General features: G+C 43.9%; 10 protein-coding genes and 2 long non-coding RNA genes across 34 annotated transcripts; 7 read left to right on the top strand and 5 right to left on the bottom strand.

Annotated features, from left to right (window-relative positions):
• The first annotated feature begins 6,822 nt into the window (after positions 1–6,822).
• Positions 6,823–79,010, top strand: GRB2 (growth factor receptor bound protein 2). 3 transcript variants are annotated; one of them, XM_043528573.1, is made up of 7 exons: positions 6,942–7,095; positions 16,623–16,863; positions 30,024–30,073; positions 63,470–63,567; positions 70,396–70,518; positions 74,585–74,753; positions 76,708–79,010. In XM_043528573.1, the coding sequence occupies exons 3-7, from the start codon at positions 30,029–30,031 to the stop codon at positions 76,891–76,893; spliced, it is 621 nt and encodes a 206-aa protein (XP_043384508.1). In that variant the 5' UTR covers positions 6,942–7,095; positions 16,623–16,863; positions 30,024–30,028; the 3' UTR covers positions 76,894–79,010. The 3 variants fall into 3 exon arrangements, with proteins under 3 accessions (XP_027690488.1, XP_007072621.1, XP_043384508.1); XM_027834687.3 differs by lacking the exon at positions 30,024–30,073 and having other exon boundaries at positions 6,823–7,095; XM_007072559.4 differs by lacking the exon at positions 30,024–30,073 and having other exon boundaries at positions 6,836–7,095; positions 16,618–16,863.
• A 2,998-nt stretch (positions 79,011–82,008) lies between these two features.
• SLC25A19 (solute carrier family 25 member 19) lies at positions 82,009–93,325 on the top strand. Of its 5 annotated transcripts, none has more exons than XM_007072562.4 (7): positions 82,009–82,566; positions 83,219–83,399; positions 83,968–84,123; positions 84,809–84,979; positions 86,949–87,132; positions 88,435–88,565; positions 90,722–93,325. In XM_007072562.4, exons 2-7 carry the CDS (start codon positions 83,268–83,270, stop codon positions 90,911–90,913), a joined length of 966 nt encoding a protein of 321 aa, XP_007072624.1. In that variant the 5' UTR covers positions 82,009–82,566; positions 83,219–83,267; the 3' UTR covers positions 90,914–93,325. The 5 variants fall into 5 exon arrangements, with proteins under 5 accessions (XP_007072624.1, XP_027690534.1, XP_043384503.1 ...); XM_027834733.3 differs by having other exon boundaries at positions 82,335–82,566; positions 83,162–83,399; XM_043528568.1 differs by having other exon boundaries at positions 82,410–82,522; positions 83,217–83,399.
• Positions 93,326–93,454: 129 nt separating this feature from the next.
• MIF4GD (MIF4G domain containing) lies at positions 93,455–110,229 on the top strand. Of its 7 annotated transcripts, XM_043528569.1 has the most exons (8): positions 95,230–95,364; positions 100,177–100,328; positions 100,505–100,613; positions 101,123–101,256; positions 106,012–106,121; positions 106,920–107,075; positions 108,039–108,131; positions 109,152–110,229. In XM_043528569.1, the coding sequence occupies exons 4-8, from the start codon at positions 101,175–101,177 to the stop codon at positions 109,377–109,379; spliced, it is 669 nt and encodes a 222-aa protein (XP_043384504.1). In that variant the 5' UTR covers positions 95,230–95,364; positions 100,177–100,328; positions 100,505–100,613; positions 101,123–101,174; the 3' UTR covers positions 109,380–110,229. The 7 variants fall into 7 exon arrangements, with proteins under 7 accessions (XP_007072625.1, XP_043384507.1, XP_043384505.1 ...); XM_027834746.3 differs by lacking the exon at positions 100,505–100,613; XM_007072563.4 differs by lacking the exons at positions 95,230–95,364; positions 100,177–100,328; positions 100,505–100,613 and adding an exon at positions 93,455–95,044.
• LOC122462937 lies at positions 94,186–97,194 on the bottom strand. The gene is made up of 2 exons (XR_006285834.1): positions 97,112–97,194; positions 94,186–95,242 (listed from the first exon to the last, which is right to left on the bottom strand). It is a non-coding gene; the product is annotated as an uncharacterized LOC122462937 (long non-coding RNA).
• A 503-nt stretch (positions 110,230–110,732) lies between the features above and the next one.
• Positions 110,733–118,653, bottom strand: MRPS7 (mitochondrial ribosomal protein S7). Its single transcript, XM_037913362.2, has 5 exons — positions 118,416–118,653; positions 115,035–115,226; positions 114,333–114,396; positions 112,567–112,734; positions 110,733–111,506 (listed from the first exon to the last, which is right to left on the bottom strand). The coding sequence occupies exons 1-5, from the start codon at positions 118,490–118,492 to the stop codon at positions 111,285–111,287; spliced, it is 723 nt and encodes a 240-aa protein (XP_037769290.1). The 5' UTR covers positions 118,493–118,653; the 3' UTR covers positions 110,733–111,284.
• Positions 118,654–120,108: 1,455 nt separating this feature from the next.
• Positions 120,109–151,953, top strand: GGA3 (golgi associated, gamma adaptin ear containing, ARF binding protein 3). 2 transcript variants are annotated; one of them, XM_037913355.2, is made up of 17 exons: positions 120,109–120,383; positions 129,120–129,204; positions 130,278–130,353; positions 130,926–131,024; positions 132,066–132,189; positions 133,129–133,232; positions 133,779–133,859; positions 136,104–136,241; positions 137,813–137,894; positions 138,437–138,553; positions 139,773–140,048; positions 140,833–140,900; positions 142,083–142,387; positions 143,127–143,395; positions 144,316–144,485; positions 146,354–146,464; positions 149,486–151,953. In XM_037913355.2, exons 1-17 carry the CDS (start codon positions 120,182–120,184, stop codon positions 149,594–149,596), a joined length of 2,418 nt encoding a protein of 805 aa, XP_037769283.2. In that variant the 5' UTR covers positions 120,109–120,181; the 3' UTR covers positions 149,597–151,953. The 2 variants fall into 2 exon arrangements, with proteins under 2 accessions (XP_037769283.2, XP_043384499.1); XM_043528564.1 differs by lacking the exon at positions 120,109–120,383 and adding an exon at positions 120,384–122,158.
• On the bottom strand, positions 123,254–148,581 carry LOC119567466. Of its 4 annotated transcripts, XR_005227490.2 has the most exons (5): positions 147,894–148,581; positions 146,324–146,456; positions 134,508–134,582; positions 133,367–133,457; positions 123,254–123,656 (listed from the first exon to the last, which is right to left on the bottom strand). It is a non-coding gene; the product is annotated as an uncharacterized LOC119567466 (long non-coding RNA). The 4 variants fall into 4 exon arrangements; XR_005227489.1 differs by having other exon boundaries at positions 133,367–134,582; XR_005227491.2 differs by lacking the exon at positions 133,367–133,457.
• On the bottom strand, positions 150,699–169,600 carry NUP85 (nucleoporin 85). Of its 4 annotated transcripts, XM_037913358.2 has the most exons (20): positions 169,304–169,600; positions 168,643–168,733; positions 167,835–167,997; positions 166,979–167,049; positions 165,124–165,167; positions 164,156–164,225; positions 162,922–163,043; positions 161,401–161,535; positions 160,640–160,762; positions 159,969–160,100; positions 159,407–159,513; positions 158,453–158,536; positions 157,374–157,439; positions 156,720–156,871; positions 156,501–156,618; positions 154,809–154,909; positions 153,389–153,540; positions 152,645–152,731; positions 152,420–152,554; positions 150,699–151,470 (listed from the first exon to the last, which is right to left on the bottom strand). In XM_037913358.2, exons 1-19 carry the CDS (start codon positions 169,334–169,336, stop codon positions 152,453–152,455), a joined length of 1,953 nt encoding a protein of 650 aa, XP_037769286.1. In that variant the 5' UTR covers positions 169,337–169,600; the 3' UTR covers positions 150,699–151,470; positions 152,420–152,452. The 4 variants fall into 4 exon arrangements, with proteins under 4 accessions (XP_037769286.1, XP_037769285.1, XP_043384500.1 ...); XM_037913357.2 differs by lacking the exon at positions 150,699–151,470 and having other exon boundaries at positions 152,371–152,554; XM_043528565.1 differs by lacking the exon at positions 150,699–151,470 and having other exon boundaries at positions 152,371–152,554; positions 168,643–168,777; positions 169,304–169,441.
• An 8,596-nt stretch (positions 169,601–178,196) lies between these two features.
• SUMO2 (small ubiquitin like modifier 2) lies at positions 178,197–188,345 on the top strand. Its single transcript, XM_037913367.2, has 4 exons — positions 178,197–178,439; positions 180,502–180,633; positions 186,034–186,105; positions 187,713–188,345. The coding sequence occupies exons 1-4, from the start codon at positions 178,419–178,421 to the stop codon at positions 187,773–187,775; spliced, it is 288 nt and encodes a 95-aa protein (XP_037769295.1). The 5' UTR covers positions 178,197–178,418; the 3' UTR covers positions 187,776–188,345.
• An 8,192-nt stretch (positions 188,346–196,537) lies between these two features.
• On the top strand, positions 196,538–211,683 carry JPT1 (Jupiter microtubule associated homolog 1). Its single transcript, XM_037914347.2, has 5 exons — positions 196,538–197,985; positions 201,703–201,845; positions 202,340–202,437; positions 204,633–204,657; positions 210,736–211,683. Exons 1-5 carry the CDS (start codon positions 197,753–197,755, stop codon positions 210,882–210,884), a joined length of 648 nt encoding a protein of 215 aa, XP_037770275.1. The 5' UTR covers positions 196,538–197,752; the 3' UTR covers positions 210,885–211,683.
• Positions 211,684–212,422: 739 nt separating this feature from the next.
• On the top strand, positions 212,423–220,692 carry NT5C (5', 3'-nucleotidase, cytosolic). Its single transcript, XM_027827399.3, has 5 exons — positions 212,423–213,316; positions 219,076–219,176; positions 219,255–219,315; positions 220,133–220,247; positions 220,346–220,692. The coding sequence occupies exons 1-5, from the start codon at positions 213,131–213,133 to the stop codon at positions 220,531–220,533; spliced, it is 651 nt and encodes a 216-aa protein (XP_027683200.2). The 5' UTR covers positions 212,423–213,130; the 3' UTR covers positions 220,534–220,692.
• Positions 219,039–225,521, bottom strand: ARMC7 (armadillo repeat containing 7). 4 transcript variants are annotated; one of them, XM_043528555.1, is made up of 4 exons: positions 225,412–225,521; positions 224,124–224,218; positions 223,821–223,964; positions 219,039–222,189 (listed from the first exon to the last, which is right to left on the bottom strand). In XM_043528555.1, exons 2-4 carry the CDS (start codon positions 224,212–224,214, stop codon positions 221,852–221,854), a joined length of 573 nt encoding a protein of 190 aa, XP_043384490.1. In that variant the 5' UTR covers positions 224,215–224,218; positions 225,412–225,521; the 3' UTR covers positions 219,039–221,851. The 4 variants fall into 4 exon arrangements, with proteins under 4 accessions (XP_043384490.1, XP_027683198.1, XP_027683197.1 ...); XM_027827397.3 differs by having other exon boundaries at positions 224,930–225,456; XM_027827396.3 differs by having other exon boundaries at positions 224,955–225,456.
• Positions 225,522–230,720: the final 5,199 nt, after the last annotated feature.

Below are 230,720 nucleotides of genomic sequence, written 5' to 3'. Positions count from 1 at the left end.
ATATGAATACAGATGCAAGTGCACATGTTGGGTGCTGTTTTATCATACATGCACCCATTAGTGCTTTTTTTGTTACAACCTCTTTCATCACCTAGGCCCCCGTTTTGAAAATCTGCTGAATGCCTAGTCAATGCATTCACCACTTACACACTTTTTCTGATAGACTTACTTGCAGTCACATCAGTTACTTGTGAGCATCCCCATTGGCTTGTTATATTTACACATGCAATTAATGGAATGATTGGGCTGCAGATGTGTAACTTGCACGGCTGCTTCTGACAGTGCTGATTTTGGCTCAGAGATTTCCCTGGGAGCTTCACCTGTTTATTCCTTGCTATAGCCCTATCCTCTCCTGGGCAGCATTAAAGCAAGTAATGGTAACCCTCACCATAACTAAGACAGAAAAACAGTTTCTGTTACATTTACACTTGTCCCAAACATTTGTCCTTTGGGATGAAGTATTCAGTGTATGGACTCTGCCTAAAGTTGTTCGTTTTTTGTTTTGTTTTTTGAAAGCTTGATTAAAACCCTTCAGCTGTTTTCAAGTTACATGGGGGGGGGGGGGGAGGGAGGAGGAATTCCAATCATAATTAAATGCGGCTATAGTGAAAATGGCTGAGGCTTGAAACATGGTATGGATGTAGGGCTCATTGAGGATTGGTGCCTTTGCCCAGATAAGGAAAAATGTGTTAAAAAATTAAAAAAGCAAAAAGCAACTAAAAATAATTTTTGAGCATAGTCTTTAGATATTTGCTAAGATCTTTTTAGCATCACTAAATGTTGATGCAACAGAAAGGAACTGTAGGGCAACTACTCAAAGTTTTGTCCTAGAACTACAGTAAATGGCAATAGAATAAATGTTATCTCCCCCGGGGTTCTTCCCAGTTAAATCTGTCTTTGATTATTGCTGATAGTTCCTACCACCTATAGCCAATAGCCTGCTTTGCCATAATTATTAGAGTAGCACCTAGAGGCCCCCGCTAAAATCAGTTGCACATGATACTAAACAAACATGAGACAGTCCCTGCCTTCAAGAGCTTACAATTTAAATATACAAGACAAAGAATGGGAGGAGAAACAGATGTACAGAGCAGTGAAATGACTTGCCCAAGGTCACACAGCAAGTTACTGGCAGAGATGGGAGTGGAATCCAGCTCTCTTACTCCCAGTCCAATGCCCTATCCAGACGGAGCAAGTTTTTTCCTAACTAATTCTCATTTTACAGTGCCAGTTTGCAGACAGCTGATCTTGCTTCAGACAGTGCTAGTGATCTCCTTTTCCATCTTAACAAGCAGCAAGAATCAGGGTTCCACATTCAACCTCCAGTGACTTTTCCAGGTCAATTTTGTGTAGTTTACAAGTCATACTAGGATTTATCTGGCTGCAGCCCTGCTGCTCTACCTGGTGATCTGACAACCCCAATGGGATGTTACTTCTTGCCACATCACCACTGAAAGATTCTACCATCATAACCTTGTTAATAATTTTTTGCTGATCATGCATGAGGTGGAACACACTATAGCTTCCTCTTTCATAGATGTATCAGTTCCATAGGTGATACATAATGGCCTATGTTTGGCATTAGATGGAACAGATAGGAGTAAAAGACACACAGATAGCAAATATGTGGGTTATAAAGGTTTGTTTGTTTTGTTTCTTTAAGAAGCACATTTATATTTCTGACTACACCTCCCCTTTAATTCCAATGCTTTCCCCACCACTGCGGGGGACAAAGACTCCCTGCTGCTGCTTCATTTGAGGCTGAGGCCTCTGGGCTCCAATTCAAGCTTTGCCACTTTTGAGCTAGCTTCTAACACTGGCTTGGAAGTTTAATGAGTCACCCTCTCTGAGCAAGATGGAGTAACAGGCCATTTTCCCACTAATTTAAAACAAAACAAAGAAAGCGTGTCTAGAATATCTTGCTAGTTAGTTTTAGCCAGTCACAGTAGCACTCCACAGAAGAAGTACGTTTAGTGTGCTCAGCAGCACCGATGTAGTGGCAAAGGTCAGGAGCATGAACTGTACATCTTCTATAGTACACTATGGAGATACTTACTGAGGGAACGGGTATATTAAGAAAGGCCCCAGGCTAAATTAATGAATTTACTGCAACTCTAGAGAAAGTTAACCTTTGAATGACATGTAGCATGCGTTCCAACTTCTAGTAGTTTAGGAGAAGTTGCATCCCAGTCATCCCTACATCCAGAATCATTACATTATATTGTAGTGAACCTGGCAGCTCTGGGTCTAAAAGCATAAGCCTCTATTGCTGGAGAGAAAGGACCACTTCAAAGGCAGAAAGAAAAGGAGTACTTGTGGCACCTTAGAGACTAACCAGTTTATTTGAGCATGAGCTTTCGTGAGCTACAGCTCACTTCATCGGATGCATAGCATATCGTGGAAACTGCAGAAGCCATTATATACACACAGAGACCATGAAACAAAACTTCCTCCCACCCCACTCTCCTGCTGGTAACAGCTTATCTAAAGTGATCATCAAGTAGGGCCATTTCCAGCACAAATCCAGGTTTTCTCACCCTTCCCCCCCCCCCCCCCCCAACACACACACACACACACACAAACTCACTCTCCTGCTGGTAATAGCCCATCCCTCTTTGAAACCTCTCTTTATAATGCGCATGATAATCAAGGTGGGTCATTTCCAGCACTAATCCAGGTTTTCTCACCCCCCCACACCCCCCTCCAAAAACCACACACTCAAAAACCACACTCTGTGATCTAGCCCTACAGAGGGACAAAGCCACACTGTGTTAGGTTGGGTTACAATTGTGTCTTCTGAAATCCTGTAGTGTAGCAGTAAGCAATAGGTAGGGGCCCACCAAATTCATAGCCATAAAAAACACATTATGGACTGTGAAATCTGATCTTTTGTCTGCTTTTACCCTATACTATACCGATTTCACAGGGGAGATCAGCATTTCTCAAATTGTGGGTCCTGACCCAAAGGGGAGTTGCGGGGGGGGGGGGGGGGGTTGCAAGGTTATTTTAGGTGGATCATGGTATTGCCACCCTCACCTCTGTGCTGCCTTCAGAGCTGGGCAGCTGGAGAGAGGTGGCTGTTGGCCAGGTGCCCAGCTCTGAAGGCAGCACCCCACCACCAGCAGCAGAGAAGTCAGGGTGGCAATACCAGACCATGCTTGCTTCTGTGCTGCTGCTGGTGGCAGCTCTGCCTTCAAAGCTGGGCTCCAGGCCAGCAGCCGCCGCTCTCCAGCTGCCCAGCTCTGAAGCCAACGCTGCCACCTGCAGCAGTGCAGAAGTAAAGGTAGCAATACCACAACCCCCCCTACAATAACCTTGCGACACCCCACCCCCCACTCCTTTTTGGGTCAGGACCCCTATAATTACAACACCCTGAAATTTCAGATTTTAAAACTGAAATCATGATTTTTACAATTTTTAAAATCCTATGACTGTGAAATGACCAAAACGAACTGTGAATTTGGTAGGGCCCTAGCAATAGGTCTCATATATTAACAGACTTAGGACAAACACATTGTGTCAAAAGAACACTAATGCTATCTTTATGACTTGTGTCTACAGTAACACTGTATCAGCATAACTCCTATGCTACAATTATACCTTGTCATCAGTAACTATGTTGACCTTGATCAGTAACATTGTTTCAACATTCCAAATAGTAATTTTAAGCCTGAAATAACTGTTTATACAAAAATATGTTTCACCTTTCAACAAACATTCTTCCAATCTATTCATAGCAAAGAATCACACTTTTAATTTTGTACCCCTGACTGTTCTAGGGCATTTTACAAAGGGATCTAAAGGAAATGTCAGACATTAGACAAATTTTACTCAGATGCAGTTCTTAAAATAGTCATAACTAATTGAGATTACACTTTATCACAACAAACTACAATAGAATATTCAAGCAATTCATAAACTACAATAAAATTCTGAAAACTGATCCTTTAGACACAGTCACAGACTCTCCTTTTTACTCATTAAGGTTGTGCCAGGATTTCCATTCTAACTATAGCAGCACTCTCTTCCCCACTGTAGTTACAAGAGAATACTACGGTACCTAAAGCCAAAACAAAAACCACCACCACTATCCATTGACTTGTGTGTATACTCTTAGTACCTACTCAGTTAATCAGTATATGATAAACAAATACCAAAGCAATTCCTTTATCAACAGCACCTTCCTTACAATCCTCTGACTTCCTACTAACTATTCTTATTACAGGTTTCCCCTCTTATAAGACTTTTCCCCCCATAATGCCTTTTTGGAGCAAAGGCAAGCAGCTGCAGCCCTAAAACAACCATTTTACAACTCACAGCTGTTGGCTATATCTACCTCTTTTTCCAGCTAGTTAACACCTGCTATATTTTTTCCTTTTCTATAACTGGTATGGCATGTTCTCACATTGCCACTTCAAGATCATACATGAAACCAGAGACTTAATTGTGTGCTCTAGTGCCTAATGTTGGGGACTGCGAACTAAGGTTCTTGGATTCTATTCCTGATTGTGGGACTGATTCATTATATGATCTTGGATAAGTCACTTAACCTCTAGGACTGCTTCATATGTAAAATGCGGGATAATAATTATGACAACATTTGGAATACTCTCAACCTCTTTAACATTAATTCTACTTACCTCTCCAGCTCAGGGTTTGAATAATTCACCATTAAAAGACTGTGTGTGGTAGGGGGAAGGTGTGAGTCCAACCTAGACCAAGATGAAATTCAAACCCATGAAGTATAGTGTTGTTCTGAGGGGGAAGTTGTCTTTCCATTGACGTAAGGTACAAACCTTCATCTCCAGATAATCTCAGAATTTGTCTCCAACTGCTCAAACATTTAGAATTGACACATTAGCAGACTGGATCTTTGCAGAAGCACAACCAAGGAGGAAAACATCCATGATCCATTTTAGAGTGCATATTTTCATATGCTAGCCTACTCTTTCTGTGTATGGATCTGTAAATCTTTCCAGTATATTCACAGGGAGACCAACAGACCTACGGGTATAAAAAGGCCAATGTTGTCCAGCCTCGCTGTAAACTCAGAATATGTGACTTTCTGTGATATATAATTAAAAATAATTAAAAATTATTAAAAATACAAATTAAAACCTTCAATATCTATTCCAACACTAGAGAGGGACTTGAATGAAAAACTTGCAGCCAGGGCACCCTGAAATTTGGGTAAACCTAGGTTTCAGTGCTGCAGCATGGGCTCATCTCTAGTTAATACCATGTATGCCACACCTATAACCCACATTCACAGGTCTGGAATCCTGAAAAAAAAAGTCCTCTCTATTTGGTCTATTTGGGAGTTAATAACTACCTCCAAAAACTGATTAATAAGGACTTGAGGGCTGCTTCCATGCACCAGGGCCATGGGAGTAGGAGTACAGCTGTAGAAAAGCTTCTGTTTTTACAAGGAGCCTTCTTATTTGAGAGCCAGAGAAAGCTAACTCTTCTAAAAAGGGTTGGCTTTGTCAAGGAATCCAAGCCAGACTTTTACGTAGGCAACTGCTTCAGGGTATACTGTAATTACATTTTTAAAAATTACATTACAAAAAACAAACAAAAAAACAACAGAGAGAGAAAGAATTCTGCCCTCTTGTGCATATGCATCATGAAGCACTCTTTAATTACATGATCACATTATATTTTTTTCCATGAGACCCCTGCCTCACTGAGTGCACAAGATGGATGGTACTCACTGAATGGGTAGCTATACAATGTTTCTTTTTGTCCTCATAATTCAATGTGTTGCCCACATCTTATTTATTACACACCATCCCACCTCTGCTGTGAATATGATATTATTAATGTTCTCATTGGCTTTTCTATGGTGCACATTGCTATAGTTTCTAAATACTTCACCAACTGTAATGAATTTATCTCAACTCCACTGTGAGAGAAATATTACCCCCATTTTATAGATATGGAACTGAGGCACAGAGAGATTAAGGCCAACATTTGCAAAAGTCCCCCCTAATGCTGGATGCCCAGTTTGAAACAGCTAGAGCCTTATTACTCAGAGTACTTAGCATTTTTGTGGTGTTTTATAACAAACATTCATTGTTCAAAACATTGTACAGACATTAACTATTCAATCTTCAGAACACCCTGGAATATGTGTGGATAAATATTATTAATCCCCCTTTACAGATGGGGACACTAGGGCAGAAGGGTGAAGTGACTTGGCCACACCAGTCTCTGAATCACACCCCTGGTTTCTTCTGCTTCACCAAATAAAATTCAGGCTCCTTGTTCTCAACAAGACCCTTTATAGCTCTGATCACCTCTACCTTCCAGCTTGCCTCTTCCCAACTTGTATCCTCCCCACACTTTTGCAAAGGACACCAGCTTTATTCACCTGTTTGTCAGCTTCTCATGGGAACGTCTCTGTGGCTTCTTCCATGCTGCCCCTTCTGCCTGCAGAGTGCTGCCCTCTGTAAGGCCCCTGCTTTTTTCCCCCTCCTTGAAATCTCTCCTCACAACCCATTTCTGCTGTGATGCCTGTGAGAAATCTACCAGTGGATGATGGCTGAGATGAGGGTCAGATGGGGAGAACTAGCATTTAATCTGTAACAAAAATGCAAATACATATGTCTATTAAACCTGTCTGACTGTATCCCTCTCCCCACTCTTCGTGGGCCTGTCAGCTCGTCAGGGTAGGGACCGACTGTGTCTGCACCATGTCCAGCACAATAAGATCCTGCCTCACTAGGGACTCTATAGCCTACTACACTAGCACTGGCAAGGTCCTGCGCAGGCGTACTGGTATCCGCAGCGTCAGTAACGCAGCAAATGTTGCGCTTGCGCACTGACATGTACAGCGCTACTCCCACACACCTCAAGGCTATCGGGGCTAGACCCGCAAAACAGCGCGCACGCGCGCTTGTGGACAAATGCCCTCCCGCCGAGGGTGGCGAGCAAGGCTGCGCATGCGTTGTGCCCCTGACAGCACTAAGCCCCTGCCGGTGCTGGGCGCAGTCTCGCGAGAGCTCCTAGGAGGGCTGTAGCGGAAGCTGGAGGGGCTCTCGGGCGAAGCTGGGATCGGCGGGGCCGCTCGGAGCGGAGCCCCAGCGCCACACGGTGAGTGAGACGGGGAGGCCCTGCCGGGGGGCGCCGACACGGGGGGCTCGGACGGGCAGTGGCGCCGCCTTTGGAGCCACCCGCCGGGCCGTGGACTCCGGATCGGGGGCACAGGCGTTTCCCAGGGCCTCCGCCCCGAGGGGTCCGGCCCCCGACCGGGTGTGGGAGTCAAGGCCCCGGCCCCCGGGGAGCCTGCCGCTGCCCCGTGGCCCCCAGGGAGCCTACTGCCGCCCCTCGGCTCCTAGGGCCGTTGCCTCACGCCTATGACCGCCCTGTCACTCGTCCGCTGAAGCCCTTAGCTCTTTGGGAGCCGGACACTTCTTCTTCTCCGGGAGTTGACCCATTCCCAGTGCCATGCCCGGCGGGGGCAGGGGGCAGGCTGACAGCATAGGGCCATGCCTCTGGGCATTTCCGCAGTGGCTTATCTCCTTAGTCCCGGAGCTGCAGGCCGTATGCCTCTGCAGCTCCTGTCATTACTTAATTACAGCTAGAAGCTTCTCATTGGAGCAGGGACTGAATTGAAAGCAGCAGGGTTGGTTTAACCCAAGTAATAGATGCAAATACTGTCCTGGTTTTTTTCATTCTCTGGTTCCTGGTGAATTACTGGAAAGATGAACCCTACTGCCAGCTCAGTACTCTTCTGAGGGTAGAACTGGTTTGGGAGGGAAATCATTGGCAACTATAGCAATTTGTAGGCTTGCTGAGTGTTGTAGTTTGCTTTGTCTTATGTTGGGTGCATGGGCCAATTTTTGATATTCAGTTGGGGATCCATGTGACTTCAGGCCAGTTCTGAGGATAAAGTGTTATGGGCAGGTTGTGGCCTGGAAGGTGTGAACGTTTACCACTTCTGATAAGAGTCCATGAACTCATGCTTCACATATGGTCTTTGGGGTGGAGGTAGGGAGAGGTATTTCAGATTTTTCTCTCTCTCTCTTTTTTTTTTTTTTTTTTTTTGTTGATGTGGTGTTTTGTGGGGGGAGGGGTTGTGGGTTTTTTGCTGTCACTTCCTGGTTGAGGTCTGTGGATGTGGTTTTTTTCATACAGTTTTAATAAGCAGGTCCTATCCCTTGTCTTAAGTAATTTGTGAAACTCCTAGAAGTGGAGGAAGTCACACAGAGATCTCAATTATGGAGTAAGGTAAATAATGTAACATACTTAAAAAAGAGCAAACTATAGAGAAGGGGAATTCATCCCCTGTTTGGGAAATGATTGAACACTTAACAGTCAGGGAGCAGAGTTTGGAAGATTGGGAGTAGGGAATATCCTAGCTTTCTCCTACAAACCAATTGCTACCGGTATTCACTCATTTCTAAGCCAACCTCTTGGCATTCAAATTTTTGCACAAAACAGATGGTTATTGAATCACTTTCATTTTGTCTCTTAAGATGACATCATCTTGTGTTAAAGCATTTTAGAATCCTAGGTGATTTTTAAATAGCTATTTTGCACTTGATTTAAGAAGTAATGTCAATGGGGAAAAAATGAGGAAGCTGTAGAAAAGAGGACCTGGCACAAGTGCCCTCCCGCCAAGGGTGGCAGGGAAGGCTGTGCATGCATTGTGGCCCTGACCGCGCTAGTCCCTGCTGGTGCTGGGGGCAGTCTTGCAAGAGCTGCTGTTAGGGCTGTAGCGGAAGCCAGAGGGGCTCTCAGGAGAAACTGGGCTCACTGGGGCTGCTTGGAGCGGAGCCCCAGCATCCCACAGTGACTGGAGACAGGGAGGATCACCTGCTGAGGTGATCATATGCCTGATGGGGTCTATCAAAAAAGCAGTATAAGAGCATATGAATGGTCATACTGGGTTAGACCAATGGTCCATCTAACACAATATCCTGTGACAGTGGCCCATGCCAGATGCTTCAGAGGGAATGAAGAGAATAAGGCAATTTATCGAGTAATCCACCCCCTGTTGTCTAGTCCCAGCTTCTAGCAGTCAGTGGAAAAACAGGAAGCTTATTTAAGGCTGAAAATCTGGTGGTGGTCAGTTCTCTGACAAAGCATCCTTGGGACAACTGAAATACAGTTAGGAAGAGAGTTAGGGAATGATTGATAGAGGTCTATAAAATCATGACTGGTGTGGAGAAAGTAAATGAGGAAGTGTTATTTACTTCTCGTAACACAAGAACTAGGGGTCACCAAATAAAATTAATAGGCAGCAGAACTGAAACAAACAAAAGGAAGTATTTTTTTCATACAATACACCGTCAATCTGTGGAATTCCTTGCCAGAGGATGTTGTGAAGGCCAAAACTATAACAGGGTTCAAAAAAGAACTAGATAAATTCATGGAGGATAGGTCCATCAATGGCTATTAGCTAGGATGGGCAGAGATGGTGTCCTAGCCTCTGTTTGCCAGAAGCTGGGAATGGGCGACAGGGGATGGATCACTTGATGATTACCTGTTCTGTTCATTCCCTCTGTGCACCTGGCATTGGCCACTGTTGGAAGACAGGATACTGGAGTAGATGGACCTTTTGTCCGACCCAGTATGGCCATTCTTATGTCCTTATAGATTGGGGTATCATCTCTAACTGTGAATATCTTTGCATTTATAGGTTTAAAATTGAACTTACACACTGCCTTGCTATACTTAGCTCATACTGTTATACCCACTTATTTAGGCAACTCAGATGAATGCACGGACTCTCCCCTTTCACCTGTTTCATTTTACCCCTGTTGTTTGAGGTCTCCCTTTGTGTGTTTCCAAGATGACACAACCTTTCCCACCACTCATGCTTTCCTTCCCTAGCAGTAGACTTCTTCTACTGTTTAATCAGAATATGGGGACAAATCCAGTTCAGAATCATTAGGTGCTGCCACTAGACCTAATTTTCCCCCCCTTTTCTCCCACCCTCCTAAGCTATCTGTGTTTCTGTTTCTGCCCTTGCTACTTCCTAGGACAGCAAGAATGGGGAGTAAAACCAAGGAAGAGCTTGTAGCACTATTGGCTGCTGCAGGAGCAGCATAAAAAATTCTACCTTCCCTTGTGGTATTTCAAAAGTGAAGCAGAGGGAATCATAGGAGTTTTGATTGCTGCTAAGATATAATGGGCTTGGTGCATTGTAAATACTTACATTCCAACCCAAATTTAAAATTCATCTTCCTAATAAGAAGTTACCTTTATTTCTATTCTCTGCCTTCTTCCCTGTCCCCCAAACACTCTGGCTTTAACTGAGAGTGTGAGTGAAATCTCTTGCCCCACCCTAAAGTAAGGTGAGATATAAGAAACATTTTAGTGGTATAAATCTTTTGGTAAAATTTTAGTCACTTTTCTGATTAGGCCATCTGTTAATTTTAGTAACGTATTCTTGTGTTGGTTGTACTTTTATCTCTCTGTGCTGATGGAGTTAAAGTAAACTCTAGTCTTTGCAAAATGTCTGTCATCTCTGCTGGTGCCAGTATCTGGTCAAAAGCAAATACCCACAATCACACTTAGCTGGTGGTGTGGCAAAGACTATTACAAGCCTGGGATGGTGGGTGTATTTTTTTTATTCATGAATTATTTTCCTGGTTCAACCTGATTGAAATCATCTGTCAGTCACACTCAGTTTGGTTGTTTTCTGGGGCTGCTGATGCTGTGATGCATTTTCTGTTGTGCAAAATACATAATTACACTACCTTACTTGATAGTAACAGTGAGGAGCAAAAGGTGTCTTGAGTGACTTGGACATACAATGCATGTTCTCCTTTTTCTCTCTCGCTCTCGTGACATTCACTACATAATCATTTTTATACAAATTTATTTAAAAAAACCTTCTCTAACTTGTTTGTAGCTGCGGTGCCTGATGTTCAGATAAATCTCACCCACAGTCATGAATGCTAGGTAGCAAAAACTAGTTCTGTGTAGCAACTAGCAATTGCTAATTAGTGTGGCTACCGAGAGACCTCTTTCATTTGAGTTCTGTCATTCAAAATAAAGGAGGTGTCACCCTACAACAGTCAACTTGTATGTTACATGCCGTGGAGTTGTAGCTGTGTTAGTCCCAGGGTATAGGCAAGGTAGGTGAGATAATATTTCTATTGGACCAACTTCTGTTGGTGAGAGAGACAAGCTTTCAAGTCATGCAGAGCTATTTTTCAGGTCTGGGAAAGGCACTCTTAAGGGTGTCAGCTACATGCAAGATGGAACAGATTGTTTAGCATAAGTAAAAAGAAAGGCACCTTAGAGAGTAACAAATTTATTTGAGCATAAGCTTTCGTGAGCTACAGCTTAGGGTTAGGGTTAGCTACAGCTCACGAAAGCTTATGCTCAAATAAATTTGTTAGTCTCTAAGGTGCCACAAGTACTCCTTTTCTTTTTGCGGACACAGACTAACATGGTTGCTACTCTGAAACCTGTCATTTAGCATAAGTGGTTAACACATATTTTAAGGCAATGGCTCTGAACCAGGGGAACGTATACCCCTGGTGGGTACGTAGACATCTTCCAGGAGTACATCAACTCATCTAGATATTTCCTTAGTTTTACACCAGGCTACATAAAAAGCTCTAGTGAAGTCAGTAGAAACTAAAATTTCGTGCAGACAATGACTTGTTTATACTGCTCTATATACTATACACTGAAATGTAAGCACAATATTTATATTCCAGTTGATTTATTTAAAATTATATGGTAGCAATGGAAAAAGTAAACAATTTTTCAATAATAGTGTGCTGTGACACTTCAGTATTTTTATGTCTGATTTTTAAGCAAGTAGTTTTTAAGTGAGGTGAAACTTGGGGGTACGTAAGACAAATCAGACTCCTGAAAGGGGTACAGCAGTCTGAAATGGTTGAGAGCCACTGCCTTAGAACAATGGTTCTCAACTTTTCCCTTTTCAGGCCAATATCTAGATGAGTTGATGTACCCCCTGGAAGACCTCTGTGTACCCCCAGAGGTACGCATACCCCTGGTTGAGAACTGCTGCCTTTGAATATGTCCTAACTACTTACGCTAAACAGTCTGTTCCATCTTGCACTTAGCTGTGATGCTAAGGCAGTGTTTCTCAGATGTGGCCACTAGGGGCTTTTCTTGTGGCCATAGCCTCCCGGGCAGTGATTGGGGTGGAGGCGGGCAAAGCAGCGGCCCCTTCTCTGGGGCTGCCAGGAGGGGTTGGGCCCTACCCCCCTTTGGAGCCACAAATACTGGAAGAGCAGACAGTCCGTGTGAGTTCCCCACCTTCCCAGGGATGGTGGGGCTCAGACTTCTGGCTTCCGCCCTGGGGTGGCAGGTGGCAAGCTCCAGCTGTGCGGTGCCGGGCTCTGGCTATGGGCTCTGCGGGGCTTTGTCTGCACAGTGGCGTGATCCATCCCTTGGCTGCTGGACTTAGGGTCTGATGCTGGCATCAGGCTCATCACCCCCCTCATCGCCTCTGGCCCCCGCTACCTCCCTACTCACTTCCTCATCTGGGGTTGTTACAGGAGTGGGTGGGTGAGTTTCTGTGGTCTGTGTTGTGCAGGAGGTCAGACTAGACTATCATAATGATCCCTTCTGACCTGAAAGTCTATGAAGGCTTAATTTGTCCCCAGCTTGCCAGGGCTGAGTAAGTCTGCTGTGAAAAGTGATATTTGTATGTTTGTTAATCACTTTTCACTACATCCCAGCTAGTTAACAAATTTGCTGCTGTAAAAAGTGATATTAACAAACATACAAGTATCACTTTTCACAGAAGCAGACTTACTAGAAAGCAAGTCTAAAAAAAAATGCAACCAAAAAAACAAAAAAAGCAACAAAAAAAGACAAGTACATGCAAAGCACCTTATTTGTGTTTCTAATCTGTTTAGGTCCAGTAAAGAATAGAGAGGACTGTATGTTATTTTTATGACTGAGTTTGCACAAACAAACAAACCCTTACATAAATAAATTATGATTTGGACATGTATATGTACATATTTATTTTTCTTAAAGTTAAGTATTTTAAGAAAAATTGTCATAGCTGCCACCAGTGAGAGTTGGTGGCTGCATTCTGAGGCTACCAAAAATTTTGTTGTGAGAACCCCTGCACTAAGGGACCATAGAATCATAGAACTGGAAGGGACCTCGAGAGGTCATCTAATCCAGTCCCCTGCACTCAAGGCAGGACTAAGTATTATCTAGACTAGGGGTTCTCAAACTGGGGGTCGGGACCACTCAGGGGTTACGAGGTTATTACATGGGGGGTCGTGAGCTGTCAGCCTCCACCCCAAACCCCGCTTTGCCTCCAGCATTTGTAATGGTGTTAAATTAAAAACACTTTTTTATATATTTATAAGGTGGTTCACACTCAGAGGCTTGCTATGTGAAAGGGGTCACCAGTACAAAAGTTTGAGAACCACTGATCTAGACCATCCCTGGTAGGTGTTTGTCAGACCTGCTCTTAAAAATCACCAATGATGGGAGTTAGGAAGTTTTTCCTAATGTCCACTCAAGTAGAACGGCCTGTTAACACCTCTGTAGTCATAGGACCAGAAAGCGGGGGTTAATTGGTTATAGACTGTTTTAATAAGCCATAAATCCAGTCTGTCTGTTCAGTCCATGTTTTTTAATGTCTCTCAAAGTTATGAGTGTAACCTCCCAGGCTCATCTTTTGAAAGTGTTGTGCAGGTTTCCGTTGAGAATGAGGACTGATAGATCAGATACAGAGTGATCGCTTTTTGAGAAGTTTCAGAGAAGCAGCCATGTTAGTCTGTATCCGCAAAAAGAAAAGGAGTACTTGTGGCACCTTAGAGACTAACAAATTTATTTGAGCATAAGCTTTCGTGAGCTACAGCTGAATGCATCCGATGAAGTGAGCTTTGTTAGTCTCTAAGGTGCCACAAGTACTCCTTTTCTTTTTGAGAAGTGTTCACCCACAGGTGATAAGATGTTTTTGTCTTTCCTGTGAGTTCATTCGAGAATGTAGTTATTGTCTGGTTTCACCCAGATAATTGTTCGGCATTTAGTGCATGGAATGAGGTACACCACATATTGTGGTAGGCATGTATAGGATCCATGGATCTTGAAAGATTTGTGTGATGATTGTTGTAGCAGTGCAGCTTTTGCATCTGTTGTTCTGGTGGAGTCTGGTGCCACTTTGAGTTGGTGTGGTTTGCCTGTGGGGAGCTTGTTTCTGATGATGAGTTTGGAGAAGCTGGGAGGTTGTTTGAAGGCCAGAAGTGAGGGTTCAGGAAAGATTTTTGTTCACGTTGGGGTTCCCATAAATTATGGGTTGTAGTTTTGATCCCACATATGGGTTCCATCGTTGGGTGGTAGGTGACAACTAGGGGTGAGCAGCCAAAGGGGATTTTATTTCTGTATTGAAGCAGGTTCTCTTGGGATATTTGGGAATGGGCCACAGATCAAGAAAAAAGTGTGCACATTTTAAGGGGCGTCAGTCCATTTGATTTGCTTTTTGATGGATTGGTGTGTCAAAAGGTCTTAGGCCAGGTCTACACTAGAAACTTTTGCTGATATAGAAGATGTTGCTTAGGCATGTAATCTTGCTGTCTGTGCAGGTTTTCTAATGACACTTTTAAATGGCAAACTTTTTCTAGGGTGGAGTAGGCTAATTTGCTTTGATTCTTCCCTGTGATATGAAAATTATTATGCCCTTGGGTGTAGGGATGTAAATAGTGGTTTAAAAAGTAACAGTGTAAGAGTTTTATGCAGGGTCCTGCTGTCATGCACTGGCATGCCAGGCGCGGGGCCACCGGCCGCCGTGCTCTGGGATGGCAGCAGAGTCCTGGGCTCTGGCCAGTAGCAGAGTTTAATCGTTAAGCATCAGTCTTAACGGTTTCGGTTATCAGTTAACCAGTTAAACTTTTACATCCCTACTTGAGTGTAGTCCCAGATAGATATAGATATAGATAGATAGATATATATATACATACACACACACACTGGTCACCCATGTCTGTCTTTTTCCTTCTACATTTTCACAGAATGCATAGGCACTGGTTTCCTTCAGGCCCAGGGTGGTGCTCAACCCCCTGTTCTGCCCCAGGCCTTGCCCCTGCCCCCACCCCATCTCTTCCCACCTAGTTCTGTCCCCTCCCCTGAGCGTGCCCCGTCCTCGCTCCTCCCCTTCCTCCCAGTGCTTACTGGACACCGTGAATTAGCTGACTGTGGTGGGTGGGAGGCGCTGAGGAGTAGGTGGGGATCTGGCTGCCAGTGGGTGCTAAGCATGTGACAGTTTTTTCCCATCAAATGAACTTGCACAGGAAAAGGTAAAAGACAAAAAATACTATACCACCAATGGGTGAACAGTTCATAAAGTGATCACTCTATCTTATCTCACAGTCTTCATCCTCAAAGGAAACTTACACAACACCTTCAAAAGATAAGCCTGGGAGTGTAAATTCATAACTTTGCTAGATACTAAAAGTCATAGACTGAACAGAAACACTGAATCTATGTTTCAGAGTAGCAGCCGTGTTAGTCTGTATTCGCAAAAAGAACAGGAGTACTTGTGGCACCTTAAAGACTAACAAATTTATTTGAACATATGCATGAATATGTTTGAACGGATGCATGAATCTATGGCTTGTTACAACAATCTGTAACCCACTTAACCCTCCACCTCAGCCTCTTTTTTCCTTCCCTGCATGACTGGAGAAGTGTTAATGGGGCACTTCTCCTTGAATGGTCCCTTGAAATAGTTTAGCATAAGCAGTTAACATCTCTTTTTGATCTTGTACCCAGAGTGTACAGATAAATACCTTTCCCAGACCTGAAGAAGAGCTCAGTGTAACTCACAAGCTTGCATCCGATGAAGTGAGCTGTAGCTCACGAAAGCTGATGCTCGAATAAATTTATTAGTCTCTCAGGTGCCACAAGTCCTTTTCTTTTCACAAGCTTGTCTCTCTCACCAACAAAAGTCAGCAGTGCGGGGAAAAATGGTAACCACTTAAAGCCAGGGGGTGCAGCAGCAGCAACTCTAGTTCCAGCACCCGTGACAAAAGTTGATCAAATAAAAGATACTGCCTCGCCCACCGTGTGTCTCTCTAATATCCTGGGACCAACATGGCTACAACCCTGCATCTATCTCGTCTGAGCAGAGAAGGTTCCGCTCTCTGTAAGAGTGATGCCTGAGGGGTGAAAAGGGGTGTGCGCGCGCTGCTCTTAAGGGGGAGACTTCGTGTCACATGGGGGATAAGAGCATCAAGGCAGGGTGCCCACCTCCCCTGTGCTGCCTGTGTGTTCCCCCCATCCGCCTCCCCACAGCCTGAGGTGCCGCCGGAGTATGGAGCCGCATGCCGCGAGGGCGCTGTGGGAAGTGCTTGCTCTTGCTGTGGCTTGGTGTAGTGGGACTTGCTGGGGGCTCGGGGGCTGGCTTAGTTCCCCGTCCTCCCCGCACGTTGGAGTGAGGGAGCCTGCGCTGTGCCGGCTGCACGGCAGACGTCGCTGCTGCTATTGGCCACAGCATGTGTCATTCGGTGCTTCCTGGCTGAGCCCGGAGCTGAGGAGGAAGCGGCAGAAAGAGGAAGCGGCAGCCGGGTCTGGGTCGGGAGGAGGGAGAGGCGCAGGGCGCGGCCCCTGCCATCCATCCGTGCCACAGTTCCCCTGATGATCAGTCTCTCTCTCCATCAGGGCAGATCGTCCCTGGCTCTCCCTTGCATGTGGTAGACGGAGCCAGAGTCCCTGCAGCAGCCGGACAGAGGGAGGGCTGAGCCGGGAGCCCCCGGAGGAGGAGAGGAGGCTTCAGAGAGAGCTCCCTTCCCACCCCCCCCGCACTGCTGTACGCTGAGCAGCCCCAGCATGGAAGCCATCGCCAAATACGATTTCAAAGCCACTGCAGACGATGAGCTGAGCTTCAAACGGGGGGATGTCCTCAAGGTAAGTGCAGGGGAAGGGATCAGCGATACTTCCTCCTTTCCACTCTTTTCCTGAGACAGTCGGTCCGCAGCATCTTTTGAGTCTCCACCCCCCCCCCCCCATTTGCCCCCATCTTTTCAGACTGTTTAACAGCTGAGAGCTAGCTATACCATAGACAGTATCAAGTAAATGTGAAGTGCTGAACATGTATTATTAATTGAATTATTTTCTACAAGATAAACATTTAAAGTAATTGACACCAATTTAGTGTTTCTTTCCTTTGCCTTCTGCCAGAAATTCTTGCATCAAAGAATAATTAGATAATCTTTTGTCACCACACTTGTCAAATATTGTTACTGAATTTTATCTTCTGTGTTGATAAACTTCAGTGATAAATCTGCAACACTGAGTATTTAATGGAACTCTGAAGCTGTAAGTGAATGCGTGGGGTGGATTAGATGGGGTTTTGTGTGTAGATTACTCAATATACCAAAGACCTTTGAGTCCCCTCCAGCTTGGCAGCATAAAGTTATCTGTTCGCTTTTAAAAAATATTTGTATGCCTAAAACTGAAAAAGGATCCAAAAATAACAAACAATGTATCCAACAAAAACAGAAAATGTGATTATTTTTTTTTTGTAACCAATTATAGTGCATGGTTTTTATAAAGGTTTTAAACTACACTGCCTTCAAAATAAGAAAAAAAGTCTAGTGTTGTATTCGCATAAGTTATTTTTTCTGTAGTTAATTTATACATGTTTGTTATCAATATAAAACGAGATAGATCTTTTTTTCTTCCAAGCAATTGAGCCTTTAGCAGTTTAGCTTTAAAAAGTTTAAGTCCAGATCTTTACTCTCCAAAATGACCTCAGGTAGAAGGTTGATAATTAAAAAACACAGTCATTAAAGCCTCAATCCCACAAAGATTTAGGCACATAAGTAACTTTGTGCATGTGAATATTCTTCACTGGAACTGTTTACCTGCATAAAGTTACAAACATGTTTAATTTTTTCTGAGCTGGGGCCTAAGAAATAGCCGCTTATTCAAGGAGTGGTGAAGAGGCAGAATTTAGTGTGATTCTTTTGCAAAACTGGAATTTGACTACTTAATTGACAGACATGCAAGAAATGCATGGATTGTGCAGTCACCTTTGTATTTTTATCATAAACCATGATTTCTCGAGTGTATTAGATAAAATGGATTGAAATTTCATTTACAGTGTCTTAGAAAACTAGTTTCTTACATATTTTAGGTGGGAGGCCAATCAATTCAATTAAATGTATGGTGGTTACAAAAACCATTTTGGGGTGGTTCTCTTGTAGTTATGTAAACCAAAATGGCTTTGACTTTTAAAATGAATAAATCTGCTCCTGCACATTCACATGTCTCTTACCCACAAATTGCATTAGGATTTATACACCTTAATTACATTATCTACGCGAGTTACTGCAATAGCTGCATCCATTGTTGCTGCAACTCTGTGCTCAGAATAGTGTCAGCTTTAACCTTTTTAGATCAATTTTAGATCTACTGTGGAAGTGTAAGCATCAGATTTTTAAATGTTTACACTGACCCTAATTTTTAAATTTGCTAACCTGAGCTATAGTCTGTTGGTTTGTGTTTAGTATCTTGCCTTGGCTTTGTATGCTATATTTGAAACAGCACAATTCAGGTTAAAAATTGTAGAAACATCTGTAAGACTCATAGAAAATGCTGACAGGAAGGAAAACTGAAGGGCACATGTACTGTATTAAATATTTTTTTAGTTTGAAATGTACTTTTGGTTATTTTAATCTGGTCCTGTCTAGATGTTTGGGTTTAGTTAAGGGTATGAAAAAATGGCTGGCATAGAGAGAACTATCACATGTTCAAAAGGTGCTTCCTTCTGTAACAACAGCACCATAGTGTAGAGATGAAGCAGGATATTTGTAGAGATTTTTTGTTTTGTCTAACCTAGAAAAATTAGTACCTGTATTACAGCTGCTGCTATTGGTACTAAGTACTATACTAATGTATACAGGGCTCAGGCACTCTTACTGCCATCTCATGATTATTATTTTTGTCAGATTGTGGCAAAAATATGTACACTCTTGCTACCACATATTCTGGCAACAGCCGAGCTGCATATGGGTACTAATTTTTCTAGCCTAAGCAAGGCTGACATTGAGAGAGTCCTTGCAACCCTCAAACTGTATCTCTGGTTCCAGCTCAGATACCTTTTATCTTCTGATGTAACCTTAATGATTCTGTTACTGGAAAGGTGATATTGACTATAACTTTAAGGAAGTGTTTGCCTGTAGTTTCCTAGTCTTAAGCTCATTTCTTTGTACAACACTTGAATGTAAATGTGAACATGAACAATACTCAGCACTATTATAATAAATTTAGCCTTGCAGTGCTTTTGTATGGGATTGAAAACTATTTTCATTCACAGAGAGTAAACTGAGGCCCAGAGAAGTTGACTTGCTCATGTTGCACACAAATCCAGGAATAGAACCCAAGAGCCCTAGCTTCCAATCAGTTCTTCTGACGATAGACACCTCAATGCACCACAGTGAGGGCAGTTCTGGTGTTCAGAACAAAAAATTTTCAGCAGCAGTGTGAGATTGTACAAGTCACTTCACTCAGAACAGTGTTTGTGGCACATCTGGAGTGAGTACATTCAGAGTGACTAGTACCTTTGGGCTGTGGAATTAGGTTGTGCTAAGCACGCTAAATCCGTTAGCACGTCTCTCTTGAATGCATCCGATGAAGTGAGCTGTAGCTCACGAAAGCTTATGCTCAAATAAATTGGTTAGTCTCTAAGGTGCCACAAGTACTCCTTTTCTTTTTGCGAATACAGACTAACACAGCTGCTACTCTGAAACCTCTCTTGATTGAGAGATCTCTGATAATCTCACCAGATCCTGGCTGAACTCTCCCTTTCCCCATTGTCATGCCTAGTAGCTATCTATCCTGAAACCAGGTCAATCTTAAGTGCATATAAATGAGTAAGACCTTCTAAGGGGAATAAACAGTAATACATGGTGCAAATCTAATGCACTCCCAGAAGAAGGTATTTCTCACTCTTCACGGTTCTCTGCTGTACAAAATTTAGGTTGTTGAGAAAAATTACATATCCTGCAAGCAAATACATACCCCCTTTCTTACATCTTTCCATGACTTGCCATAATTAGATACCTACTTTGAAACAGTGGTGAACATCGCCCTCTGATGGCATGTGTCACTTAGAATGCTGTACAGAGAACTGTTAGAAACTGTTTGTACCATGTTAAGGAATGAAGCTAAATCTAAAATGCTTACCGCTGCTTGTACTTTCATGATGCTGTCTGTGAGGAGGGAAGAGAAAGCTGCATATTGTCTAACTTCATCTGATTTCAGCAGATAACTTGCCTATGATGTCATGGTACCATTATTGCAGTATACCCACATATTCTGGACTTGATTGAATAGCATTTGAACTGTAGTCATTAAGCTGCTTGTTAGTAATCTTGTGGCTATGCTCCAAAAGTGAGTGAAGATAATTGAATTTTGACTTGCAACTCTGTAAAACAGCTGAGTGAAGAGGAAAAGTGCTTGGCCTTTTCCTTTGTGGGCACTGTGATAAAAAGCTTGTATGATTTTGTAACTCTTTTGTCAGATGATTCTATAGCAGTGCATGGTATTACTGTGCACGAGATTCAAGTTGACGTCTATCTTTAGACTTGACCTTTGGGCAAGCGGAGCTTGGAATTTATTCAGTCTGCCCCAGAAAAAGGAAGGGGTGCTATTTCCACACAGTGTCCCCTATTATTTGCTTCTCAGTCATTGACTGTGTGCGTATGCAAGACCACCTTTCTGTCCACGTTCTGGATACTGCTGTATGAAAAAGGGTGTTGGTAAATGGCATTCTCTGAAAAAAGTGAAGAAAACTGGAAGGTCCATGTCCGATCCCGCGCCCCCCCCCACCCCCCCAAAAAAAAAAAAAAAAAAAAGCCCACATTCAGATACAAGAGGTTCCCAGTTTTAAATGTACTCATCTGGCCATTTTATGCTTTTGTGTCTGGATGTGCATCATGATGCATTTAGACTCTCTGCTTTCTCTTCATATGCTGTCTGGTGCCGTTAGGACCAGTTACTCTCAATCTGTGCCTATGTTCATTGAGTCTAGGTCTTAAATTCCTGAGAAACTGTAATATATTTCTGGTGGCTTCTGGTTTTGTTGGCCTGTGTGCCAGCTGGCAAGTATCCAGACCTAAAGTGTGCTGATACTTGCTTTTGGTTTGGCAGTGGGGTGTGGAGAGGAGAAGAAATTGTCCAAAGATTCCATTAGCCAAAGTTAGGCTCTTTTCTCCCCCCCCCCCACCCTGTTTAAAATATACAGCTACTGAAATAATTGTTTTACTTCAAACATATACAAATATCCATAGGCACCAATCCTATACTCTGTCTATTCCATATATTAAAAACACATAAAATAATACAAAAACCCTAACCATCCTGATCCATTTCCTCTCCTGAATCCAGAAAGAACATCCACCCCCCACCCCAAAAAAAGATGGGCTTTGTGGCATGCCTGGGAGGTTAACAAGTATGGAGATCCTTCAGAAGATCAGCGTTCTGTTCCCTGTAGATGTCAGTATAGTTCAGGGGCAGCTTATTGCAAGAATTTTAAATGTATGCGATGTAAATGCCCAAGACAGTAGATTTAAGAGTCCTCTACTTTGGAGTTGCACTTTGCTGTTTTTCTCGAGTCCTTAACGGGCGATTACATTTTTCAGTAACTTCTTTGTTGCACCTAAATCAACTTAACTACAGTTAGTGTTTTCTCATTTCTGCAGTGTTGAGACTTGGGTTATTTTAACTGAGTCATCAAGGCTTCTTCCTATTCTGAACAGTGAGATCAGTTCGTCATTTGGGCTCCACAATTGCCTGCTCTTCATGTGATTTCCCCCCAGCACGCGATTCATTCTCTTTCCCTTCAGACTTCAACAGGATTGAGTGTTTCCAAATAGTAGTGCTGAGACTGCGTTTTCAGTTCCTGCATGAAAACCATTTTTGGGCCTGACTACAGAGCAACATGTTTGTGTACAGGAGGGGTGAGATGAGCAAGGGTGGCAGGTCCTCCGTCTATACTTCCTTCTCCCACACCTTCAGTGACCTCACCTGTGTTTGCCTTTATGTAATGGTGTTTGTACTGGCAAGCAGAAACAGGACATTAGCTTCAAGCAGTGGGGTTTGGAGTGAATCAGATACAACTGATGTCTGCATTAAGTGTGTGAAAGTCCATTGTGTAGGTGTACTTGAGGTATGTTGCTTGATTGTTGTGGGAGAAAATTGGGGTTTGACTTAAACATCTTCAAGCTGCTGTCTTTCAAGTAGGGAGACCAAATAGGCCAATACTGTGGTCTGATGTGAGGAAGAAAAGCGGTCAGCAAGCCACTGAAAACCTGTAAAAGATGTTCAACTGAGAACTATAGTAATGTGTGGGGGGGAAGGGGGGTTTTGAGATGTTGGCATTTGAAGAAATATTTTCTGAAGACATAGAATGTTTTTGTTTGTAATAGACTTGTAGATCAATATTTTAAAGTTAACCTGATGTCTTGTACTGCCTTGAATACTAAATAGTTATTTTTCATATGGACTTCTTTCCAAAGATTGGTTTCAGAGTAGCAGCCGTGTTAGTCTATATTCGCAAAAAGAAAAGGAGTACTTCTGTCACCTTAGAGACTAACCAATTTATTTGAGCATAAGCTTTCGTGAGCTACAGCTCACTTCATCGGATGCATAAAAGTGGAAAATGCAGTGAGGATGTCTTTATACACATGGATCATGAAAAAATGGGTGTTTATCACTTCAGAAGGTTTTCTCTCCCCACACCCCACTCTCCTGCTGGTAATAGCTTATCTAAAGTGATCACTCTCCTTACAGTGTGTATGATGATCAAGTTGGGCCATTTCCAGCATAAATCCAGGGTTTAACAAGAACGGCTGGGGGGGGGGAGGAAAAAACAAGGGGAAATAGGTTACCTTGCATAATGACTTAGCCACTCCCAGTCTCTATTCAAGCCTAAGTTAATCGTATCCAATTTGCAAATGAATTCCAATTCAACAGTTTCTCGCTGGAGTCTGGATTTGAAGTTTTTTTTGTTATAATATAGCAACTTTCATGTCTGTAATCGCGTGACCAGAGAGATTGAAGTGTTCTCCGACTGGTTTATGAATGTTATAATTCTTGACATCTGATTTATGTCCATTTATTCTTTTACGTAGAGACTGTCCAGTTTGACCAATGTACGTGGCAGAGGGGCATTGCTGGCACATGATGGCATATATCACATTGGTGGATGTGCAGGTGAACGAGCCTCTGATAGTGTGGCTGATGTGATTAGGCCCTGTGATGGTGTCCCCTGAATAGATATGTGGGCACAGTTGGCAGCGGGCTTTGTTGCAAGGATAGGTTCCTGGGTTAGTGGTTCTGTTGTGTGGTATGTGGTTGCTTGTGAGTATTTGCTTCAGGTTGGGGGGCTGTCTGTAGGTAAGGACTGGCCTGTCTCCCAAGATTTGTGAGAGTGTTGGGTCATCCTTCAGGATAGGTTGTAGATCCTTAATAATGGTTGGAGGGGTTTTAGTTGGGGGCTGAAGGTGACGGCTAGTGGCGTTCTGTTATTTTCTTTGTTAGGCTTGTCCTGTAGTAGGTGACTTCTGGGAACTCTTCTGGCTCTGTCAGTCTGTTTCTTCACTTCCGCAGGTGGGTATTGTAGTTGTAAGAATGCTTGATAGAGATCTTGTAGGGTGTCTGTCTCTGTGTGAGGGGTTGGAGCAAATGCGGTTGTATCGCAGAGCTTGGCTGTAGACGATGGATCGTGTGGTGTGGTCAGGGTGAAAGCTGGAGGCATGTAGGTAGGAATAGCAGTCAGTAGGTTTCCGGTATAGGGTGGTGTTTATGTGACCATTGTTTATTAGCACTGTAGTGTCCAGGAAGTGGATCTCTTGTGTGGACTGGACCAGGCTGAGGTTGATGGTGGGATGGAAATTGTTGAAATCATGGTGGAATTCCTCAAGGGCTTCTTTTCCATGGGTCCAGATGATGAAGATGTCATCAATATAGCGCAAGTAGAGTAGGGGGCGTTAGGGGACGAGAGCTGAGGAAGCGTTGTTCTAAGTCAGCCATAAAAATGTTGGCATACTGTGGGGCCGTGCGGGTACTTTTAGCAGTGCCACTGATCTGAAGGTATACATTGTCCCCAAATGTAAAATAGTTATGGGTGAGGACAAAGTTCAGCCACCAGGTTATCCGTGACATTATTGGGGATAGTGTTCTTGACGGCTTGTAGTCCATCTTTGTGTGGAATGTTGGTGTAGAGGGCTTCTACATCCATAGTGGCCAGGATGGTGTTATCAGGAAAATCACCGATGGATTGTAGTTTCCTCAGGAAGTCAGTGGTGTCTCGAAGGTAGCTGGGAGTGCTGGTAGCGTAGGGCCTGAGGAGGGAGTCTACATAGCTAGACAATCCTGCTGTCAGGGTGACAATGCCTGACATGATGGGGCGCCCAGGATTTCCAGGTTTATGGATCTTGGGTAGTAGATAGAATATCCCAGGTCGGAGTTCCAGGGGTGTGTCTGTGCAGATTTGATCTTGTGCTTTTTCAGGGAGTTTCTTGAGCAAATGCTGTAGTTTCTTTTGGTAACTCTCAGTGGGATCAGAGGGTAATGGCGTGTAGAAAGTGGTGTTGGAGAGCTGCCGAGCAGCCTCTTGTTCATATACCGACCTATTCATGATGACAACAGCACCTCCTTTGTCAGCCTTTTTGATTATGATGTCAGAGTTGTTTCTGACAGCCCCCCAATCTGAAGCAAATACTCACTAGCAACCACATACCACACAACAGAACCACTAACCCAGGAACCTATCCTTGCAGCAAAGCCCGTTGCCAACTGTGCCCACATATCTATTCAGGGGACACCATCACAGGGCCTAATCACATCAGCCACACTATCAGAGGCTCGTTCACCTGCACATCCACCAATGTGATATATGCCATCATGTGCCAGCAATGCCCCTCTGCCACGTACATTGGTCAAACTGGACAGTTTCTACGTAAAAGCATAAATGGACACAAATCAGATGTCAAGAATTATAACATTCATAAACCAGTCGGAGAACACTTCAATCTCTCTGGTCACGCGATTACAGACATGAAAGTTGCTGTATTACAACAACAAAAAAACCTTCAAATCTAGACTCCAGCGAGAAACTGTTGAATTGGAATTCATTTGCAAATTGGATACGATTAACTTAGGCTTGAATAGAGACTGGGAGTGGCTAAGTCATTATGCAAGGTAACCTATTTCCCCTTGTTTTCTCCCCCCCCCCCCCCCCCCCCAAAACGTTCTTGTTAAACCCTGGATTTGTGCTGGAAATGGCCCAATTTGATTATCATACACATTGTAAGGAGAGTGATCACTTTAGATAAGCTATTACCAGCAGGAGAGTGGGGTGGGAGGAGGTATTTTTTCATGCTTTATGTGTATAAAAAGATCTTCTACACTTTCCACAGTTTGCATCCGATGAAATGAGCTGTAGCTCACGAAAGCTTATGCTCAAATAAATTGGTTAGTCTCTAGGGTGCCACAAGTACTCCTTTTCTTTTTGCAAATACAGACTAACACAGCTGTTACTCTGAAACCTGTCATTTAATGTTGCTTCCCTCAGAAACCTTCGTAGCAAGAATGAAGTTAAAGTATGGTATATTCCAGGTTGAAGGTGTAAAGCAATCTTTACCAGCATCCAGAGCAGGAGGAATAAATGCATTCCTCCTTGAAAATGGCTTCTTTGTTTGTTTCTTTATTTGGTAGCCATCTGAGATCTCCTTCCAGGGCTGTCACTGAAAGCAGAACAGATTAACTCCCTTCTGGTCTGCTCTGTACCCAGTAGATTTAACTCTGTGTAATTCAGGATGCCGGTTATCTCTTTGGCTAGATGGTGCCAGATGACCTACTGATGAAAACTAGTGACAGTCAGTCAGCTTTTAACGTCATAATATGCAGAACTGTGTACACTGCTATAATTTATACTGATGATCATTCCTCGACTGTAATCTATCAGCCATATGGCTCCTGTTAGATTTGGCTATGTCTGCTGGCTTGTCTACAAGGCCCAACCTGTCCCATTGCTGCTTGTCATCTCAATTTCTTAAATTGATCTTTCAGTACAAAAATAAGCACTCACAGAACAGCTTTTGGCTCTTTCAGATTATCTGGTATGACTTATTCAACATATGTGTTAAGCTGCTACAAACGGTGGTGCGTCTGTGTGATTTTATTCATTGGCTAAGAGAGGTTCTGCACTCTACACTGTGGCAATTCTCCCTTTTGTTATGCAATAACTTCTGAAAATCCAAAATTTCAAGGAATGTTCTAGGCATCAATTTCAGTGAAAACTAAAATCACCATTTGGTCACTCACGATAAAGAGGTGAGCCAGTGACCTCACAGATGCCTGTGGCAGAAAAGCAGTCACTCTATATAGGGGTGAGGCAGTCATCTGAGGGTGAGGGGTAGGGCCCTATGTACCCATATCTCTGCTCAAAACCCTCTTGATTGTGATGAAAACCAGAAAAGCATAATTTCTCCAATTTTTCTGACTTTCACCAAAATCAAGATGGTTTTGAGCGGAGTGGTAGGTGTAAGTGGCCGGTCAAAACAAGCCTTTGCAAAAGAGTTTGACTTCTGACAAGTGCTTTTCAGAGTAGCATCTTCATTATACCATCAGTGTCTGCTCATCACTGAAAGTTGCATTCTATCTCTAACAGTAATAATCTTTGCTTTATTTGCTCTCTGGGATTGGAGACTTATTATAAGCATTGCATCAGACTAGAAGGTGGAAGTCTAGCCTAGTGGTCATGTTCATCTCAATGACTTAAGTTCATGTGAAGTTCTTGCAGTTTTTATTGTGTAGCGTGAAACCTTCTGTGTTTTTTAGTCCAGTACTGCATGCAGCAGAGGTGCAGGATATTAGATACTGGTGCAGCACTTGGATAAGGTCATCTATTGGAAGTATCAAAGGAGGTGTGCTAAAAGAGACTAGGACAAGATGAGCGGGTGCTACTTGAGTGCTACCCACAATCTCACCTTCAGTGTAGAGCAGTTCTGGTGTAAGGAAGTCACTCCTAGTCAAAGGAAGAGCAGTCGCAGCCATAACAGCTTAAACAAAGGAGGCTTCTCAGGATTCCAGTGTGAACTGAGCTTGGAAAGACTTTGTACAGAGAATCCTTTTCAAAGCGTGAACAGCCAGCTCTTCATTGACACGCTAATGTTTGAATATGTTGATATAACTGTGGACTGATATCCAGATAGGACATTTGCATATTGGCTCCATGTGTGGCATTTCTACTAACTGGCAGTTCAGCTGCTAGCCAGTAAAGACTAGTCATGGTTTGTGGCACACCCTCTCCCCCCCACCACCATAAGAAAGTGACCCGGCAACCAGATTTTGTGTTTTCCCTGATAATTTTACAGCTAAAAATAAATCTAAATCTCAGGTAGTAATCCTCTCTTGTGGTGTCTAATAGGGCTCAGAATTCTTGTGAATTGTCTGGGATTTTATATTAAGATACCTGATTTCAGGCTTTTGACATTTTATATTCAGTTTGTTCTGTTGATTTAGCAGCACACAAGACTGGGTGAATTGCATGCCTTCTGCATTTCTTCACAGATCAACAAACTGATACTGCATTAAATGTGGTGCACAAGTTCTTATCTATGGCTTTATCCCACAACCGTTTTTGCTGTTTAGTTTCCTCTGCTGGCTCTGCAGTAGCGGTTAAACGTCATCGCCAAAGTTGGGCTAACACAGTGGTGTGCACATGAGGAAGTAAATAAAGCCATGTTCATTTGAAGTTTCATTATAAACTTGGGAAAGAGGGAATCAAAATGAGAGAAGAGGAACTTTTCTGGGGGGGAGGGGGAAGGAGAGAAGAGAAAGAAAGTTGCACTTTCAAGATTTTATCTGGAGAGTAAAGAAATAACTAGTTTCACATTTTATTTTAAATGCTGCTATTCCACTTAAAATGAGTACTGACCATCCCAATATAGCATTCCAAGCTTCAACCTCCCTTTTTGTCTGGCTGTATTTAAGCATTTCTGCTTCAGTCGCAGGCCCTGTTACATGTTTAATGGCTTGATTTCACAAAGTGCTGAGTTCCTTCATGAAGCAGTCTTGTCACATCTTGCAAGATTATGACTTAAGTGGAGAAGAAAGTGGGTGCTCAATAGACTGATGCTTGATGTAGCATGACCTCGTTACTATGTTGGTGGAACTGCCCAACTAGATAAGACAATTCCAGTGAATTATTTGAAAGAAACTTTCCACTGATTTTTGTATGGGATATAATCTAAACATATGGAAAGGTACAACTGACCTCTTTCAATAGGGCACAAGAAGTGTACTGACAGTCTTCAAAACTGTATGTGATTGGAATTATAAAGCCTTTAAAAAATCTTAAATCAGGAAGCTAGCCTGTAATATTCTGATTTAGTTTGTAGATACATCTGACACTTGCATTTTAATTTCAGAGTTCATAATTTTCCTCTGCTTGCATTCCTTTTACTAGGTGAATAGTTTCTAAGACATAAATAGCACAATGGAAATCCTACTTGAGTTATCCTAAAAACATAAATGGTGAAAGAAACTCAGGAAAAAAGAAAAGAATGTTAATTGAAGATTATGAAAACTTTTCTCTAAATTTGCATGGGTGAACAAGAGATGTTTCTTTCCATTTCAAAGGCAGAACAAATCAATTCATCTTTAGACCTACTTGGGGAGTAGGTTAAGGCAACAGCTGGAATAAGTACAAAGTTTTAGGGTCTCCCTCTCTGGCTAGAAAACAGACTATCAAGCAATAATTTTATAAATAATCCTGAAGTTCAGTGCTAACCTATATAAATAAAATATGGAAGGGAAAATATATGCTTGTACCTGCTGAATTTGGTTTGCTTCTCTGTATTCAGGTCAGCATGCACACAGTGTCATTGTGAACTGCATGTTCATATAGCAGCAGCAGCTAGAGCTCTGTGCAGAGAGCAGAAAGCATTTCTTTCAGTTCAGATGAACTATAATTATATTGTTATTCTGTAAAACCCTCTTATTTAAATAATTTTTCTCTGGAATTTACACTTTCTTCAATTTTCTGAGCTATGTTTTGCTTTAACTTGTACCAAAACATTACAGGTTTAAATGTGCCTGGGGGTTTGGGGAGAGGGGGAATACTTCATGAGCTATGTATGACCCAGCAGGTTCCACTAATAATAGCAGCTAGGTTAATGCAGATGACTTGTGGTCTGAGCTAGTCTGCTCTTTGGTTTGCATGATCAGCACCAAATTCTAGCCATGCCACTCTAGCTGAGGTTGAGTAGGTTTTTCCATTATCCTTCTGTACAGTCAGATTTCAGATACGATATGCTTATGGGAACTGTACTCCTTGGACATGATAAATACGAAAATGGCATTTCAACAACTTCAGTCTGATTTTCAGTTATTGCTGTTTACCTGTGGATTATGGTCTAATTGAGTAAAAGAATTATTGATTAGAGATGCTAAAAATAGCTGTTCAGATCTGATTAACTAGGTAGTTAAATTCCAGACATATGCCTTGATACTGGAAATCAATTCACTTATCAGAAAGGAGTTAAAATTGGTCATTGAATTGTGGAAATCCTATATATCCTCTTCCTCCCACCCCCATAGCTTCTCTGGAAAAATCTCACAAAATGACTTGCGGGATTGTACCTTTTGTTTCCATGCAGAACTGGTATTGTGCAGTTCCAGTCGGTTTCATCTGGTCTTAATAGTGCTGCTGGAGAAACCACTGTCTAAGCACATCCTGACTGCACTCTGTGAAAGACTAACAGATGGACGGTAGAGAGTGACAAGCATATACCAAAGCTATGGATAGGGAAGAAAAAGCCAGAGAAGTACAGAGAGGGGAAATGGGGCCTGATAGCTGAAACTCATTTTTAAGTACTCATGGATATCTTCCATAACCTGACATCCAAATAGTCACCTTGCAAAAAAATCAAATGTGTATCAACTTTCCTTGTTTGGTCAGAGTACCTGAACATCTCTGTGTAAATGTTACATAGCTGAAACTTTTCCTTTTGTCTTTTAAATATAGTTTTTTTTTTGTTTGTTTGTTTTTTTAGTGCTTATGAAAAGTGCCACACTGAGCTGGAAACTTACAGCCGTAGAACAGGTACAGCACAGACCACCAATGCAGGCTTCCCTTTGCCCCCTTCAGCTACACATACTTTGCTCCACTCAGGCCCCTACTCTAGTGGTACTAAAATTGTGTTTTGCCAGAACATGATTTAGCCAGGCATAGTGATCAGGGGACAAACAATGTTTAAGCTGATAACTGTTTTTAAATTCAGTGTAAATGCAGTGGCCCTCTCTATTTTGACCAGTTGACCTGGGTTTAAACAGTCTGATGCAATGCTAAACTGTTTTTCAAAACAGTTTTACTCCCATTGCAAAAGAAAGCCAGTATGCCTTAGCCTCGTCCTGGAGAAGACCACTTCTAGGCTTGAGGGGACAACTTACTCACCCAGCCCATTCAGTCCTTATTCCCTACCGAGACTGCCAAGAAGGATGCAAATTATGATTTACAATTAGGTTCGGCAGAATTCAGTTTTTATTTTTATAATTTCAGCAGGTGTCAATGTTTGTGTTTAAGCTTTTTTTCAATTTTTTTTTAATTGTGGGAGAGCAGGGGTCCGACAATATTTAAGGACTGACATTGAGAATCCAAAAGCTAAGCTTTATGAATGCCACATAGTTGTCTGCAGATCTAGCTCAGCTAATGCCAGAGCTGGCTGTTTTAGCAGAGCTGTAAATACATGCTTTATGCAGCATTCATTATATATATTATGTATACATTATTAAGATGGGACTCTTCTCCAGCAGCATTTTTCTTTCTTTTCCTATCTGTACACTTCTTTTATCGATGGAAATATTTTTTTCATCCGTTTGCATGTGTTTGTTGAAATCAACATTTACCAACATTTAGAGATTATAAATAGGCTTGGAGGGATTAGATTTTTGTGTCTTTTAGGAACTGGACTGAGACCCTCAACTCTCTCCATGTAGGCCCCCACAAGAAAACAAGAAACGTTATTAGGTTTGTTCGTTCCTGACCTGGGCTTTATTTATACCAGAGATCCAGAAGGGAAATGCACTGTCTACCATTACTGATCCTTTGAGCCATCCAATCTCTTCAGTTATGTTACATTCCAAATTTTGTTTGAAAAATTTTGAACACTGCCAAGCATGCCTCTCACAAACTCACCATATTTTGTGTCCTGGAGTGGACATTTCCTCAGAGCTCACTCTTTTCTATAATCTTTCCAGCAGTTGCCTTCATTCAATCCATTACAATAAAAGTAATATTAAAAAAAGGAACCAGCAACGCCATAACTTTACTTCGTTCTCTCCCCTTTGCCATCCTCCATTCTTGCACTGTCATGCAAAACTTCTCTTTTTTTTGTGTTGGGATCATGTTTCCGGTCACTCTACAGCACCATACACAACTGTGATGCTATTTACATTATAAATAGTAATAAGACATCCTGCAAAGTTAAGGGACATTAACACTTACATGATTCGACTTGTTGTCTGTATTGAGAGTAGTTGAATTATCTTTCCTTCCCTCAAAGCTGAAAGGCCTTAAACGAAAGAGGTTGCACATATTAATCTACAGCGCTGAAAGTCTTCAGTATAATAGCTACTACTCCAGATTTTTTGTCTGGTGGCACTGAAGAACTGAATTCTAATCTTTTTGCTCTTTAACATACTGTCCAGTTTTGTAGGTTGCTCTAGGAACAGTTTACACCTGAATGTGCAACCTATGGTGAAATGAATTTATATGCAGTTTTCATGATGAAGAGTAAAAAAGAGCTCTTCACATTTTGTTTATAATAATGGCTGTTGCTACATTATTTTTAACTAGTGCATTTGTAGAGGTGAGTAGCCTAGGAATCTGAGGGGATCCATAGCCAAATAACCCACATGAAACCTAGATGGTTGAAACTTGCTGGAAACCACTCTGGGTTGTCTCACTAGTTAGGGGAATAATCTGCCCTCTGCTTAGGGCTTGACTCTTCATTCTGTTTAATCACTTTGATTAAATGGAGGTCTGAGGTGAAGGACTGCTCTTCTTCCTTTTATAGCCTTGCCTGAAGAGCTCAGTTTCCAAACAGCTGTTTGAAACTCAGCTTAATTGGATAGCTATATTTCCAAGGAGGTTTATGGCTGCATATTAGCAATATTGCTATAAACCACCTGGGACCAGCTGGCATCCTGTTGTGTCATATCGATCTCTAATGTCTCTATGGCCAAATCCCTATGTTAGTGAGTTAGTGGCATGAATTTGTGCTTGTTGGAATTTTGAGAGTTCAATCTTGTGAAAATAACCCCACCACAGATTTGGAGAATGATTTGTAAAAGTGTCCATGTGACACTTGGTCTACAACTTCTATTTTCTTGTGCAGGGGCTATTAATTATGAAGCCCTCTCCCCAAGGCCTAGAGAGGGTCACAGGTCACGCCATTGATCTCCTGATTGGAATCTGCCAGTAGAGAAGAGTTTAGCGTTGCTGAGATTTACAATGGAAATACTGTGCTCCTATCAGGTGTTTGGGAGCTTATAATTAGTCTGTGATCAAAAACTATGCCTTCGGGGTGTCAGTGACCTGCATTATGATATCCCTTCCAGGCTATTGCATTGCAGCTATAAAATGTTCTATTCTTGTGTTTTAATTTGTTCTTGACCTGGAACAGTTCTGTTAATTTGGGATGGGTTTTAGTTAGCCCTGATCTTTTTTCTCCATTAAAAATTTGTTTCCTCAGCTGTCTGACTTAAGGTTCTGGGCCTCGTTTAGTGTCTACGTATCTGCATTGTTCATGTAAGGACGTTCTGATTTTGCCCACACACTTCAGTGAGTTTAGGGACCAAGGAAGAAATAACTTTTTTTTTAAAAAGTTTATGGTACTATCAATAACGTGAGACTTAAAATAATTCATTTTTAATTGTTGAGGTACAGTATAATTAACTACATGTATGAAACCAGAATAGACCGTCAGTCTCGTCTGTCTCTTTGTGGAAAGAATGCTCTTCTTAATTTAAAAATATGCTAGGATATGCCATATCCTTCTGTACCCATTTCTAATGGTGAGTGACCTAAATACAAGTATTTTATTTTCTGTCTTTCCCCAACCCCCATAACAGTGAGCTGTAATGATTGCTATAGGCTCCATCAGTTGGATGCTCTGAATGTTAATTGCCTGCTTTAATATTAACTTAGTGTAAGAAAATTCCATGTAAACATTTTCTTCTTTATAGAGAATTTGTTCACGTCCAGTTCTATTTATTACCCTTAGAAGTGAAAGAGGAACTTTAGCCTAGTGGAAACTTTCAGAGGCATCTGCTTTAGCATGTAGGTGTCACCAGTTTCAGCCCGACTCACCTCTCCCCACATTGCATAATTCAGAAGATCCTTTACTGTAAACCGCCGCCATTGTGACTTTAAAAAAAAAAAATCCAGCCTGGTTCACATGTGGAAATTCTAGCCCTTGCTGCTTCCTGGTAAGGACAGGGACTGGGAAAACTATTCTGACACTGGAGGTAGCTCACACCTGAGTACTGCTGTATAGGCAGAGTTATTACTGTGCAATGGGATCATGTCTCCTCCATGTAACAGTCCTGCAGCAGCGGTCCCCCAATGCCCAGCAGTGATCACTCTGGGCGCAATTGTGAACTCTACTGCTTTAGGTGTCAGAGACTGGCAGCCACCCTTTCCCCCTCAAAATATCCTGCATATTTTTGAAATGCCTTTCCCTGACTGCCCGGTTTGGTGAGCACACCTAGTGGCTCTCTCTTGTTGTGTGCAGCTGCCCAGCCAATCATGCCAGTTACCTCCTGCAGACATGCTCCTGCTTGGAGTGGAGAGGAGGTATTGGATGTCCTGGGTTTGTATGGGTACAGTATGGACCAGTTATAGAAATGTGGACATCTATGAAGGGGATCAGCAGCAGTGATACGAGAAAGTGAAGGAGCTGTGACAAGCATACTGCAAGGCCAGGCAGGCCAACAGTTGAACTGGTACAAAGCCGCAGACCTACCTCTTTTACGATGAGCTGCATGCCATACATGGCAGAGAGCCCACCAGCACCCTTCAGGCCACTGTGGATACTTCAGTGGAGCCAGAGACGCAGACCCGTACTGTGAACAGTGAGGAAGAGGGGAGAGGCATGGGCAGGTACCTGGCTATGCCATGAGCTAGGACTTCTTCGAGACTCTGCCTCAGTCTAGCCAATACCACCAGGCAAGCCCAACACAGGGGAGGGGACCTCTAGTAAGTGTGTGCGTACGTTTTCCCTTAAGATGGCACCAGGGCCATCCCAAGTTACTGAAGATATAGGTATCTACTTTTTTCATTGTTACACGTACAAGAAGAGGTAGTGATACTACAAACAGAGGTAGCTATAGGTTTTTGTTTGGTTGGTTTTTTTTGTTCCTCTGTATGATTGAGTTGGGATGGGGGGAGGTTACATAGGGATACCCCTTGTATCCTCCTGAGAGATCACAATGAAACTCTCATGGAGGTACTCTGCAATCCTCTCCCAAGAGTTTCTACAGATGGCCACCTTATTTCTTCCTCTATGATGGGACGCTTTCCCATGCCACTCTATGATGAGTTTGGCTGGCTCTATTGTAGCAAACAGCCTAGTGGCGTATGGACCCAGGTGGCTTTGGAACGCCAGCTGCAGCTGTGTCCACTGTGCCTTTTGTGACCCTCAGGAGTGAGAGCAGCTAAAATCACCACCACTCTGGAACATAGTGCCAGTACTCTGTATTGTTGTGCTATACTTGTACCAATGGAAATAGGGACTGAATTGTTTCATGCAACTGAAAATGTTAATACCCTCCTTTTTTCTCCCTGCACCCTCTGGTGTGTGATACTCACCATGACTAGGGCTGGGTAGAGGCGCTCCACAGCTGAAGTGTCAATAAACCGCTCTTATTTAAAAAAAAAAAAAAAAATTTGAGACTAAAGGAATGGAGTTTTGAAACTTTCACTTTCCATTGTAACTGTAAATACGATACAACTGTCTGTTTTATGTGTAGCTGCTGACCTTGTGGCCTTGAGGGATGCCCCCTCCACACCCACAGAACACCTGAACCTGATGCGAAGGAGAAGGGAGCATACTAAGGAGAATATGTTCAAGTAGATCCTGCAAGGCACTGATGCATCAGACCACAAACAAAGGACCTGGCAGGCCAACATGGCAGACAGCATGGAGAGGGACAGAGATGATGGGAGAAAAGGAGAGAAACCCAAGAATCCCATCAGGAAAAGGAAAGGGAGATGCACCAGGACACAGTGGGGCTTCTCTAGCAACAAACAGAAATGCTGCAGGTTCTTACTGACCTATAGGTCCATGGACTCACCACCCTGTGCAGTCTCTGGAGAACTCCATGTTGGCAGCTCCCTACACCCCCCAATGATCCACGTGGCTTCAGGGGTCACATAACTACCATTATCAGTGCACACCAAGGAACAGTAGGGACAACTACAGCTTCACATACCCTGACCTACAAGAGAGACAGTTGGTGTATATGTAGCCAAAATGGGCTGCATTTGTGCACTGAGAGAGGTCGCAAACAGTTCTGTCCTTCTAAATTGAATGTTCGGTTCAGTTAATTTGTTAAAAGTTTGTATTGTATTTTCCTTTTTTATTTGCAAATTGGTTTGTTTACTGCTTTTGTCCGTCAATAAAATTATATTTTTTGAAAATAAATTCTTTTTAGTTCACCCCACGTACTGGATAGCAGTATGCAAACCACCTAGTACTTGTAAGTGTACAGAGCTCATAGGTTCAAGAAAACACCCAGTCATTTGTAAATACACAGCAAGTACTGCATATTCATCGTTTCACTGTAAGACAGTGTAATAGTTAAAAGAAAAGGAGGACTAGTGGCACCTTAGAGACTAACCAATTTATTTGAGCATAAGCTTTTGTGAGCTACAGCTCACTTCATCGGATGCATTCAGCTGTAGCTCATGAAAGCTTATGCTCAAATAAATTGGTTAGTCTCTAAGGTGCCACTAGTCCTCCTTTTCTTTTTGCGAATACAGACTAACACGGCTGCTACTCTGAAACCAGTGTAATAGCTATAAACGTACAGCAAAACAGGATAATTCATAGGTTCATTATAAGACAGTGTTATATGTATAAATGTACACCAAGCACTACAAAATTACTAACAGCCCTTCAGGATCAGAGCACAGACAAAGACTGCATGTTAACGTGGCTGACTGCTAAAGTGCTCTTTCATAGCCTTCTGTATCTGCATAGCTCCACACTGGGCTCCTGTAATGGCCCCTGTGTCTGGCTGTTAACACTCATCAGACAGCTGTTCCTCTTCTACCCTGGAGGCAACTCTTTTCCTCCCTTTGCCTTACCTACATTATATCTGCCTCTTGTGTTCTGCGTAACCGTTGGGATATTTTTCTCACTGCGATCCTGTCTTGTGAGTAAACACACTGCAAGCATCCCTTCCATCTACCAAAGCAGTTCAACTGTCATTCTGCATCTGCTGAGCTGGTCGTTTCCTTGGGGTGATCACTGTTAGTTCTTCAACATTGCCAGTGGAAGTCCACTGGTCAGGAAAGAAAGTTGCTGCTTGCAGCTTTCTGAACAGTTCTGAGTTCTTAAAGCTCTGACCATCATGCACCTTTCCTGACCAACCCACACTAATATCAGTGAAGCATTCCCAGTGATCCTCCAAGGCTTGCACAACCATAGAAAAATAGCCCTTTCTGATTACGTATTCTATAGCAAGGTGGCCTGGTACCAAAATAGGTATATGCTTGACATTTGTTGCCCACTGCAGTTAGGGAACCCTATTGCTGCAAATCCATTCATTATGTCCTGACCATTGCCAAGTGTCGCGTTCCTGCATAACAGGACACAACTCGCCCTATGCACTCACATGACAGTGGTCCCCACTTTGAGTTTTCCAACTTCAAAATGATTTTCCATTGACTGGTAGCAATTCAGCATTGCAAGTTTCCAGTGTGCGAGTGCCATTTGTTTTTCCGTTCTCAACAAAGCTCTTATTCTGGTGTCCATGAACTGGAGGGCTGGGGTGAGCTCTGCACACAGATCCAGGAATGTGGCCTTTCATATTCGAAAGTTCTGCAACTACTGCTTGGCGCTCCATTGCAATGTAGTCTCATTGCAATGCAGACCTGTTGGTGATACTCATTTCTTGGGCCCAGAAACAGTGTCATCTGAAGCTGCTCTGTGAATGTCACCAACAACCTTGAATAGTTTTTCGCAATGTCCCTTAACAATGTGTCCTCTAAAGAAATCCTTATGTCTCCCATTGTTCTGATAATACTGGAGAATTTGTGTGTTCTGTATTTGCAACATTCATTAGAATAGTATGGAGCTATGTGGTTCCATGCTTCTGTAAGAGATGGTAGACTCTGAACATTGCCTCGTGGGTTTGTGAGATTTAAAAAAAAAAAAGTGTTGGGATATGGATGTCCTTGTGGGATGGAGAAAGTTGCATGTTGGGAACTTGAACCCTAGTTCCTAGAGATCCCGGAGTGAGTTATTTCTATCCCACAGCATGTTACAAAAATTTCCCAGGTGGCAGCATGACACACACTGGGATACCTACCCATGGTGCACCGCTCTTTGCATTAACATAAGCACTACTGGTGTGTACACACACCACTGACACAAGCAGCCAAGTGTGCACATGCACCAGTGATACACTCACTTTGTTAACCGAAGTTTGTACTGTAGACATAGCTTTACTGTTGACATAGGCCATGCAGTTTTTAAACTTGCACTGTGTTGACCTCTGTAGGTCGACCATGTTCATCGCTGTTTGGGGAGGTGGTTTTACTGCGTTGCCGTAATAGGACACTTATGTCGGGAGAGAGAAACTTGAGTGTAGACATGTGCATCAGTAGGTTGATGCAAGGTGGCTTATGCTGACCTAACTTCATCGTATAAACCAGGCCTAAATCTCTGGAGCGGGAGGGTAGCAGCACAAGAAGCCTCTCATTCCCTGAGGTCAAAAGTCCTTCCTTTCCTCCTCCCGTGGCACCTTTAAAATCATTTACTGGTTTCTTCCCTGAAGTGTGTTTAGGCCAGTTAGCTGTCATCCCTTTCTTTGTTTTAAAGGGAATAATCTAAAATCTTAAGTATCCTTGTTGGACGTCCAGTTTCTTTTTTGTGGTTGTGCCATCCCTCCTTCTCCCGCTCCTCCGGCCTCGGTCGAAAATCCAGATCCAAGTGTATTGTTTTCTAGGCTGCAGAGAAAGGTGCATGCTTTACAGGTTGGGTCCTCCTGTGTTTGCTTGGAAGCTGTGGGGTTTTTGCTGTTCATAGTGAGGTGGCTGTTACCCAATGTTTTTCTTCTGTATGCACAGAAGCATGTCTGCTTTGCAGTACACACTATTGGTTCTCCAGCAGGAATGGAATCACAGCCCAGTGATGTGCTTGAAAAAGGAGTGATTTTCTTACAATTTTACATGTATGTGTTCTGCTGCCTGTATAATAATTTTATATAGATTAGATCGATTCCCTACTTCTGAGGCCCTATATACTTTATAGCAAGCTAGACTTAAATTCTGCTGCAAGATCTCAGGGTTTTCCAGCACATTCTTGTAGCAAACTAGAAACTTCTGTCACAGCTTCATTTTAAATTTAAAATGGAAACTGTCTTATGAAATATTTAAAAAGGAATACTACAGTAACCATGTTTGTTTTTGATCTTTACAATTTATTTATGCTGTACTCCCACTCACAAATGCCTTTAGCGTATCTGAATCAACAACACAACTGCATCATGGAAGCCATGTGGGGAGGAAAGCTGGAGATTGTGGCAATTGGGGAAGCGTGTGAGGCAGTCTCATCTGTACATAAAGCTGAATTCACACCCCAGCCGTCTGTGCATATGTTTAATTAAGCTCTAGAGAGTAGGATACAGGTAGTCGCCAATATCAAACCATTCAAATACTCTACATAGATTCCCTAAACCATCAGAAGAATAAATAAATTGGCTTGATTTTTGTTACCAATATTGAAATTAAATTGTCCTCTTTAGGTTGAGAGTTAAGAATCTCATTGAGATGAAATGAGCAGTTCATATCTCAGAGTTTGTGTTCCAGGCTTTCTGCAGACTCAGGAAGAGAACTGCTTCATCACCATATGCTCAGTTTGTGTTTTCAAGCTTTTCTTTGAAGTCATAAGGGCTAGAAACATTTCTTATGCCAAAGATTTAGATTCTGGAGCACAGTTCTGTAGGTAGATTTTTGCAGTAAGTTCTTTAGCTGCAAAATACATAGAGGCCTGGCTTCTGACTAGCATCCTTAATTGTGCCGTTTCTTGGTCTTATTCCTTGACTTTGTTGACATTTTCCAACACTTAAGAATTCTTCCTGGAGTGTGTTTTGGAACTTAAGAATTGGGAGGTAAAGAATTACATTTTAGAGTCTGTATTCCTCATGCTGGGTCTTGTTCTGTTAGCAGAATGTTGCCAGTGAAAATGGCTGACTGTGCTAAGTAAAATGAAGCACATGCTGTGTAGCTCTTATGATACCCTCTAGCGAGGGCTTGAGATGTGTGGAAGAATGGACTGTATGTGAACTTTCATTGAATTTCAAACTGTTACTGTGTCCCCAGCATAATCCTGTAAATAAGTGTGACTAACTGGCTTGCTGCTTTGTAGCTCCACCCATCTGTTAAAGCCTTGGCACAAGAATATAGCAACATGCCATCTGAGTCCTTTAAAAATATTTCCCCATTGGAACACTTCTTTATTCCCTTTGTTGCTCCCTCATGCAGTGTAACTTGGCAGAAAAGCCACTGATACTAATTTAGGTAGTGTACAGTTAACTTTCTAACTTCTTTCTGGTTGTAGCCACTTATACATTTCATAGAATATGCATCCCATGCCCCGTCTATTTCTGTTTTAGGCAACTCCTATGAACAGTTACCTTACAGAATGGAAACAAAACAAGAAGCTCTGATCTGATACATATAACTGAGGTTCCTCACTGGCACATGTACTTTCAATATGTCTTAAATGGATTACACACAAGCACGCATTGGAAAGCTGAGTTCTTATGTCACACTGAGAAGGAGCTGTGTTAGTAATATGCATGAACTTGTCCTACTTCAGGAGGACTCTGGCTACCGAAAGGAAAAGTGTTTCATGAATTTCATTCCTGAGCTCTGTCCACACTACAACTTGTAATTCTCTTTGTAATCTAATTAGTCTGGAGGAGAGAAGACTGCGGTGGGACATAACTGTCTTCAATTACGTAAAAGATTGTTATAAAGAAGTGCGTGATAAATTGTTCTCTTTAACCGCTAAGCGTGTTAATTCTTGTCCTGTCCTCAAAGCAAGGAAGATTTAGGTTAGACATTAGGAAAAACTTCCTAACTGTAAGGGTAGTTAAATAGTGGAACAAATTACCTATGGAAGTTGTGGAATCTCCATCATTTTGGAGTTTTTTTAAGAACAGATCAGACAAACACCTGTCAGGGATGGTCTAGATAATACTTCGTCCTGCCTTAGCGCAGGGGACTATACTAGATAACCTAACAAATCATAGAATATCAGGGTTGGAAGGAACCTCAGGAGGTCATCTAGTCCAACCCCCTGCTAAAAGCAGGACCAATCCCCAACTAAATCATCCCTGCCAGGGCTTTGTCAAGCCTGACCGTAAAAATATCTAAGGAAGGAAATTCCACCACCTCCCTAGGTAATGCATTCCAGTGTTTCACCACCCTCCTAGTGAAAAAGTTTTTCCTAATATCCAACCTAAACCTCCCCTACTGCAACTTGAGACCATTACTCCTTCTTCTGTCATCAGTTACCACTGAGAACAGTCTAGATCCATCCTCTTTGGAACCCCCTTTCAGGTAGTTGAAAGCAGCTATCAAATCCCCCCTCATTCTTCTCTTCTACAGACTAAACAATCCCAGTTCCCTCAGCCTCTCCTCATAAGTCATGTGTTCCAGTCCCCTAATCATTTTTGTTGCCCTCCACTGGATGTTTTCCAATTTTTCCACATCCTTCTTATAGTGTGGGGCCCAAAACTGGACACAGTACTCCAGATGAGGCCTCACCAATGTCGAATAGAGGGGAACGATCACGTCCCTCAGTCTGCTGGCAATGCCCCTACGTATACATCCCAAAATACCATTGGTCTTCTTGGCAACAAGGGCACACTGTTGACTCATATCCAGCTTCTTGTCCACTGTAACCCCTAGGTCCTTTTCTGCAGAACTGCTGCCGAGCCATTCGGTCCCTAGTCTGTAGCAGTGCATTGGATTCTTCCGTCTAAGTGCAGGACTCTGCACTTGTCCTTGTTGAACCTCATCAGATTTCTTTTGGCCCAATCCTCTAATTTGTCTAGGTCACTCTGTATCCTATCCCTACCCTCCAGCATATCTACCTCTCCTCCCAGGTCCCTTCCAGTCCTACATTTCTATGATTCTGTGGCTGGCTCTAAATGTGGGTTTGTTCATGCATGGCATCATTAAGACTCTGTTGGAAATAATAACAGCAAGCAATGGGTTGCCTTTGCCAGATGCCTAACTTGATACATGGCTATCTTCCTCCAGTCAGTTTAGCAAAGTATGTGGACGGGATCTTCTGACCAAGACTATGAAACTGCTTTGACCAGTCCTTTATTCCTCCCAGCAGTCCTTGTGGTAAAACATCCCAAAGTGCATGACCTCATGAGCAGTACTTACTGCTCTGCATGTCTTCCCCCACTGAGGGAGTGGGGGATAACTGCCTGAACAGTGATCCTCAGACTGAGGCTCAGGTGCCTCAAGTGGCTCTTTGCAACACATGATATTAAAATGCGGTGTGAGTTTAATTAACCAATTAGAGTCATTAACCATTCAGGATGTTTGTACTATGTTCTTAACCATTAACTGTTAAAGAATACTAAATTAGAATACTCGGTCAGTCATTCTGCTCTGAGAATAATATGCATAAAATAGTAAATGAAATAATGAATTCACACTATGGTGGTGTGGGTAATGTTGATTGCTAATGTGGCTCCTGAACCACTGAGATGTGAGCATCGCTGGCCTAGAATGCAGATGCAAACATGTTGAGGCTATGGAGCAGGTATGGACATGCAAATATGGTTATGATGGCAGAAAAGCTGCTGTATGGATACAAACCAAATTGTGTTACTTGTGGTTGTGCTGCAATCAGTTACAAAATCATGGTTATGGCTATAGTGTGAACAGGCTCTTTGTCAGCCAAGATAGTCTTGTGACATACTGTGCAGTTGCTGACTAAAAGCATATCTATGTAAATCGCTAATTTGTTTAAATGGTGGTGAAAGCAATGTTCATTTACCAGTCCATTCAGAAAGATTACATCTTGTGGGGCTCTTTAAATTTTTCACCATCCCTCTGTAGAACTAGTTTAAAATGTAGAGTGAACTACGAAGGTCACATGCATCACAAGCTGTGATTGAAAGTGGGCTATAGCTCTCTTGCTGACCTACATAATACTTGGTTTTTCGTAGAAGCAGCTATGGCTTGTTAACTCATTCTTTAAAACTTTTTCCAGTAGTGTAATTCAACCATTGGTCCTATTCGTTTTAAGTCCATAAGCAGTGAATGAGCTTAAGTGCTTATTTACTGCTGGTTTCTCTGAACAATTTTGTTTAGTCTTATGCCATCCTAGTGATTATAGCTAGAGCTTTAATATCTTGCTTTTCTTTACCTCTCCTTCCTCTATTATAGCGTGCTCTATAACTGACTCTTAGCCAGATATATTCCATTGTGGGAGTTGTCTGTTGGCCACCTTCAGTGATCACTCGGCTAACTCTTTATCCTGAGGTTATTCTATATGAGATTTTTGCTGGAAAAAAAACTTTCAGCCTTTTCCACATGGAAAAGATATGTTTGTTGCATATCACATTCTCTTTATTTCTTGCCTTGAGCAAAGACCCTGAAAATGGCTCCTTCATGCAAGAAAACCAATTGATACCTGCTGTATCTGACTGTCTTAAATCATTGCTGGCCACCAATACAAATTCACTAGTGATCACCAGTAATTTAGTACTGCATGTCTACTTTTGTAGTGAAAATTGATAAGCAGATAATTTCTAACTTTGCAAAGTGAGGTCATGTCTGTCTTTCTCCTATTGGTTGTTTCCAATTAAAGCATCAGGAAGAGGTCTGGTAGAGCTGCAGTAGAATACAATCTCTACCTGTGCCCCTGCCATTCTCCAATATTTGAAATTTCCCGTTCTGCTGCGACACAACTAATAAGAAATGTACAGTGTGGTGCTGTTGATACCTGCTTCCACCAGCCTATTGGAAGTGGTCAGAATAGGCAAGGATCTAGCAAAATGTTGATTTACTCTGAAGTAAACCTTGAAAAGCTGCCTATTCTAGGAAATTGTCTTCCTGTTATCTCTGATTTCATGCTTTCCATCTGTCTTGAAATGAAGAGATTAGGACTGATCCTAGCTATGTGTGTGAGGCAGAATCAGGTAATCTCATTATTCTGATCTCATTACATTTAGTCTTCTGGATTTGAAAATTCCCTCTATTTAACCCTTTCTTCAACAGCAACAAAAATGGTGTAAAATGGTAATTATGGGGCATGGTGTGCTGTTTGCTCCTGGAGCGAGCAGTTACTTCCCCTCTTCAATTTCCAAACAAACTCCTATTTTGAGGTGAAAAACCTATTCAAGTTCTAGTTATCCAGCAGGCCATGTAAGGGTGATTCATAGTTTACTCGTTTGAGTTCTAAAAGATTGTCACCCAAAATGGTGCAGCAAACAGCTAAGGGATGTTAAAGGGATAGATTAACATTTCAACATACTAACATTTTTCTATAATGTTAATTTCTGGGTTCAGAATATTTATATCAAATATGACCCCTTCTGAAAATCAGATCCTTGTGGGACAAAGTTAAATTTAGATCTAAAATAAGTGATGTAGAGATTTACAGTTTGGAGAGATGCCAATACTAGTTCATGGTAGACCAGAAATTTCAGATTAGTTTTTTGGGTAGAATGGTTACTTAATTTACCAACCCTCATCCAAATCTTTGAAGAAAATTCTGAGGCCCTGCAGACTTCAAAGTGGAGCAGCCTGTGGTCTCGTTTCAATGTGACCATGATCCACTGACTTGTCAATTCCTTACCTGTTTCATGCTGGTACTTAAGGTACATAGGTACACGTTCTATGCTTTGGAAAAATTAGCTGAAGTTTGAGCAAGCAGTCCCTCTTTTTCCATTCCTGGTGCAGAAGTGCATTGACTTTACTGGGGGGTTTGCTTTAGCTGACTGCAGAAAGTTAAATTATTGTGCTTGTATTTGTGACCGAAAAAAGGATTAGTGTATGCCTTGGACTAGCATGTCTTACTGTAAACACTCTCTAGTGCAAACTTTGTCAGGTGGACTCAGGTTTACAAGAGGCCTTTGTCTCTAACCTGTGAAGGAAGCGCTGTTCTTCCTGGACAATCCCAGACATAGGTTATGAAATAAACTCTTTCACTTGATTGGGCCTGTGTACGTAAGGAAGGTAATATGATAAAATGAGGATTAGCTGACAGCTGCTACACTTGGTAGTTGTGGGTAGAAGTAAGAGTCTGGTTCCTTGATGGCTTTAAAAGTGCAGTTTGCTGTAACTTACATTGGAACACATGCATGGGGCATTTGAGATTATATTGTACCATAATGCTAGACTTCCAGATCAATGAATCTTGGGCGTGTCTTTTGAGAGAACAGTGCCTTTGTCTTTTTCCTGGTACCTTATTGCAGTATGAGGGCAGCCAACACAAGGCAAGTAATCTGAAATATTAAATACTGTTAAATTTTAGGACAACCCCCGCAACCTTGTGGCATTTAACACACAGGCTTGGTGAGAGGGAGGGAGAACAAGGTTTTTTTCCTTCCTTTTACCGCTCCTTTTTTTCCTGGTTCTCTCCTCACTTCTCATAGGCCGTGCCCATGGTAGTGAAGACAAGACAATATAGTATGGTCTTGCCTAGGTTAATCCCACATCATTATCTCCCTGGAACATACTGGTTGTGAGATTCTTTAATTAGGATTTGTTGCCATTCATCAACACAGCTGAACAGTCTGCCCTCACTACAATCCTATTGCTGCTGGCCTAGGGAGCAAGAGAGTACGAATATAATTGGGTTTTCCCCACAGCAGAACAGGGTTCTCCTGTAGTCACTGGGACAGCCCATTAGTTTAATTACTTAAATTATTTTTCTCACTGTATAGAATAATCCCTTAGAAACACAAAACTGGTGTTTGTTTCCTTACCAAAAAATATTGCCTCAATTGTGCATTCACGCTAGGTGGTGATGGTTGTTTTGCTTGTGAGAGCTATGTGGCAGTCAGTGTTGTTTTAATATATACTTTTTTAGATAAATGAAGTATTTATTTAATGAGTAGTGGGAAATCGCAAAGACTAAAGAATTGCATGATCTGGTCTAGTCCAGTGATAGCATGTCTCTTCCATTTTGGGGGTTCCTGGAGGGTGGGGGTGAAATGGGATGGAGCGAAGGGGAGTTTGCAGGAGACACTTCTCCAATGATTTTTTTTTTTTGTCTGCAAGCAGTTATAAAGGATGGCTGAGACTAACAAATTCGGGGTTTCGTTGTCTTTGGTCTTCTTTGGTGTTATCACAGTTCAAGGCAGCTACACCAGTATTCTCCCTCCACGGTCCACAAGGGCACCTACTTTTAGGCTCCTGGCTCCTCAGCTGTCACTTCTCTTGGATGGAGACCCATGTGTGTGTCTCTCCTTACTGGGGTTTTTCCAGGCTGCAAAGTTCCCTGCGTACACTGTGATATCCCCAACACACCAGATAGCCTAAAAGGCTCATGTCTGAACTTTTGCTTACTCTTTGAAAGTGATGAACTACATAATTCCCAGCAATTATGACTTACCACACAGGTCTTTCTAAGCAACCATATTTATTAAGGTGAAATGAAAGCATTAGATAAAACATACTAAAAAAAAATTAAGGTCACCCCCATCTCCAGCAGGTGGCTTCTGGCAGGTGTCAGTCTTTTCAACCCTTCCCTAAGGATCGGGGGCCCTCCGCTCTTGGCCAAAGATTCTGTCTGTTTGCTGGATCAGAAACGAGGCCCTGATTTTAGGACTGTTCAATAAATAATCTGACTTTACACTCTTTTTTTGTCTGTTGGTTTCTGGAGAATCCAGTTTGAACTAGTATATGCAAGCCTCTCCAAGTGGCTCTCTGGAAGTGTTACAACCTGAGTGAATTTATCTGATCACTCCCAACTCTTATTAGTTCTGGAGGGCTGTGGTCATCCTCCCCCATGAAATTACATACAATCCCTGGCCCACAATGGTGCATAGACTTAATACAGTAAGCTCTCCCAAAGATATTTCAGGTCATTACCGTATCTGTGACAGGTGTCACTAAAAATCAATGGGTCAAAATCATGCCTGTCAAAAAGAGAAAATAATCTAAACAAGCGTGATGAACCCATGTTGTAGTCAATACAAAACTGCAGAAGAGTTTTTAATGGGTGTCTTGCCTTGCTTCCAGAGGTAGGAGATGATCTGCAATCAGTCTGGATATAGGGAGCTGCCCCTGCAGATGATGGATTTAGTAATCCATCAAATTCTAGTAAAAGGAGGTTTGGCGGTTCGTTTTACAAGAAGCAGGAGGCAAGTAATGACTGATTTGCAGTACTGCTTGTTTTTAAAGCAGCCAGGACAAATTTTGCAGCCAGAAGAGCCACGTCATTTATTCAGACGTTTATTTTGCATAAAACAGAGGCAGTGAGGTTTTTTTCTGCAGTATGTTAATTGTGGTTTAAAGTCTACTTCTCGTTACTCAGGGTCTCTGCTACTAGTGCATTAGGTCAGGTTAATAAAGATCTGTCCTCTTCCCAGTGCTCATCTGTGTCCTGTTCCTCTCCATTAGTTTTCCTGTTAATCTTGCGGCTGAATGCCCAAGCTATTCCAGTGGTCCCAAAAGGTGCAGATACAGTTGCTACTGCACTTCTTGACAGCAATAGTGAATCATGGGTTCTCTGTCCAAAGTGTTAATTCTTGATTTAGGAACTTCTTACATCCTTGTTCAGTGCATGGATATCACTCAGCAGGGATCTCAAGTAAAATCACCTTTAGATTATTTAAGAAAAAGAAGAGATTGCTATTTGCCATCCTTGCCTCAATCAAAAACTGAGATGTCAGCCAGTTTTTACTTCCTTTAATTGGAAGTGGGGATTTTAGAGAGATTCTGCAGTTCAGGGGATATAGCTGAAATTGTGATAACTGTGTTCATGGAGTGCTAAAGCTGTAAATCCTGTTTTGGTGATTACAAAAAATGGCAATCTTCCAATTCATTGGTCAGAATTTTTGGAGTTCTCTGCTGGGGTAATTTGATTAGTGACAACACTTGGGGCAGCTGTCTCTAGGTAATGAAATGTGGGCTTTTTCTTGCTTTCATATGTAATCATGCATACAGTGTGTTCTAGGGACTGACAAAAAATACACGTCAACGTATAACATTCAAAAAGATCTAGTGTATGTAAATGTTACCTGAAAGGATACGGCAGTCGTCATTATATGGCTATATCAAAACCCTCTTCTCTGATTGACTGGAGTCTCACTATTCATGCAAATTGTATTAATAAAGTCTAGTTTTTACCATGTCAACATATAGCCCTAGTTTTCTCCATTTGTGTGGGTCTGTAATGCATGATCAAGTAGATTGGCAGGCACAGTAAATAAGGCCAATGAGGAGGTGATTAGAGAAACAAACCTGCCTAAGGACTTAAGGGCAGGCATGTCACTTGGATTATAAAGCAAAAAAAAAAAAAAGGCTTTATCAGTCTACCATCCATTATTATAATAAACTCAGTGGCCCTGAACTCTGCAGCTGTCCTATGTGTGAGGCCAGTGTTTTCACCATTCATGCTGTAGAGACCTTCAGTGTCTGTCTCCAGGATCAGGATTAAGGCTTAGCTCAGCCTGGCTGGCTGACCTGAGAAATATCTTTTATTCCTATCTCAGCAATTAGAGGTCATGATTTTCAGAAATGTGACAGAACTGAATTGAACATCTGTCTATATAGAGAGTTTGAAAAATTGCCTTGACATTTATTCACCCAAGGACTAAGCCTGTCAGCCCAGAGGAATGTGGGAGCCCTGATTAATCAGTTCCATCCCCTCCAAAGAGTAAAAAACAATTCTCTATTCTTCCCCTCCACATCCACCAGTAAATTAATTTGGGGCTCCCACTACCTCTTTGCATGGCTCTGTCACTGTTGCCACCCTCCTAGACATTCAGGAAACCATCTGCGTCCTAGCTTTCTTTCATGTACTCTGTTCTCCTCCTTTTTCTCCTTCTCTTGAAGAAGCAGCAGCAACTAGGATGTTCTGCTTCCCTGCTCCTTCCCTCACAAATTATTGCTACCTCATCCACCATATTCCCTCTTTTCTGTTAGAGGCACAGCAACACTTGGACCATTCTGCTGCTTCCCTTTCCCCTCAGAGCAGCCAGAGACTTCTCTGCCCCATTCAGCTAACCTCCTGGGCAAAATCTGTGCTGTTCCAGGAAAGCAGAACTATTAAGTTGATTGCATAAATGGGTATTTTTGGAGCCTTAGATAAGGGTCCCTTATATTTTAAGGGTTGCAGAATTGTGCTTCAAGCTCTCTGCTTTTTTTTTTAAGTTAACATGAAAAATGTGAACTGAGTTTGAACTGTTGGGTGCATTGAAGTCTTCCTGAATCTGCAGATCACATGGAACAAATGCTTAGCATGTCAGTATTTTAACCATGAATGGAAGGTTTCGTCTGTTTTGTCAAAAAAGAGTGTTCAACCATCAAAAGGAAGGACCTCTATAGCCTGTTGTATAGGTGTTGCCATTGCTGAATTCTGTAACCGCAATCACCTTCTCATTGTAATCACTGTAGCTGACACAGCTGCCAGAGTTATGGCGAAGTCCAGGGCTTGGCCACCAGATGATTCTCCATCACAAATTTGTTGATCTCCTCTCTAGAAACGTTAGGCAACTGCTCTGTGAATTTTGCCACAGAGCCCCAATGTTGAAAGTTATATTTTGAGATCAATGCCTGTTGATTTGTGATCCTCATTTGTAAGGAGGAGGTCAAATAAATATTCCTGCCCATGAGATCGAACCTCTTTATCCTTGGGCGTGGATTTGTTCCTCCCATGACATCATCTTTTATTGGTCACTGTCATGGCAAGCAAGTTAGGAGCAGGATGCATATAAGCACTCAAATCCTCAGTAGGGATGTAGTAATGCAGTAATGCTTGTCCTTATGCTTTGCCACAGGTGCCACAGAAGCTAGGGTGTTTCACAGAGTTCTGGCTATTTCCAATAAATGCCTCATTGATCAGGAGAGCTACTCTCCCTGGGGACAAGGACTGGAGAATGGCCACTAATTTGTGTGTTTTCCTGTATACCTTCAGTCTGGATAGAAGGTTGGCGTCAGCCCTAGGTAAAAAGTTCTTGATGTGCCCAGAAATCCCCTAGCACTGGAGAGAAAGCATCTGGTCCCATGGCATTGTCTGGTGGCAAGGAGGACGAAGGACACTGAGTCACTGGATACTCTTTGTGCAACACTGTACAATGGCCTCAGGCTGTACCTGCGCTGAGGTGGCATCCTTCATCTGACTATGCAGCATGGTGGCTGCGTCACAGATTGGTTAGGTGATCTTATCTAGAGTGGGTTGAAGATCAGGAGCTAAAGGAATGAGGAGGGCCCTGTGGATTCCAAGGCCACTGTGGATGTGAGTAAAGCATCAATGGACAGGCCACGAGCCCCTATGTCTACTGTGTGATCAGTGCTGATCCTGGAATCTGTCAGTATAGCCAGGGGACAATCTAAGAGGCAAAGGGCACGAGTGCTAGCCCTATGGGTACTGCCAGGTGAATTTCTCTGGCTTTGGTGCACTGGGTGCGCGCACACCTGAGTGGAATACATGTGCATCCACATTTTAAACAACAGTTACGAAACAGGTAAGTAACAGTCTTTTTTTTCCCTGGAGAGTGAAGTGTGTAAGGGCTAACGATTATTTTAGGTAAATCCATTTGAAATGTACTTTTTGTTTCAATCCTGTATCAGGTAGTTTGGGTCCATCACACCTTTGGAATAAGAAGGAAATGTATCTCCGTCCCTATATTCCTTTGTGCTTTTCAGTCTTGGAAGAGGACTTTTGGGGGTGTTACGTTAGAGGTTTGGGGCACCAAGGGTGAGATTTTGAAGGAGTGGTTTGCTTTGGAGGATAACATTCTGTTCCTCTTCACTAAAATGGAAGCCAAGTTTCATTTGTCCTCTAATTGCAAGACTACTTCTGTGCATGAAATAATAGTGTGGTTTAGTGAACTGAGTGTGTGTCCAGCAGTTGGGAACTCCAAATTCTAATCCTGGCTGTTCCACTTGCTGTGTGACTTTGGGAAAATCATTAATCTTTGTTTCTTCCTCCATTTTGTAAGATGGAGAGATTTACCACAGAGATGTTGAGGAACATTGTTCGTAAAGTACTACAAATGCTAAATCCTAGGGTCATAAAAGAGGAGCAACAGTAATGTGGTAAATCAGTGAAATCTTCCCAGTTTTTTTCAGGGCAAAATGAGGACTGGACTCCCCGGGTTATAAATCTAGTATCACAACCCTGTTGTGACTAGTGAACCATGTTTTTTTTGTTTTTTTTTTTCCTTCCACAAGATATGTTTTTTAGCTTTCCTAATTCAGACCTGCTTCATTTGTAGTGTGGTGTAGTAAGAGGGCAAGCTCTGAGTTTGAATTGTCACAACAGTTAGTATGTACTGATCATGTCCCTGTCCTCCACTATTTTTTTCAGCTGTCCTATTTCTGACATATCATTTAGTAATGGTGCTTGCGACAGATTAGTTTTGCTGAATGGAAATTGCAAAATTGAGAAGATCCCACATTCTTGCAAAATGCCACAGGACCACTGTTAGACTTCTGCAAAGTCTCTTCCATGAACTTAAAAGGAACTGTAAAACACACTCACTGGAATGTGTTTGATAGCCCCTTTTTTATTTTCTGGCAATGACTTTCAACCTCCATCCCTCAGAAGTTCTGCCAAGAGCTTTTACAAAGGCCTTGCAATTTCATTAAAGGCTGCTCTGAGAAGTTATGGTCAGAGTTGTGTTTGTCTAAATGTTCTAAAAATGTACAACAGCAAACGTGTATTTCGTGCTCAATAGCTGTGCTCCTAAACTTAAACGGAAAGCTGGAGGCAGCTTGAGCAGACTGGGAGGGACAGCAGCTTTTAAGACTATGATGTAAGTGGCAGATCTGGGAATAGAACCAGGAGGACTGACTTTACCCTGACTGCTAGATAACACTACTTCTCATTTTGACACGTGTTGTTGGATTGAATCAGAAGTGACTGTAGATTTTATTAAATGTTCGGTTAAGTGAATCTCATCTAAGTGAATAGAATTGATTGGTACATCACAGTCAGACCAAGTCTAAACTATGAAGTTTTGTTAGCATAGCTGTGTCTGTTCGGGGTATGAAAAAATTTGAATTTGATTTTTTTAAAATAATTTCTGTGACTAATGAGTTTGTTTTTAAGCATTTTTTTTTTTAGATTTTTCACTTAAATTTCAGTTACGTAAAATTATGGGTTTTAAGCATTTTTAATTTTTTTAATCAATATTAATTTTCACAATTTCAGGAAATTATGGGGGAAAGTCAGACTGTTTAATTATAGGAAATGTTGAGATTCAAAAAGTTAAAGCTTTGTAAACTGTTAAAACACAAATTGTCAACATCACTTGTCAATATACAAAGTAAATATCCTTTTTAAATCAGCAAATCATATCTGGTTTTGCTATTCATTTGATAGTCCACTGTAACAAGCCTATTTCAAAAGTCTAAATCACTGGATTTTGAGGCTAGTAAATTCTCAAGCAGCATTTTTCTTTCTTTGCCTTTCTGTAAATTTTTATCAATGGAAATATTTTTTCATCTGTTTGTGTGTACACAGTGAAATCGATATTTACTGACATTTATTGATAAAAATCTAATCCTTCCAAGCCTATCTATAGCCGACATAGCTATGCCAGCAAAACCCCCAGTGCAGACACAGCTGTGCCAACGGAGTGCTGCTGTTGGGATACCTAATGCTGTGTTGCCAGAGCCTGCGTAGTGTAGACTAACCCTCAGTCTAGTCCTCTTGAGCCTTGGTCTAGGATAGACCTATACTGTATTCAGACTCAGTGAAGCCTGTCCATGCTCTTCAGTGAGTAAGTAGGAACTAGGGAAGAGGTATCTACAGGTTCTAAGAACTTGTATTTATGGTTCTTTTTAATTGCTTCATTGATAGTTTCTCTTTAGGGGGCCTGCTTAAACAGTGGTGATTTGTCTGTCAACTTAATGAAACTTCAGCATAGGGAAACGTGTTAGATAAATGGCCATCTAAGCAGGACCTGAGTAAATTAATCCACTCTGCATAACAGCAAACTGGGGAAGTGCTATGTTCTTCAATTAAATGTGGATTGGGTTTGAGATTAAGGAAGATCTTCTGTTTCCGTAATAGCATCCTGAGCGATGTAGTTAGTTATAAAAGGCAGCTGGTTCTGGGCTTCAGTCAGAATAAACTAGTTTGTGATCTCTTGGAGGAAAACACTGTTCCCCTTCCTCTTTTTAAGAAATTGTTCTTGAGAGCAGAGCTATGGGATTTAATACATATAAGAGCCAAGCTATCGAGTTAGATCTATGATAAAGATCTTTTTATACCACATATCGGATTGTAATGAAAGTGCAGTGTGTTTACTGCACCCTGGAACTACTGAACAGTCATTGCTCCTTTGGTCCTAAAAGCATAGGAACTAAAATGGCGAGTTTTTATGCTTGGTAACGTTATCTGGGGTGCCTGTCTTGAAGCTCGTTTTTGGATTTCCTCAGTATGTTAATGGTACTTCTGGGAGTCGTTCAGGTGGAAGGAGGCCCAACCAGAGAAATGTATTGACTATAACTACTTCGAACTCCATAAAGCTATTCTTATTATGGCCTATTAGTAGTTTGACATTTTAACTTATATTGCTAGCACTCACTCTGACTACATGTCCACTAGCCTTTCCATACAATTTCTTATCAGTGGTTAGCTCCACCTACACTAGTCACAGTGAGAGGAGTAGTATAAATGAAGCTATTGCAATCTCTCACATTTCTATCACTGTGCCTACCCTTTACAGGGAGTCTAGACAACACAACAGTAAAAACGTTGGCACTTGATCTAGGCTTACCTATGTCAATGGTAGCAACAGTGGGAAACTTTAGTGAAAAGTTAGTGTAGATGAGGCCTGTGGCTAAACTGGTAGAGTGTTACTCAGTATGTCTTTTGTACTGCTATACAACTTGATTTTGTATAGTGGCTTTTATGGTGGTGTTTGCTTTACAAAGCTAAATACAGATAGAAAAAAGCCAAAGAGAACAATCAACAGGTGTAGGCTGGGGAGAAAGAGAATCATCTATCTTTTTTAGATGAGTTCAGAAAATAGTCCAGAGGGTTGGAACTACAGAGAAGTGCGGGCTCTCACCAGCTGTCAGTGAAGGTTTGCAAGGCTGGTGCTAGGGAGGGGCATAGTAGGAAAGTTTGGGAGGTTAGCTTGGGCAAATTCATGTAGGATTTTAAAAACAAAGGCAGTTTTAAACTGGACCTTGAGCACTGATTGCCTGACATGTTCCTGATTGTGATTCTTCCACTCTTACTGCATTTCTTATACTACCTAATGTTTAGGCACCGTGCTGTAGGTTTCCTGTCCACCATAATTCTTACTCTGTTTCTGTCCAGAGTTTTGCAATTTAAATGATGCTGTAACGGGGTCCCTGCAGGGCCCTCCTGGCTCCTGCTCCTGCTGGGCTGAGAAAGTCACACAGGGACCTTTTGGTGCAGTGCTCACCTGGTGCTTTTATTTACAGGCTGTGCTCCCACCACGTTTCCACCATACACAGTCCCCTGCTTACAATCCACCGGCAGGCAAGAGGGGGCAAGCTATCTGTCTCTGCTTCCCCTCACTGCCTTTCTTCTAGTGCAGCTTCCCTCTTTCCAGCTCCTCTCCCTGGCTTCCTCCCACTGGGGCTCTTATCCAGCCCCAGCCTGATGAGGCAGCAGCTGTTCCAGCTTCCCCAGTCAGGGCTAGGTGATCTACCCAGCTCCAATTCACCTCCCATAATTGGAGCTGGAGTGACAGAGGGGTTGGCTAAACAGTTTCCTGCTTAGCACACTGTCACAGATGGAATGGTACTTGCAACTTGTCTCTAACTTGCGTGTTAGAAAGGGTATCCGTTACAAAGCTGTCTTTCCCTCTCATCATTTCTTTGATGTTTTGGGATATTATTTTAGCATATCTGTAAGCATTCCTGCAGCATGATACTGTAGTGATAGGTATGAATTGGTGTGACCCACACGGGGAGAGCCTTTGTCCTTTTTAGGCAGTGTGAAGAGAGAATCATGGGTCCTGGCACAGCTGGTTTCTGTGACATACAGAACAGTGGAAGTTTATGGTAACTTTCAGCTTTGTTTTATATTTCACTGCTGACCAATATAGTGCCCTCCTTCAGAGACTGAGAGAAACAGCTAGTTACCTTCTGAGGAGAGAGGAAAATGTCCAGGGATAACACAGTATAATCAAAAGTATTTCAGAATGTTCACGACAAAACCAGTTCTCCTTGGCTCTAGTTGTGTTTAAACTTCCTGGCTCTTGCTGCAGTGAATGGTGTCAATATGAGAACCCAACAATATGTATGCCATGTTGAAGTAATAAGTCAAGACTTCGGCCAAACCTTCCAATAGAAAGAAGCATTGAAGTACAGGGCTACCCGTGCCCACTTTTCAGATTGGTTGTTATGTGAGCCCCTCTTGTTAGCTACTTTTGCATGGGCCTGATTTTTTATTTTATTTTTATTTTTATTTTTTTTTTAAGGAATGAGGATGGGGAAAGTATTTATACAGAGGTATAGGCAACAGGAAATCTGGGGTGGAAAATGACAAACGTTTGAACCTTTTTCATATCAGATTACATGAGTTGTTGAGATGTTAAGCTATGCTACTTGATTGTTGACTGCGGCTTTATAGGAAATGTATTTACACTCATTATCTGATGGCTGTTTCAAGCCTTCATTTGATGGTCTGCATTTTTCACAGCCTCTGCATTTGTCTGGATGTTGCTCTGCTAACAATAACAGATACTAAATTGGTTAGTCTCTAAGGTGCTACAAGTACTCCTTTTCTTTTTGCGGATACAGACTAACACGGCTGCTACTCTGAAACCTATAGTTCTTCTTGTTACGCAACTGTGTCCAAGCTCAGTGCATCAGCTTCTGGTCTGTAAAATGGAGATATTGCCCTATCTTTCCCCCTCATGCACGCACGCACACAGGGGGTGTGGTGAGGATAAATTGTTTGAGATGCAAAGAAAAGCCAAAAAATGCGAAATTTAGAAAGTTGGGTATTCCTGAACCAGTCTTCTCTTCTCAGGTGTTTAAGTGTATTCTTTAATGTCTAACATTTGACCTGGTGTAGTTAGAATTAAATGCAGTGAAATTATGACATGGTGGGCATAAACCAAGAGAAGGGGAACTTGCTTTGTGGTTTATAGCCTGATTTGTCTTGCTCGTATTGGAATGCTGGCTATTTTGATGTACAGGTTACCCTGTGCTATAAGAAAAGGAGTACTTGTGGCACCTTAGAGACTAACCAATTTATTTGAGCATAAGCTTTCATGAGCTACAGCTCACTTCATTGTAGCTCACGAAAGCTTATGCTCAAATAAATTGGTTAGTCTTTAAGGTGCCACAAGTACTCCTTTTCTTTTTGCGAAGACAGACTAACACGGCTGTTACTCTGAAACCTGTGCTATAAGGTGCTGTTTCCTTAACACACCCTTCTGCGCTATGTCCTCTTACTGCTATTCCTAAAAAAACCTGCCACCGTGAGGGGAGTAGCTCCCAGCACTGGTGCACTGTCTCACTGCCACTTTACAGCGCTGAAACTTGACAGTGCTCAGGGGTATGTTTTTTCACACCCCTGAGTGAGAAAGTTGCAGCGCTGTTAAATGGCAGTGTAGACAAGGCCTTAGTATTCTGTGGTGCTAAATTACACAATTGCTTTCTTCTTTGGAATTAAACACAGTGGACCAGATTCAACGCTGTTGTAATCTGATTCAGTTTACATTGAAGTCATTGGTAATTGTGCTTGCTTGCATTTGGGCTAATTTGATCCAGTTTTTTTTGGAATAGGGGCCATCCCTTTTTAATCCCATCATCCTTCTTTGCTGGTTTTGTTTTGTTTTTAAAGGCCCTTTATCAAGTCAGTCTCCTGAGGAGGGCTGGACCTGGCTGTCTCTGGAGCCTCTTAGTGCTTTTTGATGTCAGCCAGGAGTCAGCTGACAATTCCCTCCTAGCCACTGTTCCACATAAGGATGTAGTTTGGGTAAAACATTCTGTGCCTTGCTGGGATTGTTTGTAACAATTGCTTGCTTTTCTGAGTTTGAGAGAATTCTCATTCTCTAGTTGTGTAGCTCTGTGGGCTTTCCTTGGATGCCTGAGACTTGAGGGAAGAGTTCTCAAAATGCTGCATTGTTTTCATTGTAATTAAGCCAACCCATCATTGTAAATGCGGGAAACCACATCAGCAGCTGATTATCAAGGCTATATTTAAGAGCTGTTCAGTTGCTTTTTCTGTCTTAATTTGCACAAAGAGGACATGAGGAGGTAAGAGGGGTACATCAGGGGTAAGGCGCCACTCTGCTGCAAGAGTCTTGTATTTTGTGGAACTCCAGTGCAGCAGTCTGGGGACACCATGGCAATTAGAAAGAAATTTTAAAATGAGGTTAATTGAATATGAAAATGAATGCTATAATCAATAAATGTTCCCTGAGCTATGTTAAATTTTATCCTCTCTCTAAACTAATGTTCAGTATGCTGCAGAATGTTGTATTGAAAATTCATAATGCTGTAATAGAAGTTGACAGGGGAAGCTAAGGGTTTTAGAAGTTAGGCAAGGGATTGCCCTGGGATTTCCAGCACCTAAGAGGCTCTAACTGGATAGAAATTCTAGCTATCAATAGTTAATGATGACACTGGAATTTTCATGAGGTAACAAAGTTCATTATGATGAACTACGCAGTTCGTAACATTCAGAATTGTTTCAGGCTGTCTGCAGATTCAGGAAGTGATTGTATTCAGTTAATGTTTGGAAGATTTTCTTCTCAGGCATTTAACTTTCTTTAAGGAAGCTTAGATACTAAAGTAAAAAGCTACAGCTAGGGAGGATTTTGGGTAAGTTCTACACTTATGGAATTGTGGAGTACATAGGGCTGTCTTTTTATAGACCAAAAATACAATATACTGCAAGACTGTGCATTATGAAGTTCAAGTTGCAGCTGCTGTCTTCTTCCATGGAGTCCCTGTCACTTTGCAGAGCTACCTCTAAGAGAGGCACTGCCACAAGAGTGAGTCATGGAGTCAACATACAGTTCTCAAGCTATACATAAAGCAGAAAACATTCGGTACATAAACAGCTTTGTCCTGAGCCTACTGATCAACCTTGATGTGGTTTTTCACCCTGTTGCGGCCAACATTATTTTAACAGCAGTTAATTTAATAGAATGGGCTGGCAATTTGTGGTATCTTTTTTTCACATTTATGGCACCTAGCTACGAAAACATTCTCAACACACTTCTCCACCACCACTTTGTATATCAGTACAAGCCACCCCAATATGGCTAAAATTGCAGTTGTACTCTAATAGTCACATTTGTGGGCATCCCCACCCCCAACCAGCATATTTGAATGTGGGTGACAGTCTGGAAATTAAGATGGTTCCAATTTTTACAGTTGCTAGAGATTTGGTTGTAGTTCTCCCATTCACAGTTTCTGCAGGCATCTCAAAACATATAGCTTGTGTTTTGAAACTGTCAGGAAGAGGCTAATGTTCAATTTGGCAGAAACATTCTGTGATGCAACCTGGAACTCTGGTACCACTGAACCGTTAATCTTCCCAACCTGGGCTCCCTCTCACACTGTGATGCTGTGACAAGCTGCAGACCCCTCCAGGTCCTGCACTCACACAACCAATTACAGGCAGGGACACCTTTTTGCCAGCCATTCATGAACCAGCAATAGAGAAGACGCCAACCAACTCCCCATAGCTCCCCAGCATAGGACCCCAGAGCTATACCACCGTGCCCTGCTTAAAAGCCTGACCCGTGTAAGTTTATTACCCAGTCTGCTCCTCCCTCAATGTGGAGAAGACATGCAGGTTTTTGTTAACTGATCTAAGATTTTTTTTTTTCATGCACTTAACTCAAACCACACTGTTTTTAGGTGAAATATAAAACAGATTAACTACAAAAAGATAGATTTTAAGTGATTAATAATAAATGTACAGATCAAAGTAGATTACCTAAGAAATAAAACAAAACTGCAATCTAAGGTCTATGAACTAGACAGGATTTGAATCAAGCAGTGTCTCACCCTGATGGTACAAACAGTCCACCAATTTTCCATATACAGGCTGGAATTCCTCCTTTCCCACCTGGGACCACCTCGCCAGATCAGTCTTTGTTCTTGAGGTGTTTCCAGGTGTTGAGTTGTGGGGGGAATGAGGCCAAGTGATGTCACTTCCCCCTTTTATAGCTTCTGCCCTGTGGGGGGAACTTCATTGTCCCAAACAAAGCCCCAGCACAGTTAGTGGAAAAGTACAGGCACAAGATGGAGTCCAGTGTCAGATGAGCTAGTCACATGCCCGTGCATGCTTCGATGAGTCATACCAGGGGCCATTACCCATATTCTGGCTAGAATATCCACAGGAAAGTCCATCAGGTGGGGTTTCAGAGTAATAGCCGTGTTAGTCTGTATTCGCAAAAAGAAAAGGAGTACTTGTGGAACCTTAGATACTAACCAATTTATTTGAGCATAAGCTTTTGTGAGCTACAGCTCACTTCATCGGATGCATACTGTGGAAAATACAGAAGATGTTCTTATACATACAAACCATGAAAAAATGGGTGTTTACCACTACAAAAGGTTCCCCCCCCCCCCCCCCCCCCCCCCCGCTCTCCTGCTGGTAATAGCTTATCTAAAGTGATCACTCTCCTTACAATGTGTATGATGATCAAGTTGGGCCATTTCCAGCACAAATCCAGGTTTTCTCCCCCCCCCCCAACCCACTCTCCTGTTGGTTATAGCTTATCTAAAGTGATCACTCTCCTTACAATATGTATGATGATCAAGGTGGGGATAAGCTTCTTCCATAGCCCATTGTGTTCATTGATGGGCCATCAACCTGAATAGTCCATTCACAATGTGCTGGCTAGACTGGATATATACCTTGTGTGGGAGTTACAACAGGAGCAAACACATTTGAAATGCAGGTATATAGTCAATATTCATAACATCAGATAAAATGATACATGCATACAAATAGGATAATCATATTCAGCAAACCATAACTTTTCCCTTGACCCCTCACATGACATATTTTGTACAAGATTTGTTGTGATTACATAACAGTGGTGAATATGGGGTGCCAGGGTGTTGCTTTGGGCTACAAAGTATCACAGGTTCCTTTCTACAGTTTCTTAAATTATTGGAAATATTCACGGGGTGTAGGACTGGGAATATCTTGAATATTTTCCTCAAGCTGTTGCAGCAAAAACTTCATCAAAGCTGCCTTGCTGAGCAGCCTTTCAGCAATGCATTGTCTTGGTTTCCATGGGCACAGATGGGCTTTTGCTGATAAGTGATCTATTATGGAACTAGGAAACTGACAGGTAGTATTTGAACCACTATTACTGTAACACAGGGCTGACTACAGACTGAGACCATCACATGGCAATATTTGTATTTAAATATAATGGCTAAAAATATCCCTCCTCCTCCTTCCTCTCATGCACAAATGCTCCATGTAAAAGGAACACAGTTTTTAATTTCTCATTTGACATCAATAGCAGATTTGGGATTTGGCTGCAAAAGAAACTCAAGTTCATGTTTAATCAGAGAGCAGGAATGCTCAATGCATTTCAGTGAGGATTACAGGGCTTCCACATTTCTGTAGGCTCCCCAAAACACCTTCATCTAGAACAGCAAAGCTTACAAAATTTGGTTTAACACTTTCATTTGGAGGATTTAGCTCTTTCTCTATGCCCTTCAGATTATTAGTTTGTACAATTGGTTGAGGTTGGGAAGCACTGTTACTGTACTTTACAGCATTCTGGTGAAACAGTCTGAAAAATTTGTGGCAGCTTTAGTGAAATTTTAAAAAATTAAGATTTCTTTTTTTAAAATAAATGGGATATAAAAATAATGCTTGGGATTATGGGATATGTAGGTTTGTCAGATTTTTCTCTGAAAATTTTCAGCAGCAAAATAGGTAACTGACGCTTTACCATTTGGTTTCAAAGTTCACCCCCATTGAGATTGGGCCTGTCCTTACTCCTCAGAGCTGTTGTTTCAGGCTGTCTGCAGTCTCAGGAGAGACAACGCTGCTTTAGTTTACTCAGTTCACATTTTTATTGTTGTGTTCACTTCCATGAATATTAAAAGTGTGGAGTTTTTTTAGATAAAAGCTGAAATTTTGCAGCATGCTTCTGCAGTAAGGGTTACAGTCCATGGCTGCAGAATTGTGGGATAAATTGGACCTACTAAAAGAGCTGTTATCCGTTGAACTAATTATGTGGCTTCTGGCTCTCTTTGACAGTTCCACTGCCGCCATTTTAAAAATATTCCTTTATGTAACTCCTGCTTGGGTTTTTTTTGTTTTTGTTTTTTTTAAATTGCATCTCATGGCCTTTGGAGTCATATAATTGCATCGAGGATCGACAGCTCTCCCATCCTTGAGAAGCCAAAGACCAGTGTCCTTTGATTGCTATCACTAATGCATCCCTCAGCAATGACCCCATCCTGGCATTTGGCTCTGGGCCAAATGTTAATGAGTACTCACAGGCATATAGAATTTGGATCTCCATATCTAAGCATATCTCTAGAGCCAAGATCAAGCTCATTTAAATCATGTATGTTTGAGTATTAGAATTTCAAATAATTTTTAATGAATCCTTACAGTTTTGGATGTATTTCTTACTACTGAGCTATGATCCACCTATAAGTCTTCACTTTTATTCTAGAGGAGGGAAGAGGAGTCAGTTATGTTCCCTCAGTTACACACTATAAAACTTCAAAAAAATCCAGCATAAGGGGATCTTAATGCAAGAACTTCTCAAAGGTGCGATCTGTGTCATAGATTCTATGGTGTAAAAAAAAAAAAAGAAACGGCACATTCCCACAAAGTAAATATTCACTCATGGCATTCAGCATATGCAGAACACTATCAAATACACCAATATAATTAAATGCAAACATGCTGCAAGTCAGCCTGCTGATGACTGCCAAGATATATAGCAACTGGAGCCTAACAAACACTAAAACAATACTTGCAAAACAAAGGAGTAGCTGCACAAAAGGCAGTCCAAAGAAAGATCCTTTAAAATTAAATTGTTTGAATGCACTTTCGTGTTATTTCTTATTCTTCTTGAGTCTGCGTCATAGAAAGGACAACCCTTTCTGTGATACTCTTGGAGAGGGTGGACATTCCATGGCTGCTCAATGCCTATCTAATGAGTAGTTTGGTCTATGTTGTAGTGTTGGCAGTAAGGAAGAAATGGCCGTTAGATGATCATCCATTATTATTAGAGAACTGTTACTCATTTGCTAAAATCAGTCAGTTATTCAGATTTTACTGTTGTCTGCTTTATTAGGGCCCAGTTTAATTCAGAGTGGGGTTTCCTTCTTATCCAGATCTAGCTATTGGAGTTGCATAGGTTATGATATTAAAATGCCACACAGTCATCAGCTACAAGGGCCTTGCTGAGGCACGTGCTAATAGCTTTGCTTTGTGTAATTCTGCTTCCCCCTTTTTCCTCCCACCCCTCAAAAAAAAAAAAAAAAAAAAAAGTGATTAGATGGCCAAAACATCTGAAGTGGAAATAATTGCTAGTGAAAACAGGTTTTTCCTGAGAGGATTTCTCCATTATAGAGATGGCTGTAAATCAACACAGATGTAACTTGTGAACTGTGTAACTGCTTTGTGGGTGCACCAGTATACCTTATTTTTTCATACATTTCACACATTTAGAGCCTAATAGTGTACGTACATACGTACACACACACACTTTCTCTCCTTTTTTTATATATATATATAAAAATATATGTTGGTGCTGGTAAATGTGCTGTCAAATACTAATGCAGTTGGACTTTGTCCTGTGGAGATTTCTTACCCTGTGGGAAAAAGCAACTTTCAACCTAAGTGCCTAGGTTTTACTCCTTCCTGCCTTATCCATCAAATCCCTTTGAAATAAATTAAACAAGAAACAATGGGGATCCAAAGTGTTTGGGAGTAAAGGCACTTAAAACACACAGTGTCCCTGGTGCTCTCTACTGTCCTTCATTAATACAGCCTCATCCCTTATGACTTTCTGGTCTTGTACTCATTTTAAAGTGTCGTCATAGTCAGAAAAGTGCATATTAAACATTGGAACCTTCATGTTCCTACATCTGTTTGAAAAGTGCCAGAGTTCCGTTGACTCACTTTATTGATGTACACCTTGTCTACACTAGGGAACTTTACCAAAAAAATTCACCACTGCTGCTCCCTGTTGATCGGGGTTTCGTTAATGGTAAAAACACCTGAAGGTGCCAGTTTTGTTTACAGTTGGGCTCCCAACAGTGCTACCATTAGGGAATTTTCAAAAAAATTCTCTAATATAAGCACTACTTAAAACCCTGTTGATCCAGTACAACCACAGGAGAGAGAGACTATCATCAGAATTGCCAAGTAAATTCTGAATGAATAACTATTACTGGTGGTAAAAGACAGAATACAACTTGTTTCTCAGATCTCAGGTTGAATTTGCAGTGGTGGCAATTAACCAAATACTCTCTGGATTTATAAACTGAACTTGATCTAGAGAAGTTGCTGAGGGTAAATATAGAACCTACAGACTATGGCTCTGGCTACACTAGAGATCATACAGTGGTGCAGCTGCACCGATGCAGCTGAGCCTCTGTAAGCTGTCTAGTGTAGCCGCTCTAAGACGATGAGAGAGAGCTCTCTCGTTGACTTAATCCACCCCCACCGATTAGTGGCAGCTATGTCTGTGAGAGTAACTCTCCTGCTGACATAACACTGTCCACTCTGGCGATTAAATCAGCATAAGTTATGTCACAGAGAGGTGGTTAATTCACACCCCGAGCGATATAACTTATGTTTACTTAAGCTGTAGTGTAGCCATAGCCTATGACTTTCCTACTAAACCACCCAACTTCAACATTGAAGTTTCAGATGATTTCAAGTGACTTTTTTCCTTCACCCTGCCTGCTATAGCTTTCAAAGTGCATGGGGTGCATTGGAACAGAATAGCAGATGTCTATCATAAGAGCACCCTGGTTTCCTAAGCACATTTCTGTCTGTCCTGCTATAAACTAAAATATGGTAAATGGTTTCTTTGTTTTTGTTTCCTGTAGGTTTTGAATGAAGAATGTGATCAGAACTGGTACAAGGCAGAACTCAATGGGAAGGATGGCTTCATTCCCAAGAACTACATAGAAATGAAACCACATCCGTAAGTGGAGCATCACTGATCCCCTTCCCTCACTCTGCCTTGTTTTCATTTGCCCTTGAAGTAATAGGGAGGGCTGCTGAGCACATTGTAATGAGTGCAGGACCTTAGTCACTGGCACAATCCTATGGACTTTGAAAGATATAAAGAGGTTACTACTGGCGACTGCATCCAGAAATCAGCCCTATTGTGATGAATCTTAATTGCACAGCTCCTAAAGTTTGTAGTAGTGGGACTTTCTCCTGCATACCTCTTGAGGAGCAAGGGGAAAAAGTGTCCTGGTGGAATCTAACTAACTAAATAAATTGGCTGGAAATTTCATGATGTTGTCAAATCTGGCAGCCAGAAGAGCTTCAAAGTCTTAGTGTAGCTCCTTATGTATTTTTCTATATTTTTTTGGTAAAAATAGGAGACTATTTAAAACCCAATCCTATATTAAGAGACTGTCAAAGTTGTATGGTTAAGCGCTGCAAAAATCAGAAATGCCATGTGTTTCACCTTAACTCTGTCCTTTATGTATTCGATACTTTTGCAACATAGATTTTAACAGAGTAAGAGTGAAAATTGCTGGCATGTCACCTAAATAAAGCTACTTTTGTAGGTAAACCTTTATGATGTGAAATGTCCATGCTAAATGTACCAGTGTAGTTACTTGGCTCCCACTTCCAGGGAAGCCTGCCTTGAGTAGCCTCTCAACACATGTCCTTCCTCAAATACTGAAGAACAAGCACATAGGAACAGTGCTGTTCCATGACTCTGGCTGGCCTCTTGATCATTTCTTTTCAGACACTTTTGCATCTTCTCTTGTTCTCGGGTTATACTGAAATTCTAGCTAGTTGAAGTGCTTGACAAGAAAGCAGTAGCTCTGTGCAGTGCAATTCTGTCGAGCAAAGAATCTTCTGGGCAGTCCAATAAAAGCTGTCACCGGGGTTTCTAAACACTGTGTTGGTGCTGCTTTTGTCAATAGTTGGCTTCAGTATTTAAATAATAAAGAAGAAATTGCAGTTAAATATTGAACAGAAATTATTTCTGTGGGGCCTGCCTTCCAAACAGAAGGATGAAGATTCTCCCAGTAAGTGCGCTAAGAATGTGGTGAGGAATATCGCAGTAGTGGTAGATCATCTAGGTAGGAAACATGGCAAGAGGTCAGTTAAGACCTGTGAAGGGTCTCTATAACCATTTAAACCCTTGTCTACGCTGGGGGAATTCTGTAGAAATTTTCCGCTGTTAATGCTTGTTCAGCTCTGCTGGTGTCAGTAATGTTGGGAGCCCTAATGTAGCTGGCCTGCTAGTGATTTTAAGCACTGTCAATTATATTTCCTCTGAGCAAGTTTAGATGAACATTTAAATTGCTGATAGAAGCCAGTGGCCCATGGGCTCCCATCATTGCTTAAGCATAGAGCTAAACATGTATTAGCAATCCTGGAAAACTTTCCCATAATTTCCCTAGTGTAGTGCAGACTTAACTGTGGTACTGGGCTGTACATGTAAATAGATTAGCAGCATAGGTGCTGGAATTAGGAGTGCTAGGGGTGCTGCCGCCACCCGGCTTGAAGTGATTTCCTTTATATATAGGATTTATAGTTTGGTTCAATGGCTCTCATCACTCCCACTATAAAAATTGTTCCAGCACCCTTGATTAGCACTTTGTATAAACAGCAAGTTGCAGGCAACTGAACAGGGACTTGAAAGTGCTAGGTTCTTTTGTAGAACCAGAATCTCAAAGGGCTTGTTGTGGGTGAGCAGTATGGAGACTACTTCAGTCAAGAGGGATTGGAAACTAAGGAGCTATCAATAGAACCTGGAATGATTTTCAATTTAAGACCTGTCATAGAGGGTGGGCTTTAAATCCTACAGTCCAATAGCAAGCCTTCAAATGTAATGTGGTGTTTTCCCCAGATCACATGGTGCAAAACTTCCAATTTGCTTCACAATTATTAACAAATGAATCCTGAAAGAAAAGAATTACTCCTCCAGTTGCCAAATTCAGAAACCCTTTTAAAACAAAGGGTAATTCACACCAATTAATACAGTAGAGAGAGGTGAGATACTCAATGAAGAGTAGCAGGAAGCTCTGGGAGGGAGACTTCCTGCTATGCTCAGCTCTGCATTTCATTGGCAAGGCTTGCTTTTTGAGGTTGCTTTCATGGTGTGGTTTGTGTTAGACTTTTGGCCTGTACATTTTAAGTGCTTGTGCATGCATACTGGGTTATTCACACAGATCTTGTTGGAATATCTCTTCACAAATATTGTGACTTTTATGTATGGAGGAAATACAGCCAAGCTAAATGATTGCAATGAGTGAGGCCAGAAGAACTGCCAAATTGCTGCTTGCACAAACAAGAAACTAGTCTGTACGCCTGGTGAACTTGGTATTTTACCTATCAATGCATCCACCTCCAGCCTTGCAACATCAGCAGTAAAATCTGGATTTGTTTGTCCAGTCCTGACTGGACAAACTTCACGCAACAAAACATTTGTCTCCAACTTGCTTTGTAATTAACAGATCTAACCATTCAGAAGGAAATAGTGGAAACCACTGGAATAGTAAAGGAGTACTTGTGGCACCTTTAGAGACTAACAAATTTATTTGAGCATAAGCTTTCGTGAGCTACAGCTCACTTCATTGGATGCATTCAGTGGAAATCCGGTGAAGTGAGCTGTAGCTCACAAAAGCTTATGCTCAAATAAATTTGTTAGCCTCTAAGGTGCCACAAGTACTCCTTTTCTTTTTGTGAATGCAGATCAACACGGCTGCTACTCTGAAACCTGTCATTGGAATAGTGTGGATGGTTTTTTTTTGGTTTAAATTTTTTGGCTATTCTGAGGATTTTGCTAGTTTTTGAACCAACCTACAGAAAAGATTTGTGTGCAATATTCTGTAAAGCCAGAAATTTTATTGGTGCCTTGGATGTGTGCTCCTAAGCAGTCAGATATGTTTCCGTAAATACAAATTTCCTCTTTTTTTCTTTTTTTATATGTGAAGAATGCCTGAAAAGTGTTTTTATGATTGTTTTTTTGATTGCTTTTACATTAAAAATTCAGGTCTTCTCTATCCTGAGAAATCTGTGGATGACTAGAGAGCTAGTAGAATTATGACCTCACAAGAGACAAAGCTGAGCCTTTGTAAAGAGGATTTTTAATAATTTTTTTCACCTATTTAACTCAGATACCTGGGGAAATTATTAAAAAATGTCTGTGCTGAGGATTCGATTCAAAATTGTTTCTCTTCAATAATCGGAGATATTTCTTAATGTACATTTGAAATCTCTAATGAGCCAGCAAAACCAGGGAAAACTAATGTTAATATTTCTGATTCAAACCAGCCCCCCCCAAAAAATACACAAAAACATTTTTTACCTTTTGCAGGTCAACTTTAACCATGGTGATAAAATGTTAATCATATCTGAGTAATTGAGAATTAGAACAAAGCAATCACACAATAGTGAAAATCATAAGCAGAAACTATGGAAAGAATCCTCAAATTCTTAATATAAAATTTGCAAAGTGCAGTATTAGGATAAAGTAAAATGTAATGCTTTACTATTACCGAAAAGCGAGAATGTGGGAAACAGAACCCCCTATCAATATCTTGACACAGTGTGTTCTGAAGGAGTCCCAGACAACGGTTGCTCACAACTGATTTTGAAAAAAATACAACACACTGATGTGATGGTTGTAGGAGCTCCCTCTGCTGGCTCTGTGGCAACAAAGTGCTGATTTCAATGAGATTATTGCAAAAACAAGGCAATATTAAATTTGTTAGTCTCTAAGGTGCCACGAGTACTCCTTTTCTTTTTGCGAATACAGACTAACACGCTGCTACTTTGATAGCAGCTCCTTTGCTATTGGATACAGAGTGGGGATGGGAATTAGCCTGTCCTTTCTGTTTGGGGGGGGGGGGGGGGGGGAGAGTGTAACGCACATGCGCGCACACACAACCACAAAACTTACAGTAAAGTAATATACATGTAGTTGATGAGTAATGTCTGGGATTTGTAATAGAGGATGTTTCCTCCAATCTGAAAACTCTCCATAAATGGAACTACTTGGAGTGAAGTTAAAATTTTCTTCACAAGTTTTCAGTGGTGGAAACAATTTTCAGACATGCTGCCTATAGCAAAAATATCCCTATGAACATATCAGGTGTCCTTTACATCAATGATGTCATTTATATACTGTGCATTGTATCAGACAGACACCATAGGCAGATGGTGAGAGGAGCTGGGGCTGCCAGTTACAGAAGAATCTGCTCATGGTGTGGTGAAGTCTCTCTTCCTCTAGATCATGCCTGATCCTGGAGAGCAGAAACTATTATTCCATCTCTGAGGATTTCACAAAAAACATCAACTAAATAAAGGCCAGTCTTACAGATCTGTGTCCTCCCTGCAAAAGGAGACCTTGGTGTGGGAATGGAAAGAAAGTTCTTTGGTATGGAGCCCTTGCGATTTAGCCATGAAATGAGCCCCCAACAGGAATACCCCGCATGCTCATGTATTATGGCAATGAGTGTCTCTTGACACAGTTTGAGATAACCTATCACTCAGCATTTTAGCCATTCTGTCTCTAACTGAAGGTAGCTCTGGTTTTCCCAACACAGCACGTGCCCAACATCCCAAACCCAGTTTGTTTTTGCTATTCTTGGACTGGAGTCTGGATTAGAAACCTGTGATCAATGAGCTGTGGGCAGCACCTAACAGACTAGGCCTGTGATTTAATTTCACCCTGGCCCAGGAACAGCCAGCTACTGACTGAATGTAGTCACTTTGCTCACTGCAGTTCTGTATGAATTATTCATAATCACCTGATCCAGGACAGGCTGGAAATTGTTCTTTGGCACAAAATGCATTTTCCATTTGCGCAATAGTGGTGCGGAGCCCCTATTAAGGCGTGAAAAGCTCCTGTTTCAACTATTTACAGCTATATTGTGAAGTGTAGCCTTTGAAGAAACCTGTGGGTGAAGTCCGCATTTCAATTTATTTAAAAGTGGAAGAAATCTTGTTGCTTTCCCTTAAGTGCTACTAAAGCGACAGTTGTTGTTTTTCCCATAAGATTTCTTTGCTTAATCCAGTATAATCTATTGTGACCCAAGACCCCCTTAATGCCAACTGGCAAGGGAGTTACAGGAATACACTGATTCTGGTGTGTGTGTTCTAGTTCACCAAAGAATGTCATGTGAGGTCTTAAATGACAGCCGGAGTCACATTGATCATTAATATAGTTGAGAAATGTATATACAGATACTCGGGATATATATACTGAAAATATGTTTTAAAGTCTGTATCAAGGCCAAGGTGAAAAACAGGTCTTCCTTGAGACAGGAAGTAAGAAATGTATCTCTGCTGGGATGTAAATTAAGCATTGTAAACCAATGCAATGGATGCCCATTGATGTACAATGTGAGATGTTAGTGAAGAGATGTGAAGTCAATAGGGAAGCAGCACACAGGAAAAGAAGGCCATGGGTGGTTATCCTCTTTGAGTACAGACAATGAACTTGGGAGGGTGGGTATATGTCAAAAGCAAAGAAAACAGTGCGCTGCCATTCATGAAAACAGGATAGCTTTGGTTGAAAACACTGCTAAAGAGTTTGGGTGAGATAAATTCCTTTTGACAGTAAGGGTAACCTGGAAGTTTTGTCTCTAGAGAGCATGTTACAATTTTGTTTTATGTGTAACTGTTTGTTTCCAATATTTTTATTCACTGTCTCCTGAATCTCTAGGCTTTGATGATAAACTTGTTTTTGTTTCCACATAAATATATCTCAGTGCACTTACACTAAGTACTGTCTTCAGCTGAATCTTAAACTGGTGTATATACTGTTCCTTTGGAAACAGGAAGCCTGGTAGTTCTGTGAGTAGCCAATGTCGGGATGAATATTACAGGGGAACGCTTCAAAGAGACTCAGGGTCTGGGATACATTTATTGTTAATTTGCAAGGCAAAGGAAGGGCTAGCATTGCCCAGAAGAGTGTGCTTGAGGGGCTGACTGACTGGTGGTGTTTGAGCTGATACCAACCTAAGCACAAGCAAGACTCCTCCTCACTGGTGGCAGGGAGTGACAAGGGGACTCACCTGTCCTGGGAACCCCAAGAACCATCACATCTGTCTTTCAAAGTGTCTGCTTTGCAAGTCAGTGCAGAGGCACTGCATTTTTCCTTAGCAAACTCAAGTAATAAAAGAGTGTGTATAATTACTTTCTATTGACCCACGTAGATGCAGATTTCATGGTAGTCATTGGTTAAACTGTGTATGTGCAACATGGGGAAGTAGAACTGGGTATCTTCTGCTTCAGAAACACAGGCCTCTACACCTGAAGTTGTACAGGAAGATTTCTATTAGCACTTGGCTTGCCCAAAAAGGGGAGCTGTTTAGTCTAACAAAAACCAAACAAAAACAATAAAGTTATGGGACCTGATTACCAAAATACTCTCCAGAACCATTCTATAGCCTTTAGATTTAGTTAAGTAACTGGACAGATTCAACATCGTCCAGGTGGGGCACAGTGCTACATGGTTTCCTACAGTAGTTTCTCTTTCTGCTCTTTTAAATTCTGCAATTTCAGTGATTTAATTTACAGACATACCGAGTCATCCCAATATAGTAGAAAAAGGCTAGTGTAAAGCCCCTCCTGGTGGAATCATGGCAGCCGTTGCTCTCAAGATGAGGGGGCAAGCTACTTGTGCCGGTGAAGGTTCTGTAGAGTAGTATGAGGGTGCAGTTCAATTCATTACCATTCTTTTGAAATCACTTCACAGCTATGTACACGTCCAATCCTGATTTTTTCCATGGAGAGGGGATTGACTTTAATTCTCATCTTTTTTCTTCCACAGATGGTTTTTTGGGAAGATTCCCCGAGCAAAAGCTGAGGAGATGTTAGGCAAACAGAGACACGATGGTGCCTTTCTCATCAGGGAGAGCGAGAGTGCTCCTGGGGACTTCTCTCTCTCAGTCAAGTGAGTAATGCTCTGTAGCATCCAGTGTGCTAATTAGGACACCCCTTGTGTGATAAAAGTACAAATGAGTATTCCTATTTTTCATCTCTGACACTGTTTCCCACATATGTAGTAGCAGTTCTTCTCTTCCAGTGACATGCACCCATGCTGTCTTTTGTAACAATAAATATGGGTGCTCTATCCTACTAAGAGTTACATTGCTAAGATTATGGTAACAAGATATTGTCCTGTTTTGTGTGAAACGATATACTGGTTCAGTGGTGAGAGCAGGGGAATGGGACGACATGACTCAATGGATTCTGAGGAATGATGATATACTGTTTTTCCCTCTTTCTGCTCTTCTTCTTTTCTATTCTGAGGCTCTAATTCTTTCCACCTTCTGCTCTTGCTATCTGGCACCTTTTCAAATGTGCAGTTTTTCATAACTCTGTGGGAGGCACATATTTTGGGAATGTCCTTGTTCTCCAGCATAGAGATGTGGAGTTGTAAAAATGGAGCATGCTTCCCATCTCTTGTCAGTAGATTCCATGTTGGCACAGACGTGACGATTTCATTTTGGAGATGTAGCTGTGTTGCAAGGAGCTATGTCATAAAATAAAGGGAAGGGTAACCACCTTTCTGTATACAGTGCTATAAAATCCCTCCTGGCCAGAGGCAAAACCCTTTCACCTGTAAAGGGTTAAGAAGCTACAGTAACCTTGGTGGCACCTGACCCAAAATGACCAACGAGGGGACAAGATATTTTCAAATCTGGAGGGCGGAGGGAACAAATGGTTCTTTCCGTCTGTGTGATGCTTTTGCTGGGGACAGATCAGGAATGCAAGCCTTACAACTCCTGTAAAGTTAGTAAGTAATCTAGCTAGAAAATGCGTTAGATTTTCTTTTGTTTAATGGCTTGTAAAATAAGCTGTGCTGGAGGGAATGTATATTCCTGTTTTTGTGTCTTTTTGTAACTTAAGTTTTTGCCTAGAGGGATTCTCTGTGTTTTGAATCTGTTTACCCAGGTATTTACCATCCTGATTTTACAGAGGTGATTCTTTTACCTTTTCTTTAATTAAAATTCTTCTTTTAAGAACCTGATTGATTTTTCATTGTTCTTAAGATCCAAGGGTTTGGGTCTGTGTTCACCTGTACCAATTGGTGAGGATTCTTATCAAGCCTTCCCCAGCAAAGGGGGTGTAGGGCTTGGGGGGGGAGGGGGGATATTTTTGGGGAAGACATCTCCAAGTGGTCTCTCTCCCTGTTCTTTGTTTAAAACGCTTGGTGGTGGCAGCATACTGTTCAAGGACGAGGCCAAGTTTGTATCTTGGGAAAGTTTTTAATCTAAGCTGGTAAGAATAAGCTTAGGGGGTCTTTCATGCATCTGTACCCTAGAGTTCAGAGTGGGGAAGGAACCTTGACAAGCTATTATTTAATATTTTTATTACAGTAGCATCTAGAGATGCTTATTTAAATAGCTTTAACAGTAGCTTCTGTGTCAGTATCAGTCTCTCATATTCCCTCATAAGCTGGGAGAGCCCCAAGTGGCTGCCGTGAAATAGAATGGAAATGTTACAAGCTTTAACAGTATGGGTCATGTACTTAAATGAACAAACTCTTGTCCTTTAGCAGTTGATGCCCTTCTTCCCCTCCACTTCCAGTTGCATGCCCTTTGCCTGGAAGAGCTGAGCAAGATATCCTTTGGAACCTAAGCATCATATTTTGATTATCCAGCTGAGGTTGCTACAGAAGACCGAGTTTTCCATGCCCACCAAGCACAGTACCTCAGGAGTGTTTCCAGCCCTTTCCTTCTGTGATTACATTCTGGACCTCATGTGTGGCAGCATAGAGTTTTGCCATCATGCTGGCTTGTTTTAGCAGTGCATTTATATTTTGCCTTTGGCACAATAATCAGATAAGCTGGGGTACACAAAAGGCGATATGAATTACCAGAAACAAGATGTAAATGGAACCTTCATTCCAGGAAGCATATTTCTTTACAACACTAACAAATGTATTCGAAATGCTGGGAGACCACGGATCATCTCTGTCTGCCTAGTAGCTCAGTGATAGGTCACCTACTGATATATTTCTCAGTTTGGGGATTTTGCTGATTAGCTCTTTTAAAGGCTTACTAAAACCTTATCTGCAGGATCTGAAATGGAAAGAAACTGACTGAGAAAGGGAGACTTGAAGCATTAGCCATGAAATACTTGCTGCAGATTTGACATTTGCTCATAGCAACGGTAGACTGTACATCTCCAGGTATTGAAAGACTAAACACCAAATGAGAACTGCTGCCTGCATTTGTCATTTCTTAGAGCTATAAAGGGAAAAATGGTATAATTCTGTCTACGTGTACTCTCTATTGGTAGCCTGTTTGGATCTCCTCTTCCTTCAGAAGAAAATTATAGGAAGCAAGAGACAGAGGTTTTTATTAAATATCAAAACTTCTGTCTATTCGCATACCAAATGATGTAGTTAAAGTTGAGTTAAAGATACTGCTGTGTAAGTCTATAGAAGTGTTTTGGGTTTTGTTTTTTCTTGTAGCACTAACAGGTTTTGTGTGGGGAGATTTTAATTGAGCACTTGTTCTGAAGTTAGACTTCAAAATCCCAATCTCAACCACCCAGAAGGGATGGGAAACAGAAAGGTGCTGTTGTGCAGCAGCAACCTTAACTCCCCCTTAACAAAGTATTTTATAAGTACGTTTCTTTTGTTTTTAAACCCGTGAGAACCTCCAGCCAGCCTGACTCATTCACATCTCTATCAACAGAATGGGTTTACTCTCTCATGGCTGGGATATCAAGCCTTAGTAGACAATGTTAGACATTCTTTGAGTCTTGGGGAGTTCAACTCAGGTGCTTCAGAAACAGCCAGCACCAGAAAAAGCCTGCATGCATGGCAGTTCTCAAGTCATCTCTTTACTTTGACAAAATGCCTAATCACTACTAATAAAAAAGCAAGTTACACCATGCACAACATGGACCTATGGCCTCTACAACTCAAACATCCCACGTGATCTCCCCAGGAGTACAGGTGATTATGGTGTACATATGTATGATGCATATAAATATATAATGTGCATGCACATGGAATGCCATCATTGGTAGGGAGCTGTATCTTGGGAACCTCTTGACCACATTTGCACCATAGATCTTGATGGACTTTAGAGAGATTTGAAAATTTGGCTTTAAAGCAAAACCCTGTTGCAACCTTAAGTATGGAGTATCTAGTCACTCTCTACAGTATTCCTTTAACAGGTCCTGTCTTCTGTAGCTTCTTTTTTCGCCCTTTTCTGTCAGCACATAAAATGGTAACACCTTTTACAGTCTTAGCTGTGCTGATAAAGAGACCATTATCAGCTATTTATCTGGAATCATTTGAAAGAACCAGTTTTTCATTCCTGTCCCTAGAAGTAAAACCTAAATCTTCTGCTGACTTCATGTTCAGCTCTTTCACGCCTGCCTGTAATATGCATAGGGGATGTTCTGGAAAGGTGGCACTTTATTTCTATAAATATGGGTTCAATCTTGGCTCATATTGTGAGTGGAATGTTTCTGGTTCCAAGATGACATTCTTCCAGCCCCATACGCTTGTCTTTGTTGAGGTGGGAGAGCAGCCTTTGCTTTAGGTCAGGACTGAGTGCCTTGGCATAGCTATATGGAACGAGTCTGCATTCCACCTGCCTGCCATTCTATTTGCCTCTCCAGCCAGTATTTTCATTCCCTCTTTCATGAAAGCTATCGTCACAAGCTTTTTTTTTTTTTATAGTATTTATACTTTTAAAACACACCCCAGACACTGATCATCTCTATGATCCCTTCTTCCCTGTGCAAGGTCTGAGGAAATGCAAAAGCTCCTTTCCACCAATCCTTAGCTTGCACAGATGACAGTGGGTTAGTGTATCTCCAGAATCATTTGAGACCTAGGTTCACAGCCATTAAGAAGGGAGACATTTTTATGCTAGTTATGCTTGGAATTATTTTCCTGGATTTAATCAGTTTCCATTCATGTCATTCTAGGAAGAGAGGCTCAGTATGACTGATACATGCAGTCTGTCTTCTCTCCTTCTCCCACATCCCAGGTTTGGAAATGATGTGCAGCACTTCAAGGTGCTCCGAGATGGGGCTGGCAAGTATTTCCTTTGGGTGGTGAAGTTCAATTCTCTGAACGAGCTGGTAGATTATCACAGATCCACTTCTGTCTCCAGGAACCAGCAGATATTCCTTCGGGACATTGAACAGGTGCCACAGGTAAGATGGTGGGGGAGAGGAGCATTGCCACTATAACCAAAATGGAGAGCTTTCTGTCAACAGCCCAGGGTCTGAAGGATTGCTTGAATTTTCAGTAGGAAGATGTGGGGAGAGAGAAGTTAACCTTTTAACTTTCCCTCTCTGATGTAGAATTGTCTGCTTGTACAATTCTGAGTTCTGGATTCTGCAGACTAATTGTACTGAAAAATAAATGCAGCCCTTCTGCCTTCTTTTGAATGGGCTTTGTACCACTACGAAAAAGTTGTAAATCCCCTTTTGTTCTGGCAAAGGATGTCCCTATGACTTTTTGATCATTCAGGTCACATCTTTAAGAATAATTTTGGATTATGCCTATCCTTCAATACATAAAGCACCATAGTGAGGCCGTGTGTTTGTTCCCACCAGTAGAAATGGTCGTAATCCTATGTTATATTCCCTTCCCCCTGCTGCTTTCATGGAATTTTGTTTGAATTAGTTTTTAGCCAGCAGTGCCCTCAGCAGTACACTGCATACCCTCAATATCCTAATGCACATTCCTCTTCAGAAGCACACTGTAGAGAATAGTTAAGGATATTGGTATATGGAACTTATCTCCTCTAGGTTGCTGGTTTGAATCTAGTACAAACTGGTAGTGACTAAAAGTTATGGTCTAATGGAAGTTCTTGGTTTTAGTTCAGCTCCCAGGCACACCAAAATACCATCACAGTTGGGAATTGGTGTCTGTTGGGCTCTGCAAGAAGACCATCTCACCATTAGATGTGGCCCCTCCAGTCCCGGCTTGAGACATGCTGGAAAGGCTGAGTGGGGGAAGCTTAAGGTATGTCTAAACTAGAGTGTGAAGGCATAAATTCCAGTTTGAGGCGATATACCCACAATAGCTCTGATTTCCTAGCGTGCTAAAAATGGAAAATGAAGCTGCAATGGCATAAGCAGCAGGAGGGTTTTGCTGCCCCAAGTATGATCCTGTCTGAGTCCAGAGGTATGGACTTGGGGCAGCTAGCCCCTCTCATGGCTCATCCTACCATGGGTACACATCTATTTTTAGCATGCTAGCACAATCAGAGCTAGTGTGGGTGTATGTCTCCTCAAGCTGGCATTTACACCTTCCAGCTCTAGTGCAGACATACTTTATGCTGCTCTGTCCATGCTGTACCTAGTCTATAGATAAACAGGACATCAGGGCTGTTGGACCAGTATTAAATTAACAATATCAAAAGAGAGAGAGCTGAAAAATACAGAAAAAATTAAAATAAAAGTACTTCCTAGCACCATAAACTCATTTTTAAAATGAAGCTTTCGATTTCATGAACACAGTATGCAGATTTGCAGAAAACATATTGGATAAAGTCTGTCCAAAAATCTTCACTCAACATGAATGAATGGTGGTTAGAAAACTTGAAATGGAAGCATTTAAAATTTCAGTGTGATCCAACGGTCATTGTTTAGGGGGAAAATTAAGTGTCACGGTTTAGGGTTGGTTAAAAATACTCACTGAATGTTGTGATCTGTGTGGGAAGCAAACTGAGGAAGAATAAGAGTAATGAAACAGTTGGGACGCAGAAAGGAAATGGAGAAGAGGGACAAGGATGCAGAGGTGAAGGGAATATCTAGTGGAGACCCAGTAGCATATACAGTATGGGCCTCTGATGCAACATGGTCACAAAGGGGTGTCTTACAGTGAAAATGCCCAAGAGACTCCACCGTGTAGAGTTTTATTGTAACTCATTTATTTAATTTTGACCATTTTCAAAGGCCTTGTGTATTCTAAACTTATCCTTTGAGCATCTTGTCACAGTTGATGAAAGAGGCAATTTGCAGAGAAATGAAACAGCCCAAATATTTACTAGTGGTACCTGAACTCTGTTGCAGAGGTAGAATGCAGCCTGTGAAACAGGGACAGTGGGAGATTTGTATGCTGTGAATGACTCTCACTCTTGGTTTTTTCCCCATGCAGCAACCCACATACGTTCAGGCCCTTTTCGATTTCGACCCCCAGGAGGAAGGTGAACTCGGCTTCCGCCGTGGAGACTTTATCCAGGTCCTCGACAATTCTGATCCCAACTGGTGGAAAGGAGCCTGTCACGGACAGACGGGCATGTTTCCACGCAACTATGTGACCCCCGTGAACCGGAACATCTAGAGATAAATATTAGAGATTATTTAAAGAAACCAGAGAAACAGTAAATACACATACAGAGTCTAACTACAGCCAGTGATCTAAAATCACAAGATGGTAAAACCTGAATCACTTCTTACCACAAAGTGATCTTCCTTCTCTCAGTATGGAACTTTGGGGGTGGGAGGGAGAGTTCAACTTACATGCCAAAATTTACCTTTAAATTAAAAAAAATTAACAGATTTCCTCAGCTGCTCCTGGGTTGTCCCTTTCATTCACTCTTCCTTTTCCCCCCTCCTCTGTCCATCAGTGCATGAAGGTTTAATGCTATATAAAGTCCTAGCCATGCTGATAAAGGAAAAGGGAGAAACTCTGCTGGTATTTTCTCTCTGTGCAAACAGTCTTCATTTGACATGGAGGGACTTGAGAGAAGAACCAAATCCACTGTCCTGCCTTTAAAAAAAACAAAACTGCTTTTTGCCTTCAGCATTCAGCTCTTTTTGGTTGGGAAAAAATGGCGTTTTCTTTATTTTTCCTTCTCCTTAGCCACTCTCCCCTCTGAGGCTCAGCAGCTTCAGAGCAGAGTGGAGGAGACCAGCTTTTTTTCACAAGTCAGAGCGGCTCTGAGAAATTCCAAACTACAATCAAAGTCTGTTCTCTTTTATTTTGGTGACAGCTTTTTTTCTTAAAGGTGTACGGTTGAGCACAGTCTGTAATTTTTTTCCATAGTGCCTTTTCCCTTATTTCCTTTTTTATTATTTTTAAGTTAAAAGGACAGTCCAGAGGTTTTTTTCTGCATACATGTAAATATTTTTTTGAGGGGGAGAAGGGGTAGTTTTATCCGTGAATATAAAAAGACATCTCCAAAAAAGATGGAGCTTTAATATTTGTATTACCGTCTGACTTTCTTTATTCCAAGGAAAAATACAAGGCATATACAGTGTTGTAAGTGGCAGCACAGGCTGCTCAGAGGTGGGGAGCTGCAGCCAGGAGCCTCAGGAAAAAGGGGAGAGAAGGATTGCCTCATTAGGACTGTTTATAGAATCATTAAAATGTAGGATTGGAAAGGACCTCAACAGGTCATCTAGTCCAGTCCCCTGCACTGAGCCAGGACTAAGTATTATGGGAAATGGGCAAACATATTTGGGGGTGAAGGTGGGCGATATTCTATCAAAGTACCATGATGGGAGAGAATAGTGTGGAGGTGTCTGACGAAATGTATGTTCCTCTTGACAGGAAGCTTTATATTACAGGGAAACCTCAAGAAATAGTACTTACGTACACTTTAAGGTATTAGTGAATGTCCATACGTACACATGTAATCAAGAGTCTGGCTCCCTTTAGGCTGGGGTAGGGAATATTTGCAATCATGTCTTGTTCTTGAAAAGAGGGGGTGGCATCACTCTTCGCCACTTTGTCCCTACCTCCTCCTCCTCATGCCAGTGTTACACAATTGAAGAAGTTGATTCTTACTTTTCACTCCCAGTTCACAGCAGGCTGTGTGGTGACTGCATTCCCCCTTCCCTCACCACAGTGGCATTCGTTAATGCCATTAGCTCCTCTGCCAGAGCAGTTTGACGTTGATGTGGACAAAAAGGAGATAAATCAAACTGCAGAGCTTTGTGCCAATCTTCAGTTATATTGTTTCCTCTTGGCAGCCCTGTGGCTGAACCCTTCACCCCAACGATGAACCCCAAAACTGCAACAGAGATCTCCTGCCCAAGTGGAGATGTTCCTTTGTTGGCGGGTGCCTTTTTTGTACTAAGTGTTACAAATGTTTTATTCCTGAGATGGACTCTGCCTTACACTTCATTTCTCCAGCAGATGAAAGAGAGAGCTACCCTGTAGAGTATTACTTTCTCTCCCTGTCCTTGCTAGCTGTCATTCACTTTGTCTTCTTTCTAAAATGATTGGAAAAGGAATCTATGGCATTCTACACCTGGACCATTTGATTGTTTCCTTATTTTGAAATTGGTGTATATCATACAGCCTTGCAGACATATGTCTTGTGTGTACATATATTAAAAAAAAAAAAATCAGTGTTTAAATAAAAAGGCCTATGTACTTAATCCTTTAACTCTGCAGCAGCATTTGGTAGATAGTAATTAACTGTGAATAATAAATATACAATGAATTCTTCACTTTAGCATCTGTCTGTTATTTCCATTAGCTGAGCAAAACATCAGCCAGTCAAACTAATTTATAACATGTAATTCAGTGGGAAGGAGGAGATAGCTTAGTCCTTCATCCTACCAAGATAGATAAATTGAGAATTGCATAGGTTAGCATGCATGGCCTTCTGAGTTCAGATAAAAATCCTGTCAGCTGCTTGCAGACATTAAAGATCCTTTGTCCATTATCTGAACAGTAGGTGGAGCCTAGATGTTTTTGTTCCTTGCTCAGAACTTTTTATTGATCTCTACAAATGGGCATGAATTGCTGACACATATTAAGGAACCAGTTGTGGAAGATGCTTTGGTGTATCTGATCTGACTTCTGATTGATAGTCTCTGAGTAGTTTATTGCTGCTCTTTTACTGAAGGACCCGGGGGGGTGGGGGAGGGTACTGGAATCTGACTTGTGAGAACAGCAACTGTATTTCCAACTGACAGATGAGTGTTTTATTTTTTTTCCTGCTCGATTTCCACCTCAGCCTAGCTGCCTTTATGGATTACACCCAATTATGAGAGTTGGTTCCAAAAGCACTTTCAAATGGGACCTGAATGGCTTGCCTGGATCATGCTAATAAGCTGTATGAATGCAGTGGTGGAAATGGTCCTTGAAAACCTGTCTGCATCAATATCAACCCTGTGCTCTGTGTAGATTATGTTCACAAACTCCATAGTGGGATTTAAAGCACAACAATTGAAAGGCTGACATATAAGCTCCTTTGAATTGTCAAAGAAAATTCTTGTTTGGTTAGGAATTCTTTCACCACATCTGTTCTGGAGCCTGCTGTCTCTGGCAATATCTAAATTATCTAGTGAGAATTTTTCATTGTTTTTCCTGAGTTGTGCCAATTATGTTAGTCAGTATCCCAACCAACCTTGCAATGATTTGCCTTGTGACTTTGAGTTAGACATCATTTATAATGTTGAACTGGGACACCTTCACATTCTCAGTGGTCTTTATCTTCTGTTGAAAGTTTAGAAAAATTCCTTATGGCTTGTAAAGGAAGCAAAACATATTTGTTGCCATTTTGTATGGTTGTGTAATATTAATGATGGTGCTTGGTTCTTGTTTTTGGTCAAAACCCCTTCTGAGTAAATCATGTATCTGTTTAAGGTTCTCTCTCCCACATGCACATACAACCACCACCATGGGTGCACACATACACCCCCTTCCCCTGACAATGCAAATGTCAAAATTAGGATTAAAGGTCTCCTTCCTCTTCTCCCCCCACCCCACTGGAAAAAATAAAAAAGCTGCTTAAAAATCTCGACATACCTGACTGTTATCCTACCTGATACTAACAAAGCAAAAGTGATATGGCCAACATTTCAAGTCCTGGCAGTCAGCTTATATATAAAAGGCCTTTAAGTATCCATTGAATATCTACTGCCACCACAGCAACTGCTTCGGCTGCTGATGCTATATGTAAGGATTGTTTGAACAGGAGTTGTAGGCACAGAACAAAGTAATGTAATGGGGCATACAATAAAATGCAGCTGATGCCTGTTATATTTAGCAATATATTTTACACTTTTTGACTCCTTTAAGAAAGGATCAGCTTCCACATAAAACCACGATGATCCTAATTCTGCATTTAAAAAAAAACCCAGAAAACCTAGCACTTATCTCAAGACTCAGAAAGTCTGATTTCAGTATTTCACTTTATTTTAACACAAGTAAAAAAAAAAAAAAAAAAAAAAAAACATATGAGTTGGCCATGTTAGAAGGTGAGTGAATGATGAGACTGAATATTTGCTGCCAAACCAGCATGACTAATCAATGACTTGCCACTGTGAGTAGTACATAATGTTAAAGGTGCAGTTCTTAGCTCCTCCCTCTCTTGTGGTAGTATGTACAAAGCCTGGGTCTCACTACGTTCAGAATGAAGAGCCAGAAACTTTTCTTTTACTACCAGCTCTGCCATGGCCTCCTAAATAGTCCTTTGAGAGTCATTTTAATCTGCTTCCATTTCTCCAGCTGTGAAATGGGAATAACCCATCTTCAAGGGTTGAAGACTATTTAAAGTACAATCTGCACAGTGCATACATTTGCTTTATCACGCTTGCCATTAATTTAGAAAACTAAAACCATGGAAAATCAGCTGGGTAGAAGGAGTTAAGGGGTGGGTCAGGGAATCCTGTCTTTTAACGAAATAGTGTTACTCTGTCAGGTGCAGGTGGGCCAGTGCTGTATTCTATCCTCTGCTTGGTTTGAGTGGCTCTCCTGGACTGATTAGTGTTGGGTAATAAAATCCCATTGGGAGAAAAGGTAAAAAGAAAGTAATCTTAGGGCTAGACTGATATGCTTCTGTGCTCTAACATCCACATAATAATCTGGGCTCTGTCTACACAGCTGGTCTGTGCCTTCGATAATGGCTTACTATGTCTTGCCTGTCTGCACGGTGGCTAGCAGGCGGTAGGTGTGCTGAATTAAAAACAAAAACTCCTTGTGAATCTTTGGTTTGAACACAAAACCAACACAAAACAAATGTATTTCCCCCATCCTTCTACAGGCCATCTACCTGGGACTTCCCTCAGTTGAGCGATTTGATCCTCTATAGCAAATGCCTGGCCCCTTCTGAGCTAGGTGTGATAATTGCCTCTGGTGGGCCCAAGCACATGTTCTGAAAGGGGGATCTGCCTGAGACTAGGATTGGCTGGCTCCAGGTTCTCAAGGGGGCAGATGACCCTGTTATACTGTCCCTCTTTTTTTCTTCTCTGTTGCAAAGACCAAGATGAATGTGGGACCTTTCTCCTCCTATCACCCCAACTGCTTTCCTATGACAGCTTGGGACGAGGGGATGGAGAGGCAGGGAGAAGGGAGTTCAGTTCCACGCTATCGCCCCTGGTGGCTGGAATGTTAGGGAAGGTGTCCAACTAGAGCCTGAGTTTGGGGAAGGAATTAAGGGGAACAGTGGCCCAGTGCCACATGTTATAACTGTGTAAAGGTTTTGCTCTGGGGTGGGGTGTGTCCAAAGCTCCCTCTCCCTAGCAGTGGTTCGTGGGTGCTGGTGCCTTGTCTGTAACGCTGCTGCCATCAGCCAGGGAGCAGGAGACGGTGGCACCGGGGGCCTGCTAGCTGCTGCTGCAATGCAATGGGGCCTTTGGACCAGTGTAAGGGACTGGGGGAGGATGGGAGCAGAAGGGGTTGAAAACCAGGCGCCTCCTGTGTGTTCTCACTGCCTGCGGCCTAAGGCTGCCTAGGTCCCACCCACCACGGGCTCCTGGCCAGTGAAGGGCGCAGTGACCAACACAGCCGCACCCTATAAGCCCAGCAAGTGGGGGAGTTCCCTTGCCCTGCACGCATGCGCGGCCCGCCCCCTCCCCCGCATTACGCTGCGAGGTCTGGCGTGACTACATCTCCCACCAGGCCTGGCGCCTGCGATGATCCTGAGCATGCGCAGTCTGTTTTGTCCTCTTGGACCAGGACAGGCCGCTGGCTGGATTGTCAAGCAGCCGGGGAGCGGCTCTGGGCAGCGACGTGAGGAGGTGACAGCGTCCGGGAGCCGGCCTGGGCAGCACCGGGGTGAGCGTCGTCGTGGTGAATGTCTCCTCGGGAGGGCGCTGTGGGGCAGAGGCTTGAGGGGGAATTTCTGAGGTGCGGTGACCCCGGGTAGCTTCGACCTCAGCGCGTTCCCGTCCACACCAGCGACCGGTCCCCTCGGCGCGTCCCCGCGACCGGCCGTTGGGCGAACGGCCGTTGGGCTCGCGGCGCGTCCCCAGCCTGACCAGCGACCGGCGCCTCTGCCCCCAGCCTGTCCTGGTCCAACCCGCGAAGTGTCCCTTCTGCAAGTCCCGACCGGTAACCATCACTTCTGCCCCCCATCCACCCGAGCCCCACACCAGCAACCATCCCCTCCAGTAGGGCTGGTGCCAGCATGTCTGTTCCAAAAGTTATATCCTCCCCTTCCTCCCAAGCCAAGGTGTCTTTATTGTTGCCTTTGTTAGGCTGGATGAAGACCTTTTATTTTGCTTTATTATTGACCCTGTTTAAATAGTCCGTGTGTTCTGGTGGCGGGAGCAGTTTTAGGAGTCGGGGGTTCCTTTTTGGGATCAAAAATATTCACAGGCCTGAGGCTAGCTTGTTGTGTGACAGAGACTTCTTTGCTCCTCTGCGACAGGTCAGAAGTAGACCTCTCACTGAAAACTCCTCATGCTCTTCTGTCTTTGGACTGTAGCACTCCTGGAGGTTGATGCAGGTGGAGGCTGCCCGTGGACCGGGTAGTGATGGTCGGCTATGACCCCAAATCTGAAGTGAAGTCCATCTCCGCTGTGGAGGTGGCTGTGGCAGGATCTGCATCTGGGTTTGTCACTCGGGCTCTAATCAGCCCTGTGGATGTCATCAAGATTCGCTTTCAGGTACCTTTCCCAACAGCCCCGTGACACATCTGGAAGAGGAACATGCAAAGAATAAAAAGAAGCAATGCTTTTTCTTTTAACCTTTTATGGTATTTAAATAAATCATTGCCAGTGTCACAAATACACCCAGAAGCTATTACATAGCTGATTAAACCTCTGTGTGTGAGTTAAATACAGATTATACACGGTAGACAGATCTATTCTCTTTGGGGGCCGTTTCTGCTTTCTGTTAACAAATTAATGTATTTTTCTGCTCCGTCTTATTTTCTTGTACATCGCTCTTATGTTTTTCTTGCTTTTCCTTTTTTTCCCCTCCCTATCTACCTGTCCTAATTTAGTTTTATTAACATTTTTGCTGAATATCACATCTCTTTAGCATTGCACATACCTCTTCTTCTACCCCCAACTCTTAAAGACCAGCAGCAGTGGTATCTGAGCCAGTTGTAGCTGCCATGAGGGCACACAAGGAGAGGGGTCTGAGTTAATGTAGGACACTGAGTGTTTCAAAGATCAGTTCAGGTCCTTGAAGCAGATCACAGAGTAAAGTAATTTCTTTGTTCTTTTTCAGCTTCAGATTGAACAACTCTCCCCCAGAAACCCACTGGCTAAATATTATGGCATCTTGCAAACGGCACACCGGATCTGCCATGAGGAAGGGCCAACAGCATTCTGGAAGGGGCATGTGCCCGCTCAGCTCCTCTCAGTCAGCTATGGAGCTGTCCAGGTAAGGTGTCAGGAAATCATCCAGGGCTAGCTTTGTTCTGAAATTTTTAGTTCCTATAGTGGCTTTGTCAGCAGCCTCATCCTGTCATAGCTGCCCATCGCTTACCCAGCTGTCTGTAGGGCTAGACCATTCATAGGGTACTTTGTATGCCAAAGTAAAGACTCTGGCAGTGTGATTAGGTGATGGTAGAGCAGTGGACCAAGAGGACAGATGTGGGTTCTAGTCTCAGATGACGTACTTACATGCTATGAGTCCTTGGGTGTGTCACTTATCTCTCTGGTTCACTTACTGGCTTTGTTCATTGAGGATGACAGTGTTGATAATACTGATTCATAGGTTGTTGTGAAGCTTAATTCATTAATGTTTCTAAAACCTGTTGAGACCATCTATTGAAAGGTGATGTATAAGAGCCAAATGTGTATTATTTAATTAATAAATTGTGGAGAGGAGAGAGAATTAAAATGGAATCGTCCTAGGAGGCCTTTTTGTTTTAAATCCCAGACTGTATTCTCCTAAAGGGAGAACTGAAGATTCTGAATGCCAAGAGTATTCCCCAATTTGATGGCTGCATCCTTGGAGGTTGCAAATGATGGATTTATTTATTTTTGTTAGAATGTGTTGGAACCAGGAGGGTTGTGGGCGATAAGAGTTTTCTCTGTGACGTATGTTTCTGTTTCTCTGTAAGTTTGTGACCTTTGAGTGCCTGACGGAATTGGTGCACAATGCCACATCATACAACACCCGCAACTGCATCGTGCACTTTGTGTGTGGCGGCCTGGCTGCTTGCACTGCCACCATGACAGTTCAGCCTCTTGACACACTACGCACCCGCTTTGCTGCTCAGGGCGAGCCTAAGGTACGAGTTAGGGGAGAAGACCTTTAGCTTTGTTATATTTGTTGCCAGTAGTCATGTTTCATTCAAATTAGTGTGGAGAAAACATCACAACTTCCAGCAGGTGATCTGGGAAGGCTGGAGCCCTTAATTGGTGGTATTGTCATTACTGCAAAGTTATCCTTTGGTCCATTGACACATGTTTTGTCCTGGCAGAGAGAAGGAGGAACTTTTTTTTGGCAGGGCTGATTTGGCTCTCGTTTTGGTACTCAGCTGCACAAGGGATTTATTCCTCGGCCTTTCCTGAGGGGACATGTCTCAAACAAAGAATCAAAGAAATATAGGGCTGGAAAGGACCTTGAGAGGTTATCTAGTTGAACCCTCTGAACTGAGGCAGGACCAAGTATACCTTGACAATCCCTACCAGCTATTTGCCTAACCTGTTGTTAAAAACCTCCAGTGATGGGGATTCCACAACATCCCTTTAGGAGCCTATTTCAGTGCTTAATTATCCATATAGTTAGAAAGTCTTTCCTAATATCTAATCTAAATCTCCCTTAGTGTAGACTAATCCCATTACTTCTTGTTCTACCTTCAGTCTACATGGAGAACAATCTATCACCATCTTCTTTACAACAACACTTAAGATAGATGACGACTGTTACCAGGTTCCCCGTCAGTTTTCTTTTCTTAAGACTAAACATCTTCAGGGTTTTTTAACCTTTCCTCATAGGTCAGGTTTCTAAATCTTACATCATTTTTATAGTGCCCCTCTGGACTCTCTCCAGTTTGTTCACATCTTTCTTAAAGTGTGGTGCCCAGAACTGGACACAGTGTCCAGTTGAAGCCTCACCAGTGCCAAGTACAGTGGAATAATTACTTTCCTTGTCTTACGTACAACACTGTTGTTAATACACCCTCAAAATGATGATATCCTTTTTCACAACTGTGTCACATTGTTGGCTCATAAATATGCAAAGTGTACAAAGAGTCATGTGCAGGTTCTTACAGGTATGAAGATTTTAAAGCAGTCCTCTAGTAATCCAGTTTTATGTCCTTGTTTATACAAGGATCTGTCTCCCCCCAACCAAGTTCTGTCTCCCCTCTGTTCTTACTGGAGACACTTAATTTTGAATCAGAGCCATTTTCTCATTGTGTTTCTGCTTGACTTGTAATGGAATCGCAATCCATTCCCATGTAGTCAGTGTCAGGGCTTCACTGCAGGAGTAATGGTGAAACTAGGCTGTGAGGAAGAAATCACACCTCTGATACAAATACAAGTGCTGGTGAGCTAGAGCCATTGCGAAAATTACCAAAAATATGAGAAGTAGTTAGATTTTTTAGTACGATAAGTCTTTGAGTACTGGTGTTTTCTAGCTACAGTCAAGACTGGACAAGAAATGTTCTCAGCTTGTTGAGTAAAGAGTTGTGACTGGCATATTTGACATCACTCTTGTAAATTAAGAATCTTTGAAGGACACACTATCTGTGAATTCAGCTGTGTTTTGCTCAGTTACCCAGAGCTTCCCACCTGCCCCATAATAGCTGTCCTGATCTGCCAGTCTTCCCTTACTGTCACTTTCTGAAGCTATTCAGATTAGGGTGTTCTCAGTCATGGGGACCCATCTTTGGGGCTTGCTTCCCACCAGAGCCAAAGTTCAGGCAACTTCAGGATACAATGTCCAGACATGCCTTTCAATGTCCAGCAGAACTGAGGGTTTGTTGGTTCAGTTAGTCTCATGTGGTAGAGATCCATGTTTATTCTGTCAGTCTGTTTTAATTATTATCAGGATTTCAAAGACTCAGCAGTGAGCGTTCATGTGATGATACGTGAAATGGTTTTGTTAATCTGTTTGTGCTAAAAATCAACCTGTTATATGTTGGGAGATGGGAATCCCCATGATCTGTATCAGGAATGTAACCGATTTCTGAATAGCTGATTGTAAGTGTATCTAACAGGAGAACTTTACTGTTTCTGTTTCTTGTTGTTTAGGTTTATCGAAATCTTCGTCATGCTGTGGTGACCATGTACCAAACAGAAGGGCCTCTGACCTTCTACAGGGGTTTGACCCCCACTATCATCGCTGTCTTTCCATACGCTGGTCTCCAGTTCTCCGTTTACAATCTCCTGCAACAATTGTATAAATGGATGATGCCATCGGAAGGAAGGAATGCAGGTAGGTGCTTGGGACGGTGAAATACTCAGTCATGGAGGAAGAAGAAGGGTGCTCCAGTGGCTAGGGCACTAGTCTAGAACTAGGACCTGAGTTCAGTTTCTTCTCCTGTCACAGACTTACTGTGTGACCCTGGGCCAGTCACTTAATTTCTCTATGCCTAAATACCTTACCTGTAAAATACTTAAATACCCTACATCATAGAGGTGTTGTGAAGATAAATACATTAAAGACTGTGAGGCACTCAGATATTGTGGTAATGAGGCCCATAGAAGTACCATCGACAGGAAGATGAACTCTCCAGTCCAGTATATTATTTCTCAAATTGAGTCACGCGGCTAGTGCAGTGAAAAGACCTTGCTGAGACAGCCTTTATTTCTTTCAATTTTAGTAATATTGTGGGGATAGGACTGTCAGTGAGTACAGGATCTCTGAACAACTGTGTGTTCTAAAGTTGCTTCCCCTCTTCGGCTTGTACAAGAGGATTCATCTGGTGCAGGTTATATCTCCCAAGTTGTTCTAATATTGATCTCCTGCTCTTTGGCTATTCTGAGTTTTTAAGAGAATTTCATGAAAAGTGGCACCTTGACAGCCCTGGAGATGGGACCTCCATCCACCAGAGCGCACACATCATGGGTAGCATCACTGCAAGTTTCTGCTCCATCAAAGTGTTCTCAAGTAAAGAGATTACCTCCTATGCGTGAGAGCAGCTCATCCTCAATGTTCATTCAGTCTTAGACAGCAGGTTGTGATGGTAGTTTTGTGCTGTGGACACCTGCCAATTAGGACCTGAACTAAGACTACCAAACTCCTTTCCCATTGGCCTCTGTACAACCACCAGATGGTACCAATTTATGATCTCTACCAAACTGTTCTGATTTGAACCCTCAACTGGAAGCACAAGGTTCCATACCCTATTACCAATCTCCAGTACTTTTTTTCCCTAGCAATGTGAAAGCTTGCCTGGTTATTGATGATAAACCCTTCTGTTATTGTTTCTTTTGTGTATTGCCATTTGACAAAGCTGCAGAATAAATCAGACTTTAAATTAAGACCGGATATCTTTCTAAAAGATATGCCGTCACTCAAAGGAGTTGTGGACTTGATGCAAAAATTCTTGGGTGAGGTTCCATGGCCTGTTTTATGCAGAAGGTGAGACCAGATGATGATAATGGTCCTTCCTGGCCTTACAGTCTATGAATAAATGGGTCTGATTTACTTTCCATGATGCTTTTGTAAATCAGAACTTCATTCTAATCCTCCATTTCCTCCATACAATTTTCTTTCCACTTCTCTGCTTTTCAGGTAATGTTAAAAACCTCGTGTGTGGCAGCTGTGCCGGAGTTATCAGCAAAACCCTTACTTACCCTTTTGACCTATTTAAAAAGCGGTTGCAGGTGGGAGGCTTTGAGCAGGCCCGGGCAGCCTTTGGGCAGGTGAGAGATGTTTTGATCAACTGGTTTTCATATGTTTATTTCTTGGTCTACATTTCAACATTACCCAGAAAACTCATTACCCAGATAACATCTGATTTTGAACAGGGTTCTGTTTATTTCCTCTCCGAGCCTACCAAAGCATTGTTGGTTGACTTGTTCACAATATACTGTATATGAGAGAATCCTCTTATTAGACAGTCATTTGGGGTGGACCAGTCATCCCAGATAAGCAGCTACCCTGATTAGGAGATTATTTTTCCTTCTAGAAACAAAAATTTCTGAAAAGACCTGAAATTAAATAAAATACTGTAATGAGTAAAAATAACCATGATTTTTTTTAAAAAATCACCTGTCTTCCTAATTTTGTAATTTCTGTGTTAAACTGGTGTTGAAGTTCTGAACTCTGATATTTTATCACCCAGTTAAACTCCTTAAACAAATGCAGAATTTTTGCTAGTACTGTTCTAAATAATCAGCAGTTACTGCTGTTCACTAGCGGAATAAATTGCCTTTCAGGAAGATGACCCAACTGAGCCGTGTATACTATATCTGTATGTATAGATCTAGGCTGGGAGACTCAAAGGCACCTAGGGGATTGACAGTAGTCATGGCCGTGTAATAAATTGCATTTATCTTGTACTGTTGACTGAGCGTCAGATTTTTAAAGGTATTTAGGTGCTTAACTCACATTGATATCAATAGGAATTAGGTGCCTAAATACCTTTTAAAAATCTGGCCGTGACTCACTTGCATTGTGCTCTTGGAGAGGGGTTGAATGAAAGTGTGGAGGAGTTTGGATTTATTTTATTTTTCTAGGCACTCAGAATTCATGGTGGGTACCTAAAGAGACTTGTATAAATCGAAACAAATTAAATACTTCTAGCATTCCTTACCCCCTTGAAATAGACACCCATTTTAAAATTGTATTAGAGAAATATTTCCTTTCTCCCCCAAATATGAAAATGTACCTTCCAGTTTCTATTGGCCTGACATGCAAATTGGGTAGTACCCAATCTTTGAACCAATGACAGATATATAGTCTGAGAGGAAAGGATGTAAATACTAGGGAGGGAGAGGAGTTATTTAAGTTAAGCACCAATGTTGACACAAGAACAAATGGATATAAACTGACTATCAATGAGTTTAGGCTTGAAATTAGATGAGGGTTTCTAACCATCAGAGGAGTGAAGTTCTGAACAGCCTTCCTAGGGGATCAGCAGGGGCAAAAAACCTTACTGGCTTCAAGACTGAGCTTGAGACATTTATGGTGGGGATGGTATGATGAGATGGTACAATGGCATGTAGCTGATCTGCGACTGCTTGTAGAAAATATCCCTAATCGCTGGTGATGGGACCCTATATACGGAGGGCTCTGAGTTACTATAGAGGATTCTTTCCCAGGTGTCTGGCTGTTGGGTCTTGCTAAAATGCTCAAGGTACAACTGATTGCCATATTTGGGGTTGGGAAGGAATTTTCCTCCAGGTCAGGTTGATCGAGATCGTGGGGGTGGGGGTTGCCTTCCTGTGCAGCATGGGGCAGGGATCATTTGCAGCTTTAAACTAGTGTAAATGGTGGATTCTCTGCACCTTGAAGTCTTTAAATCATGTTTTGAGGACATCAGTAACTCAGCCAGAGGTTATTAGTCTATTAAGGAGTGGGTGAGTAAAGTTCTATGGCTTGCAATGTTCAGGAGGTCAGTCGACTGGATGATCATGATGGTCCCTTCTGGCCTAAAAGTGTATGAGTCTATATGGAAAATAATACCAGCACATTCTGAAACAGTTGTTCTGCAAACTCTGTAGCATGAACAGTGCATGAGGTGTGGTATAAAGGATTTCCTGTCATTCAGTTGGCGTGTAAGCTGTTGCTGATAATGGTAAATGTAATTTGTGGCTGTGGTGCCTGCATCTACAAATCAGTGTACACTCAGACTGATTCTTTAATGCTGCCAATTAGTCATAGTGAATATCCCTAGAATCTCCATTGCACGTATCGAGAGTACATTTTTGAAACAGCCCTTGGCTTTCTTTCAAGTCCTCTGAGTCCCTTTCCTGGATGTGTGGAATATGTTACAGAGCTTTCTGAGAGAATTCTGCCCAGGTGAGCTGAGCTTGTGCTATTGCTCTCTTTACTGTCTTAACTCTTCTCCCCCCAGGTGCGGACGTACAAGGGTTTAATGGACTGTGCTGGGCAAATTGTGCGAGAGGAGGGGCCTGTTGGATTGTTTAAGGGTCTCTCCCCCAGCTTGCTGAAGGCTGCTCTCTCTACTGGCTTCACCTTCTTCTGGTATGAGTTCTTCTGCAACCTGCTGTATGCCCTGAAGAACACTGGCAGCACTAAGGGGTAGGAGGGCTGAAGAGGCAGGACTCATCGTCTGCAGTTTATTCTGTGGAGGAGTAAGACTAGTGGCCTCATTGTCACATGGAGTGGGGTGGGGAATGGCTCCTCCCTGCCAGGGCTCTGAAAACACGTGTCCACTAGCTTTGGAGGAAAGATCTGTTTGCAACAAAACCAAAGGAGCAGGTGACTGCGGCTTCTGTTGAGCACACTGAGCCCTGGGGTACACTGAGCATCTTCCATCATATCTCCTATAGTATCAGCATTCACTCTGGGAGAAGGAGTTTTATAAAAACCTAATGCTACTACCCGTCTGGCAACATGCTCTGAAGTGGCATCTGATCAAATGTATGAAATCCTTCAAGCACAGGGACCCATCTGACTTAGCTAGTGCCACTTAATGATGCCACATCTTTAAAGATTCAACCCTCTGCTTAGGGCCTGTCCATTTGCTGCATATTCTCATCTCCCTGCTGTACAGGTAATCCCTTCCTTATTCTGCATAGACACCTGTCTTCTCTTTGCCATTGACATTTACCAGCTCCACATCCTCAGCCACTTTAAACGTAGCGTCATCTAGCAATGTTTATGCCAACCCTGATTTGCTTTCTCACTACAAGTGGCAAGCTTACTTTTGTTTTACAAGTGTCCCTTATTTTGCCTGTGAGTTCTGCTGTGGGCCTCTTAGGGTTCTACTTTGCTAGTGTAATGCTCTTACAAACAGTTCTGCAGGTCTAATGCTGTTTGCTGTCAGGAAGGTCTCTCAATGCACAAAACCTATTCTTGCTTCGCACTGACATGTTGGGGCTCTGCTTTGCTATTAGATTGTCATGATTAAACAGATGCTATAAAGATTTTTTTTTTTAACCTACCTTAAAATAATAAAGATAGTCCTGTGGAAACTAGTGACTTTTTCGTCATCAGAGAGCCAAGGAATTGCTGAGCACCTGGTGCACTTGGGAGATTAATTCTTTGAGTCTGTTGCTGAGGCTTGAGAGAGACCTGAGAATTGCCAGTTAGACTGAAAGAAATGACATGGTTGCTCTGTGCAGGGCATTGGAGCAGATCTTCCTCCCTGGAAATATTTCCAAACCTTCTCTATTGTGGGTTAAATGATCTAAACCTGTCACAGTCCCTTGTCGGGACTGAAGGGCAAAGAAGCTTGAGGAGTTTGGAATTGTTTATGTATAGTTTGTTTTTGTTTTTAATTTTTGTGAAGCAGCCTGGTGAGCCTCCATTTGCACTAGGAGGGAATGAATGGGCAGAGAGCCTCCACACTGATCATGGTTTGTTGCACACTGGACTGTTGATGATACATGTGATGGGTCTATATAATATGATCATTTAGCTGGTGGGGAAGGGATTTAGTGGCCTCTGTAGTAGAATGAAAAGACACACCATGATAGACAGTCATTTCATCTCCCATCCTCGATGTCTGTGTCTTTAAAGTATTTCTAATGTGCCAATCACTAGTCTCTAAACATGAGTCACATCATAAGGAGGGGAAGTGGCTAAAAACAAGAGCATTGATTCCCCTTACGTAAAGGAGAGAGATACTGGTTTAATACAAAGAATTAGCAAGATGGGTCTTATTTTGCTCCTGTTGAGTTTTGCAGGATCAGTACGTCGGGGTTATATTTCCTAGAATCAGATAAATTAAGTGGTGGAAAAGATTCATTAGGTCACCTTGTTCCTCCCACCTGCAAGTGCAGGGTTGTTATTTTTGACTGTATACCTGACTTCAGTCCAGTTTCCAGTGACTCAAATCAATAGGCTTGCACCACTTCCCTCGTGAGACTGTGCCCCAGTCTAACTGGTGGCGATTGTTGGAATTTTCTTCTAATGTAATCCTATCAGTGAGGATTTGCTTTGCCTGAAATTCACCCCACAAGCTGCTCAGCAATTGCATTTGTTTTTATCCTAGTGCCTTTTATCATCTGGGTAAAGCATAGCACTTTACTAAGCAAAGTACAACATACTAATATTACAGTAGCTGTAATGGAATCCACAACAGTGGCTGCCTAGCCTTGGCCATTAGGTCCTCTATGTGCAAATACTGCAATGAACACTTTCCAATAGCATGTGTATTATTTCCAATAGCACTGATTACCTGAACTCATGTACAGTAACATTCATCTCTCAGGATGTTTACACAGAGCCGTATTAGGTGCTTCAGTGAGAAAAACAAATGTTCTAGGATTGGTTACTGAAGTGAGTCATTTTCCCTTTTGATTTTAAGCCTCCATTGTTATGCAGAGCCTTAATCCTCTGCGGCATTTCTAGCGAACATCTGAATGGACCTTTTGCAAATTCAGTAGACTTAAGGCTTCTGACCAGCTGTGTTTTTTCACAATATATGTTTAGCGTGTGCCTGTCTCTAAAGAGAGGAAAGAAAACATTAAATATTTATTATGTTCCTGTCTGGCTTTTCCTTTCATCTCTTTTGAAGCACTCAAACCATGTACCTGATGGGGTGATGCAGTTGGATCATATTGTTCAAACACCCTCTAACAAGGGCCTGATCTTGCTCCTGTTGCCTGCAGTGAGATCAAGGCTCATGAATTATACTGCAGATGCAACCATATTTTTTATTAGAATTCCAAAGTTCCTGGGCTTGGTCACTAGAGGGTACCGTTGCCCCAACCGCAAAGCAGGAGATGGCTTCAGTGCTTAGATATCCATTACTGCACAATAACTAGTGATTGTCCAAATGGATTTGCACAAGCTTGATCATTCCACGGTGTGAGAATTAAAGAAGCAGATGTTTGACCTACTTCGCCAATCTGTGGTAGACAAGTTCAGACTTAGTTTATATGTATCTGTAACACAGTGTTGCAGAATGTTATCAAAAGCTGCTAATTCTTCATTCACTAAAGCTGCTTTCTAGCTTCAAGAGTATGCTTTGTTCTACTTTTTATAAATATGCTAAGGAGCCTCATCACACATTAAGCACTTGATAACTTTGGAGCATAAAGTGTGTTCTACAGCACCTGCTCTTTTGAGACCTTGTTAAAGTATGAGCTGGCATATTCCCCCTCTCTCTCTATTTTTTTTTTTTTTTTAAAGCTAATATATTTTCCCCATTCTTAAATTCTTCAAATGTTTTTTCCTACCTTGCAAGTAAAACCCCTAGTGCCAAGACCTGAGCAGTTCTGCTCCAACATACTCATCAGGTTGCCTATCTTAGAGAGGGAAGGAAAAATAGAAGAGTAAATAGATTTCAGTTTCAAGCTTCTGAAGTTCACTTATAAACTGTGAAGGAAAATACAAAAGCAAGAATAAGAGGTTCAGTTCTTTGTTTATGAGCAAACCCCAGACTTCCAAGCTAACAGAGGAGAATGTGAAGCCATGGACTACTACTATACAAAAGGAATAGCCTGAAAAGAGGAAAAGTAACCGTCAGCTTCAAGCACATGAACTGATCTGAAAGTTACAACCATGTGGTGTCTGCTGGGAGGCACATGAGGCCTGTTGGATATAGGCATGCCCAGTTCCCAGTGAGTAGTTTTTCATGTTTCATTAATCACCATAACCACTAGTGAAAATCGCGCACCCCCTCTCTCTATTCTGGTAGTGCCAATAGAGGCCAAAGGTTGAATGGACCATGGAGTGGGAAGGACTCACATGCCTGGAAAGTAGATCCCTACAGGGCAGGAGTGGGGCACGTTTGCAGGACAGTGTGGGGAATCTGCACTGCAGCTTCTTTTGCTGTATTGTATCTGTCCTGCGTTTAAACACCGGGCTGTAGCCTTTCGCTAGGGCTAAGTTCATAGAAAAGTCAAAAGATTGTATGGTCAAAACAGAGTATTAAAACACAGCTATGGACGAAGAGCTCTTCTGACTGGGAGACAACAGTCTGAGTCAGAGGGAAACGGGCACACTCTGACCCTCACTCCCCCAAGTCGTAGGATGGTGAAAGAGAGCGGGGGAACAGGGGGTTGCAAGGAAAGAGATGGACAGGTGAATGCAGAAGGTTGCGTAAATCCTGGTTCTTCCAGGCGGTGGCGCTGCTGTTTCAGCACTCCCAAGTTCCTCCTCCCCTTGGCTCTGGCTGCTAGGAAATGACCTAAGAGGAAACCCGCAGGTTTGCAATGGAAAGAATCCGTCTGGTGGTAATCACTGACCCCAAAGAAGCTGAAAAGTAAGAGCAGCAGTTGAGAGTTGCCGCCTGATTGTGCCGGCTGGGGTCTCTCAGGGCGCTTTCCTGGTGGAGGGGCGAATGTACGAAGGATGCCTATCTTGCATTTGCATTCCATGCTTGAACTGCTGCCTTTCCTGCTTCTGCTGCTGCTGTTCTTGGCGCTGGGTTTTTTCCTGATCTATCTCCAAAAACCCGAACCTGAAAGCAAGAAGAATTAGGGGTAGGGGTGGTTCTTCTCTATGCAAAGAAGGCACCAAAGATGCGAGCGCTCGAGTCCTGAAAAAAACTCTCTGGCAGAGTGAAGAGAAAAGCCGGAGCAGGTTGGTGATATTTGCAAATCTGTCTGGGCTGGGCTGCTCAGAAACAAACTTTTGCTTCTTTTGGGTGGAGTAGCAATTATTTTTCAAGCCGGGACATTTCTCTACTGACTTTCTAGACTGCTGTCCTGCTTTTAAAGCAAACCAAACACCTGATTCCTTGATCCCGTTCTAGGCTTTTTCAGTAAATTTTTTGTTCGTTGTTTTTTCCTCATCCAGGGAGAGAGTTTGTAATTTTAATGGTGGCCATAATTTGAGGCAATTTTTCTGGAGTTTTTGAGGCCTAAAATCACTTTTTTCTCTTAACCAGCTAACCTAGATAGATAAATTCCTAAAAACAGGTTATAGGGCAGGCACTTCCATAATTGTTTTATGCTTGAAATTTACATTGATATCCTGATTTCCTCTGCTCCTGCTGACAAACAATGGGAAAGTGTTCCCCTGCTGTAAATTAATATATAGGTGGCTGTTTGGGTACCATGGTGATGGGGTTCCTTCTTAAAAGGTAAATGGATAGAGAGACACGCCCCTAAAATTGTGTTATGAAGTAAATCAACCCACATCAAGTTCTGGGTATTTAACCCCTTCTCTCAGGGTGGACCTTCAACCCCACCACCATTATCACCAGCCACACCCATACACATTATAGATAACCCAGTCCTGGCAAGGGGAAAATCTTGACTCCCTGTTCTATCTTTTATTCATGGCTCTCATTACCAAAGTATCAAAACGCCTCACAATTTTAATGTTTTTATCCTCAGCACCCCTATGAGGCAGGACAGTGCTATTATCCCCATTTTACAGTTGGGGAACTGAGGCACAGAGAGACTGTGACTTGCCTGAGGTCACACAGGGAGCCTGTAGTAGAGCAGGGAGTTGAACCCAGGTCTCCCAAGTCCCAGGCTAGCATCCAAACCACTGGGACTGTCCTTCCTCTCTTTTGTAGTGGTTTTAGTTGGAATCGGAGATTTTAATGTTGGGAGAACCCTGTTATGCTGCCCTACTGTTTTTCCTGCCCACATGTCAGGAGATGAGTCCCAAGATTTGGGGAGGGTATTTATAGTCAGTCACTTGAGTGAGGGAACCTCAATCCTGTTGCTCACTCTTACTGTTTGTATGGAGCCTTCTCTGAGCTCTAATGTGGGGAGGCTGGTATTGGACTGACAGGACATAGTTGGGAGTAGTGGAGGTGGGACTCCCACAGCAGTGTTATAAAATATGCCAAGGAACCAGCAGCAAACTGAGTTGCTTGGGACAGTTTCAAATGTACCAAGTCCTGTGTTTTATCCTGCTCCTCGCCAGCAGCCATGTAATGACTCTTCTGTGGTGAGTAAAGGCTCTTCAAGGACAGATGAAACATGTTACTGGTGGGATCACTTGTTATCATCTTAAATTGAGTTATTTTCTCCTTGGCTTCTGAGGATCTCTGATCCAGGCCTGGGAAGCTCAGTGTTTGGGTGTGGAAGGTAGGCAGGAGCTCATCCCCCCCACTTCTCTGTGGCAGTATTAAACCTATGAAGGTGCATTGTGCAGAGTGATGTGCTTCTAGCCATGGCAGCAGCCCACATGCTGGGGTTGGTAAGTGGCTTCGCTCTGCACTCAGCTGGCAGCTCATCCCCATTTGGAGGGGTGAGACCCTCCTATTCTCCAGAAACCTGAACAGGCTCAGATGAAGCTGAGTGCTTGCACAGTTAGTAAGAATGCTGGGCCTTCTCTCCAGCCAACCCACTTGACTTCTGGGTGCTCTCACCACACATCCTCTGAAACACTCTCATCCTCTTCTTTCTGGAGAATGAGCAGTAACTGTGCTCTGGCCCAGATGTCTGTGGTAGGAGACAGAGGGAGAGAGGACCAAGAGAGGAGAAATGTGACTGAGTCTTTAGAGGATTTAATAAAAGAAGGGAAGTCTCAAGCTGTGGCCTGAAATTCCTGAGAGGCCAATGGGGGTCACAGGCGCTGGCTTCTAATTTTCCCTGGGGGTGCTCAACCCCTGCTCAGCCTCAGACCCTGCCCTTCTCCCAAACCCCCACCCTGTGTCTTCCTGCCCCCAATCTGGCCCCACCTATTCCCACCCCCACTCCACCTCACCTATTCCCTGCCCCATTCTGCCCCTTCCCCCAAGCGCACCCCATCCCCGCTCCCCCTTCCTCCCAGCATGTCCTGCATGCTACTGAACAGCTGTTCTGCAGCATGCAGGAGGCACCGGGAGGGAGGGGGAGCAGTTGATCGGCGGGGGGAAGCTTGGCTGGCGGTGGGTGCAAAGCACCCGCTAATTTTTTTCCATGGGTGCTCCAGCCTTAGAGCATCCACGGAGTCAGCACCTATGATGGGGATGTTTGGTTGTCAATCAATAGAAGCTCCATTCTTCATATCCACAGTGTAGGTGTCTGCCCCAGCCCCTGTGTTCTGTTCCTGCCCATCTGCGTTGCACAAGGAACTGGAGTCATGCTGTGTGGCTGGCCACTACTGAACTGACTGCCAAATGCTGAAGTTAACAAGCGGGAGGGGTATTGGGACCAGGTGGCAGATACTTGAATGCAGTCATAGATTTTAAGGCCAGAGGGGACCATTATGATCAGTGGGTCTCCATTATGACCCCTTTCATATCACAAGCCTCTGAGTGCGACCCCCCCCCAATAAATTAAACACACTTTTTAATATATTTAACACCATTATAAATGCTGGAGGCGAGTGGGGTTTGGGGTGGAGGTTGGCAGCTCGCGACCCCACCATGTAATGACCTCATGACCCCCTGAGGGGTCCCGACCCCCAGTTTGAGAACCCCTGATCTAGTCTGAGCCCCTGCGTAGCCAGAGGCCAGACACACTCACCCACTGATTCCTGCATAGAGCCCATATGTCAGAGGTTTTCATGTTGGGGGGCGCCTGGAGGAACGTTCGGGGGTGCTAGCGATGATGCCAAGTGCCTCAGGCTTTGGCTGTGGGTGGCGGGGCTTGGGGAGAGAGTGCCACCTCCACCCCCTGACTTACCTTAGTGGGCCACCCAGCCTATGAGTCAGTGTCAACACCTCCGTGCCCAGCAATGGCTATGCCCCAAAAGACCATTGCACACACTTTCCTCTACCCTGAAAATCTGAGGGGGGGAGGTTCAGGTATTGGGGAGTGCAACCAAAAATTGTAACTCAAATTGGGGGCTCAGCTCAAAAAGTTTGACAACCGGTGCCATATGTTGTGGCTGAGCTAGGCAATCTTGTTTTTAGAAAGATGCCCAATCTTGATTTAAAGACTTGGGTGTTGTATTCCCTGCTCCCCTTTGCTCCGTGATCTTCACTGCACTGAGAGTCATTGATGCTGCAGTGTCCCTTGGAATAGAGACATGATGGGACTCAGGAGTAGTGAACGCAACTGGGATTTGTTGTTTATTACGCTGAGCATTCATGGCTGGTCTTCACAGGCCCTTTTCTCCCCAAACATCACACCAGTGCTAACACAGTGGGATCATTTGATAGACACAGCACTGGCATTTTTACTATCAGGCCATCTGCATTTGCTTTGAGCAGGGTTAGTTGATGCAGTGGTAAAAAGGCCAGCAGCTATGGGCTCTCTACACTAAGGCGACCACTGACCGGGAGCTGTTTGTGTGTTAGCAATGGTGGGATGCTTCAGGGGAAAAAGGCTAGGGGAGAACCAGATCCTGTAGCCTCCTAGCGCTCTAGCTTGCAGCCTAAGGTGGAGGTGCTGCACAGTGTTACCATGCAGGGTGTGTCAAAATGCCAGGCTGGACTCTGCAATCGGAAAGTGGACTACCACTACTGCTTACCCTACCAGCCATTCATGAAGCTCTGCCTGATGGAATGACATCACATCCTCATTAGGAAAGAGAAGTTTAATCAAGAATGCACACAGAGCTCTGTGTGAGTCATCATCATTGCTGAATCTCAACATCTGTGTCTGCTCTCTGTGAGAGATGGCTGCCAAGCTAGGCAAAGTATTCTACATTTTCGAGTTCTTCTTTTTCAGTGTAGATCTTCCTTGCTGGGTCTGATGATTGACCAGGGACTGGCTGGTGGAGAACTTTTGTTTTGCTGATGTTTAGAGTTAGTCCTAGGCTTTTGTAAGCTTCAGAGAAGCAATTTAGGGCTGTTTGTAGATCCTCCTTTGAGTGTGCAACTACAGCACAATCATGTGCGTACTGAAGTTCGGTTATTGTTGACGATATTACTTTAGTTCTGGCATGCAGACGATTTAGTTGAAAATACACACAGAGATCTGAGTAAGTACGTGGTATAAAACCAAGGAGGAGTTTACCTGGAAGAGACACCTTGTGGACAGGGAGCAAGAGATTGTAACTTGTGTGAATTTCCGTAACCAGAGAATGTTTGCTAATTAAACATTGCTGTAAAACCAAAAGGGACCTCCCATCTCCTTATAAATGCATTAGGGGGTATAAACTATATCTAAACCCAAGTCTCTAGGCAGACAACATGTTTGACTACAGGAGAGTGTTCTGCTGTCCGGAATATAGTCAGACACAGAGCTGTGAGAGAGCTAGAAGGTCTCTGCTGTGTTTGAAAACAGGAAACTTGCAATGACTGGGTCTGATTCTGTGCTGTGCTTCGGGTACAGCCGAGCGGGGAGCAAAGGTGGCTTTACCCCACCTTTGCACTTTCCAGTTTCTGGGCTGCTCCAGGAACCAAAATGACGCTTGTGTCAGTTAGAGCATTGAGGGTTGCTCTAACTTACAGCAGCCTGTCCCAAGCTGCTTTTGGGCTGCAGGGATATACCCTCTTACTTCTGGCACACCTCTTATATAGGCCTTCATCTCGCTAATCCCTGATATCTGCTTCCTGGGCAGTTTGCACAGTGACTGTGGAATTCTGATGAGCTGGCAGAACCCATTGAATGCTCCACTTGGACATTTGCCCTCCCAGTGTTTGTGACACAGGCCACTGCAGCCCTGCAGTAAACATTTGGTGCCGCACCGACCAGTGGCTGGTCTCACATTAGGTAAGACTGGATGCGTATGTGAAATGACTACTCCCCCAAAATAACTAAGCAGAGGAAAACCCAGGAGTTTCTAGGATCATTTCGTACAAGGGAGAATAATGCGAGCTCTAAAGGAGACTAGAGACTTAATAATGTTGTTGGCTGTAGAATTTGCTCGCTATCTCTGTTTGCCACAGTGAGCAAGATTCATCTCTGGCGCAGTCCCTCTGAAGTCGATGGTACTGTGTGAAAGCAGCTCTGCTATTAACTGACAGTGCAGGAGGGAGGTGGACTGGATGATCATCCGTATGTTTTGAATCTTTCCTATGTCTTTGAGCAAAATCAGCTGAATTGTGGGTTCAAAGCCACATGCGAGCAAATGAATCAGCAGATCCATTCCGTGCTCTTGTGTGCATTTCCCTGTGACAGGCTCAGGCTGTTACTCCCTTTAAAATAACATATTTTTGTTGCCTCTGGGTGGGCTGTTTGTTTTTGAAGTTGCAGCTCAACAGTTTAAACAGGTTATTATATCAGAAAATATATGGTCTACCGAAGAGAGCCCACTGGCCCAAAACCCCTTGTTAAAGTGTGGCAGACGGAAGGGATTATAAAAAATAGTAGTGATGGTTTCCCAGGATTTGGGGGGTGCAGTTTGAAAAAATCTTACAACCCCAAAATAACTGAGTGCTCTTTACATTAGTGAATTGGTTAAACTATACAGTACTCCAGCGTTTCCCCAAATGACAACAAAAACACCCACACTTACCCTCACCCATCTCCCTGCCTAACTAAGCCGTGTTTGATCTCTTCTTCAGGGTTTGCCACTAACAGCCACTTCCCTAACTGCGCTGTCGGAGCAGGCCAGACATGGGAGACACGGGCAAAGAAGAGTATAAGATACAGTCGTTCGACACCGAGACGCAGCAGTTACTGAAAACTGCTCTCAAAGGTCAGCAAGCACCTGTCTTTCCAGCCCCCATGCCATGGCTTCCATGCCCAGGCTGGCTGGCAGATCATTCCTGAACAACCAGATGCCATTTTGTCTTGTTAACACTGATGGCTCCGAATAGGAGAGCTATGTCAGAAATGCCACTAGGCTGCTGCTTGGCCCCCAAGGCCTTTTCCCCACCATGGGTGAGCTAGTGCTGGAACACGCAATCTCTACTCCCTGCCACCTCCTCCCTGAGATTTAAGGCACAGTTGTCTGAGTTCAATTCCAGATTCTGGAGGGGCGTGTCCTCTAGTGGTTATAATCTTTCTGCTCCTGTGCCCTCAAACTGTCTCTGTTCCCATCCACCAGCCATCCCTCTATTCATTCTCCCCCACTCCCAGATTCTGCTCTCCCACCCTACTCCTACCCCAGCCTCTGCTCCTGCCCAGTCCTCCCGTCTGCTGTCTGTCTCCCCCATGCTCCGAGTCATCCCTAGCTACTTCCCCATCCCCTTCAGCAAATAATCAACATCCTCCAATCCCAGATTCTGCACTCCCACTCCTCCTCCTGCCCCAATTCCCTTTGCTCCTATCCAACCCCCCTACCTTGCCTTCTGCCCCCTCCACCTTTGTGCCTATATATTCTCCCATTCTCCTCCCCTGCCCTCTGTACATCTCTCACCCTCTGGCAACTGCTCCCCTTCTGCTTCTCCCCACCTCTTGCTCCTGCAATCTCCCTTCTTCCCCCTGCCACCCCATTCCTCGCTCCTTTGCATTGCAGTCAGGGTGCTTCCTCCTTCTCCTGGGCCCACCAGCAGGGGGAGCATTGAGAGCACAAGGGAGAGTGTCTCACTGCTCTTAGGTTTCAGAGGGGTAGCCATGTTAGTTTGTCTCAGCAAAAACAACGAGGAGTCCTTGTGGCACCTTAGAGACTAACAAATGTATTTGGGTTATGCCCAAATAAATTTGTTAGTCTCTAAGGTGCCACAAGGGCTCCTAGTTGTTTTTTCCCTGCTCTCAGTTCTTGTGCCTGCTGCCATGGTGGCCTCTGACAGCCAGGAGAAGCAGTTGCAAGGAGAGTCCTGACCAGTCCCTGCAGACCTAGGTTGAAGCATGCTCAGTGCAGCCAGAATTGGCAGAGAATTTCTCCACACGTTTCTAATGAGCACAGAATCATAGAACTGTAGGGCTTGAAGGACCTCAAGAGGTCATCTAGTCCAGTCCCCAGTGCTCAGGACCAAGTAAACCTAGATATTCCCAACAGGTGTTTGTCCAGCCTGTTCTTAAAAACTTCCAGTGATAGGGATTCCACAACCACCCTATTCCAGTACTTAACTATCATTATAGTTAGAAAGTTATTCCTAATAGCTAACCTAAATCTCCTTTGCTACAGATTAAGCCAATTACTTCTTGTCCTATCTTCACTGGACATGGAGAACAATTGATCACCGTTTTCTTTGTAAAGCAGCCCTTTATATATTTGAAGACTGTTAGCAGGTCTTCCATTAGTCGTCTTTTCTCAAAACTAAACAAGCCCAGTTTTTTTAACCTTTCCTCAGAGGTCGGATTTTCTAAACCTTCTACCAGTTTTGTAGCTGTCCTCTGGACTTTCTCCAATTTGTCCACATCTTTCTTAGAGTGTGGAAACCAGAACTGGACACAGCACTCCAGCTAAGGCCTCACCAGTGCCGAGTAGAGCGAGACAGTTGCTTCCTGTGTCTTACGTATGATACCGCTTTTAATACAGCCCAGAATATTAGCCTTTTTTGCAGCTGCACCACATTGTTGACTCTCAGTCAATTTGTGATGCATTATAACCCCCAGGTCCTTTTCTGCAGTATTCTTGCCTAGCCAGTTATTCCCTGTGTCATAGTTGTGCATTTGATTTTTCCTTCATAAATGTGTAGCTTTGCCCTTGTCTTTACTGAATTTCATCTTGTTGATTTCCGAACCAATTCTCTAATTTGTCAAGATCGTTTTGAATTCTTATCCTGTCTTCCAAAGTGCTATCAACCCCACTCATCTTGGTGTTATCCACAAATGTAATTTATAAGCATACTCTCCACTCCATTATCCAAGTCATTCATTAAAATGTTGATTAGTCCTGGACTGACCCCTGCAGTATTACATCCCCACAGTTTAGCAGCAAACCATTGATAACTACTGTTTGGCTATGGTCCTTCTACCAATTTTGCACCCATTTTATAATAATTTTAAGCTAGACCACATTTCCCTCGTTTGCTTTTGAGAATGTCATGTGGGACTGTGAACAAACGGAACATGTGTAAACTGAAGGGTTTTTTGTAGCTTGTAAGTTGGCCAAATTTGGGTGGAATGTCACTCCCCAGCACCAGGACCACCCCTCTTGCCAAATGTGTGAGTCTGTGCCTCAAAGCGTGGAGACCCTATACTACAGCATCTCAACTAAACAGTTGTAGGAAATTTTTTAACATGAGTAAACAACATGTTTCCCCCTAATTTCATTCTTAGAAACAGCTGAACCATTTTAGCTGAAATATTTCAAAAACTTCAGCCTGAGGCAGGCATCCAACATAGAAAATTTCATGTCAAACAGTTTGTTTGGCAACGCTAGCAGCTGAAAACCAGGTCTTATAATGGAAAGTGTAGGGCAGTGGTCACCAACCGGTCAATCGTGATCGACTGGTCGATCCTAGAGGATCTCCCAGTCAATCGCAATCTCCAGTGGTGCAGCAGGGCTGCCACTAAAGCAGGCTCCCTGCCTGCCCCAGCCCCACGCCGCTCCCGGAAATGGCCAGCGCAGCCCTGGGGGGAAGCGGGGACAGGGGTCTCCCTCTGCATGCTGCCCCTCTCTGCAAGCATCGCCCCCGCAGCTCCCATTGGCCAGGAACAGGGAGCTGTGGCCAATGGGAGCTGCGGGGGTGATGCTTGCAGAGAGGGGCAGCACGGAGAGCCACGTGCCCCACCCCAGGAGCTTCAGGGGAATGTTGGCCCCTTCCGGGGGCGGCATGGGGCCAGAGTAGGCAGGGAGTCTGCCTTAGCGGCAGCCATGCTGCACCGCAGACCAGGAGCCGCCGGAGGTAAGTGCTGCCCGGCGGAAGGCCACACTCCAACCTCCAGCCGCTCTGAGCCTCCTCTTGGAGCCAGGACCCCATACCCCCTCCTGCACCCTGAACCCCTTCCCAGAGCCAGAACCCAAAAACCCCTTCCTGCACCCCAAGCCCCAGCCCTGACCCCCCTCTGAGCCAGCACCCCGTACCCCCTCCTGTACCCATGCCCCAGCCCTGACCCCCTCACAGAGGCAGCACCCTGTACCTCCTCCTGCACCCCAACAATCTGCCCCAGCCTGGAGCCCCCTCCTGCACCCAAACTCCCTCCCAGAGCCCACACCCCCTCTTGCACCCCAACACTCTGCCCCAGCCCAGAGCCCGCTCCTGCACCTAAACTCCCTCCTAGAGCTTGTATCCCTCACCCCTCCTGCACCTGCCCCAGGCTCAGCCCACAGCCCCCTCCCACACTGCAAACCCCCCAGCCCAGAGCCCACTCCCCAACCCCAACCCCAGCCCAGTGAAAGTGAGTGAGGGTGGGGGAGAGCAAGCGACGGATTGGGGGAATGGGATGAGTGGGACGGGGCTTTGGGAAAGGGGTGGGGCCTCGGGGAAGGGGCGGGGAAGATCCTGAGTTGCCCTTAAATTCAAAAATGATCTTGGGCGTAAAAAGGTTGGAGACCACTGGTGTAGGGCAACTTTAACTATAGGCAGCGCTAAGGGTGCTGCCTACAATAACTGTAGAATGTGTTATGTATATACATACTACTGCTCCCAGCTGGGTGGAATTAGAACTGGTCATTTGTGTTTTAGGCTCTATGCCACTAACAAATTCTCCTGTAGGTCAAGTGGCTAGGGCTTCTGCTTTTGACCAGAAGGATCTTAATTCTGTGTCCATTGTCACCATGTAGTCTCAGGTGTCACTGTGCTGCACCATCAGGGCCAACTGTGAAGTTCCATTGTGGCTTCCAATTATAGGCGTTAACTCTTGCAGCCTCCTGTGAATTGGAGCAGTATAGAATCATAGAAATGTAGGACAGGACATTGTCCCTGTTTTTCAGGTGTGGAAATTTAGGCACGAAGAGGGTAAGTGACTTGCCCAAGGTCTCACAGAGAGTTGGTGGCAGAAGCAGGAATAAAGTGCAAATGTCCTTACTCTTGTACCCTTGCTCCGGTCACTCCTCAGCCTGTAACCAGCATCCTCCCCTCATCAGGGGCTTAACAGACACTGCCATATTCATTTGTCTTTCATGCTTTTTAAGCATTTTTTTCCCCTTCTGGAAGTTTGGTGTCCTAGGGAAAAGCCCAGGTAGGAGGGGTTGGGGTTGGAGGCCTCATAGGGAAAAGCCAGCCCGGCTTCTCAGCTATAGCATCTGTATTCAAAGCATAATGAAAATTTGCCTATTCAGCTCAAATTTAAACTAGCCCACTACTCTCACTCTTTTCCCCTTTCTCCTCCCCTTGTGATGACTGTCCCTCTGCCAAAAAATGCTAAGCACCCTCTGAAGATGCCAACCCTGATGCAGTCTGTAGGGGGGCTACAGCAGCTGAGTTAATTGCCTCTGGTCCCTGCCAGCCTGGGAGTGAGCCTGAGTTCTTACAGCATGGTAGCACAACACACTGCCATGTGCACCTTAGCTGCTTTGCTGGTGGTCTGAAGCACGAGCAGGGAGGGTGTGAAGTGGGGAATCTGTGCAGTGTTTGGAAGTGAGTGTGCTGTGCTGACCGTATCATCTCTTTCCCTGCAGACCCCAGCAGTGTAGACCTGGAGAAAGTGGCTAATATAATCGTGGATCAGTCCCTCAAAGACTCTGTGTTCAGTAAGGAGGCTGGGCGCATTTGCTACACCATCATCCAGGTGAGAGGATGTCAGCATGCTGACAGCAAATCCGTAGTGAGTCACACAGCCTGCCCTTCCGGATCACAGCTAGTGCTAGTGGGTACCCTGGCATCTCAGCTGGGCCTGCCTCAGTCCTATAGCATTTACAGAGAACTTTTAATCTGCAAAGCACTTTACTAGCACTACTGAGCCTTCCAATGCCACCCTCTAGAGGAGTATCATCTCCTTTTCAAAGAAAGGGGAAATTCAGGCACACCAAAGGAAAGACTTGCAAAAGGTCATGCAGGGAATACAACCCAGCACCTCCTTTCTCCCAGTCCTGCATTCTGATCACCAGACCAGCTGCTCTCTGTCTTTGTAAATGTTTTAATGGAGGCTACCACCACGTGCCCCATCTGCCACAGATATGCAGAAATCCAAACCTGCCCCCGTCTGTGAGTTCCAGTTCAGCCTGAGAAACTGCAGAGGGTTCCCTAATCTTGGAGGCAGTGCCCTTCATGGCAGAGGAACTTATCCAGCATATATAAATGGTTTATTTCCATAAGATCAGGAGTGAGGCTGGCCTATGGAATTCTGCATGCTGGGAGGAGATTCTCTAGCTCCAGTGAAGCAGTGAAATAGAGGATGAGAATGGGAAGGGATGTGCAGGCCATGACAGTAGCCTCAACTCCGCTTGCAGTTAGACTCCCACCAGTTATCTCTCTCTGTGCAACAATGGGAGTCTGATAATGAGTGATATGTAAAGACACTAGTAATGTGGGTACCCACATTGTCTCTCCCCCCCCCCCGCCTTTCTTCACTGTTCTGGGGTCCTAGGCAGAGAGCAAGCAGGTGGGCCAGAGCATTTTCCGACGGAGTCTGCTTAACCGACTGCAACAGGAGTATAAGGACCGGGAAGAGCTGCGAGCCCGTTCACCCCAGGCATGGATCTGTTACGTCACCTTCATCTGTAACATCTTTGACTACCTGAGGGTAAGGTGCCTATGCAGAGGACATCCCTATCTGCTGCCTTATGGCTAAAGAGGATCTGAACCAAACCCCTCCAGAGTTAGCGGCCAGAGTTTGGAACCTGGAGTGAATTCTGAATTTTGTGGCTAAACCCAAAAATCTTGATTCTGAACCCCTTACTCTTTGTGTGGACTGGGGATCTGCATTCAAACATTACAGTTCAGGCTCTTCACTATTGTTATGTTGCCCTCTGCATATTGGAGACCATTGCTTGCTGTTCCCCTTATCAATAAAGTAGGGGATGAAGGAAGAGTTGTCGGTATGTAGAGCTGAGCAAATAATTCTTAACAAACAAACTTTGAACAAATTTAGCATCCCTCACAGCTCCTGGAACAGGTGCGCACACCTTTATTCGTTGCTTGGCACACACTTTTTGGAGTTCTTTGCTCCAACTGATCTCTAAATTCAAGTCTCGTTGCTTAATTGCAATTGGTTGGGGAAGTTCCATGGTATTATTTCTTGTTCCCTGACTGGACAAGTGCTAAAGCCCTCCCAGCATGCATACTGAAATTAGTTTTCTGGGAGCTTTGTGCTCATAGAACTCATGGGCTCAGATACTGGTAGGCAGTGAAGGCGAAAGGACTGTGAACACATTTGAAATGTGGGAAAAAAGCATGGGTATAGCGAATTCATTTTAAAATATAACCAAATATTTTTGGAAAATGTGTATTTTTGCATCACTGTCCCATCTCTGTTGGTACCTTTGCCCCATGCAAAGATCCCTGGTCCTCTGGCTAAGAGAGACGTGTCTATATGGTCTCTTAGGCAAATCCTGCTAACAGGAGCTCTGAGCCAGAGTGACACTGTGACCGGTTTCCAGGGGAGCAGTTCCCCTCCCATTTGACAACAGTGAAGGAACAATTCTTTAAAAATAAAACTCTTCCTCCTCTACCCATGAGCTGATATGTGCATCCGTCCCATTAACAGGTGAACAACATGCCCATGATGGCACTGGTGAACCCAGTTTATGAATGCCTGTTCCGACTGGCACAACCTGATAGCCTGAAGAAGGAGGAGGAGGTGAGCGCTGGTGGGACGCTAACACGCAAGGAGAGTTTGTACAGCCAAGTGACTGGCAAAAATACTGTCCTGTAAGGGCTGCTCAGAAAGGTTTGAACTGATGTCTGCACCAAAAGGGAGGCATAAAGCCAAACAGAACTTATTTTTCCCTTGTACCTATTGTAAGTGGGGTGGGGGCAGGGAACAAGGGAGGCTTGTAAGGTGGGACGTTCTCTGCAGCCCCAGAATGGAGGAATTATGGAGGTGCTGGTGCGTCCATAATTATGTTGCAACCAAGGTTCCATTCTCCTCCCCCATTCCAAACATTTTTAGTTCAAGCTCCAGATCTGACTGTGGCTGATGTAGCTGTGCAGTGATCAGAGCCTCTGAATGCCAAAAGCACTGAAACAACCAAAGGACTGTTATAAAGTTCATAAGCCACTGGACATGAATTTTGCTTTTGCTTTGATGTTCTCCCTGGCATCCTACCACAACATACCCTTCAAGCACTCAGCCTTACCAGCATCCTGCTCATAGCACAGGTGCTGCTGTTCCTTGTTAGTTGTTAGAGCAACCACCATATGGTCAAAAGAATCCAAATCACCCTGGAAACAGAGCATGGTTCAGACAGTTCTGTCTGTTCTGTTCAGGTGCTTACACTGCACCCATTGAAGGAGCTCTGAGGAAATGTTGATCTAGCTTTTGCCACCTGCTGGGACCCTCAGTATGAGTTGATGCAGGTCTAATGGTGTGAATTGCTGCCAGCATGTTTCTTCAGTAATTTCATTTGTGAAGCTGTGGGATCTCATGGAGACACCTCTTTCTGAGAGAGAGCCCCCTCCAAGCAGCTATCAACATTCAGGTTCCTAGTCACTACCAGAGATTGATGGCAACAAAGAGTAGATGTAGCAGAAATACAGGGGAACAGGGTGGGGAGAACCAGCCTGGATTAATTTAGAGGTGCTGGGGCAGGAGCTCTATTTAGAAACATCATAGACCCACACTCCATCTTAAGGTGACCTTTTCCTTTCCTCTTTTAAGGTGGACTGTCTGGTGCTGCAGTTGCACCGCATTGGTGAACAGCTGGAGAAGATGAACTCCCAGCCAATGGATGAGCTCTTCTCCCTTCTCCGAGATGGTTTTCTCCTGGAGGAGGGGCTCAGCTCGCTCTCTCAGCTCCTGTTGCTGGAGATCATAGAGTTCCGGGCTGCAGACTGGAAGATGACAGATGCGGCTCAAAAATACTATTACAGTGAAGTCACAGATTAAACCTTCCACAGCCAGAACTCTCACCCAGGGGCTCAAATAGTTTCACCCTGGCACTTTCACGAGCAAACGTCACAAATATGTTTCAGATATTTTTAAGTTAACATTTTTTCTAATGCTTTTTCTAAATAGGATTTATATTGTTTACTCCCAATAGACCCTTTGTACTGTGTCTGCTGGACTGCACCAGGGGACAGTTTGATTTGGGGGCAAGGGCAGTTTTAACCTAGCCAGAGCTTCCACTCTCTTTATTTATGGCCCATGTTAATTAATGCCTCTCAAACCATTTTACAGTAGCTGTCAGGAAAGCACAGCCAATAGTTTATACTGAGGTCAGCTCTTGTGTGCCAAGTCTGTCAGCCACCAACCGAGTTAAGACAAGTGGAAGGAAAAGCTTTCGCAGCTTATTTGGAAAACTCCCCTCTTTGCTGCTTATGCCACATGGAATCTGAGCCCATAACACACAAACCAAGTTTTAAAACCAGTCCTCCAGGATGAGTCTCACCTTGTTCCCAGTGAAATCAATGGCCTTTTACATGGGCAATCAATTATTATTTCTCCCAACCCTGCCCTCTGGTAGGCTGGGTGCCTATGGAAAGCAGAAGCAACACCTGCTCCTGGAGGAAGGAGACACCACCCAGTGTACATCATAGCAGCAATTTCCTTGAGCACATGTAGCTAGAAACTGTTTTTATGAGTTTTATATAGTAACCACTATGGAATTTTTTTTCTAAAAAGCAATGTAATGAACTTCAATATTGTACATCCCTGTTGACAAAAGGGACAGGTAAAGGGGAAATAATGTGTTCTATTGAGGTTTTTTCTAATAAAAGTTTTACACTAATGAACACCATGTTTTCTCTCTCCACAGAGCTCTTGCTTTGTAACATTTCTAGGGAGTTAGACTACTATGGAGGTAGCTACAAACAGGGCATGAAGATCTCTTCGGTAAGTTTGCCATGTGTTAGTTTTCCTCTAGTACAGAGTGGCAGAGTTGCTTGTGAGCACAAAATTAGATTTTTAAATCAAAACAGAGGCCAAAGTTTGTGGTACTGAATTCTTCCCCATCCTCCTCCTCAAACTAATTGGTCTTTCCTTTGCAGTGAGCAAAAGTGCTCTGTGCTTTCTAGCAAAGCACAACAGGTACAGAAGTGCTAGCAGCTCTTTTACAGGACAAGAGAAAGATTTCAACTCTGTCTAGCAGAGTGTAGGTGGGAAGGCATCTCCTAGAGAATAACCCTTCCTTTGGCTGACCCGCTGGAGGGCTGAGAAATATTGCTGCTCTGGTAGAGTGATGGGCATCAGTACAAAACCCTAAGGCAAACAGCCACCACTAGAATATGGTGATAGTCAAACTGAGGATGATAGAGAGGTTCCATTTTTATTTTCTCATTAACATCCAGGTCACATGTGCTCAGTCAAACAATGATTCTGCTAACAGACAGTATTGCAACAATCTAAAATTCAAACTGGGCTCTTTTCTGTCTCTAGCATTGATACACATAAAGAACATTCACAGTACATTCCAGCTTGCTCACCCTTGGCTTGGATGCTAACAAGAGCAAAAACTTGTTTATCATGTGAGTAGACTGACTTGAAGACATCCCCTCCCCTGCTCTCAGAAAGCAGGTACATGGAGGAAAGAGGAAATTTTATATAGTGTTGCTCATAAAAATATCTAAAGGAAATGAGGCTTTTATGGGTGCATCTTTCATCTTGATTTTTATCTGCTTAAGGACCCAGCCTAGAAGCAGTTAACAGAAGCTGGCAGGCAACCTCCCCTATACATCATCTCTCCAGAAAGTAGACGGAGGCTACTTCTTCACAGGTCTGGGCTCCACAAGTATAGGAGTGTGACGAAATGTTCTTGTTGTTGTAAGGCAAGGTCTCTTGCTCTCAGGGGGTCCCCTACCACCAGCGATAATGGGCATACGCCCGGTTAGCCTCGGCCATCTTGTGCATGTCATGCTTTCTCTTGATCACAGGGCCCTCATTGTTGAAGGCCTGCAGCAGTTCCTGGGATAGTTTTTCATGCATGAATGTCCGATAATGCTTATGTTCCCTGCATTCAGTAATTAACCACTTCATGGCCAGGAAGCGTTTCCGATTGTCCTTCAGGGGGCTTGGGACCTGGCAGACATTCAAGCAGTAACATGGTTAAAAATGCCTAACCTTGCAATAGGACCATATGTTGAAATACCTTTTTTCAATTGTTTAACACTCCCAGGTGATTAAAAAGAAAGTGATTGCTGTTGAGGGGGAGGGAAGAAATTAACTCTAGCCAAGAATGAGTGAGTTTAGCACTGGTGAAACATTCCACTCTGACGCCAGCAGCAGCAAACTGTCTGCCTCTATCAATCCACAGATCAGGCACAGCAGTACAAAATTTCCCATATTGGCAGCAGGCAGCATTTGCCTCAAACCTGCCCAAGAGCAGTAGCCACCTGTTGGGACTAGAGGGAAGTTCCATTTGGTTCTTGGCCTCATTGCAGAGACTGCCACTTACAGACTGGTTTTTGCGATGTAGACTCTTGTCTATGGGAACTTGACCAAGATATTTCCTGCAGGTCTCTGATCAACCAGCAGAGGGCAGTAATTTATTGGCTAGATAGGAGGTTGGTGAAGCACTCCATATTTCATTAACAATCCCATGAGTTATCTAGGTGCATTTACCTAATTAGGAAAGCTGAAGAGACAGCCTTTATCCAGGCTTTACATAAAACAAGGTATCTATATGAACCTTTTCTATTTGCTAACCTGCCTTCTGCAGGGGCTAAACTACTCTGCTGTTTCTACACAGAGGCAGCATGGTCTAGCCGATAAGACATCGGCTTGGGATTCCAGAGACCTGGGGGGGTTTCTTGGCTCTGCTACTGGTATGTTGAGTCACCTTGGACAAGTCACTTCATCTCCCTGTACCTCAGTTTCCCCTCCTGCACTTTATCCATTCAGATTGCAAACAATTTGCGGCAGGAATTCTCTAATTATGGGTAAGTACAGCACTCAGCACTTACAGACCCCAGCCAAGATCAGAGCCCCATTGTGCCATTATAATACAGATGATAATAAAATGGTACTTCCAAGGGAAATGCAAGCAAGTTTTGGGAGGGGTGGGAAAGACACTGGTAGTTTTGCCCCCTGTCCAATTCTTTCTATCCTGGGTTGGTCTTCAGTTCCCTCTCCTGTTTACCTGGTAGGTTTTGCCTCCTTTCTGGATGTTGCAGAGTCCAATGATGGGCTGGCAGTTTTTCAGTGCCTGATGGAAGATGATGTAAGGGTTGCACTCAATGCTCTCCCTCTCCTCCTCAGAGGCTTGATGGTATTTCTCAATCTGCTTCCTCTTAATGGTTTCTAAGGTCTAAATACAAACACAAGGAAACATGCCCATGCGCCTCAGTGTACAGAGTGAAGTTAGAATCAGGACAATTTCAGACACACCCTCCCCTTCATTTGAGAAATCTGGACCATGGAGGATTCCACCCTGCTACACCTTAAGTAAGCCAGTAGAGAGTGCTCTTGAGCAACTACAGGTTTTACTCAATCCTTTCACCTCCTTACCCCAGACTTCCACACAGACACATTCCCTCGCTGGAGTCCAGTCCTCACTGGTTTTCCCTCTTACAGCCCGTTGGTGGGTGTGAAGTGTAGCAGTGATCACCAACAAATGGGGGGTAGCAGAGAGGCGATAAAGCACTACTGCCCTCTCTCTCACCTTACAACTACCTATTAGATTTTCCCAAGATGCACTTCCACCTCCTCAGCGTATCAGTTACACCAGTTTACATTTCAAACGATTATGCTGCATTCACCAATTTTCTGGTCAACTTATACCCACCATCCAACACATACTGACCGTGCAACACACACTGCCCTTTACAGCACCAGTGGATGCCCCCTAAATCAGGAATCCTGAAGCCCATTAAGTTGGGGCAGTTCGGTACTGAAGAAATTAGAAGGCTTCTAGACTTCAGCTCTACATCAACTAATGCCCAAAGGGAGGCAGCCTGGTTCAGTAAACTGAGTTGGGGATACCCTGAGAGGCAGGACACCTGGTTCTGACGTCTGGCTTTGCCCCAATTGTCTTGTCTGATTTTAGGCAAGTCACTTGACTTTTCTGTATCACAGCTACCACCGGTAAAACTGGATAATGATATCCCCCTTCTTTGTGAAGAGATTAAAGATCCTCAGATAAAGAGTGCTAAGTAATAATATTATAGAAAGGAAGTATCCACCTATTAGTGTTGCCCAACACTTCTCATAAAACCACTATTTTCAGTTGCTTATAACTTGGCCAAATTTCAACTCTTTCGGCTGACATTTTCCATGCTGGGTGTCTGCCTCAGCATGAATTTTTTGGAGAAATTTTTATCCAGAACAGTTCTGAAAGCAATGCTAGGAAAAAACATTTTGTACATGTTAAAAAATTCTTGCAATCTTTTCTTTAAGCTCTAGTGCCCCCTTGCTTTGGAACAAGGACTTCAAATTTGGAAGGTGGGTGGTCTTTGTGTCAGGGATGTGCCTTTTGCAATCCCTGTGAAAATTCACCCAAATGTGGCCAATTTATAAATCACTGAAGAAAACTGCAGTTTGCACAATCTCAGTAGATACTAGCTAGAGCTTAGCAGCTAGATTCCATCTGCAGTAGGCATACTCCATCCCAAGGCTGAGTAAGACTTTCACTGCAATTGCAGCTCTGTGCTGCTGCAGTCTGTGCCAGTGATGGGCATCAGAACTGAAAGCAGGGAGCATGTCTCTCCTGTATTCTCAATGACCCTCCTACTCAGCCCAGGTAGTATGGAGAAAGCTACCCGATTTGATTGTAGAGGGGACAAACTCTGCACAGGCAACCTTACTTCTGGCATTTCTGAGTGATTCCCTTGGCAAGTTTAATAAGCTTATTTTAATGCTGTTTTTTGGCATGTAATATTTAAACACGAGAGAGTCCAGTCCCCTCACCTGTGTAACGATGGATCTGGCCAGCACTTTGTTTCCTCCCTTCATCATCATGTTGGTGAATTTACTGCAAGCATAAAACCAAACATGATATAACTGAAACTTTGGTTCCATCACCAGAGGTCCCTAATTATGTTGTTCCTGTGATTAAATCCTATCCCTGCTAGATTTTGGGTGGCTGTGCTCATCTTTAACCACTATTATTCAATGGATCTTTTTCATGGAAAGAGATTAATCAAAATAAAGGGATTACACAGAGTAACAGGAAGGCAATGGGCAGCCAGGTAGACAAAGGCTGATTGGGGGCGGGGAGGCACTGCAATGGCTTTACTTCTCAGCAGTAGTGGGCTCAGAAGCAGAGCACTCAATTACTCCATCCATTACGTTGTTTCATAATAAGAGCTATTTATTCAAATATAAACAGCAAATCCCTATCCAGGTAAAGAGAGCTCACTAACAAACCTCTGCATCCAACTCATCTGCTGCCCTCATTCTGAAGAGGGGAAGAGAGAATTCTGTGGACATGATCCTATTAGGAGCTGACCTCGAGCCATCCGCCAGGGTTGTGGCTGCTCAGCACTTCTGAGCAATGAACCCAGTCCTGCTCCCATTGAAGTCAATGGCAAAACTCCCAGTGACTTCAGTGGGAGCAGGATCAACTGTCCATGATCCTTGGGAGACAGCTGGTGTTAACAGCTTTCTGACCTGATTGTAGGGTCACTGAACACAGAGCTGGTGACATTAGAAGGGGTAGCTTTTATAAGCTGGAGGGCCTTGAGCTCCTGTTGCATTTTCTCCTCCTCAGACAGCTCCTCCAGGGGTTTGCGGTACACCTCCTTGTTCACTTCTGGTTCGAGGTAACTGGGGCCATACTGGCTCCATCTCACCTGGGTCAGCCTGCAAAGAGTAAGATGGGATGAAGGGGTCTGTAAATTGGCATCATTATATACAGCATTCCTCAGTCTGACTCACCAAGTCCATCTCCAGTGTTATGGAACAAGTCTCAGAACAGACAGGGAAAGAGACTGGTACTGGGGATATGCACCTTCCACCTTTATTAGCGAGATTTGTATTCTAGTATTGCTCTGGGGCCCCAGTCAGGATCAGGGCCCATTGTGCTGGGTGCTGTAGAAACACATTGTAATAGAGTCCCTTCCTGAAAGAGACTGCAATATCAATAGGTTCTAAAAATGTCCACATGGCAAATAATGAACTTCTGGTCACCCATAAACTGACCCATAAACTGCTGAATGTTAAAGTTAATAATTAATATAAAGCCAACAAGAATATAGCGCCTGGATAGCAGCATGCGTCTCTCCCTCTCTGCCAACCACTCACCTGAGCTACTACCAAACAGCAATGGTGCCCTCTCCCCCGCGAGGATATACAGAAGGCTCCTGAGAGGCTGCCAACCCCTTTCTGTGCAGGGACCAGGGATGCTAATCCCACAAGCCCTAAAGTCTGAAAAAAATTAAAGGCCTGAAACTGTGAGGTTCCAAGTGCCATCACCTCTCACTGGCTCCAATACAAACAAATCTTGGTTAAAGAGTAATGTTATTTTAATAGTGGTGTGGACAAAGTGAATAAGGAAAAGTTATTTACTTGTTCCCATAATATAAGAACTAGGGCCCACCAAATGAAATTAAATGAGTAGCAGGTTTAAAACAAATAAAAGGAAGTTTTTCTTCACTCAGCGCACAGTCAACCTGTGGAACTCCTTGCATGAGGAGGTTGTGAAGGCTAGGACTATAACAGGGTTTAAAAGAGAACTGGATAAATTCATGGAGGTTAAGTCCATTAATGGCTATTAGCCAGGATGGGCAAAGAATGGTGTACCTAGCCTCTGTTTGTCAGAGAGTGGAGATGGATGGCAGGAGAGAGGTCACTTGATCATTACCTGTTAGGTTCACTCCCTCTGGGACACCTGGCATTGGCCACTGTCGGTAGACAGGATACTGGGCTGGATGGACCTTTGTTCTGACCCAATATGGCCATTCTTATGTTCGTAATACTTTTGACAGATATGGGGGGGGGGAGCATTTCTTATAAACAGCTCCTCCGTAAAAGCAAAAGTTATATAGATGTACTTTGTTCAGGGGTCCTAAATAGGGTGATGTTTTCCCTTTTAGTTACTGTTAACAGGGAACTATGGGGGTTTTTGGAGGGACAGAGGAAGAATACGGTTACCTCTGGATCCTACCACCAAAGCCTCTCCAAATAATGTAACATTAATAATGTATCCATGGTACAATCCACAGAATAATAAATGCGAAAGGGTTCAATTCTAGGAGGAATTTAAAATTCTGGTCCCAATCCTGGTCCCTTTTAACTTCAATGGAAATGGGATCCGGCTCATTATTTAAAGTGGGGTACCACTTGTGAATGTTATAATAGTAATTAAAAGTACATACAAGAATGGCAATAGCAAAAAATACAACTGAAGTTCAAGGAAGAAAACAGAAGTGGCAGCCCTGAGCTTTAACATACAAATCAGAGTCTCCAGTTCAGTAATATTGCTTCGATCACAATTATCCTGCAGTTGTCTGCCACTTTATTGTTAGAGGTACACTAGAGGGCACAGTGCTTTACAGACAAATACAGAGACAAGGTACCTACCCTCGGGAGCAAAGATCCTGGTTACCCTTTGAAATCAAAGATCCCAATCCTGCAACTGGATCAGCATGGGTGCAAATTTCCACCTGTGTAAAACCAGTTGCAGGATGGGAGACTAAAGTCAGACCAAAAACATAGTGAAAGAACAGACCACAGGGTATGGTAAGGGGACTGCTACCCACAAGAGGGAGTGGAAAACAAACATGTTTTTTGTGCAGCCTACCATGACTGCTCAGAACTTCATAGAAACAGTAGGGCTAGACCTTAGATTCTCCTGCTCCAAAAGCACAGGCCCCTGCCACATTAACAGTGAAACTTTTTTTTAAAGTTGTTAGCAGTACAGGGGCAACAATACATCTTATACTAGCCCACATCTTTCACTGGTGGAATAGCAATGGAAGGGCTTTAAAAGAGAAGCAAGCTCCAAGAAGGGATTTGAATGAGGAGAGGGGAGATTGGTTCCAGGCCTGAGAGGCAGCACAGAGGAAGGGCAGAGAGACTTTGAGAGCAGAGCAAATGTTGAGAAAAATCACTCCACTGGCATAATAGGCAAAGCCAGGTCAATGTCAGTAAGATTTCAAGCCTTTTCTTGAAACACCCAACAAAATCCTCCGTGGATGCTCTAAAAATGATTTTAAAATAATCCATAATAAGTGAGATTTGGCAACTCAAAAGACCAAAATCTACAGTGGCACTTACACTGCAGTGGGGCAACACCACCAGAACACACTCACTTGCTCACCTACCATCCTCCCCGGGGTGTTGCGAGGAGCAGCTAGTGCATGCACAAAGCTTGGAAGCTAGGAAGTGCCATCGCCTTACTAAGCATCACTAGAATGAACCTTTCCCCCCATAGGATCCCAGGGCCCGGGGCTGGCCTTACACATATGTCCCCCATGTGTGCTGGACATTACCCCTGTCTGTGCCCCCCCCCCCCCGGGCCCAGAGCAGGGCCGCAGCTCCGGAGGGGGGGCGCAGATGGGAGTAAGGGGGCCAAGGCTGGGGCCACAGCCAGGGCCCTGGGACAGGAAAGGACGTGAGACCGGAAGCAGAGCTGGGTACCCCATGGGGACTGGCCTAGCTCCCAGCCACGCCCCCCGCCGCCCCCACGTTCCTCTGCACCTAAGGGGGACGCGCCCCACAATCTGGGGACCTCTGATATACAGAGTTTAGTTTGGTTCAATGGCCGAGCACCCCCACGATACAAATTGTTCCAGCGCCCCTGAATGTCCAGGTCGGGGGGCGGTCGCGCTGCCCGCTCTTCCCCCGGCAGCAGGGCCGAAGCTTGGGGAGAGGGAGAGCGGCCTGTCCCCTCCCGGAGAACAGGGACTAGCGGGGCTGCCGGACAACCTGCCCCGGCAGCGGGAGCAGCCCAGCGCGGCGGCGGCTCCCCTCCAGCCGCGCATGACACTGCCCCAGCCGCCCCGCGCCCCGCCGCCCTCGCCCAGCCTCCGCCGCCGGGCTGCTCCTTACCTGGGCAGCCAGGCCCGCGCGGGAGAGGCCAGCCGACAGCCCAGCGCCGCAAGCCTCCCCGCCGTGGGAGCCGCCATCTTGCATCCGGGCTGCAGGACCCCGTCAGGCTGCCCGGGCCGCAGCCTGCGTTGCTGTGTCTTGCCCGCCGGGTAGCCGCTTGCGTGTGCAGAGCAGGCCGGTGCGCGCCGGCCTGCTGACTAGGGGCAGGCCGCTTTCCTGTGGTAGCAGGATCTTGTTTTCCCCACTCTGTCACTCCCCCCCGTCATGTGTATTGCAGCAGAGTGAAATGTGGGTCTCATTCTCCTCTCATAGCAGTTTTACTCCAATGCAACTCCATTGACTGGGGTGGAGTGCATCCTGATTTACCCCCGTGTGCGATCAGAATCAGGCACGGTGACTCTGTTTCCCCCTCTTTACAGCTTTCAAATACTGGCATCTGATCTCAGCCAGTGGTCTGGCGGCAGTTCTCAAACTGGGGGGCACGACCTCAAAGTGGGTCGGGACCCCATTTTAAAAGGGTGGCCAACAGGGTCAGCATTAGATTTGCTGGGACCCAGCCTGAAGCTGAATCCTGAGTTCCACCCCCACCCGGGGTGGCAGGGCTCCAGCTGCAGCTCCCTCTTCCCCCTACCAGGCCAGTGGGGCTCAGTCTCCATTTCTCCCCCACACTCCCTCCCCAGGGGTTATGGAGTAACTTTGTCGTCAGAAGGGGGATGCAGAGCAATGAAGTTTGAGAACCCTAGGCTAAGCATTGGCAGACATCTCTGTGGGCCCTGACCCCTGCATAGTGCTCCGTGGAGACAGACTGGAGCACTCAGGATATCTCAGCACCAGCTCTGCACATTAAGGAGCAAAGGGTAATATTTTCAAAAATACCAAAGTGAATTATTCTCACGAAAGCTTATGCTCAAATAAATTTGTTAGTCTCTAAGGTGCCACAAGTACTCCTTTTCTTTTTGCAAAGTGAATTAGGAGCTTAAATCTCATTTTCAAAAAACTATTTAGGAGCCTAAGTCCCATGAGTCACTTGGGCTTTTTGAAAATGTCACCCAAAGTGCCAGTATCTGTGCTTTTAGTCCGGTGTGATGTCTCGTAGGATGAAATGTAAGCCTGTCTTATGATCACTTTTTACATTACTGTCATCGTACCAGACCACAGTTTAGATTTCAAGTCCAAAATATGTATTTTCCATATGCATGGAGTTTCCATCCACTGGATTTTGAGCCAAAATTGGGGAGCAACTCAGGCTCTGGTCCTGCAACTGGAGCCATACAGGTGCAGAGTCCACCGACGCGGACCTATTTGCCAGGAACGGGCCTCAGTTTGCTAGTTAAGGTTGACAAAATAAATAAAACCAAGCCACATAAGGGGCTCTGGGCTCCACTTCAGACATAGCTGCGTACTGTCCGTTTAGGCTAGTGTTGTGGATAAGAGAACCCAGGCGAAACTAGACCCCGGGGCCTGAGTTCTGGGGGCGGCTCCCCTGGCCAAAAGCTCTGCCACCCAGTTCAGGGGTCAGCTCCGCTGCAATGGGGCACGCACCCTGGCATGGCAAAACCTCCGCCACACTTTGGGGCCTGTCGTAGAGGGAGCTCCTGGGTACTGTGAGTAAATCAGAACAGCCCCGGCTCAGCCTGGGGCGCTGTGCGCACTCAGTGATCAGGGATGTCTGAGCCCCAGTCCCACTGGGGCGAGGAGTTGAGGGGGCTTTTACTAGCCATTTGTTCTTGGGAGTTAGAATACCCCCAGCCTGCTGCGGGAGGCTCATGAAGCCCTCTGAGAACAGCACTAGAGGGGGCCAGTCCCCCACTCTGCAGGCTCCTCTGCCCCACAGAACTGCCGCCCCGCCCCCCCCTGCGCCCCTCCCCCAGCCCGGCCCGGCCCGGCTCTCGCGCGGCTGGGGCGGAGTCTCAGGCCCGGCCGGCAACATGGCGGAGGCGGAAGGGGAGAGTCTGGAGTCCTGGCTCAGTGAGTGACCCCCGTCCCCTTCCCGTCCCCCGACCGCGGTCCCCAGCCCCTGTCCCCTCAGCACCCGCCTGCGCTCCCCGTCTGCCGCCCTCCCTGGCCATGTCCCCTCCGTGCCCCTCTTCTGCTGCTCTCCGCCCCCTCCATGCCTCTGTGCCCACCTTACTGCTGCTCTCGGAGCTCATGTCCCCCTGTCCAGTCCCCACTCTACCCCGTCGGTGACCTGTCTACAGCCCTCCGCCTCATCGGTACCCCTTCATCCCTGTGTCTCCCTGTCTGCCACCCACTGCCCCAGCCATGCCCCTGTGTCCCCCTGTCCGTGTCCCCCCATCCCATCCTATCCATGTGTCCCCCCATCCTGTCCATGCTCCTGTGTCCCCCTGTCCAATCCATACCCCCGTGTCCCCCTGACCGTGTCCCCCCCGTCCTGTCCATGCCCCTGTGTCCCCCTGTCTGTGTCTCTCCGTCCGATCCATGTCCCTGTGTCCCCCTGTCCTGTCCATGCCCCCGTGTCCCCCGGTCCGTGTCCCCCATCCTGTCCAAGCCCCCGTATCCCCCCCGTCCTGTCCATGCTCCTATGTCCCCCTGTCCAATCCATGCCCCTGTGTCCCCCAGTCCGTGTCCCCCTGTCCTGTCCATGCCCCCGTGTCCCCTGGTCCGTGTCCCCCATCCTGTCCAAGCCCCCGTGTCCCCCCCCGTCCTGTCCATGCCCTTGTTGCCCCCATATCCATCATTCCCTGCTTCTCTGCTTATGTCTCCCCCTCTGCCAAATGCTCCCCTGCCCACTCCATGCCCTCCCACTCCATATCCAGTTCCCTCTCCCCTTCTGTGCCCATGTCCCCTCTACCCACTTTCTGTCACCTCCACCAGCTCACATGAAAAAATACTCTTAGCAGCATGATGGACTATAGAGGTGTTTTCTCTGTGTGTAGATGGACAGAGCCTTCTGGTCTCTCGCAAAGGGAAATGATTATGTATGCAATTATTATTATACTAGCTGTTTTATAAACAATGTACCAAGCATCTGCCTGGAATAGGGCTTTCCAGTGCATTTGGGGTTTTATCCCATGAGTCTGTTTGTCCTTACTGCCCATTTCTGAGTCCCTGTCAGGTTATCTAATAGCCTGATGCTGTCTCTGCTGCCTTTTCCCCTTTCCAGCCCCCACCTAGAGTCATGCACAGTCTTTCCTCATTGCTTTTAAATTGAAAGTCTGATCATTTCTGAGTATGTACTTGACCTGTCTTGTGCCTGTCCCCTCTTCTCCCAGTGCCTGCTGGCTATCTCCACCTACTCGCCCCACTCAGTTTTGGCTTGTTCTCTCTCTCACTGCCTGGCTTTCTTTCCCATTCTCTGTCTGCCTCCCTGTCACTCACTCCCTGTCCCTTTCCTGCCACTGACTTCCTGTTGCTCCTCCGCTCAACTGTGTAGCCCATCCCTGTTGCTAAAGGGGATTGCCTGCTTATGGGGTAATGCCAAGGAGGAACTTACTCTGTAGACTGGCTCTCTGCTAGAGCTGGGGCGGAAGGGGAGACGGGTTGTTATGTATTCACACTGGAGGAATGATTCTCCTCTCAAAAATATCCCCACCAATAACTTGTCCAACTGAGTGTTCAGTGTGCTCATCGTGACTGCATGAGTGAAGCAGAAATCCAGAGCTGCAATTGCAGTGGCCACAACAGCAGGTCTGGCCTGTTATTTGGTGATTCATTTGTGAACCAGGGAAATTCTTTACTCATTCCCCACCTCCTCCAAACTATCAGTTCTTTGGCTATAAAAGGTCAGTATTCACTTCTTCTCTAAATTTTCCTGTGGTTTGGATTCTCATATGCAAAGTATACTGTACTAGGTGGCCACACACTTTGTAGCTTTTGTAAGCCGAGCTCCTTGCATTCCTCCATTCCCTTCCACAGGGTCCCTGTGTGCTGCTTTCCCACCCCCCTCTATTTCAGGGACTCTCTGCAACCCCCTCTTGCCAGGAGCTCTGTGTGTGTCCCCATACTCCCTCATTCTTCCTATGCCAGAGATTCCTGTGCTCCCTCTGCCCCGATGACTGGGGCCCTCTTCTTCTCCAGTGACAGAAGCTCTGTGTCCCCACTCATTGCCCCCTCAGCCACATGTCAGGGGCTCTGTCTGTCCATCCTCCCCCCAGACCATTGTCCCCCATTTTTCTCCACTATAGCAGGGGTTCTGTGGGCCCTCCAATTTCCATGGTCTTTATGTCCCCTTCCCCCATTCTGCCCTCCCATACTAAATGCTCTGTGTGCTCCCCCTTCCCCTCCATGTGAGGAGCTCTGTGTGTTCCTTTATAATGCCCTTCTACACACCATTATTATTTCTTTGTGGGAGGGAATGGGAAGTCATTCAGGGTGTCAACATGTTAAACTCTATTGGAAGGATGGGCAGAGATGAGATGGGGGAGATAGTTTTGCTGGAAAGTGTTAATTGGTGTCATCAACTAGTTCTTGGATATATAGACAATTACAGAGGTGGTTGAAGCAGCTGGGTCTGTTGACTAGCTGGAAGGAGCTCCATGTGCCTACCACTTCCTCCTTCCAGTTTTCTGATTTTCACCTAAAACAATAGGATTCTGCCCACTGATGCCTAGAACATTCCCTGAAATTTTGGAATAGATCAGGTGCACCATTCAAAGTTATTGTAATAGATAGATGACAGAGAAATGCCACCAAGTTGAATGTGAGACCTCGCTTCAATTACAATGTGCTATTTGTCTTAGTCCACACCTATAGGAATTTCTCCATTAAATCAGTCAGACCTTATACGTGTTGTTGTAACCATGTTGATCCCAGGATATCAGAGAAAAAAGGTGGGTGAGGTAATATTTTTTATTGGACCAACTTCTGTTAGTGAAAGAGAGAAGCTTTTGAGCTACAACAGCTACAACCTCACCGACTGTGTCTCTCTGATACGTTATACTGTCATGGGAAACCCAGGCCTTATTCAGAGCTATCATTTCACAGTAGGAGTTACAGGCTTCAGATGAAATAAATAGAGTTTCTCTTTTAAAAAGATTTTATAACAGGAACTGTTACAGACTTCACTATTTGGAATCATATCTTTAAGGGCAAGTCACTCTCTATTCACAGAATCCTGGAAGGTTAAGGTAGAAAAAGTCTTGGTTAGTCCATCTCCCAGCCAGTGCTGAACAGTTCCCAGTTGTACATTATTCTGTCCAATCTGACTGTCTTTTTGTCCTGTGTTCATAAGGCGTCTAACATAATGAGGTCCTGGTCCATGACTGGAGCTCTTAGGTGCTGCTGCAATACAAATAAATAATAATAATGGTAATAATTTGTTTTTAAATGTTCCAAGGTCTGGGGCTTCCACCACTTCCTTTAGGGAGACTACTCCACAAGCCACTAGATCTTACTGCCTAGATTTTTCCCTTTCATTATTTCATCCCACTTCTTTCTCTATTTGTGTTACAGTGGGCCTAAAAGCCCCAACCAGGGTCCAGTACTGTACAAATGTAGAACAGAACATAGTCCCTACCCTGTAGAGTTTACAATCTAAAATCTATTACTCCTAGTTGTATTTCCATACATTAGCTTAAATAATTCCTCTTCCAGCATGGTGTTTACACTGTTCAAATAGGTGTAGAATGTTATCATCTATCTCTGTAGTTATGTCAGTTGTTTTTAGCTATTAGTCTTTCCTTATACATCATTTCTTCCTGACTGCTGATTATTTTGGCTGATCTTGTGAGCTCCTCACAATGTGTCAGTATCTTTCTGGCAATGTATTAATTATAGCCAGTGACATAATCAGAAACACCCAGTCTCTCTCTCTTTCTCTCCCCAAAGAGAACTGATTAATGGAATACAGCTCATGTATGAAAATATGTCTAATATGAAGGAAATTTTAGGTTGAGTAGCAGGAAAAGTTTCCCAATAGTTTGAATTTTAAGACAGTGAAAGTTGAGGGACCGGATATCCTATGGCTTGGTCACTTACAACTAGATAGGCCGTATCACTAACTTCCGTGAGCCTGATTGGGGGCTGAGGGAAGGGCATATTTTTCATGGGACATAAGTGGGCTTGAAAGGATCTGTTTTTTATTGGTAAATGTCGATTTCACCTCACATGCACAAACTGACAAAAATATTTCCATGGATGATAATTGAAATGTACAGAGAGGCAAAGTAAGAAAAACACTGCTTGAGAACTTAATAGAGTTTGATTTAAGGATATTTACTTTGTGTATTTTGACATGTGATATTGAAAATTTGCATTTTAATAATTCTAAAGCTTTATATTTTTGAATGGCAGTGTCTACTGTCTTTTAATAATTATTGTCTGATGACCTATATTTTCTGACCCTCCGCATAATTTCCCACAGGTGTGAACATTTAAATCAATAAAAATAGAAAAGCTTAAAAATAAACATATTATGCATCTAAATTATCAACAAAAATGAAAATGGAATATGCCAAGACTAGATATAAGACTTGAACGTTGCTTCCTAATTTAAAAAAATACGTTTATGCTTGATCACTGGTACGGTGACTCATGCTGGGCTGATTATAGAATCCTCCCATTGTAGAGGAGCACAGATAATTTATTTTCCGTTGGCCATTGAAGAAATGTATGTGGGCTAGTGCGGGGAGTCCGGGTGTCTTTGCCAAATGACACGCCCTCCCTTAGGGAAGTGGAGTTTTGGGAGGAAAAGGTCACAATGGAGATATACAGGAGAGGCACCTGGTGCCTTTTGGCCGTTCTGTTGGATAAAGGTGAGGGGAATGTGTGACACTGTATAACTCTTCATTACTTCATGGTAATTGTGTGATTATGGGAGTGGGAAACTTGGTTAGGAAGCGGAACTGCTTAGACCAGTGGTTCTCAAAGCCAGTCCGTCGCTTGTTCAGGGAAAGCCCCTGGTGGGCCGGACCTGTTTGTTTACCTGCCGCGTCCGCAGGTTTGCCCTTCCCACAGCCCCCATTGGTCTGGAGCAGCGAACCGCGGCCAGTGGGAGCTGCGATCGGCTGAACCTGCGGACGCAGCAAGTAAACAAACCAGTCCGGCCCGCCAGGGGCTTTCACTGAACAAGTGGTGGACCGGCTTTGAGAACCATTGGCTTAGACTGTTTTTCTGATAACTTTCTATAAAAAAGAGTGTTGTGTCAGATGCTAAGCTAGAAGATTTGTACCCATTGTGTCCTTACTGAAGGAAGGGGCAAAATCCATACAGCAGCATTGACCAACCTCCCACATCAAGGAAAGGACAGAACATGACTTGTGTTACCAGGAATTTTCTGAATCAATGGCACTTGCCCTTCAGCTGAGTGGCAGAGCCATTCTGTCATCAAATGGGAGTCACAGGGCCACAGTAATCTCATCCTCCAGTCCTCACACTGCAGCAGGAGATGTGCTTCAGTATGTGATGACCCAGCATCTTTATCCTCTCTCCCTTCCCACTTTTGGCTGTTGGGATGACAGGGCTCTTTCTCTCCCTGCATGCGGTTCCACATCCAGCCTTAGCTGAAGGAGGTTAATAAATGAATCTCAGTTGCTCCCACACAGCTGGATCCTTTTACTTAACACTCTCTGCTCTGTCTGATGCCCACATACAAGGTAGCTTATTTATATTATAGTTACCTCCATGATGTGCTAGACACTGTCCACACATATAGTAAATATATTGTGTACTGCCCCAAAGAGCTCATAATCTAAGAAGGGGGGGGGGAAAGAGGGATAAAACCTACTATATCTGTGTGTGTGTGTAAATGCTGTCAACTATTCCTATGTTATCATCAGTTAGCATTCTGCTTATTCTACCTGGGATACAGACAGAGTGAGAACACCAGACATACAGCTGCTAGGAGCTGAGGATCCCAATTCAGGCCCTCAATCTGGTAATAGGCATCTAGAATGTTGGTTTGTAAGTTTTCCTTCTTTCAACAGAGAAGTAAAACTGTGAAAATATGAATAATTCATTAGACAATTAAAGTTCTCTGTTCCCCAGGGTTCAAAAGCATTGTTATATAAATGAAATAGGCACCCTTGGTTTACAGCTGAGTGTCACCTCTTTAGTGTTTCAGGATTTAGAACAGCAAAGGAATGCTGAGTGGCTTTGACACTCAGATCAGGTATGAGATAACATTATTATACCGTCAGATGTGACTCAAATGTTTCAGTGTCTAAAAGCCAAGTGACTGGATGGTGATGGAATTCTGCTAATGTGTTATAGAGCCCTTTCCTCTAGGTGCTGGTTCAGATGTACCGAGGGCTGTTCAGTGGTTGATGTGAAATCAGCTGATAAGTTTTAGTTTGTGTCCTAGTAGACCAAGTGTTCACTTGAAACCTGCTTCCACAACGGGTGCTAACTGGATCCTTGTCTGGCAGTATTAACAGAGAGGGCAAGGACTGAGAACACTGAGGAGTAAATCTCTCCTCCTAGAGGTGACCCTTCCAGATCATGGTTGAGGCACCTTAATGAGGCAATGTGGGGAAGCTTGTTCTGCTGCTGCCTGCACTTTACCTGCTCTGTAGACAGAGGATTTCACTCTCCAGGCCAGGACAGAATTTCTGATGGAGCATGTTGACTTCTATGAAATAGGATGATATGCAGATATTACATTGATATTTGTAAGGGGTGATTTCCGTATATGGAATGTAATCTCCCCCTAATAATGTGTCTCTTCTTATTGGAATTGACTATCATGAGAGTTCTGAGTATAAAACAACAAGGCTTGTGAGGTGACTCCAAGCCTAAACTGAGAATATGCAACCCTCTGAGATTCCAAGAGATGTTGGGAGAAGTCATTCGAGTTAAAAAGCAGAGCAGCTTTAAAATTAGTGACTACCGTGGAAATGTCATTTATGTTTCATTGCCCAGACCAGATCTCCCTCCTGGTGTCAGATTGCGCAGCCACCCAAATGTCCATTGATTGAAAGGAATTAGTTGTTTTTTTGGTAATAATAGTACATCCCATTGTATATTTCTTAAGTCTGCATTATGCAAAGAGCAGCACAAGCTGGTGGCGCTAGCAATGGAAGGGTGCTTTGGAACACAGAGCCATACAGAATGCTGATTTGCTTACGTGAAGATAACAGGCTGTTTTGTAAGCCTGGTTTTTCATGCTGCTGTCATGGTGTTTAGAAATCAAGGGCATGGTAATAAGGTTTTAGTGTTTTTAACAAATACATGGCACTACATTTTTAACTAAACTTTCTTGAGTTTAAAACAAAGCTCGGTAGCTTAATTTAAAGACTAAGGGAAGCAGCTTTGTAGTGTGTGCCCTTTTGCTCTCCCAGAGTCCCATAGAAGCCACTGGGGCTCAGCCTGGGCACAGGGATCCACATATGTGGAGCATCTCACAAGACTGGGGCCTGTGAGATTATGGGAGCATTTTTCTGGGGAAAGCAAAGCCAAGCAAACACTGTAGGAATAAGAAAAGGAGTACTAGTGGCTCCTTAGAGACTAACAACTTTATTTGAGCATAAGCTTTCGTGAGCTACAGCTCACTGCATCCGATGAAGTGAGCTGTAGCTCACAAAAGTTTATGCTCAAATAAATTTGTTAGTCTCTAAGGTGCCACTAGTACTCCTTTTCTTTTTGTGAATACAGACTAACATGGCTGCTACTCTGAAACTGTAGGAATACAACAGCAAGAGGGTTCGGATGCACTTTAAAACAGACATTTCAATGCAGTAGTTTGACAATTGTTATATTTATGGCAATGGACCGGTGGAAGGATGTGTTTTTCTAAATTAATGCTGATATTTAATGACAGTTTGTAGAGTAGTGTGCACTTAAATTTATTCTTTTACATTTGCATTTAAGACTACAATACATGCATGTTTACATACTTTCACTATGGTTTGATTTGCGCTATTTCAGCTGGATTTGTAACATATTTCTCTTCCTTGGTATTGATTCCTGCTGTTGATAACTTAGTCATTGCGGGACGGAGAGAGTCTGGATTGGTAATGCAAAACTGCAGCATGTTGTTGCTGCCCTTATAACAAACAAATTTCCGCTCGACTACAGTCATGCCTCAGTTGGCTCTGCTGTAAAATTAGGTTGAAGCGGGAGCCTCGGTCACTGTATCTGAGTTGACTTATCCGGAGCAGATAAATTCTTAACAAAAATAGATCTCAATAGCTTCAGGATTCTGCAACCTGCTTCTTTGTGAGCTAGGGAGTATCCCAAAGTAAGGTATTGGAAAACTGGATTGTGAATCTCATTTCCAGTAAGAAATGCAAAGGCATCTAATAAATTCTGTGGTATTCCAAGAACAAGGCATCAAAGGTAAAGGATCTATGTACTGTGTTAAACCCCCGATCCTGCAATTTGTACACATGCAAAACTCCCAGTGACTGCAAAGGGAGATTTGCATACAACAGGATTGAAGGCTCTGGCCCTAAGTAAACGGGCAAAGAGGAGAGAGACAACATTGCAAGCCTGCCTAGCTGGGGTACGACTGTGAGGTTGTTCTCTTCTATTCAGTAACTAGAAAATACTGAATCTGTAAGTACTTGAGCTTCATTGCCTGGTTCTGCAGAAAACTGTGTTAGGTGTTTTGCTAATTTTGGGTGGCCTGACTTGACTTTGACACGCCTTCCTGACTGAGCACCCACAGATATATGGGAATGGAAACTGTGAACTCATTTCTCAATTTTGATGGGTGGCAGTTGGCGCTTCTCCCTCGGAAAGGCCAGTTATTCTGCTTCTTGTGTTTTGGTAATATGTGTTCTCTGTTTTTATTTTTTTTTACTAAAGATAAAGCCACCAACCCGTCTAACAGGCAAGAAGACTGGGAGTACATCATTGGGTTCTGTGACCAGATCAACAAAGAACTTGAAGGGTGTGTGTTCCAAGTCAGTTAGACTTAGTATTGTATTTTAACATTCTCAATTGAAACAAAATTTTATGTCCAGCTGTTGATGTTTTATGTTGGAAAAGTATGCTCATATTACAAGGAAAACATGAACATAAAGGAAGTAGGGTAATGTGGAAGCATATAGCAAACCTCTTCCTCTTTTCTTTGAAAAACAACGTGATCTGAGCGCAGGATTGGGTGCCAGGAAAACATGAGTTCTAAACCTGCCTTTGACTTGACTGCTTATCTGGCCTTGGGAATCTTTCCTAACCTCTCTGCCTCAATTTCTCAATCTGTAAAATGGGGATAATAATCCTTATCATTTATTTTCATAGAATATTTCATAGAATCATAGGACTGGAAGAGACCTCAAGAGTTCTAGTCCAGTCCCCCGCACTCAAGGCAAGACTAAGTATTTATCTAGACCCTCCCTGACAGGTGCCTGTCTAACCTGCTCTTAACCTCCAATGATAGAGTATACAACCTTCCAAGGCAATTTATTCCAGTGTTTAACTACCATGATAGTTAGGATAATGTCCAACCTACACCTCCCTGGCTGCAATTTTTATATATTGAGTGTTCTCCATTCTGACTAAGCCATTTACAAGTTGATATAAAGCTTTACATTTTTAGAAAACTTTATAAACAATAACTAACGAACCCTCATGGGTCATGGCACTCCTGCAAAGTAGGGAAGTATTATTCTACCGCAGACAAAGCAAAGTGAGGCACAGAGAAGGTTCAAGGCCAGACCATGAAACATTCAGTGAAGCAGGATTAGATCTCAGGAATTCCTGGCTACTAGTCCTGTGCCCAGACCATGTGCACTAGACCATGTTCCCCTTTTACATGTGTAAACACCCCAGTTTACATAGATGCTGTAAGGATTATTTTGTTAAAGTGCTTTGAAGATGTAAAGCTATAGAAGGGCAAAGTGGCATTTCCTTTTAATTTTGTGATACCGTACTTGTCTAATCAGAAGATTTTGTGAAAGTCTAGAAAGTCCTAAAATCCCTGTGTCTGTTTTATTTATAATGTGGCACCTTGGTTTGTTTCAGTCCACAGATAGCGGTGAGACTGCTGGCTCATAAAATCCAGTCACCCCAGGAATGGGAGGCAGTCCAGGCCTTGACAGTAGGTAGTCCTTATCTCCTCTCTCAAAGCCCAGAGCCCAGTTGGGCTCTTCAATGAGGAATTTATGGGGGGGCGATCCCTACTGTTCAGTGGGGTTATCTAGTACCATCATTCCCATGCTCACTGAAACTGACACAATCAACTCCTTAATTCTCCTCCTCTGCAAGGGGAGGAAGACCGAGAAAGAAGGATACTTGACTCATGTAACTGAAGCATGGAGTTAGTTTACTAACTGTACTGGAGCCAGAAAAACTCAGTTTCACTCTAGGTCCTTTGGTTTGTTACCTTCAGGGAGGTTTTTTTTTTCCCACCGCTGCCACCCCTCCGCAGGAGAGGGCTCCTCAGCATGCTCTCTCGAGATTGGGGAAGCTACCTGTTTCGATAATTTCACAGTCAAAGAAGTGGGGTTCGAGCCTTGTGTCCTTGGGTGGAAGTTCCTCTATCTCAATGAAATGTGACCCTTACCTGTCACCTGTTCTAGTTGGGGCCTCCCTTAGAAGAAACCAGCTGTGTTATTTCTCTGGGTTTGGGATGTGTTGATTTCACCACCTGTTTGTGTTGCTTGAACACAGGTGCTGGAAGCTTGTATGAAGAACTGTGGGAGAAGATTTCATAATGAAGTAGGGAAGTTTCGGTTTTTAAACGAGTTAATAAAAGTTGTGTCTCCAAAGGTCAGTCTTTAAGCTATTTTCTATACCTATTTTGTAACAGTCTGGCCTTTCTAAAACCACAAGTAGCTCCCAAAGCGTGCAGCACAGTATCTGGCTCACTGTGTGAATTAGTCTGTAGCTTTTGTTTGCTGGGTGTTTTGCACTGTGATTACTAGTTCTCTCAGCAAGCAGCAGTTGTTTCTCATTGCTTGTGCAATACTTAGCATTGCTCATTCCCTTAATGTGGTGCAAGCACTTTTAGACCTTGTGTTACTCATTTTGTTTAAACATGATCATCAGCAGGGAGGAATCGTAATTCAGCGGTTAGAGAAAGGGACTAGGAGTTGGGGCTCCTGGATTTGGTTCCTGGGTCTGCTACTGACTTGCTGTGTTGTCTTGGGCAAGTCACTTAACCTCTCTGTGCATCAGTGTAGCAGGCGGGTAATACTTACATATCTTTTAGGGATCTTATGGGGCTTCATTCATGTTTGGAAAGCATTTTGAGATTCTTTGGTGAAAGGTGATGTCAGTGCAAAGTATTATCATCACCATCATTTTCTTATGACAAAAGCAACTGGATACTAACAGGAGGTTTGATCCTTCTTCCATTGAAGTCACTGGCAAAGCTCCTACTGATTTCACTGGGAGCAGGACTGGGCCCAGAGCATTCCATTTAGCCATGGAATAACTCCAAACTGAATTTGGCTCATGTTGTCTCAGGCAGGTGGAGACAAGATGATGTTTTATCATGAAACACAATGTAAATATTACTTTAAAGAGGTAAGGGAAATTTATGTCGTGGTGAACTTCATCTTGTATCAGTGTAGTTAGTGATGAGTGCTCCTGGCCATCTGTGTTACGAAACTGTATCCCAGATCAGCACAGACAGGATACAGGGGGATATTCATACTCCCATCTAATATGAAAACAGACTTTAATGAGCACACAATGAATTCCCATATTGAGTGGTTGGGTTGGTTTTTTTTTTGTTTTGTTGTTTTTATTACAAAGAGAGAGAGAGAGAGATTGACATGTTTTCCTTTCTTTCCCCTGCCCCCTCAGTACCTGGGAGACAGAGTCTCGGAGAAGGTGAAAACCAAAGTTATTGAGTTGCTGTACAGCTGGACAGTGGCACTGCCAGAGGAATCCAAAATCAAAGATGCCTACCATATGCTGAAGAGACAAGGTGGGAAGCAGCTTTTCGTTCGTGCATTCCTGCACCCTACATGTTTAAGCAGGAATGTCACAAAGTGGGGTCAGTCAAGAAAGCAGCCTGTATCTGGGGGCAGGACTTGTTCAATCAGATGGTAGAAAAGACCTAGAAAAGTCTACGTGAGAATTTTACACTGGTTTAACTTAAATTGGTTTTTAAGCTGATTTAGTTAGTGCAAACCTCTGTGTAGACGCTCTTATTTTAGTTTGAGTGGATTATCTTGATTTAGCTTAAATTGATTCCTAATTAATTTAAACTAAACAAGCCTGGTTTAAACCAAAATAAGAGCATCTTTTTCACATAGGCAAGGCCTAAAGTGGTCAGAAGAGACGCTCATAGCTTCAGCACAAAGAGTCTGCCTTCGGAAGCCTCTATGAGTATAATGCAAAGTTAAGGATTTTGTGGTGGGGCCTGGCTGTGAAACTTGATCCTTTCTCCAACTAGTGGCTCGGAGTCTGTGGATACTGCATCCTGCATTATTGTTCTCTGCTTGTCTGTTCTGCTTCCCTTATGCTAAAAATATACATGCCTTTGGATTTGCATAAAGCAGGATTACATGGGGCCTTACATTGAGGTTCCCAGGCCAATGTGAAAGGAGAAAGACCCAGAGTGGAGAGCTATTGATTATGTGGGTTGTAAGGATGTGGCAAACTAACCCCTGGAGAGTTGGCCTTTCCCTAAGGAAAACATCCCTCAGTTTACCAGATAACATGCACAGGGATTTTGCTGCTGTATTAATCCTCACTGAAATATCCTTCCATCTCAGTGTTCTAAGAGCTGGGCTGCATGTTCCCTCTGAACCCAGTATGTGAACAGCAGCGCTGCACCCTCTCTGTGCTGCCTGTATACAGATATTAGCACTATCCTGAGTGACTGCATGTACAAACCTACTTTGTTTCTCTTTCTTCTCAGGTATTGTTATGTGTGACCCTGTAATTCCAGTGGATAGAACTCTGATCCCCTCTCCACCACCTCGCCCCAAAAACCCTGTGTTTGATGATGAGGAGAAATCCAAGGTAAAGTGAAGGCTGGAATCTTGATACCCACCAACAAAACAAAACAACTTAAAGTAAAAGGAAGTGCTCTGACTCAGCTCTAATCTGCTGGTATGTGGGCCTGATTTCACTTGGACTGTGGGTTTGATTCTTACCTCTTGGAGACTCAGAGTTGAAATCCTGAGTTAGAGACCATCTCAGTGTTGTCACTGTCTGGCCATTTCTAGTTAAGTCGCTCTCCAACTGCTGTAATGGAGGAGAGGAAAAGCTTTTCACCTTTCTGCACTGGGAGGAATTCTTGTCTAGTATCAGAAAGTCTCCAAGATCCCAATGTGCTTGTACTGTACATGAATGAAAATCTGGTAATTTAACAAAAAACAAAATAGCAAACCCATTGAATGACTCCTAAGGAAGTTACTGTAGCTGAAAAAGCTTTGACCTAAGTCTGCTTTCTCTGAACTGTCCACTTCCCTTTCTCCAGTGCAGCAGCCATTGGATACATGATCTTTCTGCCTCCCTTTATTAAGAGGCTACTTTTCCCTAAAAAGTTCTCTTCTCTTCTTACAGCTTTTAGCCAAACTGTTAAAAAGCAAAAACCCAGATGACTTACAAGAGGCAAACAAGCTTATTAAATCAATGGTAAAAGAGGTAAGAAAACACAATAGAATTATTTAAGAAACCCCTGTAGTAATGATAATTATAAGGGGCTTGTTTTGTCATTTGTAAACATTTTAACACCAGCTGGTGCATAGCTTTAGTGACTCGTGAACAGCAGAATCGCTGGATTTGTTCTTTCACTCTCCATTAGTATTGCACTAGTTCAACTATTTAAACCAGCCTCCTCATCTGTGCTTGAAGCTTTGGGGACTGAATGACTCAAGGGAATTAGCAATGAGGTCTAGAACCTTTCACCTTTAGGATTGCCAGTCACATCCGGTCCAGAGTAACTGAAAGTTGATATCATCCAGTGGCTGTTGGGTGGGCTGTGTGAAATGAATTTGTTGGTGAGTCTCACTCTGGGTCCTAGTTAGCAGGTGTTTGCATCACAAAACCTCTATAGTTGGTTCCCTAGTTGGAATATAATAGCAGAAAGGGCAAGGATCAAATGAACCATGGGGAATGAACTACCTTCTCACTCCTCAAGGGGGCACTCTGCATCAGGGATTGCTGAGGGAGAAGCTCGAATTGCTGCTGTCTTTGTAATATCTGATCTATGGATATAGAGGACTGTCTCCAGGGTTGTCAATCTGGCACTTATCGCAAGTTGTCTACATGCACATATACATCCAACCCTACCTATTAATGAAATTCTGATGTGTCCATCCACTCCAGTATCCAGGCGTCATGGAGTTCAAGTGACCCAATGTTGTTCTGGCAAGGAGAAATACAGTTTCTAATTTGGAGAGAATACAAGTCACTGGAATCTCTTTTCTGTATAAGTTAACCCTGCTCCCATGGAACTGTAGGCATCACATTGGAGGGGTCTCCCTTATCTTTGGTGGAGAGCATATGTCATAAATATAAAGGGAAGGATAACCACCTTTCTGTGTACAGAACTATAAAATCCCTCCTGGCCAGAGGCAAAACCCTTTCACCTGTAAAGGGTTAAGAAGCTAAGATAACCTCGCTGTCACCTGACCAAAATGACCAATGAGGAGACAAGATACTTTCAAAAGCTGGAGGGGGGGAAGAAACATAGGGTCTGTCTGTCTGTGTGATGCTTTTGCCGAGACCAGGTCAGGAATGCTCTTCAGAACTTCTGTTAAGTTAGTAAGTAATCTAGCTAGAAATGCGTTAGATTTCCTTTTGTTTAAATGGCTGGTAAATAAGCTGCGCTGAATGGAATGTATATTCCTATTTTTGTGTCTTTTTGTAACTTAAGGTTTTGTCTAGAGGGATTCTCTGTGTTTTGAATCTGATTACCCTGTAAGGTATTTACCATCCTGATTTTACAGAGGTGATTCTTTTACTTTTTCTTTAATTAAAATTCTTCTTTTAAGATCCTGATTGCTTTGTCATTGTTCTTAAGATCCAAGGGTTTGGGTCTGTGTTCACCTATGCAAATTGGTGAGGATTTTTATCAAGCCTTCCCCAGGAAAGGGGGTGTAGGGCTTGGGGGGATATTTTGTGGGGAAGACATCTCCAAGTGGGCTCTTTCCCTGTTCTTTGTTTAACATGCTTGGTGGTGGCAGCATAGGGTTCAAGGACAAGGCAAAGTTTGTACCTTGAGGAAGTTTTTAACCTCAGCTGGTAAGAATAAGCTTAGGGGGTCTTTCATGCAGGTCCCCACATCTGTACCCTAGAGTTCAGAGTGGGGAAGGAACCTTGACAGCATACATGCCTAATTAGAATGGGTTAGAAATTTTCTGACGGAATGTTTTTGGAATGGAAAATGCCAATTTGTTGAAAGTGAATCATTTTGCGGAAACGTGTTGATTTCAACAAAATTTTGTTTAGGGAAAAAACTGAATGGAGCATTCCAATATTCCAATTTGAACTCTTCGGAACGGAATGTTTTGATTTTCTATTTCGAAATGCCTTTTTGTTTAATTTAAAAAAAATATATATTGTGTAATATAACATTTTAAAAAGTCAAAATGGGAACAAAACATTTCAATTTTATTGGAACAAAACATTTCAGTTGACCCTAAACAATTTTGTTTTTAAATTTCTTTCACAAGAAGTTTTGAATTTTTTTTGGTTTTGTTCTGTGTCAGAATGGAAGGCTTTTTTGAAATTGCAGAATTTCCAGCAAAATAGAAAATCTAGTTCCTGCCCAGCTCTATTTCAAATACGCATCAGCATTTCATCTGATGCGACTCACAGCTGAGCTCCTGCTGTTGAGATCTTGTGGGAAGATTCACTCTCCTCTTTTTGTTTTAAACCTTGAAGGATGAGGCTCGGATCCAGAAGGTGACAAAACGCATGCACACTCTAGAGGAAGTGAATAACAACGTGAAGCTGCTGAATGAGATGCTGCTTCACTACAGCAAAGAGGACTCGTCGGAGGCTGATAAGGAGCTCATGAAGGTGAGTACAAGCTCATCGCTCTGCATAGGAGTCCTTCAGCATTTCCTTCTTCCAGACTTTATGGAGCTTTACCTTTGCACAAAGTTGCAAATACGCAGAACAAAGTGGTCAATGATATGAAGAGCAGCAACCAGAGCTGAGAGCAATCTATGGGAACGATCAGCTGGAGATGATAGTACTATGCACTTAACACTTTTCAGCTGAAGGACTCAAAGTTCCTTGTAAAGAAGCAGGCACTATCTCTATTTACAGGTGGTGAAAGTGAGCACACCAAGAATGCATGACTTGTTGAGATCACACAGTGTGTCAGTGGCAGAATCAGGAAGTCACATTTTCTGATTCCCAGTGCCACTGGCCATGCTGCTTGTGGTGGAAAAAGTCATCTCTCAAAGCACCATATTCAAATAAACTTAAAATCTTTTATCCAAACAAAAAGGTTTCCTTCCCTTCAGGGGAAGAGCTTGTCAACACTGTATTTAATGGAGAGAGCACCAAGAAAATAATAATCGAAAAGGACCGTAAAGATTGGTTTAATTTCTATAATAGGCACAGATTTTTAATCCACCAGGGGTTCTCCGTGGCTGTACATGCAAATTTCACTCTATAATATAAAAAATAAAAATGATACATACATGAGCACCTCAGGTGATGGTAAAAAAACCCCACAACTAATTCAGAAACTTGCCCTTCCTTGAACCCATCTCCACCAAAGTGGAGGTAGTGGCCTGTGTGCTCATGGACCACTCCCTGGACTGAAGACAGGAATTTTGGTTATGGCACTGACTGGGACTAAAGAGATCTGGATTCAGTTCCCAGCTCTGACTTTGAATAAGTCATGTGGTTTCCTTGTGCCCAGTTCCCCACCTGTAAAATGGGGATGACCACACTTCCGTTCTTCCAATTAGATCGTAGGCTCTTTGGGACAGGGAGTGTACAGCACCTAGCACAATGGGACCCCATCCTCATTTGGGGTCTTAAGGAGCTACTGTAGCAGAGATGATGATTAAAATAGTCCAGCATATGGAGTACAAAGAGAATTAAGTATAAATGCCAATAGCATGGAGGACTGATCATATCAGTAGCAGGCCATGACATTTGTAATAAGACATGCAACAACTCACTTGCATGCCTTTTGTGGTCCAAATGGTGTCCTCCATTCAGCATGACCTTCCAAGTACAGCAAGCTTTTCAAAATGGCATCCTCCTTGGGGGCTGGACAGAATAGTCCTGCGATCCGCCAGTGGGACAATGCACAACCAGTTGGGCATGTAGTGTGTGCCTTGTGTACATAGCATGCCACTGGCTGGTATTCATCTTTATTATACTGAGAATGTAGATCGGACTGGGTCTCCTTATGCTGCTAAAATGGTGAATAGCTCCCTATGGGACTGGGAAAGGGGAATTTGGACACCTAGTTGGACCAGCACTCGCATCAAGAAAAGACTCTGGGTCTCCCTTCTTACTGGGACTTCCATGCAGATGAATCATTTCATGCTGACTGCAAGAGCAGGGTTTGTTGCTGTCGATGGCTTTTGGCTAATAAGACCCTTTCTCCTGATCTCTCTTCCCAGGAGCTGTACGAAAGGTGTGAAACCAAAAGACGGATGTTATTCAAACTGGCCAGTGAAACAGAGGATAACGACAGCAGTTTGGGTAAAACAACCATCTCCCCTTTTTGGTGGGAAGGGTGTGTGGCTTAAGGAGGAGTTTGCAGCCAGGCTGGTATGGCCAGTAACTGTGCAGGGATACAGCAAGGGGGCTATTAATGTTACATTACTTCTTTCCGTGCTTCCATGGATGTGAGTGGCCTCTAACAGGCAGATAAAAACCCAAGGCCCTTAAAGCTTACAATCTAAATTAGAGCAGGCCCTGGCAGTAAGAATTGGTAGGGAGGGAGGCTGTGTGGGAAACGATCTCAGTGAACACAAGGTAGGGGCATACGGCTCTTAGAGGAGGGGAGATGTCCCTATGGGAGCTAATCACTGAGTTGTTATTATTTATTACGGCAGTGCCTCAGGGCCAGCTGAGAATGGGGCCCCATTGTGTGAGGCGCTGCACAGACAGCCCCTGCCCTGAAGAACTTGCAGTCTAAATAATGAGTTGTTGTTGATGATGATTATTGAGCATCCAAAGCAGTAGAGAGAGCAAAGTGACTGAAATCTCTACTGGAGTTTTTGCCTCTCTCCCACATCTAGGGGAGATTCTGCAGGCCAGTGACAATTTATCCTGGGTAATAAATTCCTATAAAAAAATAATCGAGGGTCAAGTCATCAATGGTGAAGTGGATATCCCGACACTGTCTGCAACAGAAGGTGAGTAGCCATCTGTTCAGTTTGGTTTTGAATCCTGTCATTTTGAATTTCCTCTTGTGAAGGGTGTCCAATTAATTGCAGTAAAGGACAGTATTATCAGCTGTTTGGGCTAAAATCTGCCCAGGTAGGAATGACAAATCAGCTCCCAAACAGCAGCCATTGATGGACACACAGATGAGTTTATAGTTCTGGCCACCGGTGACAATGCTTTGACTTGGGAGGCTCTGCCATTTGCACGGCTGGCTTTTTAATAATGAAACCTTATGACTTTTGACGTTCTGACTAAGCAGACCTGCATGTGACCTTGGCTTTCCTGTCTGGATTACTAACAGCTGATGTGGAATGCAACCTTTTAGTTAGATTATTCAACCGTCCTGGCCCCACCTGCAGGGTTAAATACCATCAGGGGAGAAGTTAACATACATTTATTGTTTATTTTGTTCTCTGTGCTTAAATGTAAGGTTAGGAGCATTATCTAAGGGATTGGAGCAGGGGCCTGGGAGTCGAGGGATGTGGGTTCTGTTTCTGGCTCTGCTAGAAACTCAGTGTGTGAATTTAGGCAAGTCCCTTGTGCCGCCACTATCTGCCTCAGTTTCCCCATCTGGAAAATGGGACTAACAATACCCACTTCTCTGGGGTGCCATGAGGCATAATTATTGTTTGGAAAACACTCTAAGATTCTTGGATGAAAAACATGAGGGAAATGATCGTTGTACAGAATGGTGTCCCTTGTCACAGGGAAGAGTGAGGATTTGGTTGTGATGAACTTGAAGGGGACTCTGGACACAGAGAAAGCCTGTAGTTCTTTTTGGCTCACTAGTAACACCTTGACTGACTGCAACCTGTGCTGCCTATTGTCACCACACTGGGTCTCCCAAGTTCTAGCCAGAGCTAAGCAGGCATGGAAAGGATTGCCAACTACACTACACATAGTACATGCAGTGGAGAGAGCAGTGGCTGGATTGGGCTCCTCTTTTTATACAGAAGTTTCCTAACTATACAGTGTCCGGCTCAGTAGCAGTGTAACAGCAAATACTCCAGTGGAAAGTATCTAGGTTTCCTTTCTTCTGACGAGTCCAAAATTCTGATTAAGAGAGAAACCCCCTTACCCAGAGCATCTCTCTGATAACTTTGCCCTGGCTATTGCCTTCACATTGTTCAGAGCCTTTGCTCCAGCTGACTGCAGTCCCTCTTATAATTTTTCTCCCCATCTCTGCAGGGAGCGATCCCACCAGTAATCTCAGTGCGCTCATTGACCTCGCTGGCATGGACATCTCCAGCACCCCGCAACCACCAATGCCACCTGCAACAATAACGCCAGCACCAACGCTAGTGCCGACACAAGCTTCATCAGAAATCCCCATCCTCCCACCTCCTCCCCAAAAGTTTGGTCACTCGCGGAGCCGGTCCTCCAGCCAAGTAGAAGCTCCTCTGACTCATCAGAGCAGCACGGCCAATTCCCTCTTCTTGCTGGATGAGGAGCTGCTGTGTTTAGGTAAGAGGCTGGTGTGGCTAGGGTATGTTCTGGGGAAAGGGTTTTATCATGGAGCTTGGTTCTTGAGCTGGGCTGCAGAGAACAGTGTATCAGTACTAGCCATAGATTGCCAATTCTGTGGTTTATTATTCTGGTTTGTTTTGGATGTCATCGTCCAATGGACACCTAAGAAGCTCCCTCCACAGAGTGGCCCTGTGAATGGGAATTTGGCAGTAGGCTAGAGTTAAAACCTCTGGAGACTCCTCCTGAAATAGGGGTAGGTCACAAATGCAGTGACTTTGCTGTAATCCCAGTCTAATCTCTACGGGTGCTTGTCCACATCAGAAAACCACCACCACACTTGGTTACAAGTTTCAGGACTGAAATAGCAGTGGGTGCTATGGTTAGAAGAAAAGTGCATTAGCAAATCTGCATACAGCAGCCTGCACAGTACGTGCCTTTGGGACTCTGATACTGAATAACAGGGGATGCTACAAGTCAGGAAACAGGAACATTGGAAGTGCTGCATGGAGAAGGTTGCCTGTGTGTGCAGGACATACCTGCATTAGATCATTGAGCCTGTGGCTGATCATTGACACGGAATGTGCATGTCTCTTTAATCAAGCTTTCAAACTGTACAGAGTTGAACTGAGTAGTTTTACCACAGTGGTGAAACACCCTATAGGAGGTGGGAGAGGGTTAGAAAAACTAGCCGTCGATCTCCCCTCCTTATTGCCTCTTGACTTTAATGTTGAGAATTTTTGCAATTTTACTGCAGTATCCAAATCTTTTCTTCTGCATTCAGGCCTGAATGACCCAGCCCCCAGTACAGTGAAAGAGTCGACCGAAAACAACCAGTGGAATATGTTCCAGGTACGAAGAGAGGGATTTATTGACAGAAAGACTGTCATTGTGGGAGGTCTCTGAGCACTCTCGATGTTGCAGTGGTGGTGCTTTTACCATATCCTGCGGGAGTGCTCACACGCAGGCCAGAGATGATAACTTCCAGACGTGAAGGCCTGTGTCTTGCCTCTGGCCTTGTGTAACTGGGATATCTGAACCAGTACAGAGAAGATATCTCTGCTTTCACTTTCCTTCTTTGTATGTGCTGCTTTTTGGTATCTTAACAAACCTTGATACAAAAGCTACCCTTTCACATGGGGAGGATGTCGGTAAGTCTAGACTGAATAGAAACACAAGGGATGCACCCAGTTTGCAAGGGAATAGCTGTATTCTGGACTGAATACACTCGGAGGCCAAAGGCAGAGTCCATCGTCCCAGGAGACTGGGACTGCTGAATGAACAGTTAGCACCCTTCAGTTGTTACTACGCTGAAATGTACTGTCCATCTTCTCTCCCCTCTGCTCTGGCTATTTACTCCTGAGGGCATTCTGCGCCAAAAAATTAAAAATTCCATGCCAAAAAAATAAAAATTCTGCATACAATATTTTAAAATTCTGCAAGTCACGTCCTCCCCAGCACAGCCAGGACTAGTAGCTGAGCTCAGTGCAGGGTAGGAGCCACCAGCCAGGTCTTTCCCAGTCCTGCCCCCTGCGATTTACCACTCTGCTGGCTGCCCTGGGCACCCAAAACATACTGCTGGGGAGGGTTGGATGACCGCTCTTGTGGCTTCCCTTTGCTTCCCTGTCAGAAAGTCAGTTTTCTGCATGAAAGCAAAGAAATCTGCGGGGGACATTATTTCTGCGCATGCACAGTGGCACAGAATTCCCCCAGGAGTAGGCTATTGTAAGTTTCTCTGCTCTGTTAGGATACTGCCCTTAGGAATCCCCATCCAAATGCCCATAATAAACATGGCCACCTCAACTTCTGACTCCTCCCCACTTAGCTCCTTTCCACTAGTAGTATCCAGTCGAGCACAGCACCATATGCTGTCAAGTAAATTACAAATTGGATGTAGTCCAACAGATGCAACATACTCATCTGCTTGCTTCCTCCCCCTTCATGTCCTAATGGGTAAGGCCTATCTTAGTGAGTTACAATGGTATCTAAGGCATGGCAGGAATTAATAGCATGCACCTGTCCCCTCTGTTGCAGAATGACCAAATGGACCTGGACTTCTTTAGTCCGAAGCTGGTGACTGTCGGCTGCAATACTGCAGTGAACCCTCTTCTTCATCACACATCACAGTCTGTGTGTGGAACATCAGCGCCTCTGCCTTCCACTTTCACAGCCTCTCATATCCCTGCACCTAATACAGCCCCGTTCTTGTTCTCTGCTGGACCAGCAGCCCCTCTGGGCCCGCCGAAGACTATGCCAGTTCAGTACCTCAGTTCAGCCGTGGGAGACAATGCTTTGCATAAGATGGATGCACTGGGACATCTTCTTGAAGAGGCCAAAGGGTAAAAGTCCTGGATTTTGCTTCCTCTCTCCCGTTTGAAAGTTATCCTTGCTATAGCTGTCAGGTTGGCAATAAGGATGTCCTGTTTCTCGCTCTAGTTTGATGGAAGTTTACTGTTGGATAGTGATGGTCTTACATTTATTTAGCATCTCTCCTCTTGAAGGATCTCAAGCACTTTACAAACTGATATACAAATTATACCCAAAGGTCACTGACCCACCACTGAAATGCAGCCATCTCAGTGGTGAAGCACAGCATCTGCTTTGCACTGCACAGCTACACTACACAATGGTTTAGGTAGGCAGATTGGTAAGTTGACCAGAACACTGGGGCTAACAGGGCCTACTCTTGTGAAAAGTGCCCTGAGATCCTTAAATGACCATAAGTGACCAGGACCCTTGTTTTCATCTCATCTTCCAGCAGTATTGGGTCCCAGCACAATGCTGAGGCACTGGCTCACTGCTGATTTGGAGAGGAGTGACACCTCCCAAATCACCACCACTCCCTGAAACATTGCGTAATATTCACCCAGCCCAACACTGCTCAACACAGAAGACTTTACAGTGTCACGACACGAGGGTATGATTGCAGGCCACTGGTTTCACTCTAGTGATTTGCCATTGTCTCTGGTAGTGCGGGAAATGGAGTGAAAGCCTGCTTCACGCTCAGTGCTGTCACTGCCACTTCTGCTAGCCAATATAGTTCTTAATTTGCCACTTCTGTTTTTGTCTCCCTCCTAGGACTTCAGCCCAAGTGAAGTCAGCGCCCTCAGTATTCCACCCTGGGGTTACCTTGCCAGCCACTGTCACCTCTGCCCCTTTAATATCCACCACAGGATTGCCAGTTGCTGCTCCAGTGGCCCCTACTATTCCTTTTCCAAGCATCTGCACGGCCGGTTCAGGAAGCCCTCTATACCAGCCAGCTTCATTCCAACAGCAGGGCAGCCCTCTGAAAGGGCCTGATGCTTCTTTGGCCAATGTCCATGTTCCACTGGAATCCATTAAACCCAGTAAGTATCTCAGACCCTTTCCAGCCTGCTCCCAACCCTGGACTGTTGCTGTTCCAATACTCTAACTCTCAGACGTTGTCAATTAGCGGTATAGGGCCAAATTCTCTCTGTAGCACCCAGACAACACTGAAGCATGTCTATGGGGTTGCAGGGATGGAACTGAGAGCAGAATCCAGTCCTTAGCACAGACCGCATTTAGGGAGGCTATGCAACCAGTTCTGGCTGTAGCTTTCTGGTTCCCAAGGATGGGGCTGTTGGCAGCTAAGCATGGAATGGACTTTCTTTCACGTGGACCTGTCCTGCCCACAGTACAATATGTGCAAAAGATTGTAGGGTCTCAGGCCAGGGTTTTATGGCCATCTCCTTCCAACCAGCAAGAGAATTAAGAGGTTTTTAAGTCCCCTAATTTGAAACTACTGTTTCTCCTTGGAATCCCCTGCCTGTGTTCTCGGTATACTGCCGTATGCGCACAATAGAGCCGACAGTCGCCTCTGAGACTGTGCTGCCACTTACAGCGCTGGAGTGCTCTGAAACAACACACTGCAACGTGCCACTCAACCCAGGTGCTACGAGCCTCACTCCTGATACTGCAGACCGTGGTTGGCTTTGAGCCGGGGTCCCTACTGTGTAGCAGTGCTGTCATCTTGACACACACCCCACTATGCTTCTTGCCTGTGCTACTGCCATTACACACCTCCACTGTGTTTTACCTAAAAACCACCGGGCCATGTCAAAGCCCAGTCCAGCCCTGGCTAAGCAGGAAAGCGACATGCAGGGTGTCTGTGCTGATGAGCAGGCGATTGGCCTTTGGATAAAGTAGGTTGTTCTGTCAGCTCTGTTGCATTCAGAGCACAGAACGTTTTGCTTTTCCTACCACATATATAGTCTTGTGTTTCTCTTCCCCTTCCCTCCGTCCCTAGGCCGTGCTCTTCCGGTGACAGCCTACGATAAGAACGGGTTCAGGATCCTCTTACACTTTGCCAAGGAGTGCCCGCCGGGGAGGTCAGACGTGCTGGTTGTGGTGGTGTCCATGTTAAACACAGCACCTCTTCCTGTGAAGAACATTGTACTGCAGGCTGCAGTACCAAAGGTAGGGACACACAGACTCAAAGATAGGTTGGGATCCTGCTTCGACACAATGGGTGTGAGCTCTGGGACTCAGACATGACATTACAATACTAGCTTTTCTTGGGCCTCTACTCTTTCTGCTTCCAAAGAGCCCTAGAAGAGAGGAGAGATGGTCTCTGTATATCCTAAGTAACATACAGCAACAGATACTGCTGGTAGGGAGCATGTTCCCCCTGCAGGGTAAGGTCAGCTCATAGCAGCATCAGGGACCCTGTTAAAACTTGGCTAACAGTTGTGGTGTAGCTGAGACCTACCCATGTCCCTGTAACTGGGTTAAAGCCTCAGCTTCCTGACAGCACAATCAACAAATGGAATAAACTCCCAAATGGTGGGTTTAAACCCCATTGAAAGGGACATTTAAAACTAAACTGGACATTCGACCAGAAAATATACAATAGGGAATAATCCTGTCCTGGCCAGGATTGAACTAGAAGATCTAACAAGGCTTTTCCTCTTGTCTTTTCTGATCACATTGGGGCAATGATCCCATGTTCTGAAATCCCTCCTCCACCAACGTCAGAGGGTGTCGTTCAACAGAATAGGAAAGCTGGCTTCTAAAATGCAGACACAAAGCAAATGGATGGGGAGGGGGTGTGTCCAGTTTACAGAAGGGGGTTGAAAGACATAGAGCCCCAGTGGAAGTAGCTCCTGGTCATGTTTTCAGAAAGGGGAAGAGACAAAAACGAGACAATTTCAGGGGCTAATATTATTTTGCGCTGTGCCCTGGGAGAGGTTTCAATGTGAGCTTTTGATTTTTGCCCCTCTCTAGTTTTGGATGCCTGATTATAGTGTTTGAACATCAGCTCGGAGCTTGGTTGTATTCTGTCTGCATTGGCTAAGGCAGTGGTTTTCAAACTTTTTTTCTGGCGATCCAGTTGAAGAAAATTGTTGATGCCCGCGACCCAGCAGAGCTGGGGGTGAGGGGTTTTGGGTGTGGGAGGGGCTCAGGATTGGGGCACGGGGCTGAGAGCTGTGGAATGGGGCTGGGGATGGGTTTGAGGTGCATGAGGGGGCTTTGGGTTTGGGAGGGTTCAGGGCTGGGGCAGGGGGTCAGGTCTCTGGACTGGGGGTGCAGGCTCTGGGCTGGGGATGAGGGGTTTGGGGTGGCGTGGGGTTGGGGCTTACGTCAGGCGGCTCCCCATCAGCAGCGCAGCAGGGGTGCTAAGGCAGGCTTCCTGCCTGTGCTGGCACCACAGACCGCGCTGCACCCCGGAAAAGGCCAGCAGCAGGTCCAGCACCTAGGCAGAGGTGCTCTCGCCCGCAGGCACCGCCTCCCTACCTCCCATTGGCCAGTTCCTGGCCAATGGGAGTGCGGAGCTGGTGCTCAGGGCGGGGGCAGCATGGGAAGCCCCGTGGCCCCCCTCCCGCCTAGGAGCCGGACCTGCTGCTGGTTGCTTCTGGGGCACAGCGTGGTGTCAGAACAGGTAGGGACTAGCCTCCCTTAGCCGGGCAGCACCGCCGACAGGACTCTGAATGGCCCGGTTGGTGGTGCTGACCAGAGCCACCACGACCCAGTGCCTCACATTCTGCAACCCAGTTTGAAAACCACTGGGCTAGGGAATCTGTATTAAAATCTTTCCAAGGACACCGCTGTGCTGGAAAGGTGCTGTCATGGTTTTCCCAGCCAGTGCATTATCTCCGTGTTGATTTATTTTAGTATGTGCCTATGACTATATGCTCAGTATAGACCAGGCTTAACTGTGTCCCCTGCTCCTCCCAAATGAACACTTGCTCATGTACACAGCTTGGGTGTGCAGCCCATGCGTAAACCCTTTGTTACCCCAGTGCAGGTCATGGTACCTGAGGGTTCCTTTTGTTTCACATTTGCAGTCCATGAAAGTGAAGTTGCAGCCACCCTCGGGTACAGAACTTTCTCCATTCAACCCCATCCAGGCACCCGCTGCCATCACCCAAGTCATGCTGCTGGCAAACCCTGTGAAGGTGAGAGGGGCTCAAAATTTCAGCAAAAGTGACTTCTCTTGTTGTTTTACGAATCTGATGAGGATCGAATTCCATGTGGGTTTAGACTAAATATTTGTACAAGCGTGATTGTCTGTCCCCAAAGAGGAATTACCCTGGAGTGCTGTCTTGAGGCAGAGTGAGATTAATCATCGCGGAGGAGTATGTTGGTATATTAGCAGTATCTCACCCCAGGGACAGGGAGTCAGGGGAGGGAGAGATGGACTGTGCTTTTGCCTCACTCCACAGCAATCCTTCTAGATCAGTTCCTGTACAATTCCCCATAATGTTAACACTTCAGTGGCAAGGAACAGTTAGGGCTCCACCAGGGACTCTTCCCTCACCCCTTATGGGATAACATTCACGTGACTATATATGGTGATAGTTTACAGGGTGACATGAATTGTAAGAAGTGATCGGGTATAATAGAAATATTATTGCTTTATTGAGTCTGTAGCCAGACTAAGTTGACCTAATAGCACCTAGAAAGGTCTTTCTCCCCCGTACCTTTGCGATATTAACTGAAGTTTAATTATGACCACTTAAATAACATAGTTAACTCCCTCTCTTCTGATCATCATACTAGAAGCATTCAGCTATCATATTTACCTGGACCACCTTGCTATCCCAGTTGTCTGCTATCCATTTGAATAAGATGTTCCAAAACCAGATACTCAACACAACTAATACTAACAACAAGGGGGAAGGAACACAAGCCACAGTAGGGAAATAATAGGTTAACAAATATTTAGAGAAGTTAGATATATTCAAGTCAGCAGGGCCTTATGAAATGTATTCTAGCGCTCTTAAGGAACTAGCTGAAGCAATTTTGGAGCCATTAGTGATTATCTTTGAGAACTCATGGAAGAAGGGTGAGGACCCAGAGGACTGGAGAAGGGCGAACATAATACCTTTAGAAAGGGGAACAAAAAGGCCCCAGAGAATTATAGACCAGTCAGCCTAAATTTGATACTTGGAAAGATACTGGAACAAATTATTAAACAATCAGATTGTAATTACCAAGAAGGTAATAGGGTTATAAGGAATAGCCAGCATGGATTTGTCAAGAACAAATCACGCCAAACCAACCTAATTTCCTTCTTTGACAGGGTTACTGGCCTAGTGCATGCGGGAGAAGCATTAGTCATGATATCTCTTAATTTTAGTAAGGCTTTTGACACAGTCCCACATGACATTCTCATGAGCAAGCTAGGGAAATGTGGTCTAGATTAAATTACTGTGAGGTGGGTGCACAACTGCTTGAAAGACCATACTCAAATAGTAGTTATTAATGGTTCGCTGTCAAACTGGGGAGGGGACACATATGGGGTCCCCAAGGGTCAGTTCTGGGTCCGTTACTATTCAATATTTTCATTAATAACTTGGATAATGGAGTGGAGAGTATGCTTACAAAATTTGCAGATGACACAAAACTGGAAGGGGTTGCCAGTACTTTGGAGGACAGGCTTAGAATTCAAAACGATCTTGACAAATTGAGAGAGTTTGTCTGAAATGAACAAGATTAAATTAAATAAAGACAAGTGCAAAGTACTACACTTAAGAAGCAAAAATCAAATGCACAGCTACAAAATGGGGAATAACCGGCTAGGTGGTAGCACTGCTGAAAAGGATCTGGGGGTTATAGTGGATCACATTTTGAATAGGAGACAACAATGTGATGCCGTTGTGGGAAAAAAGCTGCTATTTTTCTGGGGTACATGAACAGGACTGTTGTATGTAAGACACAGAAGGTAATTTTTTCTCTCTACTCGGCCCTGGTGAGACCTCAGCTGGAGTACTGCGTCCAGTTCTGGGTGCCACACTTCAGGAAAGATGTGGACAAATTGGAAAGAATCCGGAGGAGAACAATAAAATGATGAAAAATTTAGAAAAGCCAATCTATGAGGAAGCGTTAAAAAACTGGGCATGCTTAGTCTTGAGACAAGAAAACAGAGGTGGGGCCTGATAACAGTATTCAAATGTGTTAAGGGCTGTTATAAAGAGGACAGTGATCAAATGTTCTCCATGTCCACTGAAGGTAGGGCAAGAAGTAATGGGCTTAATCTGCAGTAAGAGATTTAGGTCAGATATTAGGAAAAACTTTCTAACTGTAAGGGTAGTTAAGTCTTGGAATAGGCTTCTAAGCAGTGAAATCCCCATCAATGGAGGTTTTTAAGAACAGGTTGGAAGAAACACCTCTCAGGGATGGTCTAGGTTTATTAGGGCCTTCCTCAGTGCAGGGTGCTGGATTCAATGACCTCTTGAGGCCCCTTCCAGCCCTACATTGCTAGAGTATATAAAGTTCAGAGTCTGAACTCAAGTAGTCCTTTGATTTTTCAGATAACCTGGACATTTGCTACTTACTATTTTTGAAGATTATGGTAAAAGTGGCATTTACAGCATCAGTTAAAAAGTGTTGGATCCCAAGGTACAAAGATAATGGGGTTTTCTTGGATTTCTATAAACTCACTTTGTGGAATATCTAGAAAAGCCACGTAACCAGGGGAAAGCAGATTTCTTTTTCCCTTGGTCATTCTCTAAGGAATAGGAATCTGTCAGGTTTTATCCTTCCTCTACATCCTGCAGTATAGTTTTGTTTTGAAGCTTCATACTCTTTTAGCACTACTAAAGCATGTGTTCAGTAGGATCACTGGGAAGCAGCTGAACTACGAATGCTGGTCAGTGTATACAATGAATCTGTATTGCCATGTAAGTGCTTTTCTCCTGCTGTTTCACTCCAAGAGATGGATCTCTCATATTTACAAACTAAACGATAAATAAATCAGCCTTATTAAGTATCCAGAAATGCTCCATTAACATATGCTGGCCCCTTACCCCATCTGGTGTGTCCAGACAGAGCTGTTGTGGGCTCTAAAATGTTATTACAGAGAAGTGTGTCATTTGGAAGCACTACCATTGTTCTCCTGCTGCTACTGGTATCATGGCCTTCCTGCTCCAAGGCAGGCTGCTACTTTAACATCTTGTTTTTCTTCTTCCGTGCAGGAGAAGGTGAGGCTGAGGTACAGACTGACTTTCACTTTGGGAGACCAGCCCAGCACAGAGGTTGGGGAAGTGGATCAGTTTCCCCCAGTAGATCAATGGGGTAATCTATGACCCAGTGAGTCTGCCACAGTCTCCATGAGAGGACCAGGCAAGGATCCCAAAGGGACTGAAATGAATGTGACGTGGAAGGGGCACACATGCTATCCACTGGTGATGTTTAGCTTTGTTTACATGTCCTGACCACTTCGCTTGTAGCTTTAGTCTGGAATGTTTTACCTCGGGTTGAAGTGGGCCCGGGGCATCTATGCCAAGAATGAACTGAGTGGCAGCCAGAGAGAGGCTTTGCTGGCTGCTTTATCTTGGCCTCTGGGTGAATCTGGTTCTATCTTCCACTTTGTTATTAAACTTGAAATTATGGTGTTCTGGAAGGGAGACCTGTAGCCAGAAGGGGACTGGTCGGCTTCCTCCCTTGCTATTGGGCAGAGATGCCTACAAGCTGATAGGGTTATGATGCCATCCCGAGTTTCCTCGGTGCAGAGCCCTAATGTCTGTGCCTGCCCTAAGGCTTTTGTCTCGACACCAGAACTGAACCTTCTAGGCATGCTGTGCAGTAACCATTGGCTCCAAGACGGGAGGGTTTTTTTTTACAGTAAAATGACACTTCTTGCCCCCTCTGTTCTCCTCTCCAAGGGCCAGCCTAAGCCAGTGCTGCCCGTTCAGACAGTAATTGCGCATTGTGTGACACTCGCTTTAGTTGCTTTCTTTTATTTTATACTTCCAGCTGCCTCTGCACTGTCTGTCTTCCAGGCAGCTTGTGCTAATTTTTGTACTCACATGCCTGTACTGAATATTCTTCTGCCTTCATCACATTCCATAGTATGGGGGAGAGGAAATGTGTGTAGCAAGGAGGTAAAACCAACAGGGCCAAAGGGCTCCAGTTGTCTTTGACTGAGTGGGCAGCACAGGTTACACTGATAAAGGATGGCAACTACAGTGCAGCAGCCTCAGTGCAACCACTAATCAGGTGCAGAGGCTGGACCAGGGGTATGGAGAAAAGCCTCTCAGTTTCCCTTGTGCAGGTGGTATTATTATTAAAGTTGAATAGTGTGTTCTCTTAAAAAGACTAGGAATACAAGATGTAAATAGTAGAGCTATAGGACATCTAATGATAAGTGAGCAGATTGACGCAAGTAAGGCAGAATCCACTAGGCTGTGACGGTGCACTGCTGGGTTTAGAACCCTATTTTATTTGTTCCCAGTATTAAGTGGCTAAGTGCAATTGTCTCCACACGGGGAAAACCAACTGTATTTTTAAATCATGGGGCTCAGCTGAGTGAGCCCGCTATCTACATGACTTAGGAGACGTAGTTCAATACACTGAAAGTTTGATTCCAGCAGTCTCTCCCCCCACTCTTAATTTAAAACCTACACAATCCTTCAGTGACCTTTTAGCAAATTGTTTTAAAGAAGCATTTTTTCCTGTTTTAAGTCTGTAACCTTCCACTCCTGTGAAGACAGCATGCGGGGTGGCTGTATGGAAACTTAATTACACTAGACAAAGAATTTCTAGCAGTGCAAGGTACAGGCAAACAGATCTTAAATGGTCAGCCTGACTGTCCAGACTCAGTACAGCAGGAAGATACTCCAGCCTATTATAAGAATAAAGCTAAAATGAGGAAGTGCTGCTGGATTTAGTGGAGGTTATAAAACCCATTACTGTAAGCAGAGCTCGGAATTCTTTCTAGCCATCTTATACTTTCCACGGTGGCTCCATGTTTTTCTTCAGAGTAGTGAGAAATACGAACCACAAGGAGAAGTGACAGACACAGCAGATGCTCTGATGCGAAGGGGGCACTAGCCATTGAAAGGTAAGTGCAGAAGTAAAAATCCAAACTCAGCTTGCTAAGTGTCAGCGCTGGTTTGGCACTCAGGACCAAGGCGTGTGGCCTCCTCAGTTGTCTTTGAGTGGAAGATGCTCCTGGATCCTGAAAAAAAAAAGCAGCAGCTGTGTTCTTAAACTGATGGAAAGAGGTGGTGAGCAAGGAACATTCTTTCTGCTTTCAACGTGGGCCTCACTGGCATTGTAGACAATACATTTAGGGGCTTCGCTTAGCTCTTTAAGTCTGCCCAGGTGCTGTAACGTATTGTTAGGAAGCAGATTTCACTGCTTTAGATGCCTAGAAGTGACTCTCACGGTGGCTGTGAGGAAATCAGAAGAGCACAAGTGCTTTCTGCAGAATGGCTTCATCCTCCTTGTTAACGGCACTGCAGTGCCCATGCTGTACAGTCAAAGGGCAAAGTACCATAGTCTCACTGTGGGGAAAAGTATTGTACAAGCTTTGGAAATCAAACTATTTATGAATGTTACTTGTTCATAGATTGAGGTTGCAGCTTCATACTGAGCCGTCATTGTAAATATGTCTCCAATGCATTTGTTTTGCTGCATGTTAAATAAACTGTTTTCCCTACTTTGCTCTGTGTCTCACACTTTGTGACAAACTGAGGAGTAGGTTGCCGTTTATGGAAGCCAAGAGATTCAATCCACCAACCCAAAGGAGGTGGTGTCTGCTACATCTATCAGGTTTGAAAGGTGGGCTATTCAAATTCAGTTCTAGTTACAAGAGATGACACAACTGAAATGGTATCAGAGGCAAATGTTACACGTTTAGCTACCTGACTAACCATGTAGGTAAGCCGGGCAAGCATCCCCCTGCAAGCTGACTTATAGCAACCAAATCCTTCACAGGAATCTAGGGCCACAGAATGCATGTTGGGGACAGTTTATCGCTAAAGGAATGTGGAGTGGGGGGAGACTTCCTACATGTTCATTGTCATTTAAAACAACATTTAGAGAAGACAAACACTGGCACAAGAACAGCTAGAAATATGCAAAACAAGACATTTATTCTTAGAAAAGCAGTCAGTTTTATGTACAGTATGCCACAGAGTTACTTCAGTAGCCCTTTCTCATGATCCTTCCAACGTGCCCTCCTTGACAATAGCTCGGGCAAGGTTTCGTGCAAGAGCAAGTCTCAGGATTTCCACCTTGGTGGTCTCAAAGTCATCAACCTAGAAACAAGAATAGTTTTATGGAGACTTGCTTCCTCTTTCCCATGCTACCCCAGTTGAATCATCCAGTTGACCTCAGGCCAACATTACCTGGAGTTTCTGGTTGTCTGTCTTTCCAGCTGTCAGGTCCTCCAAGCAGCGCATCAATTCATAGGTCTGCTCTGCTGAAAATATTACCTGTGGGAAAGAGACTGTTTGCTTAAAACATTAACCACTTATCTAGGAGATCCAGAATGAGAGGCTCCGGAGGGATAGGTCAACGAGAGGAGAATGCTTCTGCATGCCCATGACTCCACTTGGACCACTTAACACCTGGTAAATTGTGGGTCTTGCACTTGTGAGGCTGTAATTTTCTGGATGGACCATAAGCCAGAGGAATGCACACTGGAAAATCCCAAATTCAAGCACCAAAAACAACTGTGCAAGTCTGTAGTAAGCCTAAATCCTCACCAATGTATTGAGTCTGCTACTTTGAAAGGAGAGGGCTGATTTACTGATTTACACCCCTATCCCTCACCACCTGCAATCCTAGTGTAAACATAAGGATTTCACAAGATGTGCATCAGAGATTAATTTTGTCCTAAGTGCCTCTGCATCCTCCTTGCCACCACTGGCCATGACTTTCACATGGCCACACATTTCTTGAACAGCCAAATCTAACTCATTTGCATGAGAAGTATGGAGAGTCGCTTGTGTCAGTCATGAGGGGTGGACACGTAGTTCTGAGATTCCCTGTCATATTTGTGTACACCTACTTCCAGTCAGGAAAAAGAGGGGTGCCTGTGGGTCAACAAGTATGGTGGTTGTGCCGTTGCATCAGAACCCCACATTCACCTCTTTCTGCTCCAGGAGGGGAAGAGCGTCAATTAACAGGGTCATCCAGAAGGAACACGGAGCAATACGAGCCGTCATCAGCATCAGGAGCAGCTTGGCAGCTTCAGAGAACCGTTTCTCACCATACAGCCGATGGAATTCTCGGTACTTCCCTGTGTGTGTGGTGGGCGAGGGGAGTAAAACGTTAGCTGCAGTCAGAAGATCCCAGGCTTTGGTTACAAAAAAAATAAGAGGGTAATCCTGCTAATACGAAGCCTGTGGTACAACTCCCAGAACTTAAATGGGTGGAAGACTGGGCCCTTTGGCAGGTCTGGGCTAAAGAGGGACACTGGAATCTTGTACAATTTATACATCCAAATAGCTTAATAAATACTGGCTGAGGACAGAAGGAAAACTGACTTTTTTTGATGTTTACCACTTGAGCCTGCTTAAAGGACAACACCCCAGTTTTGTTCAGGGCAATATAGCGAGTGTCTGTGCAGCATCTTCCAGAATAGCTCAGAAAACAGTTTTAAAATCAAACACCTTCTGCAAGTCACCATTTCCTTTAAAGGTGGCCTGCAAGGGAAGAAGTGGGCCTCTGCCCTGTGGACCTGCTTTAGAACATAACAGGGTTTGAAAGGCTTTCCGGAAAGCACTGATTTTTCTGATTGCTTTTGTTGGAAATTTAGATCTTTGTTAACCTGTAAGTCTCAGAACCTCCAGGACCTGGTTAGGAGAAGATCTGACACCTAGGAAGTGAAGTGGTTAATTGAGGAGGGAAGGGATTTCACCAAAAGACAGGCAGGTATTGACAGCGTATGGTTTGGTGCCACCAAGGGAAAGAAGTTGTGCATATACAAAGGAAGCGGATGGAGCCCTTCCGGTGCTATTTGGCAGAGGGCCAGCCCCCTAGTTCCTGTATGGAGTCAAGTCCTCCTCACTGTGAGCTTGGAGTTCCATGCTGAACAAATAGAGCTGCGGAGAGGTACTTTGGAGAGCTCTCAGTAGTGGGCAGAACTACCATATGGACAGGGTAATTAGCACAAGGGGGTTGCCCTTTTGTGGATCTAGGAAAATTGGCACATACGTTTTTCCAGGTTCTGATCACTAACTCCTCACAGGAAGCACCACTAGATAGGGAAACAGATGGGAAAACTAAATGCTTACTGAGTTAGACTTTAGTTTAGATTTATAAATCCCAGAGCCCTAGACTGCCCGGCACAAACGGGTGGAACATCAGAGACCTTCTGTGAATGCAGTTTGAGGTAAAACAGTCTGCCAACAACAGCAAGAGGACGGCACCCCAAACCACACACAGTAATTTGCTCTCTCCCTGACATCTCTAATGGACTCAGGACGTAAAGGGGAGAAGAAATTAAGAGAACCAGTAGCAGCTCCAGAGAAATCTAGGAAGGGTCTGCAGACAGCAGATTCTCACCAAGAAACGTCAGCCGATCACTGAGCAGCATGGAGGGCCCCAGGTTGTCGATAAGGTCCAGGTCTGAGAAGCTGCCCCTCTCACAATAATCCTTCAGGAACCTACAGGGAAGTGGCACACGCTGGAGGTCAGAGACTGGTGTTCACCAGGTTCAGCCTACGCTTCCCAGAAGCTTAATTACCCAATGTCACTCTGTTTTAATCACCCGCCCAAAGAGCCAAAACCAGTCCACGGAGGCAGGGCCCATTCAGATGTTACTGTGTATGTTTAATACACCCGTCCATGCACCCTTTATTTCTGTTGTTGTTCAGGATATTTGCAGTCACCAGGATTTGTTTTTCAAAGCAAAGGTGGAACAGCAGCAGCACAGCAAGCAGTCCTGAGGCAAAGAGATGCATAAACAGCTCTGCCAGCTCATAACAAAGGCTTTGTTTTTCTGCTGCACAGAAGAGGTGATAAGCAGCAGGAGCAAATTAAGTCTTAAGAGTTTTTCCAGTGGAGCCTTTATTATGCTGCTGCTTTCAGTGCCTGCTTCCTGGGTTGGTTTTCTTCCACATTCTGTTCAAGTAAATAGAGTCCCTCCCCCTCCTAAAACAAGACAAAAATAGCACTCCTTTCTCAGGTTACTCAGCCCTGAAATGTGAAATAATACCTTGCGCTTCTATGGCAGTTTTTCCCAAACAAATGGGTCCTGGGGGTTGTGGGAAGATTCTAGATGGGTCGCAGGACACTAAGCAAACATACACTTCTCCTAGCCCAGAGAGCAGGGTGGCCCCCGAGGAGTGTGAGTTGGAGATCAAGCCTGCCCCACGCTCGCCCAACAGTGTCAACTCCTGTCCCAGGGGCTGGGCCCAGCTCCTGCTCTGGGGCATTGTGACCTGGCACACAGGGTTGCAGTGCCACCCAGCTGCCCAGGATTAGGATTGCGATGGCAGGGCAGAGTGCGCATGTAGGTAATGGTGGATCACAAAAAAAAAAAAAAAAAAAAAAAAGACAAAATGCAGTTTGTGGGTCACCTTAGCAAAATGTTTGGGAACTAATGTTCTAGAGCATCTTCTACCCACTGATCTCAAAGTTACAGTTTAATCCTAGCTGAGACACGGGTACTTTCCCCATTTCCTCCAGCTGTAAAAAATGAAGCAGGTATATGATACGACTTGTCAAAGATCACACAGGAAGCCTAGAGCAGGTCAGAAATAGAAACCAGATCTCCTTTCTCCCAGCCCTGTGTTCAAACTAGTAGGGTGTTCCTCCTCCTGTACAGCCCCCTCACTGCCCACAAGATTAAGTGCTGAATAGTTTCTTCAGTTCAAAACTAGGATCTCTGTGAAATAAGGTTAACTTCCTCTGTTACCTAAGATTAAGTCAATCTGTAGGTCTTATCTCCCTATTCTTGTCCTCTCAGGATTGCAGAAGGTGGGGAGGAGAGTGGTAAGGAAAAGAGAAAGGGCTAAGGAAGAAGGATGTTGCAAGCATTGCATAATCCTTTGTCTCTGAAAGGGGTCAAGAATTTAATTCACTAGCACAGATGCTGCACTAGTTTGCCCTAAGGGGAGGAAGGTTCTATTCTAAAACAGATTGTCTCAACTAGCCTTCAGAAGAGCCTTCTCAGGACAGTGGTTCCCCTCCCCCAACCATTACTGCAATGTCTTTAAAAGGTTCTGCTCAGTCTAGAGAACAACAAAGACCCACCTGTCCGATATGAGCGTAGCAAACGCTGCGTCCTTGGCTCGGATGCTCCAGGACAGTGCTGAGCCTAAGCGATTGTTCCGCACAGCTTTCATGGCCATGATTTTACAGATGCTGCGAACTTCGGGATGAAGTGGGGAGAAGAGAGGAATGGAGAGTCAGTTTTTAGTAGTTACACCCAGGTCACTATAAGGCAAGGAAATGTCATGAAGAGTTAATCACCTTGTTCGTGCATCTGTCTCTGCTCACAGATCCTCAGCACCTTGAGGGCTTTTTGCTCTGTGTTGAGGGGGATTCGCTCAATATGAAGCTCCAGGTAAACCTTGCCATACTCTGGACAATGATCAAAATAATCTACCCCCAACTGCCACAGGCTACAAAAGAGGGGAGGGAAAGGTCAAATGTTCCTTCTAAGGAGAACTCTCAATTAAAGCACTTTATTATAGTCACAAGAGGGATTTGAGTCCAGATTAAGAACAGTAACACTCTGTAAGAGACCCCTGATTAGGTCACTCATCTTTGAGACTTAAATTGGCTTTTACTTTTTATCTAGTACTGATCCTATAGTAACCGCTCTGGAATACCACCACCTGCACCAGCTGCTCTGCACACTTCGGGTTGTGACATTTATAACTAGAAAAGACAAAGCACTAAAACTATGGTGTAGGGACTTGATGGACTCTAATAGATCTCTTCCCTCTTTAATTCATGGTTCTAGCAGAAGCAGCCCAAAGGCTTTGTCAAACAGCTTGATCGATATCCCTTTCCATAACACGAGCCACTTAATTGTGCTGCCTTTCACATCATTAACATGAAGGTTTCTCTTTTGTTGCCCAGTGTCAGTCTGGTATCTGAAAGCAGGGAAGGAGTTATTACCTGTGATGGGAAAAGAGCCCGGAGGCATACTCCAACAGGAGGAATTCACGCATATTGGAACCAAAACTGCAACAGAAAAGTAACACATTTTAATCCTAATGTATACTCAGACTACCATGTGATTACCTAATTTATTAATGACAGGTTTCAGAGTAGCAGCCATGTTAGTCTGTATCCGCTAAAAGGAGTACTTGTGGCACCTTAGAGACTAACAAATTTATTTGAGCATAAGCTTTCGAAACCTACTGCGCTGTAGCTCATGAAAGCTTATGCTCAAATAAATTTGTTAGTCTCTCAGGTGCCACAAGTACCCCTTTTCTTTTTGATAATTTATTAAGTGTCTCACACAATCCAGGCTACAAGTTGTTTTTGTTTTTTTAAGAAGTCTCTAAACTAGTCTATTTTTTTACATCACATGCACATCAAGGTTTTTTATTGCAGTGGGACCCCTCAGTACACACCCATTAACAGCTGCAAGGTTGTATCTCAATGAAAAGACTCTGCTGAAGCTATTGTTAATAAATACTTTTCATCCTAGAGTATCTGAGTGTGGTTTACAAACTCCACTGAAAATTGGCCACCTCTTGGGAGAGACATCACAGCTGCTGAATAGCATTCCACAGCTAAAAAATAATTTAGAAGATCCTTTAGCCAACTGAAACTGCAAGCGAAATTTAGATAGAACGCAATTACTCAAGTTGGAATTTAGCAAAGGCAAGAGGATTAATACTCCTACTTCATTCAAAATGTGCCATGAGATCTCTAATAACCAGTCAGTTATATTTCACCTGGAAAAACTTCACTGCCATCAGCACAGAAGACCCTAACATCACTCTGAGGCGCTGGTTCAGTATCAACTCAGAGGTGTGGCAGGTTGGCATTCTCTCCTGCAACATCACTTCTTGCAGCACTTGGATTTTCCTCTCTATTCCACAGGTTTCACTGGAATATACAGCACATCCCCTCTCTCTGAATCTCTGATATGTGGTTCTTCACCAAGAAAATACCACATTATCCTTCTATCACCACTCCTTATTTCTACCTCTGGACAGTTGAGTAAACAATGCAGAGGCACTTACTAGAGATTGTGAGACTGCAGGAGTTTGCAATGATCCAGCAGGTCAGTCAGATGAGCCACAAACCACCAGTTGCTCAGGGCGATGCTGCATTTACAAAAAGCAAAGGAAGAAAATATCAGCCTGTTAATCACTGGTTCTCAAACTTTAGCACCCCGACAAGGACCCCTATTTTGATTTAAAATTTTTCACAGATCGCCAAGCCCCTCTCTCAGCCCCAGGCTCCATCCCTTTCCCCGAGTCCCCACCCCCGTCTCACCTCTTCCCGCTCCCCCTCCCCCGCTCCCCCTCTTCCCCCCCTCTTCCTGCCCCCTCTCCTAGCATGCCCCGTCCCTCCCTCCCCCTCCCAGTGCCTCTTGCACACCACTGAACAGCTGTTCCCTGTTGCAGGAGGCGGGGGGGGGGGGGGGGGAAGAGGAGAATTGATCAGCGGGGCTGGTGGTCCCAGACATAATTCCGCCCCCTCCCATGAGCACACCCCATCCCTGCTCCTCCCCCTTCCTCCCAGTGTTGAACAGCTGTTCCCCAGGGTGCAGGAGGCGCTGGGAGAGAGTGAGGAGTTGATCAGTGGGGCCTGCAGACCCCCCTGAGGGAGTACCCTCACAGACCGCAGTTTGAGAAACGCTGCTGTAACTGACAAGTGACATGTTATGTTTTCTGGCAACATTTCCGACTGTCATAGAAGCAATACACTGCCCTAACCCTGCAGGCCTGCAGACGAGTGACACTATGTCACAGACCTAATGGAATGGTATTTTAATTGCCGTCTGGCCTTAGGTGTTCTTGCCAAAGTCTTTAAAAGGTAGATCAGAAAGGCTCAATCATTCTTCTTATGTGCACATATCTCCACATGCAGGCGGACTCCTCTCCATAAGAGATGCCAGCTTGCTGCTGGACTGAAGGCACAGAGAAGCAGTGCTGTATAACCAAGAAGTCAAAGTCTTACTAAAACTCAACCTGCATTCTTTAATCACTTGATGGATCTCGAACTCAAAGGCTGCCATTAAGATGCTGTCTAGAGGCTCAGGGCTGCTTTCTCCTCCCAGGAACAGGTTCAGGCTAGACTGTGGAAGCCCCAGAAAGACAAGACACAGTCAATGCAAAGGGCCATGGGGACAGTGCAGGAGAAGAAATGTATTTGGCTGCATCAGCCTTATTTAGACCGTTCTGGAAAAAAATTGGGGGTGGGGAGGGAAGATAGAGAGATAAACAAAAAAAAGTGACGGAAAGGGTTAAACAGGATTCATCTGTGTTTTCCTAGAACAGATTCAACGCTATGACTTAAGGAAATTAGCACAGGTATTTGCAGTTTGCAACATTCACGTAGAAACTGAACCAGTTACATGGCACACTGAAAACTCTTGGTCAGCTGCAAATTTTTCACGCACAGCACATGTGTGGAACTCCCTGCAGGTTGCTGTTCCATTTTCAAACTCTGTAGGAAAATCACACAAGTATCTGGACCCTGTAAAACTTCAGCCCTCCCAATGTGGTTTGAATGCAATAACCTCAGACTTACCTGTGCGTAGAAGCGAAGTTCCACTGGCTTCACAGTCGGATGGGAGTAGACAAGTCGGGTGACCAGAAAGTGGTACCAAGTAGTCATGAGCTCCTTCTTCTCCAGTATGGCGTTCTCATCTCCCAGCAGGATCTAGCACAAAAGAGAAACACCTCCATAAGCCCCCGAAGACTCACATCTTCATTACTAGCTTCATTCCTTTTAATCCCTCAGCTCTGCTTCTCTTGGCATCACGCCCCTAACAGGACATGCAATCAACAACAACTTAATTAAAACCAAATAACTAAGAGGAAAAGAACAGCAGCTCTTGGGCACGCCATTGACCAAAGCATTGTATTGAGGGGACAGTCTGAGCTGATGGTATCAACCTTGCACTTAGGATAGCAGATTTCAGCAGAGAGCCTCAAAGTGTTTCACAACAGTTAATCAGGCCTCGAAACATGCCCGTGAGCTCAGTTCTATAACCAGCATTGCTGCCCGACTTATGGAGAGGTGAAGTAAGGGGAAGCCATTTGCCGAAAGTCATGCAGAGTCCAACACTCTAAATTTCCTGCTTTAACCAGCAGACCAACCTTACCTGTGTCCACACAGCACTCCCAATCCCCAGTGGATGGCTACTGGTGCCTTCAAATATGTGACCATAACCTCCTTCCTTCCCAGCCACAACACACCTTGCAGATGGACTCCATGTGGGGATTAGAAGCAAAGGTCCCATCCTGGAGGTACCGCTGACATTCTTCATGCCAATGCTGCCATTTCAGTTCCATCTCAGTCAACGTCTGGGTGTTGCCAATCTGAACCGGGAAGATACATACATACTATAAAGCAAATGCAAACTCCAATCTCTACAATGGTCATTCAGTGTGACTCTCAAACAAGACTTTCATGGGCAGAACAAAACACTGGCCCCCGGCAAGGATTTTGATGTGTGCTGCTACCAAGCTTCTCCATCATTTCAGCCATTTAAATATCAAAGTGACAGAATGTACAGGAACCCACAGGGGACCACAATGTAGCATCTGCCGCCTTTTCACCATGAAAAGACCACTGCAGCATGTGCGGATGAAGTCTACAAGGAAAGTTCTCTGGGAGGTTGTGTAAGAACTGTCAATTGGAACATTTTGAAGAACTGGAAAAATGACTCCCCCTCCCCAGCGTTGAGTAAGAACAGGAATCACCGCCAAGGCCATGTTTTTAACATAATATGCTGTTCTCCCTGCATATGGGTCTTTTGGGTTGTTATAGAACATGTATGTTACAGCCAGAAGGCATCAGAATTCAGACATTTTAGTAGTCAGTAGGCCAGGATGTTATGTTATAGTGGCCCACAGGTGAGATGATACAGAGTGGACTACAAATGCCACCCCCACTACAGACCACTGCATGCATTATTCCCCAGTGGAGCTGTATGAGAAAGCTGCTGCAGGCATACAGTAAGAATGGGCATCTTCTTCATCAGGTCATCCAGAATTTTGCACATGCCCATCGACGTGGGGTTGGCACTGGCTTCCTTAGAGAGTAAGTGCCGTGCATCATCCATCCGGCCCTGCAGCACGAAGATGTCCACCTGCAAAAACCACCACAGTTCGTGAGCACCAAGCAGAAGCAATGCTGAGACACCACCTTCATGCAGAATCAGACCAAAGGTGAATTTTAACTGAGTTAACATTTGTGGCTTAGAAAAGTTAAAGGAACCAAAAGTGCTTAAACTACAGATCCTGTTAACTCAAATGCGTGCACAGCACAAGCCTCCTGGCACAGGGTGAAGGGCCCCTTTAAGAGGGAGGAGAGTCCATGACTCCTCAGCTGCTTCCCAGTTGAGTTTAAATGCACCTGGATCATATAAATGGAGAGACAGACAGACAGTGGAGGAATCAGTCAGGAAAAGGGCCTGAGAGAGACAAGACAGGGGGAGATGAGAATTGCCTGGGGAGGAGTGACCCAGACAGAAAAAGAAGTAGCAGAGGAGAGCTGGTATACAGAACCAGTGGGAAGAAGGTGAAGCATGACGGTGGTGGGGACTGGCCAAAGCTGGGGAACCCCTGCCAAGTTACAGCACAGTTCATGCAGAGGCCTCTAGGAACCAGGGGAAGAACCAGCCCTGGTTAGGGGAAACCAAACCCAAAACAAGAAGGTTGATGCTGGAGGGTGGATCCTAGGAGCAAGGGCAGGACTCACAGGCAGGGGGAATGGGGTGAATGAAACACTGCAGGAATACCCCCTGCAACACTCCTGAATGGGGAACTGTGGGAAATCACACCCAGAACAAGGGTTTGGTCCTGCAGGGACATTCCTTGAGCATGGGTAGGACTCTCAGGCAGGGAGGCCTGCGTGGGAGGAACACTGCAGGGAGTTCTCTCAGACTTCGAGCGATCAGAGAAGCATCATGGGGGGAAGTTTGACACTGGGAGCTCTCAGGTGGATAGCCTGGAGAGTGATGCCTTGGAATAAGGGTGTAAAGACAGAGAAGATTGGCGATGGACTCTCCCTCAAGAGGGTGAGCTGGAAATGGTGTCCCAGGAGGGGGCATGAAAAACTGCTATGAACCTGCTGTACTTGGGGATTTCAGGGAGAAGGGTTTTATACTGTAGACTATTGTATATGTGCAGGAATTAATTATGCCTAAAAGGTGGGGTTTTGAATCAGACATTGAAAGAGACTGTTCCTTTTATGGACGGACCTGTCATGCCAGGGCCTGCTGCAGGAGGGCACCCCAGGTGGGGTGGCCCTATAACATATCCCTATACTGTGCTGGCCCTGGCCTCTATTTTGATCTGAAATCCTCTCTAGGGGTGAAGGTAACAGTCTTCATGATGGCTTTAGCAACTATGCCAAATGTGAGTTTTTGAGATGCAATCTAGTGTACAAAGCCACTCATGAGGAAGGAGGGACAGAACACGCATGCAAATGTATAAACTCCTTTGATGGAGAGAGCACTAATTTCTTTACTCACAGCATTCCAGAAGTCTTTATGTTTTGATGGATTTTCACTGCTCAGAACTTCACGGACCATGCTGTCTACGTCACAAATATGAAGACGAACCCAGTCGAGGAGGTGAAGCAGGAGATGACCAGCTGTAGGCAGAGAATACATCTCTCCATCAGATCCCTGTTGTTTTAAGATTCTAACATTATTAGTTTCATAATATATTTCCCGCAGGCAAAAGCAGAGGACAAGTCTACCTAGTCCTCCGGCTCATTCATAGGATTTTTATCTGCCAAGCTCAATCCACCAAAGGCCATGGAAGAACAGCAGGCTGCTGCCAAATTAACAAACTCAGAATTTTGCAAACTGAAAGGGGATTTGCTCCTTTGTCTATTAACCTGCTCCATGACACAGAGACAAAACAAAGCTAGTTAAGATTGCTAGCTAACAACATTGCTGTCACTTGTCACAGGCACTTCAAAAACAAGAAGATGAATAATTATCATACATCTTATATTGCCCACATGATGCACATAGTTTTACTCTTCATTTTATTTTCCTCTCCAATCTGTTTTCTCTTCGCTGGAAACAAGGAGGAAAACTAGTACCAGGTAATTCATTTACTCTCAACAAACCACCATCAAATGGTCCAGTTTGAGAACCTCTCTTCTGGAGTGTGTGATTGAATAGGCATCATATGTTTACATATTTTGACTGCCTAAAAAGTAACTTGGATTGAAATCCTAGGCCAAATCCTCTCCTGGTGTAATTCAACTGACGTCAGTGAAGACACTCTAAAGTCAGTGGAGCTGCACCAAAGAATGTGGCCCCTAATGGGTAAGTGATACTTAGCATTTATATATAGTCTATGCTTATGAATTTAATAGTATTTTGTACTTAGAAGTTGTTTATGCTTGAAATTCAACAACCTGAGAAAAAAATTGTTTGATATCACACTTCTCTATTAATTTCAAGTACTATGAGCCCACTCCACTCTGTAGTACAGAGGAAGGCAAAAACTGGAACAGAAAAGAAAAGGGAAAGAGGTCTATTAGTTTAGGGCACAGTGCAAGACAGAGAAGACAACTCTTGTCCTAGACAGGAAGCATTAGGGGCAGGATTTGTTGCCACTTCCTGGCAACATTAGTATGACTTTTAGAGACATGCCAAGATATGTTCTGATGGGCACGTTATACATTTCTAGAACAAATACCTATGCAAACAAAAATACCTATTATCATCATTATACTCCAGTTCTCACCTGGCACTACTTCAACAAAAAGGATCTCACACAAGTTCCAGATCAGCTCCATCGCGGACAGAATAGAGACCTGAGGAGCAACAGGTACAGGTTTCACATGCAACAATCACTCCAGAATTTCCTAACATAGCAACCAAAGAAAGACATTTGAACCACAACATGTCAAATATCAGCCTTCCTCCTTATCCACTCCTCTGATAAGTTTACTACTTTGGACAGAAGTGTTTTACTAACATTTCAGAGAAGATCAGTACTCAAATGAGACACTGGGCCACATATTTGATTTAGGAAGTTTCAATGCTGCTTGCACATTAAAATAAAACATCTCCCACCTGTGGTCAACACTAAGATAGTACAGGAATTCTTTCTGACATTAAAGTTCAGGAATCTAAGAGACCTCAATTGAAAGCTACAATGTTTATTTTGGTTCTCAGTGAGACCTCAATTGAAAGCTACAATGTTTATTTTGGTTCTATAAAGATAACTTAGATCTGAATTTATAACCCAAGGAAAAGTTATGATAGAGAGAAAAGGCCAATACGGCAACATTAATGCTGACAAGATAATGCCACGGCTTGTATTCTTTACTCTTCCTGGACAATAGTTCCACTATTGCTACAAGCCTCAGCAGTTTTGGGGTGGGACATCAGAGAGGTACGATCTAAGGGGGGGGCTGGGGTATTAGTTCATGGTTGGATTTTGTTAGAGGGTGAGAGTATCTGAGGTCTATAAAATTGGATCTATACATAGATTACATCAGAGCAACCAGAGCTCTCAGATAACTCCTACAACTTGTGTCTCTTACAACATTAGCAGCATACTGCTGCCTATACCACCAATGCAAAAGACTAAGGAAGCAGATTTAGAGCATATCATTGTCACAACACACTTGCCTGGTGTATTTGCCGGCAATAGGTTTTTTTTTCCGGTTGTGACTAGATTTCACAATACAATGTTTTCTAAATTACCTGGGTGCTGTGCTGGCATTGCAGCTCAGGGTCCCGGGTAGAAACTGAGGGAAGAAAGAGAAAGAAGTCAAAACACCCCAAAAACATTTTTCCAGCCCTCTGGTGACACTGCTCAGAAATGAAGCAGTTTCACGTTTGGATCCAGTGATATGTGTGATCATTCTCCAGTCTCGCTATCATAGACTTTTAAATGTTATTAGATATTTCCTTAGTTACTTAGCACCTTTTATTAAATTTTGTACAAGTTCTGATCTCTTTTATAAGTGTGACAGAATGCATAACATCATTCTGAGAGCTCTGTGAAAAGATAATATTCATAAGATGTTATAGTAGTAAGCATCCTTCAGTCTCGAGAGACCAGGGGTATGCACCTCTGAGAGGTAAAGAATTTACTCAGTTGGTTTTATGGCAGCTGTGATCGTGGCTGAAGAGACCCACTCGAGAGACAATCTTTGTCATATCGGTCACATTTAAAGATGTTTTGATAACCTCCAAGCACCCATTAAAGCAGGCACACTGTGGCAGGACAACATCCTATTGTCTGGGGGCTGCCCAGTTGTATGCGGGCGGTGGTTGTCTAGTGAGATATGATGATCTCTCCCACCATCGGAGACAGCCCCTGATCTATGCCAATCGAGTAAGAGCTTAGAACTGGTGGACTGCTGCCTCCCGTGTTGTGTCGATGCTCGAGGTGAAGCTGGAGTACCTCTCCAGGACGCAAGCCTGGACAGATGATATGGAGGCCCTGAGTTGCCCATGCATCAGCTCCCCCCTCCTCAACATCACCGGTAAATCCAGAGGAGAGGAAGAACCAATACATCTGGTACCCAATCTACTGCAGGAGTTGCCGGAAAGATACTAAAATATTAGTACATGACCGCCTTTGGAGCTCCACTCCAGATTTTCTGTCTGAGTTTATTCTCATAGCCCTGTATTCTCCTGAATTCCCCAATAAGGCAGTGGGGCTTTTCTGTCAGGGGTTGCTCCCTTAGCCTTACACCCTCCCGGGCTACCCACAAGGCAGTGGATTTGATGAGGTAGTACATCTACTCTCATTACGGTAGCAGGCATCGCCTGACCTGACTTTCTATGATGTTATATCTGGAAACAATTTTGGTTGCTGGACTGTATTTCAACATTGATTGATTGTGGTAACTGTCCTGCTAAATGTCATTATTACATATATGATATACGATGCTCAGCGGTACAAGAGGAGTAGGAGTAAGGAAGAGAGCAAAGTTATAGATGGGGTGCCACATGCAAGAGAGAGCCTATTAATTAAACAGAACAAGGATGGCACCAACTGTCATCAGACTCTGCCTAAAAGTGACAACAAAACAGGGACATTACACTTGTAATAATGATCCAGTATGGTTACCTACTCTTCTGACTCTAAGAGTTAGAAGCTGCATTTCCCAGCAGAGAAGATGAGAGGGAATCCTAAATTAATGGAGTGACAAATAAATAATGAGAAGCCTGGCATTCTAAGAGGGACAATAAGAATGACTGTTTGAGGCAGTTAGAAGTGGGAGATTACAAAGTATCTTGAGAAAAGAAAAATATCAGATTTGTGAAGCAGCTGAAAAGATTAAGGAGGGAATCAAAGAGTAGAGAAATAAATTAGAAAGAATAAGAATCTTAAAAAGTGAGTGCAAGAGTAAATTCTGAAAATTCAATTAAAAAATAATGCACAAAGTCTCTCCCCTAGGTTTACAAATTGACATGGCACCAAGGGAGTGGAACTGCAGTCTCAACAGTTACTGAAATCTGAAAACACTTTTACAGCAGTTATAACAAATTGCAAATGTTATTTTTATGGTCTCGAATACAGTCTCTTCTTAAATGGAGAACTTACTAGCCAACTGGTGCATCTCCTCCATACAGGCTCTTATGACTGAACGGTAGTTTTTACTCACTCGAACCAATCTGCCAAGAATACAAAGGCTTTCTTTAGAGATTTATTTATTGTTAGCTTGTACCTATAGGCTAATAGGGCCCCGATTCTGCACGTTTCTCTGCAGAGGCAGACCCCTTCTGCACTATACTGAAGTCAGTGGGGCTCCACACAGCCAAGAGGTCTGTCTACCTGCTGGATTGGGGCCTAATTTTGTAAAATAGATATTGGAAACATTAGTTTCACAATATTACAGAGGATCAGCTGCTGAGAGAATGTCAGTTTCATTATCTTCCTCATTGGATATAGATTCATATGTTTGGTAGAAGGGGAGCAACATATTGGTCCTTTCCTGCACAGCATAATTATTATTGTATCACCTTGCCTCGCTTCCTAACAAGACAATCTGTAAAAGGCAAATACACCAGTCAAAGGGGAGTTGCTCTCCTACCTCATGTCTATAGATGAGGCAGTATCCATCAACAGTGAAGGAGACTGGGTATAAATAAAGGGAACAATCAAGATAAGAAATGTTTCTTTAATAAATTCAGTAAATGAACAACAGGTATATACTGTATGAACTGTACCTTTAATAACTCTCACAAGGTTACCACCTAAGGAGATGCATGGACACCACACTATTTGGGAAACAGATCTGAAGGAACCCTTCCCAACCTGCCTTCACCCTCCACTATTAAGTGGCACAGAACAGTCTATCTGAATTGCACCTCACTATTGACAAGTTCTCTATGGGGGACAGGGAAGCTGACATGTTCTCTGTTTGTTTCAAAACTATCTATCATTTCTGTTTACTCACTGTGCTTTCCTTGACTTCCCAGCCAGCTCTTCCTCACTCCTCTGGAGTCCAACAAAGATCCCATGGGATTCATTGAAGAGTTTGCGTAAGGTCTGCGAGTACACATCTTGATCTTTGCGAACAATGAAAATGTTGGGGCAGCCTGGCCTTTTCTCTGCATGTTCTGAAATGAAGCATGTAAACCATAAAATAACCAAATGAATGCTCTGCTGTGTCTAATGCAGATAATCCATCTCAACCCTTCAAAAGTTAAAGCCTACAGTAATGGTTCTTAAAATATTAACTAGGAATTTATTTGGTAAGAAGTCTAAGAGTCAGCACAAAAAAAGGGCAAGAGGCACAGAACTACTGATAAAATATCAAACACTCTGTAAAACTCAATTCCAACAAAAACCGCTAATAATTTGTGCGTGATAATGAAAATACAAATCTCTTCAATATATTAATTCTTAAGTCTGATCACCTATGCTTTATAAACACTGACTGAATTCTCAACTCTGACACCATTTGATGGTGTTCTTGAAGCCTCAACTCCTGGAGTCAAATGACTGCCCAGGAAGTTTCTAGCTCTCATGTTGCAGAACAAAAATTGAAAGAACATGATCTGAGAGTACCCCAAACTCTTGGAAAGGCAAATAAAAAGAACTCCAAATTTATTTTCAAATATCTCATTTTAAGCCAATTTATTTTGGGACCTAACTCACAATTTCTGAACACCTGAGGTTAGGCATACCCCTGTTCACTCTGCATTAGTAGTTAGTAAAATCCACCAAGATAAACACTCAAGAACGAAAAAGAAGTTATCCACCTTTTGGGAACAAAGTTTCATACACCAGCATCTCTCCAGGTCCCCATGCAAAACACATTTGCTTCCTGCTGGAGTCCACCCCAGGAATCAGCTGTTAGGAAATAGGGCAGAGGGTTTGTCAAGAATGCAGCTGTTCTCTAAGAGAATTGAACAGGCAAACACGATTCCTCTTCCCCTTTTAGGGTATGTTTACCCTGCATCCGGGAGTGAACCTCCCAACTGGGTCCACAGGCTCATCTATACAGCCATTTTTAGCACACTAGGGCCAGCCCCACTAGCACAAGTCTGTCTACACGGGCTGGGAGTCTTGCTCTCAGATGCAGTAGACACATGCCCTCAGTTTTCCCATCTGTAAAATGGGGATAATGATACTACCCTCCCATGTAAAGCACTTTGAGATCTACTGCAGAAGGGCGCTGGGTGCTGCTCTGATTATCCCTGCATCTTTTTGCGGGAGGACTCATTTGTGCTAAGGAAGGAAGACAACCAGTAATACACATGCACGAGGTCGAAAAGCTGAAGTGATCCACAACAGTTCCCTGCCCCCCACAGCCGCTCCCCTCTACCCCGCGTGCCCCCTCGCCCGTACCCTCCCCCACCCTAGAGCTCCTGGCAGAGGGCGCCAGCCCCCCCAGCAGACGGGGGCTCGCTCTTGTCCTACAGTAAGCGGCGACTCCACGTCCAGCTCCTCCATGTCAGCAGCGGGCTCGCCGGGCCGGGGACGGCGACGGGCAGCGGAAGAGAACGAGCTCCGCCGCCTCAACAGATGGCCCGCACCCAGGGAGCCCCGCCCACCGCCAGGCGCCGGGCCGGGCGCCGCGCAGAGACAGAGGCCCCTGGTTCGGGGCTGCCTTGGCGATGCCTGCAGAACTCTACTCCTCCGGGCCCTCACTGCTTCAAGCTTGCCCTCTCGATCAGCTCCCGGGACGGGATGGGGACTAGTGTGTGTTAGAAAGTGGGGGGGATACAGTCTCCCTGTGTGGGCTTTATGTTGAGTTTGGGGAGGCCCTGAACTGGACAGTCCGGTGGTGCGACGGGCTCCGGAAGGGCCCCGCGAAGGTATATAGGCGGGAGAGTCGGCGGAGGCGCGCCAGTCAGTCAGTGTGTGGTGGGGTTTATGCTGCGTGTGGATGAAGTGGGGGTGGGGTAGTTGGCAGCCGTTACCCGTTTCCTGGGTCAGCTACTGGGGTTTCTTCGGGAGCCCGGCTTGTCCGTAGGTCAGGCCTCTGGTTGTCCCTCCCTAGCGCTGGCAGGGCAGCTGAGCTGCTCGCGGGAGGGCGTTGCCCCGTGCTGTGGTTGTCTCCCTTGATCCTGGTGACGGCTGTAGGGCGCCCTCATATCGCGCCTGTGGGCAGCGGCACCCCCTCAGGATGGAGCGGGAACGCCGGGGGGTATTGGTGTGTTCCCGTGGGGGGGGGGGTGCTTCCCCATCCCTGTGAGCCCAGAAATAACTCGGGGGTGAGAGAGATCGTTGTCCCAGCAGGGCTGGCGGAAACCCCGTCTGCTGGCCTCGTCTTTCTCTCCGTCTGCATAGGTGGGGAGGATGGAGTAAATTGGTGTGATGGAGGGGGCTGCCTGATCTGCTCCACATCCTGGGCCTTGCTGCTGGTAATCTATTCTGCACACTGATGGGTATCATTATCTGCATGAGTTGAGGTGTGGAAAGTGTAGTTATCCATCCCTTGCCACCCGGGGACCCTAAGCTGGCATATGCCTCCCCATTTATGATCGTCATTGTTATAATTTTTCTTCTTGCGAAGGGGCTCAGAGAAACTTCTTAATGGTTGCAGTGCCTACACAGGTGCTCTTGAACAATGACAAACAGGACAGCAGATGGCTGGGCGCTTTGAAATATTACTAGCCTCCATCCATCTCACCAGGCTGACTTGGGATCATGAAGTTAGCATGGGATTTCAGGTTCTCTGTTCTCCCCTCCTTTGGTCTGACAATTAACTTCTCTAAGAGCCCCAGATGCCCAGACGGGCCTTGCCTTTCATGCAGTATCTGGCCATGGCCAGAGGGTGCTGGTCCTAGCCTCTGTGCCTACCTAGGCCAAGCTAGGGAGTTGTCAGGTCAGCATGAAACTTCATCTGGCCTTTTTTGGGGACCTTGAAGCTTTTCAAGCTATCTGGGAACATGGCAAACAGCAAACCCTTTCTTGAATTCACCACTTGCCTAGCCAAGAAGCAAAAAAGCATTGTGTCCTGGAAAATTTGAAGTTTGTTGAAAAATGAAGTGATTGATTAGTTTTTAAATCTTATACTTTCTAAACCAATCTCATAAAGTTGGGGAGGGCGAAGAGTCTGATTGTGAATGATGAAGGTTTGGAGTGGCATTTTCTACTTCATGCATAGAACTAGAATTAATGCAAAGTGAAAGCTGGAGGTTATAGTGGATCACAAATTGAATGAGTCAGTGTGATGCAGGTGGAAAAAAGGCTAAAATCATTGAGGTGTATTAACGAGTATATGTGAGATACAGAGGTAATTGTCCTATTCAGTACTGATGTCTCAGCTGGAGTACTGTCTAGTTCTGGGCACCACACTTAAGGAAAGATGAGGGTATTTTTGTTGCCCTTTAGAACATAGTTTGGCAGAAACAAAATAACATCTTTCTCAGATGTTTATGAGATGAGCATGAAATTGTACAGCACATTTGTAAAGGGCATGTGACAGAGTGATATCTATGGCTCTTACTGAAATGAGAGCATTTAATTTCTAAACAATCCATGTATGGAAATGAACAAACTTAACTCTGTCTTGTAGTGACATTCTGCAATAACTAGTGTTATGATTAAGGTATTTTGTTTGTAGTCCCAGATTAGATTAAACTATTTTTTTTTAAAGACATGTTAGAAGTTTTCCCTTTATGGTGTCAGCAGAGGGCAGAATTAAGGTTGGTTGGGTACCTTAACTTGCAGTTTTTAAACTATGATTTGAGGACTTCAATCGCTCAGACATAGACGAGAGGTTTATTGCAGGAGTGGGTGGGTGAGATTCTGTGGCCTGCATTGTGCAGGAGGTCAGACTAGATGATCATAATGGTCCCTTCTGACCTTAAAGTCTGAGTCTAACTGTGTATTTCCACACCTTAACAGAGCTGGTCGGAAAAATTCCGACAAAACATCTTTTCATCAGAATTTTGCTGATTCATCTAAAACAAAACGTTCCATGGAGGTGGTTCAATTCCACAAAGTTCTGATGGAACTCAGGGACGGTTCTGACAGAAAAGCTGACTGGCTTTCTGCCACCTCACCCACCAGCTACTCAGCAGCCCATCTGGTGGGGCTTCAAAGGAGCCTGGACTTCTTGACCCGTCAGCAGCTTGCCTGGCTCCTAGCTCATTGGCAGCCCAAGATCTAGAGCTCTAGGTTGATTTCCTGAATTTATAACACTTGATTTTGGGACAATTATAGCACATCCCTCTAATATATTTTATCCTTAAACTACTACTATGTTCTCTAAAGTTGAACTCTGTTAACATTATTTTTTGTCTGTGAATGTCCTTGGTTTTTAAAATTTTTTTGTCATCCACAAGCACTAACCAAGAAACCCAAAGAGAATATGACCATGTAATGTTTCTAATGATTTGTGGTATCAACTTTGAATCATTCTTTAAATGTTAACTTTTAAGAGCAGATTCAGCCCCTACACCAGAACAAGTACCACTGGCATCACAGTTCAGGCAAGTTCTTTCATAGTTAGGGGGTGGTATAGAAGAAAGTGCAAAAATTGTTTGTAGGAGAAACAAACAGGGAGCAGGTTAAGGCAGCATTGCCAGAGCAGAAGGGCAGATAAGTAGGGAGAGGCAAAGATGTGAATAGTTTTGATGAGAACAAGAAGCTTGACCCTATGCAGTGGAATGGGAGTGGGTGGGGAGGTCCCATGGTAAGGAAGATGATCTTAGCAACTGTATGGACAGAAATGGGGTGATGTTGGTTTTGGGGAGGTCGGAAAGGAGGAATCAAGTTTGGAGATGAGGGCCTGAACAAGAGTCTTAGCTGTGTGGACAGAAAGGATATTAGAAATGTTATGGAAGAAGCAGTCATATTTAGGCACAGCATGGACGTGTGGGTCAAGGGATAGCAAAGGAGATAAAAATGCATCTCTCCTGCCGCGCTCTCCAAAGTTACTGGTCTGAGTAACAAGGAGGGTGGTTGTGTTTTCATAGGTTTCAGAGTGGTAGCTGTGTTAGTCTGTATCAGCAAAAACAACAAGGAGTACTTGTGGCACCTTATAGACGAACAATTTTATTTAGCATATATCTTCCTACTGTATTTTCCACTCCATGCATCTGATGAAGTGGGTTTTAGCCCATGAAAGCTTATGCTAAATAAAATTGTTCATCTATAAGGTGCCACAAGTATTCCTCGGTTGTTTTGTGTTTTCATAGTGACAGGTAGTGATTAAAAAATTAGTTCACTTTTAACCGGGATGGATTTAAGTTGACATGAAATACCCAGGAAGAGCTATCGGAGAGACTGAGGTGTGGATTGGATTGAGGGAGTCAGGTCAGAAGTGGAAAGATAGAATTTCAAGTCATCAACGTAATTGGAGCTGTATGGGTAGAAGAGGTCACCCAAGGAGTGTAAAGAGAAGGGACCATGAAAACTGTGGTGTCCAAATGGAGAGTAGGAAGGAGTTAGGGGAGCAGGGTGGTAAGAGGGGTCACTGAAGGTACAACCAGAGAGGTAGGAAGAGAAGATTTGGAGGAGGAAGGCAGGGTAGATGGTGTCAAAAGCAGCTGAGATCTCAGGGGAAACTCAGGATGACGTAGAGATCCTGAGATCTGGTTGTGAAGAGGTCTATTTAGTGTTTCAAATTTCCTTATTAAAAAGCTAATATGGCTGCACTTTGGCTAATCACATGAAGCATTAAAAGTATGGTTCCATCTGAAATGTGACCCTATAAAAATACCATTGTGAGGAGACTCGCTTATTGTCTCTGATTTCTAGGTCAAATTTGATTAATTTACAGGTACATATTAGTTTTTAATAACCACCAACAATGCAAATTCATCCTGGGTTCTGAAACCTAGATTTACCTGTAATCTAGATTATACCTTTAGTCTGAGCCTTTATTGTGGTGTTTTTAAATAGTTTCCATGTGTCTTGTAGGCATTTCACTCTTGTATCTCTTCCTTTTAATTTCTATTTAACTAGCTTCCTCATTTTTGTGTAGTTCCCCTTTTTGAAGTAAAAGTCTACTGTGGTGGGTTTCTTTGGTATTTCCCCCTCTACAAGGATGTTAAATTTAATTGTATTATGGTTGCTATTACTGAGTGGTTCAGCTATATTTACTTCTTGGATCAGATCCTATCCTCCATTTGGGACAAATCAAGAATTGCCTCTCCCTTTGTGGGTTCCAGGACTAGCTCTTTCAAGAAGCAGTCATTAATATAGTCTAAAAATTTTATCTCTGCATCCGGTCCTGAGGTAGCATGTACTTAGTCAATATAGGGATAGTTGAAATCTCCTGTTACTGGGTTTTCTGTTTTTGTAGCCTCTCTAATTTCCCTGCATATTTCACAGTCACATCACCATTCTGGTCAGGTTGTTGGTAGTATTCTCATACTGCTCTACTCTTTTTATTCAAGCATGGAATTTCTGTTCATAGAGGTTCTATGGTAGATACACTTTTGTACATCGCTAAAGAATTTTGTTCCCTCCTTAGTGTTGGTATCCTTTGAGAATTTGTGGACTCTTGTTATGCCTTCCCTTTTATCTCTAAATTATTCTTTGCATGTTAACCCTTCGCATCCTGAAACTCAACTGTCTCTGGCAGTTGAATTGCATCAGCTTGTAGCATCTTTGCAAACTGTACCTTTTGTGGACCTGGTCATCTTGTGTTCCAGAATCTAATCTTTTGTTTAACAAAAAAAAAAAACAAAACCCTACAAGTCTGGTGTGCTTGATTACTAAGTTAATCTTCAAACTGTTCACTATTTGACAGAAAACCTGGAACAATAGTTGAGATATGAACTCCCTCTTGTTTCAATAGAGTATAGACTGAAGCATAAGGATTATTTTGTTTGTATTATAGACATCCTCCCCCAAGAGCCCCAGTCATGGACCAGGATCCTATTGCGCTTGTCGATATACAAACATGGAACAAAAAAGAAACTAACTTCTGATCAAAACATGTAAGAAAGAACAGTTATTGTAGGAAGATCTGCCCAATCTACTGTGAGTGGAGTGGTGTTGTGCCTCAAGCAGATACAGCTTGGAAGAGTGTCTCACTTCCACTCCCTTCCCAATTCAACCTCTGACTCTCTCCAGTTAGCCAGTATCTTTCTGATAGAATGTGTTGCCCAGAACTGAATGCAGTGTTCCATAGCAGGATACAGAATGAATAGTACATTGGTAGTGTTCAAATACAGTTTGGTCTTTCCTGTGTTTGTATCCAAGCCATGTTATAATCATGTTATGAAGGCACCATATTGGGCCCCTTGAACATGAAAAGGAGTAGAATGTTGAGACCAGAAGGTTGCATGGTATCTGATGTTAGATTCCAACTATCAGTGCTGTGATAGAGTGAAAATGTTACAGTACATGGGAGGCCAGGCTATAATGCAGCTCCACAAAGCAAATTTATGTTCCCTGCACTGGATGCAGGTAGTGGTCGGTCAATCCACAGAGTGTATGACTCAATAGGCCAAGTCCCTCTTGTAGGTCTGATGCCCTGTGATTACCTCAAACTCTTGGACCTAGCTAAGTGTGAAGATTTAATTTCTAGACAACCCCTAACAAGTGGGTGTGAGAATTCAGTTTCCAGCCAACCTTGTGTAAGGCTGTTAGATGGGCTTTGAGAAGCAGACTACTAATAGAGAAGAAAAATCCATGGCAAAAGACGATAAAAAAGGGGAGCAGCATCCATAGTGAAACAATACTGGGGAAATCTGAAAGGAAGGTTGAGTTTTGCTGGTGAATCGAAGTTCTCTTATTTGACATTGCACAACTTTTAATGTTTTCATCAGTGCAATTTTTGTCATGTATCTGCTCCTAAAATGCACCTCCCGCAAACTTTATGTATTAAAAATGTACACATTTTGTTTTGTTTTTTGCCTCATAGCCCAAGTATGTCTTGAAACAGCTGGATATGATGAAAACAGTTCCATTAGCAAGACCTAAACTGTAAAGACTCAAGAACAGCTTTGATGGAACCTAGTCTCAGGCTGTTAGATATCAGCTGAAGGTCTCACAAGTGCCAACATCAATTCCATGGGTGTCTCCCATCACCTTGATAAATTCTTGGATGAATTTCCAGATGGCATGTGTGACAACGGTCACTGTGAGTCTTTTGGATCCAGCAAAATATATTGAGACATCATTGGTTCTCTGATGTATAGCTGGATTTGAAACACCTGAATATCCCTGGACATTTTTAAGCATGGCAGCAGTGACTTGAAAGGGTCAAATAATCAATGGGATTCACAATAGAATGCTCTGAGTTAGTCCCAGTATATCTGTTATCAAGTGATTTTTCTAAGTATCATATCACATTATTCCCCAGTTCAAGGATCTGAAAAATAAACTTTGAAATTGAGTCAGATTCTGCCTTTGGTGTATATGCAGGACAGGCCCCATGACTTCAGCAGAAGCTACTAAATTTGAAAGAATCTAACCAGATTTGATTTATGCCTACGATTTCTTGAGAGGAAAGCCAGCACAGAATTCCTTCAGATGGGAGAGTTCTGTCCTTCACAATTGAACTAGCCCCTTATAAACACTTTATATAATGTATTGGATCCTCCACTAGCAATGAGAAAGGGTGAGGCTAGAAGAGAGGTTCTCAAACATGGTCAGCAGACCACCAGTGGTCTGCAAGCTCCATTCAGGTGGTCCGTGGATAGTTCCCTCTAAGGTGCGTGTCTGGGTGGCTGCACAGAGGATGAAGGGCCACTCATCTAATTAGTGGAGGCATGCAGGCGTGGCTCCACTAATTAGGTGCCTGGACCTTGGAGAAGACGCATATATAAGGTGAGGTGGTGACCTTGTGGGGAATAGAAGGGGGCAGTGGGGTGAGAAGAGGGGGTGGGGTGGAATTTGGGATGTGCAGGACTGCAGCAGCCAGAGAAAGGGGCAACTTTCCCCAGCTCCAGAGCTGCAGCTGCCAGGGAGAAACAGCCCTTCTTCCCAGCCTCAGCTCTGTAGCTACGGTGGCGGGAGAGACATCCCTCCTTCCCAGCCCCAGCTCGGGGGCTGCCGCAGCAGTAGGGAGAAGGCGCATCCATCACATTAGAAAGGTGAGACTACTGATATTAAAATGAGTTGTGTGCTTTTATTTGTGGAACAAAAAAATAAGTATGGGTTTTTTTTTATATAGTGCTTTTATCCACAGCGCTTTACAATAGTTAGCTAATGGTACAAACATTTGGAAAAATCATTAAGTGGTCTGCGGAGACCCTCAGCGATTTTCAAGTGGTCTGCGGAAAAAAAAATTTGAGAACCACTGGACAAGAAGGTTTGAAGAGGATCAATGTAATGATACTATATAGGGACTTTGCTACTCTAGCTGGTAATACTGTGTGGGGAAATAGTATAGGAGTAAATGGGAAGGATGATAGCATTACAACCACAAAGTGGTGTACAGGGCCTGGTCTACATTAGTATTTTACAGCGGTACAGGTGTGTCTCTCAGGGGTGTGAAAAATCCACACCTCTTGAAACATGTATCTATACCAACCTAACCCTGGCTGTAGCCAGCAACAGTTCAATGGAAAAAAATCTTCTGTTGAATGCTAACAGCTCTTGGGGAGGAGGATTTCAGCTAGTGCAGCTGTAGTGTTTTAGTGTAGACAAGGCCTAAGTGAGAGTTATATGGCAGAGGCAGAAGTGGGTGGCTGGGGGTAGCAGTGATGGGGGGGTGATATCTCTAAAGGCCAGGGACTGGATGGTGCTGCAGATGTGGGTACAGGGTGGCATATAGATATGTACACCCTTACCTGCACCTTCCTATGTATGGAGATGCAGGTGTACCTGAGGGGCATAGTAGTCCAAGGGTGGGTTTACAAGGGGGCATACAGAGGACTGTGTAGCAAAGATGGGGGGGGGGTGTGGAATTGAGAGCCTACACGGTGCTGTGCAAAGGGGGCTGAATAAGGGGGTATGGGGGACATGGCAGTGTATGAGGGCCACAGTACAATTGTGGCTAGGACACCAGCTGGGGATACATGTGAAGCAGGGGCGTGTGTGGGCCCAGAAGGAGGTGTATATGAGGAGAGTGTGGTGAACCTTGGAGTGACTTGAGTTAGGTCTGTGGCCCAGGAGGAACTGGTTAGGGGCCCCCTTGGCCCCTGGGTGTATATCTAGGGGAGTTCAGGGGGCCCACCTAGGGCCAGACATGCACAGTGCCCATGGCTGAGGAAGGCTGCTATGGGAGGGTAGAGGCCTGTGTGGTGGGGCACTTGGGCAAATGGAGGCCATAGCCGCAGACCGGCGGCCATTTTGAGAGGACAATACACTCCGCACGGGCACGGCACAGCCCATTGCGCCCGGCCGGGCGGGGGGCGCGCACGCAGGGCTGGCAGATGCCCGTGCGCGCGCACGCTCCTTCTCTCAGCCGTGTTATGTAACGGATCAGCGCGCTCCCGGCGGCCGGACCCAATGGGGCCCGGGCTGGGGGGCGGCGCGGGCGCGCGCACGCAAGGTAAGGCGCGGCCCCGCGGCAGTGCGTGCGCGCTCACCCCAGCCTCCCCCTCTCTCTCTCTTCGCCTCGCTCGGTCTTTCTCCCCCCTTTGTGAAGCGCTCGGAGCGGCCCGGACCCTACTGACTTGCCATGGCCGACGAAAAGCCCAAGGTGAGGGAGAAACCCCCGGACGGGGGTAAGGAGAGGCTAGGCCCGGCCCCGGCCTGGCGGGGGAGCAGCCCTGACTCTGCCGCGCCGGCTCTGCGCGCCATTTTCCTCCCCCCTCCGCACCAGGCCTGGCCGTCTTCGTGCTCCGCTCTCCGGCCCCCGCACGGCCGCCCGCCCCGGCCCCGCTGTCTCCCCTGGTGGAGGACCTGGCTCCGTGCCAGGGGGATCCGTGGGGGCCGCAGCGGGGCGAACCGGAGCTGTGCTTCCTCCCCTGCCCCAGGGAGGCAGGCCCAAGCGCGGCTGCGGCCCCCGCCTCCTCGAGGGGCTGGATCCCCCGCCCATGTGGGCCCGGGCCTTGCTCTGCAGGGGGAGACGGGCTGCAGCATCCCGCACCTACCCTGAGCTGAGGCAGTTCCCAGCCCTCCCCCTCTGAGAGCGGGGCAGCTCAGCCCAGCCCTGGCGTTGCCCAGGCCTCCCCTGGGAAGGGGGGACCCTGAAATAACGCGGCGGTCCCAGCTCTTCTGGGCCTGGGGAGGCTGATCAACACCCCCCCCTCCCCCGCCTCGCTCTTTTGTGCCTCCTGCTGCCCAGCGCCCCTTGCCCTGGGTGGGTCTCATGAGGCTCTGAGCGGCCTGGCAGGGGGGATGAGAGCAGCATGGAGCAGCCTGTGAGTCCCTGCTGCTGCGTTTTCATTTTAAATGGAGTTTGAAGGCGCCAAAAGCCTCTCCCATTTAAAGGACCCATCCTCCCTCTCCTCCAGGGCTCTGACTGTAACTCTTCCCTAGGCAGCAGGCTGTGGTTATCTCTTCTCCCCCCCTCCTCCCCTTTTGCTGGAGAATCTGTCACATGCAGACCTGGCCCCCTGTTTATACCTTGTTTCTTCTGAAATCTTATGCGAGGCTGGAATTGGGAGGACTTGGCCCAATAGGGTGGAATGGGGTGAAGCTGGAACACAGCCCCCTGTGCTCAGTGTCTCTGGTATTGCTTTTTTATTAAACGCAAAGGCCTCAAAGAGCTGTCTGATGCTTAGTTTGAACTGACTCCTGTTGTGTTATTGCATTGGGTAGCTTTTTATCATCGGCATTAGAGAGCGCCCTCCCCCATCCAACCCCCAAATTATTTGGAAATGAGGCATACGTTTTTAATGGTGAGAGTAATTAACCATTGGAACAAATTACCAGGGGTCATGGTGGAGTCTCCATCATTGGCAATTTTTAAATCGAGTTGGGTTTGTTTTTTTCTAAAAGATAAGCTCTAGGAATTATTTTGGAGAAATTCTATGGCTTGTGGAGGCTGAACTAGATCACAATGGATTCCTCTGGCCTTTGGAATCTATCAATGTATGAAAATAAAAACCCTAAAGTAGTTTTTGCTTTATTTGTGTATAATATGTTTTTATTGAAGCGGAAGGTTTAAATTGTTTGTTTCTACTTATTTAAAAAAGAATAGAACTGCCAGTTTCAGGATTTAATCACTTTAAAGGACTCTCATGGAAGTCTAACAAGATGCAAGGTCTGAACTTGTTTCCTTTTGAGAGCTGTGGTACTGAAGTTAAATTTAAAATTTCCTGTAATCTGTAAATGACAGAAATAGCTTCACTGGTTTAGTTGAAATACAGTGAGAGAGATTTTATAGGATATTTGAGATTATAATCCTAAATGTAAATTTAGTTTTCTTTAAAAGGATAAAATGTACTGTTGTATATGAACACATGACAACAATATTCTTATTTCTTTAGCTTTGAAGAATTTTTGCAGTTAAACAGCTAGTATGTGTCTGTCTTCCTTTCAGGTTTATCTTCCATCACCATTGTTTGTACTAATGAATTTCAGTAGACCTTGACAGAATTTGTTAATTTCAATACTGTTGGGTTTTTGCTTTTCCAAATTAGGAAGAGTTTCACACTAGGAAAATTGAAAGACTAACATTATTTCATAATTCAAAGTGTGATGCTTGTAGAGTACTTTTGCTCCTCTGTAATGACCTGTTGCCACATGGTAAAATGTTAACTTATTTCATACTTTTTTAAATCATACCTCTCCTTTCTTTCTTTTCTCCTCAACAGGAAGGAGTGAAGACTGAAAACAATGACCACATTAATCTGAAGGTGGCAGGGCAAGATGGGTCTGTGGTGCAGTTTAAGATTAAGAGGCACACGCCACTTAGTAAACTAATGAAAGCTTATTGTGAACGACAGGTGAGGTGCTTGTGTGAACACTAAAGGAAGTAATGTCCATAAGAGGGGTCATCTTCATTAAGGTGGATGAGGACAGTAAATGTCTTATCACAGTATTGCATATTTAACAAAACATATCACGTTGCCGAATATGTACTGCTTCAAGGGTCTGTTGCTAAATAGACTGGAAGAAAGTTTTCAAGAAATGGATAAAGTTAAATTATCTTTTCAGAGTAGCAGCTGTGTTAGTCTGTATTCGCAAAAAGAAAAGGAGTACTAGTGGCACCTTAGAGACTAACCAATTTATCTGAGCATAAGCTTTCATGAGCTACAGCTCACTTCATCGGATGCATCCGATGAAGTGAGCTGTAGCTCACGAAAGCTTATGCTCAGATAAATTGGTTAGTCTCTAAGGTGCCACTAGTACTCCTTTTCTTTTTGTTAAATTATTTTTGTATATCCTTTACAGCCCCCTCCTGTTGGAAGGCAGCTTTAATGTTGCTATCTTCCAAAACATAGAGAGGGTGTGGAAGAAGGAAGTGTGGCTAGGCAGTTGAACAGTAATAATGGTACTTCTGTAACAGTTGTTTGTTTGTTCTTGATCTTATCTCAGACTTCTGATTTATGGCCTTAGTTTTACTGTACTGAGATAGGAAGTGCCAATAGCTGGTCATAGATTTCTTTGAAATGTAAAAGTGTTTGGGGGTGGGCTGGGAAAGAACAGGTGGACTTCATGATCAGTTTTATTTTTTCCAGTGCAGTGGTTCTCAAACTTTTTTTTTCACGGACCACTTGAAAATTGCTGAGGGTCTCGGCGGACCACTTAATGATCTTTCCAAATGTTGTTTGTACTGTTAGCTAACTATTGTAAAGTGCTTTGGATAAAAGCACTATATTAAAAAAAACCTTAATAATAATCAACGTTTTTTGTTCTACAAATAAAAGCACACAACTCATACTTTAATATCAGTAGTCTTACCTTTCTAATGCGATGAATGTGCCCTCTCCCCCGCTGCGGCAACCCCCGAGCTAGGGCTGGGAAAGAGGAGGCGTCTCTCCCCGGCAGCTGCAGCCCCAGAGCTGGGGAAAGTCGCCTCTTTCTCTGGCTGCCACAGCCCTGCACATCCCAAATTCCCCCCACCCCGTCTTCTCCCCCCACTTCTCCTCCCCCCTGCCTACCCGCTATTCCCCCCAAGGCCACCACCTCACCTTTCATGTGCATCTTCTCCAGGGTCCAGGTACCTAATTAGTGGAGCCACGCCTGCATGGCTCTACTAATTGGGTGGGTGGCCCTTCATTCTCTGATGTTCGGCCGCCCAGGCACGCACCTTAGAGGGAACTATCCGCAGACCACCTGAATGGAGCTTGTGGACCACTTTTTGAGAAACTTTGCTCTAGTGGATTAGTTGTCTAGTGGATTAAGTAACTCATCTGAGTAAACAAGTCGTCTGTTATCATGCAAACAACTGAGCCTTCGTATAAGTTGTAAATAGATATTGGAAGAAAGGAGTTTTCAAACAGTGGTTGCAGAAATAAGAATGACAGCAGAGAAGCTATTCTTTTGATAAGTTGAATACCCAGAGCTTGAAATATCATCTTATTTTAGGAAATTTACTGACACCTATTTTGTTGCCATAGTTGTGGAAAAAGTTGTCTGAGACACTTGGTCCAGAAGTTTCTCATGGATGTGTTTTTTAAAAGTCCCCTTCTCTAAAAGGCTTGTTTTCAACATTAAATTAATCTGTACACGCAAGCTTTAACAATATTGGTATAGTTAAAACACCTTTATACCTCTATAACTCTATGTACATTGCGTGTGGTGTCGGTATAACTATTTCAGTAAAAATCAGATTCCTGCCCAAAACAGATACATTGATACAAGCACTGTGTAGGCCAGGCCTAAATCTAGCAATTCTGTCTTTCTCCTGCTGAGATGGGATTATTTCAAGGGATTTATACAATAAGATCAAATGAAAGCTATTGTCTCATTTAAGTTATTCTGCTTTAGTTGTATGAGTTCAATGTATAACATATGATCAAAGGTGCTTATAACGTACTTTTCTCCATGTCCGGGTTTGAGCTAATCTTGAGAGCCTCAGGAAACCTAGGTATTATGCAGGAGGAGTTCAGCAGACTTGCTTAATGGTGAGAGTGGATTTGGTTTGAGTGACAACTGCACTTGACAGAATCAGAGATCATTTTTAATGGTGCATTTTTATACTACTGCACTATAAGCACCCTGTTCCAGTATTCAGAGTAGCAGCCGTGTTAGTCTGTATCCGCAAAAAGAAAAGGAGTACTTGTGGCACCTTAGAGACTAACAAATTTATTTGAGCATAAGCTTTCGTGAGCTACAGCATCCGATGAAGTGAGCTGTAGCTCACGAAAGCTTATGCTCAAATAAATTTGTTAGTCTCTAAGGTGCCACAAGTACTCCTTTTCTGTCCCAGTATGTAAGGGAAGGAGTGCCGTCCATACACCTTCCTTACCCCACTAGGTGTTATGAGGATAAATTAGTGAATGGTTGAGTCTGAGTCTTTTTTTTTCTAGCCCTGCTAATGGCTCATTGTTATCTTAGGTAAGTTATCTGACCTCAGTTTTCCGCATTGTAAAATATGGATATCACCACCTTCATGGTGTGTTGTGAGATATATCAAACTGCTGTAAAGTGTGTTGAGAATTCTGGATGAAAGGTGATATTAATTATGTGTGGAAAGTATCATTCATATCCAAATTAGTCAGTATAAAATGCTTGCTGAGTTCATATTTCTTTAATTAAAATTCATGCAAGAAACTCTGGCTTTCCCATAGAAAAAAAATCCATCAGAATCCTAGAAATGTAGGGCTGGAAGGAACCTTAAGAGGTCATCTAGCCCATCCCTCGCTCTGAGGCAGGATGAGTACTAGGATTTAGGCAATTTTTGCAATGAGCAGAAACCAGATTCTGAATAAAGTAACATCCAAAGTTCTGTTAAAATAGGAAATGAGGTAAGCAACTATTTTAAAGGGTTCACAAGTCAAGGGCAATGACTTTCAAACTTGAAGGCCTAAAGACAAATATCCATTTAAATATTTAGGCATCTAAACAGGTGGGCAGATTTTTCATAGGTGCTTTCATAGATCCCACAACTTCCATCTGAAGTCATTGAGGACTGTGAATGCTTTGCACTTCTAAAAATCAGAACTTATGTGCCTAGCTGTAGACTCCCAAGCTTGAAAATTTTGACTAAGAAACATAAAGTTGAAGCAAAAAACTTCATGCATATTGAGGAGACACAAAAACTAGTCAATGCAGAGGACTAGATACCTTTAAAGAGTAGAAGTAATGTAGTGTATATAATGGTCTTCAGGTATAGGTTCAGAAGATCAAGGCTATTGAGGATCATTGTTTCTGGGAAGAATGTATTACTGGAAATTGTTCTAATATATTGAAATGCAGAAAAATCCATCTCTTTGTGAGATTGGAGTTCTCAAATGTATATTTTTCTGTTAAATCTCACTTGGGACCCATACAAAATTGCCAGGAACCACTACAAAATAACTTAACATTTTCAGAATGTAACATATAAGATCCACAACATCAGAGAAAGTAGTATGTTCTTTTTCTCTTGAGTGGAGCCTCCAGTTTCCACCTCTTGTTAGTCCTTCCCTTCAAATACTCTATTTTAGTAACTAGACTTAGTTTCCTGAAGAGGCTGGCAACATCAGTTGCTTCATCCCAAGGGCTGAGTAAGCTGCCTATATGCAGCACACTATCCTTTGACACTGGAGCTTGAACCAAATTCCTTTGTGCAGCAGAGGGTTCTGGAGCCACTTTTCTGTTTGGTCAGCCACAGGCTTATATCTTAAACTCAGATGAGCTTATGGATGAACAATACCAGAATCTGAAGACTTATTTCAGTCCTTCAAGGTGAGATGTTACCCTAGTGGGGAGATTCCTTCATTGTGAACTATAAATTGGTAAGATGTTGCTAATCTGAATATTCTTGCTAAAACATTTTTCCTGGCAACACAATCCCCCATAACAAGTAATTAATCAAACAGATTTTTGTTTCCTCTCCTATATCTGTTCCGTGGCTAACTGAGGACTTAACTCATCAGGGTTGTCAGTCCAGCACTTTCCACCACATTAACCTCACTTGAAAAACAAATAATCTTGCTGAATGCTCAGGACTCCTACAGGAAAACTAGATAGTATGTATTAGATGAAGGACAGAACTGGGAGGCTGAGACAACAGAGCTCTGCCATTGACTGTATCCTTTCCTAACTCACTTGGGCTGTCTGCTCTACACAGACATAGTGGACACTGACAGAAGGAGTTTTAGGCTATTGTAGGAACACCACTTCCCTAAACAGTGTTAGCTATACCAACAGAAGCCCTCTTCTCTTGTCATAGTTGCATCTTCACAAGGGGTTTTGTCAGCAAAGCTATGTTGCTCAGAGGTGTGTTTGTTTTCACACCCTGACTGACATAGTCATGCTGCTATAAGTTTTAAATGAAGACCAACCCTTAATCTTTCCCTATGTGTAGAATGAGGATAGACCAGCTGAAGAAGGGTGCTGTGAAGTTTAGTTTGTAATGCTCTTCGAAAACAAAGTGCAGAGTTGTGATTACTATTTAGCTAGTTTGTTTTCAGTCTGTCAGCCCACGTGAGAATGAGAAAGAGTACTTTGGGGGATGGAAAGGGTCGCCAAATGATTTTAGTGTGAGTGATAATAGAAATTTCTTAATTAAAATTATCTTATCTGGGTAGTCTCCCTCTGAAGGTATATGACTCCCTTAAAACCTAACTTCATTTGCTCTCTGAAATGGTTCATTCTACTGGTTTCTCATCTTGTGTGTGTTCTAAATAATCAAGGTTCTGTAATTTCATCTCATGAGTCTCTTAAATTCAATAAGGAGGTTAGACTTGATATCAGCATTAGATGCTGGAAGTTTAAATTAATTCCAAAAGTAACCATTCAGAATTAATCAGCTACTTCTTGAGTCACATCAGACTAACAGATTGATGTAGGCTTTCCATGAGAAGAAGGAAAGGGTTCATAGAATATTGCTGCTTTTAAAGAAAGTGAAATTGAGCTGTGCTGAACATTTGAGCAGGGATATTATTCCCCTTGTGACACTTACCACCAAAAGTGCTACTTCTAACTTTCCTCCAACTGAATTATTTAAAATTCTTGTACAAAAAAAAAAAAAAAAAAATTATTTCAGTGGCTTCTGGCCTTCAGGACTTGATTTGGGATTTCTAGTACACTTTATTTAATGTCCAGTTAGTAGGGACAATGGTGCATCTTTCAGAAACTAAACACGTTGCAATTTGTTATTCAAAACAGGTCATAATCAAAACATAGCTCCAGTTACAAGTCAGAGTGAAGACTGAACAGTGTTTTAACATGTCACTTGTTTCTCTTTGCGCCAGGGTTTGTCAATGAGGCAAATCAGATTCCGGTTCGATGGGCAGCCAATCAATGAAACAGATACACCTGCACAGGTAAAAATTATACTTAAAGTTTGCTACAGGAATTAATAGTTGTGTATAACACTACTGCTAAAGAGAAACAGCCATGTAACTCTTGATGCTTAAGTAACAGAACTTGACCATTGGTATAACTTCAGACTTTTACAGTAACTAGTTCTGAACTGTTGGGAATAGAATCACACTGTATTCTGCATCTAGAATATTAATTTTATACCACCACAGTGCCAGATAAGTTGATTTACAGCTTCTACTGATGCTAAGCCCTGTAAGGATATTACTTTATGGGTTCAATGATTGTGGTGGGTTAATAGTCCTGGCAGGTAAGTATTGGTGTTCTCCTTCAAATAATAATTTGTGTTCGTTAGCATATTGACAGGCCTGGCAGGTGATGGTTCTGTATTGTGGAACTGTACGCTGTAATGTGAAAATTATTGTCCAGTATCTCTAGTTTGTTAGTATCTCAGTAATATAAAGTTACCAAATGTTGTGCAGTTGGGCTGGTTGAAGTGTGTAAGTTAAAGACAAAAATCAGTCCAGTAATGTAGGATGCTTGTTCACAGTGGCAGTAATGGGTGGGGATGCCCAAGAACGTCTTTCTGGAGTGTTCTCTATAGTTGCATACAAGCAGTTGCCCCTGAATTGCATGCTGTTTGAAGTTCACGCTTTCAGCATGCCGTTTCATGATAAATAAGGGACTTCACAGTTTTGCCAATGTTGTCATAGGGTGGTTGTCTCCAGACTTTTGCCACTCTAGCTATTTAAATTTAAACTTTTGATTGAACCTGAAATGCTGAGAATTAAAATCATATGCAATTTGTACTCCTCTCTATGCATGCTATGTTAAAGCTCAGTCAGTTTATTGAAAATAGCAAACACTGTGGACTTCTGATAGATGCAGAATCTGGCCCTTAGAATTATACTAGAAGTGCTGCAGCGGCTCCGATGTACTGTAGACCTGATCTCTTAGACTTGATGCCGCGGGCCTTTTTTTGCGGTGTAAACATACCTGTAAGGGCCCCAGAGTGCCAGTTGTGAGACTTGCATTATAGAAAAGACTGCTATAGTAATATGGCCTGCAGTTTAGTACTCTGGTACTTTATTTACTTTACCATATAACATGTCTAGAAACAGTCTCTATCCTCAAATTCTTCGTACTTAGTAACTGGTATCCCATTTTCTTTTTTTTTACTTATTGGATGTAGGGACTTTGGCCATAATAATTTGCTTTTAGTACTGTAGCTTAAGCCACTTAGATGCTGTGCGTTTGAACAACCACGAAGTGGGACGGAGGTGGTGTTCTAAGGGAAATGGCGGGGATAAAGTGGTCTGATGGAGCAGGCAAGAAGATTAAAACATAGTAATGTCTGTGAGGCCCTTAGAGAGGAGCAGATCACTATACTCATGTATCTTACTTTATTTTAAATAGTTATCCACCGTTCTTTATATCACTCTTTAAATGTAATGTTCCTATGAAGCAGGGTGAATGCATTACGTTGGGAGTTTGTTCTGATTTTAAGTTGTGGTTAGAGGTATATGTGAAGATGTGAAACTAAGAACATTTCAAATATGTCTAATATTTAATCAGCTGAGCTGAAAACAGTTCTTTCTTTCTGATGCAGTTGGAAATGGAGGATGAAGATACAATTGATGTGTTCCAGCAGCAGACAGGAGGAGTCTACTAGAACCTGCTACTTTCCTCTCCAGAACTGTGCTCCCACAGATGACACATTCACAATTAGAAAAATGAGACTTGGTTCAGCCACATCCTGACTACTGCAGTATAGTTTTTTCTCTTCTCTCTTTTTTTCCCTCTTCCTTCTATTGTACATAAAGTAACTGGTGTATGTGCACAGACACAATGCATATTTTTTTTAACTAAATGGCCAATGGTATGTTTTGATCAACATGGAACGGAGATGGGGTGGGAAAAAAAACTGGTTCTGTGAAAATACCCCTTTTCTCCATCGTGGCATGCTCCTTCAACTTTTATCTTTATATTCCAGTAAGTTATTTTGCTCTCACTGTTGACAAACAAAAATATTGCATACTTTGTTTGATTGGATAATTTCAATGTTTTTCTTTTATCATTGTAAAACCAAGGACGATTTTATAACTTTTTTGTACGTAGCTGTTACATGTAGAGCAATCTCTGTCTAAGTAGGGGTAAATTACTCCAAAAAACATTGATCCTAGATAGTTTTCCCTTCAAGTAAAGCGTCTTGTTGTTTAAATAAACTTCTTGTTTAAAATAATCAGTTTTTCTTTATTTTTCTGCATAGTGATAATACTTAGCACTTGTAGCTCTTTATATCTCCACAACGATTTACAAACTTTAATCCTCAAACGCCTATACCTGTATGGGTATGTCTACACTGCAGCTGGGAGCAAGCCTCTCAGCCCAGGTAGACACTTGCACTAGTGGGGCTTGAGCTAGTACCCTGAAAATACCAGCTTGGATGTTGCAGCCCTGGCAGAGGCTCAGGCTAGCCACCAGAACTCAGACTAAGGGGTCATCTTGAGATGCAACATCCACACTGCTATTTTGAAGCACCCAACTTGAGCTCTGCTAGTGCCAGTCTGTCTACCCATGCTGGGAGGTTGGCTACCAGCTGTAGTGCAGACATACCCTATGTGGTAAGCAAATAAGTATAGTCCCCATTTTACAGATGGGGAAACTGAGGTAGGAAGAGTGTTCAGTTTACATTAATGTGGATTAGGGGAGATATGTTTGGAATATCAAGGTGAGAATCCATGAAGTATAGAAGATAGATCAGAAACTTGATCTCTGTCCATGGGTGCATTCATTTATTGTAAAGAAGGTTCCAAACCCTGCTTCAACATTATGCTGTGTTACAGGGTGAAAGAGGAAGAGTCCAAGCCCCATTTAAGCACTGAGTCATATATCAAAGAAGAGTACAAAATATGAGGGCTACAGTGGAGTGGAGCTGTAATCCAAGACTTCAATGAAAGACCACGAAGATCTCTTATTACTTTCTCCCTTCACTGTCTGTATAGAATGTTCCTGTTTGGCTTTAGGTCTGTTCTACTTTACCAGGAATCTCCTAAGGCTTTTGGCTAGTCATAGGTCCTTTATGCATAAAGGAAGTAGGAAGTAAAGCCCTGCTCCTTTATGAGCAGCTTTTGCAAGAAAACAAATAGCCCCAAGAGTTGATCATTGTGTGAGCGATCTCTCTGCCTGCTGCCCAAGCAAATGAAATAATTTCACTCACAATGATTCCATGCATGGTAGAATGATATGGCCTCTATGCTTTAGAAAAGTTAGATGATTGAATGGTGTTTTCTCAGATCACCTGGTAACACATTGTTACCCACCTTCAGAGGACTCATAAACATCTGTGAAGAATAAACTACTGAATGTGCCTGTGCTTTGTGGTAATTTTTCAAATAACTATTGGGAGTATTAGTCTCTGGTTGTAGGCCGCTTCAGTTAATTTTAAGGAATCCCCAGTCCTAGTAAGCAGAGTCTTTCCTTCCTCAGCATGCACTTGTTCTGGACTGCACTTCTGATCTATACCGTCCTGCAGAGATGAAATTGCTCTTTGCTGCAGATATTTCTATATCTGGAGCCACAGGCAAAATGATTCCTTTTAAAAAATAGATAGTTCAATGACTCTGTTTAGTCTTCGTTTCCTCGTATGTGGGATTCTGAGAGATTCCTATGTGGGATTCTGAGAGAGCTTCAGAAGCTCTGCCATTCAACCTGGCCAGGAAAGACTTGTCTAGCCCAACATTTCTGAAAACGCACCCCGAGTCTCTACAATTTCTTTCATCTGGATGGTATCATGCCAAGACTTAGTTCTTTGGAAAAAGCTCTCTGTTCATCCGGAAGAGATCTGTTTGAACTTGCTTAAGCTTCTAAAATAGAGGATGAGGTCTTCTTACATTTCATTTATTGATCTCTCCTGCCTACAGGTAGGCTGAAAACTTCCAGTTGCATTTTGATTCATGTTCCTCCTTCCCTCAGGGGATAGGAGTTAAAAAAATAAACAAAACAGGCAGGGAGCACCCATATGTTTTCAAAAGTGGTATGGTATCCCTTAAACCTCATACAGAAGTTCAATGGTGCTGCATTTGTCATTAACCTGCCCATTGAATTCCTGTCAATGTCAAGGAAACTAGACCTATAAAATGGGTTTATATCCAATTTACAAATGTTTCCCTGTGTAAAAGAGGGAGGAAAAATATAATTCTCTGTAGCAATGAGTCAGGTGCTGTAGCTTTAAGAATATCCCTCTACATCTTATGTTAAGTCCTTGCAGAAGGATTTCAACCTGTTACTAAAACAAAAGCCACAGTCGGTTAACTTCAATTTCTTTGTGTCTAGTACCTCATTCTCCAGTTGATGTTGCCTGAAAGTGTCTGCTGAAACAGCTGTCTTCAGTAGTACTGGAAGATGACTGTTTGAGTACAAACTCCTATTGTCTTAAAAACATTTGATAACTAAAACTATTGTCCACAAATCCTTCAGAGATTTTTTTTTCCCTTCAACTAGTTTTACAAACTGATCAATAGAAGGCGCTTATTCATTCCAACATATAAAATGTAGCAGGGGTAGCATGCCAAATCCTTTTAAGTCCACAAATTTGTCCTTAGAATCTTTGTCCTGGTATGCTCTTGCAGTTTGTATCCTTTTGACTTCCTTTGTAGACTGCCAAACAGCTTGGAGGTTTTGCTGTTGAGTCCTGCTTCCCACAGTCTGAATGTGCTGCCTGTGTGAGGAAAATAACCTATTGCTGATGATGGGTGTCAGGAACAGGTTCATCTGGACATGGCTTTTCTACCAGTGTGGATCAGAACAAATGTTCAGCATTGTTTCAAAAAAATGGTTAAAACTGGGTCAGGGATGAAAATAGTATGGTTGCTAGGTCCAGACCCCATCCAAATGGTTTTCCTGTTTATACTAGCAGCCAAACTGTTTTCAACCGCATTTGAAGAAAGGCAGAGGAGAATTGGTCAACAGATGCTTTTCCTAGTGCAGATAGCAGTCTTTCATATATATGATACATTTGGGATATTCAAGGGACTGGGCATTTTGAGATTTCACTCAAACATCTAAACACTTATTTTAAAGTGATTGTCATGTAGTTTAGCCCCCAAATTTGTTTTCTTAATGAGGATATGAAGTCAATAGACCCATAAAGGATAGAAATGTTACAGGCAATGCATATTAGCTACACACAATAGGGACCACATGACCTCCTTCAATACAAAAATCTTAGTGCAACAGACTCTGCATTAGATCCTCAGTAAGATACAGTTTAATTTTACTAACCCTTCATAAATCATGGCTATCCCACCAAACAATATGCAATGTCAATTTTTGGACACGCTAAGACTTATTTCCCCATCACTGTTGTCTTAATAAAAACGTGTAATCTAGGAGTTAAAATAGGGCACTAGCAGGATTCCTGGGTTCTGATGCAGTCTTGTCTTTGGCAAATAACCTATGCCAACATTTTCAAACTTGAGCGCCTAAAATTAGAGATTTAAATCCATATATAGGGACTCTGAAGAAAAGTGGCTTGAGTTTGAGGTCTAACTCCCATTGACTTCAGTGGGAGCTTTGGGTACTTAATACCTAGAGGCCTGAATAAAACAGCCTGATCTTTAATTATGGATTTAAGTGTCCATCCTTAGGCACACAAGTTTGAAAATATTGGCCTTAACTTCTATGTCTTAGTTTCTCTATCTGCAAAATGGGGATGATGATAATACCTATCCATCTAACAGGTGATTTGAGGATTCATGTTTGTTAAATGCTTTGAGATATTTGTGTGAAAGGGATCCTAGAAATGCAAAGTATTATAACGTGCTTGACGTCTGAATGTTCTGAAATGGAACATGTTGAATAGTTGTTAACTTCTAGGGGGCAAGGAGATACCTCAAGAAGAGTATCTCTTTTATATCAGATTGTACTCGCATATAGCGTGCTCTCAAGTTGGCTTTCAAGTAAAAAAGCTGATTAAATCAAGTAATGCTAATAAAATATAGCATGTTCTGATGCTGCAAAATATGTACAAAGTCAAAGCTAAGATACTGATATAAAATAAACATCTTGGCAAAAGAGAGCTATGCTCAGAGCTGATACTTTTCTTGCAAAAATATTCTTTTCCAGTAACTTCACTTCATTACTCATATGGCCTAGCCAGTGTAATGTAAGTGCTGTCATTTTGTCTGATGGATGCTGATTATATGGTGATCATTACTGCACCATTCATAAAAATATATTTTATGATTAGCCCAGAGAATTGACTCTCTGTGCTTCAACCAATCAGAAACTAGTGGATTTCTAAGGATATAGTTATTTGTTTTCAAAGCTAAAAGGAAGATGATCATCTTTTGATCTTCACATTTTAAATATAAAGTGAACATAAAAATGGGAGATTTTGTTAAGATAGAATTCAAGATTGTGGCCTCTTCTCCATACATGTCTGTATCCCCTGGTGTGATGGGCTATTCTGGAACAATAAAACAAAGTACAATTTAAAATAATTTTTATTACTTCCACATTTAATCATGTTTTAATCTAATACTTTTCTATATGTAATTATTATTGTGCTTTATTTACAGAGGGACAGCATGACGGGGTGGAATAGGCCCTGAGGCCTCTTCCCTACCACACCCTACCCTCAGAAAATGACAGTGGAGAGGGTCCTCCAAGCTCCCTAGAGCAGCTGCCTGGGATGAAGCCAATCAGGGCCCAGCAGGCCTGTATAAAGGGAGCTGCAGGGCCAACATGAGTTCAGTCTGCTGTAGACTGGAAGAGGAAGAGGTGGTTCTGGCTGGCTGTAGGAGCTGACAGGGACTACTGGCTGGCTGTAGGAGCTGTAAGGGTCAAGGCAGGTAGTTGTTGCTAGGATCCAGGGGAACAAGGAAGGTGCTGCTGGATGGCTGCAGGGACTCAACAAAGATAAGGGCTGTGGGAAAGTGACAGTTATTTAAAGGGATGTGGCTGCTACTTAGAGGATTTCTGGGTTGGGGCCTGGAGTAGTGGGTGGGCCTAGGTTCTCCCCCACAATAGCCACTGAGGAAGTGGCTGTACCATGAGAGAAGGGAGTTTTAGACAGGCTCAGGGAAGGGACTGAACATAGAACTGTTACCCTACTAGAAGGGGGCTAGACAGAGACTGACTCAGCTAGAGGGCCAGAAGACTAAAGGTCAGGTGAAGAGTCATAGACTTGTATGAATGGAAGGGATCTTGAGAGGTCATCTAGTCCAGTCCCCTGCACTCATGGCAGGCCTAAGTATTTTATAGACCATCCCTGACAGATGTTTGTCTAACCTGCTCTTAAAAATCTCCAATGATGGAGATTCTACCACCTCCCTAGGCAATTTATTCAGTGCTTAACCACCCTGACAGTTAGGAAGTTTTTCCTAATGTCTAAGCTAAACTGCCCTTGCTGCAATTTAAGCCCATTGCTTCTTGTTCTATCCTCAGAAGTTAAGGAGAACAATTTTTCTCTCTCCTCCTTGTAACAAACCTTTTATGTACTTGGGAGGAAGTCCTGGGGGTACTGCTCCATCCCAGAACAGGAAACTTTGCACATAAGCTTGCTTAGTCAGGTACTCAGATAGGCCCTGCTGGTCAGACTGAGGATCAGGGAGGGCAGCAGAGACGTTGTCAATAGAGGGGTAAAGTGATGGGGTTTGTTGGATTGTGAAGGGATTGAGCCCAAAGAGCTGCAGGATGTTTTGGAAGATTTTGGGATAGGCCCGGTTGGACAGTATACCCCAGGAGGGGTTTGTTTTATTTAGTTTCGTACATGGACTATGTGTAACTTGGATGGAGGGTTGAGTCACTAAGGGCTCGCCTGATGATTGCAGCGGCTGACGCCAGGACGGGGGGGGGAGGGGGGACTGAGAGCAGAGGAAATCGGGGGGAAAAAAAACTGCGGACATACTCGACTGGAAAGGGTGCTTGCAAGAGGTGGGTGTGACACCACTATAGACAGATTAATCTCTACTGTAACTAAGTCCCCAAAGTCAGTGTATTCAGACCAGAGATGCATTCTGTTTGTTTGTTTTTGTTATTGCAGGAAGAATGAGGGACTGTGATAAGGAGGCCATGTAGCTGTGTTGGGGCACATGATTTTGGGGGTGGGGAGCAGAGAAGCAAGGGGGACTGGAAATTTGGCTTCTGATCTCCATTCTGTGTTACTTTGTGACCTTTGTCAAGTCATTGAGTCTCTCTGTGTCCCTGTTTCCCCCCCATCTGTAAATTTGGGCTAATACTTGTGATCTCTTCCCCCCCCCCCCCCCGGAGGGGATTGGGAGGTTTAATCAGTTAATATTTATGAAAGGTTTCAGAGTAACAGCCGTGTTAGTCTGTATTCGCAAAAAGAAAAGGAGTACTTGTGGCACCTTAGAGACTAACCAATTTATTTGAGCATAAGCTTTCGTGAACTACAGCTCACTTCATCGGATGCATACTGTGGAAAGTGTAGAAGATCTTTTTATACACACAAAGCATGAAAAAATACCACCCCCCACCCCACTCTCCTGCTGGTAATAGCTTATCTAAAGTGATCACAATGTGTATGATAATCAAGTTCGGCCATTTCCAGCACAAATCCAGGGTTTAACAAGAACGTCTGGGGGGGGGCGTGGGGGTAGGCATTGGCACCCTGACAGCAGGATTGTCTAGCTATGTAGACTCCCTCCTCAGGCCCTACGCTACCAGCACTCCCAGCTACCTTTGAGACACCACTGACTTCCTGAGGAAACTACAATCCATCGGTGATCTTCCTGATAACACCATCCTGGCCACTATGGATGTAGAAGCCCTCTACACCAACATTCCACACAAAGATGGACTACAAGCCGTCAAGAACACTATCCCCGATAATGTCACAGATAACCTGGTGGCTGAACTTTGTGACTTTTCCTTACCCATAACTATTTTACATTTGGGGACAATGTAACCTTCAGATCGGCGGCACTGCTATGGGTACCCGCATGGCCCACAGTATGCCAACATTTTTATGGCTGACTTAGAACAACGCTTCCTCAGCTCTCGTCCCCTAACGCCCCTACTCTACTTGCGCTATATTGATGACATCATCATCATCTGGACCCATGGAAAAGAAGCCCTTGAGGAATTCCACCATGATTTCAACAATTTCCATCCCACCATCAACCTCAGCCTGGTCTAGTCCACACAAGAGATCCACTTCCTGGACACTACAGTGCTAATAAACAATGGTCACATAAACACCACCCTATACCGGAAACCTACTGACTGCTATTCCTACCTTCATGCCTCCAGCTTTCACCCTGACCACACCACACGATCCATCATCTACAGCCAAGCTCTGCGATACAACCGCATTTACTCCAACCCCTCAGACAGAGACAAACACCTACAAGATCTCTATCAAGCATTCTTACAACTACAATACCCACCTGCGGAAGTGAAGAAACAGATTGATAGAGCCAGAAGAGTTCCCAGAAGTCACCTATTACAGGACAGGCCTAACAAAAAAAATAACAGAACGCCACTAGCCGTCACCTTCAGCCCCCAACTAAAACCCCTCCAACGCATTATTAAGGATCTACAACCTATCCTGAAGGATGACCCAACACTCTCACAAATCTTGGGAGACAGGCCAGTCCTTGCCTACAGACAGCCCCCCAACCTGAAGCAAATACTCACCAGCAATCACATACCACACAACAGAACCACTAACCCAGGAACCTATCCTTGCAACAAAGCCCGTTGCCAACTGTGCCCACATATCTATTCAGGGGACACCATCACAGGGCCTAATAACATCAGCCACACTATCAGAGGCTTGTTCACCTGCACATCCACCAATGTGATATATGCCATCATGTGCCAGCAATGCCCCTCTGCCATGTACATTGGTCAGACTGGACAGTCTCTACATAAAAGAATAAATGGACACAAATCAGATGTCAAGAATTATAACATTCATAAACCAGTCGGAGAACACTTCAATCTCTCTGGTCACGCGATTACAGACATGAAAGTTGCTATATTACAACAAAAAAACTTCAAATCCAGACTCCAGCGAGAAACTGTTGAATTGGAATTCATTTGCAAATTGGATACAGTTAACTTAGGCTTGAATAGAGACTGGGAGTGGCTAACTCATTATGCAAGGTAACCTATTTCCCCTTGTTTTTTCCTACCCCCTCCCTCCCCCCCAGACATTCTTGTTAAACCCTGGATTTGTGCTGGAAATGGCCCACCTTGATTATCATACACATTGTAAGGAGTGATCACTTTAGATAAGCTATTACCAGCAGGAGAGTGGGGTGGGGGGAGGTATTTTTTCATGCTTTGTGTGTATAAAAAGATCTTCTACACTTTCCACAGTGTGCATCCGATGAAGTGAGCTGTAGCTCACGAAAGCTTATGCTCAAATAAATTGGTTAGTCTCTAAGGTGCCACAAGTACTCCTTTTCTTTTTGTGAATATTTATGAAGTGTTTTAAATGTTTGGATGGAAGGTGTTTTAGAAATACTATATATTACTATTACTTGAGATTAGACAGATACAAAGTTCTAACCTATGTAAGTATAGTGGGTGATTTACCCAGGATGGAGCACTAACTAGCCAGTCAGGATTTGCATTTTCCAAATAACACATTACTAGGTGCAAGGTCATTCCAGGATATCCATTTGCCCGTGGTACTTTGTGAGATGTCATGAGAGAATAAATATTTGACAGATATTAGTCATGTTTCTTAATGCACTGTTGGAAAGTGCTCGGATATTATGGTGATGAGCATGGTATAAGAACCTATATAAGATAGAACGGAATCTGGTTTGATGCAGTGCCAATGTATTGCAACAGAATGAGATTCTGAAACAGCAGCATCTCACTGCATTATCATGTGGATATTTTGACACAAAATCAGTACGGTGTGTTACATTTTGAAGTCCTGTTGTAGATCTACTTGTGTGAATGTTTGAGGCTGCACTATGATTATCCTGGTGTGATCAGGTTTTGAGATGGTGCTACCTTGTTGTATCTCATCACAATGTTTTGAGGCGTCCTGCTGCAACACAATGGTAGCATTTTGAGGCAGTGGGTGTCATTGCTTTGTTACAGCATGATGATAGTCTTAGGTGGGTATGGTGGTGTAACTGTTTGAGGTGGTGGCCTCACATTGTATCACAGGAACATGACTTTTGGAGGCAACGACATGGCATGAGATCATGACACCATGGTGTGGTGACTTTCTGAGACAGCACCAACAGCATGAAAGCAGTTTTGAGGCATTTGGTGCAGGGTGGTGCTTGGGTTAAAGATTAAATTTGTGGGCCCACACCTCCCACTGTAGTGCAGCCAGGCCAGACCCAGTCACTCCCTGTGTGGGGATCCAGGAGTTCCAACTTTGCCCCCTCATAAGGAAAAAGCTGTGGAGAGAGACTGGGAATTTGTCTGGCCTTATGTAGTTGAGCCAATCAGAACGGAGTCAGGTGAGTGACAGCCAATCTTTCCATTCAGCAACAAAGGGACCCCGGCACCAAAGGCAGACGATTGTCTGCGAGAGAACGTATTTCTCAACCAATCAAGTTTAGGGGTAGGAAAGAGGGCGGCCTCTTACCACTCAGAATACAGGCTGAGGCAGGACAAAGCACAGAGTGGCGGCTCTTCGCCCAATGGCGGATGGGATCGCGTTTGAACCGTCCAATGAGATGGCCGGAGGGGGGCACGTCTTTTTGCGGGTATAAAACCAGCTGCTGGGGCAGGCGGCGGCGGCTGGCATTTGTTGGCGGCGGCGGGGAGTGGAAATTATCTCCTGCCGGCCTCTCGCTCCGGAGCTTTCGCCCCTCTCTCCCCGCCATGACGACCACCACCACCTACAAGGGCGTGGACCCCAACGGCAGGAACAGCTCCAGGTCGGTGATGGGGGGGGCTCAGTGCGGGGCTCGGGACCCGGGGGTCAGTGCGTGCCCCGGGAGCCGTGGGGGAGCGGTGCGGGGCCCGGGGCTCCAGGGGGAGGCGGGGGCAGGGCTGACTGGCCTCTGGGACCGTTTCCCCGGGGGGGGGGAGACCAGTGGCTGGGCCGCCGGAGTGAGCCAGCGGGGGCCGGGCGCTGAGGGACCCCCCTCCCTGGGGTAATGGTGAGGGGCTCCCTCTCCCGAAGGATGGGGTGCAGCCGGGGTTCAGGGGGAGGCAGGATGCTTTAAAGCCCCGTCCCCGGGGCAGGAGCGGGGGCGGGGGGAATCTGGTCCAGCCGTGCGGGTGCCTGGGCTGCTCTCCCGGGGCTGGCAGGCGGCGGGGGTACGGCCGCACCCAGCCGGCATGTGCTGCCCGTGGGATTCGCTTTTTCTCGCTGCGAAGCCCTGACGCAGTTGCCTGGGGACGAGGCGCAGCAGGGCTGGGAGCGCGGCAGACCCGCCCCGGGCTGCTGCGGGCGGCTGTGGCTGCTCGCCGAACAAAGGAAGGAAGCTCGCTGCCCAGCCACGCAGCCGGATTCGCCTCTCGGTCCGTCCCCAAAACCCCGGCACCGTCCTCCCTGCTGTCCCTTGTGCCGCTTGGCCTTTGCTATTCGTATCTTGTTCCTTACTCTAGCGGAGCTGCCCCGGGAGGGCTTCCCATACTGGGTGGGGCTGGAGCAGGCTCTATTGTCTCTTGTCTGTAGCCTCTCTACCTGTTAACCTTAGCAGGGGGCAGTGGTACACTTGTAACTCATCACGCATTCATTCATCTAAGAGGCTGCTCCTATTCGGAGACAGTTGCTGCAACTTTATGGAAGATTTGATCCTGCCAGGTTTTAAGGTGTCTATATTGTTAAGCTTATTGTGTATTGTTATTTCAAATGGATTACAGGCAGATAGATCTCAAAGAGCGTGATCCAGTGCTGGGGGAAAGTGAAGGCACTGCTCCACTGCACATCCTTTCTCCACTGATCACAACCTGCAGTGTTGCATTGGCTATTCTTGGAGGGGGGGGATTCCCACATAGGGAGCCATTTTGAGGGGGCAGCAAACAAGGGCTATGAGACTGCTGTAGAAAAAGAAAGGGATAAGGGGACAAGAGAGAGCATGCTACTAGATCAGGGAAGCCATGGTTTGTCTAGAAACAAAGAGAACTTAATGCATAGCATTCCATAAGAATCCTCTCAAACTAAATTGAACTCATGGATTTCAGTGGTGCAGTGTAAGATGAGGCAGTGTATAAATCATGCTATTCTGGGCAGGGTGGAACTGAGGCAGATGTTTTTTGGTAAGTCATTGTTTTAAACATGCAGAAATTTCCTGCTGAGGATTTGGGAATTTAAAAGGTCTCTGTTGCAAGAGCTTTTTCTTCATGGCGCTTATGTTGGTTTCTCAGCCTGTTATACATTTCATTGGATTTCATGTAAAGAGCGAGCAGTGCCTTTCTGAAAGTGTGGCTGTCAACTGTTGCAGGGCAAATGTAAAATCCTGGGATTTGGGTGATGACTAAAAAGCGTTTCAGTTCACCCTTAGCTGGGTGACTGAATAGAATATCAGACCTTATATGGAAGCTACGCTTAGCAGTTCGCTTGGCTACCCTTTTGTATTTCTGCTTGATTCATCAGGATGTCTTAAGTCTGTTTGACATCAGTCTGCGGAGGAAATGATTGTCACTGCCCTGTCAAGTGGGGGAGATATGGGTTGTGGATGCAAGCCCTTGTTTGAACACTCTGCTCCAAGAACTAATAAATGTGGCAACTGATGATATGGAAGACAATAAAGGAAGTTTTCACATTTGAACACTTTCCCTAGAAGGATAATTTCTCGCTATCAAATATAAGATTCAATAGATGATTTTTAATGGACTATCTGAACAGTTATACCAAACTACATACCTCACAAAGGGGGAGTAGGAAATCATAAAGGTATATGTGCATTCTTAAAAGCTGTTACTTTTGATCTACTTGGTAGTCTGTGGATTCCCCCAATGTATGTTCTGTTTGTAGGGGAGAATAGGATGCTGTACAGAATCCCCCCACCATACACTAAGGAGCAGTGCAAATGTTAGGTTTTCCCCGCTAAAGATTTCTTACAAATAAGTTTAAAAACTCAGTTCAGTTCTAGGATATTAAACAAATGAATTTTTAGGTGTTGTGTTGTTTGCCCTTATGCTGTATTTGAGGTTAGCAGGGTAAAGAAGTGATTGATGTCTTGTGTTCTGCCTTTAGTGTAGTAGGCTTAAGGTCTGGAAAGATCAGAATTAATTCCTGGCAGTGGACATCCATATCTGAGTCAAAGGCTCGCTATTCCAGCTGTGTTTGAATTTGTGTTTGAATTTTTGCATAGTGAGACTCTACAGACCTCTTTCTACTGTAGGCTAAGGACCAAAAGTTTGGGAAACTGCGCTAAAAAGGATTGGGATGCTGTCCACTTCACTATCGTAGAATCGTAGACTGTCCATTTTTCATAACTTGGATCTGAACTTTATATGAAAGCAACTTCATTTGATACCCTGAATCAACAACTTTGTCAGTATTTTGAACTTCAGCTGAGCGCTGTTCATGTTTCTCATTTAGCCTCATAAGTGGTGGTAATCTTCTGAGATTTCTTTGGTTTCCTCAGCTGTTACTTTTGATGAGCTAAAGGGATGCTATGCTGAAGAAAATAAGCTTTGAATTCCTTCAGCCATAAGTGTTGAGCTTTCTTGCTTTCACTTCTTGGCTTTCAGGAGGAGGTACCAAACAGGCTTCTTCATGTGTCTTCCTGATCAAGATCTCACTGCTAGAATTTTTTTTTTTTTTTTTGAGCTCGATAGACATGCCAGGACTCTTTTTTTGCTTTGCAGCTATACTCTGCCCCTTAATAATCCCTGCTCAATACAGATGGCACTCAGGCAATTTTTACTTTAAAGCTTTTTGGTTCATCTCTTTAATTCAGGAACCAGCTGCATGTTTGGGTTTAAAAAAAATTGGAACAGTTACAAATAGTCTGGAATCTAGACATGATCAATGGTGCAAATAGTACAGTGGTTCATGAGTCAAATGTTGGTCTCTGCCACATGGCTTATTTCAAGATTAATGTTGATGGGGTGTTCTAATGAATTTGGCTGTTTAGTAGTTGAAAGATTGGACTCTAAGATAAATAGAAGGCTTTTTTGGCTCTGAGTTTGAAAAATGTAGCATCTTTCACTGATCCTGGGACACAAGGATAAATGGAGCTGGCTGTTCTGTTTTTCCTTGTTTGGCTATCTTTAATATTTAGTGTTGCACAGTATCTCTATAGTCATCCGATTAGCTACCAAAAATATGAATAGCAGTGACAGAACAAATGTGTCTGTGCTGTCCTGAAGCATGTTGTAGGTCCAGGAGTGAACTACAAGTGTAACCTATTCTTGGTGCCCATCTGGTGCTTGGCTTCTGAGTGCCAACAAGTACAGTGCTGGTCAGTGTTGTTCACCTGTTTATTGTGAAAACTAATTGCCTTATGAGTAGCTTTTAGACCATTATGAAACTGGGCAGAATTTAACCCATTGTCTAACCCATGTGATTCTATTATATTACCGTTCCCAGAGCCATCAATCCCTTTGCTTACCCAACCACCTTTTGTATAATACTTCAGTAACACTGGTGGTAAAACTCTTGAAATATAAGATTGTCACACTGAATCTTTCTCCAGGGTATTGCGCCCTCCAGGTGGAGGTTCCAATTTCAACTTGAGCTTTGATTTGCCAAAAGAGCAGCCTGTGCGAAGGAACAAAATGGCATCCAACATCTTTGGTCTTCCTGAAGAGAATCCAGTTTCTAGGGATGGCTCAACAGGTACAGCTTCACTTTGGTTTCAGTGTCTATTCTAGTGACTATTCTAATTTTGTAATGCTTTATGGAAAAGGCTGTGGGTGACCCCTTGAGCTGTGGAACAGAATCATTAGCATGCTGTAGTGGATGCAACTGATGACTCCTAGTACAAAGGAAAGATAGCTTAGTAGTTATACCACTGGCCTGGAATTTGGGCAATGTGGATTAATCTCCCATCTCTGCCACACGTTTTCTGTGTGATCTTGGACCTTAGTTTCTCTGTGTAAATGGGGAAAAAGTAGTGCTACTTTCATGATGGTGAGACACTGAGGATAGATTCACTAATGTTCGTGAGGCATTTTAATACTGCAGTGATGAGAAGCCTAGATGCCTAGGATGAAATCTTGGCCTGCTAGGATTTTGCTAGTTCATCAGAAATAAAGCTTTGGATAACTGTGCCAGTCTGCTTTCTTGTAGGCTGACTTTACATCCTAACTAAGACAAACTTCTGCTTTCAGGGGCCATGCCCAGAGGTGTCAGAGAAGATTCTGAACCATCTGGACCCCAAAGGAAAAACTCTTCTGATGCAAACTGTGGGGACTTTGTAGATCCAAAGGTCAGTGACTATCAAAAGCTTGTGCTGTGCTTGTGGCTGCTTAACCACTGCTAGTAAGATTGTATGGTAGGAAAAGGGCCTAAAGGCAGGTAGGTGGCTTTATTGTGGCCTCTTACTTTCTACTTGGAGAAAATATGAAATCTCCTGCATCTCTAACGTGCTGTGGGCTATCAAACTAAACACAGAGTTCGAGATTATTTTTAAACTGGGTGCTCAGTAAAACTTTCTGGCTTGTCCCATCCTAAAATCCGGTAATGGCGAGGAAATCCATGCCTTAGCCACAAGTTCAATATCATTACCAGCATTTTTGCTTGTAAAGTTCAAGCTGCAGGGCTCTTTAATCGGCGGGGGGGAGGGGGGACAAGTGTTGGGGATGCCAGCTTTGTGCTGGAGTGTAAAACAAGTAGCCTGGATGCTTGTGTAATGAGTTCCATGGCTGTCATCTACAGGGAGCAGCAGATGCACTAGCCTCTGTATGTGGTCTGGCTTCCCGGGGCGGGGGGGGGACAACAAAACCATGCTACTAGCACAGGTTTTTGCTTAGTATGTGATTCCAAATCCTGGAGAAATAAGATATAAAATAGTAGCTTCTCTGCAGATAGCAAAATTGGGGAGGCTAAAGCAGACTTCACATCTGTGATTCAATTCTAAAAACTAGTCCTCTCACAATCTAAAATTCAGTAATTTTCAAGAAAAGATAAACTGGGTAAAGTATAGCCCCCAGGTATGATGATAGGACAACAGATAAGTGTCTGGAGACCTTATGTTACTCCTATTTAAATAAAAAGAAAAGGAGTACTCGTGGCACCTTAGAGACTAACAAATTTATTTGAGCATAAGCTTTCGTGAGCTACAGCTAGACTCTAAGGTGCCACAAGTACTCCTTTTCTTTTTGCAAATACAGATTTTAAATGGCATCTAAGTCACAAAGACAGATTAAAGTTGGCTTTTTTTGATCCACAAGATTTGCGTGTAGGAAATGTCTTGCTTGCTAAATTGGAACATAGCCCTGTAAATTTCATCTAGTGATTACAGCAGAAAACCAAAGTAAGCTGTTTGGTTTAATTCTGTTAGCTGTTTAATTGTATTACATATTCTGTAGCCTGCAGAGGTTGACTTTGTGAACATAATTCCTCACACACAATCCTTCACTTGCACAGTAGCTGTATCTGCAAACAGTTGAAACTAGTCTAGTGTAGTCCAGTCCAGTCCAGAATTTAAGAGGTACATATACATGCTTCAGCCTGACTCATATAATTATGTTGACATCAGTGGAGCTGTGTCAGCTTACACCTTAGCAACACGCACACAATTCTGATAAGATTCATTAGCTCACTGTTAAAGGGTTGATCTGCATCAAGGAAATGACCTAGTAGTGTATCGATTGCCAGCAACAGTTTAATTTTGGGCCCCAACCTGGTGTTAAACTATCTCCTAAAGCAAGTAAGGAAATTTTCAATGCTGTTACAGAAAATGTAATTGGGACTGAGTGGAAGGTGAGCCACCTTTTGAGAGAGCCAGTGTCAGGAGGGGTAAGCTTCCTAAAGCAGAGGGGGACAAACTGAAAATAATTACCCACAATATATTTAAAACTAACTTCATCACTTTATGGCTGTAAAATGTAACTTGTGTAAAGTTATCAAAGTAAACTCTTTCTAATGAAAGATGCTAGATGAACAGTATTGCACTAGTGCTCTAGCCATCTGGTTCTTGCACACATGGGCACAAGACAAGTTTCTTCATGTCGTTGTAATTCTGGCCTTTAGAGTGAGTAGCATCTATGCCCATTCAATCCTTACCACTATGCTCTTATAAACAGACATGTCTGTATTTAAAAACACAGAGATATCTAATTCATTTCCCTGATCGGTTGGCAAAATGTCATTCTAGACATTTGGTTGAATTGACCACCTCCATAGGTGTGACTGGCAGTGTTTCTTCTGATCAGCAGAATACATGCATTGTCCACAGTGCCGCCTTGACATCTGATCTGGAAAATCCAGCATCCCAAGATTGCTTCCTGTTTCTGCATTCCCACAACTCAGAGGGCTCTGCTAGGCATAGAGAAGCATGCTAGACTAGCTTTGTTTAGCAGTCGTTGCTAGGTGGGGCCTGGGTGTTCAGTGCCGCACACTGTATCTAATATTGAAAATGCATTGCAAAGTACAGGAAATAATATGTGTTGTCTCTTGTAGGATGGGGAAAGCGGTGAAACTTTTGGTGAGTAACTCTCTCCCTTTCCGGTGTCTAACCTGTAAGAAGTCTTTCAGGAACAAATGAAGTTCTGGTGCATTTGAGGTGTTGGAAGGAGATATCTAATATAATCCAGACTGTGGTTACCTCTTGGGTCCTTCAAAAGGGTGGTGACTTGAATATTTCCAATATTTGGTTAGATGTAGATGGAGTCTAATTGCAGAATGCCCCCCCCCTTTTTTTTTAACCCATTGGATTTGGGGTCACAGCCTGTTCTTTTGCCAGTAGTAAAGTTAGTGACAGGAAGTCTGCATTTGGGACTAATATTACAAGGGAAATGGAGTTGAGGAGGGACAATCCCTAGGTCTATTAACTGCTGCACTGCACCATTTTAAGTTTAATACCTACATTTTATTTAACCTAAATCAAATAAATCTTTAATGTGTGACTATAGGAGTTATGAAGTTTTCTAAGACTTATCATTAGCATCCTTAATTATCGGGGATGCCACAAATGGATCATTAGTACTAGCATTTTAAAATCAACGTAGATGAAGCTTTGTAAATGACTTTTAGTTTCTGAACATTTTGCTGACACTTCAAAGATACTGAGTTCAGACACCATGTAAATATTAAGTTGTGGGTTTAGTTTTGTTTAGCATAAATTCAAAATAAAGTGAGATGAAATGTGATCTTTGCTGATCTTTGTAGCTATTTGTCCAGTATATGCTGTTATACAGGCAAGTGGTCTTTTAGCTGTTGAGCCAAGTGCCCAATATGGATTTGCTTGCAGCAAATCTCCTGAATGGAGAGACTTTGTCTCAGAGTGAAGGTAATTGCCAGTGTCCCGAGTTGGCAGCAATCACAAGAAGCAAAATCCATCTGTTTAGTGCAAAATGCAACTTGCAAATCTGTTCCAAAATGAATATGCAGCTCCTAACGCTGTCCTCTGATCAGACAGGATTTGCACACTTGAAATTGAAACACTTTAAAGAGCCACACTTGAACATGAGTCAGTTACCTGCTTTCAGAAGGAACTTCCAGAGCACTCATAAGGTTCATATTTTTGTCAAAGCTGAGCTTTCTTCACTAAGCCAAATGGATACTCAATAACAATCGGGATTTGTGCATGATTCCTTAGGGCAATGGTGTCTACCCCATGCCCATTAAGGCTCTTAATTGTCGCCCTTGAGGAGGGTGACTGTTAAGTGGAATTGGTATTTGATTATAAATTGAAAGTGCTATTAATATTCATGTAATCTTTTAACAAGCCTCTTGGAAATCCTAGGCTCACTCTTTTTTTCATGTGTATTCATGAAACTTTTAATCTGATTTCAAGTTCATAAAGCTAATAGTTTTTTCTCTTGGTCTAGCACTCAACTTTATTTGGACTATCATCTGAATAGCCTTGCTATTCATGCATGAGGGCATGCTTCCTCCTGAAGCTGATTTATAGTGCCTTTTCTCCACCTGGAGGTCACTGAAAGCCTTGTGGTCTGTCATTAGGGGCACTGGCAGCTTGAATCTGTTCCTCAGTGACCAAATAGATTTAGCTTCAACTCTGTTAATGGATCTTTTCGCTCGGTATCGTTTTGGCAGGGACATAGTCTTAAATGCTTTACACAAAACCTCTCCAGGATTGGGCAAGTCTAATGTCCTTTGAAAAAGCCAGATGGTACTCAAGTAGGAAACTTGCCTTTCCTTGGTGGACATAAATGGTTACCATCAAATTAAACAATACTTGTAATAAGTGTTTTCAATAACCTGATAAGTTTTCTGTATTTTAAATTTTGTGTATTGGATAACACTTGGTAATTATTTTCACAGATCTACCAGTATAGTCAGTTTCCATTTCCATGTGGTCCTTTCACACCAACAGATTTCTCTAAACATAGAGAAATGATTGCCAAAAAATAACACATTGGCAGGGAGACTCAAAAACAAGTATAGTTGTAAAGTGATTCTTAACTCTTTATTTCAAATGCATGGTGTCCTTTTTAATGTCTTTACCAACTAGTTTTGCTGAGCAGGAGTTTATTAGCAAAATAGCCCGTGTAAATATGGAAAAGCATTCATACCTTCACCTAGACCCTGGGGGAAAAGACTATTCATGATTTGAAGTCTAATGCCTTTCCTACCTTCTTAAATTTACATTAGAAATAGCCCATTTCCTGATTAGAACAAATATTCATTTCTTTTTACCCCAGTACTTCCCTCCGTGCTACTTTGCACACCTGTAAGCTTTAGCTTCAGGATGAAGATCAGCAAAGCTGTTAATAGTTACATTTCCCGAAGAAAAATCTTTCTTCTTTGTTCTTAAGTAGCAGCTATGGGCTGGGCTTGACATCTGATAGCCATACAGCTAGTGTTGGTGTGGGAAGAGTATCTAATGCCCCTGACTCAACTATGCAGCTTTCCTTAATGTTTTCCTGTGGGCCATTACTAATGTGGTTTAATTAGCATTGCAGTGCTGGGCTCTGAGACCAGGGTTAGACACTGTTGAGGCAAGAGCATGAGTTTCAATACTTTTAGGAATGAACTTTCTCTCTCTTTTGCCAACACCATTACTAGCAGAAAATTTGACTAGTACAAAATATTAATGTTGTAGCTCTGCTTGTAATTGAAACCCCAGGGCTACTGGAATAGTTACTTCCAATTGCACTGGATAGTCAGTCAACCCATTTCTCAGTTCTTGGTTCAGTTCTTGTAGATGGCCATGTCCGTGAAGTAAACAGCTATTTAAGCGGCAAGTGAACTGGAGTTGGTTTTCCTGACGCAACATTAGTGGAAAGGTTTTGGTTCAATAAACTATTGTGACTGGCCAGAATAAGTTGTGAAGACACAGGCAAACCACTCACACTTAAACCTAATGCCATTGACGTGAGTTGTAGGGGTTCTTACACTCTTCCAAAGCAAGAGCAGAAATGCTAAGGAGGCATCTCACAAAGTCCCTTGTGAACCCTGGCAAATCACTCAATTTTTCCTCTTCTTCCTCCCCCCACCAGTTTGCTGTGGATACCCCGAAGCAAATAGAGTATGGTCAGAACTGCACAGCAGTGTCACTGAGCTATCTCACAATGTCTTTTGATATTCCTATCATGTGAAATGTTACATCAGTCATGTAGGTGAATGTTCCATGTCCCATGTTGCTCATACTTCCAGTCTTGTTCTGATATTTATTGTATAATCTGTCTTTGGTTTCTGAACGGTTCATGGAGGAGTGAGTTTAGACACCTCTGAAGGGGAAAGCTTTCTCTCTGCATTTAAAGTTCACCATCTCAGTTTGGGGTGGTGCTACAGGCGCTAAATCCTAATGGGTAAGTGTCTCTTAAAGGATACTCTCTAAAATGGATCATATTCAAATCTAGTCCCTCCCAGAACAATTCTGTTCACTCTTCTGAATTAAGACAAGCTGCTTTATGATGAACAGTGCTGCTGTGAGTGCTTAGTAAATCTTCAGTTTTTGCTTACATGGAATAGACCCTGGTTTTACATTGATCAGGTGCATGCATATCTTCAGGACAAAATCGAATGGGGTCCTCAAGGAAAAACATGTTTTCAAAGGGGTATAATCTGTCTGCATCATGGCTCCTAGAACTGGGTTCATAGGATTCATTTACTGTTTGCTGCAAGTGCAGACAAGAGAGCATTCAGTTCTCAACATGAATCGGCAGTCTGTCATAATATTTCTCACTTCTGCTGAGTAGTGTGGCAGCTTGGTAGCATGAGTCAGCCTGAGGCTTCCAAAGAATTTAGAAGTCTGCTGCCTGATTTAAATGTGCCTATGAGCTAATGGCTCTGGAAGTAAATCATTATATTGTAGATTCCCTCTCCACTTTAACATCCACATTTGCTCTTTCAAATAAATTTGTCTCACTGATATTTTAACTAGGGCTATTTTCTGACAATGTCAGGAAGAAACTGTCAGGGTCTACTTAAGCCAGTGGCTCCAAACTGGTCAGTGAACTGTCAGTGGCCTGGAGAGCTGCTGGATCTCACTTCTAGCTGATACATCAGTGTAAACCACTTATCCACAAGCAGTGGCTCCAGCTGCCATAGGAGTGTTGATGAGACTATATCTAAGATATGATCAAGACTGGAAAAGCTTGAGAACACCATTGCAATAAATAGCGCTTGACTTTCCTGCACATACTATTGTATGTAGTGCACTGGTGTGAAATAGTGGCTGTCTAATCCCTTTCAAGATTCTGCTGCTTCAAAGGAATATGGATGTAATCTGTAATTCTGCAGGATTTTGTAAAGTGTGGTATCCATTTATCCAGTCAGTTTCAAATCATGCATTGTTACTGCGGATTTTACTATATAAGAGAAGCTTAATCTTTTGCAGAAAGAAAAGGAGTACTTGTGGCACCTTAGAGACTAACCAATTTATTTGAGCATAAGCTTTCGTGAGAGCTGTAGCTCACGAAAGCTTATGCTCAAATAAATTGGTTAGTCTCTAAGGTGCCACAAGTACTCCTTTTCTTTTTGCGAATACAGACTAACACGGCTGTTACTCTTAATCTCTTTGCTGGATCATTGGGACTTTTTATGTATTTCTGACATAAGAATTAATTCTTTTCCCTGGGTCTTATATAGGTGAAGTTTGCTTCAAGATGTTTAAAATGCCCTGCTCAAAGCTGTGCTCTTGATTAAAATTTGCTGATCAAATACCTTTCATTTAGTCTACTGATCTGAATAATCTTTGTCCAGCAGGGATCTTTCATCAAAACAAGACTTGATTGACTTGTCAAAAGGAGTGGGGGGGGAGGTGTGGTTCCGTTTTTGTTTTGTTTTGTTTTTTGCTACCACTGATGCTTATTGCCACTCAACCTTGACCTATTCTGTTTAGTTACAGCAAAGCCCACAATCCTCTTCATACTTCCAAAAATACTGAAATAAACTAAGTAATCAAGACTAGACATCTGAATAACTGATAAATTGGGGGAAGAAGGGGGGTGCATTTTCTGTTAGCTTTTTTCTGGACTTCATGGTACACATGGCTGGATTTTGATCAAACATGTGACATCCTTCCTCTCACACTCCTGTTTGTAGGAAAACTTATTGTAGATTAACTATGTGGATTGTCCTAAGAGAGCAGAGGGTCTGATGTTCTGGGACAACTACATGGAAGCTGTCCCAGGCTGCAGCAGAAACTGATCTAGGTGCATCCCTCCTTGCACAAAGATTCACTTAATTAAAACTCCTCTTCCCCAGAAATGGCTATGAATGAGAAAAGCTGCATAACTGACTCTAATGAATAGAAAAGTCAATAGAGTCGATACCCTAGCAAGAGCACTTCAATGAATGTGCTACATGTGTAGAGTTCCTGCATGTGTGGGCGTGTGTGTTCCTGTTTAGGGTCTTTTAACAGCATTAGAACTAGATGAAATGGCCCACTCTTTTCAAGCAGGCCCACACACTTTAATGTGAATTTTTGGAGGCTTGTAGAGAAACTGTAAACAAAGACCACAGAGGTTTAGGAGGGGATTAGGCATTTTATCTCACTCAGCCTAGATTCTGTGGCTCCAGTTTGTGTATTATGCTGTGACTGTAGCATTTAAAACTGTTTAAATGCAGAACTCAAGTTCAGACCTGCATTAGTATTCAACACATGCTGAGACTTTTCACTAGAAGCCGTTAACAGGTTTGGTGATCCATAACATGCATGACCACAGGGGTGCTGAAACAGTTTGTATAGTGGGGATGCTGAGATTCATTGAACCAAACTGTCAACCCCATATCTGATGGAATGCACTTCCAGCTGGGCGTGCAGCAGAACCCCTAGTTACAGCACCTATGCATGATCATACTAACAGGTTATTTCTTCCCATGAATTGCTGGCAAGTGCTGTTTTGATGGCGATGGAACTAAATTGGCCCCTAAATGACTATAGTCAAGTGTAAGATGTGACCATAAGTCTCTCAAGAAGATGTACGCGTTACCCACCAAAAAGTTAATGCTGTCTTGCCAGCAGATGTTGAAGCAGAGCTTGGGGGAGGGGGAAGCTATGGCTGTACCCTAGTGGAGGGAGGAGTACCTGAGAGAGCAGGAGATTTCCCTTTCTTCTTTTCTATATCAAACACCCTAAAATCTTTTCTTCTAGAAAACATTGAGGCTGATGTAGAAGCTGCTCCAGGCCAGAGTGAAGAAAAAACCCTGCCTGCTGCACCTGTTCCTAGCCCAGTAGCACCAGTACCTGCACCATCCAGGAGAAATCCACCTGGTGGAAAGTCCAGCCTAGTCCTCGGTTAAACCCATTCCTTTCTGACTGTTTTGAACTCGTGTCTGTTTCTTTTCCCCCATGCTTGTGAACTGCACAACTTGAGCCTGACTGTACATCTCGAATTTCTTTCATTAAAAAGAAGCACTTTATGTACTGCCGTTTTTTTATTTTTTAAAAAACTTTTTTTTTTTCATTTGTTTGGTCTCCCCTGGATCTACTGGAAATGACATGAGTGTTTTCTAGTAGTAAACATGAGGGAAAGCTTTGAGGGATAGTAATTGGCTCTAAGTGTGCTTAGAGGGTTTTTGTACGGAGATTTTTAGAACCTCTTATAGTCAGCTTTACAAGGGTTTAGAATTCTAGTTGACCAGGCCAGCAAACAATCAACGAGAGCAGACCCCCTTCACCGCACACAACTGTTGGTTATCCAAAACTTAATTGACTTCCATGTGGTAAATGTCTCAGAACAGTGCAGAAGTGTGATCTAGTGTATGCCATGCTGCCTTTAATAAGGAGTATCTTAGAGTTGGACCATTATGAAATGGGGCATGTGCCATATTTAGGGCTGAGATGTCTGTCCTAATACTGGGGGGGGATTTGGGTGTACAGCAGAAACTTAATCCAGTAAAGGTAGAATGAGGTGTGGATCATACAAGAGTGGTTGTTCAAGTAAAAATTACAGGGGCATTTTATTATAAATGACTCAATGCTGTGCATGATCATGCTGGTGCTTGACCATGAGGTGAAAATCTCATCGTTTTAAAATGTGTGTTGTAACTTCACAAAGCTGGACTGTTGCTTAAAAGTAAATAATATAGAAGTTTTGAAGCAGTGTTTCCTGTGTGGGTTTTATTTCTATGTTCTCTCTACTACTGGTACAGCATACCTGATCATTCCTTTGAAATGCTTCCCTCTATTGTTATAGCAAGTTTAATTAACCTCCGTGTAAATAAACAAAAACACATGCAGGGTGTAAATCAAGGAACATCTCACCAGAGTTCAGATAGAAATGGTAGAAGGGTCATCTCTGTTCACCTTTGTACTCCACCTACTCAGTATCCTGTCAGCTAGGGCTAGCCCATGATCTGAAGCACAATGGCTTACATTCCTTTTAAAAAGTAACTAGATGTGTAATTCTCTCAGAATGGTACTAAGATCTTAGTCAAATGACAACTTGTGGCAATGAGTTCCATGGGCTCATTACATCTCTGCAGCCATTTTTCTGTGGGAGGGGAAGTAAGTGGCTGATGGATCAATTTTATACCAATCACTATGGTCCAGAGGCAAGCATATCAAGACTTATTTTGTTGCTATTTTTTTCATCATATATATATATGCTAACCACTTAATTTTTTCAAATGGAGCAGAGAAAAAGGGGCTCTAGTATTCCTTGTCTAGTTTCATCACTTTGAAGTTCCTTTGCAGTGGTCAGATTTAGCACAAGCCTGTTCTTCCATCACTATACAGGCATGTGTTACACACAGGAAGAGCAAAACAAACATTAGTGTTAAAATCAGAACTTGCCTTGATTTGATTTTGGGACAGACTAGGAATAGTCAAGTAATGAGGGTGAGACTCTTCAACAAGGGCTGTGGAAGGGCAAAGACTTAAACTTGTTCGCTCTCCTCCTAATTCTCAGTCTGCCCCAAGGACCCAAGAAGGGATAGGGCAGCTAGGTCAAACAGTGATGGGTTCAGCTTGTGTAGGTGAAAAGCTCTAGTTCTCTCGTCTACGAAGTGTGAGGCCTCCTGGAAGCCAGGCCTGAAACGGGTTAGGCCTAAAGTTCAGGCAACTGCAGGCGCACAGGGTTGGTTGGTGGTTTAATGACTTCAGGAGAGGCATGGGCAAGAAAGCACTCCCACAACTGATCTGGCCAAGCCTGCTACCTCCCGAGCCCCACGTGCTAACCCCCCCGCAGGACCTGGCCCGGGTGAGCACACGGTCCCGGCTGAGCTTTGGCACGATCTGCAGGAGCGGATTGCAGCGATGGAGGATTTCCCCACTCGCTGCCCCGGAGCCCAGCCTCTTCCGTGAATCCATCCATCCATTGGGAACCACGCCTGCGCGCCCCGCCGGCCGGGCTTCACCGCGGCCCGCGCAACCCCCAGGGCCGCGAGCGCTCAGATCCCTGCCGCCGGCGGCTTGCCAGGGACTGATGAATATTCATAAAGACAAGCTCCGCCCAGTCCTATTGAATAATAGCCTCTGGGGGCTGTAGGAGGCGGCTGCTACCACGTGGGTTCTAGTCTGGACCCGGCAGCTGGCCCCGAGCGCTATGGCTGTGTCGACCGCGTCCCGCCTCCGCGTGCTGGTGGACATGGACGGGGTGCTGGCTGACTTCGAGGGCGGCGTGCTGCGGCATTTCCTCGCCCGCTACCCTGGGGAGCCCCACGTGGAGCTGGCGGAACGGAGGGGCTTCTCGGTCCGGGACCAGTACCGCCGCCTGCGGGAGGACCTGGCGGTGAGAGGCCGGGGGCTGGAGCTGGGTCGCGGGCAGTGGGAGTGGGCAGAAGTATCCCCCCAGCGTGGCCCGTGGCTGCCCCAGCTGGCCGATGCGCTGCACTGCGCGGCGGGCCGGGCACTGCGCGGCGGGCCGGGCGCCGCGTGCCCTGGCTGGGCGGACGGGCTGCCGGGGGGGGAGTGGCAATGCGGGGTAGGTGTGTCACAGAGCAAGGGGGACAGTCCGGTCTCAGCGGATCGGCTTTAGAGCAAACCCAGAAGGAGCCCGGCGTGAGTGTCGTTTGGGGCAACTGAGCAGTTCTCTCTGCTTTAGTGGAGAGCGAGAAATGCGCTGTTCCTAGACTACCGGTAAGGGCAAAATGGAGGCGACCCTGGAGTACAGAGGATTGTTGAATGCTACCACTGTTAAGCTTCAGTTGTAGCATAATCGGCTCACCGTGAGCCTGCCAGCCCCTTCCCGAGATGGGGGGGGACGGGGACGGAACGAACAGTCTTGCCTCCTCACTCAGCCACAGCCAGTAAAAATATACTCCAGCTGAAAATCTGTCCACTATAGCATCATCATTGCGTTCATTCACCCACTCGGACAACCTGTTATTGCTACACAGCCCCGGTAATGAAACCATCCATCCAAGGATCTCTAAGCATGCTATAGAGGTTAGCTGAGGCTCGCACCAGACCTGGGATGGGGGTACTGGGGAGGGAGCTGCAGTGCACAGAGCAGCTACGGGAAAAAATGTATTAAAGCTGCAAATGAACCCAGATCTTTTAAGCTTCCAGTAGCCTAAACTATTGCCTTTGGTGGATTCCCCTAATGTCGGATACTGAATGAGAGTTTTCAGAGTAGCAGCCCTGTTAGTCTGTATCCGCAAGAAGAAAAGGTGGACTTGTGGCACCTCAGAGACTAACAAATTTATCTGAGCATCAGCTTTCATGAGCTACAGCCCACTTCATCGGATGCATTCAGTGGAAAATGAGAGTTGTGGCTGTGTGTTTGTTTGTTTTTTAAGTAAACTGTAAACATTAAAGAATAAAACTAATAGGAGCCTGGATTTGAAGCTTTCTTTTCTTTACAGAATATTTAATGCCCTCTACAGATAGAGGAGTGCTGGACCAAGTCACATCCGATACCTTCCCTGAGACATCCACTGCTTCTATTTTTAAAGTCCCAAATAGGCTAGAAAACCACCCATGCCTGTAACTGGCAGTTAAAAGACCATTATTCATGTTCCTCTTTTTCTCTGTCACCAGAACTAGGTACTTGGATCACTCAATTCAGGTCTGATTTTTCATAGGTTTAATCTGATCAGGCTATTCACTTGCTTGTAGTTTGTGGCTATTTTTAACAGATTTAATAATTTTATGAAGATGATGATAAAATAAAAAAAACGGTACAGAGTTTAAGCGTAGAAGTTTCTGGTTATCAGGGAATAAGGTACAGATTATCAAGAGGTGCAAAGTTCGATTTAGGATCGGATGGTGTAAGGAATACATAATCTGCAATATCCCCGATTGGGGGAAAAAAGGTTAACAGGTCAAAGTACAGACACTGAGATATGAGGGTATGTTGTTCATATAATGGCTATGTTCAGGTGTGGAGCACGAGTGGATACGATGATGAGGATGGACTTACCCTCATTTGGTGAGATTTAATGTTCAGCGAGTTTATGGTTCCAGTTCATATGGTCCAATGGAAAAAGTCTTTCAGTCCCTTTCTCATAGTTGATGCACAATGTCATACTAGAAACTTTTTGGCACCTTCCTTGTCCCCTACGTTAAGTAAATAGGATCCCAACCCAATTGAAATGAAAATAGTTTGTTCTCTGAGTGACTCTGACCCTGGTATCCAAATGCTTTGGGGCAAACATTTTTCTTCTAGTAGGCTAAGTGCTCTTGTCTGTGTTGCTAGTCTATACATTATTATGTGGTGAGTCTGTAATCCACCTTATGGTGGCAAGATGGATTGTGGCCTTTTTGTGGGTCTGTCAGCCCCTGTTACTGATCCATACCAATACTGCCCATGCCCCCAAAACTCATGGGTGCCAGTGGGATACAGAGTCAGTCCCCTCTAGATCACTGGTTTGAATCCAGCTGAGGTGAGGATGAAAGAAAGCTGTTACCATCTGATTACTGTTAATTTTAATTGTGGTTGTTCTCAAAATGTGCTTGGTGTTGTACATGCATGTAAGAAGAAACTGTCTCTGCCCCAGGACGGGTACCGTGTCTTTGTATGTGTCTGTACCCCACCTAGCATGACTGGGGGTGCTAGCTGCTACGCTGATTTAAATTATTTGATGATAGGCACGTGTCTTAGTTCCATATTTAAATAATCCACTCTGCCCCTTTACTGAATCCCATTTTGTACTTTTTGGTGTTTAAATGTCAGTGTTTGGTATTTTAATCCTTGCCTAATCAATAGGTATTTTATTAACTGTCCATTTGTTCTGAACTTTAACCATTGCCTACTACCAAGTTTTAGTTGTTAATTCTTGTTTTAATATTAAATGTTGCTTCCTTTCTATTAATGGTCATAATATAAGATGACCTAATTTCACTTTGTAAATGCTTTGTTTTTTAAAAGTTATTTGTGTTTAACTCCTTTCTCTTTACCGTACTTGACTGCCAAGTTGTCTGTGTGAAACGATCTAGGTTCTGCTTCTCAATTGACAAGTGTTCACAATACAACACCTGGATCCTAGCTTCAATTGCTAGATTCAATAAAAGGATTTGACATCTGCAGGCATAACAAGAATATCTAGAGTTGCAATAAGTATTTAAAAAAATAACTCAACAAACAACAATTTGGGGAAGCCAAGAGAAGGGGCCAGTTTGCTGCAGGCCCCCAAACTGAGTTGTATTGTGACATGGCACACCAGGACGCAATACCACTCACTAAAATTTGGTGATGGAAGAGCTGTCGGACCAAACCTGAGGAGCTGAGCTGCTGCTGCAGAGTGAGTGCAATGCAGGCAAGTGGCATGACAAGCTAGCCACTCCAAGTACAATCCTGTCTAAAACCCTAGGCATGTACTTGGGGCAGCTAGCCTGTCCCAACACTCATGCCACCGTAGCTACTATTTTTAGAACACCAGCTCAATCAGAGCTAGTGCATGTATGTCTCCTGGAGCTGGAAACTACACCCCAAGCTCCCATGCAGACCTACCCGAAGTGTTAGTCCCCACATTCTATTCAATCCTTTAGACTATTGTGATTGCTAACGAGAAGGTGAAGAGTGGTGGTGGGTTTTGTGATGTGAGTAGCGTTCTGCTACAACCAGCACTGAGACTCCCCAAGTGATTTCACCCAGGTCACTGACCAACCACCCAGTCTTAAGTCAATTACCAAAAAAAAAAGAAAGGAAAAAAAAGCTGAGTTGGATGCAGACCAGTTATTTCCAACTAAAAGGTGCATGAATGACCCTTTTAATTTTGTTTGCTGTGTTTTAAATGAGGAGGAAGCGCATCACTAAATGAATGGAGGGTTGTACCCCACCTCAGGCAGTGTAGCTTCTTTGTAGGGGACAAAGGTGCCTCTGAACCATATAGCAAACCATACAGTACAGCTGTATTAACTCACCTTTTCTGTGCCCTTGCCTCACTTCAGGCCCTTGCTACCCTTAAACGATTCTCCTCTGAAGGTGAACTTTCTCCTAGCTTATGATCACCCTTTTAAACCCTGCCTGGGTGTAGGTCAAAAGCTTCCTCTGTTCCTTTTTAAGGTCTGGTTTCCATTAACTGCAAAATGTCTTTGTCACATGTTATTCCCCCTCCTCCCCATGTCATCACAGCTCGGGCAGTTGCATGAAAACACTGCCTCTTGCTCCTTTTGCTGAGGAATGAGCAGTAAATTCCCCCCTCCCTGAAAACTGTCAGTTGTGGAGCTGACTAGGAGTGTCCTATTTCTGGCAGGGGAGGGAGAGCGTGGAGTAGAAGCAGATAAAACTCTGATGTTATTACAAGCAGTCTCATCCCTGTGCCTGGAACACAGGCACCAGGACTGAGGGGGAGGCAGCTTGTGCTCCCATACTAATGGGCTGTGGGGGCCAGTGGAGTCCCCCCATGCAAATGAGGGCTGCTGTAACTTGTTCCCCTGCTTCAATGAGCAGAGGAGCAGAATCACCAGGCTGCTGGTCTGTCCTGGCCAGGACCTTCATTCGTATCCCCTCCCTGCCTCCACTCTGTTCCAGAACAGTCCCTGCTCCTGTGGCTGCTGGAGATGGCTCTGCACCTGGTGTAAGAGTCTCTGAGCTGGGTGTTCTCCAGAGCGGCCTTCTATCTGCCTTGCAGCACTACTGTTCTCCAGCCTACCTAGCTAGCACAAAGGGGCCACAGCACAGTGATAATTCTGTCCCATATTTACTTCCAGAAACGGACAATAAAAGTCAGCATGGTCTCAACTATGCACGAGACTGGGAACAAGGACCTCACCAGACTCAGAGCCAGTTCTGCCATTTGCAGTGATCACGGACAAGGGCTTTTAATCTCCATTTCTTTACCTGGAACAGTCAGGATAAAATCTACCTTGCAGGGGCAATGAGGATTAAGGACCAGGAAATGCCCTGCATTATTGAAATGTCTTTGTGGCAGCAAGTCACAGGAGGAGGCTGCATTATATTAAAAACTACATTCATCATTGTTCTGCCTGGTCCCTTTCAGCCTCTAAAATCAGGCCCTTGGCTACAGGTATATGAAACAAACAGTCAGTGACAAGCCTGTGTTCAGCAGAAGGCATCATCTCTCATCCCCGTTTCAGAAAAGCCTGTCATCTTGGTTGTCTTTCAAATCCAAACCAGTCACTTTGTTCCAGGTGGGTGGTGACTGGCCTATGGTGGGTCTCTGCCAGTGCACAGGTGCCCCTCCCAAAACCCACCACCACAATTCATTTTAAGTGGCACCTTTATTGTCAGGGCCAGGTGAGGGGGGGTTGGCAAAGCTTGTGCAGTTGCTCTCACTGCTGAACCGGTTCTGTGGATGAGGGACTCCAGTCACTAGCACTGAATTGCACAGGACTGCTAGAAACACCCCACTCTATGGCTGAACTTTCTAGAGACTAATTCCCCAGCCTTTACACTGTCTACGCTGAACCTCACGGTACAAGTAACTATCTAAGCTTTGAATTTCCTGGCTTTGGTCATTTTGCCACTAACTTAAACATCTTAAAATAGAATTTGCACTGATGTTATCACCATGGGGAAACTGTTGCACTGAAGCCAGAATCTGCTCTTAAGACATTTTAATGTTGTTGCCTGAGGCTTTAGAGAGCACATATACAACAGCATGGAGAGCAACACGCAAACTTCCCTTCAGTATGCTTCAGTTGTGGTCTGGCAGGATCAGCGGCAAAGCATGAGGATGACTGAGTCTCTGTGTCCCAATCTGTCCTTGACCCCTCTGCTGAGGGTGCCAGTTATCATAGTGTGGTGGTCTGGGGTGTTCGTCTGGTGGCACGTTTGTTTGTTTTTGTAATGAGGTGGATATATATCTACTGGGAACTGGAATGAGATCCAACCCCCCACTTCACACAGGCCACCAGATGGTAACAACTTCCAGTCTTTATCTGCCTGGCCTGGATTTGTCCTGGCAACCAGTCGGTGAGACTGTGTAACCCATTACCAATTATCTCAGCCACTTGATCTCCCTCTGAAATGTGGACAAAATAGGTCCTTTTGATGTTGAATAACACCCCTGGGGTAAATTCAATAGCTATTATGCAGAAACCTACAATAAAAAAAATTGCTAATTCTCCTCATCTCTCTTCCAGGCTAAGGTAGCCAGTGTCTATGAGTCACCTGGCTTCTTTCTGGGGTTGGAGCCGATTCCAGGAGCCATTGAAGCCATGCAGGAAATGATCCATATGCAGGAGTAAGGACACTTTGCAGTACACAGCTCTTTTCTATTCTCCATGTTTGATGACTACTAATCAGGGCTGTTTCTTTTTAGCACTGAAGTTTTTATTTGCACGAGCCCCCTGATGAAGTATGAGCACTGCATCCTGGAGAAGGTTGGAGATCTCCCCCTACCCTCGCTTTAAGACTGCTATTGCAGAATCCAGCCTCTTTCAACTGTTAGTACATGCCCAAGTACCACACCAATGTGAACAAAACCAAGCTGCAGCCTGTGAAGTCTGCAGGGCCCAGCATGCAAAAATACTCCATCTGAGTGGCAGCTTTTCAGACTGAGAGGAAGTATAAAAGGCCAGGAGCAGTACTGTGTCATGCCTTTTGCAAGGCATCTGAGTCTTACGCAATGGAAGCCAGAATATAAAACTTAAAAACCAAACCAGACAAACAAACAACAACTTTCAGCAACTCATACCCACAGTTGCAAGAAATGGCATGGGAAGAATGGGGGAGGGTAAAAGAACAGATGCAATATGGTCAAGTAGACGCTGCCTTGACTCATTGCATACTCCAGAGGCAACCAAGGGGTTTCTGATGCACTGCACCGGGAGGGGACTGCATGCCAGAGGCTCCTCCTCTGAGAAAATCCTGACTAAATTGAGAGATGATCACTGCCAGGCAGAAATGTAGGGAGAGAGGGGTTAGATAATGAAGGGCCTGGTATACGCCCTAGGTTGACTTCCTCTCATGCTGCTTTATGCCAGTGTAACTTCATGGTACCCAATGCAGTCATGAGTGAAGGGCACTGAAAGTACAGTTCACACCAGTCCTTTTAGTGGCCCGCACCACGGCCCAACTGCAGGGTTCATAACACTCCTAGAAGAGATTTGGGCCTGTAGCATGAGATCATTATACTATAAATAGTCAAACTTGCTGCTAAGTAAAATTCTTCTAATGCTCTACTTCCTCCCCTAACAGTACAGCTGGGTGGAAAAATACTTGGGTCCTAAGTTTGTGGAGCGACTGATTCTGACTGGGGATAAAACCGTTGTGTCAGCTGACCTCCTGGTTGATGACAAAGACACCATTAAAGGTTTGGGAAACTTGAGGTGGAGATTTCACAGCAGATGATTTACTGTTGTTTGGAGAAAAGAACAGCTAACTTCAGCTTTCCATTCTGGCTCTTCTCAGGTGCGGAGCCTAAGCCAAGCTGGGAACACATCTTGTTCACTTGCTGCCATAACAAGCATCTAGAGCTTCAGACCCCACGCAGGCGGCTGCAGTCGTGGGCCGATGACTGGAGGGGGATAGTGGAAAGCAAACGCAGAAGCAATGTGGAAAAAGAATGCTATGCTAGTCTCACTGCCAATGGGAACTGATAAGTTGGGAACTGGCAACGAAATCCCATTTAAAGAAAGTGCACTGACTTGGGTAGGGGCAGTTTTAAGGGCCAAAGATACAAAGCTTATTTTTTTAAGATCTGTATTTTCTTAAGACTATTTCTGAAATGTAGTTGCAATTAAATTACTGAATCTTTATGGAGAGTCATTAATGACGTTTGGAGGGAGAAACTTGACAAGAGATGAGCAGCTGCTTATAATGCTAGGTAGCATGTTTTGGGTTGGCAGGAAGGGAGGATGAAGAAATTAGAAAGAGGAAGTAGGGCTGTAAAACTCCATGAAAGCACTCTGCTCTCTGCCCATTCACTCAAGTACCTGAAGCTGTAAGTATGAGGGACACCATCATGTTAGGAAAGGAAATCTTGTTTTCAACAGTTTAACCATTTTAATAATCTCACATACTGAGCCAGATTGGCTGATCAGCACCCTTCCACTTTTTACCCTACTTGGCTCATAATGAAAGTAGATAGTTTCACTTCCTGGTTCTCCTGCATTAATATGAGCTGCTAAGATTTAGGTTGCAAATGCTGTAGTCGGTGAATGTCTGATCCAGAACGGTTTACACTTAATAAAACATTAACTTAAAAAGAACTTAAGAGGAAGTTTTACAAAAGCTACCACAAGACCAGTTGTCCTTCTGAGCTGAAGTCTGCTGTTAGTACTCCCTTTTAAATCTTAATCTGCATCTTTCCCAACAGCTATGTTGTGGTGAATATATTATTCCTATTGATATTTAACATCAGTAGGGCTAGTCCTATATCCTAATTAACTGGCCAGGTGCCTGTGGTATGAGGATGCTGGCTCATACTTAGTCCTGAGGTATGTGATCAGACTGCAAATTGTAGGGGGAAGGAGGAGTGTTCTCTCCTATTGAGAAATAAAGACCATATAATTTAAACATATTTCAAAGCTATAACCTTTGAGAAGACAGGCAGCAATAGTTGCAGCTACGGCGAAGGTGATGCAAAAGAATTGTGTTGGGTTTAAGTTACCTGACAACCACACTGGGAAGGGTAACATCAGAAATGGTTATTTGGATGATGGTTCAGGAGTTGCTTGGCCTGCTCTCTAACAGCCATAATATGTTTTGTATTAACAACAGTTTAGCTGCTAATCCTGACTTCTGGACCCATGTCCCGGCTCCCCACCTGTCCCTTTCAAACTGAGGCAGAATTTTAGCAATGTCTTTCACTAGTTTCACCAGTCCTGCAGGTGGAGGGGGCTCTAAAGATGAAATCAAGAATCTCTCTTCTCACGCAATAACAGTCTCAAGCTACTCCCTCTGCTCTGCACAACATCAATCCTTTGGGAGCGGGATCCCTACAGCTGTATGTTTGCTCAGGTTCCTGGCCTCCTCCACCTGCACAGGAGAACAATAATCCTCAAGGAAGACCCTTGCCAGGTTGCTTAGCCTCCTGTTAGCTGAGAGGGAGAAACGTAACATGCACTCCACCACCGGGAGTGCCGTGGTCTGCTGGCGAGACTGTGGCGTGGTCAAGTACATCAGAGTAGTCACTGCCGACATCACTGTCTCCTCATTTGAGCTGGATAAGCAGTTTATTACAGGTGCCACCCCATCTGCCTCCAAAATATAGTCCTTGTTTGTCTTATCAAGACAGAGGTTACAAAGACCACCTGAAATAGAAAAGAGAGGGAGTGCAGCACCAGCTACCACCACCTTAGATCCTCCTCTTACTAATACCTAACTAACTCTCTGTTGAGGTTAAGGGGCATTGCTGCACCCAGGATCCTCAGCTCTTTCTTAGGGCTTGTTTACATGGTAACTAAGATCAAAATAACTGATCGTTGCCGTTTATGCCTTTAGTTAGTTCAGAGCAAGTCTAACAGTTTTCTTTAAAAACAAAAAAACCCCAACAACCTACTTAAGTTAGTTCACAAGAGCATCCTATTGTGATATAAGTGTGTCCATACATACACTTGCACTGAACTAACTACAGCTGTTAATTCCACCCAATTTAATGTGCTTATTACTGGTATAAAGTACATACAATACCAGAAACAAAATACTGGTTTGCACTTCACTGAGACCCTTGTCCCCACATAGAATCAACTGCCCAGAATATTTTTATAGTAGTTGGAAAACTGTGTCTCCCCGCTCCCGGGCTAAGTTTATTCTCAAAAGTCAAGGTGATTTTTCAACCAAAGCACTCATTCCCCTATATGACATTAGGGGGCACTATGCTGTTGGAGGTAACATCTTTCACAAGAGATTAAACAAACAGAACTTGTCATTTAAAAATCCGCTGGTTAAAAGACTTGGTTTTCTGTTAAGGAACTGCCTTATTTCACCTCTAAGGTGGCTATAATCCAGTAAAGAGTGTGAGATTCCTAGAAATAAGCTTCTATACTGCACAGGGGCTATAGTGGCTTAATTAGTTATGAGAGGTGCTATTAGAAGTAGCATGGCATTATTAATACTAATTAAGATATTGTAAATATGATTTCTATTGGTGCAAATACTAGTATGTATCCTGTACTAACAACACTTTGCACTTAGGGTGCAGCCATACTAGCAACATTTTGATCGATAACACCCCCAGTGCAGCTCTGTCAGTGGAAGCTGTGGTAAGTACACAGGGCTATGTGTATTTAACCATTACATCATCTAACCATTCAGGATTTGAATTTGGCATGGCTGGCTCCCAGTGTGTATTGAATCCACCCTGACTGGCTCTAATGGGATTCCTCAGAAGACTTCATTATATTATTTAGAACTGGTCCTTTTAGAGGATTAACTGTCAAAAATAGCCATAATAACAATAGTGGACCTGCTCATGCTCTATGGAAAAACCTTAGTTGTTCTCAATGACTGTATCATTACAATAGGGACATGCATTAAAAATTACCATTAAACTGGAGTTTTTGTTCCAATATTCAGGGTTTTACCTAGTCTTATAAAGTAAGTTTGTTTATTTTTCAGTACTGCAGCATGTTAGTGGAGTGAAGGGGAGACTTGCCTTAACGTGAAATAATTCACCTCAAGCCCCTATCCTGATCTCTCTCACCTGTTCCAGCTATTCTATTCTATATTGGTTTTTATACTGTCCTCATCACCATAGTATCTGAGGGCCTTTCAGCAGTGTATTAAGCAGTTTGTTCAACATCTGCCACAGATGATTTGTCATGTGTGGTTGATCCTCTCTCCCAAATTCAAGTGGACTACAGAATCAAAGCAGCGATATATCCAACCAGTGCTTGGAACTGCTATTGTTCATTTTACAAATAGTTTTAAATCCACTCCTTACCAATTGCAAACTCCACAAGGGTCTCATTATCCTCTGTGAGCATATCTAGGAACAGGTCAAGGACTTGAAGCTGTCGGAGATATTCGTAGTTCTTGGGATCGTAGGCGAAGTTGGCTAGATTAGCCAGTACTTGCTCCTTGGCTTCTGCAATATATAAGCAGCATTTAGGTGACAAAAGAGGCAGTTGAGATGGGCTGGAATCTAATTCTTGAAGAAAAAAAATCAACCAGCAACTGATGAGCCAGTTATGATCCTGACATTTGGAATTTACTTTAATAAAAAGAAAAAGGTTTATAAGCTCACCTGGACTCTCTGTTACCTGGAACTCGGTGACCAGCGCTTGCAAGTATTCAAGCCGCCCCAGTTCCAGCAGATCCCGCTGCTTCTGGGACATGGTGCTAGAGAGAGAAAATTAAGTTTTGTTCACAACAATGTCCTGAATGGCCCCAGTTTCACTGCAAGGTTAATAAAAACATTTTAATAAGTGTAGAATATTCAATTGATTTTCTTTTGCCTCCCTTCAGACTCACTGAGGGAACTGCAAGTGGCAGGATTACAAGCTCAGGCCCTGTCCATGTTTGGATCAGAACCATGCTAGCTACAATGGGGTTTAAATATGCCTTATCTGCACTGAGAATAACTGACAATTGTCCCATGTTTGGTCTAGCATAGGTGCAGCTCCATTAGTGGTAGCATAGACTAGCCATGAGTGTTTTTACTGTAGTGTCTTCTAACTCTTTTCTGAGTAGGGCTAGATGAATGCTGGTAAAAACCCCTGATCCTCACCTACACTACAGTTTCCATCATTGCAAACTTTGGTGGATTTGTTATGTTGATTTCCCTAGAGTAGATGAGGCCAGTTTGAATGGGGCAGAAGCGCCCTCTATGCTTAAAATGCACTACTGCCAATCCCAAACATTCAAAAATTATGAGTCAAGATGCACAAAAAAATGAGATTGGTTTAAAAATCACAAGATTTGCAAATAAAATAATACACTTTTTGTTTCTTTCTATTGGCCGTGAGGTTTCTGAACCTTTTGGGCTGCACTTCGGGCTGGGGGTGGATCACATTTTCATGCTTTTCTCCGCAACAAGGGATAGAATCTGACCTTTTTAAAAATGAAAGATTCTCACATAGTCACAGGACTCCAGGAGCTGGGGCTTTAAGAACTACCCCCAATTATTGCAAGACTCGCACTGAAAATCAGAAGAGCCGGCAACACTGCGACGTGGTCCAGGTCACCACCCAGGTGCCTCCTGACCCAGTTACAGGGGGAACCTGCTTTGCCATCCAGCTCGGGCCTTACACCGTCTCCAGCGCTCTCCCAGGCCCTGCGCCCAGGGCGCGAGCAGTGGGCGGTCGGGTCAGGGCCTGTGGGGCGCAGCTCTCAGCCCAGCAGCGGGGCGGCGGCCCACATGGCCCAGGCACAGACTAGGAGGGCAGGGACCCGGGACGGGACCTACTGAGCTGCTACCAGGCCCCTGGCTCTGCGGCCCTGTCACCCCAGGCTCCCCCGCCGCCCTGCCCTCACGCGCACAGCGCCCCACGGCGCCACTAACCGCTCCCAGCGCCACACACACTGAGACCTACGCCGCGGGGCGGAAATGACGTAAGGGCAACCCTGACAGACGGGCGGCAATGCTGAGTGCGCGGCCGGACGTGACGTTTGTGGAGGGCGGGAGGCCCCGAGGCTCGTAACGGGGCCTCGCTGCTACCCGCCATGGTGGGCCGTATGTCGGCGCGGAAGCGGCTGGCAAAGCCCCTCCTCTTCGGCAGTATCCTGTGTGCGTTGGCCACCGCCTTCGCGTACAGGTGCGGGGAGGAGGGACTTGGCCGGCAGAGAGCGGAGGGGAGGTGCTGGGGGGCCTTGGCCGGCAGGGATTGGGGGGCACTGGGGGTCTTGGCTGGCAGGGATTGAGCGGGCTCAGCTGTGTGGGGGGCACTGGGGGCTTGGCTGGCAGCGATGGGGGGGCTCAGCTGGGGGGGATACTGGGGGCCTTGGGCGGCAGGGAGGGGCTCAGCATGTGTGGGGGACTTAGATGGATGTGGGGGGGGGGGCACGCTCAGTTCACTGCGGTGACGTCTTTCTCTGTCTCAGGCACCGCTTCTTCCCTGAGGTGGAGGAGCTCCGTGCTAGGGAGTATGAGCGCTATGAGAAGAAGCGTCAAGATGTGGTGGAGAGGCGCCAGAAGCAGCTGGCTGAGCTGGCAGAGAGGAAAGCTTCCCCGTAGGCTGTGATGGGAAGGAGATGCTCTGCTCCAGGGAGCCTGCTCCTTCAGTGGGGATGGGGAGTTGTGTTCGGAAGTGAAGAATATATGTGTACAACTCTTGCACATGGCTCACACTGACTGCGTGAAGTTTCCATCAACCTGGCAGGGATGTTGGCTGGTGGTTTTCCTCCCTCAGCTTGCTTGATCTGCACGAGTGATGGCTTCAAATATCTACCAGGTGGTATCATGGTCTGCTAGTCAGATCAGGGCTCTGGCAGTCTGGCGGTGTGGGTTCAATTCATAGCTCTGCCAGTGATCTGCTTTGTGTGATGTTGGACAAGGTACTCAACCTCTCTGGGGTTCTCTCCGCTAGGAAAAGTACTTGAGTTTAGTTTGGACTTAGCTAATGTGCTAGCTGAGCCTAACCTAAATTTGACCCTTTTCCTAGTGTAGACACATTTAGCTAGTCAAATTGTAACCTAGAAGATGTTACCCTGCATCTACACTAGGAAAAAAAGTAAGGTTTTGCTAACCTGTATTAGCCAAGCCTGATCTGAACTTGACCACTCTTTCTAATCAAGAAAAACTCTCTGTGCCTCAACTTTCTTATTTGTACAGTGGGGTAATAATGCTTGCCCACATGTATGATGCATTCTGAGATCCTTGGATGAATGGTGTTATATAAGTGCTAAAATAACTGACAGGTGGTAATATACCTGGGCTAATTGCCAGGTAGGGTGTGAGGTATCCAGAATTCTGGATCTCTTCAATGTAACAACATTGTATATCTTATCTAAAGTGATTTTTGTAATCTGTTCTTTTTGCCATGATAGTGTTGCACACCACCAAATAAGACTTTAACCACAACTTCTGTCTGATAAGTCATCTTTAAGAGTGATTGATGAGCTTAATTTAGGCATAAAATGACCAATCCCTGGATGAAACCCACTGGTTATTTATTGCTCTGTGTGGCATTCACAGCAGGCTTCTTACTGTTAATTGGAATGTTTTCTTCCCTATATTTTATGCTGAAAAATGAAGGGACCACTCTCCCTTGAAATTACAGATGTAAATAAACAAATACTGTAATGTCTAACCCTTCCTGTAGTAGAGAACCTTGGGTAGGAGCCTTTTCATTGCTGTAGGAAGGGCCTAAACTTCCCCATGCGATGAAGAGTTACCCACACATAAGGCTTTCGCTCATTATCTTTGTATTTCCTTACAACAATATTTTTTAAATCTCCTGTGCCGTCCTACTTCCCCAAACTGCTGTAATATCTGCATTCATAAGAATGGCCATATTTGGTCAGAGCAGTAGTTCATCTAGCCCAGTATCCTATATTCAGCCTGCTACTAGGAGGTCAAACAGCTTCATTCCAGGCTGTAACTGTGTTGGCCAGACTTCTTGTAGACAAGGAAAGCAAATTTCATACCTACTCTGGACCCAAATGGAATCTGTTCATCCACCCCTTTTGGGTTTGTTTACTCTGGTCAATTATTAGACATGCTGAGTTGCAAAACAACGGTAAAAGAAAATTACATGGGATACCTGTGGCTTCAGTGGATAGGAGTGTGTGTGTGGGAATAAAGTTTTTGAGACCCTTGGGAGAAGAAAGGAGAGAGAAAACATACAGGAGATGATAGAGAACGGAAAATAAAGTAAGGAAAGAAAGGGGAACAGGGCAAAGTGGAGGGAAAGAGAATGAAAAGAGGGAACAGCACATGCACGGCAAGATACATACTTTATAAAAGGAAAGGAGAAGTGGAGTGAAGCCAGGAGGGGGAGGAACATCTAGCAAAAGGACAGGAGATAACTACGCCAGGAGTACAATGTCCTGGTCTAAATGCAGAGTTGCACAGGTTTAACCAAAGGTGTGAGTCTAAACCAGTTTACTTAAACTGGTGCCACTTTCTGTATGAACACTCTTAAATGGACTTAAACCTGGCTTGTGTCAGTTTAGCTTACACCTATATTATTTACTTATTTATATTTTATTTATTTGTATTACTTGTAAAGTTATAGGTGTGAGCTAAATTTGATCTAAACAGCCTTAAACTGATGAGTGTCCACACAGATTTACACTGGTTAGTTAAATTGAGTTTTAAACCAATTCAAGTTAAATCAGTGCAGCTTCAGTAGACAAGACTTAGCATAGGAGTCGGAATGAACTGATTAAATAGAAAGATGATTGCTACAATTAAATGCAGCACCCAAACAGCACCTAATCATTTAAAAATTATAGAAGTGTGGCTAGTTGTGTGTGTTAAAGTGCAGGTATTTTCACCTGTGTTTGTAGGCATAGGCCAGGTTTTCACTAGAAACTTTTGTCAGCATAGCAGTGTTGGGTAGTGGCATGATTTTTTTTTTTTTTAAATGACACTTTTATATTGGCAGAAACCCTACTCTATAACCACTCAGTTATACCAGCATAAACATGCTTTTGCCAGCATAGGTTTTCACTCGGGGAACTGGTATAAGGGAAACCAGTAAAATCACTCTTTTGATGGTATAAGCAGCATCTCTACTAGGAGGGTTTGCTGTTCTAGTATACCAGCAATCCTTTTTCTAATGTCCACTAGGCTTCTGTCCTTAAGGTAGTAGTTGTAGTATTTTCAAGCCCTACCCATCTGTAAATGGAGAGTGTGAGTGTGTTGGGATGGGGGACAGTAAGTGCAGGGAGCTAGCCAGTGTATGAATGTGAAGGGGGGTGCGGGGATGAGTATGTGAATGAGAGGAGAGAGATGAAGAAAGATTGAGGGAAGACGGAAGTGATTAAGAAGAGTTAGACTGAATGTAGGGGATGGAGAGGAAACGTCCTGAGAAGGTGAATAGGGATGAAGGAGCTGCACTCAGAAGTATTAAATCTGTGCTCAGTCAGCCTGTAATTCTGCACACAGAATTAGAAGGAACATTGCCCAGTGGCACGTATTGGTTTTGCCCAAGGAACAGGGAAAAGGAATTGTGGAAATGGCTTGTGTCCATTAGCTGAAGCTGAACGTGTATACTGTAGGGGCACACTGTTCAGTTCATGCTATTCACTGCAAGGTTGGTGGGGAAATAAGGCAACAAACCATCCATAATATCTGGAGGAGGAGCCCAACTTTGCTTGTCTTTTTGAGACCTGCTAGCTCTGTTTCCTCTGGCTGTAGTCTTGCTTCAGCATAAACCCAAGTTTGCCAGAAGGTGTGAGAGTTTTTTTTGCATTTAATAAGGAGAAGCTGTGTGGAGGTGGGTTTAATTGTGTTCACCTGGCTTGTGAGTCTTGCGAGGTTTACATAGCAATTGTGGGAGGGAATTCACAGGCCACACTAGTACTCTGTGACCGGACCCTTTTCAGGGCAATCCAGGTGCTTATCACCTTCAGGCTAGCTTATAGCAATGAGCTTGACTTGGTTACCCATGAAGACCATTTATCAGCTTCAGCTAGTGCAGAGTGGTCCTCTGTGAACATGTCACTCTGATGTTCTGTGCTGGCTGTTTACTTATAGTTGTTGGGTATGTTCTCTAAACGGCCGAATGCGCCAAGTACCAGGTAGTTGACAGGGTCATTAACATCTGTTGGGATAATATTGCTAATAGGGCATTTACAACTGAGGATCTGTACCAGTGGAACTGGTTTCTGCTGGTAGGCCACCAGAGCTGGAATTTAGTGAGTTTTAGGTTATAACAGGCATATGCTCATTAAGAATTTGATGCTTAGATGTCACAGTGATGGGTGCCTTTAGATTCAGCCTAAACTCAACAAGTTGCATTTTGCGGATCTGATTGCAATACTCTTTGTTACAGGACCACAGCAATGAGTACATTGTTTAAATATCTATGAGAATGTTTATTGCTATGACATACAGATCAGGAGTGCAGATTTAAGAATGTTTCACAATTATGATCAAATTTAACAAACAGGCTTATTGCAAAAGTGCTTAGCCCATAAGGGTGGATGAGACCTGCAGTGACAATGGGATCAGGGGGCTGGAAGGTGTGGATTTATTTCCGGACAATTTTGCCTGCTCTGCCAGTGCTCAGTGGTTTATAATCTGGCTGAGGCAATAATGTTTGGACATAATTAAAACTGATTTCACTTTCCTGTCTTTAGGAAGTCAATAGAAACCAGTTGTGCTTCGGGGGAGACGTGGTAATTAAGCTGCGGCTGCATTGCATAAGTGGGTGACTTTAAGTCGAATGAAAGAAACCTTTGTTACCTTATTTTCTTATGACCTCAACGCCCTCAGGGCTTGAGTTCTAATCTGTTCTGCTGTATTGCTCCAAAGGGGCATTTTTTTATTATTCCTACTGCGCCATCAGTGTGCATGGCCCTTTACGAATAAATACAAGGACCCAGCCCAGAGGAGCTTGTGGTCTAGGTTGAGAAAAGAGGCAGAAGGGATGTGGATTAATGATGGGGGCGGAGGACAAGGGCTATATTGTAAAGGTGAAGCAATAGCTATCAGCCAAAATCCAAGAGGAGCTGTGATCTCTGGCCTTATTAATCCAACAGGAAGAGACATGAAGCCTGGTCTCACATGGCAGCACAGTAAGGAGCTGAGTCAGTTACCAATCATTAATTTAATATGCCATCTCTTAACTCTCTACACCAGTTTTTTTCCTTAACAGAAAAATGTCTCAACTTGTATGAAAGCCAAACCAAACAAAAACTAGGGCGCTGGCCTTGAAATTTAGGAGTAGAGTAG

The sequence above is a fragment of the Chelonia mydas genome, chromosome 14, assembly GCF_015237465.2.
Source record: "Chelonia mydas isolate rCheMyd1 chromosome 14, rCheMyd1.pri.v2, whole genome shotgun sequence".
NCBI classification, from domain to species: domain Eukaryota; kingdom Metazoa; phylum Chordata; order Testudines; family Cheloniidae; genus Chelonia; species Chelonia mydas.
Note: the sequence above shows the minus strand (reverse complement) of the source record. Positions and strands in the feature narration are given on the sequence as shown.

Excerpts from the sequence above, each read along its gene's own strand:
- GRB2 (XM_027834687.3), top strand. The coding sequence starts at position 16,786 with ATGGAAGCCATCGCCAAATACGATTTCAAAGCCACTGCAGACGATGAG. Across the intron at positions 63,568-70,395 it reads ATAGAAATGAAACCACATCC|ATGGTTTTTTGGGAAGATTC; the intron begins GTAAGTGGAGCA and ends TTTCTTCCACAG. Across the intron at positions 70,519-74,584 it reads GACTTCTCTCTCTCAGTCAA|GTTTGGAAATGATGTGCAGC; the intron begins GTGAGTAATGCT and ends CCCACATCCCAG.
- SLC25A19 (XM_007072562.4), top strand. The coding sequence starts at position 83,268 with ATGGTCGGCTATGACCCCAAATCTGAAGTGAAGTCCATCTCCGCTGTG. Across the intron at positions 83,400-83,967 it reads TCATCAAGATTCGCTTTCAG|CTTCAGATTGAACAACTCTC; the intron begins GTACCTTTCCCA and ends GTTCTTTTTCAG. Across the intron at positions 84,980-86,948 it reads CTGCTCAGGGCGAGCCTAAG|GTTTATCGAAATCTTCGTCA; the intron begins GTACGAGTTAGG and ends CTTGTTGTTTAG.
- MIF4GD (XM_007072563.4), top strand. The coding sequence starts at position 101,175 with ATGGGAGACACGGGCAAAGAAGAGTATAAGATACAGTCGTTCGACACC. Across the intron at positions 107,076-108,038 it reads ACATCTTTGACTACCTGAGG|GTGAACAACATGCCCATGAT; the intron begins GTAAGGTGCCTA and ends TCCCATTAACAG. Across the intron at positions 108,132-109,151 it reads GCCTGAAGAAGGAGGAGGAG|GTGGACTGTCTGGTGCTGCA; the intron begins GTGAGCGCTGGT and ends TCCTCTTTTAAG.
- MRPS7 (XM_037913362.2), bottom strand. The coding sequence starts at position 118,492 with ATGGCGGCTCCCACGGCGGGGAGGCTTGCGGCGCTGGGCTGTCGGCTG. Across the intron at positions 114,397-115,034 it reads TTCAGTGACCCTACAATCAG|TAAATTCACCAACATGATGA; the intron begins GTCAGAAAGCTG and ends TTATGCTTGCAG. Across the intron at positions 111,507-112,566 it reads AAGGAGGCAAAACCTACCAG|GTCCCAAGCCCCCTGAAGGA; the intron begins GTAAACAGGAGA and ends AATGTCTGCCAG.
- GGA3 (XM_037913355.2), top strand. The coding sequence starts at position 120,182 with ATGAAGCCCTCTGAGAACAGCACTAGAGGGGGCCAGTCCCCCACTCTG. Across the intron at positions 133,860-136,103 it reads TTAAATCAATGGTAAAAGAG|GATGAGGCTCGGATCCAGAA; the intron begins GTAAGAAAACAC and ends TAAACCTTGAAG. Across the intron at positions 143,396-144,315 it reads ACTGGAATCCATTAAACCCA|GCCGTGCTCTTCCGGTGACA; the intron begins GTAAGTATCTCA and ends CTCCGTCCCTAG.
- NUP85 (XM_037913358.2), bottom strand. The coding sequence starts at position 169,336 with ATGGAGGAGCTGGACGTGGAGTCGCCGCTTACT. Across the intron at positions 163,044-164,155 it reads TTTTGTTGAAGTAGTGCCAG|CTGGTCATCTCCTGCTTCAC; the intron begins GTGAGAACTGGA and ends CTCTGCCTACAG. Across the intron at positions 156,872-157,373 it reads GGGCTCTTTTCCCATCACAG|CCTGTGGCAGTTGGGGGTAG; the intron begins GTAATAACTCCT and ends CCTCTTTTGTAG.
- SUMO2 (XM_037913367.2), top strand. The coding sequence starts at position 178,419 with ATGGCCGACGAAAAGCCCAAG. Across the intron at positions 178,440-180,501 it reads TGGCCGACGAAAAGCCCAAG|GAAGGAGTGAAGACTGAAAA; the intron begins GTGAGGGAGAAA and ends TCTCCTCAACAG. Across the intron at positions 186,106-187,712 it reads AAACAGATACACCTGCACAG|TTGGAAATGGAGGATGAAGA; the intron begins GTAAAAATTATA and ends TTTCTGATGCAG.
- JPT1 (XM_037914347.2), top strand. The coding sequence starts at position 197,753 with ATGGGATCGCGTTTGAACCGTCCAATGAGATGGCCGGAGGGGGGCACG. Across the intron at positions 197,986-201,702 it reads AACGGCAGGAACAGCTCCAG|GGTATTGCGCCCTCCAGGTG; the intron begins GTCGGTGATGGG and ends ATCTTTCTCCAG. Across the intron at positions 201,846-202,339 it reads TTCTAGGGATGGCTCAACAG|GGGCCATGCCCAGAGGTGTC; the intron begins GTACAGCTTCAC and ends TTCTGCTTTCAG.
- NT5C (XM_027827399.3), top strand. The coding sequence starts at position 213,131 with ATGGCTGTGTCGACCGCGTCCCGCCTCCGCGTGCTGGTGGACATGGAC. Across the intron at positions 213,317-219,075 it reads GCCTGCGGGAGGACCTGGCG|GCTAAGGTAGCCAGTGTCTA; the intron begins GTGAGAGGCCGG and ends TCTCTCTTCCAG. Across the intron at positions 219,316-220,132 it reads AGCACTGCATCCTGGAGAAG|TACAGCTGGGTGGAAAAATA; the intron begins GTTGGAGATCTC and ends CTCCCCTAACAG.
- ARMC7 (XM_043528555.1), bottom strand. The coding sequence starts at position 224,214 with ATGTCCCAGAAGCAGCGGGATCTGCTGGAACTGGGGCGGCTTGAATAC. Across the intron at positions 223,965-224,123 it reads CCAGGTAACAGAGAGTCCAG|AAGCCAAGGAGCAAGTACTG; the intron begins GTGAGCTTATAA and ends TATATATTGCAG. Across the intron at positions 222,190-223,820 it reads CCTTGTGGAGTTTGCAATTG|GTGGTCTTTGTAACCTCTGT; the intron begins GTAAGGAGTGGA and ends TTTCTATTTCAG.